The sequence below is a fragment of the Geotrypetes seraphini genome, chromosome 8 (assembly GCF_902459505.1).
Source record: "Geotrypetes seraphini chromosome 8, aGeoSer1.1, whole genome shotgun sequence".
NCBI lineage: Eukaryota > Metazoa > Chordata > Amphibia > Gymnophiona > Dermophiidae > Geotrypetes > Geotrypetes seraphini.
This window is the reverse complement of record NC_047091.1, coordinates 123,917,530-124,144,223: the sequence shown is the minus strand read 5'-3', so window position 1 is coordinate 124,144,223 and position 226,694 is coordinate 123,917,530. Positions and strand designations below refer to the sequence as shown.

Here is a 226,694-nt window from a genome sequence, read left to right as displayed (position 1 = left end):
AAATAAATAAATACATTTTTTTAAAAACCCAAAACCAAGAGGGAACAGAACCTTGGAATCCCAGCGAGGACAGCGTGTCAAGGAGCAGGTGGTACAGTCACTTTCTTTTCTCTGCTCCTTCTTTTTCTTCACTTTTCTCTGTCTCTTTCCTTAAGTGTTTATTACTCTGTCTGAAATCCACAAGTGACCAAACTTATCTTAAAGCAAGATAAGGGAAAGAAAGTAAAAGAGAAACTTCCCTACATCATCAAACTGAACCTGAGCTTCAGTGTCAAGAACCAGCTGCTCAAGACTTCTCAATACTTTATGTCTCCCCCTCCCTCTCCTCTTTTCTTCCACTCTCTCCCTTTCGTTTTGTCTCCTATCTCTTCTCCCTTCTTGCCTTTCTCTCCTCCCTTTTCCCCCGCCCCCTCGTGACGTTTGCACTCTCGGAAGTTCGTGTAAAGCTGCAAGATGGCGTCCTGAACCAGGAAGTGAGTCCGGAGCGCCGGATCGGAGAGAGAGCGAAGCGGGGCAGGAGCAGAGCGGAACCGAGGTAAGATCCGCTTCTTGTTTTCTGAGACAGCTGGAGGAGGTGGAGGGCAGGGGTCTTGGGCTTCAGAGCAGGACAGAACCGGGTCGGGAGAGAGAGCGAGAGGGATGAAAGAGGGAAAAGAGTGGAACAGAAAGGAGAGAATGAGGGAACAGAGAGAAAAAGGGAAAAGTAAATAGTGAGAGAAAAGGGGAGAAAGAATGAGGACAAGAGGGGCTAGAAGGAGGGAAAGATTGAGAGCAGAGAGGAGAGAAAGAAGGGAAAGAGTGAGGAGAGGATGAGGGTAAAGAATGAGGGGAGAGTGTGAGGGAAAAGGAGAGGAAGTTTGTCAAAGGCATGAGGTAAGGGAAAATAGTAATTGAGGAGAGACTGCAGCTAGAGAGAGTTTTGTAGGGAAGGGGAGACATCTAAAAATGAGTGTCTGGAAGGAAAAAAAAAGAAAGGCATGAGAGACTGAAAGGAGTAGGTGGAGACTGAGGGCAGAGAGAGAATAAATCCAAAAATAAATATACTTTGAGTTGAGGAAAGGGTAGGACAGGAAAAGGCTCTGTTAGTTGAGGATTTAAGAGATGGGAGGGAGGAGGGTTAAGATTTGGAGTTTGGATTATGCTTGACAGATCATTGTCAGATCCTACATTAGACACAAATGTATATTGTGAAGCCTGCTTCCTTAAAATGGAACACAGGTGCTCATCTGGTGAAGTACACTTTAGGTTTACTAATCCTCAGTTTTTCTTGATTTGGCATTAGGTCTAGCAATCCTGTACTATATTACCATGGCTTTCAAAACTGTGAATGGATGGCCAAGGCCTATGTTACCTCTCTTTCTCTAAGATCTTTCAGTAAGGCATTTTTGCAAATTCCTTTGTGAAACAAAATGTGAAATCAAGCTTTCTCTGGTTCTGTCTTGTGGAATTCTGATGGATAAGTCTGGGATCTGGAGTGTTGATGGTACCTATGATCTGCATTACAATGATTTATTGGTGGCATTTAATCTTTCTCTGTCACTGAGTTACTTCTGCAGCTTTCCTCTATTCCAAGGAGACACAAATGTAATCTTATGACCTTAATAAGAACAAATAATTCCAAAACTGAAAGGTGAATTTCATAGTGTACACAATGTTGAAAGTAATTAATTATGTTGGGCCTAATATTTAAAAAGCTGATGTGACTGGTGTTGATTCTGACTATATAAGACCTTTAAAAATGATATTGACCCATTTATTTGCATAATTTAGGTGTAGATCATGCCATATATATATTGGAGGGTGGTATTATAGGCAGTGAAGGGGCTGGCAGAAAAAAAATATAAGTAAATGTTCTTCATACAAGTTATACCATGAAGCAGGCCAGCAAAAAAAGCAGGTGTATGGTTAAATGGATAGCACCTCTGAACATACAGTATGAATAAAGTTATTTGCTGCTTAGCTTTAAATACTGGTCAGGCCAGCTGAATATTGAGCGCAAAGTTTCAAAGTGTGTGTGTGTGAGGCATTGTCTTTTATGTCTGGATGTAAGAGTCTTGCTTATCCGACATTCACTTCTCAGACATTCTGGATTATCCAACATACCTAAGTGATGTCACAGTGTCGTCAATGAAATGCGTATGTATTTTTCTCTTTCTTGACATTGCGTTTAGTTAAACAGCAGCAGTTCTAGGTAAGATTTGTGAGCGCATTAAGCTTGTAAACTCTTGTTACTGCTCTTTTGAAATTTGTATTTAATATGCTTTTCTCTTATCTTTTATCCACTTTTTCTGTATTATTCAATTTTTTGATTATCCAACCACCTGTCAGTCTCATTCAGACTCTAGTGCATTTATTTATTGGTATTTGTTAACTGTTTATGAAGAGATTCACTTGCACGCATTCAAAAACCAATATGCTATCATGATCCTGAGAAATTAACTACTTCCTGAGTTATTGTAGAATTTGATGGACCATTGTTGGTAGGACATTTTCATGTTGTGGGCAAGACCCAGATTTAGGATCACTGATTCAGCTCATACTGTGTGGGATATACACTGGTTTAGTTTGGAATGGCTCATAATACAAGCTTTGAAAGAATGAGTTTTTCAGTTCTTTTGTCAGATGATCATGATCTAATTTCAACCAAGAAGATTTACCTAATGTGTCCACAGAAGAACAATAAGCCAAAACGAAAGAAACTGTGGAGACAGATGTTGCTGATGCAGACTTTATTCTTTAAAGATGATCCACATAATGAGAAGGACCCGACATGTTCTGTGTTTCGACCTGCATGTCTAAAAGCACCATTCTAGAGGCGACTCCCATGTGCACAGCTAACTTTTTTTCCACACATATGTTTTTGATACCATTACATTGGGACCCCTGAGGAAGACATACAGGTCAAAACACAGACTGTGTCGGGTCCTTCTCATTATTCATGTATAGAATAAAGTCTGCATCAGGATCATCTGTCTCCACATTATCTAACTTCCAAATGAAGATGGAATTAGGGTTAGAGAGAGTTTGTAGTTGTGGTAAAATTGATGCAGAGTGTGGACAGATTAACCTTATGTTCATCCTTAGAAATGAACCATGGGAAATTAACTTTCTAGTGCAACAAGAATATCAGTCTTGAACAATGGGTATTTACCCTCCTTTACTGCAAAGTCTGCAGAGAGCTTAATTTACATATTCTTCTGCTCCTCCTTCTCTCATTCTGGGCTGTGCTGGATTTCTTATTCTCTACAGCAAATTTATAAGAGCTTCTCTGTTCTGCTTGCATTTATTTTCTTTATTTTTCAGAATTTTCTCCCATAAGTGATGCTTTTTGGCTGCGAGAAGATACAGACTCGGGGCAAAGGTCTGAAGCCCACAGGCACATGCTTTACATGAGTCCTGTGTGGCCAGCCTGCATTAACAGTCCGGATACTCAGGAGCCGTTTCCTTGGGAGCAGCTTGCCCCAGGTTTCGTCTGCAGTGAGCTTGAGTATAGTCTGTGCAGCGTCCATGCTGGTTTTGTACTAGGTTTGGGGCTGACTCCTTTTCTCTCCCCACAATGTCATGTGGGCTCTGGTGGTGGTCTGAGGTTCTGGTCCCATGGGGAGACCTGACTGCAGTCTAAAGAAACAAGCCTTTGTCAGGCTTGTTTGAGGCAGAAATCTTCTCATACCTCTGTAAACAGTTTCCAGAACCCAGCATGGCACAGTAAGTAAGGCTGTTACAGCCTATGGAAAATTTGGAGGAGGGGATCCTTAATAGTTAATTTTATAGGTTTGAGAGTCTAGGGATAGTCTCTCACCTCCAAAAACTCCTTCCATGAATTTTTTTGTGTTTCATTTTTGCCTCCACGGGCCATTTTAGGTGCTAAAATCACTATCACGGTGGCTATCTTGGATTTCCCGTATTGATTTTAAAAGCCTTCATCTGTCAGATTTGCAGCAGATACCTGTCTGAGGAAAATAGTGTTTGTGTCCCTGACGAACCCCAGAAGGCACTGCAGGAGGTCCTACCAAGTCCTTCTGGGCAACCTGGACAGTGCTTCACACCCAAATTAATACATTGGATGTATAAAGCTTTTTTAAGCTACAGAAGCTGGCCTGGCCCCTCAGGGGTCTTGGCGAGAGTGGCACTAGGGCTTCTTCCCTCGAAGGGCACAGGTTCCCCTAGTCAAAGCCATGCTCAAGTGTCAGGGATCCAGGCAGCACAGGATTTGGATGAAGATGGTTCAGAGTCCATGCCTCTGCTTTCTTAGTCGGGGGTCCTTTATGTTTGGAGAGTCAGCTTGGTGGGCTAGACCATGATCAGATGGCAGCCCTGGACCTTGGAGAGGACCTGACAGTGTGCAGGCTGTTCAAGTCATCCACTCTGCAGGGAATCATTACTGGTTCTCTCTAATTATTAAAGTTGGAGCCACTCCAGACCTCTGCTATGCAATGCTCACTCATGAGCAGTACAAAGGAACAGATGACATGCTTTACCTCGCATCCAGTCATTACCAAGATGCTGACTGACCACTGGGAGGTTCCTGAGGGGCCCCTGGGGATAGCCAAGTCTATGACAAAGCTATACCCAAAGGATGCCGAGTTCCAACAATTGTTTAATACACCAAATGTGGTTTCCCTAGTGGCGCAAGTTACTAAACATACTTCTCTTCCTAGTGAAGGTGGAGTGGTTCTGAAGGACTCTCAGAACTACAGACTGGACTTTGTCATTAAGAGACAATTTGAGGCCGTGATGCTAGGCCTAAAAGCAGTGGCACCTGAGCATGCCATTCCAAGTTCAGCTGTATGGATCAGCTCCTCCTTATTTGGTCAATAGATTTTCCTTAGCTTCATATAAACACAGCAGAAAAACTCATCCTTTGTAGAAGTAAAAAATGTCTTGATCATACACTAGTGTTCCAGGTAGCCTTTCACGACAAAGAATTTTGAGCGTTATTGCTCACAGCTTATTCTTATACACATTTTTGAACACAGCTGAAGACTTATCTATTTTCCAAGTATCTGATTTATTAATTCATTTGTACTATGCTATCGTTAATAGTCTTTTGTAAACCGCGTGGAACTTGTGGTTACGCGGTTAACAAGCACAATATAATGTAGACAGCAATGACCTCCAGTTTCTTCTGGAGTGAGTTGATTACACTTTATGACCTTTTCAGAGTCTTAAGTAAGGCCTTGGCATATGCTATTTCTGCTTGCAGAATGATCTGGATCAGTCAGTCAGTGGGCAGGAGATTCAGCCTCAAGGAGACTTGAACAAATTCCGCTTTAAAGGGCAACTGCTGTTTGGCAAGGGTTTTGATTATCTGATGGCCTATGTGGCGGATTGTAAGCCAAAGGCCTTGACAGACACTGAATCCTGGAGAGTGGTCTCTGTCTCAGGAGGCCTTCGACAGCATTCTACAGTGCTGTGGGTGACCAATGTTTGATCTCATGGCATCAGCCAGCAACAAGAAGGCCACTTGGTTCTTCAGTCAAAGATACGAGCCAGGAAGCGATGGCCTGGACACTCTGATCCAGCCCTGGCCTCAAGCAGAGCTTCTGTATGTGCTTCCTCCATGGTTGATAATAGGAAGAGTCCTCCAAAGGATATGGACCCACAAGGGGCAAGTAATTCTGGTTGCTCTGGACAGGCTGAGATGGCAGTGGCACAAAGACCTGGTGCATTTACAGAGGGGCAAGGGACTCGGGCTTCCCTGTCATCTGGGACTCTTCTTGCAAGGCCCTGGAGGATCTAGGCTGGTTTGGTCTTACAGCTTGGCGCTTTTTTTATTATTTTTTTTATATAATCATCTTTATTAAGGCACAACTGTATCCAGAAACTCCACAAATACAAAAAAGGTCATGGAAACAGAATAATAAACAAGAAACATGTCAAGCAGAATGAACTTACTCGTACACAAATGCACGGCATAATTTGTGGAAACACTGTTCCGTCAACCAACAAACAGGAAACAGAAGTAGAGAGCTGGAATACAGATACCCAAAAATACAGAAAAGATAGATAAGATACCCAATCCTCCTTTCCCTTGACACCAAGCACTCCCCACACATACAGCATTCACTCACCCCCCTCTCTCCCAGAATAGCTTGGCTCTTGAGTATGAAGCCTTAGAGTGCAAGCTATTCAGATTTGGTGATAACCAATGTGCTAATATCTAAGAAGCAGTCTACCTCGGCAACCTATATGAACACTTGGAAGTGTTGTCAGAGCTGGTGCAGTCAGAGATGCACAAATCCAACCAAGGCTCCAATTACCATTGTCTTAGCCTTTTTTAAAAATTTTATTTTAAACAAATTACAAGTTACACCACATGCTAATGAAATACAGTGCCAAAGAGTAATATAAAGCAATAATTTTTAAAGGAAACCTAGGCACTTCCTCAGACCACTAAAATGAAAAGGGGGAGAACTAAGAAAAGAATTTGGAAGAATATTTAATAGATTAACGAAAATACAGGAAAATAGCAAAGATGGACATCTCGGGCTTTACTTCATTTTTCTTTACATAGTGTCTGTTGTTATCATCTTGAGATCTAAAAAATAAGAACATAAGAACATAAGCAGTGCCTCCGCCGGGTCAGACCATAGGTCCATCCTGCCCGGCAGTCCGCTCCCGCAGCGGCCCAAACAGGTCACGACCTGTTTGAATCACCAAAAGGGGCTCCCTTGGCACTTTGGTTTCTCATTGAAGTCCTATCTTCCCATCGAAGTCCTAACCCTCCGGTCTTGCACATGCACGACCTGTTGGGTTTCTATACTTATTACCTGATTAGCTTTCTATACTTGTGTTACATCCCAGCTCCTCCCTCAGTATCCCACGATCCCTTTATCCCTCAGGAATCCGTCCAATCCCTGTTTGAATCCCTGTACCGTACTCTGCCTGATCACTTCCTCCGGTAGCGCATTCCAAGTGTCCACGACCCTTTGGGTGAAAAAAAACTTCCTTGCATTTGTTTTGAACCTATCTCCCTTCAGTTTCTCCGAATGCCCCCTCGTACTTGTTGTCCCCTTCAGTCTGAAGAATCTGTCCCTATCCACCCTCTCTATGCCCCTCATGATCTTGAAGGTCTCTATCATATCTCCCCTGAGCCTCCTTTTTTCCAGAGAGAAGAGCCCCAGCCTATCCAACCTCTCGGCGTATGGGCAGTGTTCCAGCCCTTTTACCAGTTTCGTTGCTCTCCTTTGGACTCTCTCAAGTACCGCCATGTCCTTCTTGAGGTGCGGCGACCAATACTGAACGCAGTATTCCAGATGTGGACGCACCATCGCTCGATACAATGGGATGATGACTTCCCGCGTCCTGGTTGTTATGCCCCTCTTTATGATGCCCAGCATCCTGTTGGCTTTTTTCGAGGCTGCTGCGCACTGTGCAGATGGCTTCAGTGATGCATCCACCAGCACACCCAAGTCTCTCTCAAGTCTGCTGTCTCCCAACAATGCCCCCCCCAATTTGTAGGTGAACAACGGGTTCTTTTTCCCTATATGCATGACCTTGCATTTTTCCACGTTAAGGCGCATTTGCCATTTGTTTGCCCAGTCTTCCAGCTTGTCCAGGTCCCTTTGCAGGTCCTCACACTCCTCCCTGGACCTAACTCTGCCGCACAGTTTGGTATCGTCTGCAAATTTTATAACCTCACACTTTGCCTCCTTTTCCAGGTCATTGATAAATATGTTGAAGAGTAACGGCCCCAGCACCGATCCCTGTGGCACACCGCTTGTGACTCCCCGCCAGTCAGAATATTGGCCCTTCACTCCGACCCTCTGCAGTCTACCCGACAACCAGTGCTTGATCCATCTGTGCACATCCCCTCCTACCCCGTGGTTCCACAGCTTCCTAAGCAGCCTTTCATGTGGCACCTTGTCGAAAGCCTTTTGAAAATCGAGGTAAATGATGTCTATGGGTTCCCCATTGTCCACCCGACTGCTTATTCCCTCAGGTGTTTAGGCTGAAAGAAGACATATCTTAGGCAAAGATATTTGATTACACATTTACATGGATATGCTAATAAGTAATTAGCTCCTAATTTCCTTGTTACTCTCTCATTGCCAGGAATTGCTTTCTACTCTCCTGGGTAGATTTAGTTACATCCAGATATAACCATAACCTCTGTTCACAGTAGTAAGAAGCTGAATTTTTAAAATATATCCTTGTAACAGAATTCAAGTCTTGTTCAAAGACAAAATTAACTGAGTGTAGCCTGTTCCTTGACTTGGGAAAGAGATTCCTCCAGACTTTTGGTAATATTATGGAAATCTTTGTCAAGCTGTATATTGTTCACTGGGACTAAATCATTTACTTGATCTCCTGTGTCTGCCATCTTAAATTTAGTAATGAGCTTTATTTATCAGATGAATAGCTTCCAAAGAATACTTTAAATTTTCAAAAGATATTTTTTGAAGACTTCTACAGGTGACAAGCCCAAGATTTTTTGGCAATTGAGTACTCTGAGATTTAAACGTCTGTTGTAGTTCTCAACTTGCTCAATTTTCCTTAAAGTAGATTTCTGATCTTTAATAACATCCACCAATGTATCTTTCAGTGAAGTAGTCTCAGTTTGATATATATATATATATTTTTTCCATACAAACCCTGTGAACTTTATCAATATTTAGTGAAAAGGCATCAACTTTGGAAACCAGTACTTCAAGGTTTGTAGCCTTTCTTCAGGAAGGGCTCAATAAAGGCCTTGCAATGGGTTCACTCAAGATACAGATAGCAGGGCAGAGGGCAGACCAAACAACGAACCTTGGCTTCTCATCCATATGTGTCCAGATTTTTAAAGGGAGCATTGTGTCTATGCCCCCCCCTCCTTCCCATGCATCATCTTTTTTTTAAATCACAGAATCTGGATCTCATCCTGCGGGCACTAACTTGGGCTCTTTATGAGCCCTTGGAGGAGGTCTCACTCATGGACTTAACAGTCGAGAATGTGTTTTTAGTGGCCGTGACTTTGGCCAGAGGGATATCAGAATTGTAGGTTTTGTCCTGCAGGGTACTCTTCCTCAAGATTTTGGAGATTCGTGTCTAGCTTTGGATGATACCTGCATTCTGACTGAAGGTAGTTTCTAGTTTTCATGTAAACCATGAAGTGCTTCTTCCAGCCTTTTTACCCTCTAGGGCAAAGAAGGAAGACAAAATCCTGAAATGCGTGGATGACCTAAGAGTGATATGACGAGCAGGTTTCGCCTATTGGATCTTCTTTGTGCTCCTGGGTGAAGCACGATGGGAATGGTCTGCATCAAAGGTGACCATTTCAAGATGGATTCATCTGGTAATTTTTTCAGCCTATATTGGGAGTGGAAAACAGTTTCCTGTGGGAGTAAAGGCACATTCCACCAGAGGGGTGGTGTTGTTCTGGGCAGAGACTAGAGCAGTTTCGCCTGAAGAAATATGTAGAGCAGCAACATGGTCTCTCATCCAAGTTGTACAGGGTGGGTGTAGTAGTTAGAAGGGATGTAGAGTTTTCCTGCGGTGCTAGCAGCAGGCTCACTTGTCCCTCCCTAGGCACTGGGGACTGCTTTGGTATGCTGAATACTCAAATGATATTCTCCAAAGCAAAAAATGCAAGCTGGCAAAAAACTAATAGTTACCAAAAAAAAATACTCAGCTACTTGAAGCATGCATGATCATACAAAACCTTAATTTTTGGGGAAGGAAAAAAAGATCTCAGACATCAATACCACTGACCAATCATAGGTCTGTTGATAATATTTGGATAGCGGTATCTTTTATTGATCCTTAAAAACCTTATTTTTCAATTTTTTGAAACGTGTTACTGTACAACTACTTCTTATCTATCTCTATATCATAAATGATCACTAAGAATAATTTATGATATAGAGATAGATAACAAATAGTTGCACAGTAACACATTTCAAAAAATTGAAAAATAAGTTTTTTAAGGATCAATGGAAGATACCCCTATCCAAATATTGCCAATAGACCTATGATTGGTTGGTGGTATGGATGTTTTGTATGTTTATGCATATTTCAAGTACCTGAGTGCTTTTTATGATAATTGCTATGGTATATCCCATTGGTCAAGACTGATATTCCTGTTTCACTAGAATGGAAGATTAGGTTCTTACCTTTACTAATCTTCTTTCTTGTAAACAGGAATATCAGTCTTGACACCTGCTCTGTCAGTTTGTTTGCTTGTTTTCTGTCTCAGCATGTTAGAGGGTCAAATGTCTTGTTTACTTCCACTGTACTTTTGTCAGGGAGGGAAAGGAATTTTATTACAGTGGTGTAAAATTTGCAAATTGAGTATCTTTCAAATTCTTGATGCAGGTTACATACAAGTTTCATTTCACCTCGTAATGCGTTACAAAATGTTTTAATAAATGCTGTTTTTTTGAGCTGAACAGACTTGTGTTATCTTGGGGAGTATCCCCACGTCCCCCCCTCTCTCTTGTTGTACACACTATAGGGCTGACTAATTATTTTGATACAGACTGTGGAAATCTAGCACAGCCTGTAGACTAACTTGAAATACCTAATGTCACTAAATCCCACACTCTACTCAAGTGCTTCACCACTATAGTCATAGAACCTCCATTCTCTCTTCCGTATTTATTCATAACTCTGCCTTCCTCATACTGCTATAATGTAGCATACACATTCTGTAATTCCTTTTATTGTAAGTCGCCTTGAACCTGTTTAGGCATAGTGTGGTTCAGAAATGCTAGATTAGATTAAATTAGAGGAGGAGGAGCAGAAGAATATGTAAAGTAGGCTCTCTACAGACTGTGCAGTAAAGGAGGGTAAATACCTGTTTGTCAAAACTGATATTTCTGTTTACAAGAAAGAAGATTAGCAAAAGTAAGAACCTAATCTTCCATTCTGAGATCTTGCAATTTGGACCAGTCACTGTGAGAGACAGAATGTTGGGCTCGATGGATCTTGGTCTGACTCAGCATGGCTTTTCTTATATTCTTATTTCTTATGCTCTTAAAACTATCAGGAGAAGTATTAATGAGCTAGTGGTGGTAATCAGTTACCCTTGTAAGACCCTACTTTTCTGAGCTGCAGAAATCTGTGCCTTGGTTCTCTGATCTGCACTCAAAAAATATCAACTGAAGTGATAATCCAGGGGATAGCATTTTTAAGAACATAAGAACAGCCATACTAGTTTCCTGTTCCCTACAGGAAACTCCTTCTAGACTAGTTTCCTGTTCCTGGCCCATCCTATCTGTCCGATTAGTTATGCTGGCACCAGCACTGAATGTGGAAGGAGCCCATTTATTTTCTGGCTCCTTCCCCCTTTGTTTTTACCCAATACATAAGAACATAAGATTTGCACTCATACCTTGCTCATACCCACATCCCAGGAGTGATAATAGAAGTTCTCACAATTAGATTTTGACAAAGTGTTGAGTAAAGTTTGCCAAAATTGATAAGATCATTCATAGCGCCAAGAAGGATTATTTCACAGCTAAAACCTTCTGTAACAAAATCTTGACTAGAGAATTGCTTCAGGAGGTGATGTCAGGAAGTGAATGATTTCTGACTCATTTTTAAAGATCATGGAGTCGATATAAGAATGATTTAACTAAGCAGGAGAGACTTCCACCCAGTTAAATTGCGATCAGCTGGGGGGCGTGGGGCAGAAGATATGTGGGCTCCAGCCACATTAAATACTGGTGCCAGCATACTTAATCAGGAAGATAGGACAACATAAAAAGCAGTCTTGCCTTTATCCAGTTAGGCATGTGGATGTTGGTACTGAATATCAGCTTTCACTTGCATAACTTTGAGTCAGCTGAAGATCCTGGATATTCAATGTTGATGCTTCGATATTGGCATTGAATATGTGATAGAGATTAACATAGGGAAGAGTTTGTTCCCGCACCCACCCTCTCGCCTCTGTCCCTGCCCCTTCTCCGTGGATTCTTGTCCTCATTTGCACAAGCCTCAAACACTTATGATTTTATATTTAAATCTTTTTATTACAGTATAAAAAGGGATAACAGTTTATAAATTGCAAATGGAACCCTCCATTTTGATCTGGCTTTGGTACAGTCTTCCCAAAGATTCAGTTGCCTGTATTTCTACATCATCTAAGAAGATAATTGGCTTGCCCTTCAGATATGAGCATAGAAGAGAATCTTCACTGTGTAGTGGATGAACAGGAAATTGTCTTTTAAGTGTTGGAAATGCTCCTTGATGCCAGCAACAATGGATGAATGTGTTGCAGTAACAGTGCAGCTGGGCACATGATAGAAGGACGTTGCAAATGGTAGGAGTTTGATCAGCAGACAAGACACAAAATATGTCATTTAACAGTAGTTAATTTAAATTCAAAAGCAGCTTCTGCAGTTTTTTAAAAATCATTGAATTCAGTTTTTTACATATTGATACTAGTCCCAAGCTAGAGAATGACATGGGGACAAAATTTGTCCCCGTGGGCTCTGTTCTAATCCCTGCCCCCACTCTGCAGTTAACTGTGGATACCTGTCTCTGTTTCATTCTCTAATATCTAGGTCTAATTCAGCCTATGATTGTCAGTGGCTTTAAAATAGCTACTTGCTATGGACTGAATATTAACCTGAACATTTATCAGATTAAGAACCCCCCCCCACACACACACACCCACACCCACATCTTCAATTTTCTTAATAAAATTATTTTTGTTATTTATATATTTTTAATTTTGTCTGGTGAGGTAGCTAAGATAATAGTCCTTTTCTAGTAATTCCTAGCATTCTGTTTGCTTTTCTGCCTGCCGCCCACATTGGGCGGAAGGTTTCAGCATATTATCTATGATGACACCTAGATAATTTTCTTGGGTGCTGACCCCTAGCATCTTGTAACTATGATCTAGATTATTCTTCCCAGTATACGTCACTTTGCATTTATCCACATTAAATTTCATTTGCCATTTGGATGTCCAGTCATCCAGTGTCCTAAGATCGTCCTGCAATTTTTCACAGTCCGCGTTTTAACAACTTTGAATAGTTTTAGTGTCATCTGCAAATTTAATCACCTTATTTGTTATTCCAGTTTCCAGATGAATAATAAAGAAGAGCAGATTTCTTAAAGCTTTGAAGAAGGCAATAATATATCCATTATAAAAAAAAAAAAAAAAGTCTACTTGCAGGCAAGTGAGTTGGACAGTTATAGACTTTAACAATTAGCACATGCCTAAATGCTAAAAAGTTCATAGAAATAAAATGGGCTGCTTAGCATACAGTGTGCACAAAATCCATTAGTGCATCATAGTAAAAGGAACCCTCAGTGTTTGTACAAGGAGCAAAATTTTCAGATCTTTTTGAAGTGGCATAGCCAGACAGTCAATTTTGGTAAGGCTTGAGCCTAAAGTGGGTAGGCTTATCTTTTTCCTTCCCTTCTCCCCCTTCAGCCTCTATAGCAGCTTCTTTATTTCCCTTCCTTCCTACCCCCTTGCCTGTGTAGCATTTCTGTTTCTCTTCAGGTTGCCACCAGTGGTTCCTATACATTGCCGGTGGCTGACATGGGAGCCTTCCCTCTGGCATACAAAGCAAACACATCAAAGAGAAGGCTTCTGGGTCATCCATTGACAGCGTGTAGAAACTGCTGCTGGCAGCCTATGGCTGCTGGGTGGGCGGGCCTGAGCCCAATCTAAGGATGCCAGGCCCGCCTCGCCCCAAGGCTATTCTCCTGTTTTGAACATTCAGTATTCATGGCTCTTGGCAGAACATGTGACTGTGTCTTGAGCATAGTGACTGGGGGGAACTTGGTATGCTGTGTTCTATATACGTACTTGTGTTTAGAACTTATTTTTTGTTTTTATTCTCACTACAATTCCAGAGGATCAGTTTTATTATTTTTTAAATTTTATCTAACAATATACCACCTTACTGATCTGACAGGATCATTAGTGGTTTCAAAACTACAATGAAAACAAATTACATATCCAGAAACTCCTCACTCAGATCATGTGGAGAAAAGAAGCTACCCCACCCTTGACCCAGCATATGAATATAGGGGTAAGAAATTTGTTTCAGTTTTAATTTGTGTCCCACACTAAATATGATACCTCAGTTAATGGAATTGGGATTAGAAGACACTCTCTTAGCTTGCTTTAAGTCACAGTGCTTGATCCTCAGTGATTTTCTATTTTTCCTGAGACTTTTTGGATGTATCAAGGGTCAGTTCTAGCCCTGTTGCTTTTTAACATTTAACTGTAGAGATTTTGTTGCATTTCAATGCTTGGAAACCGATAGCAATAATATTAGATAGCATATAAAAGTGCTATGGACTATGACTGCCTTTGGGATGGAAATAGGTAAGAGCAGAGTCTCCTTCATTTTGTGTCCTCATTTATTCTCTTTGTTTCCCTTTATCACCCTTTCAGGCCTGGCTTCTTTTATTAAAACATGTCTTTAGAGTTCATCCTCAATTAAATTTTTCTCTGTGTGTATCATTACAGCTTGCTTTTCTTCTTCTTCTAGTTAACTTTACTTTTTTACCCTCATTTTGGTTTGTATATGAAAATAAAAAAATTGTCACATCCACAGATTACACACCAGTGAAATAGATTTTCCTTTAGTTATGCAGGTCTGAGAGATGAACTAATGGATAGGACAGTCGCTAGTTAGATCAGCAGGTAGCTCTCAACCTTTTTGTTCAGTGTAGGAAGAAGTGCCCCATCAGAGAATGACACGGGGAACTCAATTTCCCTGTCGCGTCCCCTTGAGTTTTGTCGCTGTCCCCATCTCTGCCCCATTCCTGTAAGTTCTGCCTTAACCTCACAAATCTCAAACACTTATAATTTTAAAGTGTTTCAGATGAAGACAGAGCTTGCAGGAATGGGGCAGCAGAGATAGGGACAGGAAAAGAACTCACCGGGATGGGAAAATGAGTTCCTGTGTGGATGGGGAAAAATTTGTCCTTGTGTCATTCTCTATGCCCTATATCAAATAACTATCTTGACTTTTTTTTAATTTTTGAAATTTGTTCACTCTTCAGAGTTATATATTCTGTAAAGTCTCTCTGATTCTGTAGCAGTGTGTTCAAGTGGACATGGATGTGAAATCATTTGCAAATCTTTTCAGTTGCAGAGCTTAATCTTTATCCCATTGAGATCTGATAGAACTGTATATATGTATTTAATGACTTGATTTCTTGCTTTTTCATCTAAGGATCCCCACGATAACTTCCAAATAATAGTACGTAAAACATTGTATAATATTAATGTAAAATTTACATACTAATAATAAGTAAAGCTATCAATTCAGGTAACATACCCCAAAGCCAGGTCAATTGAAGTTATGTACCAGTGGTCTTGTGGAGATTAGGAAATGGAATAGATGATAATGATGAGAAAAAGTTTAGTAATTCAGAAGTACTTTTTTATGTGTAATAGCCTTTCACATACCTCCTGCTTACCGTATATTAGCTGGAATTCCTCTCCCTAGGATCAGCCAAGCTCAGTCTGGGAGTGGTACCAGTAGTAGGCTTGAAACTGAACATGGAAGGTCACAGTGCAAGTATTTATAGGAGAGCTTTTTGTCAGCCATGCCAACTGCAGAATTATTTTGGTAAATCAGACTTTACAAAGTTATTTAATCCTTTGGTAATCTTCTTGGGCCTGTCAGAGGTTATGCCTTGTTCATCATTCTGCAGCTACCCTGTTTCCCCGAAAATAAGACCTATCCTGAAAATAAGCCCTAGCATGATTTTTAATATAAGCCCTGCCCCCCAAAATAAACCCTAGTTAAGATCGACCCCTGAAACTCCCACCCCTAATGTCCCTGACACTCCCTGACTCCATCCTTGACACTAGTGCTGCCCGATTCACCGAAAAAAAAAATCAAACTTGTCAATTCAGCGATCCCTACCCCGGTGAGACCTGACATACCCCTACTCTGAGTCCTCCAAAAACAGCTGCCATCGCTGCTGTTTATGGAGGCCTCGGAGAGGAGGTATGTCATTCTCATGGTGGGTGGGTCAGTGGGGTTCTGCTGCACGAGGGGATGGGAAGGAGAGATAGAAAGGTGCTGCACATGGGGATGGGTGATGGGGAAGGAAAGATGCTGCACATGGGGGGGAGGGTGAGAAAGGAAAGAGGAAGAATTGGGGTGGAGGAGAGGAAGGGAGAGATGATTGTTGTACATGAAAAAATAAGGCATTCCCCAAAAATAAGCCCTAATGTGTTTTTTTGGACCCTAAATTAATATAAGACACTGTATATGCAGGCTACAGAGCAGTGCTCCCTCTTAAGAGTGGCTGGGTGCATGCTAATTTTCTTTTAATGTGAGAAACAAATTCTAAAAACCAACCAAAATCCCTGTATTAGCAAAGCATTTCTGTATATAGCACAAAAAGCTATAACATATGGAAATTGATTTTAGTTTAATTAATTTTTATAGTTTAATTTTGTTTGAAAGTCAGGTCAAGTTCTCCTTTATTGTAATCTGCCTTTAACTCACCTGGTGAGGATTTGGTGGGATATAAGCCCTAACATGTCATATAAAATGTATGAGCAATTGCTCACTTGCTCTGCTTATGAGGGAACATAGCTACAGAGAGACTGCACTTTCATTTCCAGGCTCAATTCAAGGCGAGGCTATAATGGTCTTAATAGCCAAAGCCTCCTGATGGCCCGTGTCTCCTCTCTAAGATCTTCTGGGTCATTATTACCTATTGCCTTGGTGAACAAAAAAACAGTTGAGAATGTGAAATCTTTTTTCCTGTTCTGTCTCATCGTTATGGAATTCCCTTCCTTGAGAAGCCTGCCCGACAAAGGATTACACAATATTTTTGTGCTTGTTGAAAACCTGGCACTTTTTTTTGTAAACTTTGAATAGTTTAACTTTATTTATTCTGTCTGTGGAGTTATTTTTGGTATTATTGATGAGATTTGGAAAAAATTAGCATTGATTTACTACCTATGTGCTTTAGCAAGCCTTGAGTACCGTACTTGTGTGAAAAGGTATGCAACAATACTGTGCTGTGTGCATGTAAGAGACAAAGGAAAGATTTGTGGGTGTTTCTTGTGTGAAATTGATACTTTCTATATATTTCAGAGATTTGGATTTTGTCTGTGGTGTTTCAAGATGCTGCTGGTGGGTTGTGTATGAATTGAGGATGTTTTTGTGTGTCCCTGCCCAAACTTACTTGCTCCACTTCATCACTGACGCTGAAACCGTGGATTGAAGACAAAGTTTTATTTTATTTTTCTTTCCAGCTTATGATTTATCTTTAATCTTATCTATTGTTTTGCCTTTTGTCTTTGTTTTGTTCTATTTCTATCATTTAAATTTCTCCAGGATTCTACTGTTCAATGGCTCCCCCTTCTGCTTCTAATACCTTCCAAAGTATTTAGATCAATGCTGTCTTGTTAAAATGTTTATTTTATTTTTATTTTTCCTCTAACTCTACTTTTCACTTCTCTATTACCCTCCAGGTACTTTAGTTAGATTGTGAGCCTTCGGGACAGTAAGGGAATTTTTCAAGTACCTTTCTTATTTCTAATCTTAATGTATATTTTCTGTAAACCGCTTAGAACCTAACGGATGTAGCGGTATATAAGAAATAAATTACATTACATTACATTACATTTATACACGTGTCCTTTTTTTCAGTTTATGTACATTAAGGGATGTAGTTCTCAATATGGGACATATTGTTTTACCACTATTGCTATTATACCAACATAATATTGTAGCACGGATTAGAGAATGACATAGGGACAAATTTCTTCCTGACCCCGCAGGAACTCAATTTCCCCATCCTGTCCCCGTGAGTTTTGTCCCTGTTCCATTCCTGTAAGCTCTGCCTTAACTGCACAAGCCTCGAACACTTATGATTTTAAAGTTTTTGAGGCTTGTGCAGATGAGGACGGAGCTTGCAGGAATGGGGATGGGAGTGGAAAATGAGTTCCCGTGGGGCCAAGGAAAAATTTGTCCCCGTGTCATTCTCTAGCACAGATCCCATTTTATGCAATGATCCTAGTTACCAGTAATAACACAACATACTGATAACTCCCTCTCCCCTTCCATGTTAAGTTCTGCAGCATTGGAAAAATCTGGCCTTATATAGAGTGAAATGTATATTTGATATAATCACCTGTTCTAATGCTGCAGAGCTTTAGGTGTATCCTTGAACTTTTTTTCTAAACCAGGAAGTAGTATATAAATAAGCTTTCCCAGCAGTCCCTCTTGCTTTGCACAGATGTCTATATGAGTCTGCTGAGTGAACTGACTAATACAGTATTTGTTTGGTAAGCAACATATTTTTACAATTTGTACTTCTGATCATTGGTTGCATTGAATTATATAGCTTTTCAATAGTAGCCTCTAAACTGGTTTTACCCATTTTTAGCACTTTGTTGAGGAGGGGATCTGCTGCTTTATCTGCTCTTTGATCCTCTTACTGGTATGTATTTAATTTACTCAGGGCCCCTTTTATCAAGCTGTGCAAGAGGTTTTTAGAATTTCTATGAGCATCGGAGCGCTTAACCTCACCAGCCTGCGCTTAAAACTCTAGTGCAGCTTGATAAAAGGGATGGAGTCTTTGGTTCTGCATGTCACAAGTTCCCATTGATCTTTATGAACTGCAATGTTGAAAAGTACATCAGATCACTAGATACAAAGAATTATTGTTGTCCATGATGTTTTCAACTGCGCCTATGATATATAACAGAAAGCATGATTCAGTATACAATCATTTTATTATATTTGATATATGTTACGATTGGTGCTTTAATGATAGTTTATTTACTTTATTTATTGTAAAGCAGGGGTGTCAAACTCAATCACATAAGGGGCCAAAATCTAAAACATGGTCTAAGTCACTGGCCAAATTTTAAAATTAAGATACTTAGGGGTCCTTTTCTTAAGATACGCTAACCCCTTAGTCTTAGTAGAAGTATAGGGTTACAACCTCTCCAACCCCACGCCGGCTCTGTGATGTAAACAAAATAAATAAAAAAGACTTTTCCTCTCTCTTTTAGGTCCTAGTTCACGCTTGCTGTCTAACACCAGCTCTGGCAGGATACACATTTCAAATCTGACATATTGTAATCACAAAACAGAAAATAAAATTATTTTTTCTACCTTTTGTTGTGTGGTCATTATTAAAATCATGTTGGTCCCAGGCTCTGGTTGTCTTCTGATAACTCGCCAGAGTCCCCTGCCCATTTCTCATTTTCTTCTTTCTCCATGCTAACACCATCCATCTTCCATCTCTGTCCTCCCCTTCCATTTCCTTCCATCCCCCAGAAGTCTGGCATCTTTCGTTTTTTTCCTCTCTATCCCCACAGCTGCAGCAATGGACCCCACCATCCCCAGATCCACCATCTCTCCTTTTCTCAACTATACTTTCATCAAGCCTCTCTCCTTCCTTTTTTTTCTATTTCTTATCTGGCCTGTAAACTGCTATCCAAAAAAGAAAAAAAAAAAGAGGTATAGGTGTTGGATGTGAATTTCCTCTCCTATGCAGTCACGCTCTTAATTGTTATCTTCCAGAAGAACTTTTCAATGCATGCTGGAATCTGAGGACGCGGTGAGAGGCAAATTCACCTCTTAGCTGTCAGAGCGAGTCACATACTAACTGCGTCTCCGGAGGTACAGCTGCAGGAGGGCGCTCTTCCTGATCCCGGAACCTCCATTTCCTTTTCCCCCCTCTTGCACGCTTCTCCTCGCTATCTTGTGGCCGGTCCTTTGTTTCTGACCCAGTAGCTGGTGGTTGCTTCCCTCCGTTGCCACAATGAACAAGCTGAGCAAAGAGAACAAGCAGCAGGGTATTCTCTTGCAGGCCAAATTTGGCCCACGGGCCTGAGTTTGACACCCCTGTTGTAAAGCATGTCTGTGTACACTCTACCAACTGGTTCCTACACACTGTATTTGTGTTATGGTTTTTTTAAAATTATGCATTTGTTGACTTTTTTTTTTTTTGTGAGGATGATATATGGTATTTATATATGTTATGTTTTAGTTATACCCCTGAGGCAGCCCAGTAGTTGGTGAAACATGGCCACATCCTGGTGCTTTTACAAAAAAAGAACTTTATGTGAGAACTTCACTATGGCCTCCTTTTACAAAACTGCGATAGAAGTTTCTTGTGCTGCTCCCGACGCTCATTGAGTTCCTATGAGCATTGGGAGCAGCGTGGGCCATTCAGTGCGGCTGTCTGTGCTAGAAACTGCTATTGCAGTTTCATTAAAGAGGGATTATATGATCTTCTCCCTTTTTACATCTGTACTATTTGTGAATTGGAGGAGCTTCTCTTATTTTGCTATCTTTGAACGTTATGTGCAGGGGCTAAAACAGAACATGGAAAGAAATCTTTGATATAAGAAATTCTCCAGTGCTTCACACCTTATATTGTGCCTATACTGTTAAAACTGTCCTATCTTTAATTGAAGTCCTTACTCTAGCTATCTTATCACTAACTTATGTATGTAAACTTGTAACCTGTGCTGGGCTCTTTGAGAGATGGGCTAAAAAAATTGAATGACTAAATAAATAAATAAATCCTGGCTTGAATTCTGATTCATCTTTTGGCATTTAAGAACTTTACTAGGAGCCCTAGTAAATGGAGCTCTAGATGACTCAGTTTGAGGAGGAAGCTTGCAGGATGGGCATGACTTTTTGAAAGTGCCATATTGATGCATTGAGAGAGAAGTTCAAAATCAAAGGGTAACCCAAAATCTCCCTCCTTGAAATGAGTTATCTGGCAAAGATGTCAAGTAATAACAGTTAATATTAACCCCTTCCCCCAACAACCTCACACTACCATAGCAATACATTGCTTTATCCATTTCTAACAAAGAAGGGGAGTTGTGCAGGTTTCCTGAAAATAAAACAAATCACAGTATGTATAGACTCTTAATCACTTGCTGGTTGTGACTCTTCATGGTATGGGTTTGGGCTAGTGCTGCCTGATTCAGGGAAAACATTTTCAATTCAGTTCAGCATATTGAATTTATTATTATTATTTTTTTTTTCAATTTGCTTTTCCTGCCCTATCGGGTGTTTTTTTTTCTTTTTTTAATTATCTTTATTAAGTTTTCAAGGCTAATAAAAAGTGCAGAACATTATACATACATTAATAATCAGAGCAAGCACTTATAATCAATGAATAACAATACAGAAAGAATACCCCCTCCCTTCCAATACATTCAATCAAGGAATAAAACAAAACCAAAAGAGATAGCACCCCTTCCCCACCCTTCCTTGGATGTGCATGCAATTCCACAGAAAATTAAAGGTAAGAGATAACTATACCAAAGTAACAAAAGATGTCAATGGACCCCCAAACTAATCTGAATAACTTATTATGTCCCAACATGTCAGCATTCATTTTTTCATACTTGTAGCATAAGCATAAATCCGCCCACCAAAAAGTAAAACTAAGGCGATCTCAATTTTTCCAATTGCGCGTAACTATTTGCATGGCTATCCCGGTCATGATCAGGAAAAGCTGGGATTTATACCAATCCAATGGTGGTTTAATATGCAATAGTGTCCCACAGATAACTACATCGTAGGTTAATGGGATCAATAGAATCCAGTATGGTATTAATATGTCCCCATATCGACTTCCAAAAACTGAGTATCAAAAGGTGTTTATTTTGTAACCTCTTCACCCCTCCTCCTTTTGCCTTCTCCAACTCCACACTGGTGCTATGGTGTAAACAAAATAAACAAAAAAGATTTTTCCTCTCTCAGTTACAACCCAGCTCATGCACGCTGTCTAACACCAGCTCTGACAGGATACACATTTCTAATCTGGCATATTGTAATAAAAAAATAGAAAATAAAATTATTTTATCCCAGGACAAGCAGGCAGCATATTCTCACATGTGGGTGACGTCATCTACGGAGCCCCAGCGCGGACAGCTTTTCAAGCAAACTTGATTGAAGTTTCAAGCTTGCTATGCTGCACCACGCATGTGCATGCCTTCTCCCTCCACTAGAGGGCGCATCCCCACCTCGTGGTCCTCAGTTCTGTTTCTTCCGCGGAGCCAGAAGCCCTGTTCGTTTTGTGCTCTGTGCCTTTTTGCCTTCTGCCACCGCGGCTGATTGATTTTTCTCGGTCGCTGTGCTTTGTTTGTTATTTTCTTAGTTCGCGTGTACCGTATTCGTCGGGAAAAAAAAAAAAAAAAGTTTTTGTTCGGCTCCGGGGGCTCCCGGAAGCCGCGGCCGCGGGACCTCGTTCGTTCCCGGCCGTTTTTTGAGTTCATGTCCCATCCCATGACGGGCTTTAAAAAGTGCACCCGGTGCGATCGGTTACTCTCCATCACCGATCCCCACCGGTGGTGCCTGATTTGCCTAGGTGTGGATCACCCCACTGATTCCTGCACTCGGTGCTCCACATTTCAACCTCGTGCTCTCCGCCGCCGGCGTGCCCGTATGGCGGAGCTCTTTGCTGTGGATCCTGCGGCGGGAAAGGCCTCGATGTCGGCCTCGGCTTCGGCCCTGGCCTCGACTTCGGCCTCGCCGCGGCTGCCTTCCTCTTTGAAACCGTCCTTGACCCCGAAGCAGACTTTGGGTAAGTCCTCGCTTCCTTCCTCTGCTCTAGGGTCTTCGAAGAAGCCATCCTCGGGATCCTCGACGGGGGCGGGTGGGTCGTCCTCGGCTCCGCCCCGGGCGTCGAAGTCGGGTGCCCCGAGGGAATATTCGGTACCGAGGTCGCCCGTGAGGGAGCACCTGCTGACTTCGGACATGCCATCTATGATGGCTGTCCCCGTTTTCCAGGACATGCTCCGGGCGATGATCGCCTCGGAGCTGTCCTACGCCCTGGCCCACATGCAGCCGGCTTTGGCCCCGGCAACCTCGGCCTCGGCAGCCTCGGCCTCGGTACCGGTGGTCCCGACCTCGACCCCGACCTTGCCCTCGACCTCGGTAGTCGACCAGCCTGAGCAGAGTGTGCGGCCTCGTCGAGGTCCTCCCGGGGATCCTCGCCCTCGGGTCGGCCTCGGGCGAAGCATCGGTCCCGCAAACCTAAGCGCCCTCGGGGGTCGCCTCGGCGGTGAGGTCGCTCTTTGCCGGCGAGGAAAACGAAGGCTCTGAAGGTCTCGGAGCTCCGCCTGGATAATCCGAGGCTTGTGCGTTCTTCGGAGGGAAGGGGATCGAGGGACTCCTCCCCGAGGAGGATGGAGCTTGCCTCGGTGCCTCGTACCCTGGGGACTTCCCCGAGGGGTTCCTCGGGGCATCAGAGGTTGCCGACCCCGACGAAATCCTTTGGTGTGGCTTCGTGGGGCTCGGAGTCTGGTACCGGTCGGGAACCCAGATATTCCCGGGAGGCTTCCCCATCCTTCTTGACGGGCCGGGCCTCTCGATCTCCTTCCCAGACCTTGAGGCCCTCCTCTTTCTCGAGATTTGTCCTTGACATGGGGAAGGCTTTGGACCTCGACCTTTTGTCTGGGTCCCAATATTCAAAGGAGTTTCTGGAGGAGCAAGATTTGCCATATCCCCCCCGTGAGTCTCCGCGCCTGCCTTTGAACAAGATTCTACATCAGGCATTCTTGCGAAACATGGACTCCCCTTATGCTGTCACGGCGGTTCCCTTGAAAATGGAGTCAAAGTACCGCACAGTTCCCTGTAAGGGGTTCGAGAAGGCGCAGTTGTCCCACCAGTCTTTACTGGTGGAGTCGGCTCTGAAAAAGTCCCAGCCTTCTCGGGTTTCGGCTGCGGTCCCGCACGGGCGTGAGGGGCGGACCCTAGATAAGTTTGGGCGCCGCCTCTATCACAATTCGATGATGGCTAACCGTGTGCTTAACTACGCTTTCACCTTCTCTTCCTACCTGTGCAAGATGGTGAAGGAGATGCCCCGTTATCACGGGGTTATGCCGGATTCGCATAAGAGAGACTTTGGCGAGTTTATGGAAACCTTGTCTCAGCTGCGCTTGTTCCTCTTTCATGCCATCTACGACGCTTTTGAATTGTTGTCCCGGGTCTCCGCCTTTGCAGTGGCGATGCGCCATCTTGCGTGGCTGCGCATTGTGGATATCGACCTGAATTTGCAGGAGCGCCTGGCCAATTTACCATGCGTCGGATCGGAACTCTTTGAATCTCTGGAGGCGGTGACGAAACGCCTGTCCGAGCATGAGCGCTCTCTCGCCTCCTTGGTCCGTCCTAAAGCCAAGTTGGCGACTCCGAAACCATATAGATCTCCGCCACGGCGTTATCCGCAGAAGTCTACGCCGGCGTTCTCCAGGCCTCCTCCCCGGCGTCTGCCTCAGCAGGCCAGGGCACAACATCAGAAGCAGAAGCCTCAAGCGCAAGGGGCGTCTAAACCGGCGCCATCTTTTTGACGTGCTGAGCGGATGGGGGCGGGCCCCCTCCGTGCTCTCGCCAACCCCGCTCCCCATCGGGGGTCGGTTAAGACATTTTCATTCGGCCTGGACACTAATCACTTCGGACGCTTGTGTACTCCGTGTCATCTCGGAGGGTTACTCACTAAATTTCATGACTCCGCCACCGGACAATCCGCCGGATGCGTCTCTTTCCAACCGAGCTCAGCTTCCTCTTCTTCTCTCGGAAGCCAAGGCCCTGTTGAGCCTTCGGGCGGTGGAACCGGTTCCCCTCGAACACCGGGGACAAGGGTTTTACTCCCGTTATTTTTTGGTCCCGAAAAAGACCGGGGACTTGCGCCCCATTTTGGATCTCCGGAAGCTCAACAAGTTCCTTGTCCGGGAGAAGTTCCGTATGTTATCGCTTCCGGTCCTGTATCCCCTGTTGGACGAAGGGGACTGGATGTGCTCCCTGGACCTGAAGGAAGCTTATACTCATGTTCCGGTGCATCCTGCCTTCCGCAAGTTTCTACGGTTCCAGGTGGGGGAGTTGCATCTTCAATACCGGGTACTGCCCTTCGGCTTGGCTTCGTCCCCTCGAGTCTTCACGAAGTGCATGGTGGTTGTCGCGGCGGCCCTGCGCTCTCAGGGTCTGCAGGTCTTTCCCTACCTGGATGATTGGCTGATCAAGGCCCCTTCCAGGGAGGGAGTTATATCAGCGACCCAACAGACTATCATCTTCCTTCAATGTCTGGGGTTCGAAGTGAACTTCCCCAAGTCTCAGTTGTGCCCGGCTCAATCCCTTCAGTTTATCGGGGCCGTGCTGGACACGGTTCGCCTCCGTTCGTTCCTCCCCCCTCCTCGGTTGGAGGCCCTGCTTCGACTGAGCAGCCGGATTTCGCTGCAGTCATCCATATCAGCGCAGAGTCTGATGATTCTGCTCGGCCACATGGCGTCGACGGTTCATGTCACGCCGTTCGCCCGTTTGCACCTGAGGCTTCCTCAGTGGACCTTGGCCTCCCAGTGGCGTCAGGATCGTGATCCGGTCTCCTTTCCGGTGACGGTGACTCCTTCTTTGAGACGCTCGCTCCGTTGGTGGACCGACTCTTCCAATCTTTCCAGGGGTTTGCTCTTTCTCGTTCCGCCGCATCGCAAGGTCCTGACCACGGACTCTTCGGAGTACGCGTGGGGGGCTCATCTCGACGGTCTGCGGACTCAGGGTCTATGGTCGGCGGAAAAACCGTCTTTGTCACATCAGTGTGTTGGAGCTTCGTGCCATTTTTCTGGCTGCTCGAGCGTTTTGTCACCTGCTGCACGATCAGGTAGTTCTCGTGCGAACGGACAACCAAGTGGCAATGTACTATGTGAACAAGCAAGGGGGGACGGGCTCTTGGTCCCTGTGCCGGGAAGCCCTGCGCCTGTGGGAATGGGCGGTCTCCCAGAACATCTTCCTTCGGGCGGTTTACATTCAGGGAGAAAGAAACTGTCTGGCAGACAAACTCAGTCGTCTTCTTCAGCCGCACGAGTGGTCGCTAAACTCCCGAGTTCTGCACGAGGTCTTCAACCGCTGGGGGACTCCTCAGGTGGATCTGTTCACCTCCCCGGAGACTCACAAACTGCCCCTCTATTGTTCTCGAATGTACTCCCCGGACCGTCTCGAGGCCGATGCCTTTCTTCTCGACTGGGGAGGGAGGTTCCTGTATGCGTTTCCTCCTTTCCCTCTGATCTTGAGAACGTTGGTACATCTCAAATCGACCAGAGCCACTATGATTCTCATTGCTACTCGTTGGCCTCGTCAGCACTGGTTCTCCATGCTTCTTCAACTCAGTGTCAGGGAGCCTCTTCTTCTGCCTGTTTTTCCCTCTCTGCTGTCTCAGAGTCGGGGTTCGCTGTTGCATCCCAATCTTCAGTCTTTACATCTGACGGCTTGGTTCCTTTCCCCTTGACTTCGGTTCCTGTTTCTCAGTCTGTGAGGGAGGTTTTGGAAGCCTCGCGCAAGGTCTCGACTCGGCTTTGTTATTCCCAGAAGTGGACCAGATTTTCCTCCTGGTGTTCCTCGCACCATCTGGATCCGAGTTCGGTTCCGGTGTCTTCGGTTCTGGATTATTTGTTGCATTTGTCCCAGTCTGGGCTGAAGACGACTTCCATTCGGGTGCATCTCAGTGCGATTGCTGCTTTCCATCGGCATCTCGAGGGTCGGTCTCTCTCTCTTCATCCTCTGGTTACTCGTTTCATGAAGGGTCTTTTGAATTAGAGAATGACACGGTGGCGGTTTACCTGCGGCCACCGCATTTTAGCCGCGGGTCACCCGCCGAAAACGGGGAAGAAAACTAGCAGTCGCTGCGGCGACGGGGACAAGGCCATTCACCGCCCGCGGGGCGGTGAATGGTCTTGTCCCCGCATTGAGGCATGAAGGATCGCGCGGTCCCCGCAGCTCACACCCGCCTGCCCAATCGATTCTAGTGTTTAGCCAGCTCTCTCCCTTCTCACCTTAGTTTGTAGATTTTCTTTTTCGGCGACCCGCACGCTATCAGAGAGCCGCGCACCCGCTGCTGCTCAGTTTCGATCTTCTGCTCTGACGCAACCGGAAACAGGAAGTTGCAGCAGAGCAGAAGATTGAACACTGAGCAGCCGCGCGTGCAGGTCGCCGAAAAAGAAAACCTATAAACTAAGGTGAGGAGAAGGGAGAGAGCTGGCTAAACACTAGGATCGATTGGGCAGGCAGGTAGTGGCTGCGGGGACCGTGTTCGCTAGTGTTCCCGGCTCAAATTGGAAGGAGGGAGTGAAAGGGAAAAGGATTCTGGGCCAAGGGGATGAAGTCGGAAAGAAAAACCCACAGCAGGAAAGAAAGGGAAGGACTGGCAGGTGAGCCAGATGCTAGAAGCAGGGGGGGGGGGGGAAGAAAGAGGGAAAAAAGCTAGATGGGGTTGAAAAGAAGAGACACACTGGTATGGAAGAGGAAGATAGGGGAAATCTGGACACAGGAAGGTAACAGAAAGAGGGGAAATTATGTGCATGGGGCATAGGGACAGAGACATAAAGGGGACATGCCATGGGGATGGTATATGGACACAGGGGGGGCAATGACAGATACATAGGGGAGATATTAGAAATGGAGAAAATAGGAGCATAGAAGCGAGATGGTTTGTGGGGATGGGACAGGGACCGAGCTTGCAGGCTCCAGTGGCTTGCACAAATTACATTGTAACGTGCCATGAAAATAAGAGGAAGGAAGGTAGATAGGCCACGCGAGAGGAGCTGAAGGGTAGTAGAAAGGAACAGATGGTAAAGGAGGGAGGGAAGGGTGGTGGTGGAAAGGAATAGAACAGACATTGAAGGAGGGTGGAGAGGAACAGACCCCCAAGGGAAATGTGGAAGACAGAGTGGGAAGAAGACAGATGCCAGACTATGCGGGAGCGGAGGGAAGAAGATGGGTGCTAGACCAATTGGGGGGGGGGGGTTAAGGGAGAGGCACAGTAACAGCAAATGGAAGACGCAGAGAGAAGACACACAGTGGATGGAAGGAATTCAATGAGAAGATGTGGAAAGCAGAAACCAGACAACAAAGGTAGAAAAAAAATTATATTTATTTATTTATTTTTTTGCTTTAGGATAAAGTAGTATATTAGTTGTGTTGATAAAAATTTATAAACAAAGCCCTGCCAGCTGAACATCTCTTTCTCTAGTTCAGTAGCCAGAACTTTGATTTATAAGAAAGGAATAAGCTAAATATTGCAGTACTAAGGCTTATATGGATGCTGCGGGGATGGTGACGGGGCGGTGAATGGGATGGCAGTGGTGGTGACGGGGCGGTGAAGGGAACGGCGGTGACGGGGCGGTGCAGAGGATGGTGGGCCGGTGACGGGGACAGATTTTTTCCCCGTGTCATTCTCTATTTTGAATGTTCGTCCTCCTCTGAAACCTCCTCCGGTAGTTTGGGATCTTAATGTGGTTTTTGCTCAGCTGATGAAGCCTCCTTTTGAGCCTATTGACAAATCTCATCTTAAGTTTCTCACTTGGAAGGTGATCTTTTTACTTGCGCTCACGTCCGCTCGTCGGATTAGTGAGTTGCAAGCTTTGGTTGCGGACCCGCCTTTTACGGTGTTCCATCATGACAAGGTGGTTCTTCGCACTCATCCTAAATTTTTACCTAAGGTTGTTTCTGATTTCCACCTCAATCAGTCCATTGTTCTTCCGGTGTTTTTTCCGAAGCCCCACTCTCATCCTGGCGAGGTGGCGCTTCACACGCTTGACTGTAAGAGGGCGTTGGCCTTTTATCTCTAGCGCACTAAGTCTCATCGGAAGGTTCCTCAGTTGTTTTTGTCCTTCGATCCTAATTGGTTGGGAAATCCTGTTTCCAGGCGCACCTTGTCCAACTGGTTGGCTGCTTGTATTTCTTTTTGCTACGCTCAGGCTGGTCTCACGCTCCATGGTCGAGTCACGGGGCATAGAGTCCGAGCTATGGCAGCTTCTGTTGCTTTCCTCCGGTCTACTCCGGTGGAGGACATCTGCAAGGCTGCCACTTGGTCTTCGGTTCATACTTTCACCTCCCATTATTGTCTGGATACGTTGTCCAGAAGCGACGGCCGGTTTGGCCAGTCGGTTTTACGTAACCTGTTTTCCTAAATTGCCATCCTCCCACCTGCCCTTTTTTGGTTGGCTTGGAGGTCACCCACATGTGAGAATATGCTGCCTGCTTGTCCTGGGATAAAGCACAGTTACTTACCGTAACAGGTGTTATCCAGGGACAGCAGGCAGATATTCTCACAACCCGCCCTCCTCCCCGGGGATAGCTTCTTTGCTGGCTATGGAACTGAGGACCACGAGATGGGGATGCGCCCTCTAGTGGAGGGAGAAGGCATGCACATGCGTGGTGCAGCATAGCAAGCTTGAAACTTCAATCAAGTTTGCTTGAAAAGCTGTCCACGCTGGGGCTCCGTAGATGACGTCACCCACATGTGAGAATATCTGCCTGCTGTCCCTGGATAACACCTGTTACGGTAAGTAACTGTGCTTTCTCTACTTTTTGTTGTCTGGTCATTTTATTATTCAAATCATGTTGGTTCAAGCTCTGGTTTCTGTTTGCTAACCAGGGTCTCCTGTCCATTTGACGTTTTCTTCTTTCTCCTTGCTCACTATCCATCTTCCATCTCTTTACCTTCCTTCCACTGCCATATCCAACATTTCTTTCTCACTTTCTACCATCTCTTCTCTCTCCCTAGCTTGTGCTCTGGGTCAAACCTCTCTATTCCCCCTCATGCAGTATCTTTCCCTTCCTCCCCTTCATTATAATGTGCAACATTTCTTTCTCTCTCCTCATGCACCATCTCTCCCTGCCCTCCATCCTATGTCCAACATTTCTCCCTCTCTCTCCATGCACGTCTCCTTCCCCTCCACCATATGCAGAATTTCTCCATCACCCCTTTCTACCTCTTTGTTGCACTCCCTTCCTCTCCTCCACCCCATATCCAACAATTCTTCCTATCTCCTCTCTTCCCCCATGAGCAGCAGCTTTCCATCCCTCCCATCCCCCTGTGCAGCACTTCTCAATTGATCTCATACTACCCCCATCGTGAGATCTGACATATCATTGGGTCTCCTAAAGCAGTGGCGGTGGACAGCCAGCAGAGGCACAGCCTGCCCACCAGGGCTTTCCTCTGCTACTTCTTCTGTGACATCATCAGTGACACGGCAGACAGAATGCCCCAGCGGGGCAGGCCACAAGAAGCCTGGCCAGAGCCTACCTCTGCTGGTTGTCTACCACCGCTACTGCTTTAGGAGACTTGGGGGGGGGGGGTCACTGAAACAGTGTGTCTGATTTTTGGGGAAAATGAATCGATTCACCAAAGTGAATTGATTCGAATTGGGGAATCGGGCAGTACTAGTTTGGTCAAGACTCTGAATAGCAATTCTCTTATTTCTAGTATAATTCTTGTCTTCATGAGTGGTACTTCTGAAATTTCTTTCATGTGTTTGTTATGCTGTTCCCTGTTGGGATTGTTGGGTTTTTTTTTGTTATCTTTACCCTTCAACCCTCTCACCTTCTTTATTTTTCAGCTGCTTCTCTACCCAAAAAACTATGAAGCAAGCTGTTAATTTGTGTCCAGCCAGCTGAGCCTTGCTTTTACAGTAATGTAGTAGTTTTGTAGTCTTGGGAAAGAGACTTCATTTATTTTATATCAGGTTATTTGATATACTGCCTTTCAAATGGAATATCAAAGCAGTTTACAGACAAGTTTAAGCAATGGATAAATAAGTAAATCTGTTACTAAAGATTTAACAATAGAACATGAGACAACAGGAAGGGATATCAATAGGACAACAATTTATCTTCCATTAAACATTAGCTAGAAAGAAAAAAAAATGGTACTCTGGGAACTATCAAACAGACAGCCACTCTTACCAATGCTATCCCAATTCAGTCATATGACTCCAAATGGGGATCATAGGTTATTATTACCAAAAGGCAATGAATGTGTAGAGTCACAGATGAAACAGGCAGAATCAAACTGCAGAGAAAGCAGATTTTATTGGAGGACTCAATACAGCCTGTATTTTGGCTATTGTCTATGTCGGGGTTAGGCAGTTCCGGTCCTCAAGAGCCACAGGCGGGTCAAGTTTTCAGGATATTCACAATAAATATGCTTGAGATAGATTTGCATCTCAAGGAGGCAGTGCATGCAAATCCATCTCATGTATAGTCATTGTGAATATCCTGAAAACTTGACCTGCCTGTGGCTCTTGAGGACCGGAATTGCCTACCCCTGGTCTATGTCAGGGATCATAAATACGATAGCTGTTCAAGACTCTTGTGTCAATCTCACAGTCATTTGGCAAGTTTTCTGTACAGAAAACAGTACTTCCTGCAACGCAAACCATGTTCATAGAACAGACATCTAACACTGTAGTATGTCCAAATAGCAAGGGAGCGTGTTTTGGGTGGGACTAGGGAGGGCCTGAAATATGGACATCCAACAACAATTATAGAAGGGAAAGAAGTGACCTTGTCTAAAATGAAAGACATCCTTATTTAGACTTGTTTCATGAATGTCCACATTCCAGTAAGATGCTCTGATTGAGCAGCTATCCAGTGGAGGGATTAAGGCATGACACCTTCATCCTCCAGTGGCTGTTGTCTCCCCATCCCCTTTCTTCTCCCCTGAAAATGACACTGGAAGGGGACACCAAGCTTTGATAGTTTCAGGTGTTAGGGGCATTCTTAACAAAACAGGAAGCAGATCTGAGGAGTAGCTGAATAGTTAGTGCAGAGGACTGTAAACAAAGGCACTCAGGTTCAAATCCCACTTCAACTCCTTTTTAAAAAATTTGAGCCCTTCAGAAACCGAAAATATGTACAGTATAAGGGCAAATCAAAAATTAAAGGCAATTGTTGCATTTCGCTAGCTCTGTTCCAGTTATCACGTAATTTAACATATATACTTGTACATTGCCTGTTGGCTAGTTCATCCATGCACAGTGCAGCGCTTGACCTTTAGTCATGTGGCAGCCACGAGGTCAGAAACATGGATGGTTCATTCCAAGATTGCACCATCAGAGAACAATGTGCAGTAGTGCGCTTTCTTTGGGCAGAGGGAGGAAGAGTGTCTGGGGGTGGAGATTGGGCATTTTTGGGTTAATCAGTTAGTGCGCAATAATGTAGCCGAGCTAACTGATTAGCCTGTGAGCCCTTACTGCATAAAAAGAAGTGTTGGTAAATGCTTTCATGCTAATTAGCCTATGGCCATTAATGGGGAAATGGAAAACATTTAGGGGTTGATATTCAGCTGGTGGTGGTGAGCAATACAGTATATATATTTTTTAATAACCACCACCGGCATTATTCCAGTTTATTCAGTATCGGGCCAAGTCTGGACACCAGCATTGAATATCCGTTTTTTTATGGTTGGTTCTCTTATGTGATTATTCAGCACTTAACCAAATAAGCGACACCACATAAAGATAAGACTGATTTTTGTGCAGTTTGATTTGACTCTTAAAACTTAGATGGTTAAGTGCTGAATATTGGCACTTAACCACATAAGTGCTGACTCTGTTCCTAGCCCACCCACAAAATACCCAGTGTTCACTGTGATGGTCTGTGGTGATATCAGCAGATAGCCTCACACAACAATTTAACCAGCCAGGAGCTGCTTCTGGTCAGTTAAAAAACACTGTGAATGTTGACTCAGCTTTTTAGTGAAAACTGCTGTACACATCGTTTATTGTTGTTCATAACTATACTATCTTGACAATAAAATGCTCATATTATAATATGTAAAAAAAAAAAAAAAAGGAAAATCAGCCATTTTTCAGCTGCAGTAAAATTGGGCTTTGCCCATGAGAAAGATATGTGTAAGGGCCAACTAAGGTCACTTTCTACCTTAGCTTGGTAAAAGGAGCCTTAGTATGTAACTGCAAGGGGGGGGTGGGGGTGGGGGTGGCGTAAATGCGCAGATCATGGGAGCTGCATGGGCTTACCTTCAAATTATAAGTTGTGTGTTGCATGGTGTACTTAGGTGCCCTCATTTACACCTGCATTGACCTGGTATAAATGGTCATACCAAGAAGCACAGAAGAGGAAAAAAGGATCCTCAAGGATATAAAATGACAAGCAAACAAGTTAGGTACAAAAAGATGTCCAAGAAGACAAATCCTCAAAAATGGTCACATTTTATTCCAAGTAGTCAACACTGATGCTGATGCAACAGGAAGTATGACTTGACATGGGCCCTGATGCCTATGTAAGGAGTTCAAGATATCCAATAAATTGGTTAACAAAATTAATTGATATATTTAACCTCCCCTCAAAAAAAAAATAAAACTAGTAGTGTCTCATAGGAAAAAATAACTATTGAGAGGAAAAAGCCTTGGAAATCATGCAGCGCTTTTTCAGCTGTGTTCCTCCACATTTAATCATTGGCATAAAAAAACTCCCAATGAAATAACATAATTGTAATTAAACACTGTTAAATAACAAGTTCTTAGAACTCCCGACCAGGTTCCTGCAGACCCTTCTGGTGATCTCTGGGTCTTCTGGACCTTCACTTACCTTCTGAGTCTTCCCTGGACTCCATAGTCTTCCACTCCTCTCCTGACCCTTCATTGGCCCTCCAGGTCTTTTTGAAGCTTCCAGTGCCATTACTGGTCTCTCCTCAGTTCATCACCGGCCCCCCCCTCTGGTTGCTTGATAGACCTTTGACCAATGCTCTCCTGAGTTTGTCAGGCTGCTTCTTCTTGGGCTCCTCTGGTAGCTACTGGTGCTGTTACTGGTTGCCACCGATCCCGCTAGTTGCTTGCCAGATCCCAACCAGCCTTGGACCTTCCACTCTGCTGGCTGTACTTGTGGGGCCACCACTGATTCCTAAGCTCCTCAGCCTCTTGGGTCCCCATGGGTCCTGGATTCTTCTTCACTGGTCCCTCTACCAGTCATCAAGCCTGAGTCCCTCCCTGGACTCCAGGCTCTGCCGGGCCCACCAGCTACTCCTTTTCCAGGCCCTCTCACAGTTGCTCAGTCATCTTATCCTGGATGCACACACTGAGGACTCTCCCAGTCCCTCAGTTGTCTTCTCCCAGACGCATGCACTGAAGATGCTTTCCCAGCCAGGGCTCTTTCTGGGACTTACTTCCTGTCCCTCAGCCACTTTCCATGAAGCCAGCCCCATCACTCCTCTGGTTTCTCACAACACCACCAGGCCCTTTGCTGGTCATAAACTCAGGTTACTCTCCTGGTCACCCCCAAGGTCTGCTAGGCTAGGCTTACTAAGAGTTAGGTCAGAGACCAGCATTCTTCTCCTTGAGAGTTGCCTGGCTCCCAAAGGAGCTTCTGATTTCCCAGCTCTTTGCTCTGGAAGTGTCCTTTTCAGTACCACCTTTTCCTTGGGGTGAGTGGACAGCTCCCTTCAGCCTTTGCAGGATGGTATGCAGATTAACTCTTTCTTTCTACTGCTCAGGCTCCCTCTGCTGGTCGGTAACAGGAACTCCATCTTGTCATTCCTTCCCTTCAAAAGGGTGGGTGTTCACTCCCCTCAGCACAAAAAGAGAAAATAAATCTTACATGTCTAGCTCTTATTGACTGCAGTTCTCCTCTCTCTCTCTAAGGCAGGGCTAGTCCCCTTAGCTTTTTGAAAAACCTAGCCCCCTCTTCTCTTGTACTGAGGGCTCCTGACCTCCCTTGTGGCCTCATCCTCTCTTAGAGCCACCCCCTTTCCTCCTCACCTGGGGTTCTCTGTTCTTCTGGGATTCACTTAAGCATTCCAGAAAACCTTTACTGCAAACGTGATGAGTGGTTCCAAAATCCAACCGCTGCCACAAAATGCGATTATGTGAAAGTTCAAGCAGTCAACACCCATCACACATCTGTCCTTGGGTCTATTGGAACAAACACTGTTAAACAACACATTCTTAAAACTCCTAACCAGGTTCCTTCAGATCCTCCTGGTCATCTTCAGGTTTTCTGGGTCTTCCTGGATTCTATAGTCTTCCAGTCTTCGTCTGACATTTTGCACTCTAACTGTAAGCAAATAGCATGCAAATAGGCCAAGATTTCCACGGGCATAGTATGGGCAAAGGATGACTGGTAATCACACCAGCAGTGTAAGCGTGTACATAAATATATGTAGCTTGCATTCATTCCTGATGAGCCCCTGCTTTTTTCACACTAATTATGTGCAAAGGGCGAGTGTGGTATGTCAGACTGCTGTCCCAGCAATGTGAGCGTGTGCATGGGCATGTGTGGCTTACATCCCTTCCTGATGATCCTCTGTCTTTGGCATTAGTTGTGTGCTTATTCTTGTATAGTATAGCCTTTTAGTATTGGCATTGTCTCGGTGTTGCAATATAAATCTGTGAGAAAGGTACAATAGTGGGGACTCCAGAAGGCTGAATGTTATCTCTCATATTGGACATTGAATAGCAAAGACTGCAGAAGGGCATCATTGTCTGACACATGTGTCCTGGATTAGCAGAGACTCTACAATATAGAAGGGCCAAGTGTTGTTGCATGTATGTGTACTTGATTAGTTGCTCTGCAGGCTATCGCCATGTTCTTTGGTACAGCGCTATGCAAATCTGGTATTGTTATAGAAATGAGGGATGCTATGAGCCATAGCTGCCAGCTAGCTTTGTGGCTGCTTTAGAAAATACTATTGCTATGTCCTAGAAGGGGTACATTTTTTGTTTTTGTTTTTTTTTTTAAAGTTGGCTCCTCTGTTCTGAGCAGTGTATTTATCCTTCCATCTATAAAACAGGAAAAGTATGGGAGTTGAGACTGCAAGAGTTGAAGCCTTGGGGAAAAAAACTGGCAATTGTGAAGGGACAGGCTTGCCTCTTTTTCTGAATCTCATCTAGCTGCTTTAACCATTAGGCTATCCTTCCACATAAGGCTTGCCTATTTTTAAGGTAGAGCAGGAAATGAAATACCTTTCATCCTTTCTCTTCTAGGATTTGGTTTGGAGTAACATGCTGTGCTAAGGATTTATCTCCCAGTATTTGCTGTGTCGCCATGCCGCAGAACACAGCCTGATGCTCTCAGTGTGTCACAGAATGGACAGCAGGAATAAGTACACACAGCATGAGCAGCAACAGATGGGCAGCATGCTGTACAGTGTGCCCAACCTCCAGTCCCCACTTTGCTTGCCCTCCATGGAGGTGAGTATGAGATTTGGAGTTCTTGTGCTAACTGGTATGATGACGCATCCGACTAATCCTGGAGTCCTGCAGGCTGTCCCTGATGAATATGCATGAGATATATTTGCATACACTGGGGGCCCTGCATACAAATATCTTTTATAGATATTCATTGAGGATAATCTGAAAGCTGTTTCATAGTCATTCACGTGCGAGACTTCAGCGCGCCGACAATTCAGCGCAAGACACCAGCGCATCGCCTAAAAAGTGACTTTTAAAGAGCTCCACTGCAGGGTGTGAGTGGGGAACCCCTCCCAGTTTACTTCATACTCATCGCGTTACCATTGGGGGGGGGATGGAACCCTCCATTATAGAGTAAACTTAACTTTTTCCCGATTTTTTAAAGGAAAAAGTTGTTTTCTCTATAAAGTGGGAGGTTCCCCCCCCACACCCTCTGTCGGAGCTCTTTAAAAGTCACTTTTTAGGTGGTGTGCTGGTGTCTTGCGCTGAATTGTCGGTGCGCTGAAGTCTTGCGCGTGAATGTCCCATCATCCTGAAAGCCTGAATGGTTTGCTGACCTCCAGGACCCTACTTAGAGGCTGACCAGTCCCAGCTACTCACTAAAAAGCAGATGAGGGTTTCTGAAGTGTAGAGTAGAATTGGAAAAATGGGAAAGAAATACCTTATATACTTGAATATAAGTAGAGACCTCAATTTCCCCCCCCCCCCAAAAGGAGGAAAAATGGTTGACTCGAATATAAGACAGGGGCTTAATATTCAAGTGCAATGCCCTGCCAGTATTGCACCCAGTGTCCCCTCCCTCATGCCCTCCCCTGCCAGGCTCCCTTGCCAAGTTCTGCACCCAGCCCCCTTCCCTCCCTTCCCTGCAAGGCTCTGAACTCAGCCCCTTTCCCTACCAGGCTTTGAACCCAGCCCCCCCTCACTCTCTGCCAGGCTCTGCTCCCTGTCCGACTTTCCTTCCCCCTCTAGTTGTCTAGTGGTAGGCTGGGACAGGAAGGATTCCTCCCATCTCCCATCCCAGCCAATACTAACAATTTTTTACCCCCCCCCACCCTCTTCCCCACGTACCTTTTCCCTGGTGGTCCAGCAGGGTATGGGCAGGAGCGAGCTTTCCATGCTCGCACTGCGCTGAGCCCCTCCTTCCGATCTCGCAGCTAGCGGCACACTCGGACCGGCACGCAGGAGTGAGCTTTTTGAGCTCCCGCCCGGCCCTGCGCCACTTCCTGAATGGCTGCCGCCAGTTCTCGGGACAACAGGAGGAATCCCTCCTGTCCCGACCTAATAGCAGGCCTGCAGCAAGTCCGGGAGGGTGTCGGGTGGTCACTGAGTGATGACCTGAATACAGGAAGAGACCCCCATTTTTGGGCCAGTTTTTTGGCCCAAAAATCTCATCCTATATTCGAATATATACTGTAAGTGACCTTTACACACCAATTTTTGGAAAAGCTATTTACCTGGGTAAATTGGTTGTTTTAAATTTTCTTACATAATCTGAGAAAATTGTAACCTGTGTAGTTAATAGGAGAGTTAGAAATTAGAAAAATAAATAATGAGGCAAGTGGGCACTGGAGCTCTAAAACATACAGTCCATAGATTAGAATTTTAAATCTATCCAGATGTCTCATAGTGATTTACATCAAATCAGACTAAAATATAAAGCACACAAAAATGAATACCATAAGACATAAATCAAAAAGTACTGCAGGGCACTTTTCAAAGGGAAAGTATGCTCTTACATGGTCCACTGTAAAAGTAGCTCCAAACTTTGCATCTATGTGACTGCTTTCCAGAATTGCCCCAGACATGCAAGGTCTGCAGAGATCACCAACATATGTGTAATACCCATTTTTTGGGTACACAGGGGAGTGAAGATCACACAGTGCTAGGTATGTATAAGGCCACGTGCATCCTGGCTTTTAGTTCTCAGCATACTGCAGTGTTGTTAATTAAGCAGGGTAGGCATTCTGGGCTTTTGTTACACTCTTGAAACTTATCTCCAAATAACCAACACTAATAACTTCAGAGCTGCTATGTGGCAGTGACACACAATGAGGGGCAACTGTGCTGGGACAGAGACCATGGGCTCTGTGGGTATTCTGATGTGTCTTTGCTGTGCTTTCAGAACTCGATGCTGTCTCCCAGTTTGTGGAATAATTTTTCATACTCATCTACCCCTCACTTGCTTCAGCCGCCATTTGCAAGTGAAAACCAGTAAGTGATTTTCTTATTTATATATTTCCTTTTTTTTCCACTTGCTTTGTTTTGATTTTATTTTTAGTTAATTCATTGCATTTCTAGATCCCCGATCTTTCTTTCTTTGTTTATTCATTTGCTTTATACACCATATTTCATTCACAAGACAGCAACGTAGCTAATAGTAAAATAAATAATGGGGAAAATTCATCAAAGGATGCTAATCAATTTACTGTGCACTAAATACGAAGATGCCCAAATGAATATAATGGGCGTCTTAGTGTTTAGTGTGCGCTAATGTAGTTAGGGTGTGCTAAATCACTTAGCACCTGTTGATGAATACCCCCCTAAAATAACAATCCATGTATAAGAAAATCAGTATAAAACAGACATGTAATGCACAACAATTTATAAATTGCATCACTTATAGACACTCGTCTGTGCAGTTCAGGAAGGCACTGTGTCACAATGTGGTATGCTTCACTTAACTGTTGTGCTGCATGAACAGTGGTGGGGCAGGCAGATAAAATGGCTTTAAAAGACTAATTCAGTGCACAGAGCAATGCTCCCTTTAAGCTGTGCAACCGCACACCTCTTTTGAAGACCCCGCGCAGCAATTTAGGAATGCTGCATACCAGGAGCAGCACTTTCCCACCTCCCTCCCACATCTTGGCTGCTACTAACAGCCTGACTTACTCTCCCCATGGGGCTGTACTTGATGCTTCAGTCTGATCAGTGGCTGGCTCTGCCCCGGAACTGGAAGAGAATGTTGGAGGGGTATGACCAGCAGCCATGCAGACTAAGCTTCAAATGTAGACCCAGGAGAATGAGTTGGGCTGTTTTGCCGCTGCTGCTGCTTGTTTAGAGAAGCAGCGGTTGGGGTGGCTATGGGAGGGAGGAGGGGAAGGCACAAGAAGCAGCAGCTGGGGTAAAGAAGAGACAGGAGGCAGATGTAATGAAAAGGGGAAGAGGTCAGAGAGAGGTAGAGACTGAATGGAAAGGGAGAGAGGGGTAAATGCATTATAGAAGAGGGGAGAGAAAGAGGGCAGATGGCGTGGGGAAGCAACAAAGGTGGAGGTTGATAGAAGGAGGGAGTGAAAGGAGAGATGCTGGATAAAAAGGAAACACTGTATGGAAGGGGAGGGGGGAAGAGAAATATGCTGGATGGAAGGGGAGACAGACAGGAGGAAGATATGGATAGAAGGGGAGAGAGAGGTAGGGGCAGATGCTGTATAGAAGTGGGGAAGACAGATTCTGGATAGAACAGGGGAGAGAGAGAGCAGATGTTGAGGAGATAGAGAGGAGGGATATGATGGAAGACAAGCAAAAAAGGAGATGCTGGGTGGAAAGATGAGGGGGAGAGAGGGGACAGATGTTATATGAAAGGAAAGAGATTAAGAGAGGAGGAAAATATTGATGGCAGGGGAAAGAGAGGGAGAAGAAGCTGTATAGAAGGAGGAAGACAGAGGTCTGGATGGAAGAGAAGAGAGAAAGGAAGACACTGAATAGAAAGAGAGAGGAGGTTGATGCTTTTTGGAAGAGGGAAAACAAAGAGATACTGTTGGAAATGGAGAGGGGCAGATACTTTTATAGAAGGAGGAGGAAGGTGGCGTAGGGAAGAGACAAATGGTGAGAGATTTATTTATTTATTTTAAAAACTTAATTTATCCCAGGACAAGCAGGCAGCATATTCTTGACTGATGGGTGACGGCACCGACGGAGCCCCGGTACGGAAAATTTTAGAGTGATTGCACTCTAAGAACTTGGAAAGTTCTAGCAGGCCGCACCGCGCACGCGCGAGTGCCCTCCCGCCCGACGGAGGCGCGCGGTCCCCAGTTTCTTAGTTTCCGCGGAGCTAAGAAGACGCACTTTTCAACGGCTGTTGAAAACTTTTTTCTCTTTCGCCTTCCCGCTCGCGTAAACTCGTTGGGAAATATTGTTTCCCTCATTTTATTTTATTTTATTTTCTTTGTTAAAAAAAAAAAAAAACAACTTAATTTGTTTTTCTTTCATTTTTTCGGTTTCGCCCCAGCGGGGCCTGTTGCCACCATCGAGGTCTCGGCCTTCGATTTGGCTGAAGCCGTTTTTACCTTCATGCCCCCTCAACCCGGGTTTAAGAAGTGCCAGCGGTGCGCTCGACCAATTTCACTCACAGACCCGAACAACTGGTGTCTACAGTGTCTTGGTCCTGACCATCGAGCGTCCACCTGCACCCGCTGTGCCACTCTTAAAAAGAGAACTTTAAAAAATCGCCAAATCCAACAGCGATTATTATTTGGTACCGAGATGTCGGATTCAGGGGCACCGGTTCCGGCTTCGGCCCCGACGCAGTCGGCACCTACTTCATCGACACCGCGCGATACCGTGCCGGCGTCGCATCCCTCAGGTAAGCCAGCTAAGAATTTTTCCCCGCTGGAGCGCCCTCCGGTCTCAGTGGCAGCGAGCCCAATCCTGCCGACCTCGAGGCACCCACGGAAGCGCTCCGCTCCGATTGAGGTTAGCCCCTCGACATCGGGTTCCTCTTCGGAGTGTAGAGCAGCACCCAAGGTACCGCAGAAGAAAAAAGCGGTACCGGTGCCTTCACTGGACGAGCGCATTGCCGCCGTCCTGCAGGTCCAGCTCAAAGAACAACTCCAACAGCTGCTCCCTGCTCTTTTGACACCGAGCCTTCCAGTCCCGGTCCGGTCTGAGCCGCCAGTACCGGCAGTGGAGCAGCCTCCTTTATCGGCATCCACCTTGTCGGTACCGATGCATACCACTTCCTCGGTATCAATGCCGGTTTTAGCGCCGGAACCGAGATCCTTACACCAGGCTGTTCAAACCTCGGCGCCGACACAGCCTATAACATCTCCCGGTACCGTTTCACAGAGGTCTGGTAAGTCGATGCATAAAACTCGACACCTAGAACCCTCCACACCGGACTCTCGGGACCGCAGTTTTCAGGTGAGGGACCCTGATCTGTGGGATGATTCGGAGGACCCTCTCCTGTCGGAGGGAGAGTGTTCATCAGGGGAAGAGGATCCTTCTGGTTTAGATCCCTCCTCTAAACCTGATTCAACCTCTTTTACCTCTTTTCTCAAAGAGATGTGTGACTCTCTCTCTATTCCCTTGGAGGCTGAATCCAAAAAATCCAAGGCATTTCTAGATGCTCTGGACTTTGACCAGCCTCCAAGGGAATTTCTCAAACTGCCTCTCCATGACATATTAAGAGAGACATTTTACAAAAATCTAGAGACACCCTTGACCATCCCAGGAGCTCCCCGCAAACTGGACTCCTTATATAAGGTCATACCTATTCCAGGCTTTGACAAGCTGCAACTCCCCCATGAGTCTTTACTGGTGGAATCTACTTTAAAGAAATCCACGGGGGCTAGTGTATACGCTTCTGTCCCTCCTGGCAGAGAAGATAAGGCCATGGATAAGTTTGGCAAGAGGTTGTATTAAAATGCGATGCTAGCAAATAGATCAGGGAACTATGCTTTCCATTTTTCTTTTTACCTTAAGCATCTCATTCAGACTTTGTCATCTTTTGAGAAATACCTCCCTGACCGTAAAAGATCCGCCTTTCGCCAAACTTCTTCATCGCTCTTACAACTGCGCAAGTTCATGGTCAGATCAATCTATGACACCTTTGAGCTGACCTCTAGGGCCACAGCTATGTTGGTGGCTATGCGGCGACTGGCCTGGCTCAGAGTTTCAGAACTCGATGTCAATCATCAAGATCGACTGGCCAATGCACTTTGTTTGGGGGATGAGCTGTTTGGAGAATCCATGGACTCCACTACTCAGAAACTCTCAGCTCATGAGACTCGATGGGACACTCTCCTTAAGACAAAGAAGAAGACCCCACCTACCAGGCCTTTTCGCCAGCAATCGGCCTATCAACGTAGATTTGTGGCTCGTCCTTTACCTCAGGCCCAGCAACAACCCAGGCGTCAGAGGCAACAACAGAGGCAAGCTGCTAGACCAGCACAGCAGCAACAGCAGGTGAAACCTCCCCCTTCACAGAAGTCAACTCAACCCTTTTGACTTGGTTCTCCAGGACATAGCCAGTCTCCCTCCTTCTGCCCATCTTCCGCAGCCCATAGGAGGACGCCTTACTCATTTCATAAGCCGTTGGGAAATCATCACCTCGGATCAGTGGGTCCTCAACATCATCCGCCACGGCTACTCTCTCAATTTCCAGACTCTTCCTGCCCAAAGTCTGCCAAGAGAGTCTGCTTTGAACACTCCTCAGTCTTCCCTCCTTCTTCAAGAGGTTCAATCCCTCCTTCTTCTGAACGCCATAGAGGAAGTTCCTCTAGATCAAAAGGGGCAGGGATTCTACTCCCGTTACTTTCTAGTTCCCAAAAAAACAGGAGATCTCAGACCCATTTTAGATCTTCGCGATCTCAACAAATGCTTGGTAAAAGAGAAATTCAAGATGCTTTCTCTGGCTACTCTTTATCCTCTTCTCAATCAAGGCAACTGGCTATGTTCCCTAGATCTCAAAGAAGCATACACTCACATACCGGTCAATCTGGCCTCCAGACATTACCTCCGCTTCATGATCAACCATTGTCATTACCAATACAAGGTGCTACCCTTTGGTCTTGCCTCCTCTCCAAGAGTGTTCACCAAATGTCTGATTGTGGTGGCTGCCTTTCTACGTTCCCACCACCTTCAGGTGTTTCCTTACCTGGACGATTGGTTGATAAAGGCCAATTCTTCTCAGACAGTACTCCAGGCCACCAACCAGACCATCCTGTTTCTACAACTTCTGGGGTTTGAGATCAATCTACCCAAATCTCATCTCATCCCCACTCAGAGACTTCAATTCATTGGAGCGGTGCTGGACACAGTCCTCATGAGAGCATTTCTGCCGTCCAACCGTCTTCACACTCTCCAATCTCTGTGTCAGCAGGCGCTTCATCAACGCTCCATCTCTGCCAAGCAAATGATGATACTCTTGGGTCACATGGCCTCCACAGTTCATGTCACACCCTTCGCACGTCTCCACCTGCGCGCTCCTCAATGGACCCTAGCGACCCAGTGGTCCCAAGCGACGGATCCTTGCTCACGACACATATCTGTGACATCATCTCTTCGTCAGTCTCTACAATGGTGGTTGATATCCTCAAATCTCTCCAGAGGTCTTTTGTTCCATCTACCTCCTCATCAACTTGTCATCACCACCGACGCCTCCCCTTATGCCTGGGGAGCTCATTTGAACGAATTCCAAACTCAAGGACTTTGGACAGCCCAGGAAATGAAACATCACATCAACTTCCTGGAACTCAGAGCGATGTTTTATGCCCTCAAGGCCTTCCAACATCTTCTCTTTCCTCAGGTCCTCCTGCTGTGCACAGACAATCAAGCAGGGTGGGACAGGCTCTCGCCTCTTGTGCCAGGAAGCCCAGAGGATTTGGGCTTGGGCCACAGATCACCATCTATTCCTGAAAGCTATCTACATTCAGGGAGAACAGAATTCCTTAGCGGACAGCCTCAGCAGAATTCTTCAGCCTCACGAGTGGACACTCGATCCTTTCACTCTACAGTCCATCTTCGCTCAGTGGGGCACTCCTCAGATAGACCTCTTTGCAGCTCCTCACAATCATCAGCTGCCCCACTTCTGCTCCAGACTCTACTCTCCTCACCGTCTGGCAGCGGATGCATTTCTCCTGGATTGGTCCAATCTCTTCCTGTATGCTTTCCCTCCTCTGCCTCTCATGCTCCAGACCTTGTTCAAGCTCAAGAGGGAACAGGCCACCATGATTCTGATTGCGCCACGCTGGCCCAGGCAACATTGGTTCTCCCTTCTACTTCAACTCAGTTCCAGGGAACCTATTCTATTTCCACAATTTCCTTCTCTGCTTACACAGCATCAGGAGACCCTTCTGCATTAGAGAGTTGCGCGGGGACAGAAATCCCACCCGTCCCCGCCAAAGTCCCACCCGTCCCCACCCGTCCCCGTGAGGAATCCCCTCCGTCCCCGCCCGTCCCTATAAACTTCAGAAATAGTTATTTCATTTAATTATGCTACTGGTAGGAAACCCATTTACAAATAAGCAAAAAGACTTTATTAATTTGAAAATATTAATTGGGAAGAATACATACTTTGCAAACGGGTTTCTACCAGAGCCTCTAATGTTTATAAATTTTTATCAACACAACTAATATACTACTTTATCCTGAAGCAAAATAAAAAAAAAGAAATATAATTCTTTTCCTACCTTTGTTGCCTGGTTTCTGCTTTCCTCATGTTATCATTCAATTCCTTCCATCCACTGTCTCTCTTCCTTCTGCATCTTCCATTTGCTCTGTTACTGTGCCTCTCCCTTTCTTCCCCCTTCCAAATTGGTCTGGCACCCATCTTCTTCTCTCCGCTCCCCCCATAGTCTGCCATCTGTCTTCTTCCCTGCCAGCGTCTTCTCCCTACTCTCTCTTCCCCATTTCCTTTCAGCGTCCTTCTCCCCCCATCTTCCCCATGTCCTGTCAGCGTCCTTCTCCACCCCTTTGTCTTCCACATGTGCTTTCAGTGTCCTTCTCCCCCTCTGCTTCCCCATGTCCTTTCAGCGTCCTTCTCCCTCTCTGTCTTCCCCATGGCCTTTCAGCGTCCTTCTCCACCCCCCCCCGTCTTCCCCATGTCCTTTCAGCATCCTTCTCCACCCCTTTGTCTTCCCCATGTGCTTTCAGCATCCTTCTCCTCCCTCTGTCTTCCACAAGTGCTTTCAGAGTCCTTCCCCCCCGCCCTTCCCATGGCCTTTCAGCGTCCTTCTCCACCCCTTTGTATTCCCCATGTGCTTTCAGCGTCCTTCTCCCTCCTCTGTCTTCAAGTGCTTTCAGAGTCCTTCCCCCCCTCCCGTCTTCCCCATGGCCTTTCAGCGTCCTTCTCCCCCCTCCTTCTCTACCGCCCCGGGTGCAGCACAGCCGGCCAGGTCCCCTTACTTTTGTGGCACTTCCCCGACCGACCGTCAACAGCCTCGGTCCGACAAACCTCCCTGCCCTTAACTGCGAATCTAAATTACCTTATTACAGCTGCTGTAAGAAGATAATTTAGATTCGCGGCTACAGGGCAGGGAGGATTGTCGGACCGGGGCTGTTGTCGGTCGGTCGGGGAAGTGCCACAAAAGTAAGGGTACCTGGCCGGCTGTGCTGCAACCGGGGCGGGGTGTGGCGGGGCGGGGCGGACCGCCCCCTCCCTTGGTAGCCACTCGAACCGCGAGGCTACTCTCCTCCTTACCTGCACTGCCTGCAGCACAGAGCCAAACGGAAGTCTTCCCGACGTCAGCGCTGACGTCGGAGGGAGGGAGGGCTTTGTTTAAGCCCTCCCTCCCCTCCGACGTCAGCGCTGACGTCGGGAAGACTTCCGTTCGGCTCTGTGCTGCAAGCAGAGAAGGTAGGGAGAAGAGCCGCGCGACTGAGTACATCCAGCCCCGCAGGAACCCCGCGACCCTAGGAGGCATACCCACGGGATCCCCGCGACCCTAGGGGGCGTCCCCACGGGATCCCCGCAACCCTAGGGGCGTCCCCACGGGATCCCCGTAACCCGAAGGGGGAACCCGCGGGATGCCCGCGGGTCCCGCGGGATTCCCGTCGTCCCCGTTCCCGTGCAGCGCTCTATTCTGCATCCCAACCTCCAGTCTCTGCACCTGACAGCCTGGTATCTCTCGGGCTGACTTCGAATGATACTCTTTTGTCTCAGTCCGTTCGTTCTGTTTTGGATGCCTCCAGGAAACCTGCCACTCTGCAATGTTACCATGAGAAGTGGACACGGTTTTCTTCCTGGTGTCTTCTTCATCATCATAATCCTACGTCCCTTGCTGTGGAGACCTTGTTGGATTACCTTCTTTCTTTGTCTGACTCTGGTCTCAAGTCTACTTCCATCAGAGTCCACCTCAGTGCTATTGTTGCTTTTCATGAGCCAGTCCATGGGAAACTCCTTTCAGCTCATCCCTTGGTCTCCAGATTCATGCGAGGTCTTTTCAATGTGAAACCACCTCTTAAAGCACCTCCTGTGATCTGGGATCTTAATGTGGTTCTCTCAGCCTTAATGAAGCCTCCGTTTGAACCTTTGGCCACGGCTTCTTTCAAATTTCTCACTTGGAAGGTTCTCTTCCTGATTGCTCTCACCTCTGCCAGGAGGGTCAGTGAGCTCCATGCACTAGTAGCAGACCCACCTTTTACCGTCTTTCATCATGACAAGGTGGTTCTGCGTACACATCCAAAGTTTCTCCCTAAGGTTGTCTCTGAATTCCATCTCTGAATTCCATTGTTCTGCCTGTCTTCTTTCCGAAACCTCACTCTCATTCTGGAGAACAGGCTCTGCATACTTTGGACTGTAAGCGGGCTTTAGCTTACTATTTAGACCGTACTAAGCCCCACAGATCATTCCCTCAACTCTTTCTGTCCTTTGATCCGAATATATTGGGACATCCTGTTTCTAAACGTACGCTATCCAATTGGCTCGCAGCGTGCATTTCTTTCTGTTATGCTCAGACCGGTCTGACACTGGAAGGTTCTGTCACAGCCCATAGAGTTCGAGCCATGGCAGCATCTGTGGCTTTCCTCCGTTCCACACCTATTGAGGAAATCTGCAAGGCTGCTACTTGGTCCTCAGTTCATACTTTTACATCTCACTATTGTCTGGACGCATTCTCCAGACGGGATGGTCACTTCGGCCAATCTGTTTTGCAAAATTTGTTTTCCTAATGGCCAACCTTCCCACCATCCCTCTTTTTGTTATCTTGGAGGTCACCCATCAGTCAAGAATATGCTGCCTGCTTGTCCTGGGATAAAGCACAGTTACTTACTGTAACAGGTGTTATCCAGGGACAGCAGGCAGATATTCTTGCGTCCCACCCACCTCCCCGGGTTGGCTTCTTAGCTGGCTTATCCTAACTGGGGACCGCGCGCCTCCGTCGGGCGGGAGGGCACTCGCGCGTGCGCGGTGCGGCCTGCTAGAACTTTCCAAGTTCTTAGAGTGCAATCACTCTAAAATTGTCCGTACCGGGGCTCCGTCGGTGCCGTCACCCATCAGTCAAGAATATCTGCCTGCTGTCCCTGGATAACACCTGTTATGGTAAGTAACTGTGCTATACCACTCGGAGTCACAGCGGTTTCCAATTAAACATACACAAAGCAAGAAAACCAAAAAAGATAAAACAGTAAAAAAAAAAACCCCACCCAAAACATTCTTCAAAACATCATCAACACATATGAAAATCAAATTTACAAATCCTTCAATAACATATTTAAAAGAATAATACAAAAAATGGCCGATAAATTTAGGAAAGATAGATCAGAAATATGCGTCTACAAACATTTTCAACATCTTCTTGAAGCTGTAGTGATCTGCACATACTCTTAATTGCCCAGTAAGCTTGTTCCAATATGATATTCATACAGTGGAAAACATTTGGAGTTGAGTTGCCACTTCCTTAGCAACAGCAGCAGATGAATCCAGAGACCAATGGGATAGCACACATCTACCAGCAGATGATTAACAGATGGTCCTATTGGCTGGCACTCCTCCTGTATCTTCAGTATGCTCTATCTCCCAGCAGGTGATGGTCGCTATTCAACTAGCTCCTGAATTCTGGCTGTGACTGGAAAATTATTTTCTCTTGTTGAGGTCTCCCTTCAGTGAGACAGGGGTGTCCGGCTGAACGGTGCCGGCTTTAGGGGTTACACCTGGGCCCTCCAGGTTCCTGCTTCATCCTCCCTCCATTGTTAGAGGGTCTGACTGGGTCTCGATTTTTTTTCATCTTTCCCTTCTCTGTATAAAAAAAAAAAAAGGGAGACCACAGTTGCTACATTCTGCCCTGTTAGTGCTGCACAACCAGCTCTTATTGGCTTCAACCAACCCTAACAACAAGCTTGTGAGAATGTATGTGTTTTTTTTACTGTTGTTTGAACTTCAGATTCTGTTTGGGAGTCTTAGTACTGTGGGTTTGGTCAACGTACGTTTAAGGAATGGATATATTATTGAGGCTAGGTTTTATGACTAGAAATCCTTTCAGGGAGCCGGGACTTTTCCTGCCCTTTGCATGCACGCGCTTGGTTTCCTTGTTGGTTACAGCGCAGCAGTAGCGGTGCAATTTCATGCTTGCACATGTTTTCCTCGTTGGGTTTCAGTGCAGCAGTAGTAGTCCTGTTTATTCTGAGGCTCTCTTTCGTCGGTGTTTGTTACGGCCATGTGCAGCTGATTGTGCAGGTGCCGGTTTATAGCAGCGCACATGAGATGGGACATGTTTTTTCCGGTGCTGTGGGAAGCACCGCATCGTTCTTCTAGTTATTCCCCGAGTCTGATTTTCTTTCTATGCAGGCTGCAGCAGGGTAAATTTTGTGGGGCTTGAATCCGACTATGTTTCTAGGAGCATTGATGCAGCGGCCACGTGTCGGCGAGAATCAGGCGGGTGCTTGGGTCTCCGGCGATGGCGGGAGAGCTGCAGCGTTCCGGTAGTTTATTTCCAGCTAACTTGGGTCAGGGTATGCTGCGGCTTCTCTCCTTTCCGGTTCAGACAAGTTGTACGTGTTTCACCAGCTTTGGGACAAGCTTGGGCAGATTTATATGTCTATGTCTGTGTTCCTGCTGTATTCACTTGAAGAAAGCTGCTTGTTTAATCGGACTCTGGGGTTAGCACTCAAGGGGATTACCAGAGAGACTCTGACCTGTGCTAGGTCACCCAGTCTCAGTTTGTCTCCGGACTGGGTCGACATACGGCAAATCACGGCACAGTGAGATCAGCAGTAAGATAGTGCCCTGTATTTCACCGGGTATCTCATTATCTCTCTTGGGGTCCCTGCAGATTGAGCCTTTGTCTGTTGGTAACTGTCCTTCTTATTTGGGCCTCTGTGCTGCACTGCATGTGTCTAGTAGTGGCATATATGCCTAAAGGTAGTACAAACAGTTTCCAAGTGCGGGCTGTCTCTATGGGCATAATGACACTTCGCATCTTCCTGCGGCCAGGACTCTCTTTCTCTATTTCTGAGGGGGCCTGGACTTCAGATTTCCATGCTTATCACGCTGGTTTCTCCTGTCGCCATTTTCTCATGGCACATGCTAGACGGACCCCCCGACCAGACAGGAAGGGCTGTACAGCTCCTTCTAACTAGGAGCCAGTTACCTGTTCTATCAAACCCGCGGAGGAGCACACGTTATGTGGCTGTTAGCCTCATCCCTGAAGCTCTCATTAACGATGTAAGCTTTGTCTGACACCTGTTAGGATGCTGTTGTTTTCCATGGGGCAGTAGATGCAGCATCTTGATTGCATCTAGTACATATTCACTTTAAAGGACATATGTATTTCGCTCATGTTGCATGAAGTTAGTACTGTTTTCATGGTTCCTCTTTACATTGCGAAACTTATTCTTACAGATCCTACAGTTTTCATCCTGCCATTCCCTGACCTTCTGCACTTCATTCTGAGGGGATCTTGACTTCTTCCAATGACTCTTCAGGCTTTCTCGTGAGGGGGAAGATGCTATAATGTCAGGTCAGGGGGCTATGAACATTTTTCAGGATGCTTGCAACTTTGCATCCTTCTCAGGTTTCCTGTTCGTTCTTGGAGTCTCTGTTTTGTGTTTCCCTTTTAAGTGTTACTGGTCCTCAGGGCAGTTCTTGTAGTTCTTCAGGAACTAAGGGACGTTGTTCCACTTACATTGGGCATTGGGCAGGCTGGATCCCATTCTGCTGAATTAGTTTCTCAGGGTTACATATTTCTGCAGGAAAAACTGGGAGAATATTTACATTTTCACTATGGACTCCGAATCGGCACTAGGTTTGCTTGCCTCTCTTGGAGCAGCGCTTTTGGTTTTGGCATATGCCATTTCGCCTACCCAAGAAAATTAAAGTGTCATGGGATAGGTGTCAATGTTCAGTTGTGGATTAAGAATTGGTTATAGGATAGAAAACAGAGGGTAGGGTTAAATGGTCATTTTTCTGAATGGAGGAGAGTAAACAGTGGAGTGCCGCAGGGGTCTGTACTTGGACCGGTGCTATTTAACTTATTTATAAATGATCTGGAAATTGGAACAACAAGTGAAGTGATTACATTTGCAGATGACACTAAACTGTTCAAAGTTGTTAAAACACATGCGGATTGTGAAAAATTGCAGGTGGACCTTAGGAGATTGGAAGACTGGGCATCCAAATGTCAGATGAAATTTAATGTGGACAAATGCAAAGTGATGCACTTTGGGAAGAATAACCTGAATCACAGTTACCGGATGCTAGGGTCCACCTTGGAGAATAGCGCCCAAGAAAAGGATCTAGGTATCATTGTAGACAATATGATGAAATCTTCTGCAGCCAAAAAAGCAAATAGGATGCTAGGAATTATTAAAAAAGGGATGATTTAACAAGACTAAGAATGTTATAATGCTCCTGTATCGCTCCGTGGCATGACCTCATCTTGAGTATTGTATTCAATTCTGGTCTCCTTATCTCAAGAAAGATATAGTGGCGCTAGAAAAGGTTCAAAGAAGAGCAACCAAGATGATAAAGGGGATGGAACTCCTCTCGTATGAGGAAAAACTAAAAAGGTTAGGGCTCTTCAGCTTGAAGGAGAGATGGCTGAGGGGAGATATGATTGAAGTCTACAAAATCCTGAGTGGAGAAGAATGGGTACAAGTGGATTGATTTTTCACTCTCAAAAATTATAAAGACTAGGGGACACTCGATGAAGTTACAGGGAAATACTTTAAAAGCAAATTGGAGGAAATTTTTTTTAACTCAGAGAATAGTTAAACTCTGGAATGCATTGCCAGAGGATGTGGTAAGAGCAGATAGCATAGCTGGTTTTAAGAAAGGTATGGACAAGTTACTGAAAGAAAAGTCCATAGTCTGTTTTTGAGAAAGACACAGGGGAAGCCACTGCCCTGTATCGGTAGCATGGAATATTGCTACACCTTGGATTTTGGCCAGGTACTGGTGACATGGATTGACCACCGTGGGAATTGGCTACTGGGCTTGATGGACCATTGGTCTGACCCAGTGAGGCTATTCTTATGTGTTACTTAAGTTCAGACTGTACTTGGTATTGGAATTTGGATTTAGATCATCTCTTTCTCAGTAATGGCTTAAGGCAGGTTACATTAAGTACAGTAGATATTTTTCATGTCCCTGGAGAGCTTATAATTTTTAAGTTTTGTATTTGAGACAACGGAAGGAGGAAGAGAAAGGGGAGATGCTGGATGAGAGCAGGGACAGCAGATGCTGTATGAAGTAGGGGAGAGACAGGAGAGTTTGCTGACCCTGAAACATAGAAACATGATGGCAGATAAAGGCCAAATGGCCCATCTGGTCTGCCCATCAACAGTAACCATTATCTCTTCCTCTCTCTGAGAGATCCCATGTGCCTATCCCAGGCCCTCTTGAATTCAGACACAGTCTCTGTCTCCACCACCTATACCAGTAGACTGTTCCATGCATCTACCACCCTTTCTGTGAAAAAAAGTATTTTCTTAGATTACTCCTGAGCCTATCACCTCTTAATTTCATCCTATGCTCTCTCATTCCAGAGCTTCCTTTCAAATGAAAGAGACTCGAATCATGCACATTTATTCCATGTAGGTATTTAAACATCTCTATCATATCTCCCCTTTCCCGCCTTTCTTCCACTGGATGGTAGACAGAGAGAAAGAGGTGGCCGACTTTGGATGGAAGGGGGAGAGTGAGGGAGGAAAACAAGGGACACTGATGATTGATACTTTTAAGATCAAATTGTCAGACTATTTGTGTTTATTTGAGAATGAAAAACTCTCATTTCTTCTTCCTTCACAACTTCAAACTCTATCCATCTCTCCATACAGGACATCATCTGTGATGTTGTATTTAATGACTACCTTAATGGAGCTGAACTACGCTTCAACTTCTCCTTCAAAAAATCCATAAACAGTCCACATCTGGTCCTTCATTATTTACCATCCCCTTGTAACCATCTACCAAATACTGAACTGTGTGATACAGCTCATGAGGTCTATTGACTGCGTTCTTTATTCTCTCTTGAAAAAAAATCTTACTTATTAAAGGTTGTACTACAACCCATACATTAATTGATGTTTGTTCTACGGGAATTATTCAACAATTAGCAGGGAAAGTTGCCCCTTTTTTAATGACTCTGGTAAATATTTCATTTCAGGGAAGCCTTTATCCTGATGGATGTAAGCAATCTACAGTTAAACCGGTTTTGAAGAAGAAAGGTGCCGATTTGAAGCAAAGGGCTAATTTTCATCCTATTTCGATGTTTCCTTTTTTGAGAAAAGTGTTAGAGAAAATGGTCTTAGATCAGTTAGTTAACTTTATTGACCAGGTGGGTTGTTTAACTCCATATCCGTTTGGTTTCATAAAGGCACATATTGTGGAACTTCTGTTAATGTCTGTGGTGGATGTTTTGTGGCAGGGTATGAACCATTGTGAGACCTTTTGTTTGGTTTCTATTGATGTATCTGGTGCATTTGATTCTGTGGACCTAGATCTGATGTTGTGGAAATTGGAAAGATTAGGACTAGGAGATGTAGTATTACAATGGATTAGATATTACTTAATAGGCTGTATTTTTTGGGTGTTTGATGGTGTTGGCTTCAAGAGAGGCTTCAGAGAAAAGGGGAGTCCCACAAGGCTCAGCATTATCATTTTTTGTTTAATATTTATGTGGCATCAATTGGGAAGGTGTTTGATCAATTGCAAGTTCATTATTGACATTATGCTGATGATATTTTGTTTTTCTTCCCAGTAGATAAATGGGGAAATGATTTGCAGTATGTTGAAGATAGAAGAATGGATGAGTGACCATGGTCTGTGTCTGAATGTGGGAAAAGCAGAAGTGATGTTTGTTGAACAGAGTGGAGAAGAAAAATGTCCTGATACGATAAATGTATTGGGGGTACAATTGTCAGTGAAGAAACAAATTACAGTGCTAGGGGTTGTATTGGACCCAGGTTTGACTATGAAATGGCAGTTTAAGACAGTAAAGACATGTTTTGGTCGCTAGTCTCATTTTGATTTCAGAACTATTGTACAAGGGATGGTATTATCACGATTGGATTACTGTAATACTCTTTACCTCGGTGTTTCTAAAATGAGGAGTAAGGTGTTAGTTAACCAACCTTGCTGCTTTTTGTATTGCAGATATTAAGCTTTGGAACGTATTGGTGGAATAGTTTCAGCTGTGTTCTGACTAGTTAAGCTTTTTAAAATTATTGAAAACATAATTGATTGTTACAGCATTTTTGTGAAATGTCCAAGGTTTTCAGTGGCACAATGGGTTATTTTAAGAGTACACTTCCCCCTCCGTATTCACGAATTCCATATCTACGGATTTGGTTATTCGTGATTTTTGACCAAAAAATAAATTTTAATTTTTCGGGCTTTTAGCCCTGTAAGCTCCCCCCCCCCCCATAAACCTTACATGGTGGTCTAGCAGGTTTTCAGGCAGGAGCGATCTTCCCACACTCCTGCTCCGTGCAGATCGCTCACAGGAAATGGCTCGAGAGACTACGGGAGCTCAAGGCAGCCATTTCCTGTGAGCGATCTGCATGGGGGAAGGAGTGTGGGAAGATGGCTCCTTCCTGAAACCCCACTAGACCACCAGGTAAGGCTTAAGGTGGGGCTTACAGGGCTAAAAATAGCTGTGGGAAGCCGGGAATAAGGGCAGAACTGGCCCAAATATTATTTGCGGTTTTTCCATATTCGCGGGTCGGCTCTGCCCCTAACCCCTGCGAATACGGAGGGGGAAGTGTAGTTGTTTTTAAGATTATGTTTTGTGATGTTTATTCCTAGGTTTTTATGTTGGTACTCTGTGTAAATCGCCTAGTTGTAGACGGTTTATACATTTTAAAAATTAATAAATAAGATTCCTTTCACTAAGGCGCATTAGCCATTTTAGCATGCACTAAATTCTAATGCGTCCATAGAATATAATGGACGCGTTAGCATGTGCTAATATTTAGGACGTGCTAAAATGGCTAGTGCACCTTAGTGAAAGGACCCCTAAGTGACTTGTCCAAGGTCCCAAGCAACTGGCTTCCCTAGTTCTCAGCTGACTGTTCTAACCATGTTTAGTAATCGGCAAACTAAAGGTTAGTGGAGCTGAAGCCTGGTGGCCCTTTAGCAACCTATCAAAAACATTGGGCTCCTTTTACTAAGCCGTTTTAGCGCACGCTAAACGCTAACGCATCCATAGACTATAATGGATGCGTTAGCATTCAGTGCGCGCTAAAACAGCTAGCGCACCTGGTCAAAGAACCCCATTGCTAGGTAAATTATTTTATGGTCGTAGTGCAGTGTGACATATTGCAATAATAGGGGAAATCAGAATGGAGGAGAGGGTTAAAAATATTTTTCACATCACTGTATTCCTATTTAAGTTACTTTTTAATATTGTTTTAATATGTAAAATAGTATAAATATATTTTATGTGCAGCCTTATATTTTCTTTCCCGGTCAATAGAAATAATTTAAGTTCTTTTTTTTTTAATATAACTTGGCATAATTTTCAAAAATTGCTTGTCTTTACACCACCACTACGCATGCGTCAGTCCAGCCCAAATCAGCTGCTGCTCAGAATGCATCATGACTTGCACATCTGCTTTCCTGGCTTAGAGGGAACATTGACACAGAGGTTGCAGTGCTCTGAGCAATAGCAAAACTTATTTATCAGCTTTCAATGATATCACAGTGTGCACTGTTTCAATGACTAGTTTCTCTTGGTATGATATTCAACCACTCTTTATCATTTGAATCATACATCTCATGAATTGTTCAAAAGTCTTTTCTGACTCTGTGTAAGATTTGTAGTTGGAGACCGTTATTGGACAACTTTGCTGTCCATGTTTTCATTTTAACTAAAGATGACTACTGTAATTCTTTAATGTCATTTATCTCCCTGAGGAGACTACAACTGATTCATAACACTGCAGTTAAATTAATCTATAATGCATACAGATTCAGCCATGTCACTCCTCTGCTTATGGAATAGTATTGGTTCCCAATATATAAGCATATGCAATAGGATTTAGTATTGGATTCTTGCTTTTACTTATTCAGCTTTCTGTAAGGACCTTCCTGTTTACCTGTCCTCCCTTTTATCCCTATATCAGCCTTCTTAGAGCTAGCACTCTTGACTCTGTACCTTCTGGGCAGGCTCAGATTCGACACTTCTCTCACCACAGCTTTTAATTTTGTGGCTTTTCACTCTGAAATGTATTTCTAGTTGACTTACATTCTAAACCTTCTCTTTAGAAATGTAAAGCTTCTCTTAGAACCTGACACTTTCGCCATGAACTTCCTGATTCTTTATAACTAATTTGCTATTTTGTTTGGGTCTTATTTTATATGAAGGGCTGTTGTTCAGTACTTACCCCCTCTCTCCTTTAGTGTTTCGTTACCACCGTCTCTTGGAATTTATTGTTGTGTGATGGGATGCATCCTCTCTCACGCTTTGATGTGTTGGTGCCATAGTTACTGTTATCTCACTTGGCTGTCTGTGAACTTTGATCCAATTTTACTGAATATGTACTCCTCCAAGATAATTTCCCAAATGTGCAGAATTTAAATATTGCAAATACGGTAAATCTGATATTACTGCATCTTAGTTCTAGGTTACATTTTACAGTGATTGTTTTGGCTGTTTAATCCTTTTTTAGAGAAAAGATGTGATGTTATGTTAATCAGGTTTTCTATTCCACCTTTACCTATTCAGTTCAAGGTCAAATTACATCAAAAGAAGTTGGGTCAGTTACCCAGGAAGTTACAATGAACTGTTTGACATGGACATTCAATTGAGTTGATAGATAGATCAGTACAGTTATTAATACCCCCACCCCACACACACACTTTTTCTAAGCCGCAGTAGAGGTTTCTACTGTGGCCTGGAGTGCTAAATGCTCCGATGCTGCTCCAATGCTTGTAGAATTCCCATGAAGGTTGGAGCATTTAGCACTTTGGGCCATGATAGAAACCTCTACTGAAACTTAGTAAAAAGTGTGTGTATGGGGGGGGACGGACAGTTAGGTCATAGTTACTAATACCGTATTTTTCGCTCCATAAGACGCACCTGACCATAAGATGCACCCTAGATTTAGAGGAGGAAAAACCAAGAAAAAAATATTCTGAATCAAATTGTGCCTCTGAATCCAGTCCCCTAGAAAAATAGACAAATATTCTACAGCAGACAGATTTTGATCACTAAATTGAAATCCTACCTTTGTTGTCTGGTGATTTCTGGTTGCACTAGATAGTTCTTTCTTTCTTTTTCTTTCTTTCCTTCCTTACTTCCTCAGGCCCAACCATTGTCTCTTTCTATTCCCTCCCTCCCTCCCTCCTTCCTTCCTATGTCCTGAGTTCTTGCCCCCTCACCCTCACTGCCTTCCAGCCTTTGTCCTTCCTCTCTCCCGCACCGAAGCCTGCCTGCCTTCCTTCCTCCCTGCCGATTCCTCCTCCCTGGTCTGCCACTCGCCCACTGCTGCCGCAACTCCACAAAGCCTGCTTTCCTCCCTGCCGTGCTGATTCCTTCTCCCTGGTCCACCAACAGGCACTGCCACCATTGCAGAATGACCCTTCCCTCCCCTGGAACCAGACTTTTTTGCAGGTGCCATAAAGAGCACAAAAAAAAACCTTCACCAAACCCTGGTAAACCCCAACCTACCAACACCCCATTACCCCAAATAACCAAAGGCTCACCTCCCAGGCCGTGCCCCACCAATGCCACTAGCACTCCCGCACCAAACCACACACATAACCCTGAACTTGCCACAGGAACGATCCTCAAGGCCACACTACAGGAACTGGAGCTCTGCCGACGTCTCAGGAGACTGAAGATCCCTCCGACCAAAATGAGGCGACTGCACTCTTGGACTGCAGCTCACTCAATGAGGACACCCGAGGGCTTCAGGGAAAAGTAGCGCTGTTTGCCGACGACGCCAAACTGTGTAAGATAGTAGGTGAAAGCGATATCACGGATGGTATGGAGCAGGATCTGATCAAGTTGGAAAACTGGTCCTCAACATGGCAGCTGGGCTTCAACGCAAAGAAGTGTAAGGTGATGCATCTTGGCAGCAGAAATCCATGCAGAACATACACCTTGAATGGAGAAACACTAGCTATGACCTCAGAAGAACAGGACTTGGGAGTAATTATCAGTGCAGACATGAAGGCTGCCAAACAAGTAGAGAAGGCCTCATCCAAGGCAAGGCGGATGATAGGATGTATCAATAGAAGCTTCGTCAGCCGTAAACCTGTAGTCATAATGCCACTGTACAGAACCATGGTGAGGCCTCATCTGGAGTACTGTGTGCAATTCTGGAGGCCACATTACCGTAAAGATGTACTTCGAGCTGAGTCGGTCCAGCGAATGGCCACTAGGATGGTCTCCGGACTCAAGGGTCTCTCATACGAGGAAAGACTGGGCAAGTTACAGCACTACTCTCTAGAGGGGTGACATGATTGAGACATTTAAGTACGTTACAGGTCGTGTCGAGGTGGAAAACGACATATTCTTTCCTAAGGGACCTTCAGTCACAAGGGGGCACCCGCTCAAACTCAGAGGCGGGAGATTTGGTGGTGACACCAGGAAGTATTTCTTTACAGAAAGGGTGGTGGATCACTGGAACAAACTACCGGTGCAGGTGATCAAGGCCACTAGCGTGCTCGACTTTAAGAATAAATGGAACATCCACGTGGGATCTCTATGTGGGTCGAGCAGCACTCTGACTTAATGGGGTGGGACAGTAGAGTGGGCAGACTTGATGGGTTATAGCCCTTTTCTGCCGTCATCTTTCTATGTTTCTATGTTTCTATGATACCGCTGCCGACATGGCAAAGCATCTGACTCCTGCTACCGCAACTCCACGAAGGGCCGACGACCTGCATTTGGGCCCACAAGCCTTCCCCAACGTCAATTCTGACGTTGGAGAGAAAGTCCGGGCCAGCCAATCGCTGGTCCGGACCTTCTCTCCAATGTCAGAATTGACGTTGGGGCAAGACTTGTGGGCCCAATTGCACACCGCTGGCCCTTCCTTTCCTGCGGTGGCAAGTGGGTAAGAGGGTGGCGACCAGCACCAGCAGTAGTGGGGGGCGGGTGCTGAACAGCAGCAGAACACCGGGGGTGGGGTGTGGAGGTGTATTCGCTCCATATGACGCACCCCCTTTTGGGGGATGAAAAAAGTGCATCTTATGGAGCGAAAAATATGGTTTATGGTTACAAGTTTAAGTAGGTCGTCTTTGGCTCGTCAATATGTCCCAGGAGTTGCATTGGACAGTTTAGAAATGGGCTTTTACAATTACTATTACAGTTACAGTACTTCTGGCTAGCTCCCTGTCTTGGTACAGAAATGCTTTTAAAAGTTTTCTGAACCTGAGATAGTGGCCACAAGATCATAGTGTACGTTCTAGCATTTTGCTAATTGATATTGGTTGGGTAAGGTAATTTGCCTGGTACACTTGAGAATTTTAAGTTGAAAAGATTTCTGATGGAATTTCTGTTGGAGACACCCTGGAGTAGGGTGTAATGGGGGAATTTTGCTTGTCAGTTTCCCAAGAGTCCTGGGATTGTGCTGCCTTTCCTTTTTTTTAGTGCATGGATTGCAGTAGTGGATTCTGTAGTCACAGCAGGTGACTTCTTTACAGTCTCCTTGCTGGGGATAGTAAGAATTGAAAAGGCAATATTTTACATAAATATTTATGCTTGTGCTGTAGAATAAAACGATTCCTGGAAATCTGCCTTCTGATCCAAATTGTGCAGCCTTCTGGGCATAGTAACTGAGTTTCTGCCTGGTTGCAATCAGCCATTTTGGCTCCTATTAACTAATTTATTTTCTTCCTCTGCACACTGCTTGCTAAGACAGCCCCTACAGCCTTCTGAACTTCTATCCCATCCCCATTCTTCTGGTATAGACATAGCACATAATAGTCAGTGGAACATGTGTTCCTTTCTGTGTTTACTTGGCATACATTGGTATATGTGTGCCAGACATGCTGTCTGTGCATATGAGAGAGCTCCTGAGCTGTTTTTATGATTTTCTGGAGATGAGATGTTATCTCCTCTTCTCCACCCATCACCTCAGACAGCCTCTTTGGAAAGAGACTTTGTATTGAAACAGGTATTTCCTGTTTTCTGCTTCAGTCTCCCCAGCTATCTGGCTGGGACTTGAGCATGTTTTGCTGCTGTGCTCTGCTGATGCTCTTTGAGCTCTCCTGTAAACTATAAAGAGCTTGTGTTCTGCTGGTGAGCACAACTCTTGAGTTTTGTGAAGTGTGAAGAGCCTGTATTCTGCTGATGCGCGCACTCCGTTTCTGGAGTATCCCTAGTTCAAATGCTTCTGTCATGTGCCAGACAGCATAAACAGATTATGGATAGATTTCCCCAAGCCTTTGTGAGTCATATGCTTAATCCTATGAGCAACCATTTTATCTTATATATTATTTTTTAATTTTGAGGTTTGTGTATATATATTTGCAACCAATTTTTTATTCTACAGAGAGGGTAGCCATGTCTGGACACTCCATTGATTCTATGGCTGTCCTTTTCTCTTTCTATAATGACTTGGCCTGTTCCAGAGTTTTGTATACTCGTACACACTGTGATACCTGGGATTAGCAGTGACCTACTGATTGGAGGGGGGGGAGTTAGGGATTGGGACTTTATACTGCCTTTTTGTAGTTATATAACAACACTCAAAGCGGTTTACATACAGGTACTTCAAGCATTTTCCCTATCTGTCCCAGTGGGCTTACAATTTATCTAATTTATTTATTTATTCAATTTTCTATACTGTTCTCCCAGGGGAGCTCAGAACAGTTTACATGAATTTATTCAGGTACTCAAGCATTTTTCCCTGTCTGTCCTGGTGAGCTCACAAACTATCTAATCTACCTGGGGCAATGGGGGGGGGGGATTAAGTGACTTGCCCAGGGTCACAAGGAGCAGCTGTAGCTTTAACCACTGCGCCACACTCTCCCCCTAATGTACCTGGGGAAGTAGAGGATTAGGTTTCTTGTCCAGGGTCACAGTGAAGTTATGCAGGGAGTTTCTGAATATATTTTTAATATATAATTATTCTACTGCCAAGTTACTAAAATGTGATATATAGTTTTCCAGCATGTGACAGGCAGAAAACATGTCTACAAATTTATGTTGTTTTTATTGCCATTGAGTGACGGATACAATTGCATCCTAGTAGATAATTCTGCATTAAACAAAGGATGCATTACCCGTTGAGGTTGTCCAAGAAAGATTATATATTAAGGCCCAAATTCCATATATGGCACCTAAAGATGTGTATGTACATGAATGTGCATAGGTGATGTATGCGCACAATTTAAATGCTTAATTGACCTAATTGGTGGCAATAACTGGCAATTTGTACTTCATAATTGATACTAAATGGAGTTATGGTAATTAAGGTTTACATGCACAACTTGGTAGGCACACTGCCCAAAATGTTATGCATCAGATTGTGTGTGAATCTGGAAAGAGGGTACACTTTCCCCCTCCCTATTCGCGGTTTCGAGGTTCGTGGTTTTGATTATCCGTGATTTTTTTTTTTAGTAGGGGGGAGAAAACTAAACCTGCGTTTTGGACCTTCCCTGCCTCCCTCCTGTCTTCCTCCCGGCATCCCGGCCTTACCTGGTGGTCTAGCGGGCTTTCGGGGCAAGAGCAATCTTCCTACACTCCTGCCGTGAGCTCCCGTCGTAGTCTCGAGGTAAGGCCGGCACAGGCTGCCCAGCCCAGAGAGGAACGATCTTCACTCTGCCCGGCTCGACACCGAAGTGGGGAAAGAGGGGAAACACCCGCACTGGCCTCTGCAAACATGCACGGAAGGAGGCGATCGGAGGCAAAGACCACCAGGTAAAGTCTGGGGATGGGTCAGAGCCGGCACAGAGTTATTCGAGATTCTTCACACTTCGCGATCCGGCTCTGTCCCTAACCCCCGCGAATACCGAGGGAGAAGTGTATTGTCAGGGCCGGATTGTGAGTGTTCTTTTAAATTTGCACTAGCGCAAACATCAACAATCGTGATGGTGATATCGCATGAATTGCAATTCAAATTAATTCCTCATCCACCGTACTCATAATTTGGCCCCATGTGACTTCTTTCTGTTTCCGAACCTGAAAAAATGGCTGGGAAAAAATTTTCTTCAGACTCTATAGACATAGTTGCTGTAAATAGCTATTTTTCTAGTTTAAGCGTTGTTGTATTTTACTGAAGGCATGAAAGGTCTGGAAAAACATTGGAATAAATGTATCAAGTTAAAAGGAGACTATGTTGAAAATAAATTTAAATTCCCCCCCCCCCAAAAAAAAATGGCGTTTTCTTGATTAGGCTGGATACTTTTCAATTGACCCTTGTACATAAACAAGGAGTTTGATCTCTTATAACCCCCCAATTGAATACAGAAGCCAAGCAATGTGCTCCCCATCCTCATCCCTCCCACTCCACATTATCAACGGCCTGCAAAACTCACGATAGGTGCTCTTTTAACAACCAGTTGAAGCCATCACTGAACCTCACGGCATTCTAACACAAATAATTTAAAATTAAACTTCCATCTCAGGAAGAAAGATTCTGAATATAAAAGTCCCATGTGGCAAGAAATTTTTTCCTGTGTTTTGGAATAAGATTTGCTTCTCTGACTTCCCAAATTATAAGAGTATGAAGTTTGCACTGCCAGACCCAGAAAGAGGGAGAGTCTGGCTGCGTCCAACAACTAAGGGGGCATATTTTCTCCAGCAAACTAGCTTTCTGAACAAATAACTTTACCCCAGACTCCCTTATTCCCAATTAATCTACTTTGTCTTCCTTCAGGGACCATCCTGATTCATTTTCCAAACGATGAATCTAGAAAGTTTAATACACTAAAACCTTGGATTGCAAGTAACTTGGTATGCAAGTGTTTTGCAAGACAAGCAAAACATTGTATTAAATTTTAATTTGATTTACAAACAAGGTCTTACAATACAAGTATATACAGTATACACACATCATCACAACTGAGCCGATGGTTATCTCTCTCTCTCTCTGACACTGCAGGAGTATAGTGACTGTTCTAAACAAGCAAGGTCTTGCAATACAAGTGCATGCAGTATTTTGTATTAAAGTTTTTGGGTTGTAGAGTTTCCATTATTTCTTATGGAGAAATTTGTTTCAATATACGAGTGTTTTGGATTACAAGCATGTTTTCGGAACAAATTATGCTCGCAAACCAAGGTTTTACTGTATTTGGGGGGAAAAAAAATGCCCCAAAAGCATGGTGAAAGTTATTAATCACTCTCCACATTTCAAACTAATCTAACTGGGTTGCCTCTAACCTGCTTAATCCCTGTTTAGGTACAGGGCAGCTCACAGCAAGAAAAAAGTTACAATTAAAAAAACAAAACAGCTTGAGGGGGAGGGGACTATAACTAGGGGGGTATTGCTTTTTGATAAGTGGCAGTACAGAGTTGGGGGGGGGGAGGTTTGGTATGAGTCGCAAACCTCCCTGTCTGGGTTGGACTGGGTTATGTATTTTGAACTGTTATGTCATGTTCTCTGGTGGTATTTCTTGTTGGTGTTTTCTCATATAAACCGATTTCACAGTAAAACAAAATACAGTCCAAAATATATTTTAAAAATATTTTTGGAAAAGATATATTTTCTTAATTTTTTAAAAGATATATAAGATGTCTGAGATTTTATACATAAAGAAAGATGCTTGGAAAAAAATAAATTTTAAAGTATTTTATCATAGCAATATATTTAAAAGAAGCAAAATAATAGTACAGCACTCCCCCAAAATTTGCAGGAGTTACGCTCTCGGCGTGACCGCAAATGTTGAAAAACCGCAAATATCGGAAGAGTACTGTAATCGGCACTCCCCTCCCTGTTGGAACTGCGCGAGCCATTGGGGAGGGGCAGTAATAAACTTACTGCTAAGCGAGGGAATGCATAGTATCAAGGTAAAACCAGGATCTTCAGGATTGTCAGTGCAGGAGAGTGCGAGGTAGCTGTTCTCCGGGCTGGGAAGCGCTGCCTCCTTCTCCTGCTTTATTATAGCAGCAACAGTGCAGAGAGTAACAGTGAGGAAGTGAGTGAGCCCCGCAGCACTCATCTCTGTAACGCCACCATTTTTTTTTTTTTAATGTATACTTCATTTGTCTTGCTCATTCAGCCTTATACTCGTGCAGCTTTTTCCTTGCTCGCCTTGATCAGCTTGCATGCTCGCAACAGACAGAGTTTGGATTCTGATTTTGATTTGAGTGTAGGGGAGGCGGCGAGGCGCCTGCGACATGGAAGGAGGAGTGGTTGGAGATGAGCGTCAGATAGACAGGCGCAGGGAGGAAGGTAAAAAAATGCGAATTACTGAGTGCAGTTCCTCTGGTGGAGGTGCCATCACCTCCCCCATCCAGAGACCAGATCAATGTACATCGCTTTAACAGTGTTTTTGGTCTCTATTCTATTCTATATAACATTATAGCCCACACTAAATTTAAGATGTGTACACACTTCTAACTCCCTGTATATATTATCTACCCAACTCCTATCACGCCCAGACCTTATAGCAACCCACACCACACCTCCAGAAAAGCTTATACCTTCTATGATAACTGTAACTGAATCAACAAAAAAGTTTTTTAAAAATGGGGTGATTAAAGCCCCATATATCCCAATGGTGTCAGCCAGTGTCCAAAGTTCAGAAAGGCTTATCAGGCCTTGTGATGATTACACATATTCCATGTGGCATAATAATTAGTGGCATTGTTTGAAAGTTTCTCCTTATATTTTTGGGGAACCTCATTTGTTCTGCATGTACTTATCCACAAAATTTTTGTGGGCTTATCTAAGAAGGATGTCATTCTTTTATGTGTGATCTTTAAGTGCACTGGGTAGAGTAAATTAAATTTATTAGGACTGTAAACCAGGCACCAGGCATGGATGTTATTTAAAAATACTATCGTGGAAACCCAGATCGGATGTATTCTGCATATTAACAAAAGTGGAAAGATGAGAAAATGAGAGCCAGCATAGTTAAAAGATGAAGTGAAAGAGGCTATTAGAACAAAAAAAAAAAAATCCTTTAAAGTAGTATATTGCAAACTGTGTGCCTTGCGAGATTCCAGGTGTGTTGCCAGGCACCAGGGAGGAGGAGAGGCACCAACATTGGCTGACTGCCTACAGGACTTGCTTCTCATGGCGAGAGGCACATCCTGTAGGCAGTCAGCCGATGCCTCTCCTCCTCTCTGGCATTTCTCCTCCGTGCACCTTTCTTTTTCAGCAACCCCCACTGGCATCTCAGGGCCCCGCATGGATGTTGATGTGATGATGTCATGCATGTGCATGATATAATCATGTTGCCGCCCAAGCACTTCCGGATAACTCCCCCCCCCCCCCAAAATTTACTGTGCTGTCGGCTCACAAAGTTTGCGAGACACTGTTTTAAAGAATATAAAAATGATCCAAATTTAAGAAAATAAGAAGAGACATAAGCATTGGCAGGTTAGATGCAAAGCATTGATAAAGAAAACAAAAAAAATATGAAGAGAAACTTGCTAAATAGGCAAAAACTCATAGTAACAATTTTTTTAGGTACATCAGAAGCAGAAAACCTGTGAGGGAAGCCGTGATACCATTGGATGATCAAAAGCAAAAGGGGCGCTCAAGGAGGATAAGGCCATAGCAGAGAGACTAAATTAATTCTTTGTTTCAGTCTTTATGGGAGAAGATGTAAAAGATCTACCTGAACCGGAAATGGTTTTCAAGGGTGCTGATGCAGAGGAACTAAATGAAATCTTGGTGAACCTGGAAGACATACTAAGCCAATTGACAAGTTAAAGAGTGATAAATCACCTGGATCGGATGCTATACATCTCAGGGTACTGAAAGAGCTCAAAGATGAAATTGCTGATCTGCTATTAGTGATCTGTAACTTGTCGCTAAAATTGTTTTTAGTACCTGAAGATTGGAGAATGGCAAATATTACACTGATTTTTTAAAAAAGTGTTCCAGGGGAGATCTGGTAAGCCTGACTTCAGTGCTGGGTAAAATAGTGGAAACAATTATAAAAAATAAAATTGATTTAAAACAAACATGATTTAACGGAGAGTGTAGACAAACATGATTTAACGGAGTTAGCATAGGTTCAGCCAAGGGAGGTCTTGCCTTATCAATTTGCTTGACTTCTTTGAAGGTGTGAATAAAGGTGTATAAAGGTGAGCCAGTTGATGTAGTATATCTAGATTTTCAGAAAGTCTTTGACAAAGTTCCTCATGAGAGGCTCTTGAGAAAATTAGAGTCATGAGATAGGAGGCAATGATCAGTTGTAGCTTAGGAACTGGTTATCTTACAGAAAACAGAGGGTAGGGTCATTTTTCTCAATGGAGGAGGGTAAATAGTGGAGTGCCACAGGGATCTATACTGGGACCTATGCTACTTATTTATAAATGAACTGGAAATTGGAACGACGAGTGAGTTGGTTAAATTTACGGATGACACTAAACCATTCAGAGTTGTTAAAACACATGTAGACCGTGAAAAATTGCAGTAGACTCTAGGAAATTGGAAGACTGGGTGTCCAAATGGCAGATGAAATTTAATGTGGATAAATGCAAAGTGATGCACATTGAGAAGAATAACCCAAATCATAGTTATCGGATGCTAGGGTATGCGCCCAAGAAAAAGATCTGGGTGTTTTTTGGACTTTTATTTTTTAAAAAAAATTATGCCCCTAATAGTGTGCTGGGCAGCATCTGCACTGGGCTCCGTTGAGGTGATGTCACCTTTGTATAAGGATTCCTGTTAGAGAAAAAATCTGTCCCCGTCACTGCCCCGTCCCCGGCCCACCATCCTCTTCACCGCCCCGTCACCGCCATTCCCTTCACCACCCTGTCACCATCATCCCTTTCACCGCCCCGTCACCGTCGCTGCCATCCCATTCACTGCCCCGTCACCATCCCCGCAGCATCCATATAAGCCTCAGTACTGCAATATTTAGCTTATTCCTTCCTTATAAATCAAAGTTCTGGCTGCTGAACTAGAGAAAGAGATGATCAGCTGGCAGGGCTTTGTTTATATAAATTTTTATCAACACAATTAATATACTACTGTATCCTAAAGCAAAGAAAATAAATATAATTTTTTTTTCTACCTTTGTTGTCTGGTTTCTGCTTTCTGCTTTCCTCATCTTCTTATTCAATTCCTTCCATCCACTGTGTGTCTTCTCTCTGCGTCTTCCATTTGCTCTGTTATTGTGCCTCTCCCTTCACCCCCACCCCCCAATTGGTCTGGCACCCATCTTCTTCCCTCCGCTCCCCCATAGTCTGGTATCTGTCTTCCCTTCCAGTGTCTTCTCCCCACTCTGTCTTCCACATTTCCCTTCAGGGTCTGTTCCTCTCCACCCTCCTTAAATGTCTGTTCTATTCCATTCCACCACCACCCTTCCCTCCCTCCTTCACCATCTGTTCCTTTCTACCACCCTTCAGCTCCTCTCGTGCAGCCTATCTATCTACCTCCCTCCCTCTTACTTTCGTGGTATGTTACAATGTAATTTGTGCAAGCCGCTGGTCCCCAAACAATCTCGCTTCTGTGTTCCTATTTTCCCCATTTCTAATATCTCCCCTATGTATCTGGCATTGCCCCCCCCTGTGTCCATATACCATCCCCATGACATGTATATCCCCTTTATATCTCTGTCCCTATGCCCCCATGCACATAATTTCCCCTCTGTTTCTGTTACCTTCCTGTGTCCAGATTCCCCTGTCTTCCTCTTCCACACCAATCTGTCTCTTCTCTGCAATCCCATCTTGCTTCTTTCCCTCTTTCTTCCCCCCCCCTGCTTCCAGCATCTGACTCACCTGCCTGCCCTCCCCTTTCTTTCCTGCTGTGGGTTTCTTTCTCTCCCTCTTCATCCCCTTGGCCCAGAATCTTTTTCCCTCCCACTGCCTCTTTCCTAGTGTGAGCCATTTTACAGGAGAAGTTAGGCTCCTCAAGTAGAAAAAGCACTTTGACCCCTAGCAAAGGATTATCTTCTGGGGAGGAGGTCCTCCTCCCAAATCTTTGGACTCTAGTGTTGGTGCACAACTTCAGTCTCTTTCTGTTAAAATATTATCATTTACATTTCTGATATTATGATTCTCTACATGGCGCAGTTTCTCTACCTGTTACTGAAGAGATTACTTTGAAAGATGAATGGAATTGTCTCCCCAGTGAAGAAATCTAGGATCGCGCGGTCCAGCAGCCCCCTCCCGCCCGATTGCAGCGTTCAGTTAACTCCCTCCCTCCACCTCACCTTAGATGCCGAGTTTGCCGGCTTTCTTTTTTGCCCAGCTGCACGCGTTCAAAAAGCCGCACATGCTGCTGCTCTGTTGTTCAATCTTCTCCTCTGAGGCAACCGGAAACAGGAAGTTGCAGCAGAGGAGAAGAATGAATAGCTTGAGCAGCCACGCGTGCGGCTGGGCGAAAAAGAAAGCCAGCAAACTCTGTCTGCATCTAAGGTAAGGTGGAGGGAGGGAGATGGCGGAACGCTACGATCAGGCGGGTGGGGGCTGCTGGACCTCACTGCGGAGACAAGTCCATTCACCGCTCCACGGGGTGGTGAATGGCCTTGTCCCCGCCCCGCAGCGACCACTATTTTTACTTTCCCTGTTTCGGCGGGTTACCTGCGGCTACTTGCGGGTAACAATCACCGTGTCATTCTCTAATTCCTGTCCTGCTATCCTTGGAGAACACCTGCTACAGGTAAGTAACTTTGCTTTATTCTACCGTATGCATCAGGAGGGATTCCTGTTTCCTTCCAGGCTGCAGCCAGTGCCATCCAGGCTGCATTCAGACAATACCAAACCAGAAATATTTTAAAGAGAGTAAAGCCCAGAATAGACCTAGTAAGTAAAAAGATCCCTCTATCCCCAGGAGACTTGAAGCTCCATGAGGAGTCTAATTTGAAACTAGATACTTATTCTAAATGCTTTAGCTTTATAGCAGGTCCAACAGATATCCTCAATTGTGCCTTTATATCACAGAGCCTCCAACACATAAGAGGAACAGCTGGAAACCAGCAATTACAGCTTCTCTGGGGTCAAATACCAACAATATGTGCTAAACATTAACACACAGTTCTAACACTTGCTTACTGAATTGGCCCCAGAGTTTGTTAAGTATATGATCATTCTCACAGATTGTTTTTCTTGCTTTTAAAGATCAGTTGTCATCAATATGCAGTTTGCAGGAATAAAGCTTTCTTTCTGGCTATTTTATATGTGAGGGTGATTGTAGCAGGAGCTTTTATGCTCCCCAGGGCACAAAAAAAGGAGTGATCTCCCCTTTACTGCAGGGATGTTGTTGCAAACAGCTCAAGATAAGTGGGCAGTTGCTGGTGGACTGAGGCCAAGGTTTTAAAAACCTGTGTTAAAAAGTGATGATCTGCTAACGCAGCCGTTTCAATACTGAATCTAAAAACCTGAGACATTCTTTAAAAATCGCACATGCAAATAAGATCAGCGGACAGCAGCGAAGATTTTCTACATTTGCATGTACCCTTCGCTGATGGGCACATGCGCAGAAAAAACTCATACAAAAACACACTCTCCCGCTGCCCCTGTGTTGTGATGCAATAGGAGAGATGCCCACTGTCTCCTGCTTCACAAAAAAAAAAAATCCTGCCTGAACAGACCCAAATGCCCCCCCTCTCCCCCCACAGCACTCTCTCCTGCTGTACATTATATAAAAAAAGGAATTTAAAAATCCTGCTGGGCCCAACCCAAATGTGCACTCCCCCTCCCCGGCAGTAGGAGAGATGTCCACTCTCTCCTGCTGCACTAAAAAAAAATCTTGCCTGAACAGACCCGAATGTGCACCCTCCTCCCCTGTTGCACTAAACTACCTGCCCTGACTAGTATTGATCCCCCTCTCCCTTACCCTTCTTCCATATAGGAGGGGCCTTAAACACCCTGGGCCAATCAGAACCTCAGACCCCTCCCCAGATGCATCAAGAAGGCTCCTAGAGCTTTGATTGGCCCGGACACCCCTTAGGCGGGGTCGTAGGCATCTGGGCCAATCAGAGCCCTAGGAGCCTTCCTGATGCATCCGGAGAGAGGCCTGAGGCTCTGATTGGCCCAAGTTTTTTAAGGCCCCTCACAAAGAAGGGAACTTAAACACCCTAGGCCACTCTGGTCCCTTCCCGGTGCATCCCAAGATGCACTGGGGAGGGGAATACCCAGTTTAGATGACGCAGCAGCAGCAGTGAGGATGTCCATCTCCGTGTTCAGGTAAGGGAGAGGGGGGTCACTACTAGTCAGGGCAGGTAGTTTAGTGCAGCAGGAGAGAATGGGTGCACATTTGGGTCAGGCCTGGCAAAATTTTTTTTCATAATTTTTTTATTTAGTGCAGCAGGAGAGAGTGAGCATCTTTCCTGCTGCCGCAGGGGTGTTCAGGTCTGTTTGGGCAGGATTTTTTTTTTTTTTTTAGTGCAGCAGGAGAGAGTGGGCATCTCTCCTGCTGCCAGGGTTTGCGGCCAGGATGTTAGGGAAGGTGTGCTGTGATGCAGCAGAGAGAATGGGCATCTTTCCTTCTGTATCACAACACAGATGGGTTTTCTAGCAGTCTCTGACACTGACCGGCACCCCTAGACCAGTTGCTTTTTTTAGTCGCCAAAAGCCGATGCTGCTTTTTAAAAATGGCTCAGCATTTTTTAAGTATCCACCAGAAGGCTCATTTCAATGTTGAAGAACCCATTTGCATGTCAGTGTCGGAGACTGCTAGAAACCTCACTAAAGACAGAGATAATCTGCTTTGAAAATCCGCCGCTAAACTGCGTACAGGCTAAACCACTAGAAAGCAGTTTAGCAATGGTATTAAACTTTTGAGAATCTTCCTCTGAGTTAGGGAGCTTTCCTTTTGCTTTGGAGAGAAGCTAGAAATGGCTGAATGGGGAAGTGAATACAGTTGCATGTGCCGCAGTTCAGGGGGACATGTACTAGTGGGTTCAGTTAGGCAGGAAATGTCATCTCTCTCTGTCTCTCTCTTTTTTTTTTTTTTTTTTTGCAGGCAATATTTTAATAATGCAGATTTGTACTCTAATGCCTTTTGCGACACAAACTATGCAGCAGGGAACTCATCCAACAACTTTGCACCAAGAAACGGAGGCTTTCTGCAGGTACAGTACCCTGGTCTATTTCATGGCTTGATTTCTCTTTCTGCTTGGGAGCAATTGTTTTCTCTATAATCCTTGGGTAAACTAATGTGGTTGCTGTGTTATTCCACTTGAATGTGCAGAACTAAGCTTATGGAATGTTTCACTTGGGGTTTATTTTTAACTATATTATATAATGTATACTTTGTGAGAATTCTGGGAAGCTGCATACTGGTACCACTTGCTATTCTGAGAATGACTGTATTTTATCCTGTTGTCTCTGTCATTTCTGCTTATGTTGAGTGCCCTTGTCTTTTGGGCTGGTAATTCAACTCTTAGCTTAGCCCTTGAATTGAATTCAAGCTCAGCAGCAGCTCCAGAGTCCCAGTCCTTGACCTGGTTTAGCTGCTGATTGTGTGGATTGCACTTAGGAAGTTGCTCCAGCAGGGGCATGTCAGAAACAAATTAGCATTTTGCTTTCAGGGAATTGATTTTGGTGAAAGAAGAGTCAATATTGGGAAATGGAATTTTGGATTTCTCAAGGATTCTTTCCCATGGCCACTAAATGTTTGACAGATTGAAAATTTTCAAAAAGACGTGATATTTCATTTTTTTTTACTTCTGATAAAATGTCCTGGTTTTGTTAATTTGGGGACTTAAAAGCACAATTTTTGCATATGTCTTCTAGGCAGAAAATTGACATCCAAGTGTAAATGTTCAGTTTGTAGATTATTTCACAAAGATATATAAAGGTAAAGCATTATTTATATATCAGGGGTCATCAACCTGTGGCTCATCTGCCATGTGGTTGTAGTTCTCCAGGCCCTGACCCTTTAATCTCCCTCCCAACACCACAATTCCCCCCCCCCCAGGCCCAACTGAGGTACCTGGTGGTCCAGTGGGGGGGGGGGGTAGGAGTCTTTGTGGCAGGAATACAGCCCTCTCACTACTTCCTCCTTGCTGCTGCCTTCTAAAATGGCTGATGTGAACGCTCATGGCAGCTCACGGTACTACTGGAAATGCAGTGAGTAGCCGTGACTGGTCATGGCAGCCATGTGGAGGCAGGAGCGAGAGGGCTGCAGGCCTACCACGAAGACCCCGCTGGAACACCAGGTACCTTGGTAGGACTGGGGGGAAGGGGCATTGTGTGGAGTTGGGAGGGAGATTAAAGGGTCGGGGCCTGGAGAATAAACCTTGGCTATGGATTGGGGGGAGGGGGATAGGTAGGGGAGGGAAAAGTGGTGCAGAGACCTGTTTGGAGTTGAAGGGAAGAAAGAGGGAAGAGAAGCTAGACCTTGGGGAGGGAGGAGAGAGTGAGAGACCTTGAATATTTCCCTTCTCTACCCATTGCGGTTCTTTGTAAATCTCGGGTTTAATTTTTAGGATAAATTGTCTCTTTGCTTTAAAAAGGTTGCCGACCCCTGGAATGTATATGTAATATAGATATTTAGATATACAGTAGACCAGGGGTGCCCAATACGTTGATCGCAATTGACCGGTTGATCGCTCAGGCAACCCCAGTTGATCGCGGAGCCATGCGGTTTCCCTTCTCTTTTTTTCCCCTCCTGACCGGCGTCCAATTAATCCGCCTCTTGAAGAACGCCGGCCAATCAGAGTGCTGGCAGGGCGGGGTTAGAAGGTCAGCGGGGGATGGAGCTTAGCGCCCTATTACAGGAGATAGAAGCACCTGTTGTGGTAAGAGCCGAGGACTTAGTGCTGCTCGATTCAACTTGATTCATATTGGGTGAATCGATACGATTTAAACCCCCCTAAAAAAATCAGCCTCCCAATTCAGTGATTGACCCTCCCCCCTCGCCCCCTAAAGCAGGATCGGCAGCGCTGCTTCTTGATGACCGGCCACCGCCACTCCTGCTTTAGAAGGCAAGGGGGGAGGGTCAGTCGGGAAGTGCTGTGGTGTCCGGCTTTCTTCCTGGCCTCCTGCGAATCCCTTTATCTAATTCCAGAAGGGAGCAGCCTGCAGAGAAGATCGCTGATACTTTAGCGATTCTTGCAGGTTGCCATAGGCCGCAGGAGCTGTCTTCCCTCTGCTGCGATCCTGCCTTTGACTCAGAGGAGGGGCGGGACCGCGGCAGAGGGAAGACAGCTCCTGAGACCTATGGCAACCTGCAAGGATCGCTAAAGTACCGCCGATCCTCTCTGCAGGCTGCTCCCTGCTGGAATTAGGTAAATGGATGTGCGGGAGATCAGGGAGGAACACACAGGCCTTTCTGGGGGGCAGGAGGGGTAGTCCTTTGGGGGGGACAGGCCTTCAGGGGTGGTGGTGCAGTCTTTTGAGGGAGGGACAGGCAAGCCTTCAGGAGTGGGGTGCAGGCCTTCGGGGGGGCAGGCAGGCCTTAAGGGGTGGGAGGTGGAGTGCAGGCCTTCAGGGGTGGAGTGCAGGCCTTTAAGGGGGATGGTGCAGGCCTTCGGGGGGGGACAGGCCTTCGGGGGAGGAGGGCTCTGGTGTAGAAGTACACAGAGGGAGGGAAGGGGGGGTTCAAAGAGACGTGCATATGCCGGACTTTGGGGGGAAGAAATAATGGGTCTAAAAACAGAGGAGAGAGAGATGGTGGACAATGGGATTATCCCAGGACAAGCAGGCAGCATATTCTCTACATGTGGGTGACGTCACCGACGGAGCCCCCTAGCAGACGTTTTCGCAAGCAGACTTGGTCAAAGACCTTCAGGCTTACAATTGGCCCGCGCATGTGCGCGTACCCCTCCCGCCCGGCCTAGGGCATGCATCTCCTCAGCGGGTCATCAGTTCTCTGTTTTCTGCGGAGCTAGAAGCACTGCTCCCTTGCTTCGCTCGATCTTGTTGTCCCTTTTGCACCGCGGCTTATTTGATTAGTTTCTGTTGAGTCGCTGTGCTCGCGTCTTTAATTTTCGGCCCCTCCTACTACTCCGGCCTCGGGTAAGACTCCTCTTCCCTCCTCAGGTATGCCAGTGAAAAAGCCTACCTCGGAGTCTCATGTCAGCGCCGCCTCCTCGGCGTCTTCGAGACATCAATCTAAGCGTGCCTCCTCATGTAGGGAATACTCTTCCTCGAGGTCGCCCCCGAAGCAGCGCACTGCTGCACCTCCGACCCATCTACCTTTGGTCTCGGTGCCTATGTTCTAGGAAATGCTTAAGGCTATTATTACCACACAGTTTTCCTCAGTGGTAAGCCAACTAGTCCCTACTTTGATGCCTTTGACTTCAGTCTCGACCCAGTCGCGGTCTTACCAGCCTTAGCTGGTCTCTCGAGGGCCTTACCCGTAAGACTCGTCGGATTCCCTCGAGCGAGTCTTTCTCCCCTGAGTCGCTGGTGACTTTTCCGGGGTCCAGGCCAGGGACCAGTTTTTCTCTGCCAGGTCGAGTCACAGGCCACAAGGTCAGGGCGATGGCGGCGTCTGTTGCTTTCCTCCGCTCCACTCCCATCGAGGAAATCTGTAAGGCTGCCACTTGGTCCTCGGTTCATACGTTCACTTCTCACTACTGTCTGGATGCTTTCTCCAGGCGTGACGGCCACTTTGGCCAGTCAGTTTTGCAACATCTATTCTCCTAAATTGCCAACTCTCCCTCCATCCCTTTCTGGTTAGCTTGGACGTCACCCACATGTAGAGAATATGCTGCCTGCATGTCCTGGGATAAAGCACAGTTACTTACCGTAACAGGTGTTATCCAGGGACAGCAGGCAGATATTCTCACAACCCACCCACCTCCCCGTGGTTGGCTTTTTTGCTTGCTATTTGAACTGAGGACCTGCTGAGGAGACGCATGCCCTAGGCAGGGCGGGAGGGGCACACGCGCAATCGCAAGCCTGAAGGTCTTCGAGCAAGTCTTGCGAAAACGTCCGCTGGGGGGGCTCCGTGATGTCACCCACATGTAGAGAATATCTGCCTGCTGTCTCTGGATAACACCTGTTAAGGTAAGTAACTGTGCTTTTAGGGAGGGAAGGAACAGAAAGGGAAGAAGTTGGACACAAGGGATGGTGTGGAGCGGGGATAGAAATACTGGATAGGAAGGTAGTTGGGAAAAGAAAGGGAGAGATGGTGGACCCTGGGGAAGGAGGGAGAGATGCTGGATGAAAGGGTAGTTGAGAAAAGGTGGATCTGTGGATGGAGATGAAAAAAAGGAAAGATGCCAGACTTCCGGGGAAGGGGAGGGAAACGGAAGGGGAGGACAGAGATGGAAGATGGATGGTTAGCACGGAGAAAGAAAAAACAACAAATGGGAAGGAAGACCCTGGCAAGCAAGTTATCGGACGACAACCAGAGCCTGGGATCAAAATGATTTGAATAATGACCAGACAACAAAGGTAGGAAAAATGATTTTATTTTCAATTTAGTGATCAAAATGTGGCCGTTTTGAGAATTTATATCTGCTGTGTATATTTTGCACTTTGGCCCCCTTTTAATAAACTACAATAGCGGTTTTTAGTGCAGGGAGCCTATGAGCATCGTGAGCAGCACAGGGCATTCAGTGCAGCTCCCTGCGCTAAAAACCACTATCGCGCTTTAGTAAAAAGGGAGGGGGTATATTTGTCTATTTTTGTATAGTTGTTTATCCCAGGACAAGCAGGCAGCATATTCTTGACTGATGGGTGACGGCACCGACGGAGCCCCGGTACGGACAATTTTAGAGTGATTGCACTCTAAGAACTTGGAAAGTTCTAGCAGGCCGCACCGCGCACCGCGCGAGTGCCTTCCCGCCCGACAGAGGCGCGCGGTCCTCCAGTTTCTTAGTTTCCGCGGAGCTAAGAAGTCGCATTTTTCAACGGCTGTTGAAAACTTTTCTTATTCGCCTTCCCGCTCGCGAAACCTTTTTGGGGAAAATTTTTTCCTTTCTTTCTTTTCTTTTTTCTTAAAAAAAAAAAAAAAACTGAGTATTTTTTCGTTATTTTTTTTTCTTCATTTCAGTTTTGCCCTGGCAGGGCCTGCTGCCACCATCGAGGCCTCGGCCTTCGATTTGGCAGAAGCCGTCTTTACTTTCATGCCCCCCCAGCCAGGTTTTAAAAAGTGCCAGCGGTGTGCACGGCCTATATCCCTCACGGACCCGCACAACTGGTGCTTACAGTGCCTAGGTCCTGAGCATCAGGCTTCCACTTGCACCCGCTGTGCCACGTTAAAAAAACGTACCTTAAAAAATCGCCAGATACAACATCGCTTGCTTTTCGGTGCCGATATGTCCGATCCTGCGGCATCGACACCAGTATCGGCCCCATCTCAGTCGGCACCCACTTCGTCGACACCGCGCGATACCGCGTCGGCGTCGCAACACCCAGGTAAGCCGGCTAAGAAGCCTTCCCCGCTGGAGCGTCCTCCGGTCTCGATTGCAGAGAGCCCAGTCCTACCGACCGTGAGGCGCCCGCGGAAGCGCTCCGCCCCTATCGAGGTGAGTCCCTCGACCTCGGGCTCCTCATCTCCGGGGCGTCGAGCGGCACCGCAGGTACCGCAAAAGAAAAAGGCGGTACCGGTGTCTTCTTTGGATGAGCGCATCACAGCCGTCCTAAAGGTGCAGCTCAAGGAGCAGTTACAGCAACTCCTTCCTGCTCTGTTGGCACCGAGCCTTCCGGTCCCGGTCCGGTCTGAGCCACCGGTACCGGCAGTGGAGCAGCCTCTATTGTCTGCGTCCACTGCTTCGGTACCGGTCCACTCTGCCTCATCGATATCGATGCCAGTCCTCGCACCGGAACCGAGGGCCCAGCATCAATCCGTGCAGACTTCGGCACCGTTACAGGCGGTAACATCTCCCGGTGTCTATGCGATCTGGTAAGTCGGCACGTAAATCCCGACACCTAGAACTCTCAACTCCGGAGTCTCGAGACCATAGCTCCCATATTAGGGACCCTGATCTGTGGGGTGACTCCGAAGAGCCTTTTCTTTCTGAGGGTGAGTGTTCCTCGGATGAGGATGATCCTGCTGTTCCTGATCCATCCTCCAAACATGATTCTACGTCTTTCACTTCCTTCCTGAAGGACATGTGTGAATTTCTTTCCATTCCTTTGGAGGCTGAGTCTAAAAAATCCAAGGCCTTTCTTGATGCCCTTGACTTCGATCAGCCTCCAAAGGAATTTTTGAAACTCCCTCTTCATGACATCTTGAGGGAAACTTTCTATAAGAACCTAGAGACTCCTTTGACCATCCCAGGAGCTCCCCGTAAATTAGATTCTTTATATGAAGTAATCCCTATTCCTGGATTCGATAAGCCACAGCTTCCACATGAATCTCTGCTTGTGGAATCTACACTTAAGAAGTCCGCCGGAGCTAGTGTATATGCTTCTGTCCCTCCTGGCAGAGAGGGCAAAGCCATGGACAAATTCGGTAAGAGACTATACCAGAATGCAATGTTAGCTAATAGATCTGGTAATTATGCTTTTCACTTTTCTTTTTATCTTAAGCATCTCCTTACCACCATGGCTTCCTTTGAAAAGTACCTTCCTGAGCGGAAACGACAGGCTTTCCACCACTGCTTGTCTTCTCTTTTCCAACTCCGTAAATTTATGGTAAGATCAATTTATGACACATTTGAACTTACCACTAGAGCCACGGCCATGTCTGTGGCCATGCGCCGCCTTGCCTGGCTTAGAGTATCCGAACTTGATGTCAACCATCAAGATCGGTTGGCTAATGCCCCATGCTTGGGGGATGAGCTCTTTGGGGAATCAATGGACTCGACCACTCAGAAACTCTCCGCCCATGAGACTCGTTGGGATACTCTGCTCAAAACAAAAAAGAAGGCTCCACCAGCACGGCCTTTCAGACAGCAGTTGGCCTATCAACGCCGTTATGTGGCTCGTACATTGCCATCAGCTCCCCAGCAACCTAGGCGTCAACGTCAGCAACAACGACAGACTCCTAGTCCACCGCAACAGCAACCTGTGAAGCCACCTCCACAGCAAAAATCTACGCAGCCCTTTTGACTTGATTCTCCAGGGCATAGCCAGCGTCCAAACATCTACCCACCTACCTCAACCTATAGGTGGCCGTCTCACTTTTTTCCTCAGCCGGTGGGAAGTTATCACTTCGGACCAATGGGTCCTCAACATCATCCGCCACGGCTACTCTCTCAACTTTCAGACCCTTCCTGCCCAAAGTCTGCTAAAAGAGTCTGCTTTGAACACTCCTTAGTCTTCCCTCCTTCTCCAGGAGGTTCAATCCCTCCTCCTTTTGAACGCCATAGAGGAAGTTCCTCTAGATCAAAAGAGACAGGGATTCTACTCCCGTTACTTTCTAGTTCCCAAAAAAACAGGAGATCTCAGGCCAATTCTAGATCTTCGCGATCTCAACAAATGCTTAGTCAAAGAAAAATTCAAGATGCTTTCTTTAGCCACTCTTTACCCTCTTCTCAATCAAGACGACTGGCTATGCTCCCTCGATCTCAAAGAGGCATACACTCGCATACCGGTCAATCTGACCTCCAGACAGTACCTCCGTTTCATGATCAATCACTGTCATTACCAATACAAGGTACTGCCCTTCGGCCTTGCCTCCTCTCCAAGAGAGTTCACCAAATGTCTGATTGTGGTGGCTGCCTTTCTACGCTCTCACCACCTTCAGGTCTTTCCTTACCTGGACGATTGGTTGATAAAGGCCAATTCATCTCAGACAGTACTCCTGGCCACCAACCAAACCATCCTGTTTCTCCAACTTCTGGGGTTCGAGATCAATCTACCCAAATCTCATCTCATCCCCACTCAGAGACTTCAATTCATTGGAGCGGTCTTGGACACAGTCCTCATGAGAGCGTTCCTGCCTTCCAACCGTCTTCAGACCCTTCAATATCTATGTCAGCAGGTGCTTCCTCAACGTTCCATCTCTGCCAAGCAAATGATGATACTCTTGGGTCACATGGCCTCCACAGTTCATGTCACACCCTTCGCACGTCTTCACCTGCGCACTCCTCAATGGACCCTAGCTACCCAGTGGTCCCAAGCGATGGATCCTTGCTCACGACACATATCTGTGACATCATCTCTTCGTCAGTCTCTACAATGGTGGTTGATATCCTCAAATCTCTCCAGAGGTCTTCTGTTCCATCTACCTCCTCATCAACTTGTCATCACCACCGACGCCTCCCCTTATGCCTGGGGAGCTCATTTGAACGAATTCCAAACTCAAGGACTTTGGACAGCCCAGGAAATGAAGCATCACATCAATTTCCTGGAACTCAAAGCGATGTTTTATGCCCTCAAGGCCTTCCAACATCTTCTCTTTCCCCAGGTCCTCCTGCTGTGCACAGACAATCAAGTTGCGATGTACTACATCAACAAGCAGGGTGGGACAGGCTCTCGCCTCTTGTGCCAGGAAGCCCAGAAGATTTGGGCTTGGGCCACAGATCATCAACTATTCCTGAAAGCTATCTACATTCAGGGAGAACAGAATTCTTTAGCGGACAAGCTCAGCAGAATTCTCCAGCCTCACGAGTGGACACTCGATCCTTTAACTCTACAGTCCATCTTCGCTCAATGGGGCACTCCTCAGATAGACCTCTTTGCAGCTCCTCACAATCACCAGCTGCCCCTATTCTGCTCCAGACTCTACACTCCTCACCATCTGACAGCGGATGCATTTCTCCTCGATTGGTCCAATCTGTTCCTGTACGCTTTCCCTCCTCTGCCTCTCATGTTACGAACCTTGTTCAAGCTCAAGAGGGAAGGAGCCACCATGATTCTGATTGCTCCACGGTGGCCCAGGCAACATTGGTTCTCCCTTCTACTTCAACTCAGTGCCAGGGAGCCTTTTCTTCTTCCGCTGTTTCCTTCTCTGCTTACGCAACATCAGGAGACCCTTCTGCATCCCAACCTTCCATCTCTGCACCTGACAGCTTGGTTTCTCTCGGGCTGACTTCTCATGATACTTCTTTGTCTCAGCCCGTTCGTTCCATTCTGGATGCCTCCAGGAAACCGTCCACTCTGCAATGTTACCATCAGAAGTGGACTCGGTTTTCTTCCTGGTGTCTTCTTCATCACCATGATCCCACTTCCCTTGCAGTAGAGACTTTGTTGGATTATCTACTTTCTTTGTCTGACTCTGGACTCAAGTCTACTTCCATCAGAGTCCACCTCAGTGCTATTGCTGCTTTTCATGAGCCAGTTCATGGAAAACTTCTCTCGGCTCATCCCTTGGTGTCCAGATTCATGCGGGGTCTTTTCAATGTAAAACCACCTCTCAGAGCCCCTCCTGTAATCTGGGATCTCAATGTGGTTCTTTCCGCCTTAATGAAGCCTCCATTTGAACCTTTGGCTACCGCTCCTTTCAAGTTTCTCACTTGGAAGGTACTTTTCCTTATTGCTCTTACCTCTGCCAGGAGGGTCAGTGAGCTCCATGTACTAGTTGCTGATCCACCTTTTACAGTCTTTCATCATGACAAGGTGGTTCTGCGTACACATCCAAAGTTTCTCCCTAAGGTTGTCTCGGAATTCCATCTCAACCAATCCATTGTTCTGCCTGTCTTCTTTCCGAAACCTCACTCTCATTCTGGAGAACAGGCTCTTCATACTTTGGACTGTAAGCGGGCTCTAGCTTACTATTTAGAGCGTACTAAGCCTCACAGATCATCTCCCCAACTCTTTCTGTCCTTTGATCCGAATCAATTGGGACGTCCTGTTTCTAAACGTACGTTGTCAAGTTGGCTTGCAGCGTGCATTTCTTTTTGTTATGCTCAGTCCGGACTGGCACTGGAAGGTTCTGTCACGGCTCATAGAGTTCGAGCTATGGCAGCATCTGTAGCTTTCCTCCGTTCCACGCCTATTGAGGAAATCTGCAAAGCTGCTACTTGGTCCTCAGTTCATACTTTTACATCTCATTATTGTCTGGATAAGTTCTCCAGACGGGATGGACACTTCGGCCAATCTGTTTTGCAAAATTTGTTTTCCTAATGGCCAACCTTCCCTCCATCCCTCTTTTTGTTAGCTTTGAGGTCACCCATCAGTCAAGAATATGCTGCCTGCTTGTCCTGGGATAAAGCACAGTTACTTACCGTAACAGGTGTTATCCAGGGACAGCAGGCAGATATTCTTGCGTCCCACCCACCTCCCCGGGTTGGCTTCTTAGCTGGCTTATACTAACTGGAGGACCGCGCGCCTCTGTCGGGCGGGAAGGCACTCGCGCGTGCGCGGTGCGGCCTGCTAGAACTTTTCAAGTTCTTAGAGTGCAATCACTCTAAAATTGTCCGTACCGGGGCTCCGTCGGGGCCGTCACCCATCAGTCAAGAATATCTGCCTGCTGTCCCTGGATAACACCTGTTACGGTAAGTAACTGTGCTTACTGAGGTGACATTGCATAAAGTCATCAGCCTTGATCTCTTTGAAAAAAACCTCGGAATACAAATGATAATTAACATTTTCTCTGTGTACAGTGTGCTTTGTGTTTTTTTAAATTTTATTGTTGTTAGATCATTTTGACTTGGTCATTTTAAAAGTAGCTTGTAAGCCCAAAAAGTGTGGGCACCCCTGCAGTAGACTCTCAGTTAACCAGTACCCATGGGGATTGATAGATGCCGGATAAATGTAGTTTCTGGTTGCTTGAGAGTTACTATTAAAAATAGGCCTAACTAATACTATATCCCATACTATGCCATACCATAAACTGTTCCAGACAAACTACCGGACATATGGTAGGCAAAATGTAGGCGTACTCAGGTTAGAGAATGACATGGTGGCGGTTTACCCGCGGCTACCGCTTATAGCCGCGGGTAACCCGCCAAAAACGGGAAATGAAAATTAGCAGCCTCTGCGGGGACGGAGACAAGGCCATCACCGCCCCGTGGAGCGGTGAATGGTCTTGTCACCACAGTGAGGCATAAAGGATCGTGCGGTCCCTGAAGCCCCCACCCGCACACCAGCTCGATCGTTTAACCAGCTTCCTCTCTCCACCTCACCTTAGTTTGCCGGCTTTCTTTTTCGGCGACTGGAACGCTTTCAAAAGAGCCGCGCATGCGCGGCTGCTAAGTATTCAATCTTCTGCTCTGACCCAACCGGAAACAGGAAGTTGCAGCAGAGCAGAAGATTGAACTTTGAGCAGCCGCACGTGCGCGGCTCTTTGAAAGCGTGCCGGTCGCCGAAAAAGAAAGCCGGCAAACTAAGGTGAGGTGGAGAGAGGAAGCTGGTTAAACGATCGAGCCGGCGTGTGGGTAGGGGCTGCGGGGACCGCGTGTTCCCGGCCCACACAAGGAAGGAGGGAGTGAAAGGGAAAAAGTTTATATTCCTTGGAAATAGATTCTGAAGTGACCTCATCAAAGAAGACCAGCACCAAATGTACAAGAAATCCCTTAAACAATTTCAAAAGAGCCCAAAAGAGAAAACTGCTACTGCCATGAGACTCCATTATTGAAGGAATCAACTTGAAATCACAGTTCAAGAGACAGGAAAAGGTTAAATGCCTCATGGAATCCTCAGCCACAACACAAACCAAATTGTGAATGAAATCAGAGCAGACAGTAAGAATTATAAAATTGATGTCTAATGCTGAGGCATTAGAAATAATGCCTCAGCAATACAATTTTCAGAAGTTCTATTTGCTCATGGTAAGGGAGAAGAGAGACTGCTAGTGATGGTGGGGGGACTGATAGAAGATATGAAAGAAGGGTGGTAGAAAGGAACAGATGGTAAAGGAGGGAGGGAAGGGTGGTGGTGGAAAGTAATAGAACAGATATTGAAAGAGGGTAGAGAGGAACAGACCCTGAAGGAAAATGTGGAAGGCAGAGTGGGGAGAAGACGCTGGAAGGGAAGAAGACAGATGCCAGACTATGGGGGAGCGGAGGGAAGAAGATGGGTGCTAGACCAATTGTGGGAGGGGGTGAAGGGAGAGGCACAGTAACAGCAAATGGAAGACGCAGAGAGAAGACACACAGTGGATGGAAGGAATTGAATGAGAAGATGTGGAAAGCAGAAACCAGACAACAAAGGTAGAAAAAAAATTATATTTATTTATTTATTTTTTTGCTTTAGGATAAAGTAGTATATTAGTTGTGTTGATAAAAATTTATAAACAAAGCCCTGCCAGCTGAACATCTCTTTCTCTAGTTCAGTAGCCAGAACTTTGATTTATAAGAAAGGAATAAGCTAAATATTGCAGTACTAAGGCTTATATGGATGCTGCGGGGACGGTGACGGGGCGGTGAATGGGATGGCAGTGGCGGTGACAGGGCAGTGAAGGGAACGGCGGTGACAGGGCGGTGCAGAGGATGGTGGGCCAGGGACGGTGCAGTGATGGGGACAGATTTTTTCCCCGTGTCATTCTCTACCGCAGGGCTCGGTGCTCGGGCCGCTGCTATTTAATATATTCATAAATGATCTAGAAGCAGGGACAAAGTGTGAGATAATAAAATTTGCAGACGACACCAAACTATTTAGTGGAGCTCGGACTAAAGAGTACTACGAAGAATTGCAAAGGGACTTGAACAAACTAGGAGGAATGGGCGACGAGATGGTAGATGAAGTTCAACGTTTTTTTTTTTATTAAGTTTTTTTTATTGAATTTTTTTTCCATTTAACAACAAGTGTCATAAATTTTCATACAATTATCTTAACAATACACTTGATATTTTTATAATATATTTTATATATAACATTTCTTGTCTTATTTTTCTTATGGTTTTATATATCATATAATTGTAATTATTTTTCTTATAAAGTTATACAATATATATATTGTAATGATTTTATCTATTATTATTTAAATATGAACCTTTTCCCCCTCCCTTTATTACGTTATTTTCATGTAAGAATATCATCTATTATAATATTTTATTTATAATATATGATAAAGAGAATAATTCCCTCCCCTTAACCCCTCCCCCCCTCCTTCTTTATACTATTTTCTTATCATGGGAAATTGAAATTCAAATATTGCAATATTCTGTTAATGGTCCCCAAATCTTCTTGAATTTATTCATATATCCTTTTTGTGTTGCAAATGCATGTTCCATCTTATATATATGGCAAACTGAGTTCCACCAGAAATTATAGTTCAATCTGTCCCAATTTTTCCAATTACGTGTAATTTGCTGTATTGCTATTCCAGTCATTATAAATAAAAGTTTGTTGTTATTTGATGAGATTTGACTATGGGCTCTCATTGTAGTACCAAATAGAATTGTATCATATGTCAAGGCTACTGGATTTTCTAACATCCTATTTATTTGGGGCCAAATTGATTTCCAAAATGTTAATATGAATGGACAATAGAATAAAAGATGATCTAATGTCCCTGCTTCTAGATGACAATGCCAGCATCTATTAGACTTAGAGCTATCAATTCTATGTAAACGTGTAGGGGTCCATAGAGCTCTATGTAAAATAAAAAACCAAGTTTGTCTCATAGATGCTGACATTGTACATCTTATCCTCCAAGACCAAAGTCGTGGCCATTGAGATGCATTAATTTGATGCTTAATCTCAATGCTCCAAATATCTCTAAGACCATTTTTTTTTTTTTTATGTATAAATCCAGATATTAATTTATACCACATTGCGGCCTGGTGTCCCATGGAATCTATCTGAAAACATAAGAATTCCATACTATGATAATTATTAAGATTTTTCCATTCAGAGAACCCTGTCTGAATGGCCTGCTTTAATTGCAACCATCTGAAATATTGTGATTTATTTAAACCAAATTTATTTTGCAATTGTGAAAACTCAAGCAGTTTACCTTTATTTATTACATCTTCTAAAATACGAATTCCAGCCATCATCCAATGTTTCCAGATAATTTTAAAACCGCCAACTTTGATCTTTGGGTTAAGCCATATTGTTTGAGTCGTTGATTTAGTTATTGGAATAGGAGTTAGATTACTTATATATCTTATAGTTTTCCAAGTATCCATTAATATTTTATGATCTTTATATAACCTTGGCATTTGAATACTTATCACATGACTCAGATGTAAAGGAAACATTAATCTCCATTCTAACCAGAACCAATCTGGTATATGTTCAATGGGTTCTGGGAGGATCCAATACATACCATGACGCATAATATAGGCTTGATGGTACCTATAAAAATTTGGAAAATTTACCCCTCCCTCCTCAATTGGTCTTTGTAAAGATACTAGAGCAATTCTGGGGTTTTTTCCAAGCCAAATAAATTTTGTTAATATTTTATCCAATTTTTTGTAAAAAGACCCCTGGAAAAAAATTGGTATCATACCCATTTGATAACAAACTATTGGTAAAATCATCATTTTTACAGTTTGCACTCTCCCCCACCAAGATATGCACAAAGGATTCCATTGCTCACACATTTCTGACACTTTTTGTAATAAATTTTTTTCATTGGTTATCATAGTTTCTTCTATAGTTTTTGTAATCCAAATTCCTAAGTATTTTAATCCTTCCTCTTTCCAAATAAAAGAAAATGAGTCAAATAAACTTTTTGTACAATGTACGTTGAGTGGAAGTACTTCTGATTTATTCCAGTTTATTTTATATCCTGAAAATTTTCCAAATCTTTCAATCAGTTCGAGTAGTTTTGGAATGGTTGTTTCCGGATTTCTCAAATAAAGTAATATATCATCCGCATATGCTGATAATTTATATTCTCTATCTGAATGTGGAATACCCTGTATCTCCTTTATCTGTTCTATAGCTAATAACAAGGGTTCTAAAACGATATCAAAAAGCAAAGGAGATAGTGGGCATCCTTGTCTAACCCCTCTTTGTAGAATAAATTTTTCTGAAAAATTATTATTAATATATAATCTAGCAACAGGGGAGTTATACAATGCCTTTATTATTTGTATAAAACCGGATCCTATACCAAACCATTCCATTGTCTGAAACATGAAGGACCATTCCACTCTATCAAAAGCTTTTTCCGCATCTAATGAAATAGAGAATGCTGGGTCATTGATGGATTTTGTCAAATATAACATGTGATGTGCCAATCTAGTATTATGAGACGAATGTCTTTGAGCAACAAAACCTGTTTGATGCATATCAATAATGAAAGGGAGAGCTTTAGCCAATCTTAATGCTATTGCCTTAGTTAAAATTTTTCCATCCACATTTATTAAAGAAATAGGTCTATAGTTTGATACCAAAGTAGGATCTTTATTTGGCTTAGGTAAAACTATAGTTATTGATTCAGCCATAGTACCTGTAATACAACCTTTATTTAGTTGTTTCTGATATAATTTTAATAAATAGGGCATTATGATGTTTTGGAATGATTTATAAAACTCTACTGTATAACCATCTCCACCTGGAGCGGATCCAACTCTGAGGGACTTCAATGCTGTACCTAACTCTTTTAAGGATATTGGTTCTTCTAAACTTCGTTTTATATGTTCAGGAATCTTTGGTCCATTTATTAACTTTAAAAATTCTATACCATCTTTTTCCTTTTCTGAATAGGGCTCGGAAGAATACAAATCTTTATAGAATTTTAAAAATTGTTTTATTATGGGATTAGTTTGAGATAACATTTCTTTATTTTCATTTTGAATTGCAATTATTTTTGTTTTTTTCCTTTTTGCTTTGAGATAATTTGCAAGCAATCTTCCCGCCTTATTCGAATTTCCATAATACAGAGTTTGTTGTACAAATAAATCTTTTCTAATGATTTTTGAAGAAATTTCATTATATTTACCTTTAGCTTTTAACAATTCTTGTTGTGTCAAATAATCCCATTTTTCAATTAATTTTGATTCTAGAGACTTTATTAATTTTTCTAATTCTATAAATTGTTGTTTTTCTTTTTTTATTTTCATTGCTGAATAAGAAATAATTTGTCCTCTAGTATATGCTTTAAACGCATCCCATAAAGTCTCTATGGAAATTTCTTCTGTATCATTAATTTGAAAATATTCTTCTATTTTTTTTATAAGATTTGTACAAAAGTCATTATCTGCAAGCAATGTATTATTCAATTTCCATATAGGTCTGTTTATATTTTGATCTATTATTTTAATTTCAATCCACACTCCACCATGATCAGATAATACAATTGGATCAATGACAGCCTGTGTGACTTGATGTACTAATTGATTAGAAACAAAAATATAATCTATTCTAGAAAAAGAATTATGGACTTGTGAACAAAACGAAAATTCCCGACCATCAAAATGAAGTATACGCCAAATATCCTTTAAATCACAAGATTGCACCAAATTGTCAAGACCTAATGATTTTATAAATCTTCTCGGGCTTTTATCTATCAATGGATCCATCACAGCATTGAAATCTCCTGCCACTATTAAATTTGAAGTAGCCAGTGGAAGAATCAACTGTTGCAGAGTTTTAAAAAATTCATTTTGATTTGAATTAGGGGCATATATATTGAAAAGCGTCATGGTGGTATTTCCCATGTCCATTTCTATATATATCCATCTTCCTAAAGGATCAGCTGCCTTAAACTTAAATGAAGCGGAACATTTTTTATTTATTAATATTGCAACTCCAGCTTTTTTTCCTATTGCTGCAGAAAAGTAACATTGCTTGACCCAATCACCTTTTAGCTTTATGGATTCATTATTTGATAAATGGGACTCTTGTATGCAGCATATATCAGCGTTTTGCCTTTTCAAAAATAATAATGCCTTTTTTCTTTTAATCGGGTGATTTAGACCATTAACATTTAAAGAGATTATTTTAAGATCCATTTAATTTTAATGTAATATGTATTATAACAATCCCATCTGCAATGTTTTTTATGAACTTCATTTTCCCATAAATAAGATAGTTTGAGGAATTATCTATTTTACCCCTACCCTTAAAATTTAATACCCTCCCATTCCCTCCCTTCCCACCCCATTTGTATACGATCACTTGGAAACACAACATAGATCAGGTTTAACATTACTCCATTACAAGCTAAAAAATAAATTATAGTTTTATACTTATTACTCCATGCTAATAACATAGTATAATATATCCTTATACTAATATTTGTTATATTTATTTTCTCTTTTATTCATTTTCAGAAATATATATATATATATATGTTATGCCACTAATTTCTGACAGGTGGAATGATCAGTAACACTCAGGAAAGCACCCAGACAATATAAAGCATAAACAATAACACTTTATTATACACATATAAGAATTAAATATAAATTATCCTCACCTTGACCCCAGACCCCATCCTCACTATTGTGAACCCCTACAATAGATGGATGGAAAGACCAAAGGACTGTCCCGTGAGACGTGGCCAACCGTCATGGATTCTACTGTCAGGGTCAGAATCCCGGTCTTATATAGGATGCACACTGCGGAGTTCATAGTAAAAGCATAAACAGCTGGTCCTGCTGTTACAATTAGTCCTGCTCTTTGGTTCTGTATTTTGACAATACCCAGGTCAGGATGTCAGAAGGAGGTGTTTGCAGAAATTGTTTTCCCATGAGACTGGTTTCACTGTCCCTTTGAAGATCAAGGAGGTTAGGATGTTTACTGTCCCTTTCTTTTTGATGTAGTTTCCCATCTGTCTTTACTGAGGTTATTTGAGCGGCAAGGAGGTGTTGTATCCAGTTGTCATTCAAATAAAGGAAGTCAGGATAGGTGTTGCACTGTCTCTTTGATGCTATCAAGAAGGTGTTACAGAGGCCATCTGTTCTTTTGGTGTGATCAAGGAAGTCAGATCAAAGAGGTCAGGATCTACAATAAGCAATGTTATTGTAGAGACCATCTGGTCTTGGGGGAGTTCAGGTCAGCAGATTTGAGAATACATATTAGTAAACAAACTTATCAGTAATATGCTGGGTCAGCAGACTTGAGAATACATAAACAAAATTATCAGTAATATGCTGGAGCATAACTGGCATAACATTCCACCCTTGGATTCTTAAGTCTGTTCCCATAAAAAGTCCTCCTAATAGCTAAACACCTTTTGTGCCATATCTCAGCCTCTAGTAATAGCATCCCACCCATGGAGTGCAGTGGTAGCTTCAATATTGCCACAGAATGCAAGTTAGTATTTCATAAGTTGCATTCTTTGCCCACTGCAACATACTAACATTCTGTAAACATACTGAAAAGGGAGCTTGACTAGCAGGAATCACAAGTTCAACCGTACCAAGGACACATTGTTTCATTTCAAAATTTACACCATTTTCTATCTAAGGGTACAGAATGTGATGTGGTTTTTAAATCAATGCAATAAAGTTAATTCTTTGTGATATCATTAACGAAATGTAATATTAACTGATCATATCGTAGCGTTAGTTCATAATTATGTACAGTATTTGTCACCCATTCACCTTCCCTTCTAAATACATCTGCTACTCTGGAGCCAAAATATGCTTCTTTGCCAGCCAGTATTTCAGAAACAATAGTATCTATTCTACTTTTAAGCAAAGGTAAAATGGGAAAATTAATTTTCCCTTCATAATTTATTTCCTTATGTGCTAAACCTGGTGTCCTTGCATTCCCTAATATTTCTTGCTAATTAGGCCTTTCACTTGAAAGTATCACGTATTGGGAATCATGAAAATTAATAATCTTATTAATATTATATTTGTGCTCTTACTCATGGCATACATTTAGGGTAGCTTCATATTCACCATCGATCACCGCAGTTATCTGGTATCCCATTTTTCTTAGCATCTTTGGTTAGGGTCTGGCTATGCTCCGGTTTCAATAGGCTTGCTATGCCACTCACATGCCTTCACTCATGTAAGTTTCAGGCCCCACCTCCAGAGACCAGCCCTAATGTGAAGTGGCAGGATATAGGCTCACTTCTATTCCCCAGTTGGTGCCACATAACAGCCTCATGGCACGGCACTGTATATCTGGTTGCGTCTTCATCTTCTCGGTCTGGTGAAATTTTCTCTTAACCCAGCATGTTAGCCAAATCATCAGAATGAGAGAGCAGAGCTGACCAATTTTATCACAAAAGGATGAAAGTCTATATGGAATAACATTTCCCAGTACGTGATTTTTCAAGGAAAATATTTCCTTATGATTGTTTATCTTCAATGCTTTAATTACATTAAACCCCCCTAGTGGTAAAAGAGAGTATAAGAGAAAAAGGAGAAAAACCACTTTCTGTACAGAAGGTGATAACATGTGACACAATACTTGTGTGTAAAGTAGTATTTGTGTGAGATGAGAGAAACAACACTAATGCACTTAAAGGTAGTCTGTAGGACATTCAGAAAATACACCTTTTTATGTTCTGGACATAATTATTATGTCATTTAAGAGAGACCATACACACGTACAGAATGTGATACTAAAATAACTTATGTCATTTATGTGCACTGCACTGTTTATACCTGGTAAGTTGAACACCATTTTACCAGGTATAAAGCTTTCTAATTATTTCTCTTCAGATATCCTTTTATAATATAACCCCTAACTAAATTATCATTGGGCTGTATAGAAACATAGAAACATAGAAAGATGACGGCAGAAAAGGGCCAAGGCCCATCAAGTCTGCCCACTCTATAGACCCTTTGCCCTTAAGATTAACCAATGTTTTGCCCTGACCCACGTAGGGATCCCACATGGGCGTCCCCTTTATTTCCAAAATCTGGCACGCTGATGGCCTCTATTACCTGTGAGCCATAACATAAAATCATTGTGAGCATGGTCTTCATAAGATACTTTCTGGTATGTGGGGGAATCTTTTTTGGAAAGGGATATGGTACCATTTGGACTAATAGAAGGGGTGGAATAAACTCTGGAAATGGCCAATGTGCAATGTTGGGGTACCCCATAAGCTAGAACAGACAACACATAACAGAAACAGACAAACACAGAGCTCCGGCATGCTTTCTTCCATCAGTAATGATTCAGGGTTGAATTTAATCTGTAAATAAGCACACTATTAATCAAAAGAGTCACAAACAAATGTGGTATCCATTGGATTCCCACTATCAGGTCACATTGCTGGAAGTATTTTAAATGTGGCACATTGAAATTGGTTCTCCGGACCATGTCTAGATAATAAGCTTCTAAAAGAAAGAGAGATAGAAATTTAAGTTAATTGCTCTATATAGTTTTACTGGTCTTCTTTTCTATTTTCTTCCATTTCAAAGCTCTGTCACACAATCGTAAGAGAATGCACGCAGGGAATTTTTAATCTATAAAATATACAAGAGAGGTTTACGTGCATTAGGTAAAAGACACATTTGCAAAATTACTTGGAGTGCAACTTCCTTATACTATCTAACAAAACTTTATACATTATAAAGGTCACTTAGCAATATTTCTACAGTTTAGCTTTCTCTATCACCTCTAGGCATCTGTAAGTATTTTTTGTGGTAGTCTGGTATATGTATATTGCCTCCCTTGCCAAGTGAATGCAAATTGTTCTGGACATTGCTCCACTATAGGGATAGTAAAAATGCAAGCTGTCATGTTAACCCTTTTTTGGATATCTGGCAAGGAATCCCATAGATTAATCCCATATTGGTAATTGTCCAATTTTAAAATTTGTAAAATTTTTTCTTCCTGCTTGTATAATTTTCCTCCCAATCCTGATATTTATATTCCTACACCCCAGCGTCCACTACAGCTTGTACCTGTTGCTCCCCAGGTTACTACTAAATATTTATCTCTACCTGCGGACACTGTTCTAATTTGGTCCAGGCACACACTGAGGCTCGGCATTCACATTATTGATTCTCCCAACACTTCCACCCTTTTAAATCAGGATAAAGAATGGAAGCAGTTTCCTCAGGGGGAGCCGTTGGCACCCTCTCTCCTTTGTTTACTTGTGCTTGAGGCATAGATTTCTTTCCCAGTCCTCTACTTTTATACATTCCCCATAATGTCCTTGTATTTTTTCCATCTATTTCTTCCCTCTTTACACCATCTTTTATTAATGCCAAAAACATATTCCTCCGAGACACCCGCTTAGCCCTGTTTGAATTGGATTGTCCTGTTCTCTTTTTATCAAAAGTATTTTGAGGTCCCCAGTCCCCCCGATTTCCTAACTGTCGGATCGCTTCTAAGGCTTCCAAAATAGTCCTGTCTATTTGATTGATCAACAAAGTTATCTTTACCTGTTTGTATGCTGGTGCAGCATACTTAATCATTTTATTTCTCATGGACTCAGTAAAAGGTAATGACATATATGTGTCAGCGTGACCTATTACTAAGGCTGCCTTCATAGACTCCTCCTTAATTCTCATTTGAGCATCTTTTAATGTATACCAAATCTTATCATTTGAGGGCCAATCAGATTCAAGTGGATATCGCCTCGTGTCACCCCTACTAATTATCTCTAATAAAGACCATTGGGCATTTTTTGCAGGATAAGGATCCTCTCGTAACGCATTTTGTACTGCTATTTCTTGACTAATTTGAACAAATTTAGGGGCATCTGTGGCATCCCACATAATCCCTGCTGCGCCCATCTCCTGTACCCGAATTACCCATGGCATTAGTGGTTCCCCAGGCTGCTGTGTAAAGCGTGCCATCGTATCCATGACTTCGTGCTGAGTAAAGTCTTCCACAACATCATTTCTCCTCACTGGCTTTGCTTCTGAACTATCTGCCTGCGTTCCTTCAATACATATATCCTCCTTACTGTTATTAAAATTTGAATCACAAATTTCCCCATCCCGTTTGTTTGGATTCCAATTATCCGGCAGATGATAATTTAAAATTTTAACTTTTCTGTAACTCACTTTCCGCCTCCGTTTTTTGTATTTATATTGTGCATATCGCACGGCCTTATCCATTAACAACTTATTCTGACATTGCAGCATTCCAAAGGCATGCAGTTGATTACACCTATTCTTTTCCAGCTCTCCTGATTTCAATTGTAATTCCTGTTTAGCTTCATGCAAATTCCTCCAGTCTGACAAAATCATCCTTCCTTGTCTAGAAATTACTTCTTGCTCTTCTCCTTTTGAGATTTTCACCTTTTGTAAGGAGGCACATAATTCATGTGGATCCCCACTTCCAAAAGTACAGGATTCACACAATCCTGCTTCTACAGACCACTCAGTGGCCATTAATTTTCCCATAATTTCATTCCCATTTGGAATGGAGGGATTGGGAGCCTGCTCCTCCACCCCTTGTTTTCTAGTTAACTTTCCTGACAACATGATTACCCCACTTCCTGGTACCAATTTGTTATGCCACTAATTTCTGACAGGTGGAATGATCAGTAACACTCAGGAAAGCACCCAGACAATATAAAGCATAAACAATAACACTTTATTATACACATATAAGAATTAAATATAAATTATCCTCACCTTGACCCCAGACCCCATCCTCACTATTGTGAACCCCTACAATAGATGGATGGAAAGACCAAAGGACTGTCCCGTGAGACGTGGCCAACCGTCATGGATTCTACTGTCAGGGTCAGAATCCCGGTCTTATATAGGATGCACACTGCGGAGTTCATAGTAAAAGCATAAACAGCTGGTCCTGCTGTTACAATTAGTCCTGCTCTTTGGTTCTGTATTTTGACAATACCCAGGTCAGGATGTCAGAAGGAGGTGTTTGCAGAAATTGTTTTCCCATGAGACTGGTTTCACTGTCCCTTTGAAGATCAAGGAGGTTAGGATGTTTACTGTCCCTTTCTTTTTGATGTAGTTTCCCATCTGTCTTTACTGAGGTTATTTGAGCGGCAAGGAGGTGTTGTATCCAGTTGTCATTCAAATAAAGGAAGTCAGGATAGGTGTTGCACTGTCTCTTTGATGCTATCAAGAAGGTGTTACAGAGGCCATCTGTTCTTTTGGTGTGATCAAGGAAGTCAGATCAAAGAGGTCAGGATCTACAATAAGCAATGTTATTGTAGAGACCATCTGGTCTTGGGGGAGTTCAGGTCAGCAGATTTGAGAATACATATTAGTAAACAAACTTAATTATCCTCACCTTGACCCCAGACCCCATCCTCACTATTGTGAACCCCTACAATAGATGGATGGAAAGACCAAAGGACTGTCCCGTGAGACGTGGCCAACCGTCATGGATTCTACTGTCAGGGTCAGAATCCCGGTCTTATATAGGATGCACACTGCGGAGTTCATAGTAAAAGCATAAACAGCTGGTCCTGCTGTTACAATTAGTCCTGCTCTTTGGTTCTGTATTTTGACAATACCCAGGTCAGGATGTCAGAAGGAGGTGTTTGCAGAAATTGTTTTCCCATGAGACTGGTTTCACTGTCCCTTTGAAGATCAAGGAGGTTAGGATGTTTACTGTCCCTTTCTTTTTGATGTAGTTTCCCATCTGTCTTTACTGAGGTTATTTGAGCGGCAAGGAGGTGTTGTATCCAGTTGTCATTCAAATAAAGGAAGTCAGGATAGGTGTTGCACTGTCTCTTTGATGCTATCAAGAAGGTGTTACAGAGGCCATCTGTTCTTTTGGTGTGATCAAGGAAGTCAGATCAAAGAGGTCAGGATCTACAATAAGCAATGTTATTGTAGAGACCATCTGGTCTTGGGGGAGTTCAGGTCAGCAGATTTGAGAATACATATTAGTAAACAAACTTATCAGTAATATGCTGGGTCAGCAGACTTGAGAATACATAAACAAAATTATCAGTAATATGCTGGAGCATAACTGGCATAACAATATATATATTTTTTTTTTCCCCCTTATAATTCTTACCTTTCTTTATTTTACAAAAAATTACTCTAAAACAGAATAGAGCAAAGAAATGATTCTAATCTACAGGATTTTAACAGAGTTTCATATAATTCAATCAAGCCTGACTAAAAGCTTAGTTCCTAAGAACTTAAAGGCGTTACTAAAAACTTAAAAGCCTAGAAAGTGTTTATTAAATAATTATTATTAATCTGGATTCCTAAAATTGCAATATATTAATTGTCAGGTTAGTCAAAGTATCTATTAACCCATTTTTAAGTAAATAAATAAATTCAGTTTAAGTATATAGTGAAAGTCATTGGTAAATAAATATCCAATAAAATGCAATATCTTTCTTTCAAAATTATATGTGTAAAGTATGAGAAGGATGAGAATAAAATAGATGAGAAAAAGATATAGAAGAAATACAACATTTGAAGACAATTTTTTTTTTTTTTTTTTTAAAGTACTTCTATAATAAACTTAACGTTCTTCACTATCTTTGTCAGGGAACATGCCAAGAATGTATAACAGTTAGCTCAGTGTATCAGCTGGGAATGGTTATAAGCTTGTTTGCAAATATGGCAAACATAAAGGAAGGGCTCAGCTGTTCTCCTCCAACTGGGTGGGAATTAACTTTCTGCTTCTTTTACTAATATAATTGTAGTCATTATGTTCCACATCTTAGCGTCTGGGTCTTCCGGGATATTCATAGGAGCAGGGCAGATTCAGTTTGTAATTTACTCATGTGTTGGTAGCCTTCTATTCAGGATTTTTTTTTTTTTTAATGAGACACTTCCCAATCGACCACAAGTTTTCACGCAGGTTGCACTACTGTTTGTACTTCCTGTTGACACGCAGATCCCTTCTTCTACTCAGCAACTCAGCAAACATAGTATCTCTAGTGTTCCACCTTTCTCCATTTTTCTCTCCGTGAGCATATAATCCATGCTGCAAGAGGATATTTTTCAAAAATCTCCTCCATCTCGTCCCTTCAGCTGCATATATATTGAATTTTCCAGGTAGATCAATGTTCTTTTTTTTTTTTTTTTTTTCCCCTCCACAACATTCTGTTACTGACATGTTTGCATTCTTTTCAAGTTGTTCCATTTTCCTGTTATTTGCTTTTTTTAAAAAATTTCTAGCATTCTAAACTGTTTTTACAGTTTTTTAATGTTTAGATTATTTTGTATATAATAAATCAAAGTGAAAAGTTATTAATGTCTTCTTGTTATATTAAATACTTTAAAATATTCCCAAAGTTTCTTTTTAAGATGTCATTGGTTGTTCAAATGTTTCAAGGTATTCTGCTAGTTTTTTAGAATCATTAAAATTTTGTGTTTTATTTCCTAATGTTACCTTCATCACCGCTGGGTAGAGTAATCCATATCTTGCTCCTAGTGCTCGTAGTTGAGGTCTTAAATCAAGGAGTTGTTTTCTTTTTTGAGCAGTTTCTCTAGCAAAGTCTGGCACAATATGTATCCGTGCATCTTGACATCTTAGGTTTTTATTTGCTTTAGCTAGCTGGCATATTTCAACTACATGTTGATATCTTAGTAGTTTAAAAATAAAAGTTCTTGGACCTTTTTGTGTGGTTGTTTTCTGTCCCGGTATTCTGTGTGCCCTCTCTATTTCAAGAGGCACCTTGGATTTTATAGGCAGTATCTTTGGGAGGAATTGTTCTAAGAAATTGATAGGATCATTTTTTTCCACTCCTTCCGGCATCCCAATAATTCTTAAATTATTTCTTTTTTCTCTATTAACACAGTCTTCCAGATCTTTCTTTAATATTTCCATTTCCTTCCAGGCTTGTTTGTTTTGTATAACCTCAGTATGTACTTCCTCTGCTCTTTCCTCTAAGTGTGTCATTTTGTTGTCAATTAGATCAACTCTTTTTGTTAATATAGCAACATCATCTATTGCTTTTTGTAGTTGTTTTTTGATCTCCAGTACTATATCCTTTATCTGTTTTATTTCTGCCATCATATCTTGATCTTCTGCAGGCAGTGGTACTCTTGATGGTGTCCCTGGTTCTGGCTTTGATCTTTTGTTACTGCTGGTTCCTGATCCTCCGGTTCCTGCATCGTTTTTATTTTGTTTGTTTGATGACATTTTCTTCTTATCAATCTTTTTTCCAAATAAAATTGAATTGTTGGAGTTTTAAATTTGAAATAGTAGCTTGTTTAGCCTGGAGCACAGCTCTTAACCGACCATTTCCTTGTGTGTCCAAGTTCTAGAATCCAACGATGAAGTTCAACGTTGAGAAATGTAAAGTATTACATGTGGGAAACAGAAACCCGAGATACAACTATACGATGGGAGGGATGTTATTGAATGAGAGTACCCAAGAAAGGGACTTGGGGGTAATGGTGGACATGACAATGAAGCCGACGGCACAGAAGGCAAATAGAATGCTAGGCATAATCAAGAAGGGTATTACAACCAGAACGAAAGAAATTAGCCTGCCGTTGTATCGGGCGATGGTGCGACTGTATCTGGAGTACTGTGTCCAATATTGGTCGCCGTACCTTAAGAAGGATATGGCGATACTCGAGAGAGTTCAGAGGAGAGCGACACGTCTGATAAAAGGTTTGGAAAACCTTTCATAAGCTGAGAGATTGGAAAAACTGGGACTCTTCCCTTGTGAAGAGGAGAGTTAGAGGGGATATGATAGAGACTTACAAGATCATGAAGGGCATAGAGAGAGTAGAGAGGGACAGATTCTTCAAACTTTCGAAAAATAAAAGAACAATAGGGCATTTGGAAAAGTTGAAAGGGGACAGATTCAAAACAAATGCTAGGAAGTTCTTCTTTACCCAAAGTGTGGTGGACACCTGGAATGTGCTTCCAGAGGGCATAATAGGGCAGAGTACAGTACTGGGGTTCAAGAAAGGATTGGACAATTTCCTGCTGGAAAAGGGGATAGAGGGATATAGATAGAGGATTACTGCACAGGTCCTGGACCTGTTGGGCCGCTGCATGAGCGGACTGCTGGGCACGATGGACCTCAGGTCTGACCCAGTAGAGGCATTGCTTATGTTCTTAGCCTGTGTTTTAGATTTCGGCCCCTTAATGTGATTGAGTTTGACACCCCTGATCTAGATAGACAACTGTCCATGTTTATGTAAATCAACCATGTCATATGCAAAGGATTCTACATGCTCTGGAAGCTTAGATCCATCAGAAAATACTTTGATCAGGCACCTTTCATTTTCCTAGTCTAATCACTAGTCCTAAGCACCCTAGATTACTGTAACATCATCTACTTGGCAGGACTACGCAGACACTTCCAGAAATTAAGCATTATCCAAAACACCGCTGTAAGGCTCATATTCAACCTGAAAAAATTTGACCATATAACACCTTTCTATCATAAACTTCATTGGTTGAAAATTGAAAACAGAGTACTTTTCAAACTCAGTTGTCTCTTCTATAAAGCTCTAACGGTATACTGCCCAACTATCTCACCAATCAGTTTTCATTTTCCATATCTGAACAATCCACTCAACCTCAATCATTCTTTGCCTTCCCTTCAATTAAAGATTCACCCATAAAAGATTTGTCACTAGACTCCTATCCTACCAAGCAGCTTCCAAAGATCTCGAATGGAGTCAACTGGTTTGATCTTCTACTTCTTACATGTATTTCAGAAAGCTCCTAAAAACGCTCCTCTTCCCCAAACAGGACATTCCAGTCTAAATTGATTCCCCCCTTATACAACTCTGCTAAACCTCCCTCTATATGTTCTATGTGTTCCATATAATTTTTAATGTTCCCTCATGTGTTGTAGTTTGCTGCCTCCCATCAGTTTTTCTTTTGTAAACTGCCTCGAACCGAAAGACTTTTGCAGTATATAAATAAAGATTTATGTTATGTTATAAAACACGATACAGATATGTGAATATAGATTATATTTAGTTGAATTGGGAGATGTGCAAATATTGTGTACTTAGCTACAATAGTAAACCTATATGTGAATATATGTAGGATGATTGATTTGGTATAAACATATGCATTTAAGTAGATTGATCGTTGTGCCAGTAACATAAGCAGGATGATTGATTATGGCATAATTACTCCGGTACTAATAACTCTGTATTGTAATACCGCTACAGAAACCCCTGTAACTCTGTATAGAGCCCTTGTATTGTATAGAGTCTCCATGTATTGTAACACCTTGCAGAAGCTCTTTGTAACTCTGTATTGTAACACCTCTACAGAAGCTCAAGTAAACTGCTCTGAATTGACTCTTCAGTCACTAGTAGCAATATAGAAGCTCACAATAAACATAAAGATCATAATTACCATATCACTAAAGCCCTACATTATTACTGAAAGATAATGAAATACAGCACAATAAACAACCATAAACTCTACTGAAACAAGTAATAGTAAAATAACATAGATGCACACATTTGAAAAGGAGTTGTAGCAATTTGCTTAAATTTAAAAGGGAAATTCACATAAATTCCATAATACTAACCTTCCTTGGCAAAAAGCCTAGTAAGATAACAAGGCTTTCATATCTTTTCTCAACTTCATTAAATCATCTAACAACCTAAATAATTCAGGGACATTGTTCTAAGATTTGAAAGCTCTTTTCATTCTTTTACCCCTTTTTATCTTGCATTTTTATGGGGTTGTATTTTTTCCACTAGAAATAAATACTCAAGGATTAGGGCCCAAATATATCCATTATTCACTCAAAAACAAGCCCCACACGACACACACCCAGCAACACTACAAGGCCTTACTTACAACCCACAACATTCACACTCCCCAAAGAAAAAGGGAAAAAGGAAAAAGAAAAGAAGTGGAGAAAAAGGCCTCAGTTCAGCTTCATCTGGCCAAAAAAACTCCACTCCTACAAAAGCTGTTTATGTGTAAATGCTGAAAAATAGTCCCAAGAAAACAAGGCAACTAAAGTAGCCTGCCAGGTGGTATCAAACAGCACACCTAATACAGATGAAAGTCAGTGGGTGAATGTAACAAAAGGCAGTATAGTCCAGCTCATAACATCTATAGCAAAAGCAAGAAAAAATAACTTAGCTGCTAATGGCCTCCAAATCCAGGCCAGGCAGTCCTTACACCCAATGGGGAACCCTCCGTTTCGCATCAAATCGCTGCGTCAGGGGTGTTCATATCATTGCTTCACATCCAGATATTCCAGACCCACCATACTCCTCAAACACCCCAGCTCTTAAAAAGGCCAAAAGTTCCGCCCCTCCACATGCAGCCACCAATCAAAAAACACTCGAACTCAAAAGAAGGCGGACCATTCTATTCGGGCATTTAAACCCTCAGGATGGACTGATTGTAGCTGATAAATCCATCTCTGCTCCTTTTGCCACAAGAGACGTCTCCAATCCCCCCGTTGAACCGGGAGCGCAATATGTTCAATCACAATACATCGCAGGGCTCCAAAATCATGATGTGCTTCTTAACAATGCATCACCAGCGGTTCCTCCAAATGCCGGGTATTCAAACATGATCTATGTTCAATAAGTCTTGTCTTGAACTGACGGTAAGTATGCCCAACATAAATTTTCAAGCAGGGGCAAAGAATCACATAAATCACCCCCTCAGTGGAGCATGAAGTGGAACACCTCAACTTATAGACAAAACCAGTCTTAGGATGTTGCAACACATCAGATTCGATCATTAGAGAACAGACAGAACAATGACCACACATCCGATGTCTCAGTGTTATGGTTGCATATGTGTCAGATGGAGTTCTCAAAACATTGGGGCTTAAAACATCGCCCAAATTTCGATTACGCACATAAGAGAACAAAATATTGAGCTGTTGAAAACAAGGATGTATCTTTAAAATGTTAAGGTGTCGGCGGATCACCCGCTGTGAACATCTAGACAACTGGTTGTAAGTAGAGTCGAAAGGTACCAGATCCTGAGTGGGAACCTCATCCCGATACTGTAATAAAGCCTCCCTGTGATTATACAAAGCCCTCTTCCACCACAGAAACCGGATACCTCCTATCAATAAATTTATCCTGTAGGGTCACAGATTGTTGATGGAACTCAGCTGTAATCTTACAGATACGTCTATACCTCAGAAACTGGGCAAAAGGAATGCTGGTTTTCATAGCATGAGGATGTATACTACTGAACTGCAACAGGGAGTTACAATCAGTATCTTTAGTGTACACCATGGTACACAAAATTCCATCCACTAATTTCACCAAAACATCCAAAAAAGCAATCTTAGTTTGATGAAACTTAATTTCAAATCTCAAGGAGGGATGGCACCCATTAATGTAAGCATTAAATACCAACAGCTCTTCCAAAGATCCTCTCCATAGACAAAAAATATCGTCTATAAAGTGGAGCCATCCCACCATCAAAGGAAAAAATCCAGAAGAGTAAACAAACTAACTTCTCCTCAAACGCTCCCATAAACAGATTAGCTATAGTCGGAGAAAAAGTTGCACCCATAGCAACTCCTGACAACTGCATATAGAATTGACCCTCAAACAAAAAATAGTTCTTTTTCATAGCCAGAGCAGTCTATTCTAGCAAAAACTCCGGGGGCACCAACCACGGACGAGGCATTTGATTCAAAAAAGCCTCGTCCTGGGGAATTGAGGTATATAGGGATGCCACATCTAGTGTAACAAAAAACGTCACCTCAGATGTCATAGATTCCCAACTCTCCAGAAAGTTCAAAAAGTGTGTAGTGTCCTTTAATAAAGATTTTACTAAAGAGAGACAAGGCTGAAGATGAATGTCCACATACTTACACACATGCTCTAATAGAGAATCCCTTCCAGAGACTATAGGCCTTCCCGGGGGAACCTGCAAATTTTTATGTATCTTAGGAAGTAAGTAGAAGGCTGGCACCTTAAAATATCTAAATGTGAGAAAATTATATTCAGCTTTAGTAAGGAAGCCAGCCTTCCTACCAACATTCACAATTCCAACAAGCATACCAAAGATATCATCAGAAGGGTCCCTATCTAAGGGAACATAATTATTGGCCTGCTGGAGCTGCAAATGTGCTTCTGCTAGGTATTGTTCTCACCCCCATACCACCACCGCACCCCCTTTATCAGCTCGACGTATCACTACTGAAGTCTCCGTTTTCAACTTCCCCAGTGCTTCCCGCTCCTCCTGCAGCAAATTATGATGGAAGGGCCTATCGGTCACTTCCAAAGTTGTAATATCTTTCAATACTGCTAAACGGAAGGCACAAAGGACTGGATAACGGGCCCAGGGGAATCCAGCAAGATTTATTTCTAACAGAAACCCAGGGTGGACTCAAAGAACAATCTCAAATGCAACTTCCTAATAAAATTTTCAAGTTCAACCCTGAACTGGAAGGGAGAGTGTTTCTCAGTGGACACAAAAGTCAGTCCTTTAGACAACACACTTTCCTCAGCTGCCGATAAAACATAACTTGAAATATTTACCACAGCTGGTCTGCTCTGGACTGGGACCTGGTTTGATATTTCTTGCGACCCCTGCAGTTGCTGCCCCACCCCCTGGGTTGTCTGAGTTCCCCTTCCTTCTCAGTTCTTGGTTGGGGATCCTCACTACCATTAGACCCCTCTGAAGATGTTTGAAATTTAGTGGTCCTCTTCTGATTTCCTTTATTGTTACCATTAGTGTCTCATTTCATCCACGCATACACAAACCCAGAAGAATAATCCCTCTGGTCATGCTGACATAACTCACCATTAAAGCGGTCAGCCTTGCCCCTCATATCAGTAAGTTTAAATGCCTGAATAGAATGGTCCACCTTCTTTTGAGTTTGAGTGTTTTTTGATTGATGGCTGCATGTGGAGGGGCGGAACTTTTGGCCTTTTTAAGAGCCGGGGTGAAGAGTCTCTCTGCACCAGTTTTGATCGATGAAGTGGTGAGGATGTTTGAGGAGTATGGTGGGTCTGGAATATGAAGTGGTGGGTCTGGATCGATGAAGTGGTGAGGATGTTTGAGGAGTATGGTGGGTCTGGATGTGAAGCAATGATATGAACACATTAGCAGCTAAGTTATTTTTTCTTGCTTTTGCTATAGATGTTATCAGCTGGACTATACTGCCTTTTGTTACATTCACCCACTGACTTTCATCTGTATTAGGTGTGCTGTTTGATACCACCTGGCAGGCTACTTTAGTTGCCTTGTTTTCTTGGACTATTTTTCAGCATTTACACATAAACAGCTTTTGTAGGAGTGGAGTTTTTTTGGCCAGATGAAGCTGAATTGAGGCCTTTTTCTCCACTTCTTTTCTTTTTCCTTTTTCTTTGGGGAGTGTGAATGTTGTGGGTTGTAAGTAAGGCCTTGTAGTGTTGCTGGGTGTGTGTATCGTTTGTCCTTGTGGGCTTGTTTTGAGTGAATAAGGGTTGTATTTTTCCTCCCATTTTTTTGTGTGTTTGGTAGGATATTTTACTTTGGTGTTTATGTGACAATTGTCTGTGTAATTCATGCATTGTTTTATATGTATTTAATTATATACATATTGATGTAATCTGCATTGTCCTAGGTAGAATATAAATGAAATAAATATTTCTAACTTCTGACAGAGTATAAAGCCTCAATAAGATATTCTGCAAGGATTTCCAGTTCTTTACAACGATATAAAGAGGCAGTTTATCTTTGAAACCAGGTCAGAGGGGGGCGTGTCGAAGGCACCAGCCAAGATGGCCGCATGAAAGAGTAACTCCTGGCTACCCTTGCCAAAAAAGCTTGCTTAAAGCAGTCACTGACACAATATTCTTAACCGAAAAGTATCTATCATCAAGTTTTGATAAACAAGAGAATCCCGATTCTTGATCTTTCAGGCTTTGCCTACAAGTCAGAGGTACGGCCTCCTGCATGATACACTATGGCAGAGCCTACCGAGATGCAGTCTCCACTGTCGTCACCTTGCATCTCGACACCTGTGGACCCATTTACTGTTGATACCCCTTTGGGTATCCCCTCAATGGACCCAATCCAGGAAATGTATCTCTGGATGAAAGAAATATATATCAATCTTAAAGCGGTTTGCACGGGGGTGACGTCCCCGGGGGCTGAACTGAAAGCTGAGATACATAAATTAGGCACCCAAATTGAGGAAATGGAATGACATTTGGATGACCAGGCTGAGCTCATAGAGATGGTAGATAAACATTTGACTGACTTCCGGGAGAGTAACAAATGGTTGTGAGATAAAATTGAGGACTTGGAGAACCGCAGTAAGCACCACAGTCTTCGCTTTCAGGGCCTACCTGAGCTCCATACCTACAATGATTGTGAGCATGTGGTCCAACAAATTGCGAGTTCCTTGCTGCAGGTGGAGGCACAATTTATTCAACTTGAGAGGGCCCATCATGCCTTGGGCACATTGCAAAATAATCATCCTTAAGACATTGTGGCCTGCTTCACCAGCTACAAAATTAAGGATCGTATTCTTCAAGCAGTCTGAAAAATGGTAATTTTACTTGGGATTCTTACCCAATTGAGATTTACCAATCTCTTCAGCACAACGCTGCGCTGCCTTGCTGATCTCAAGCCTTTCACTCAGCATCTGCGAGAGATGAACATTAAGTACAAGTTGCGCCATCCTTTTGCTTTCCTATTTTACAAAGAAGGTAAATTTCACCAAGTTCGCACTTTGCAGGAGGCCCAAGAAATATTCCCACAGCAAGGCTCGACATCTACATTATTGCTGCCATTGGGCTCCACTGTTTTGAATATGTGACCTCAGCCAAAATGGTAGCAAGTTACAAAGGGCAAGGGCCGGCTTCGTCATCAACAATCTACCACCTCCATGAATCCTACAACGGTTGGCACCTGATCATGCTGTACTGTAAGCAGGTTGGGTGATAGTTTGCAACAATTAGACATTGACACTATTTCGATTTTTGATTTACTGGTGATATAGTGATGTCTTCTACCTGCCTCCTCCTATTTTTACTGCTGCTGGCCCGGTCTCAGAAGGATCCGGAGCCAGCCAGCAGAATTAATATAGTAACTGGGTTTGGTGGGTGGGTGAGGGTAGGTTAGGGTATTTTAAGGGTCCTCCTCGTGTTAGGAATATATTTTCTGTTGGAGGGTTTTGCCATGGGGTCTTCGGGAGGGAGGGGCTTGGGATTTTGTTATTGTTCTTCAGACGTTAATGACTATCTTAAAATGCTTGTCTCTTAATGTAAAAGGCTTGAACTCCTCACTCAAGCAACATCTCTTATTCCGAGATTTATTGAAAACATGCACTCATGTAGCCTTTATCCAGGCAACCCATTTGCTGCCACTTCATGATCACTATTGCAGTCATAACAACTTCCCTTACATACACTTTGCATCTGATCAACAGAAAAAAAAAGACCAAGGGGGTGCTAGTAGCCTTGTTGTGAGATTTTCCATGTCATATACAGAGGGTCATACGGGACAGAGAGGACAGATGTCTTTTACTCAAGGTGACGATAGGCACTCAGACACTCACGATGGTGAATGTTCATTTTCCCAGCGAGGATCACATTAAATTTCTTGAGCATCTCACACAACTTCTCCTCCAGCATGCGGAGGGTTCCCTGCTCTTGGGAGGGATTTCAATTTAACAGTTCATCCAGCACAGAATAACTCGGCCACCCCTATCGCTTATGGAAACCCTGCTAGAGGGATCTTTGTGAAGTTCCTGAGGTGGTGGAATTTGGTGGACTTATGGAGGGAGTTGCATCCTCAGACCGGGACTATACCTATTACAAAACATTTTCACGAGTAGACTATTGGTTTGGAGACCTTTCCATCCTGGGTAAATTGGAGGCCATTGAGATCTTGCCCCGCTTCTGGTCAGTCATGTCCATCTGACCCTAGATTTTGCCCTTGCAGAGCCAGACCAGAGAGCCTTTCAATGTCATCTTAATGATGCACTTCTGATGGTTCCTCAGCATACTGTTCAGATCAAGAAAGAACTAATGGATTATCTTACCATTAACGATATGGGGGACATATACTGGCAACTCTCTGGGAGGGCCATAAAGTTATGTGTGGATGTTTGATTGCTTTATAAGCTCACCTGTGCACCATAGATCAGGATAGGGAAAGCTCTTTACGTCACCAAATTACCACCTTGGAGGCACGGATCAAGTGGGGGGAGGCTAAACCAGCTCTGTCTCAGCAGCTCCATGAATTGCACTTAGGTCTGCATAACTACATTTGGAGGCTCTTGCCTCTAAATTGGAAAAAGTACAGCAGAATCACTTTGAATTTGATAACCAGGTCTGTTTCTGTCCGAATTTTAAAAGCTGCTGACTGCTGCAAACTAAATATTGGGCTCGTCTGATCGATTATTCAAACAATTTCACCAGCCAGAAAGTCACTGACCAGGTAAATCGCTTGTTCATGGCTATCCACTAATTTTAATAGTATTTACCATAAGTGATTATCGCTACTGAAAAGTAGCACTTAGTGGAAACCCCCCCAGCTATTTTAAGGCGTTCACTTAACCAGTTAAGTGCTGATATTCAGCACTTAACTAGCCAGGGTAACTGCATAATCTTTTTGTGGTAACCCATAGCTCAGTGGTCTCAAACTCGCAGCCCGGGGGCCACATGTGGCCCGCCAGGTACTATTTTGAGGCCCTCAGTATGTTTATAATAATAAGACTTAGTCAAAAGGAAAAATTTATAAACTATAATGAGTTTGACCTCATGCAAAATTGTCATTTCTTTAATAAAACATTAACTATTTTTTCTCAGGCCCTCCAAGTACATACAAATCCAAAATGTGGCCCTGCAAAGGGTTTGAGTTTGAGACCACTGCCATAGCTGTTTAAGTTCTGAATATCGTCTTAACTGGTTATGCATTAGCTGTCTCTGCATAAATCAGATATTCTGTGCCGAAGCCCAGATATGGCCCGTCAGTGAATATCCAGGAATAATGCCAGTGGCGGTCAGCAAAACGCTTACCACTGCCAGCTGAATCTTTACTCCAGTGGCTCTTTTTATACCTTATATTGGATACTCACCGGACTGGTTTTGACACCAGTGACAATGACGCCTATATTGAAGATGAGAAGAAAAGTTAGTAAAATTCCAAGCAGTTTTGGCTGTGTCCCATTGTATTAATTTCATTGGAAAGTACCTGTCTGTCTCATTTTCTCTTGCAGAAATGAAGCATGGTGAGTCTCTCTTCCTCAAATTAGGAAGTGTTTCAGTTTGTGGGAACTAGTCCAACTTCAGATAAGGGACTGGATGAACTATCAATCAGTTTCACTTGACTGAAGGTAGCTGCCAGGCTAGGATTTGTCTCTCTGGGAGTCAGCAGTAAAATGTGCACATGCTAAACTGCCTCTGGTGTCTAAGAGTTGGTGGGTGGGAATCTGGAGGAATATAATTTTCTCAGTATTTTGGCATACATGAACATATGTTTATTATTATGTTTCAACTGATTCACTGTTATTGATGCATCTATATAATAAAATGCTAGCCCGTGCATGTGCACTCACGACAAGCGTGTTCCCTGATCCTTTTTCTGTCGGGATGTGGCCGCACGAGTGCGCATGCGCGCGTATTACCTCACAACAGCCTCCCTACTCTCCACCTAGCGCTGCTTTCAAAGGGCCCGGTGAAGGTCGGAGAAGGCGGCGAGCTCTGACACCAACAGCAGCGCCACTGCGATCGGGAAAGCACAGCACAGCCGGCGACTCCCCCCTCCCGCCCTCACTCACTGCCAAAACCACCACCACCTCCTTCTCGCCGGCTCATCCGCTTTTAAATGAAGAGAACGCTGGCTTTGCTGTCTTCTGTCCACTGCGGACCGCCCTCTCTGACTACTTCCTCTTTCCGCTAGGGTTGGCTGCAGTGGATAGAAGACGCCAAAGCCAGCGGCTGTAACCGCCGATATCCGTTCCTCCAGCGGAGGGGGGGGTGTCTGGGAGGAGAGGGATTGCGGCCACTCAGCACCCCCACTGAGGAGCCCAGCAACTTTCCGCTGCCCGGGACCCGACTCATTTGCCGCCCCCCCCTCTTCCCTTACCGCGGGCCCGACTGGCGATTTAAGCAGCGTGCCAGAGTAAATCAGGGCAGTAGAAGGACCCGAAGCAGCGTGTGAAGACTGCTGGACACGCTGCTTGAATCGCCATGTGTAGTTGGGCCTGCGGGAAGGGAAGGGGGGAGGGCGGCAAAGGACTCGGGCCCGCGTTTGTAGTCGCGACTGTGGGAAGGGAAAGGGGATAGAGGAAACGCTAATGCAGGCACAGGGAACTGGTGTGGGGGGAGGGAAATGGAAGGGGGAGGGAATGCTGCTTTGGACAGACAGACAGAGGGAGGAAGGGAGCCAGAAAGAAAAGAAGAAAGACACAGGTGCAGGTGCACAGGGAACTGGTGTGGGGGGAGAAAAATGGAGGGGGAGGGAATGCTGCTTTGGACAGACAGACAGAGGGAGGAAGGGAGACAGAAAGAAAAGAAGAAAGACACAGGGACAGGTGCACAGGGAACTGGTGTGGGGGGAGGGAAATGGAGGGGGAGGGAATGCTGCTTCGGACAGACAGACAGAGGGAGGAAGGGAGAAAGAAAAGAAGACACAGGGGCAGGTGCACAGGGAACTGGTGTGGGGGAAGGGAAATGGAGGGGGAGGGAATGCTGTTTCGGACAGACAGAGGGAGGAAAGGAGACAAAAAGAAAAGAAGAAAGACACAGGGGCAGGGAGATATACAGAAAGACAAACAGACAAAGGGGGCCAGGGACAGAGACAGACAGAAAGAAAGAAAGACAGCGGGAGTCGTGTCAGGAGGGGTGCTGGATGTGCAGAAGGAACTTTTCCAATGGGTGCAACTGGGCGACTGTCGGGAACCTCTGATCAGGGGCAGAGCAAGGTAAGTGTATCATAGGAATAAGAAGGAGGAGGGTGGGAGAAAAAGGAAGGGACGCCTACTGCTGGACAGGGGGAGAAAGAAAGAGGTGCTGATGGACAGGGGGGAGGTAAAACAAAGGGAGAAGGCTGCTGCTGCATAAGGAGAACAGTGAAGGGGTGGTGGTGGACACAGGGGAGGTAAAAGTAAGGGAGAATGGACAGGGGGAGCAGGCAAGGGGTGGTGATGAACAGCCAAGGAAAAAGAAAGATAGAAAGAAAGAAAGCGGCTAAGGAGAGAGAGAGAAAGAAATAAAGAGAGACACACACACATATATTCTAGAACCCGTTAATGTAACGGGCTATAAGACTAGTTTTATTATAACTGCTTTGGGTTGAACTCTTAAAGATGGTCTGTAATTATGACAAGACATAACGTAACATAAGCTGAGCTTTTGTGGAATAGCTAGGTTTTTTGGTGTCTTTCTTTCTATATGCCTTACATTTTATAATGCTGTAGCTAGTGTCCAACAACAAAATTACAATTTAAACCAGAAATAGAGTTCAAAATGCAAACAAATAAGGGCTTTAAAAAGAAGCCCCCAAAAAAGAGTAAGTGGCTAAATATTAGCAAATTCTGATCAAAATCCAATTATATAGCCAACTTTCAGAATGTTTCCCAAAAGACAGATGATCTCTTCAAGCATAGACTTCATGAACAATGGAGCACCAGCTGAGAAAGCCCTTTTTGATTTTCAAAAAGTAGGATATTCTAAAAGCGGGTTGTTTAAATTTTGGGTCTTGAATAGGAGTATTCCTGGATGTTTGCAGGGCCATGCATTTATAGCAGAAAAGTCTTTGCTTGTTCCCTGAGCTAATTGCAGTAGGGGCACAGATTATTTGGAAGTTCCCCCTGCAAGCATTTCATTGGATTTCAAGGGGATGCAGAGCTCAGGGGCTCTTCAGTATTCTCTGTTAGTTACTTGTCTGTGTTCCTTTATTAAGCTGTGCTAAAAAGTGCCCAGCGCTATCCCAAGCACAGCGCATTCCTATGCACTGAGGCCACTTTTATTACAGTGGTGAAATAGCTCTATTTTCCCTATTAATGATCATGTGCTAGCACATGGCTGTTAGCTTATGACACTTATTTTCTAGACGGTAAGGGCTCATGCAATAATTGATAAGCATGCAGTGATGTAACTGTGCTAGCCTACTCTCCACTTTCAGACATGCCTCTCCCAAAACTGCCACAGGATGCCTGAGTGAACCCCATGGTAGTGGTTTTTAACCTTCGGTAAAAGATCCCCATTGTTTGTTATGATTGAACTTTCCTGTACTTTTCTTGGTGTCAAGCTGGTTGATTGGGATTTAAATATAGATTAAAGCCTATATTTATTCACTGCTTGATATGGACTATAGTAACTATTGTATTTTCTGCTTATTGCTTGAAATATTGCATACTTTAACTGTAGTTTGACAACTGAACAATAAAGTAGCCAAACAAGCAACTTGTTTGGCTAGTATAGTGGAACATGCGAGTAGCTACAAGCTCTATATAAACTTGGTGCTGGTTGCATACTTTTTGTATCTGTTTTCATAACAGCTGTTTGAATGTTATAATGTTTATTGGTAATGTTTGTTAGGAAACTATCCTCTTGTATGCTTCTATTGGTAGCCTCTCTTCCTGTTTTAGTTCTTTTGTCTTCTGTAGTCCCTGTCTTTAGCTTCATATCCTCTCCCTACACTATGAATATCCTTTTGTAACTTGTTCTGAGCTGTTGAGAGGACGGGATAGAAATCTAAATAAATAAACTCTACTGTCGGTGATTCTTCCCCATTTCCCTCTTTCCAGTTATGTCTTTCATTACATTGCTGCTTGATTGCTTTTATACGAACTGAAGGGGCAGGAGCAACTCCCTGGGAAGGAGTTAAGAGTTTAAAACATGACTGATAGTTTTCTGCAAGCAACTTGTGGGTTCAGCTATAAGACTCTACCTACAGTTTAGGACCACTAGACACATCTACAAAAAAGATGATGATCAAAATAAGAACCTAATCATTCTTTATTATTATTAGTTATTTATATACTATATTAATATTATTATTAGTTATTTATATACCGCCTATCAATGGAAGTTGTCTAAGCGGTTTACATTCAGGTACTCAAGCATTTTACCCTATCTGTCCCGGCGTGCTCACAATCTATATAAAATATCAAGGCTCAGACTTGCTTTTATTTTTGTTAAGCACTGTTGAGTTGGTGTTGACTCATGGTGTCCTGAACTGTGTTCAGTGTTTAGTCAGGTGGCTGTTGATGTACAATTCATCATGTTGCTGGTCTTCCTGTTTTATGTTAACCTTCAACTTGCCTAGCATTCTGTTTTTCTCCAATCCTTTTTTTTTCACATGATGTAATTCAAAGTGTGAAAGCCAAAGGAAAGCTTAGGTTTGATCTAGAGAATGACATGGGAACAAATTTTTCCCCATCCCTGCGAGAACTCATTTTTCCCATCCTGGCAAGTTCTTTTCCTGTCCCCTTTTCCTGAAAGCTCCGTCTTCATCTGCACAAGCCTCAAACACTTTAAAATCATGTGTTTGAGGCTTGTGTGGTTAAGGTAGAGCTTACAGGAATGGGGCAGGGACAGCGACAAAACTCGTATGGATGGAACAGGAAAAAGGTTGAAGTCTGGTGGACTCATATCTGGACTGTAGGGAGCATGAGGTGTAACACCTCCCAGCCGTATTTGCATAGTTTTTCAATGACGACATTCCCTAAGTGCGGGCGAGAGTTGTCATGAAGAATGAGTGGCCTAGCCAAGAGCAACTGAGGTCGGGTTTTGTGCATTTTTCTTGGCATTTTTTTGCAAAAAATCACAATAATACACTGCTGTGACACGTCTTCCACATGGAACTTTGTCTGTAATGATGATGCCTTCATGATCATAAGCAAAAATCATCATTTGTTTGACTTTTGATTGAGCTCGTCAAAATTGTTTTGGCCGTGGGGAAGATGGAGCTCTCCACTCGTCATTGAAAAACTACACAAATACAGCTGGGAGATGTTACCTCATGCTGCCTACAGTCCAGACATGAGTCCACCAGACTTCAACCTTTTTCCAAAGTTGAAACAACCTATGTGTGGACATCATTTTGCATCTCTGGAAGAGCATTTTTCCGCCGGTACCCGAACCATTCGGCAACTGAACAAAAACGGTGTCTTGGATGGAATAATGAAGCTTCCTGGATGTTGGGACTCAGTCACTGCAAAGCAGAGAGACTATATTGAAGGATTGTAAAGAAATACTTAAAAAACAAACAAACAAACATGTAAATTAAAAATAAAAAATTGTGTGCATTATTTATGAAATGACCCTCGTAGCTCCAACTAAATCTCTAGAAAAGATATCTCAAAGCCTACACACTCAAGGTAAATAAAGTTCCTCCAAATATGAGCATATCCGTGTCTCTTGCCGTGCTGGAGGGCAGTCAGCTGATACATAAGCTGCTACTGCTGGAGCTTCTGTACCACCATCGTCCAATCCGAGGAAACAGATTGATTCCAACAGGCTGCAAGCACAAGTCTGGCAGCTGTGAGGGCCAACTTAAAAAACTGGATTCCCCCTGCTTCAAATCCAGCTCATGCCAATGAAAAATGCATGTTGCCATAAAGCAGGTACATAATATCCTTGAGATTTCCTGAAAGACAGAACCCCCAAAACCCCCATATTTTAGCACATCCCATCACCTGGAAGATGGTGTTTAAAGTGAAGTTACAGGGAAATGCTTTTAAAACCAATTGGAGGAAAATTATTTTTTTTCTCTCAGAGAATAGTTAAACTCTGGAACATGTTGCTAGAGGATGTGGTAAGAGCAGATAGCATAGTTAGTTTTAAGAAAGGTTTGGACAAGTTCCTGGAGGAAAAGTCCATAGTCTGTTATTGAGAAAGACACGGGGTAAGCCACTGCTTGCCCTGTATTGGTAGTATGGAATATTGCTACCAATACAGGGTTTTGGCCAGGTACTAGTGACCTGGATTGGCCACCGTGAGAACGGGCTTCTGGGCTTGATGGACAAAAGATCTGACCCAGTAAGGCTATTCTTATGTTCTTATGGTCTTGTAGAATTCTATTAAAATAAAATAACGTTCTTCTTTTTGTTCCAATTGCTGAGCTCATGTTTTCCAGCTATTTGGCCTTCTTTGTTCCCCACATTTGTATTCCAGTTGCCTGTGACTATCAATATATCTTGTTTGAATGTTCTGTCAAATTTTATAGAACTGATCAACTTTGTCCTCTCTTTCATATTTTATTGGCATGTATATCTGAATAATAGTTGTACTGATGGGTATTTCTCATAGATAAATAGGAATCTGCATTGTATTGCATTACAGCTCTTGCAAACCTTTTCTTACTTATAAATGCAATATCATTTCTTCTTTGTGTACCACGTGATCATCAGATTCAGAGCACCCAATGCCAGTCCATTTTAGTTTGACACCCAGCAGATCAAGTTGTGTGTGTTCTACTTCATTCTTGGATGCAAAGGAGTGGAAAAGTTCAACAAAGACTGGTGAACTCAAGATACTTCACATATTCCTTTATTTCTTCAATTACACCATACATCGACTCGACATGTACATGTTGTGGCCCATGGCCTGCATCAGGAGTCTCACAGGTCTGTATAAGGGTCAAAAAATGGCATCCAATTGCCAATTTGATATCACATGAATCGCGCTTTACAAAAACACCACCTCTTGCAAACTGCATACGATTCATGTCAAGTCAATGTATATTGTAATTGAAGAAATAAAGGAATATGTGAAGTATGTTGAGTTCACCAGTCTTTGTTGAACTTTCCACTTCTTTGCGTCTGAGAGTTGTGTGTGTGGATTTGACTCTCCTGTGTTACTCTATCTACTTCATTTTTGACCACATCCGACTTTCCTTGGTTCATGCTTTGTACATTCCACATCCCAGTATGAAAGCCATCTTTGCACATGCAATGAAAGTCAGCAGTTGGACATCCCGAAACTTTGTTCTAACTGCTTCTTCACAAATGCTGATTTTACTCTGAGGAGTCTTCGGTTCTTTCCTAAGCTAAGTGCTTTCTGACCTGAAGGGCTCATCTTCCAGCACTATATTGCAATTTTGTTTTGTTATAACTTATCCATTAAGTTTTCATGACAAGTACAGGAGTAGATTGCCAGGCTTTTCTTCCACTTAGGTACTGCCATTTTTGTGGCCATTGCCTCAGAAATGTGATCCCTTGCTACCAGCACACTCACATAATGCTGCTGCTCAGATGGACAAATTTGCTGAAATCAGGGCTCTGTTTTCTTAGAAAGGAAATTTTGTGGAAACATCCTATGGCCACTTAGGGAGGATTTAAGAGAGTGTGTGAAATGGGATTTTCCATGATAGTAACATTTACTGTAACCAGTGGAATGAGGTGCGTCTGATCACCAGTAGAATCTGCTTAAATGCGGTCTGGTCTGCAGTCCTGGGAACCTCTGTCAATAGTGGTACTTCATAGGCAGACATCATAGACTCTGCACTCAAGAGCAGGCATTTTCTTCACAGAATTTCCCTCTGATCAGCATTTCATCCAAACATTTCACTATGGTTGCTATGTTAGGAGTTTGGCAAGTTGTGTTTGGAAGTTGTTTATTTTTAATCGTTATAAACCACCTTGGGTTAATTTGCAGTCCCAGAAGGGCTGTAAGCCTGAAGTGCCTTAAAAAGCATGAGGTTTTTCTTATTTTTGATTCTGTTTTATAGTTGTAGGCTCTCTATTATGTGATTTGACTCAACAGTTTTATGTTGGTGTTCCTTATGTTATTTTATTGCACTATGAACCGCCCTGTGTTTTCAGGAAGGGTAGTGTATTAAATTTTAAATAAACCATAAGTGCAAAATAACAGCACAAAACATGAAAATGGGTGAAGATAACAGGAATTTTTTTTACATTCCCCTTCCCGGAAAAATGTAATGAGATCATGAGCTGTAATTAAATGATGTTTAAAAAAGGTTGTGTAATAGATATCAGGCTTATGCTCATGCACTGAAATGCAATCCTGAGTAGGAGAGTGTGAGCCTTTTGAGTTTGCTGAATGCCAGCCCAGTTAGTGAGTGCAGACCCCCCTGACCTTGTGTGCACCCCATCTGGGAATAGCATCCAGCAGAACTCAGGGTTTCTGCCAGATTGTTATTCAGAGTGGAAAATAAGAACATAAAAACTGCTATACTAGGTTAGATTAAAGATCCATGAAGTTCAGTGTCCGTTTTCTAACAATGGTCAGTATTCAGCAGGAGCCCAAAGGTATATAGATTCCTTTCCACGTATCCCCAGGGATAAGCAGTGGATTTCCCCAGATCCCCATAAATAATGGTTGATAGACTTTTCTCTCCAGGAACTTGTTCAAACCTTTTTTAATCCCAACTACACAAACAGCTTTTACCACATCTGCCAGACACAACTTTCACAGATTAATTATGCCTTGAGTGAAAAATGAATTCCTCTGTGCTTCTGCCAGATGTCCTTTCTAGAGAATGTAGACCCTCTAGGATTCTGTTGGATGCTATCCCAGATAGGGGATATAGACTCTTTTGGCTTCTGCTGGATGCTGTCCTGGGAGGGGGATGGAGTGGGGGGAGGACTGACCATCTAGAACTCTGTTGAAATCTGTCCGGGGTAGTGGTAAGGGCCTCTGCTAGTCAAGAGCATGGATGGAGAAGCTAGACCTACGGCACTGTCAACCAAGGCAGGATCAGGAATCAAAGTAGAACAAGAACCTTAGATACAGAAGGAATCAAATGCAAAGTAAATAGATAAGAACTTGCACTGAAGTCTACAGTAAATGCAGGACAGGCCCACTGAAAACTGTTGACCCAGCAAGGGTATGTCTGGCTGGGCTTCCTTATTTACTCCCATTGATAAAACAAACCTGGAACCTCGGTTGCAGCTGAGCAGCCTCTAGGGTTCAACTACAAGTTTGCAGCCTACAAGGCTACAGGTTTAATTAACTACAGGACAGAAATACAGTAATTCAAGTAAGGAAAAAAACCAAAGGAGAGAGACCAAAGTCCCTTGTAAATAAATGGGTTTTCAGGAGTGCTCAAAATGTTATATAAGATAACTGAATGAACCTTAAAAGGAAGAGAATTACATAATTGGGACACTGAGGAGAAAAATGCAGAATGACATGTAGTTTGGAGCCTGGTTATATATATACCGAGGGGACTGTTAATTGGTGTGCAGTTGATGATCGTAAAGAACATACTGGATTATATAGGACAAGGAAAGAGGATAAATACAGTGGTAATCCAAGATTGGAGCAGGCGGTAGATTTCCGGCTAGCGCTAATCCAGTGCGTGCGTTAAAACTGCTAGTGCGGCTTTTGTTAAAGGAGCCCTTAGTGCCTTAAAGGCAAATTGAGGAATTTAAACTGAATACGAGATTTTATGGGAAGCCAATGTAGTTCTTTTAAGAGAGAGGTGATATGATCCAATTGGCAGGTGTGAGTAAGTAAGCTTACTGAGACATTCTGAATAGTTTGTAATTTTTTGGTGGAAACCAAAGGAAGTCCAGCGTAAACAACATTGCAATAAACAATTTTTGAGATAATCAAGGCATATAGAAGAGAAGCGCATAATGTTTGGTCTAAGTAAGATCTGATGGAACATATTTATTTATTGAATTTGTTTTCTATCCTGTTGTCCCCAAAGAGCTCAGAATGGGTTACAGGTTAAACATACATAATTTCAGTACAAGTTTACGACATAAGTTTTTATCCTAACTTGACACATACTAGGGTCTAATATTAATATACATAATATACAGGTTACTGGTTACAATTTGCCTTAGTTCTCCTTACAGTGCAAGGTTTTCAGTACAAGTTTTATTCTAATTTGACATACATATACAGTTTATACCACAGGTGTCAAACTCAATCACATAAGGGGCTGAAATCTGAAAAAAAGGAGTATTGTGTTCAGTTTTGGAGACCGTATCTGGCGAAGGACATAAGAAGACTTGAAGCGGTCCAGAGGAGGGCGACGAAAATGATAGGAGGCTTGTGCCAGAACACGTATGAAGAGAGACTGGAAGCCCTGAATATGTATACCCTAGAGGAAAGGAGAGACAGGGGAGATATGATTCAGACGTTCAAATACTTGAAGGGTATTAACGTAGAACAAAATCTTTTCCAGAGAAAGGAAAATGGTAAAACCAGAGGACATAATTTGAGGTTGAGGGGTGGTAGATTCAAAGGCAATGTTAGGAAGTTCTACTTTACGGAGAGGATAGTGGATGCCTGGAATGCGCTCCCGAGAGAGTTGGTGGAGAGTAAAACTGTGATTGAATTCAAAGAAGCGTGGGATGAACACAGAGGATCTAGAATCAGAAAATAATATTAAATATTGAACTAAGGCCAGTACTGGGCAGACTTGCACGGTCTGTGTCTGTGTATGGCCGTTTGGTGGGGGATGGGCTGGGGAGGGCTTCAGTGGCAAAGAGGGTGTAGATGGGCTGGAGTAGGTTTTAACATAGATTTCAGCAGTTGGAACCCAAGCACAGTTGGATTCTTGCCCAGAAATAGCTAAGAAAAAAAAATTAAAAAATTTAAATTGAATCAGGTTGGGCAGACTGGATGGACCATTCAGGTCTTTATCTGCTGTCATCTACTATGTTACTATGTATATGTTTTAAGTCGCGGGCCAGATTTTTTTTTAAAGGTACTTAAGGGGTCCTTTTATTAAGGTATGCTAACCGATTTAGCACACGCTAAATGCAAACCCTAATAAAAGGACCCCTTAGTCTTAGCAGAAGTATAGGGTTACAACCGCTCCAACCCCACGTCAGCTCTGTAATGTAAACAAAATAAATAAAAAAGACTTTTCCTCTCTTAGGTCCTAGTTCACACTCGCTGTCTAACACCAGCTCTGGCAGGATACACATTTCAAATCTGACATATTGTAATCACAAAACAGAAAATAAAATTATTGTCAGGGTCTCCTTCTTTCTTCTTCCCTTTCTTTTCTGGAGTCCGAGGGATGGATTGAGCAGCGCCGGGCTCATTTCTTCTTCTGCTTGCCCCATGCAGCAGTGTATGTATATGAGAGCTTCCCAGCACTGGGGATCAGCAGGACAGTGGACGATATTTCTGTGTCTATACTGTATAATTCTCACTTCCAGAGCAGAATTACAGCAGCTAGAAACAAGTTACAAATAGAATCTCAGACACCAATTCTCTCTTTGTGAGCTTTCTTGATCTCTCTCCTTCCCTTTAGGAAAGCCCCAAAATACCTTTCCTCAGCTGCAGGTCTGCTTGGGACTGCTTGGTCTGCAGGTTCAAGCCACATCATCTGTAGGTTCACGCGGCTTGCAGAGGATCGCTGGTCAGCAGTAGCGATCCTAGCAGGCCGCTGTAGCCTAAGCTGCACGTTCCCTCTGGTGCGGGGGCCCGTATGTCAGCGGAGGGGCGGGAACGTGCAGCTAGGATCGCTACTGCTGACCAGCGATCCTCTGCAGGCTGTGTGAACCTACAGATGATGCGGCATGAACCTACAAATGATGTGGCGCTTATACTGTTGGGCCAGCTTTAAGGGAAAATTGAAATTGTCTGGCGGGCCAAATTTCAGTACCCCGCAGGCCAGAGTTTGACATGTCTGGTTTACACTTACAGGTTAAATTTACCATAGTTACAGTGCAAGATTTTACAATACAACTTTTCCTTATGTGACACATACTGGTTCTGGTACCAATATACATTTCTTTGTAGTTAATTGGTCACTGATTTAACCACTGAGGAAATTTGAAGGGTAAAATTTATTTATTTTAGATTTATATTCCGTCCTCCCATGAGCTCAGAATGAGTTACAAAAGCATGTTCACAGTAGATTACAGTAGACACATGCAGTCAGTTATATTAGACATTCATGGTACATTACATAGGACAGTCATAGTAGCTTAGGACATGACAGGTTGCTGAGAGATGTTCATGGCAGTCACAGGAGATGTTTCCTGTTAATTAGGACATGACTGATTGTATAATAATTGTTCATCAGAAGAAGAGGGAATGGGGGAACTGTTTGCTGGAGGTAGTTCAGTTGAAAAGGAAGGTTTTTACTGCTCTTTGGAAGATCATCATTGAGTTCAGTGATCTGATCTGTGCAGGCAGTTGGTTCCATAGCCATGGGCCAAAATGACTATAGGAGCACTTGTCAATTATAACTCCTAAATATCTCATGGTTGGCACTGTTTTAATAGTGAAGGTGCTTAGTGAAGAAACAGCAAGCAGAGTAGTGTGAGTTCCTGTAACCCAAAGTGCCAGTGATTTGGATGGATTTAAGACAAGCTTTTTATAACATAAATCTTTATTTTTATAGCCTTTATTTTTATTTTTATAGCCTTTTAGTTCTAAGCATTATACAGAGTAAAAAAAATTAAACTAATTCAACCATAATAACATTTGGCAATTAAGAATTTAAATAATAGTAACAGAGGATGAATGAAGGTGAAATAGTGAATAAGAGAGATATCTCAATAATGCGAGGGTGAGTTATTTGAACTAGTTCATCCTATTTGAGAAGAGGAGTGTTTTTAAGAGCTTTCCAAAATGCATATAGGAAGTTGAAGTTTGGACTAATAGACTCCACTCTGGATCCTTAGAAGCTGCCTGGTAGGCCAAGAACCTGGAGATGAATCTCTTGTGGGTGCAACCCTTAACTGAGGGGAAAATGAAAAATGACTTGAGGACTAGTATACCACTAGAGGTCTAGAGACTTGAGGTCTAGTGTACCATTAGACCTCAAGTCATTTTTCACTTTCCCCTCAATCATCAGCAAAATGGCAGAGGAATGCCCGAAAGATAAAGGCCGCGAAGCAGCCTGACTAGATTGTTGCTGCTGCTGCCGATTTGTTATAAGGTATTTATTTCGGTCTCGCGGTTTGGATGGAAGGGAGAGATGGGTTGGGGGGGTGCGTGCGGCGGGGGGGGTTAGAAAGATGCTATACGGGGTATGGGAGGAAGGGAGGGATAGAAGCTGCAAGGGTTCTGCTGCACAAAGGATAGGAGGGAGGGAGGGATAGAAGCTGCAAGGGTTCTGCACAAGGGATGGGAGGGAGGGTTAGAAAGATACTGCACAAGGGGATGGGTGAGAGGGGAGGAAAGATGCTGCACGTGGGGGAGAGAAAGGAAATAGGAAGAATTGGGGTAGAGGAGAGGAAGGGAGAGATGATCATTGTACGTGAAAAAAAATAAGACATCCCCGAAAATAAGATCTAGTGCCTTTTTTGGGCCCAAAATTAATATAAGACAGTGTCTTATTTTCGGGGAAACAAGGCATGTGACAACAAATGTTGGATTCTTATGAATGCTAGTGGGCTCAAGAAGATGTTAAAGATTAGAGGTGACAAAATCAATCCCTGAGGGACCCCGCATAATAATGGACAATGAGTGTTGATTGCAGACCTTCCAGGGTATTCTGTTCTGGGTGGAGGTTCAGACCTTTTGGGTTCTGCTAGATGCCATCTGGGGAGTGGAGAGTGTGGACTCTCTGTGGTTCTGTTAGATGCTGTCCTGGGGGTGAGGGGAGTGAAAGAGAGTTTAGACCCTCCAGCTGGGTGAAGAGGTTTTTTTGGTCTTTACTGTGTAGCATATAAAAACTCAAATCCAGATTCTCCTGTTATTCCTTTATGAAGATTTGTGTATCTGCCCAGTTGTGTTTTACTCCTGCTTCATTTGGCTGCAGGTTTCTCTCTATAGAGGTAAAATGTACAGGACCAAAGCTTTTTAACATATTGGAATAACTAGTAAGATAATTAAATTTGCTGATGCCACAAAGTTCAAGTTGCTAAATTGCAAGAGGATTGTGATAGATTGCAAGAGGACCTTGTGAGACTGGGCATCAAAATGGCAGATGACTTTTAAAGTGAGCAAGTGCAAAGTGGGAAAGAGGAACCTGAACTATAGCTACATGATACTGGGTTCTATGTTAGGAGTCACTGCCCAGGAAAAGGATCAAGGTGTAATTGTTGAGGGTACATTAAAACCGCCAACTTAATATGTGGCGGCTATGAAAGCAAATAGAATGTTAGGAATTATCAGGAAAGGAATGGAAAGCAAAGATGAAAATGTTATAATGCCCTGGTATTGCTCTGTGCTACGGCTGCACCTCTAATACTATGTGCAATTCTGGATGCCATATCTCAAGAAAGATATACCGGAATTAGAAAAGGTACAGAGAAGGGTGACAAAAATGATAAAAGGAATGGGATAACTTCTCTATGAGGAAAGGCTAAAGTGGCTAGGGCTCTTCAGCTTAGAGAAGAGACAGCTCAGGGGTGATATGATAGAGGTCTATAAAACACTGAGTGGAGTGGAAAGGGTGTAAATTGTGTGTTCACTCTTTCCAAAAATACTAGGACTAGGAGGCATGTGATGAAGCTACTAAGTAGTAGATTTAAAACAAAATGGAGAAAATATTTCTAAATACAACATGTAATTAAACTCTGGAATTCGTTGCTGAAGAATGTGGTGAAATCGGTTAGCTTAGTGGGATTTAAAAAAGGTTTGGATAATTTCCTAAAAGAGAAGTCCTTAGACCATTATTGAGATGGCTTGGGGAAATCCACTGCTTATACCTAGGATAAGCAGCATAAAATCTTGGGATCTAGCTAGGTACTTGAGACCTGTTTGAAACAGGATACTGGGCTTGATGGACATTCGGTCTTTCCCAGTATGGCAATTCTTATGTTCATGTGTAAGGAGGAAAATTGTGAAAAGTAGGTTAAAAGATAAGTGGATGGATCTCTTCATGAAAAAGGCGGTTAATAAATCCCAGTGAGTAAATCAAGATAAATAAAGGCTTCTCAGTGATATACAGGAAAATGTGATTGTGTTAAGAAGGAAATCTTTTTAAGAGATTATTGGGCTCAACCCTTCTTCCCTAAGAAGTGAGATGAGAGAGAACGTGCAGTGAGCTTCACTGACCCAGCATAGGTAAGCCACCTTTGAAAGAAAAGAGAAAAAAGCAGCAGGCGAGGGGCTCTGGCAGGCAAGAGCAGTCTTGCTTTGTTTACAGTCTCTCTGTGGTTAGCTTGCACCACATACAGTAATTCTCAGCAGATTGCCAGTAATTTCACTGACTTACCAAGCAGGCCTGGTTTCCTGTAAGTCAGTGCCTGTACTTAGAGGAAGTGGAGAGCACCGGGACCAGCTCACTTTGCAAATGACCACAGGCTTCACACAGTTGTACCCTTCCCAAGCTGAGATTTTTTTTCTTCCCTCTGTTTTCTTTGGTAAATTTCTCTCTCATGTGTACCGTCTGACCGACTGCCGCTGTCATGTGTGAAGCCTGCACTATAGCTTGGCATTGGTTTGCTTTCTGGACCGTTTACTATCCTGATACAAAGACTTATTCTCTTCTAAAATGTCACAGATGCAATTATGGCTAAAGTTCTCTTCTTTAAACAAGGTAATGTAGCTTTTTCTTGTGTTGCTATAGAGTAAAAGAAGAAGGGGTGGGAGGCAGGGTTTCAGCTGCCGCTGGTTTTCAAGGCACTTTAGGTACATCCAGAATGAGCGGTACCGAATATAGGCCTTATACTGCTTGTGATTTTAATTGAGGGTTTGCATTCTTCACGATTGGTACTAAGTGTATTCAGATGGGTGTCGGTGCCCTGGGTTCTGGGTGCTTAATGCACATTACTGGGATAGTAGGACACTCTGCGTGCTGTAACCTGTGGGGAGAGCACATATCTGGGAAAACAGCTTGCTTTTCTTGTCACTTTCTCTGACTACCTCCAGCTACTGTAGCTGTGAATTTAGCGAGGGGCAGTTAGTGAAAGGGAGGCAGGAGATAGGGAACCTGGTGCTGGTTTCTGTATCCTATTTCTGACTTGCATTCATATCTGGGGTCTGTGTTGCTCTGATCAGAGGATCATTCTACAACGAAACGGGTCATTTTAATTAGAACTTAATATTTTTGAATTTTTCTTTTTCTTATTTTTGTTTTAAAGGATACCTTAGTATTATTTTATATGCTTTATTTAGTATTCTTGTTTCATTCATTTGGTTTTCTTTATTAGTAATCTTTTATTTAACTTATTTGGTCTTTTTATTTTTTTTGTAAGTAAGCAATTGTTTATTCAGGTGCTTTAGTTAGATTGTGAGCCGTATTGGACATTTAGGGTTGTTTTTCCAAGCACCTTATATTAGTTTGTGTACTGCTGTGAACTTCGAAGAGGTATTGGCGATATACAAATAAAAATTGTATTGTATTGTATTTTATGACGTGGGAATTTATTTTGGACTGATATCCCAGAAGGACTTTCAGAAAAGGCTGGAGAGATGTATCATACATACAACTGTGTTTATCATATTAACTTGTTTGTGAAGACTGATGTACTTGCCCCAGTGAACTTTCCTTCCTCTTTATCTGGCTGAAGCTTTAATTTGATAGAACATGGGCATGAATTGTGAATCTATTTTGTGCTTCTCCTTTTACCTGCCCTGTGTTCTGTGTTTCTGTATCACCATTATAATATTGTGGAGGAGAGAGCTCTTCTTGCATCTGTTTCAGGAAGGAGAAACTCTTCTGAGGGGAATGATGTGTTAGATGGTGCTGCCAGTTGTGGCTGTGGTAGCCACCCCACACAGCCTGTTCCATCTGAACATGTGTGTTTCTGTATCCCTTCCGAAGTAGAAAAACAATGGTCCAACTGTCTGCAGTGAAAAACAATCCAGAGCAAACAAAACAAAAAACTGCAGACTTTGTACACGATGCAGGCAGCCTTTATTTATAACGAATAAAACATTAGATTAAAAACCTTTTACCAGGCAAGGGACCCAACACGGTCCGTGTTTCGTATAATCTTCATCAGGGGTCCAATAAGTGACGTGCTGAGGAAATCTGAAAAGCTGGTGACACGCTGAAAGTGCTGCCGGCAGCACTTTCAGCGTGTCACCAGCTTTTCAGATTTCCTCAGCACGTCACTTATTGGACCCCTGATGAAGATTATACGAAACACGGACCGTGTTGGGTCCCTTGCCTGGTAAAAGGTTTTTAATCTAATGTTTTATTCGTTATAAATAAAGGCTGCCTGCATCGTGTACAAAGTCTGCAGTTTTTTGTTCTTTCTGTATCCCTTGCCATTCCCCTGTCCTCCTGGTCTCTTTGTGCTGCTACATGTTATACAGCTCAATTGCTTAGTTGTTACTTATTCTCCTAGTTAATAAGTGACAGGAGAAACTAGGACTGATAATAAAAGCAGAAGAACAAATTGAACTGAGAAAAGGAAAAGAAAATTATCTTTGCAACATTCACAACTAGTTATACTCCTGCTACATCGAGTACTAGTACTGGTGAAGTATATGCTCCAGTGATACTTTTGCTGCATGGAGTACTGGCACTGCTGAACATGGAGAACTGGTACTGCTCTATAGCAGTGGTCTTTGCTCATTTTTAAGTGAGGGCCATTTTAGGTCCAAATGGGCTGAAGGAGAGCCAACAAATATCTTCCTACTTGGGGCCATGATGCCAATAACGCTTCTTGACATTCATTTCTACCTGAATATCTGACCTTGGTCACACAATGCAAAACACAGATGAACCCTATGAAATACAGTACAGTACTCCCCCAAAATTTGCGGGGGTTCCGTTCCAGGAACCCCCATGAATTTCAAAAAACCACCAATACGGTTTTTAGGCAGGGGAGACAGGAGAGGGCAGCTGGAGAGGCAGGAAATGGGACAGCCGGAGCGCCGGCGAGTGAAGGAAATCACTCATCCTTTGTTCCGACTGCCTCTTCCTGTACTAAAGTCGGGCCTCACCAATCAGGAGCTGCTTTGACATGCAGCTCCTGATTGGTAAGGCCCGACTTTAGTACAGGAAGAGGCAGTCGGAGCATACAGCGAGTGATTTCCTTCACTCATCGGCGCTCCAGCTGCCCTCTCCTGCCTCCTCTGCCCAGTCATTCGCGGTCGGAAAATATCGCAAATGACCGGGACTGCGAATTAGCAGGGGAGCACTGTACCACAAATTAAGGGGAAAATTCTGTATAGGATGTCGGTCTCAACAGCCGCCTAAGAAGCAACTGAGAATCGTAGACTGGCGTCCTATACAGAATCGTGTCTGCCCTAAAGGACAGGCGCCTAACCACCCCAGGTCATAGGTGCCAGTTGGAGAATCGTGCCTAAGCCCTTGCCATCAGCTGATCATATTTATATTTATTAAAAGATTTGTTATCCCCCCTCCCACCTCATTTTGGCAGTGGAAGAGTTTCCTCCAGTAGCTATTGCTATGGGAAGCCAGGGAAGCATCCTTTACTTATAAGAGGCGAAAGAGGTTTTGGTCTATTTGGGAGGCCTATATAATGGCTCTTTCCGCACGGGCCCGAAGTTTGGTGCTTCATACTGCTAATCTGTAACTTCCTAGGTTCCTCCTGGGTTAGGGACAAATTGGTGCACCTCATCCTGAATGGTTGGGAGAAGGAGAGTATAGAGGGGTTTGTTTTTTGGGGGGGTTTCCCTTTCTTTGGGCTCTTTTTACGAAGCCGCGTTGGCGGCTTTATCGCATGCAACTTTTAATCACGCGCTACTGCGCTAGCCAAAAAACTACCACCTGCTCAAGAGGAGGCGGTAGCGGCTAGCGTGGCCGGCAGTTTAGCGCACGCTATTACGCATGTTAAACCGCTAACGCGGCTTCGTAAAAGGAGCCCTTTATATAGAAGGGGGTGGGGGGCTGACGGTATAGATAGGGATTGTTCTGAATGTTCTCCAGGACCTATAAGAACACAAGGTCTTGGATATTGGTTGAGATAATCAATTATGGGTGGTTTGTTGTTGGTGGAGGGCATGGTATGGAAAGGGGGTAATTTGGTTATTGGTTTATTATTGTGTATTTGAAAAATACTGCCTTCGGTGGATTTGTTGGTGCTGTATCACCTTGGACGATTTCTTTTCATTGTATTATTGCACTTTCTATTTCTTTGTATTCTATGTGCTTTCATCAATAAGAATTAAAAGATTTGTTATACCGCCCAATCATACTTCTAGGCAGTTTACATCCAATAAAAATGGAAAATAAAATTATACAAATACAACATTACAAACATCAATACTACCAAGGTAGAAATGAAACAAGTAATTTTAACATAGACTAAGCTCAAACAGTAGGAAAGGGTAAAAAACTACAATAAAAATAAAGAAATAAAAAGAGGGGGGGGCAACATGGGGACTCGCCACAATGCGAGTCTAAAATGATTGTAAAACGTCCTTAAAAATACACCAAAGGCATCTTTAAACAAGAAAGTTTTTAATTTGGATTTGAATTTATTTAGTGATTTTTCCGCTCTTTAAGTGTTTTGGTGCCGAATTTCAAAGTGTGAAAGCAGTGACTGAGAAAATATTTGTCCGATTGGCAAGGAAATCTCCCTACCGTGATCAGCTGAGCAACCATGACAAGAAGCTCCTGATCCCTCCCCCCCTGCAAAATAAGCCAGTAGGAGGGATGCCCACTCCCTCCTGCCACCATCCCCCTGGAACTTCTTCCACCCCACCTGGCAACACCTCCCCAGAGCCCCCTCTAAATGGTAGACAACCCCCCTGTATCTTTTAACATAAAAGTCAGACCGGAGGGATGTATACACCCTTCAGCTGGTAGGCCGTAGGCCCGCCATTCCAAAATAGCAGGCCTTCCCCCTTCTCGGTACATTCTGGGATGCACCAGGGAGGGGCTTAAGGCTCCGATTGACCCATGGAAGGGGCCTTAGGCACCTGGGCCAACCGGAGTCTTAGGTCACTTCCACTGCATCCCAGGATGCACTGGGAAGGAGGCCTAAGACTCTGGTTGGCTCAGGTGCCTAAGGCCGTTTATAGAATTTGCCCCTAAAAGTTCGAATATACACAAACAAAGCCCTAAGATGCCAGACTCTGCATGCAGTACAACATCAGAGAAATAGAAACAAATGCATTTCTTTCTGAACATTATAAAATATCTCAATTATATAAATAACCGATCAGTTATTTATATAATTGAACTGTTCATCATTTTGATCCACCAAACATTAGATTTATATTTCCCAAGTTTGATTTTGAATTTCAGTGTAAAATATTGACAGTAAATGTAGATTGTCAAAACTGACACATTTCATTCACTGAATTGAAAATAAAATTATTTTTCCTCCTTTGTTATCTGGTGATTTTATTTTTCTAATCATCTTTTCCCAGCCAATGGCTGCACTTCCTTCTGTTTCTGCTCTTAACCCTGTTTCCAGGACCTTTTTATCCATTTGCTATTTTCTTCTCCTTCACTTTCTGCCCTACGTCCAAATAGACAGTTGAATGATATAAAATGACATGTTCAACTGGATCATAATCCTACCAATGATATCATGCAAGAGATAGCCCATTTAACAACATTCACAGTGAAAACTAAAATTGTAGCAAACAAAGAGGCAGTGTTTATCAGGGCATGCCATCCTGTTACCTCAAAATTCTATTTCCTGCCAAAAATACATAAAAATTTGATTTTAGAGCCAGTATCAAAATTTTTGGATATTTTCTTCAAGTGAAAGTGACAAAGATTAAATCATATCTTAAAGACACCACCCACATGCTCCAAGCACTATCTGTTATAAAAGGAGTGGATGATCAATGGTGGTTGGTCACATTAGATGTACAGCATCCTACATCAATCTTTGGCATTAATTTTTAACATTCAACTTTCTTCCATTTTTCTGCTTCCTTCTCAGTGTCCTTATCTTCCCCTCCATCCCAGTGCACCATCTTCTCTCTCTCTCTCTCTCTGCCTTTCCCCTTCTCTCCAACCATGTGTACCATCTCTTCCCTATTTCTCCCCTATTCCCATCAATCCTAAACAGCATTTCCTCCATCTCTCTTCTCTTCCCTTCCCCACTCCCTCCCGTTCCTGTGCACCATCTCTTCCTTTCCTCCCATGTTCTGATATCTGTCTTTCCCCTTCCCATGTTCTGATATCTGTCTTTCCCCTTCCCATATTCTGACATCTGTCTTCTCTCCTTCCCTCAGTCTGTCATCTCTATCCCTTTCTCCCTCTTACTGTGGTCTAGCATCTCTCTCTCCTTATCTTCTTTGGCATTTCTCTCTCTCCTTTCTTCCTTCTCCTCCCCTCCCTGTGGTCTTACATCTCTCCCTTTCCCTTCTTCTCATGATCTTGTGTCATTCTCTTCACATTCTCGCACTCTGGTATATATCTCTCCCCTCCTTCCCTTCCATCCCTGCTCTACATCTCTCTCTCCTTCCCTTCCCTCTCTTGAGATCTGGCAATGCTGTCCTCCCCTTCCCTTCTTTCTTCCTTCAGAGGTCTGGCATCTTCTTACCCTTTTCTCCCCATCTCCACAGTCCAGCATCTCTATAGTACCCTCTTCCCCGCCCCCCCTGGCGGAATCCAGCATTTTTTTTACCCTTTTTTTTTTTTCTAGCGCTACACTCTTTGGGCCGCAGAAAGTATGAGTGAAGTAAACACGCTGCCTTCAATTGCCCCAGAAGTTTTCCCTTTCCCTTTGTGAAAAATTGCAGGTGGACCTTAGAAAATTGGAAGACTGGGCGTCTAAATGGCAGAAGAAATTTAATGTAAACAAATGCAAAGTGATGCACATTGGAAAGAATAACCTGAATCACAGTTACCAGATGCTAGGGTCCACCTTGGAGATTAGCACCCAAGAAAAAGATCTGGATGTCATCGTAGATGGTACGATGAAACCTTCTGCCCAATATAGGGCGGCGGCCAAAAAAGCAAATAGGATGCTAGGAATTATTTAAAAAGGGATTAACAAGCCTAAGAATGTTATAAAGCCCCTGTATCGCTCCATGGTGCAACCTCATCTGGAGTATTGCGTTCAATTCTGGTCTCCTTATCTCAAGAAAGAAGAGCGACCAAGATGGTAAAGGGGATGAAACTCCTCTCGTATGAGGAAAGACTAAAATGGTTAGGGCTCATCAGCTTGGAAAAGTGAACCCCTGAAGCAGGCATTTGCCAGAATATGGCCTGTGTTGGGTTTGTTTGATGTGTGTTCCACATGAGCTACCTATTAGTTTTTGCCAGCTTGGACACCTTGATCGTCTCTGCTCATTTTTGGCTGACTGACATACACTGTCAGCAGTATTGTGGAACTGCATTGAAAGATATTTAGTGGCTCTCCTTCAGCTCATTATAATCCAAAGTGACCACTGCTCTTTAGTAATACTCATGTTGCACTGCGTATTGGTACTGTAGTGATATTTCTGCATGAAGTACTGGTACTGTTGATCCATGCTCTGTGGTGATACTCCTGCTGCATGGAGTATTGGTACTGCTGAACCATGTTCTATAGTGATACTGGTACTGCTGAGCCACTGAATATTAGTACTGCCAAAAAAGTGCTGTAATGATATTCCTGCTGCATTATGTACTGGTACTACTAAACCATGCTCTATAGCGATATTTCTGTTGCATCGAGTACTGGTACCACTAAACAACGGAGAAATAACAGACCCCAATGATTCTCGACGGAGATCTCGGAACTAGTTAAGCAGAAGAAAAGAGCATTAGTATCCTACAAACAACGACCGGAAGCTAAAGAAGCTAAACAAGCCTATCTGGTGAAATCTAGAACTGTTAAAACAGCAGTCAGGAATGCCAAACTCCGGATGGAAGAAAATATAGCTAGGCATGTAAACAAAGAGGATAAATCCTTTTTCAGGTATGTTAGTGACAGAAAAAGGAATACAGACGGGATTGTGCGCCTAAGGAAACCCGACGGTAACTATGTAGACTCGGACTTAGACAAAGCCAAACTACTCGATGGATACTTCTGCTCGGTCTTTACCTGTGAGGCGCCAGGATCCGGACCGCAGCCGCAAACAACGGTGTGCTCGGAGGACCCGTTCCGAGATTTTGAATTTACCGTGAGCAATGTATACTACAAGCTTTCTAGGCTAAAAGTGAACGAAGCAATGGGGCCGGATAATCTGCACCCCAGAGTACTTCGAGAACTGAGAGATGTCCTGGCAGAGCCGTTATCTGAGCTTTTCAATCTTTCCCTAAACAAGGGAAAAGTCCCCTTGGACTGGAAAACTGCTAACGTCATTCCGCTCAACAAAAAGGGATGCAGGTCAGAGGCTGAAAATTACAGACCGGTGAGTCTCACATCAATAGTGTGTAAACTTATGGAAACGTTGATTAAAAACAGATTGGATACGATTCTAGATGACGAGAAGCTGAGGGACCCTCAGCAACATGGGTTCACGAAGGGAAGGTCTTATCAATCCAATCTGATAAGCTTCTTTGACTGGGTAACGAAACAACTGGACAGGGGGGAATCCCTGGATATCGTGTATTTAGACTTCAGTAAAGCTTTTAATAGTGTCCCACACCGTAGGTTATTAAACAAGATGAAAGCGATGGGATTAGGAGAAACTCTGACTGCATGGGTTAAAGACTAGCTCAGTAGTAGACTCAAGAGGGTAGTGGTAAATGGTACCCCCTCAGAAACGTCGGCTGTGACCAGTGAAGTGCCACAGGGCTCGGTCTTGGGTCCGATACTGTTTAATATCTTTGTACAGGACCTGCCTCAGGGACTTCGAGGTAAAATTACACTATTCGCCGATGACGCTAAGCTATGCAACGTGGTTGACAGTGCAACCGGGCCCGACACTATGAGGCAGGACCTACTTTTACTGGAACAATGGTCTAAAACTTGGCAACTGAACTTTAATGCCAAAAAGTGTAAGGTTATGCACCTTGGTAGCGGTAATCCCAGCAGAACATACACCCTGAACGGGATAACCTTAACAAGAACCATCGAAGAACGGGACCTGGGTGTAATCATTAGTGAAGATATGAAGACGGCCACTCAGGTGGAGAAAGCTTCGGCCAAGGCTAGACGAATGCTGGGTTGCATCCGAAGAAGTTTTGTCAGCCGAAAGCCTGAAGTCATAATGCCGTTGTACAGGTCCATGGTGAGACCTCATCTGGAGTACTGTGTTCAGTTTTGGAAGCCACAATATCAAAAAAACGTGAAGAGAATTGAATCGGTCCAGCAAATGGCCACCAAGATGGTCTCAGGACTCAAGGATCTCCCATATGAAGAGCGTCTAAGCAGGCTGCAGCTATATTCTCTCTAAGAACGCAGAGAGAGAGGAGACATGATAGAGACGTTTAAATATCTTACAGGCCATATCGAGGTGGAAGAAGATATCCTTTTTCTTATGGGTCCCACGGCAACAAGAGGGCATCTGCTCAAACTCAAGGGTGGGAGATTTCATGGTGATATCAGGAAGTACTTCTTCACCGAAAGGGTGGTTGATCATTGGAATGGCCTTCCACGTCAGGTAGTTGAGGCCAGCAACGTGCTCGACTTCAAGAAACGATGGGATAAACATGTGGGTTCACTTCGGGAAATTGCTTAGGGGAGTGCTCTTTTGAGTGGGCAGACGTGTTGGGCCGACAGCCCTTTTCTGCCGTTATATTCTATGTTTCTATGTTAAAAAAAAGAACTGCCTATGTAGAAAGCCAGCACAGATTCTCACATATTTTAAATGTTGAGTGAAGCTTTATAGACAAGAAGTGGGTAGAATTACTGACTTTTAGTACTACCTGTTTTCCTCCAAAACCGACAGATCTTACGAAGTGTCTACTTTCCAGTAAAAAGAGACTGTTTCCCTGCTTCTGGACCCATTAGCGTTTATGTGCTGCAACAGCAGCTCACCACTTGGGAATAGTTTTTGTAGTTTCATCTACAGTCCTAGTGTCAGGCCTGTCATTAAACCATTACTCACCTGAAAGGAATTGGGTGGAGGAGGAAACAAAAATTCCCCCGAGCACTGTTTCTTCCATGGGATGAAACCTTTTGGTACAGGAATTATCCTGAATTTATAGTTTTGCTCTTTTCATGGGTAAGGACCTAGGGTAGGACATGAGTTGCTAAGAGTTGTCTCCCTGCTTCGGGTGAGAGATCTTGTTGTTGTAATTTGTTTTTTTGCTACTTCAGCTTGTCTGCAGTGTTCTTTGCTCACATGTTTAAAGACAATAGACTGTTTTCAATCCAATTCTTTATATGTGAGTTTGCAAACCATTGGACCCTGAGGAAGGCGTGTTCGCCAAAACACGGACTGTGTAGGGTCCGGTTGGATTTTTATCACTGTATTTTTTATCATTGTACTTTTTAAATTGAATTTTAATGTTTTTATATGTCAGTGTATGATAAATTATCTCCAGAACATCTGTTTCCAAAGTTTTTTGTTTTTGTTTTCATCGGCAATTTGTTTTTTAAAATTTATTATTGTGATTGATTTTTATGCATTTATCCTATATAATAAAACGCTAGACGCGCATGCGCACTAAGACTTGCGTGATCTGTAATCCCTGATCTGTGAGATGTAGGTCTGTGGCATTGCAGGAGTGCGCATGCGCGCCTACGTTTCTTTCTTCGCCCCTGCCCCCCCCCCAATCACCTTTGAGCCTCCCACCCGATCGCCTCCAGAAGTCCGCTCCGCTCCTGCAACACCAGAAGGCCTCGAGCCCAAGTCGGCGAACGAGCTGGTCCTCAGCCGCGCCTCCCGCGCCTGAACTTGAACCTGAGGCTGACGTCACTCCCTCCGAGCGAAGGCTTCCGGTTCAACGGTCGCCATAACAATTTTTAACGTATGCACGTTCGAACCGCTGGGACAGAGCTGTGGGCCTGGAGCTGCTCGACCCTCCTCGCCCATCCGTGAAGCGTGAGCAAAAGCACGGCCCAGCCCCGCTCACACCTGGCACATTGAGTCGCACAGCACTACAGTGTCACACACTGTTAAAGTGAAATTCTGGCATGGGCAGCTGTAAAAGGCAAAAATGTAACGAAGCACTCTTACGCTTCATGGGGGATCCGATCTGGGAAGGGAGGAAGATAATTGGCTTGGGGGTAATAATGATGATGAGGTAAGGAAAGGGAGAGAGGAATAAGATGGGGAAAAAGGAAAAAGCAATGAAGTAGGGGAAAGGAAAGACCAGGATAAAGGGTCAGATAAGGAGAAATGAAGAAGGGATGAGAAATTAGATGATGAGGCTGAAGGAAAAGGCAGAAATGGAACTAGGAGACAGCAATGGAAAAACTAGAAGGAGGGGGGAAAATTGAATAGAATAGTGGAAGGAAGACAGTCTGGTAAGAATATTCAAAGAATGGAGACAGGCAACAAGAAATGCATTTTTAGAAGGAAAAAAGAATATAATTGCAGAAAGTGTGGGAGGAGAAGAAAGAATGGAAACTAACCCGGAAACAGAGACAAGAATGAAATAAAAACATCAATTAAAGGGCTGCTGCTGGATAAGGTGAGCAGTGATGGGGTGGTGGAGGACACAGGGGAGGTAAAAGGAAGGAAGAAAGGGTGGCGGTGGACAGCCAAGGAAAAAAAAAGAAAGACAGAAATACAGAAAGCGGCTAAGGAGAGAGAAAAAGAAATAAAACCACACACACACACACACACACATATATTCTAGCACCCGTTAATGTAACGGGCTATAAGACTAGTGTATTATAATAAAGTTTAGTATGTTTGTGCAAGGTGGTATGATAAGCAAATTAAAAAAAAAAAAAAGTCAAAGCTTGGGGTTGGTGATATAACTCCTGATAAATGGAGTGCTGGAAGGAAGTAGTCCTGATTTTTTTTTTCTAGCTATATAGAGCCAAAATGGAAGTATTTGTGATAATGTTTCCCTCAAAGATTCTGTTATCACTTACATGCCAAGATGACACTTGAGTCACAAGATTCTGACCAGCTTCCCTTTCTGAATTCTGATATCACAATATGCCAGATGGGATGTTGATATTAAAGTAGGCTGGAGTGACTACCTGCTCGTGCAGAATTCTGATATCAAGAGTATACTGGAGTAACCACCTCTGTCATGGGACGCATTTATTTGAGTATGCTGGAGTGAACATGTCCCCTTTCTGTATTCTGATATACACTATGGGGGAAATTTAGTAAATGGTGCCTATTATAGAATTGTGCCAAACTTAAAACTTAGGTGCCTGTAATGTGGGTCAGGGTTTTAAAGACCTACATTAGAGGTGCCTATAGAGAATCACACCTAATGGTGTCCAAGTCCTTCTCTGCCCCTAAACAAGTTTACTTTGGAGTTAGGCACCTGTCTTTTGTAGAATTGCACCTAAGAAGATACATGCCTATCACTCAATTAATTTTATTTTTTTCAATTATGAGCTGGTTGAAGCTCATAATTGAAGCCAATTTACTAATTAAGTTAAGCGCCTATCTTTAGGCACCTCTTATGGAATTTCCCCTTATGTTGAGCTGACCACTTTCCCTTTCTGAATTCTGACATCACAATATGCCAGAGTGACTGTCTCATGTCATGGGATCGTAACATTAGAGTATGCTGGAATTTCTCCATGGACAAGCAGGATAACAACATCCACACATATATATGTGAGTGACGTCACAGCTGACGTTGCCGTTCGGCCCTTGTCAAAGAGCTTAGAATGAACTTTAAAAGTTCTGAGCTCATGCACTAGTTCCCTACCCTAACATAGTCAATAGTAACAGAACCCTCATAATCCCTTCAGTTATTTTCTAACTGCCACAGCGGTCAGATGCCAAACGTGCCTTTGTCACATTTGTTATTTTCTAACCACCACAGCAGTCAGATGCCAAATGTGCCCTTGTCACATTTATTAATTTATTTCAGTTAATTAGTTAGTTTATCTCCTGTGATTTCAGCCACGATTTCAAGTAATTTAATTAATTCTTTTATTGAGTTGTGATATACAGTATGCTGGGCTGACCACTTCATCTTACAGGATAGTGACATCATAGTATGTCTGAGTGATCGCTTCCTGTCATGGGATTCTGACAGAAAAGTTTGATAGATTGATTGCCTGTCCTTAAGGGATTCTGACATCACATAATGCACACAGATTATCAACGTGCATACTTACATGTTTCATGTTTATTAAAATTTGATATACTGCCTTATCAGAAATCAAAGTGGTTTTACACAAAGTTAATATTAAAAAAAAAAAAAAAAAAAAGGGGGGGACAACAAAACAACACCAAAAGCAAAAAACAGAATATCAACAGACAGACAGTGACAAACTGGAATGAAAGGAGACACGGAGGAACTACAATGTTTAGATAGAAAAGAACGGAAGAACACAAAAGGAGGGGGGAATGATGAGCTCAGCCAAAAAGGCTTGCTTAATGAAGAGTGGACATAGGTAAGGGTAGGAAATTACAAGTTGAGGTTTTGGATGTCCACAGTTTAGCCTTCTTGTTATGCTGTTAGTGATTTTGTTTTTAAGAGGAGCTTTATTAGCTACAAATTTCTCATTAAAAGGTTTTGCCGCTGTACCTGTCCTGTATTGGGGCTGCAGGTGTGTCTGAACCTCGCGCTGCTCCCATGCTCCTGTAACTATCCTGTGGTGATGCATTGTGGGTGTATGAATTTCACTATGTCCCTGTACCTGTCCTATGATGGGGCTATGAAGGTGTATGAATCTTGCAGTTCTCCTGTACCTTTCTTGTGTTTGGTGTGGTAAATGTGTGTGAATCTTACACTGCTCCCGCTGGAACTGTATCTGTCCTGTGGTGCAGCAGTGAGGGTGTATGAATCTTACAATGTCCTTGTATCTGTCTTGTGGTGAGGCGATGATGGTCTGCGAACCTTGCAATGTCCCTGTACCTGTCCAGTGTACAGGTGGTAAAGGTATATGAATCTCTCAATAACCCTAGAGTCTCTTTAGACTCTTGGGTTCTCTGCTCTGCTATTTTTGGGATTTAGAGCAATCTGGAGATCTTACCATTCCTTGCACACTTCATGATTTCCTTGAAGCATCTTGGTCAGAAGTTATAGTAGGGTGCTGGTGAAATTGAAATTTTCTAAAACTAAAAATCTGCAAATCTAAAACATTAACAAAAACTGGCTTTAATCTACATTCCTGAAGTAACAGAGATAACGAAGGAGGAAAGTTCTTAGAAAAAATAAGCATGGAAATAAATAGTAGCCTTAAAACTGGGAGTCTTGGGATTGAATCTCCAAATGGTTAGTTTTGTGCAGATTATAAAAAGAATGAGCCTTCTTTTGGGGATAATATCTCCAAATGGGTGAGTTTTTTTTTTTGCACATACCTTGACAGTAATGAACCTCCTCTTAGGCCAGGATATATGAGGTAAGATTTCAGTCTATCAAATTTATTTAAAAAATGTATATCCTACCCCATTTATAGTTCTGGATAGTTCACAATTGAACAGAGACAATAAAATATACTATATATTTATATTTATATCTGTCTCTCTATTTTATACATAATTTAAACATGCTTAGACATATAACACTAGAAATAAAATCATTGATATTTCAAGACATAAATACCTCTAAAAATCAACATAAAGGCATTGTAATAATACCATAGTACTTCTGTTGTGCCAAAGAGAGCTTCCTCCTAGAACTCATAAGATGTGCATATATAGGCAACCTGTTCAGGTATTTAATTAAACAATCCTCTGAAACCTTGTGAAACACACTGAAATCCTTGAAAACTAGGCTATAACACAAGTCCATATACAACCAAAAAGGTTGCCTTGAGAGATTATTGGGGTCTTAAGTGCTCACAGCTATATGCCCGTCAATCACGTCCAGGCAAATAACTACCAAGTGAGCTATCATTGGTCCCTTACACTCTTTGGACGGTTTATGCCCGTTTCCGTGGACTCATATATAACTTCCACAAGTGATAAAGAACCAGTGTTATAGTGAGCTTAACTATGCATACGTCAATGCTTAGGTGTCCAGGGATTTTCAGACATCCTCCCGAGTAGCATAACTTGTGGCATTTATGATGTTTTAACAAATTTTTTCTTTTTACTTATTTCATCTATGTAATGTATTTATGTATGTATATAAAGCCAACTTAGCTTTTATATATATGATTTCTGTCCCCTTAGCCGATGCGTTTTGCTATCACTTCATCAGGACAGGGAAATCTTGATTCATAATGCTTGCATGCTTCAACATAGTCTTGTGGAAGTTATATATGAGTTGACTTGGTGAATTGATAAAGAGGAAAGACGTTTCCGTGGACGACATCACCGACAGTGAGAATATGCTGCTTGCTTGTCTTTGGATAATAGGTCTTATAAAATTATATGGGTACTGTCACTGGGTACCTTCTCCAGTGGAATCGAATATGTATGTCTGAGTTGCTTAAGAGTCAACAGCATTGAAAAGGCACAAAAACGGAGTGAAGGATATGAGACAAGTCAAAGGAGCAGTGAGAGAGGTGTAGGGAAATAATGTTCTTCTTTTCTTTAATAAACAGCTGGGTTTCTACATACTTTCTAAAACTTCATAAAGACAAAATGAAACTTCTGTGGCTGTGTTCACCAATTAAATCAATCCTGTGTCAAAGTATAAAAAAATAGAAGGTGGCTGTTTGCTCTTGGAACAATCATTAATGATTCTAGTTTTTAGCTAGAACCTGCAATATGTTTTTCACCACAGTTGAATAGTTTAATTAGGAAAGTTTTTTTATTGTTTTATTTTTAAATCCTCGAGACATCATTTTGAATCTGAACAATTCAAAAATTTGGTACAGATATTGGTTTTAACACAGATTATTGCAATTTAATCTATGTGGTTTGCCCTGTGAATATGCAAAGAAAACGTCACAAAATACAACAGGATGCTATGCTCAGCACAAACGTTTGATAGGAAAACCTTGTTGTTCAAATTACACTTGTCACCATTAGAAGCTTGATCCATCTTTAAGCTGTGTACAGTGATATTCAAAATTTCATACAACCAGGCTCTAACTTATATGATTCATATGTTGAATTCATCATCAGCATACAAGGGAGGACAACTCTGGAACCAATTTATATTACACCCTCTCTGAATTTAGAAAGTTTTAGGAAGTTGTTTGAATTACTTATCTCTTTCATATCAAATATCCAAAAATGACTTGTTCAAGAGGAAATTCAAAACATTTTCACTTCTGAGATTTTTTAATGGGGGAAAATGATGTAGTTTCTGGATTCTTACGTTTGTTAGTGTAATATGGAAATTGTGTAATCTGACAATATTAACTGCTGGAATTCTTAATAATGACTAGTATCTTATTTGTGCTTGGGTATTTTCGGACTTTGGGAGGAGGAGATGGTGGATGCTGTGGATGAGCAGACTGGCTGGGCCATTTGGCCTTTATCTGCCATGATATTTCTTTTTTTTTTATAATTCTTTATTCATTTTTACTTCTTACATCAAGTGAATATACATAATAAAGGACAATTTTCACATATCACTTGAATTTCAATCAAATATTCTTGTAAGAGAGAATAAATACGCCCCCTTTTTATCAGTATTCCTATTTCCATATGATATACAGAGTTGCCATGATATTTCTATGTTTCTGTGTGTTTATTGTATTGTACTGGAGCAGGAGTGTAGTTGAGATCTACACATATAGAGCAGTGTTTCTCAACCCTCTCTTGGAGGAACACCTAGCCAGTCAGGTTTTCAGAATTTCAATAATGAATATAGTGGAGACCCATTGTATGTAAATCTGTTTTAGGCTTATTCATTTGGAGAAGGTTGAGAAGCTTGGCATAATTGCTGCTGCTTCAGAGCATATATAAATTTGTGCAAGAGCATTTGTGTGCTACTAGGATAGTTCTGGAAGCCTATGTTGCCTTTCTAAAATGGGCAATAAATCCACATTCTTAACATTTTTTATAGATGCCCTGTAATGAAATTACCTCCACCACAACAGGAAATTAACCTCACTCCTAGCCCAGGGCATGTGGGGTGTGGTTTTGGTCTCTTAAATTTACTTCTAATGCTCATCTCAGTGCTTGCATTGTGAGAGCTACTTCCTGGAGTCCATATGGTGTAATACTATGAAAATGTGCAATGGAAAAACTCTTTACTTGAGTCAGTAGCACTCAGTATGACTAGCACAATTCCTTTATCTTTCTGCCACATTTTCTTTCTTTTTTTTTTTAATTTATATTCTGCATATTGTACAATTCTATGCAGATTACAAATTATTCAGGTACTCAAGCATTATTCCCTAACTGTCCCGGCGGGCTCCCACTCTATCTAATCTAATGGGGGATTAAGTGACTTGCCCAGGGTCACAGGGAGCAGTGCGGGATTTGAACCCACAACCTCAGGGTGCTAAGGCTGTAGCTCTAACCGCTGCACCACATTGGTTAGTACTTAACGATCTTTCTCCATGCGTAGTATGGAATAATCACTTAGTACTGATATTCTTTATCACTGTGGCTAGTTGTCTTACATTGAGCTTCGTATAACGAGAATAGGAATGTCCCAGGCCAGATGATCACAAGTTCTTCATTCTCCACAGTTCTGTCAGGTTGTGTTTCAACAATTTCCAGTGGATGAGACGTGCTGTCTTATCATGCCTTTCTCTATACAGGCTTCTGATGTCTGCAACACCCAGTGATGTGATGTGATATTTATGACAGCAAAATCTGCATTTGTCTGTTTTACCTTTTTTTCTGTTAGCTGTGAACCTTTCCTATCCATATCCTCGCTTTAGAAATTCCTGTGTCTGGTTTTGATATACTGTACATGTGATTGAAATAACACCTTACTGTGAGACAGGTAGTTCCTGGTCACAGGATTAGGGCTGAGTGTCTATAACACACTGTTCTTCTCGTTCAGGACCCATGCCTCGATGATCTCTCCAACCACTCCATCCTCTCATCTCCTGCAGATTCTTTGTCGGATATAGCTGATGCACCGGACTTTCTGTCAGCTGATGTCCTAAACCAAGTGCCAACCATATGGGACATCACACCCCAGCAACTTCCAAACCAAAATGAGGTAAGTGTAGAATCATCCAGTTTCATACTTGACAAATCCTATGCACTAGTTTGCCATAATGATCAGGAATTTTACTGTGGTGCCTTAGAAGTTTATGCATGATTATCCAGATAATATTACAGCCACCAATGTAAAACTGCTTCTCCTTTCTTATCAGCACCATACAGAACTTGAACTCTCACATTGCTCTCACCAGACTATGAGATCAGCATAGAAGTTCAGGAACCACCTAGTCCAAACTAAGAGCCATTTGCTGTTGGCCAGAAAAAAAAGCAACAGTTTTAGACACAGCACCTGATGGGAAGGCGAGAGTCTGGAGATGCAGCTGGCTTAAGTTGGCTTGGGGGAATAGATTGGTTACTGGGATAAGAGGGACATGATTAGAGCAATATGGATTATCCCAGGACAAGCAGGCAGCATATTCTCACATGTGGGTGACATCATCCACGGAGCCCTGATGCAGACAGCTGCAAAAGTGTTGTTGCTTTAAGAACTTTAGAAAGTTCGCGACTGATCGCATCACGCATGCGCAAGTGCCCTCCCGCCCGATGTAGACGTGCGTCTCCTCAGTTTTCTGTTTTCCATGGAACTAAAAGTCGTCTTTTCAAATGCTCTTCGTTTTTGTTGCCTTGCCTTCCCACTCACGTGTATTTTTCTTTTTAATTCTATTTATTATATTTATTCTATTTATTTATATTAGTGTATCCTTTTGTTAAAGGACTCTAAAAAAACCAAACAAACCCCAAAACCCAACAAATTTTTTTTCCCTCACGGGCTTCTTGTCGGCGGGACCTCTTCGCATCGCCTCAGCCTCGGATTAAATTTTGGCTGTGGTGGTTTCCTCGTCTATTTTTTTTGCCTATTTTGGGGAATTTTCACTCAACTATGTCGCAAGTCATTATGGAATTTAGTTTATTCGTGCCGACTTTCCAGCGACCACCTTGCGACTCGCCTATCTTTAACGAATGTTGCATCTTATTCTTAGCTCCCTCTTTAGCCAAGTCGTGACACTTAAGGTACCAGCAGACAGGCCTTGAAGGTACCCATGTCTTATTTCTGCCACCAGCACCGAGGGTGCCGAGAGTGTCGATGGTACTGAGGGTACCAAAGAATACTCGTACCAAGAGCAATGATACCAGTGCTTTTTAACACACCAGTAAAATGGAAGGCTCTCACCACCTGTGATACCGGCATCCAAGCCTTAGGTCTCGGGGCAGGCTTACCAAAAGAAGCTCTTTTAACTTAGAGTTGGGACATGTTCCAACGGTACCGGTAAACCAATGCGATACCGAGGGTATCAAAAGTTATGTGGTACCGATGATGCCGAAGGTACCGTCAACAATACTGTGTACCAGCTACATGACTAATGGTACCGGGTGGATTTTTTCTCTTTGAGAACAACTCTATTTCCCTGATGGCGGAATATCGGTACCGACCACATCTACTCATAAGCTATCTGGTACCACTGATATTTCATCGATGTTCAATCTCTTGATACTGGTTTATATTGAGTTCTTTTTCAATCCTGGTGTAACATCCATCCAAAGATTTTTCACTTTGTTATTGTGTTTGCTGGTGATCTCATATCCTTGAGATATTTGTTATTGTGTTGACTGGTGATCTCATATCCTTGAGATATCGCTCTTTGTCTTGCCAAACTTGACGTTGAAACAGTCTGATCATTTGTGATACTTTTTCTCTATCACTGGAAAATTTTGCTTGTCTTCTTTTTTTCCTGTTACTTTTCTGGTTTCTTCTGAGATCCAAGGTGATTTCTTGGCTTTCTTTCTCTTCTGGAGTGTTTTTTTAGCTTTATCACTAATTACGGTTTTGATGTCATTCCATAAATCTTCGGGCTTCTATTTCCTGTATCAAGAAAGGCAAATTTGTTTTCTGGTTTTATCCAATAGTCTGACTAAAAATATTCCATGTTGTATTTTGGGAGGTTTTTAATGATCTTCCAAAACTTTACCTTGATCTTGCATGCAAGCTTGTAGTTGCTTCCACAATCAAATCCCGCTTTAGTCCTTGCAGTCAAAACTGCAGATTTCCATCTCTGTCCTATGCAGATGTTGTCAATTTGATTTCAATACATGCCAATTGGAAAGGTCTGTGTATACTGGCAACATTTGTGGTGTTGGAAATGCATATTCATGATTGACAGTTGGTTCATTTTGCAAAACTGTACTAAGTTATCACCAGATTGATTTCTTTCTCCTATGCCGTGTTTTCCAACCACATCATCTTCAGGTATACTTCCTACTTTTACATTGAAGTCGCCCATAATGATCAGTAGACCTTGATTCAGCATTTGAAGTTGTTCACAGAACAATTTTACATCCTCATGTTTTGTGTCTGTCGTTGAAGTATATACTTGGTCAAAGTGACATTGAACGGCTTTCCCTGTAGATGAATTGGCATGACTCTGGTAACTAGTACCGTTTTTGAAAGCTTATTGTTGAGGATGAAGGCCATGCCATTTTTCCTGTGTGTTTCATGACCAGAGTAGCAGATCCAATGTTCGTTTGATCCATTTGATTTCACTGATCCCTATCAAATCGATATTGTTTTTTTCCATTTGAGTTTTAACAGTTTCCAATTTTCCTTGATTCATGTTTCATACATTCCATGTTCCTATGTTGAGAATATCTTTACAGCTCCTAGCAGCTTTGATCCGTTATCTTCACAAACACTGGGCATACTCAGGGGGACGATCAGCTCTTCCCTAGTAGCATGATGAGTGCCTTCCAACCTAGGGGACCATCTTCCAGCACTATACATCGATTTTTTTATGTCTCATCATCATCAAGTTTTCTTGGCAGAATACAGAAGTAAATTGCTGGGCCTTTCTTCTACGAAGTATAAACTTGATGTTTTCTCCATTGTCACATCAAACGTGATCCTCCATCTCCAACACTGCCCATCTGCTGCTGCCTTAGATGGGTGGTACATCGTTAGTCTGACATCTCCGCTGAATATCTGTAAATAAAAATATTGAAATATCAAATAGTGATTTGGTTTTATATTTCATGATTTGTTTATATTTTAATTTGTTTTAATTTATTTTTAAGTTCTATTTGTTGTTGGCTTGGGTGCTATTTTCCTAATTAGGAAGGTTGCATAAAAGGTTCAGCTGCTGGTGTTGCTGCTGAGGGCATGGATTTTGCTCAGATGCTGCTAGTACTGCTTGGGGGGTGAGATCCTGTTTAGCTGTAAATGTTTCTGCTGGGGGGGTGAGACCCTAGTCAGTTGTTGATGCTGCCATAGGGGGATGAGATCCTGGTTAGCCGCTGGAGGAGTCTCTAGCGAAAAACATCCAGAAAGGAGATAAATCCTTCTTCAGGTATATCAGTGACAGAAATAAGAACTCAGGCGGGATAGTACGTCTTAGGAAACCAGACGGAGACTATGTAGAAGCGGACTCGGAAAAAGCCCAACTGTTAAATGAATACTTCTGCTCAGTCTTCACCCGCGAGGCGCCAGGACTCGGCCCTCAGCTACAGACAAGGGTTGACGCAGATGACCCGTTTAGTAATTTCGAGTTTACACTCAGCGGTGTGTACTGCAAGCTGTCAAAGCTTAAGGTTAACAAGGCAATGGGGCCTGACAACCTACACCCCAGGGTGCTCAGGGAGTTGTGTGATGTCTTGGTGGAACCGCTATCCGCGCTCTTCAATCTCTCCCTTAGTACGGCTAACGTCATTCCACTCCACAAGAAAGGCTCCAAGATGGAAACAGCAAACTACAGACCGGTGAGTCTCACATCAATAGTGTGCAAACTAATGGAAACTCTAATCAAACGCCAATTGGATACGATCCTGAACGAGGAAAATCTACGGGATCCCCGTCAATATGGATTTACTAAGGGGAGATCCTGCCAATCCAACCTGATCAGCTTCTTTGACTGGGTGACGAGGAAGCTGGATGGTGGAGAGTCCCTGGACATCGTATACCTGGACTTCAGTAAAGCATTCGATAGCGTACCACACCGCAGGTTGTTGAGCAAGATGAGTTCTATAGGATTGGGCGACACATTGGCGAAATGGGTTGGGAACTGGCTTGGAGGTAGGCTTTAGAGGGTAGTGGTGAATGGCACCCCCTCTGAAATGATGGAGGTAATCAGTGTAGTGCCGCAGGGCTCGGTCCTGGGCCCGATCCTATTCAACATCTTTATAAGAGACTTGGCAGAAGGGCTGCGAGGTAAAATAACATTATTCGCCGATGATGCCAAACTAAGCAATGTAGTGGGCAAAAGCAGAACAAACATAAATTCAATGTCCGACAACATGATGCACGACCTACTCCTACTGGAGCGCTGGTCTAGGTTCTGGCAACTCAGCTTCAATGCCAAAAAATGCAAAGTCATGCACCTGGGCAGCCAAAATCCATGCAAGACTTACACCCTTAATGGCGAGATCCTAACAAGAACTGAAGCAGAACGAGACTTAGGGGTGATCGTCAGTGAGAACATGAAGACTGCCAATCAAGTGGAGCAAGCTTCATCCAAGGCAAGGCAAATCATAGGTTGCATACGCAGGAGTTTCATCAGCCATAAGCCTGAAGCCATTATGCCATTGTATAGATCCATGATGAGGCCCCACCTGGAATACTGTGTGCAATTCTGGAGGCCGCATTACCGTAAGGATGTGCTGAGACTGGAGTCGGTCCAGAGAATGGCCACCCGTATGGTCTCAGGACTCAAGGATCTCCCGTACGAGGAACGGCTGGATAAGTTGCAGCTGTACTCACTCGAGGAACGCAGAGAGAGGGGTGACATGATCGAGACATTCAAGTATCTCACGGGCCGCATCGAGGTGGAAGAAAATATCTTCTTTTTCAAGGGTCCCGCAGCAACAAGGGGGCATCCGTGGAAAATCAGGGGCGGGAAACTGCACGGGGACACCAGGAAATTCTTTTTCACTGAAAGGGTGGATGATCGCTGGAATAGTCTTCCACTTCAGGTTATTGAGGCCAGCAGCATGCCTGATTTTAAGGCCAAATGGGATAGACACGTGGGATCTATTCACAGAGAAAGGTAGGGGAGGGTCATTGGGGTGGGCAGACTAGATGGGCCGTGGCCCTTATCTGCCGTCTATTTCTATGTTTCTATGTGCTTCCATGTAGTAGATTAATAGCATGTCTTGCAGGGCAGTAAAACCTTCATTTGATTCAAGTTTGTCAGATTCTGAAAGGTAAGAGCTTTTTCCTGTTTGGTGCTGTCAGAGAATCACAGAAGTTTAGAAAATGATAGTAGATAAAGACCATGTGGTCTATCCAGTCTGCCCATCCACATCAGCTACTAAACTGCACTATCCTTTTTTTATCTGTTAGAGGTCCTCTGTGATTGTCACATGCATTACCTCTGTCCTGAGCTTTACTGTAACTCAGAGAATTATCAGGCAGCTAAACCTATTGAACCACCATTCAATCTCGTATTATCAAACTGGACTCTGTAATCCTTAAACAAGCTTTGTTTAATAAACATAAAACAAAGAAAGAAAGAAATTCACAGTTCAGTTGTTGCCAGGCCAGTTCTTTTATAGAATCCACCACATTCCTGAGAGAGAGACACACACGCACACATTCCTGAAAGAGAGACACACACACACGCACACATTCCTGAGAGAGAGAGACACACACACGCACACATTCCTGAGAGAGAGAGAGACACACACATGCACACATTCCTGAGAGAGAGAGAGACACACACACGCACACATTCCTGAGAGAGAGAGAGACACACACATGCACACATTCCTGAGAGAGAGAGAGACGCACACATTCCTGAGAGAGAGAGAGACGCACACACGCACACATTCCTGAGAGAGAGAGACACACACACGCACACATTCCTGAAAGAGAGAGAGACACACACACGCACACATTCCTGAGAGCGAGAGAGACACACACATACACACATTCCTGAGAGAGAGACACACACATACACACAAGCACACATTCCTGAGAGAGACACACACGCACACATTCCTGAGAGAGAAAGACACACACACACATGCACACATTCCTGAGAGAGAGAGAGACACACACGCACACATTCCTGAGAGAGAGAGAGAGAGACACACACACGCACACATTCCTGAGAGAGAGAGAGACACACACACACGCACACATTCCTGAGAGAGAGAGAGACACACACGCACACATTCCTGAGAGAGAGAGACACGCACACATTCCTGAGAGAGAGAGACACACACACGCACACATTCCTGAGAGCGAGAGAGACGCACACACACACACACACGCATACATTCCTGAGAGAGAGACACACACAAACGCACACATTCCTGAGAGAGAGAGACACACACACATACACACACGCACACATTCCTGAGAGAGAGACACACACGCACACATTCCTGAGAGAGAGAGAGACGCACACACACACACACGCACACATTCCTGAGAGAGAGACACACACACGCATACATTCCTGAGAGCGAGAGAGACGCACACACACACACACGCACACATTCCTGAGAGAGAGACACACACAAACGCACACATTCCTGAGAGAGAGAGACACACACACACATACACACACGCACACATTCCTGAGAGAGAGACACACACGCACACATTCCTGAGAGAGAGAGAGACGCACACACACACACACGCACACATTCCTGAGAGAGAGACACACGCACACATTCCTGAGAGAGAGACACACACACACGCACACATTCCTGAGAGAGAGACACACAAACACACACATTCCTGAGAGAGAGAGACACACACACACACAAACGCACACATTCCTGAGAGAGAGACACACACACACACACACACATACACACACGCACACATTCCTGAGAGAGAGAGAGAGAGAGACGCACACACACACACACACATTCCTGAGAGAGAGAGACACGCACACATTCCTGAGAGAGAGAGACACACACACGCACACATTCCTGAGAGAGAGAGAGACACACACACACGCACACATTCCTGAGAGCGAGAGAGACACACACATGCACACATTCCTGAGAGAGAGACACACACATACACACACGCACACATTCCTGAGAGAGAGACACACACGCACACATTCCTGAGAGAGAGAGAGAGAGACACACACACATGCACACATTCCTGAGAGAGAGAGAGAGACACACACACACACACATTCCTGAGAGAGAGAGAGAGACACACACACACGCACACATTCCTGAGAGAGAGAGAGAGAGACACACACACGCACACATTCCTGAGAGAGAGAGAGAGAAAGAGACACACACACGCACACATTCCTGAGAGAGAGAGAAAGACACACACACGCACACATTCCTGAGAGAGAGAGAAAGACACACACACGCACACATTCCTGAGAGAGAGAGAAAGACACACACACGCACACATTCCTGAGAGAGAGAGACACACACACGCACACATTCCTGAGAGAGAGAGAGACGCACACACACACACGCACACATTCCTGAGAGAGAGACACACACAAACGCACACATTCCTGAGAGAGAGAGACACACGCACACATTCCTGAGAGAGAGAGAGACGCACACGCACACATTCCTGAGAGAGAGACACACGCACACATTCCTGAGAGAGAGACACACACACGCACACATTCCTGAGAGAGAGACACACACACGCACACATTACTGAGAGAGAGACACACACACACACAAATGCACACATTCCTGAGAGAGAGACACACACACACACACGCACACATTCCTGAGAGAGAGAGACGCACACACACACACATTCCTGAGAGAGACACACACGCACACATTCCTGAGAGAGAGACACACGCACACATTCCTGAGAGAGAGACACACACACATTCTTACTTCACAACAGTGAGCATTTTTTACTAGTGCTGCACACTCCTCGCTGCATATCTTTGGGCCAACCTAAAAGCAGGAGCAGCAGCGCTCTGGCATAGAGGTCTGCACGGGAACGGGAATCCTGGGGGTCGTGCGGGGATCCCGTGGGAATCCCCCTAACCCACAGGACTCCCACAGGGACCCCCCTCTGGCCCACGGGGACCCCCCTATAGCCAACGGGACTCCCACGGGGATGGAAGGCTTTGGAAGCATGGTTCGTCCATATAATATAATGGACACGTCAGCCTTAGTTAAAGAGGGGTTTATAAGTTAATTACCTGAACAGAAAACAAAAAAAGGGTTCCACCAAAGAGATTCCACAAGGAAAACAACAGCGCAAACACAAAAGAAACTGTGGAATTGAAGATCCTGTCAGAAGTAATTGCTGCTTTTTATGGGGACGGGCAGGGATGGAGGTAATTCCTTGCGGGTGATGGGTGGGGACGGAGAAGATCCTGACGAGGATGGGTGGGGACATAGAGGATCCTGGCGGGGACGGGTGGGGACGGAGAGGATCCTGACGGAGATGGGTGGGGATGGAGAGGATCCTGGCGGGGATGGGTGGGATTTCTGTCCCCTTGCAACTCTCTACTCTGGCAGCGAAAAGCCTGTTCTAAGCGCTGCCTCTTGCTGGCTGTCCACTGCCACTGCTGCTCCTGCTTTAGGAGGCCTGATGTCGGAGCTCACGGGGGAAAGGGCAGTCAGTCGGGAAGTACTGCATAAGTGCCAGCGCTGTGGGTACTCTTAGCTCCGCGGCTTTATGGGGTTCCCCAAAAGATGACATGCTTTCCCGTTCTCACCACCATCATCCAGCTTCCCCCTGGCCTCCCAGTATTATTTTCAAAACTAATTTCGGCCTGCAGAAGATCCCTGGTGATGTACCGATTCTAGCAAGCTGCCGTCAGCCTCCACTGCACGTTCCCTCTGCCGTTGTCCATCCCCAACCAAAACAGGACATGACATCAGAGGAGGGGTGGGACCTTAACCTTCATCTTCCTGGTCCTTTTTTTTTTTGTTCATCTCTTTTGCAATTTAAAAAGGCACTAAAAGCATATCTTCTTTTTTTTTTTTTGCAGGCTTTTGTGACTATATAAAGTATTGTCTGCTTATTTTTAATTTTGTAGTCTGTTGTAATAATATAATGATGTGTCTAGTTTAGTTTGGCTATATATTTACATAGTTTGTGTACATTTATTTTGTGTATGTTTTCTATTTAAGTTACTTAAGAGGCGTATAAGTTAAAAAAAAAAACCCCAAACTTCTTTTCCATTGAAAGGGACCTGTGTCCTGTACATTTATGCCATGGAGGTATTTAAATATCTTTTTCATATCTCCCCTCTTCTGCCTTTCTTCCAAAGTATATATGTTAAGATCTTTAAGTCTGTCTCCATATATTAGACTACTGCAACTCCCTATTCAATGGAATCACTGCAAGAGACCTAGAACGCCTTCAAAAAGTCCAGAATTCAGCAATTTGGCTCCTATACAACCTCGGCTTTCGTGACCCCGTTATTCGAGCGCTCCGTGCAGCCCACTGGTTACCAGTCAAAAAGCGCTGTATCTTCAAAGCCCTGGTTATGACCCACAAGAGATTCCACCCAAAAAACCCTGCCTATAAAGCATCCAAACTGTGCCCATACATCCCTAACTGCCCCCTCCGTTCCAAAGCAGAACATAGACTCAGCATTCCCTCCGGATGATCCCTCCGGATGAGCAAGGCACATAAACGTTCCTACAGCCATTTCCACCCTTAGCTATGGAACCAGCTACCCACACAGATAAGGTCATTAGACTCACTAATATCCTTCCGTAGAGCAATAAAGACCTTCCTCTTCCAACAATAGGGCCTCAACTGAACAGCTTCCTCAATTTACTCCCCAATTACTCTTTGCTATGACTAGCCTGGACTCTCGAATAGTTCTGTAATTGTCTAAATGTAACCTAATTGTTGTCATGACTATTCTATTCTTAAATTGATTGTGAATGTCAAATTGTAACCCGTTCTGAGCTTCTGGGAAAACGGGATAAAAATTGAAATAAATAAATAAGAAATAAATTTTATGACAAGGACCTCTAAATGTTCTAGTAGCCATCCTTTGAAATGACTGTATCATGTTTGTATTTCTGAATGTGTGGCCCCCAGAATTATACAAAGTACTCTAAATGAGGTTTCACTATAGACCTATACATAGGGTTAACATATGGCTCCAGAAAAAGGAGAATGGACTGAGACATTTACTAACATTGCTTTCAGTGGAAGTAAGGAAGACAGATTGAGACATCTGGATTTTACTTCCATTGAAAACAATGGAATTAAAACCTGGATGTTTCAATCCATCCTCCTTTTTCTGGAGCCATATGATAACTCTTCCTATACAGAGATACTGTCACTTTCTTTTTCCTGCTGGCCATTCCTCTTGTAATGGAAGGGTTACCAGACGACCGGATTTGCTCAGAAATGTTCTTATTTTAGAGGACTGTCCAGTTGTCCAGATGGTTTCCTGGACTGGATGGAGTTTGTTTGGGTTTTGGACTCGCTCTGTCCAGTCCAGCTCCTATCCCGGAGTTGAGTATGGCTCTTAGTGTTGGCCTCTTCCAGCGCTGCAGTTTCAAACTTAGGGCAGCCAAAGGTGTTAATGATATGATCCTGCTGTCGTCAGCCTGCCCCATCAGCCTTCGTTCTGCAGTGACTTCCTATTTCCACATAGATGGGGCACTGCAGAGCAAAAACCTGGGACAGGCTGATGGCAGCAGGATCATGTTGCTAATACTACCAGGTACCTGAAGTTTGAAATTGCAGCACTGGAAAAGATACTTGGGAACGGGGAGACTCAGAGAGCCATACTCGACTCCGGGGTGGCCCAGGTGGGGTCTTGAGGAAGAGAGAGAGAGAAAGGAGCTATGTTGGGAGGGGTGAGACGGGGTAGGGGCGAGACTAGTGTGAGGCAGGGCACCGTGGGCTGGGGTATAGGTAGGGCCAGGGCAGGGTCATGTCTCCTCTTTTTTGACTTCACAAACATGGTAACCATAAACAATAGAATTGGTACACAGCCATTATCCTGATCCCTTGTACTTGTGATGAATAAAATTGAGTTATGCGACTGTAGAGCTGAGAGGACATTTTAAAAAAAGACTCTAGGATGGAATAAGTTGTTCTAAGCCATCTCGTATATTGAGTGCTGAGGTTTAGACTTACTGAGCACCACTCAGCAGTGCTCTTGGCTGTGTCTCAGAAACTAGTAACATTGGATGTGTTTTCCAACAAGGACTGTTGCTTTTGTTATGGCCTGTGGTCATCGCCATTTAAACCTCGCCATCCCATCCACAGGATCTGTCTATACTTAAAATGAGGACACTTTTGTAGTCGGTTCTTTTGTGCTGTGATAGGTGAAAATTCTTCCACTGGAATAATGGTGGTATAAGTCCCTGAGGTTTTTTTAAATTCATATGCCTATATTTTCTGTTTCAGGTCTTTTCTCCCAACAGGCATTTCTCAGGATTAGAGAGTTTGGATGACTTGGCCCTTATCATAAACACACCACCTCTTGTAAGCTATCAGGTGAGGTCTGATGTTATGCTATATTGATGTAGTATATTTTTGATGTAAATAGATTTGGATAAAGTATTTTGGGGAGGTAGAAGTTCCATAAGTGTCCAGGGGATGGAGCACTGTGAGGAACAGTCAAAGTTTAGCAGCACCTGGCCCTATGTTCTTGCTAATGGTTAATCTGTCCTTTCTTTTTTGGCTTTTTAGTCTCAGACTCATGTAGAGGAGGAGGAGGAAGATGAAGAGGCTGAGGCAGAGGAGCTTGGCCATACAGAAACCTATGCAGATTATATTCCTTCAAAATGTGAGTTTTAGCACCCCTCAACAGACAAAAGATATTTCTCTCTTCCTTTGCAGTCACATTTTAGAGCAGATATGCATATACGTTTCTTGAGATACAGGAATGATTGTTTCCTTCCTCGTTTCTGTCATTTCAGCAAAAATTGGAAAGCACCATCCAGATCGTGTGGTAGAAACAAGTACCCTTTCCAGCGTCCCCCCTCCTGACATCACTTACACCCTGTCTCTTCCCAACTGCATTGCTGACAATGGGTCCCTTTCGGCACTACAGCTGGAAGCCATTATATATGCCTGCCAGGTATCTAATATATATATATGTGTGCATGTGTGTATGATCGTACTTGTATATGTGTCATCATGAAAAGAATTGTTCAGGAAGTCTCTGTCTTCCTACTTTATCTTTTATGTGTGTGTTAGCCCCGAGAGTATGTATCCAAGTAACTCTGTCCTGCTGGGTGTGAGAGGTCCTAAAGAGCATATTACTAGGTGTTCGTGTTGAGGTAAGTTATGTCCTCTCAGTGGGTGTCTGTGAGATCCCAGAGAGAGTGTGTAGGTAAGCTCTCGCCTCCTTCTGTGTATGTATGAGACCTTGGAGAATGTTAAGGTAAACTTTATCCCCTCTCCCCGTCCTGCTGTGTGTGTATTTATTTAATTCTCATTTTACTGTATCTTATTTATCATTCTTAGTAATAGCAGATTCACAGAAAGGAGTGGGTACTGCTGGATTGCTTAGAGGGAATTCTCAAACTCTCCCCAGTGCTTCTTATCTGTAGGCTTTGTATCTATTTTCAAAGATCTTATGCATGCACTTTCTCTTAGAAACTTGCCATGAATACAAAGTACCTATGACCTGCTTTTTTATATAGATAATTATCTTTGAAAGATAATGAATGTAGATTGCCTTTTTATCAGGTCTCCCCCAAAACATACCACTAAATGGAGGTAAAAGAGAGGGCAATTTTAAGACAACTAGTGACTTTGAAAATGAAAGCTCTTTTTGTGGATAAATTAATATTTTATCCAAGGAAATTAGGACTTTGATATTATTCTGTTTGCCTGCACACATTCAGTAATATGCATATTTTTACTTGGGGCAAGGAGAAAGTGAGTACAGTACAGTGAACAATTTACATAGTTTTCTATAATCAAAACTATGCACATGGGGCCTGATATTTGAAATAAAAGGCTGCGCTTCTCAATTTAGCCTCCCAGGTTAGGTTTCTAACTGGTAGTTGTTTTTTAAACATTGACCATCAGGAGCATAATTAGGTCCAAGTATTTAATGCCGGGCCATATCTAGGCACCAACATTGAATAGTGGTGGCCGACTAGTGTGTGTCAGACTGCTGGCCCATCTGCAGGTCCCAGCCAATATTCAGCCAGGCCCACATAAGTCCTCTATCCATGCTCCCACCCGCACCCCCACCCCCACCCCACCCAGTCTCTGTACAAGTAAATTCTCCTCTCCCACCATCTCCCCCCACAAGTAAAGAATTCCTCCCACTCCCATCCTCAGGCTCACCTTAACTCCCTGGTAGTTTAGTGGGGTGAGGGGCAGGAGTGAATCCTACTTGCTCCTGCTCCTAGCAGCCGCATGATAAAAATGACCTCTAGCAATAGAAACATAGAAACATGACGACAAGTAAAGAACAAATGGCCCATCCAGTCTGCCCATCCGCAGCATCCACTATCTCCTCCTCTCCCTAAGAGATCCCACATGCCTGCCCATGCTTTCTTGAAATCAGACACAGTTTTTGTCTCCACCTCCTCTATCGGGATACTAGTCCATACATCTGCCACCCTTTCTGCAAAAAGTTTTTAATTAGATTACACTTGAGCCTTTCACCTCTTAACTTCAAACCATGTCCTCTCACTCTGAAGTTTCCTTTCAATTGAAAGAAATTCGCCTCATGTTTATTTATGCTACATAGGTATTTAAATGTCTCTGTCATATCTCCCCTTTCCCGCCTTTCCTCCAAAGTAAACCTATTGAGATCTTGATCTTGAGTCTGTCCCTTTATGCCAGTGGTCTCAAACTCCAACCCTTTGCAGGGCCACATTTTGGATTTGTAGGTACTTGGAGGGCCTCAGAAAAAATAGTTACTGTCTTATTAAAGAAATAACAATTTTGCATGAGGTAAAACTCTTTATAGTTTATAAATCTTTCCTTTTGGCTAAGTCTTAATAATAATATTGTAATTTATAGTTAAAGAGACATATGATCAAAAAACTGTTTTATTTTACTTTTGTGATTATAATACACATACCAAGGGCCTCAAAATAGTACCTGGCGGGCCGCATGTGGCCCCCGGGCCGCGTGTTTGAGACCACTGCTTTATGCCGTATGACGTAGACCACTGACCATTTTAGTAGCCTTCTTCTGGCCCGACTCAGTCTTGTTTATATCTTTTTGAAGATGCAGTCTCCAGAATTGTACACAGCATTCTAAATGAGGTCTTACACATGGGCATCAATACCACCTTTTTCCTACTGGCCATTCCTCTCCCTATGCACCCAAGCTTCTTTCTAGCTTTCGCCATTGCCTTTTCAACTTGTTTAGTCACCTTAAGATCATCACATACTATCACACCCAAGTCCTGCTCCTCTTTCATGCACAAAAGTTTTTAACCCCCAAATAATACCGTTCCCTCATGTTTTTTGTAGCCCAAATGCATGACCTTGCATTTCTTAGCATTAAATCTTAGCTGCCAAATTTCAGAACGTTCCTCAAGCTGCACTAGGTCTTCCTGATGTTATCATCAGGAGTGTCTGCTCTATTGCAGATGTTGGTTTCATCCACAAAGAGGCAAATCTTAACAGACAGCTCTTCAGCAATATTACTTATAGGCCCAAGTAGTCTAGCAGCTTATTTTCCCAGGGGCATTAAGCAAAGCAGAGATCTATGGACTTTTGCTTTGATTATTGGTGGAAAGTCTGTACATAAAAGTGCCTGCAGAATTTACAGTAAGATTGGCAGTTTTGATTATTATCTTGCAAGTAACTTTACTGCAGGATGGATGGATGGTCTGTATGCAGTTTATAGGTTTGCAGCAGAGAACTCACTCTAGTTTTGCATTTCTAGCAACATGAGGTTATCTTGACCAGTGGCCAGCGAGCAGGATTCCTGATTGGGGATGGTGCTGGTGTGGGAAAAGGTAGAACTGTTGCTGCCATCATCTTTGAAAATTATCTAAAGGGGAAGAAAAAGTCTCTCTGGTAAGAATTATCTGTGAACTGATAACTTGTATTACCTGTACCGTGTCAGCTGTTGCTTGATTTTTGCTTTACTTTCCTGGTTCTTGCCCCTCTCTTATTACTTGGTGCTTTCTTCCCCCAGGTTCAGTGTTTCTAATGACCTTAAGTATGATGCAGAGAGGGACCTGAAGGACATTGATGCAGCCTGTATTCCTGTTCATGCTCTGAACAAGGTATAGTGAAAATGGAGGTTGGGAGCTCACCACAGACCTTCTTTGGTTAGATAAAAAAAATTTGTGTCTGTGCTGAGGTAATAGGAATTTTGAAGTTGCAGGTGGAGGGTAGAAAAACTTACACATTTATTGATATGTATCTAACTGATCTTATTTTCAATTTAACTTATATTCTAGTGCAATAGGTGAGACATGCTAGACAATAGGGTTATTTCCCCATGCTCGCATACTGCAGAAGGAATCCACTCCAGATTTTTCACTCTGCCTCCAGTATACTTCACAGACCAGTTTAGCGCTGTACAGTCTTTTCCTTCTGCATGCATGACTGCAGCTGTGTGTGTTCTGCTCTCCTCATTTTATTGTTTTAAATTTGACATAGTTTCGTCCCCTTGCGGGTATTTTCGCATTTGAAGCAAATTTGGAGCTCTGCCTGCTTGAGAATTCAGAGACTTCGGTCTGTAGCTGACAGGCCGATCCCTTTTGGGTACCTGTTAGCCAGTCTGCATATTTTTCTTTGGAGCTCAGGGTTGTCCCTGAAGTAGTCTCACCTTCTGTTAAGCAGGGTTGAGTGCAGACTGTTAGGCACACTTAGGAGGCTCAGTGGTGGTCCTCAGCGTGCCGGCTGCGCTTTCACACCTGCGCCCATCCTGGTGCGCATTTGGTAGTCTGCAAGGGTGGAGGCACAGTCAGACAGTGGAGTCTGACCAGCAGCCCGAAGATCAGTTTGAGAGAGCATTCTCAGCATTGTGGCAGTGAATTCTTATCCTGCTACTGAAGAGAGCTGGAAGCAGGTGCAGCCCAGTGAGTAACTTAGAACTGAGCTTGTGAGAGACATCAGAGAAAGTTGAAAACAAGGGGTTTTCTGTGTTTCTAAGTGTTCCCCTGTGTTTCCCCTCCTGAAAAATTCTAAAATCACCAGTTTTAAGTTTTGGGAAGTGTAAAAATTATCGTGTTTTGGCACGAATTTGGTACAGGAGGCCATCTTGGATTTTTAGCAATCTTTTTTTTCTTCTTCTTCCTCCTGCTTCTTAAAAACTTTGTTTTTTTGCCTGGAAAACTGCTGGGATGGAGTCCTCGGGGTCTCATGTGAATTCATGCCAGGTTTGCACAAATTTAGTGTTTATGGAGTGTCCTTGCACCACATGCCGCATGGTACCTTGGGGAAGTCCTCGCCTCTGCCCACTCTGGCTGTTGTTCTACTTGCTCATGTTCTGGGGCATCCAGATACTGATCCTGACCTTTCTGATCCATTGTTTGACAGTGCAGCCCTTCCCAGAACAGGGTATCCGGACTTGTATGCTGGATCCGCAGATCCCTTGGGGGGGCTCTAGATCCTGGTGACGATTCTACTGTCCTGTGCTTATTTGAGTTTGCAGCTCTGTCTGATCTTATTGCTGAATCTTTGCAGGAATTGAACTTAGTGACTAGCCGGCTCTGTCTACTTCGTCTCCCTGACTTTGTAGTGTACACTCACAATCAACGACCTTTCCCTGGCATCTAGAAATGAGTTTTATGGTCTCTGAGCAGTTTGACTCTCTGGAAAGTCCTTTGAAGAGTGTTAGAGCTACGTCCCACTGGCGCAGGAATATCAGCAGCTTTTAGAGCAGCCCAAGGTGGATTCCTTGGTGGCGCAAGTGACTAAGTGCACCTCTCTTCCCAGTGTCAGGGGAATTGTGTTGAAAGATATGCAGGACCACCATGTGGATGTGGTTATCAGGACACTTTCTGAAATGGCCAATTTAGGTATCAAAGCTGCAGTGGCGATGTCTTTTGTTGCACGCGCTTGTCTCTCTTGGCTACGCATGCTAGAGACTGATGCGGTGGAGCCTCCTCCTCAGCTTCTGATGGCTGGGACGGATTACATGGCAGATGCCTTATATTACCTTTTGAAAGTGCTGGCCAAAGTGTCAGCGTATTCAATTTCGGCCCATCAAATTCTCTGGATCAGGCAGTGGGCTGGTGATTTCACTTCCAAGGCAATTTTAGCGAGGCTTCCTTTTAAGGGGCAGTTATTATGTGGCAAAGGCCTGGATGACCTCATGGATGTGGTAATGGACCATCGCCCGAAGACCCTGCCTGATAGTAGATCAAGATCTTCCAGGGTTTCTGGGTGTTCTAATTTTTGTGGCTGCAGACAGTATTCTCATTCCAAGTCTCAGAGATTTTCCCAGCACTCCCAAGGTTGGTACGCTGGCTACAGGCATTTCAAACCTTCCACCGCCCATCCTGCACACCCTGCCAGAAAGATACAATGATGCCAGGATGCCGGATGCCCCTCTGCGAATAGAGGATCGGCATTCGGAATTTCTGTCTGCCTGGATTTGCATTACAGCAGACCAGTGGGTCTTGGACATTATTTGATCAGGCTACAAGCTGGAATTTGCCCAGTCTCTGTCAGATTGATTCATGGATTCTCCGTCCGGACGTCCAGACATGGTGCTCAGAGTCCAGGCTACTGTTCAGCGCTTACGGGATAGTCAAGCTATAAAGCCAGTGCCATGTGACCTCTCAGGCTCAGGCAGATACTCTGTATACTTTATCGTGCCAAAGAAAGGCTCAGAAGATTGGAGGCCTATTCTAGATCTGCAACACATGAATGTGGCTTTAAAGATTCCCTGCTTTTGAATGGACACCATGTGGTTGGTCATTGCAGCAGTGGCTCCGGGGGGAGCTCCTGGCCTCCCTAGATCTTACAGAGACATACTTACACATTCCCATATTTCTGGGCCACCACAAGTTTCTGTGGTTTCATGTTCTGGGACAGCATTACCAGTTCTCGGCCCTGCCCTTTGGGCTGGCGACAGTGCCTCAGACCTTCACTAAGGTGATGTTGGTAGTGGCAGCTTACCTGAGGAAGATGGGGTTGCCGGTTCACCCTTATCTAGACGACTGGTTGATCAGGGCTCCCTCTTTGGCCGAGGGACAACACACAGTAGAGCAGGTGCTCCAGGTGCTGGAAGACCTGGGCTGGATTGCCAACTTCAGGAAGAGCATTCTGATGCCCATACATTCTCTGGAATACCTGGGAGTCCTCGCCAATACGGCTGCAGACCGTCTCTACCTGTCCGTGGCTCGCAGACAAAAGCTGTGTGTCCAGATTTTTGCTCTTATGGAGAAGTCTGCTCCTTCAGCGTGGGATTATATTTAAGTTCTGGGATCTATGGTGGCCACACTGGATGTAGTCCCTTTGGTGAGAGCACATATACACCCTCTTCAACATGCCTTACTCTCTAGCTGGGCACCCCACCAAGATGTCTTTCTGATGGTGCCTGCCATGGACTTGGCGGCCCAAGAGAGCATGGCCTGGTGGCTTCTCCTGCAATCGCTCTGCAAGAGCATAATGCTCCACATTGCCTCCTGAATTGTGGTAATGGTGGATGCCAGCCTTCGGGGCTGGGGAGCTCATTGCAATCATTGTCCTGCACAGAGGTGTTGGACTCCAACACACAGAAAATGGTCAATCAACCGGCTAGAGCTCCGGGCCATTCGTATGGCCCTGATGAGATTGCAGAAGACCCTGGAGGGCCAAGCAGTCAGAGTCTTCTCTGACAATGCGATGGCAGTAGCCTATGTCATTTGTCGGTTATAGCACACCAGCTCTGGTACAATTTACCAATTTACTTACGCAATGAATCCTCTTTAGAAAAACTTAAACGTTCTTTAAAAAGTTTCCTGTATAAGGATGCAACTGGTCTATGGCAGAGTGAAAAATCCAGAGTGGAGTCCTTCTGCAGCATGCGAATATGGGGAAATAATCCTATTGTCTAGAATATCTTACCTATCTACTGGAAAAGAGCTTACCAGGGTAAGTACATTATTATCTTTTTTTTTTTTTTTTAGCATTCTGAGTTTAGTATAAAATTAGGCAGAAAAAGAATGGGGAAAAAATTATTTTTACTGAGAGAATGGGGACATAAAGAACAGACTCTAGTGGGAGTTATGGGAACTAAAACTGGAAAAAGTCAAGCATGAATGGGATAGACACAAAAGAGCTCTTTAAGGCAGGAAATGATGACCAGAGACTGAGTAATGTACAACAACCAGGCAGAAATGAGTAAACTAAATGGGCCAAGTAATCAGCATACATCTTTGTACATCTATTTTTCATACAGAGGAAGTTGTGCTATATATTCCAGAGTAGACTACAGTGAGAATGAAAAGAATACCTTTGTGGTTAGGGTAATGGCTATAAAGAAGGAACATTATATTACAGTATCTCTCTTCTCTTCCCGCAGCTAAAGTATGGTGACACAACTACCTCAGGAGTCCTCTTTGCCACATACTCTGCTTTGATTGGTGAGAGTCAGGCTGGTGGACAGCACAGGACCAGAATTAAGCAGATTTTGGACTGGTGTGGGAATAACTTTGATGGAGTTGTATCCTTTTGAAAGAAACCTTTTTTTCCCCCTTTTTCCCTGCTAGATTACTTTAATGACTGTTTCTATGGGACCATCATTGCCTTTACCGTCCCACACCACCTACACAATATATTGCTAAAACTATATATCAAAAGATAGTCAAAATGAACTTATCTTTAGTTCCAAGGAGGTCAGTTGATCATACGATTCTTAAGGCAGCCACAGTGTTAAAATAATGCTAACAAAGTGCACATAATTGTGTGAGTGAAGAGCCATTGACATCTGTGCTGGGACAGGTGGAAGATTTTTTTTTTTTAGAAATGAAAATTAAGGCGAAGTCAAGATAGTGGCAGGAACTTTGACATGTTAGAGTGTGAGCTCTTGAATTCCTGTGCTTTATGGCTCCCAAAGGGTACAGTAGATCTTAGAGTTCCCCATCTGCCACTTCAATACAGCTGGCCTCTCAGAAGATCTTGTGATTTGCTAAGCCACTTCCTCAAACAATTTCAAGTCAGCCCTCCACTACAGTATTTGTCAGTGGAGAGGTGGCATTGCTTGGAGGGGGAAGGAATCTCCAACGTGATAGCTCATTCTTCTCTTGTGAGCTTTGAGGGCTTTAGAAAATGGGATTTTGATGCAGAAGGGCACCATCTTTTATGTCAATTCTGTTTTATTGATGGAAGATATCATAGCAATACAGACAAGAACACTACAGACTCCTCAACAAACTCAATCCAAAGTGAGTAGAACCAGCTTTTTAAAGTTCCACTAATGTAGTGTTACAGATTTACAGTAAAAACAATCACAATCTCCCCCAAGTAAACAAAATTATGCAATACTCCTATCTTCCCCCCTTTTATACAACGTAATAGGAAATGATTAAGATATGACAAGTTCCAAATTACAAATTCAGTTCATTCAGGACCAGACTTCTGGCTGTATGCGTCAGTGACTGAAGATAAGATTACCACACCAATAAGAAGAGTCTTTTGCATTTAGGGGATAGAAGAACCTCTCTAGCTTCCAAAAGCAGCAAGCGATGAAGCTGGTTCTGCCAATGCCAGAATCCAGATGGGGAGTCCTGCAACCAAGATTGCATTATATATTTATGGGCTACAATACAAGCCTTCTGGAAAAATAAAATGTCCCCCCTGCCCAAAAACACCACAGCAAGCAGTCTTATAAACAAAACCCCTATTGGAGAGCTTGACTCAAGAGCCTACCCATAAACTGTAGTATTTGGTCCCAAAAAGACTTAATTTGTGTACATTACCTTAGAGCATGAGAAAAAGAATTGGACTCCTGTCCGCATTTCCTACATAAGCATGAGTCCATCAAACTCGAGTGATATGCTTGTACCTAAGTGAAGTAGGCTCTAGAAATTATTCTATAATTACATTCTTGCCAAAGGGAGCCTATTACAAGTTTCGTTAGACACTTTATAGCCTGACTAATATCGGATTCCTGCACAAGCGCTTCCAGTTCTCCACTCCATTTATGCACCAACCTGTCATATGATGAAGGAGAGAGTGTGGCGCAATGATTAAAGCTACAGCCTTAGCACCCTGAGGTTGTGGGTTCAAGCACACACTGTTCTTTGTGACCCTGGGCAAGTCATTTAATCTCCCCATTGCCCCAGGTACATTAGATAGATTATGAGCCCGCCAGGACAGACAGGGAAAAATGCTTGAGTACCTGAATAAATTTGTGTAAACCGTTCTGAGCTTCCCTGGGAGAACGGTATAGAAAATTGATTAAATAAATAAATAGCTGGTAAGATTTCCCAAAACATCCTATGTAAGTGAAATTCAGACATAGGTATCCCCGCTTAATCCTCAAAGAGAGTTTGCAGTTGTTTAGTGACCCCCCCAAAGGGAGTCCTGTAGTGTGTAGAGTAACTACATAGTTTATCAATGGGAGATAACCATAAGGATACCCAGGTCCCAAAGTTATAACATTAGTAAGATTCGGAAAAGACAGAAGCGAGCCATCCTCACCGAGAACCTGAGCCAGTGTGTGTATACTTTGTGCTTTCCAACTACAAAAGACTGTAGAGGTCAGACCTGGTAGGAAATCAAAATTTCCTTGTATCGGTAAGAGATCTGTGGCATTAGGATTATAGTTTAATGTCCTCATAAGATGACACCAGGCAGCTTTCAGTAGGCTCAACAAGGAATTACAATGGGCCAATGAAGATAGTTTGCATTGAGGCGCATGTAGTAAATAACTTAGAGGAGGAGAAAAGAGCAATTTGTTCATAATGTAAAGGGGTAGAACTATTATCCTCAAGTACCCAATCTCTTACGTGCTTTATTTGGTTTGTCTCCAAGTTACTTAGTAGAGTCATTTTGTATTGCCTAGTCAACACATCCGCGAAGTTCTCACAGCCTCTTTACTTTTCAATCACTATAAAAAATTCCACCAACGCCTTCTTTCCTATGAGGCAGCTCTCTGGGATAGAGATTTTAAGTCCCTATTACTGAGTTCTGTATCATACTACCACTTTAGGAAGCAATTGAAGACGCATCTATTCCCTAATTAATGATTATTAACATTTCTAAAATTATCTTTTTTGTTAATTTTGTAAACCGCATAGAACTTACCAGTTATGTGGTATAGAAATTGATTATTATGTTAAGTGATGTAAATGCGCATAAGTCATCTCTTTCATTTGAAAGGAAGCTCTGGAATGAGAGGGCATAGGATGAAGTTAAGAAGTGATAGCCTCAGGAGTAATCTAAAGAAATACTTTTTTACAGAAAGGGTGGTAGATGCGTGGAACAGTCTCCCAGAAAAAGTGGAGATAGAGACTGTCTGAGTTCAAGAAAGCCTGGGATAGGCATGTGGGATCTCTTAGAGGAAGAGATAATGGTTACTGTGGATGGGCAGACTGGATGAGCCATTTAGCCTTTATCTGCCATCATCAGGTTTCTATGTTTCTATATAGACATATATCTGGTAGACCCAAGCCCCCTCTGTTCCTAGGTTCCACCAATCTATCAAATCGAAGCTTTGGCTTCTTACCTGCTCAGCAATATGTGGAAATCATTATTTGCAAACATTGCTAATCCTGACATGATAACCACAAGGGAATCAATTGAAATATATATAACCTTTCTGGGAATAGCATCAAACTAAAAAGTGAGATGTGCCCACCGGCCAACTGTTGTTTATTTTGGCTAAGAAGTGCAGGAATATTCACTTGATATAATTGGCAAGGATTTGAGGGTAGATTAATACCAAGATATTTAAAATTTCCACCATTCAATGTAAGAGAAAATCATGACCCCATTGCTGTTGCAAGCTATCATTAGTAGCCAAAGCTTCTGACTTATCCATATCCATAAAATTATATTAAGCTTAAAACCAGAGAAATGCCTATGTTCAGCAAAGCTGTCAAGCTCAATGTGGGCAAGGACAATTTAGGTACAGTAATATGAACCAACAGGTCATCTGCAAAAACAATAATTTTTAAAGTTTGATCTCCTATATTAACACCAATAATTTCTGGATTAGCAAGGATTTCCCTAATGAGAGGGTCTAAAGTGAGAACAAAAAGTAAGAGTAACAAGGGGCATCCCTGTCTTGTACCTCTTCATCAAATTGGAAAAAAAATTCAGATTGTAGCCAGCACTGAAGCCCTCGACTGGGACTCTGGAGTGTGTCCAGTGGCCACAGACCATATTGCACCGGCGTGTGACTCAAATCAGAGTCACCCTGCAGGATTTTAAGGAACTAAATCAAAAATCACCAACACAGTTGTAGAATGGCAATAACGGAAATTTACTGTTCAAAATCAAGTCAGAATGGCTCAAAGAATCAAAATGGCTCAAAGTTCAATGAAGCAAATAAATGTTCAAAACAAAATGGCCAGAGGAAAACTCTAGCAACCTTCAGGATTTCTCTCTCAGTGCAACAGATCTCCCTGTGGTAACTCTCTCACAGGGCTGCTTATACAAGAGTTTCTTTTCCCCAAATCTGCTCCACAGCAGAGCTCAGGTAAGCACAGTCCACAGAATTCAAAATCAGTTCCTGAAGAATATGCCTTTTACTCCAGCATCTCTTAGCACAAACACAAAAGTAAAGCCTCCAGCCTAAAATGTAGCAGGGCTGTGCAAAGAGGAGTGTCACAAGTTTGCCTTTCAAAAGCACAAAAAACAGCTTTCAAACTCCCACCCAGATGGAAGCCAACTTCTTCCCCACACACTCTTAGCTTTACAAACAAATGCACAGTCCAGAAAGTCCTTGAAAATGACTGGGAGCAGGAAAAGAACCCAGCCAAAAATGGTTTAAAAAACCCCTCAGCTAGAGCTGATTGTCTCTCCAACATCCATCGGTTCTGAAGCTCCATACAACTCCTCAACAAGCAGTTCCACTTGTAACTCCATGGGAGTCTCCTCATCAGTTACTTGTAATTCTGGAGGGGTTCCAGCTTCATCCACCTCCATGGGCACATAGGCATTACCCTTGCTTGAGCCAGGCAGGCCCTCGTTAGGAAGAGCCCTCAGCTTCCTCCCTATCCTGCTTAACAGCTTGTTGAGTACTGCTGGCTTTTCAAGGGGAAGGACAAGCCCTGTTCTGCCTGAGTCAGCAGGTAGCTGCTCCTCTCTTTGGCTCCCCCAGTGGTGACCTGGATAATGGTACCTCTGCTTGCTCTCAGGTCTGGCTTCTCTCTGGCTCCCCTGATGGACACTAGGGAAACCACAGAGACCAAGGCAGGCCTGGAACCTGACTGGTCACAAGATTAAGTACCATTAACACCCATCCTAGCTGGCTTCTCAGCTTTGTTAGTGAACTGAAGGTCCCGCGAGCTGACGTTGGGTGGAAAAATACTTGTGCATGTGTGGTACAGGCAGTCTCTCGAGATTTTTAAAATGACAGTACACTTTTGCACTGTCTGTTCCGGGCTCTGTGGATAACGTCACCCACATATAAGAATATTTGCCTTCTGCTCTCGGATAACATCTTCTACAGGTGAGTAACTATGTTATATGTGCAATGATCTTGGCTTTACTGAACTGAAGGATGCTTCTCTGTGTTTTAAAACTGAAAGGGCTCACAGGTCACTGGGCACCAAGAGAGATGGGAAACCAAGAGATGTAGTGGTCTTTTTGCATGAGTATACTGCAAAAGAAGCAATGCTGAAAGTGGCCACCAGATTGAAATGTATGAGGACCTGTCTATTACTACTGTGTGATAGAGGGAGTTCCAAGAGATCACCATAAGGCTATGAGGCAAATATATCCAATATCTCAGGGATGTATGCATACTTGAAGAGGTGGTAAAAGACTTGCAGAAGGTAGGATTGATAGTCACGCTCTCTGGTAAAGGAGGCAGATGAATGTGAAGACAATTTGACAAAACCATGGTATCTTTTCAACAGCACCCAATGAAACGAGCACCCTGAGGGAGCTAAACAGTGGACTGATGAATACAACTGTCATTAAGACTGGATAGAGGTTAGAGGTTTTTAGACTTGAGGAACATAAAATATTTTAACCGAATAGAAAGAATGTTTGATGAGTAAATGAACTGATGAGTAGGAAACCAGAGAATAGAATGTGGAAAAGGGTAATAATGATGCATGTTTGATAAGTTTAGCAGGGGAGTCCCCAAGTAGGGACTGTGGGCAACTGCGCTACATATTAACTGGAGAGATGGACTGAAGGAAAGTGGGACAAAGAAAAGGAGTAGATTAACCTAATGTGTATTTGGTGTCTGAAATAAGTGTGGCCACACTGAATGCATAAAACAGAGAGGATCTGCTTTATACAGGAGTCCTACCTGGTAACTAAAGATGAATGTTTAATAAAAGATCTGGGCTTAACCCAATAATGCTTTTCCTCAAATAAAAAGGAATGTAAGAAGTATGTAATGGGGATCTTACTTTCTAAGGACCTGATATGCCAGATCCAAGAAGTCCAAAGGGACATGAAAGACCAATTCATTTTTGTGAAGGGGAAAATTAATGAACAGTCACACAACTCTGGCTAATATATATATGCCCATTAGCAGTCAAGGGCTTTTCTATGAGCTTATAATGGTTGCAAGGCTTTCAGGAGAGTCAGTTAGTAGTGGGAGATAAACTTTAATTTGACACTAAACCCTAAACAGTGCAGTGGGGGATCAAAGAAGACATAGGAATAAATTACATTCCTTCCTTAAAACATTCAACTTAGTGAATGTTTAGTGAGAAATGCCCCCAGGAAAACAGGGCTACACATTCTATTATAGTGTCCATGACTCTTAGTCAAAAACTGATTTAAGATGTTGAATCTCATGCTTTTATGAAAGTGCAGAATAGAATGAATCACATGAGACAAATGAAAAATTGTCTTTAAGGAAACCCAAAATGAGTGATGGAATTTAATGCATATAGGGAAAATAATGGCAGGTTCAGTATTAAAAGTTACCACCCCATAAAAGGATATTGGAGTCATTTGTGGGCAGTATATTAAAATCCTCATCTCAGCATATAGAAGCAATCAAAAAAGCAAACAGGATGCAATGGGTTATCCTGTTTAATTTGCTTTCTCTTCTGAACACCATTATGTCTCTGTACAGATGTTTGTTGTGACCATACTTTGAGTATTGTTTGGAGTCCCCATTTCTAAAGCAGAAGTAGAAAAGTTAAAGAGAAGAGAAACCAGAATGATGAAAGGAACTGAATGTCATCTTTATGAAAAAGATTGAACATTTTGGGACTCGTTAGCTTGGAGAAGAGAAGGCTGAAGGATAAAAGTTTATAAAATCAGGAGTGGAGTGGGACAGATGAAGAGAAAATTGTAATTTACCCTTTCAAATAGTATTAAGATGAGGGTCAGATGTAAAAAATAAGAAAAAGTGTTTTGTTCGGTCAAGCTGTGTAATTTGTTGACAGAAGATATGATCGAGGTTTGGAAATGTTTCTGGAAGAGAAGCCCCTAAATAATTATTAGGTGGTCTTAGGGAAATCCGTTGCTTATAGCAGGGAGCAATCAGTATGAAACAAGCTGGAAGACTGGGCATCAAAATGGCAGATGATGTTTAATGTGAACAAGTGCAAAGTGATGCATGTGGGAAAGAGAATCTGAACTATAGGTATGTGATGTGATGGGTTCTATGTTAGGAGTTACTGCCCAGGAAAAGGATCAAGGTGTCATTGTTGAGGATACGTTGAAACCCTGAGCTCGGTGTGCAGCAGTGGCTAAGAAAGCAAATAGAATGCTAGGAATTATCAGGAAAGAAATGGAAAACAAAGATGAAAATGTTATAATGTCCTTGTATCGCTCTATGGCAGGGCTGCCCAAGTCTGGTCCTTGAGATCTACTGGCAGGCCAGGTTTTCAGGATATCCACAATGAATATGCATGAGAGAGATTTGCATACCAAGAAGGCAGTGCAGGTAAATCTTTCTCATGCATATTCATTGTGTATATCCTGAAAACCTGGCCTGCCAATAGATCTCAAAGACCGGACTTGGGCAGCCCTGCTCTATGGTATGGCCACAACTTGAATATTGTGTGCAGTTCTGGTTGCCGTATCTCAAAAAAGTTATAGCAGAATTAGAAAAGGTACGGAGAAGGGTGACGAAAATGATGAAAGATTTGGGACGACTTCCCTATGAGGAAAGGCTAAAGTGGATAGGGCTCTTCAGCCTGGAGAAGAGATGGCTCAGGGGTGATATGAAAGAGGTCTATAAAATACTGAGTGGAATGAAAAGGGTAGATGTGAATCACTTGTTCACTCTTTCCAAAAATATTAGGACTAGGGGACATGCGATGAAGCTACTAAGTAGTAGATTTAAAACAAACTGGAGAAAATATTTCTTCACACTACTGTAATTAAACTCTAGAATTCGTTGCCAGAGAATGTAGTGAAATCAGTTAGTTTAGCAGGATTTAAAAGAGGCTTGGATAATTTCCTAAAAGAGAAGTCCATAGGCCATTATTGAGATGGCTTGTGGAAATCTACTGCTTATTCCTAGCATAAGTAGCATAAAATCTATTTTACTACTTGGGATTTAGCTTGGTACTTGGGACCTGAGTTGGCCACTGTTGGAAACAGGATACTGGACTTGATGGACCTTCGGTTTGTCCTAGTATGGCAATTCTTATGTTCTTATGTTTTTAAACTTTCTTTTTTGGGATCCAGTGTAGATTGCACTTTTCCTGCTTGGCCTGATTTTACTTTGCATTTCTTCTTTCTCTAACTCACTGACTGCCATCATCTCCTCTGTATGTTACTATGGATGTTGCTTTCCTTTCCCTCCTTTCTCTGCCTGATATTGTAACTTAATATTAACACAAGAGTTGATGCTCTCTTGCAGGCTGTGCATATTTTTTCATCCAACTACACGTTTTCCTCCTTACCTCTTTCATTCTTTAGATTGTGTTTGATGAATGTCACAAAGCTAAAAATGCCAGTTCTACAAAAATGGGGAAAGCAGTGCTGGATCTGCAGAACAAGCTGCCTCTTGCCAGGGTGGTATATGCCAGTGCAACAGGTAATGGGACACTTCCACAGTCACTTAGAGAAAAATTCACCTCTCAGAATCTCATGAGTTGACTTACTCCCTCTTATAATACTAGTTGATAATTATTGGTTTGATTAAGGGTTATTGGGGGCTTTTAGATCTGTCAGCGTGACACGTGGTTCTCTTCTCCTTCATCAGGTGCATCTGAGCCAAAGAATATGATCTACATGAGTCGGCTGGGAATCTGGGGAAGTGGTACTCCTTTCCGGACGTTTGATGAGTTCCTACATGCTATTGAAAAGAGGTAGATCTGGAATATCCTTATTCCAAACCAAGGCAAAATGGGCTGAATCTGGACCTTGCTGTCTGAAATTTACTGCAATTTCATCTATTCTGAAATTTAAGTCTTTGGTTCTTAAGCAACTGCATAGTATCCAGAATGCTGCAATAAGTTTTTTGTGTTGGTCCCTCTTATATCAGAATCATTGCCTCCCTATGTCTTTTTGAATGCATTTCAAAGTACTCCTTCTTACACATTAAGCTTTTTATACTAGTATCCTATTTTATCTGTCCTTGTTTTTGATACCCTGTACACCTTTTCATGCATTACAGTTCTAGCACAAAGGCCTCTTAGTTGTTCCATCAATCCAAGCTAGACATCAACTTTTTCTCAGCCTTTCTGTAAGAATTATTTTCTGTAAGAATTCTTATATAAACTTCAAAGCAATTAAAAGACACATTTTTAAGATGGCTTTTGGTGCTGTGGGGCAGATTAGATAGGTGATTATACTTTCTTCATACAGGAATCATCTTGCAGTGTTCAGTTATTTTCTTTCCTTTCGCTTTGCTATAATTGGAGTCTTTTTCTTCTTCTTCCCCTTATTTGATGTATATTTGTAGACTGCTTTTATTCTCTTGGGAAAGGTGGTACAGGAAGTGAGTTAATAAACATAACCCTGCTGGAAGTCTTCAATGACAGAGTATTCACTAAGTTTCCAAGTTTATTAAGAATTTGTTATACTACCTTATAGGTAGATGTACAATAAAATCAAAGGGTTTATCTCTAAAATTGTACTAGGGCAAAGCACTCCCCATCCACAAGTACATACTTACTCCTACGTTGATACCATCCTATGCTCAGACACACTCACCCTTCACACCCAGACACAGGCTCATCCATTCGCACTGGCACTTACCCCCTCCTGTCATGCAAACAGAGACATGTATGCTCACATTCACACTCATCCCTCTTAGTGCTCAGACAGATACTCACACTCTCCCCCTCCCCCACCAAAACCTAAACATAGACATTTAGTCATGCACATAATATAACACTGAGAGACTGACAAGTATAGTCACCATCGTAATTTAGCACCCAGACCCAGATATGTGCTATCAAACTTATTCTCTGGTGCAGTTTTCCCCCACCAGTGTGCCATCAGACATGATCAGATATGCCTGCTCAGATCAGACCAGCATTTAAGCTTTGCTCTTAGCATGTCATAGCAGCAAGAGGTACCAGCAGCAGCTTTCCAACATGCTAGAGCTCTTTTCTGGATACATTGCAGTCACATATTCCTTGCTACCCCAGCTGCAGCATGAGTCTCAGACTGGAGGACTTGAGGGACAGCATACAGAGTGGGACAGCTGAGCCCACGGTGCACCAGCCACAACATTACCTCCAGCCACAGCCAGGTTAGCAACAGCCACAACATTACCTCCAGCCACAGCTGATAGAGAAACTGAGGAATTAGTGTAGAGGAAGGAGTCCCATTTGTTGTGAGAAACTGAATCTAGAGAAGCAGCAGGAGTTTGCAGGTAGCAAGGAACTGAGGGAGCAGGAACACAAAGTGATGAGCTGGGGTAATATGTCCTGGTTAAAAAACAATTACAAATGGGGAGAATTAAGCAGAGTGCAGGGAAAGCCTTCAAGTCAACCTCTCACTGAATGACAGCAGGGCTAAAATGTGACTGAGCCCCAAAGAAATGTTGCTGAAAAACTTGCTGAAGTTGTGGATAAACCACCAAGGCAAACATGTACTTTTCTCCTCCAGTACCAGAGGAGCAATGGAGACAGCTGGGGAGATTCACAGGTAACAACTGGAAGAACAAAAGTAGCAAAAAGCATCTGCACACTGTATATATGCATGTCTGACTTTCTACAAACATACCCCTCTATGTATTCACAGTCGCTTAAAGTTGGTAGTTTGAGGGAGCTGCTGGATCCTCCTGCCCTGTCACAAACACATCAGTTAATTTCTAAAGCCTCTGGAAAGCTACTCCATTGCTGCAAGTCCATATGGGTCTCTGTCCTCTTTCTCCATTTTGTTTAAAATTTTGAAAGAGACTAGTGGTGCTTTCAATGCATCCCTGGCTTTTCTTTTGGCTATATCAACACTTTCCATGTCTGCTTGAAAAGATTGAGAAATTCTTGTCTAGCACCCAGATATAGACACATAGAGCAACACTCAGTCCCCCCCATCCCAGCACACAGACATGTTTACTCGCAACTTGGACCCCAGCACCCAAACACAGACATGTGCACTAGCAGCTATGTATTCACTCACCCTAGCACAGACATGTGCTTGTTTACTTACTTTCACTACCCCTGTGCATGTTGTTTTGTTCAGATATATGCATGTATTACATATACTTATCTATTTCTGTGCTTGAGAAAATTTTACCTCTTGTGTTCTCTTCCTAGGGGTGTTGGTGCAATGGAGATCGTAGCAATGGATATGAAAGTGAGCGGGATGTACATTGCTCGGCAGCTCAGTTTCACAGGAGTCACTTTCCATATAGAGGAGATATCTTTGGATGAGCAGTACAAGCTGGTCTATAATAAGGCAGCACAACTGGTGAGGATAGGCATAGGACCAAGGGGACGTTGGAAGACCTCCTAAATGAATGCAGGATATTCTTAGTGGGTCTTTTTTTATCAATCATATTCTCACTGTTGCTTGGAGACTTTACAGATATGAAAAGGCCAAAGAAGGTACCAGGGAATCTATCAAAACTGTTATTGTGCAAGACCATATTTGTGTCTTCTGCATATGAAAGAGAACTCCAGCATTATACCTTTAGGCCACCCTGCATACACATAGCAACTATCAGCCTAAGCCTTCCTAAGTCCAGTCTTACTTCTCTGTGAAATGAATTTGAATAAGCTTCTGGCATAGAACAAGTGATGGGCAGGATTTTAATGACATTCTAATAAGTGATTCTATTTTTTTTTTAATGTTTTATTTTCATTTTCAACCATAAGTACAATAACAACAATACAAAAAGCAGCTAATCTCCCCTCAAACCAAAGCAAGAGGGTAGGCTAAAGTCAAAACTTCTTTGATATAAGTAAATACAAAACACAAAATATTACAAAGCCCTACCAAAAGAACAAAGAAATAATTCATTCTAATAAGTGATTCTATTTTGTATAGAATTGCACCATTTCTCTGTCACTCTTCTCCCCTCAAGATTTTATAGACGAAAGTCTGGGTACAGAATGCCTTGCAAGACAGTAGCTTTGTATACAGGAGGAGTGTATTATTGTTACTTTATTACTCTCCAGGTACTTTAGTTAGATTGTGAACCTTCGGGACAGTAAGGTAATTTCTAAGTACCTTACTTACTTATAATTTTAATGTATATTTTCTGTAAACCGCTTAGAACCTAACGGGTTAGCGGTATATAAGAAATAAATTACATTACATTACATTACACACAGAGAGTCAGTGTTCTGGAGCTCTGTAACTGCCAGTTTATCATTTAATGATAAGGTATGACTTCTTTGCACTCTAGGATACTGCTGAGTGCTTGTGACTTAAGTAGCTCAGACTGTCTCTTCTTTCCTGCTGGTGGCATAGTCTAGACCAGAGGTGTCAAATGTCGGTCCTCGAGGGCCGCAATCCAGTCGGGTTTTCAGGATTTCCCCAATGAATATGCATGAGATCTATTAGCATACAATGAAGCAGTGCATGCAAATAGATCTCATACATATTCATTGGAGAAATCCTGAAAACCCGACTGGATTGAGGGCCCTCAAGGACCGACATTTGACACCCTTGGTCTAGACAGTGATTTGTACAGTCTAATGTCATGGACAGAAGAAGAAAAAGATAAATCTCTATCGAGAAAATGGGCTTATGAAGGGGAGCTTTTACACAGGCACATCACAGAAAAAAGCGAAGTGTAGATAGCAGGGGAATGCATCCACACTTTTTGGTGAAGTCCCTGAACTGAGCCTGTCTAGCAAAACTCTTTTTTTTTTTCTACTGGGCATGTGCAGCACCTTGCCTCTGGAGCTCCACTCTCATAGCCTGTCAATATGTCTCTAGCTCATTAAGTAAGCTGATTTGAGGGGATGGAGGGCAGGCAAGTGTGGCTGTATTCCCCTGCTGTCTACAGAGAACATCTGTTACAGGTAAGCAACTTCGCTTTCTCTGAAGTTCTACAAAGCAGGGTTCTACAGCAGGGTAATGCAGCCCCACTTGCTGGTGAGTCACTAGCTTGAACAAGAAAAATGGGAGGAGGCAAATCAATTTAATTTTTTAAAAAAAATTGGAAACAAATTGCAAAGAAAAGATTATCCAAATTGAAATGTCTTGTGCTGAACTTTGGTCTAACCAATAATGTTTAGTAAACGTATGAACTAATGACCAAGTTGCTGCTTTGCAGATATCTTGTATGGGAACTGTTCTCATGTTTGCAACTGATGAAGCTGTCGCTCATACTTGATATGCTCCAATGTGACCCAAAGGAGACATGGAAGCTTTCTTACAAGAAAAAGAGATGCAATTAGCAATCCAGGAGGATATAGTTTGTTTAGAAATCACTTGTTCCTGAGTAACTGTATCGAAGGAAACAAATAGTTTATTGGTGATCCAGAAAGAAGCAGTCCTGTCTAGGTAGTAAAGTACTGCTCTTTTTCAATCCAATGTATGAAGAATTTGCTCTGTTGGAGAACCATGTGGAGGAGGAAAGAATGATGGCAAAGAAATGGACTAATTGATGTGCATGTCCGTAACTACTTTTGGACAAAACTGTGGATGAGGGCCCTAGATGACCTGTGCTTGGAATTCGCTAACTTTTCTAGCTGATGTAAGGGCCACTAAAAAGCTGTTTTCCATGTTAAGAACTGTAGTGGAACAGATCCCAAGGGTTCAAAGGAATCCTTCATCAACTGGTCCAAAACAATGTTGAGATCCAGGCTGAGGGTACAGTACGAAATGGAGGTCGGAAGTTGTTAAGACCTCGCAAAAAAAGAAACCCAAAAAACGAGAAACTAGAGGATTTTGTGAGAGTGGTTTTCCATCCAAAAAATGGTGGTAGGCTCATATAGCTGAAAGGTGAAAGCGTACAGAGTTGGTCTTAAGATCTGAATTTAATAAGTATAGTAAGTTAGTTAAGATGTGATCAACAGGGAAGCAGAATAGGTCTTGATCTTGTGAGCAAAAACGTTATCATTTCAACTGATAAGATTTTCTTGTAGCTGACTTCCTTGCTGCAAGAAGTATTGTTTTTACCGATGAAGAGACTGGGCCATCAGCAAGGATTGACCGTTCAATATCCATGCTGTGAGATTGAGGCTGCAAAGATTGGGATTCAACAGGTGACTGTTCTGTTGGAAAAGAAGAGATGGATGATCCCCTAATAGAATTTGGGAAGTATCTAGAAGGTCCAGGAGAATGGGATACCAGCTCTATCTGGGCCTACGAGGCGCTTTGAGAATCAGTTGAGCTTGGTCTCTGATTGTCTTCTGAAGAACTTTGGAGAATCGTGACATCTGCGGGAACACATAGAACAGATTGGAAGCCAATGAATTGAGAAAGCATCGCTTGCGACTGCATAAGGGGCAGGTCGGAGGGAGCAATAATGGGCACCTTGAGCATTGTTTGCGGAAGCAAATAGATCCATCACTGGAGTGCCCAATTGTTGAAAAATGCATTGTAGTTTCTGGATTTAAGGTCTACTCATGAGAATTGAGCTTTCAGCTGAGGGAATCTTCAATAATATTCACTTTCCTCTGGAATGAATACTGCTTGCATTTCCATGGAGAGGGAAAGAGCAAAAGTCCTTAGATGATGGGCCTCTCTGCAAAAAAGAGGTAAGGACCCTGAACCCCCTTATTTGTTTAGATAGAACTTGGTTGTCCGTTTGAATAAAAAGCCGTGTGTTGCGAACCTACTGGTTGAATGCTTAAAGCACATAATAAATTGCTTGATGTGAAAATGGAGTTCTCTGACCCTATGTCTGGAGGTGGTTGAGATGCACCCCCCAGCCCTTGTTTAAGGCATCTGTGGTAATGGTGAGAAAAGGAGGTGGAGACAAGAACAACCCTCCTTGTTTGAGGACTGGAGAGTGAAACCTCCAAGACAGGGAAGCCTTGATTATGGCTAAGAGAGGAACTAAGGTGGCTAGAGATTGGGTGCGCTGATTCCAATTTAGCTAGAGATGTCATTGCAGAGGATGCATGTGTAGTCTGGTATGTGGCACTAGAGGGAGGGATGCCGCCATGTGATCTAAGAGACGCAACACCTCACATGCTGGGAAAGCAGAAGGCTGATTCATCCGATATGCCAGAGTAATGACTGCTTGATGACGCTCTTCTAGTAGATAGACCCTTGCAGAGACCGTGTCAAGTTGTGCGCCAATATATGTGAGATAACTTACTGGCTGGAGGTTTGATTCATCAAAAATTGATGAGAAAAAAACATTGCTTGGAGAGAGTGTACTGCGGCTTGAATGATAATCAACAACTGCTCCTTGGAGTGTACTACTAGGAACCAGTCATCCAGGTAAGAAAATATCATGACACGTCTCTCCTGAGGTCAGCTGCTTTCACTGCTAAACCTGTTGTGAATACATGCGGAGCTGATGATAGGCTGAAAAGCAGAACTTTTTCTGGTGTGAGAAAAAATTGTTTAAGGGACGGAGGTCGAGGGTAGGTCGAAGACCTTGTATCTTCTTGGGGATGAGAAAGAACCTGGAATAGAATCCTTGAAACTGTTACTGTTTGGGAACTTTCTTAATCACGTTCTGTAGTAATAGTGAGATTTCCTCTGTCAGTTAGAGAATGTGATAATGCAGGATTTTGAATGGTGAGGGAAGATAAGAGGGGGGATGTTGAGAAGGATATTGAGGGAGTAGCCCTAAGCAATGTTGATTAGGATCTAGTTGTCCGTGGTGATTCCCTGCAATACTGAGAAAAAATGGGTTAGCTGGTTGTTGCTTACGGTCCCGTGAGCGTTATTTTTGAGGTAATGAAAAAGATTGAGATTTCAAAGGAGGAGCTGTAACATAAGGAGCAAAATGCCTCTGAAGGAGGAATTGTTGGTGGTATGATGTATGATATGCGAAAACAGGGGAAGACCTGCAAAAGGGTTGAACCTGATCCTGAGGATGTACTGATAGCCCTTGCATGGCTATAGAATCCTCTTTGACCTAAGAGATCGTAGCTTTTACCTTTTCACTAAAATGACTATCTCTCAAACCTGGAGCGTCTGCTAATCCATCATGAAGATGTTCTAAGATAAGTGGACTCTTGTAATGCCAGGTACAGATTTTGAACTTTTGAAGTCGAGGCGGTATCCTATTGCTGTAAAATGGAATGTTGATAAAGTAAAATCTGCAAATGATGTTAAGATTTTTGATGTGAATATGGCTCCTTGATAAATTTTTATGTCCCATCGAATCCAGGTCCTGGAATCCTTCACTAGAGGTGAATTGAATTGGGTCTTTGAGGATTTATGAATGGCCAACTCAGAGACCATGGAGTGATAGGCAGCTGTTGAAGATCATGTCCAAATGCCTTTCCCACTCTATTTCAATGCAAGACATCTCGAAGAAGTGGACAGGTATTGGGGCTTTTGCCAATTAGCCAATTGTAGATCTTGAAGGATTTGATGTACTGGAAGTGTAATAAATTCTTTCAAAGAAGATTGGTAAGATCTGAGGATTGCCTGAAAATCCTTCCCATCTTCTGGCGTGACAGCCTGAGAGAGGCGTAGGAGGTTGTAAAGCTTTTAGAGAAAATGTAGGATAAGAATATTCCTCCATCTGGTCTGTTGTAATGAAAGCTATGCTTGAGAAGAAGGGTCCGTGTCTAAAGAAGAATCATACCAAACATGTGTAGGAGATGTTTGCTGCTGGGAAGGAGGGCAGGTGTTGGTCTAACAGAAGATCAGGACCTAGCCTATCTGAGACCTGAAAAAGAAGGGGAAGGAAGAGTTTGCCACAGAAATGCAAAACTGCCCTTCATAATCTTTTTTTTTTTTTTTTGTTTCATACAGAGAGAAACAAGGAAGAATCTGAAACAGTACCCTTAGGAGGCTGATGAGTTGCTATTGACATTAACTGTAGCAAAATAGCCTATTTATTAGATATCTTGGAAAAAGAAAGAGAAAAAAAATTTAAGCCTTATGGTCAGACTCTCTAACTGAGGACAGAGGATGCTTAGAGTCTATGGAAGTGATAGAATAATTCAAAATTGTACCTGGAGTATCCGGTATGGCACTGCGAGGCAGTAGCAATGCCCGCAGGAGACCTCCCTGCTTCATCTTTGTGCCTTGAAATAGCCTTGGGCTGATTTTGCTGGGCCTATGCTGCCTTCGTCAAAACCAGAAGGGAAGGTGTCCTGCTTGCTTCCCCTACTGTCTGCTTTTTCTTACTGCAAGCCACGGTCGCCATTTTTATTTTCTCTAATGGCAGCAGCTACAGCGATGCGCTTCTCTCCCCTGACGGTATCTTGCATGGGTCCTGAGGGAGAGGAGCAAGCAGCAAGGAATGCAGCTTTGAAGATCTTCCTGCACCATTGGCGTGAAGCGCCGATGTGAAGCCGCTATTTATTGAACAAAAAATGTCTTTGCGGTCTTAACGACCACCAGATTACAGCTGTCGAAAATGGTTGCCGGTAAAACAGAAAAAGCTGGTGTTCGAGGTTGAGTTGCTTCTTTTTTTAAAAAAATTTTCCGCCGAAGTGAGGAAGACATGCCTTTCCCCAGCGGAACTGTTCATGGGCCCTGAGGAGGAGGATGAGAAGTTATGGACGTGAGTGTTCTCGACGAGCTTCCAGCGCCATTGGCACAAAGCAATGCCGGAATAGAGCCAAAGTCCATTCACAGTCCTTAAAACCGCCGGATTAAAGAAAAATAGTTGCTGCGATTGATCACTCACCAATAGTGGTTGTCTGGACATCGATTTGAATTACCTGCTTTAGTTAAATTCCTTTTTTTTTTTTAGTAGAATGTTGGCAGCGCCCTTATTTTATTTTTATATATATATATATATATATATATTTTTTTTTTTTTTTAAGTTTGGATTTTTTTTTTTGTCAGGAGGCAAGGCAGAAGGGAAGAGCTACGACCTGCTTCCATTGGAAAGGGAAAAAAACTGACAGGCTAAGAGGCAATGTGGCTTGTGGCTGCACATGCCCAGTAGAAATCTACTGTAGCTAGGGGAGAGTTCTGCTGGACATGCTCAGTTCAGGGACTTTACCAAAAAGTGGGACTGCATTACCCTACTTATCTTCAGAGAATAGTGCTGGTGCTGACTTTTGCCAATGGTGTTTGAGCAGATGTCCTAGTTCACCCTACCCTAGACTCGGTACTTATTGCTTGCACTTGTCCTGTGCAGTGATCTGATATATACTCATGTCTGTATTCTCACTTACAGTGGGCAGAGGCACTGACAGTATTCCAGCAGGCAGCAGACTGGATAGGTCTGGAGTCCCGTAAGTCCTTATGGAGTCAGTTTTGGTCTGCTCACCAGCGCTTCTTCAAGTATCTCTGCATTGCTGCCAAAGTCCGGCGTCTGGTGGAGCTTGCCAAACAGGAACTGACCAAGAACAAGGTGAGAGGTGGTGGATAGAAGTTCACTAAAAGCAGAAGCTTGCAACATAGTGGGAAGCTGTGAAGTATAGTATGTCCTAAGAATGGCATCAGCTTTGTGAACAAGTGCTCAAGCTAATATGCCAGATGCTTCAGAGCCACTGGCAGCCTTATAGCATGCTGACACTGGATCTCAGTTAGGGAGGTTATAACTATGACCCTTACTAAAGTCTCTCTGGGGTAATGTATGCTGGCTCCTGTGACTATGTGTGCATGATGCTCTCTTTTGGATTCAGTGATGAATTATTTTGCCTCTGTTATCTTCTCAGTGTATTGTCATTGGGCTGCAGTCCACAGGAGAGGCTCGCACTCGGGAGGTCTTGGATGAGAATGATGGGCACCTGAACTGCTTTGTTTCTGCTGCAGAGTAAGTAGGAGGAAGGGTCGTGGTACTTGGTGGTCAAGTCTACAGCATGCACAAATGGAGGGTTCTCTCATCAATGCAGGATTGCTGGATATGATCAGCATATTCATCCTATATAGCAAAGCAGGAAATGAGCAATTTGCACCTCCAAAATGGGAACAAGGGACTATGGCCTCTTTATTACCCAATCTGTCACTATCTATACAGGCTAATTCCACTAGGTTCCCAGCCTTTCATTCAGCATCTTTAATATAGTTCCACCTGGTTTGACCTAATTGTATTTGAAATATTTTGTTCCTGCTTTGCATTTCATAAGTTCCTTCTTTGGTACTTTCCTTTCAGCTTGTAGAATCCTCACCACTGCACAAAGACAAATGTTTCCCTATGTCCACTGCGCTGCACATATACATAATGAATACCACTATCTGCTCATAGAGTATAGCCTTTTCCTGTCTCTGTACAACTGTGTGCATGCACACACGGTTCACGGCTTCTCTGTGTTTAGTACCTGCACCAATGCTTTACTTATAGGTTACAGCAGTGATTCCCAACCCTGTCCTAGAGGAACACCAGGCCAATCGGGTTTTCAGGCTAGCCCTAATGAATATGCATGAGAGAGATTTGCATATGATGGAAGTGATAGGCATGCAAATTTGCTTCATGCATATTCATTAGGGCTAGCCTGAAAACCCAATTGGCCTGGTGTTCCTCCAGGACAGGGTTGGGAACCACTGGGTTACAGTACATACAATTGTGCATGCAAACACAGATCACATCTTTTCTCTGTCTATATGTGAAAGTGCGTGGAGCTTTGTGCTTCCCCATATACATTACCCTATACATTCACACACACAAATCAACACTTCCTTGTAGACATACTGCTGTAAATCAACACACAGATCTCCTTGCTTCTCTGTCTATATGTGAATGTGCACACACATTAACAGTTCAGCACTCCCTGTATATTTTTTTTTAAGAAAAACTTCCTGGTATCTCACAGTTGTAAGAAATGTTTTGCATCTTTCTTTCAGAGGTGTCTTTCTGTCACTAATACAGAAGCACTTTCCTTGCACCAGACGAAGGAGAGAGAGAGGAATGGGTGTTAAACGAAAACGTAAGCACTTGTTCTACATATATACTCTGTGTTTCTTCCTCCATCTCTTTTTTTGCTGCTTTCCTCCACCGCGCTGTTCTCCCCAAATCCTTCCTGTCTACTTCTTTTCCTTCCCATACACTTCCTCCTCCTGTCTGCCTCTTTGTTCTCTCCACCCATAGATTTCTTGCTTTCTTCCCCAACTTCCCTCATCTTCATCTTTTGCATGTCTTCCTCTTCCCCAATTTTCTTGTTTGCCTTTATTCCTTCCCTTTATCCTTTCCCCTCTCTCCCCTTCTTGCTGCCACTTTCCTCCTCCTATTCACTTTCTCTTCACTCCTGTTTTTCTTCCTTCCTTCTACCCACTCTCTCCCCCTTCTGTCTGTCTCCCCTCCTTTATCCACCTCCTCCCCTTCTTCTCAGAACCTGAATTCTCTATATTGTGTGTTTTTTCTCTCCTTGGTATGCTAATTCTGTACTATATTGTCTACTTTGGCCTAATGGAAAGAAAAGATGGTTGAATATGTTAACAATTCACCTCAATAATCACAGCTCTAAATAATATATAATATATAATAAATATTATTGTGAAAAACTCAGACCCTGAACCTGTGAACTGGTGATAACACCAACACCAATAACATATTTGGGAATATGTTAACAGACATTCAAATGTTTCAAATGTATAAACAATTCACATGAAGAAAATAATAAAGAAATTTTGGAATGAGGAGGCTTGGTAGGAAGCTCAATGGGGATAGCCTTGGACGTCTATGACAAGTAGATATCAGACCTTAGGCAGAAGGAAGAGCATCTCCCCCTCCTCATGTACTGACCATTTATGTCTTCCTCTCCTATCACAGATTGTACTTCTCCCCTTATCATTATGTTTCTGTATGTCATTAACATCTTTTGGTCTTAACGTCATCCCCTTGTTTTTAATAGTCATCATATTGTACATTGCTCAGACAGTTTTTTAAGCGGTATATCAAATTTTAAATAAAACTTGAAACTTAACATGAGCAAATATTTAGAATGGGTAGTAGTTCAATGTAATACATGAAATGTAATGCAATACAGCAGCCTCCCAGTGGAGCTGCTTAGGGCAAAAAGAGTGAAAGAATTCAGGAAAGCTGTAAGACATGATAGGCAGAGTTCGCTGGGGCCTGTGGCATTGTAAGAGGAAGGAAGTTGGGGATATTGGATTGAGCCTTATCCACTTTTACATACTGGCTTTTGTTCTAATTTTTTCTCCAGAGACGAGCAAGATTTTTGGTTTTTCTCCAGAGACGAGCAAGATTTTTGATCTAATCTATAAATGCATACTGCCATTCTTTGAAGAGGTGATAGAGGGAGACATACATCCTGCTGTGATGAAAAGTGCCCCCGCTGATAAGGTGTCCTAACCCAAAGGATTTAAATATGTCCTGCCACACCCCACCCACCCTGCCCTACTCCCGCCCCTTTTTAGCCTCCCTAAGCATCTAAGTCACTGACCTTCTATGAGTACATAGAATTATTTCTGGCAGGATTTTGTTACAATACTGAAAATCAGAGGCTCAAGACAGGAGTAGCTTTAAAGTTTCTGAGATGTGACTTCCAGACCTGTGATCTATATCCTATGTAATGTTGCTTTTATCTCGTTTAGAGAAATATCACTCAGAGGTATCTGTACTGACAGTATACCACTGACCTCTCAGCTATCCTGAATACCATATTCAGATCCCAATGCACATGTTTTGTAAGTGAAGTGACATAAAAACTTTTAAGTGTGCTCTTGGAAGTCTAAGAGAATGCCTTTTGCACACTCTCACATGCAAATTAATATGATCTCTCTCATTCTTGAAGTGCAGGCACTCAGATGGCACATGTTTGTTCTTTCCAAAGTGAATTGATGTCAAAGACCATGAAAGAATGGGAGATGAAAGCTTCACCACTCCTCTTACTGTAACTGTGTACACTTGACTGTCTTCTTTCATCCACAAGTCTAGCCTCCTCCCACTGACTGCACACAGTCTCCATACATGACTTCACCCTAGTTGAGCAGGAAACAACAGCTGTGCTTTTGTGGTTGAGAATTCTGTCTGTTGTTTGCAGTCTTAAGGGTGCTTTGAGGCATTATTGGATCTCTCATGTTATTTCTGTCTTCTTGGCAGGCCGACATAGAGTGCGCTGTACTAAGGTCCCCAAGGGAAGCTTGGAATATGCAGGAGTAATCAGAATCAGTGAGGATAGCAGCAGCGACTCAGAATTGGGCCTCGACAGTGATTTCAACTCCTCCCCAGAGTCCAGCATTGACAATGATGATGTCATCTTTGTGGATCACACTATCAATGGCTTTGCATTTGAAGACCGAGGTAACCTGAGAATGGAGAGAGGATGGGAGAGGGAAGGGAAGATAGGGTACAGGAGAGAGAGAAGATAGTGGAAAGAAAGGAGCAATGATGAAAGAGGATAGAGGTTAAGGAAAGGAATATATGAGGAAGAGAGAAGAAAGAGAGGCAGTGGAGGGTCTTATTGTTTCCCTCAGTTGTGGAATGTGAAGGAAAGGTGTGATAAATTGTTTCTGGGCAGTTAATTAGAAGCTGCATATGCCAAAGACCCATACAGTGGAGCTTGCTGGCTTTCTATCCTTAGGCAGTGGCTTCTGGAAAACTCTACTTGTGTTTGCATCCTACAGGGACTTTGCATTCTCAGGGGCTACAGAAGGATCTTCATTCCACTCCAGGCATGCTAGAGCATGTGGAGAAGATGAAACTGGACTTGATGATGAAGGTGAAGACTCTGGGGAAGGAGCTACCACTCAATACCCTGGATGAGCTCATTGATCAGTTTGGTGGGCCAGACCATGTAGCAGAGGTGAGTTCTTTCTATCAAAAGGCACAGGGTGTGTGCCTGTTTGTGACTCTGTAGAAAGGGAAAGAGTCTGGATACTGCCATTTTAGCATGGAAGCACATCATAGTGGTTGTTCTCTGTGCATACTTGCAGATGACGGGCAGAAAAGGACGTGTGGTGCGCCGGGCAGATGGTACCATTACATTTGAGTCTCGAGCAGAGCAGTGCCTCTCTATTGACAATGTGAACCTGAAGGAAAAAGAACGTTTTATGAATGGAGACAAGGTAAATCTGAATCTTCAGTGGAGTAATGCCGACTGCAGCAAGGATGGGAAAGAAGGGTAACACTAGGACAGCATTCACCATAGACTCTGTCCTAACTGACTTTTTCTTCCTATGACACCCATTACACTGTATTTTGCTTGCACTGTATCTCTGATATTCATGTAGCCTTGTGCCTTAGAGACTGATTGTACTCTGATCTTCTGATGTTTTCTCTTGTTTCTCTCAGCTTGTAGCAATAATCTCAGAGGCCTCCAGTTCTGGCATCTCTCTCCAAGCAGATCGGCGAGTTCAAAACCAGCGTCGGCGAGTTCACATGACATTAGAGTTACCCTGGAGTGCAGACAGGGCCATTCAGCAATTTGGTGAGTATAAGCTCTCAAATAATTCTCTTCCTAGGAAGAAAGATATTATTTAGCATTCCTACTCCTCTTGTTCCTTAATTCATAAGGTTATAGACTCCAATGAAGTATTCCTGATGAAACTCAGTTCATACTCTTCCAAGTCTTTGGAGCACTGCATTTTCATTCCTGGTGATACTTGGTCCATATTCATCTGGATTTCTGGAACATTGCATTTCCTTGACATGTGTCCTTTCATCCTTCTTATCTATACTTTTTCCTCCGTATTCATGGGTTTATTACTTGAGACTTCGATTGTTTGCGGTTTTTTTTGCCTCCCAAACAAAATTAAATTTTAAAGGCTGCCTCTGATCCATCCCTGCCTCTCTCCTGCGTCCCGGACCTCTCCAGACCTTACCTGGTAGCCTAGTGGTAACGCGGGACAGGAGCGATCTTCCTATGCTCCTGCTCCGTGCAGAGCCGTTAACAAAAGTGGCTGCCGTGATTTCCCGTTGTAGTCTCGTGAGATCACGGGAATTCATGGCAGCCATTTTTGTTGATGGCTGTGCACGGGGCAGGAGCATAGGAAGATCGCTCCTGCCCCGCTTCACCGCTAGACCACCAGGGTAAGATCGGGGAGGTGCAGAAGGGAGGCGGGGTTAGGTCAGAGTCAGCCCTAAAAGTTATTCACTTTTTTCAGTATTTGTGGGCCGGCTCTGCCCCTAACCCTTGTGAATATTGAGGGAAAAGTGTAATCTGCATTTATGGGTCACTCTATATGCCTAACTAGGGTCAAGGCAATTTAGAGCATCATTGTAAGAATAGGAATCAAGGAGGAAGAGAGGAGCTGCTTTGTGGTAGTCTCTGTGGAAGTCGAGGGAAATAATTTAGACACATAGAAAACCATCATTAGACATATAGTACACCAGTCTAAATTACTGTCAATTAATATAGTACAGAGGTTGAGATATCCGGGCTATTGAGATAAGTAGAGTCTATAGTGATTAAGATATGAAACGATGAGTGGGTTTGTTGTGGTTCCAGAGAATATATTTTCTGCTTCCTCCCACTTTTCCTCTTTAGGTCGAACTCACCGATCAAACCAGGTCTCAGCCCCAGAGTATATCTTCCTGATCTCAGAGCTGGCAGGAGAGCGTAGGTTTGCATCTATTGTAGCCAAGCGTCTGGAGAGTCTTGTAAGTTAACCCTACACTCTTGAGACATCATCAACAATAGATGTCTGGTCAGATAAGCAAACTCAGTCCTAGCTATGAAAAGAGCTTTGCTATCTTATAGCTATACAATGTGGGCCAGTTCAGATTTTACCTAGTTGCATGCATGGAAGTGTAATTCTGATTTTCTGTATTGCATTTTCTAAGAAAACAGGAATTAGAGTCCAGGCATACAAAGAGGTAAAACCAGGTCTGGGTCAGCTTGTTGCCTCATTCATGAAGTTATATGGTCACTCTAGATAATTTTGTTTTATAAATGGTCCCCTGTGGTATAAGAAAGTATTTGTTTCAGACAGTGTACAGCTAAAATGTGGAATTTGGTGCCAGATAATGTGCTCAAAGTCAATAGTATACCTGGGCTAAAATGACAGGGCCAATATAATTTATGGAGAAATTATATTTATCTTTTTCCTGATAACTTTCTTTCCTTTTAGTCTTGCCATATCAGAACCTGTGGGTTATGTCTGTCGACCTGTGGATGAAGACAGAGAAACAAATGCATTGTTTATAGATATTCCAAATGAGTATCTCAAACTGGGGCTACTAAGCTGGAGCCTCAACAAATTAAAGCCTTGTAAAAAGCTAACAATTAGTCAAGAACTCTTCTCTCTGAAAGAGCAATGACAGAAAAGACCCCCTTTCCTTACAGGCACAGTCTTAAATTGGAGGCTGCTGAGCTGGAGTCCCAATCAATTTTTTTAAATTTATTTTTCTATAGTTTTCTGAAGTTACAAAACAGCATAATATAACTTAATGCAACTACAGCAAAGCTGTCTCAGTGAATTTTAACTTCTTGTAAGTATTAATGGATAACATGAAGCTCTTCCTTCTTATCTAATGATAAGCTGCTTGAGTTTTCACAGTTGCAACATAAATTTGATCTTAGTAAATCACAAAGTTTTAGATGGTTGCAATTGAAGCAGGCCATTTAGGCGGGGTTCCCTGAATGGAGAAATCTCAATAATCACTATAGCTTGGAATTCTTATGCTTTCAGGTAGATTTTCTGGGACACCAGGCCACACAGTGGTATAAATTAATATCTGGATTTGTGACTAAAAAACCAAAAACTGGTCTTAGGGACATTTGGAGCATTGAGATCAAGCATCAAATTACTGCATCTCAATGGACACGAATTTGGACTTGGAGGATGAGATGTACAGTGTCTGCATCTATGAGACAAACTTGGTTTTTTCTTTTACATAGAGCTTTCTGGACCCCTGTTCGTTTACAAAAATTAGATAGCTCTAAGTCGAATAGATGTTGGCACTGTCATCTTGAGGCTGGGACTTTAGATCATCTTTTATTCTATTGTCCATTTATATTGACATTTTGGAAATCGATATGGGGCCAAATAAATAGGGTGTTAGAAAATCCGGTGGCCTTGACATATGATACTATTTTATTTGGCATGTCAATGAGAGCGAAAAGTCAAATTTATTCAAAAAACAATAAGCTTTTACTTATTATGACTGGAGCTGCCATTCAACAGATTACATTCAATTGGAAAAATCAGAGCAGATTAAATTACAGTTTCTGGTGGAGTTCTGTATGTCATCTATACAAAATGGAAAGAACATTAGCCATACAGAGAGGATATTTTGGTAAATTTCGAGAGGTTTGGGGACCATTAACAGACTTTTGCAATGAATAATAAACATTTTCCCTTAATAAGATAATTGAAATGAGGGGATGGGAATGGGTGAGTGGGATGTTTTGTGTTTTTTTTTTTGGGGGGGGTTATATCTTATTAACATGTATATTGTATAATATAATAAATGAATATTTTTGATGTGATAGGGAGGGGAAGGGTGGTTAAATTTTATGAATTTCAAATGATATTAATAGCAAATTAAGTTATATTTTCCAAATCAAATGTTATTTCTTGTTACACTTGATGTAAGTTGTAAAAACTAATAAAAATTATAAACCAGTAAGAAGCTCTTCCTTCCAGAAGAGATAATCTCAAAAGAGCCTGATGTAAACTAACCAAGAAAGCTGGAGTAGGTTGTAAGTACAGGCTAAACTATCTCAGAAGAACAACCTCTGCTCTTCTGGGTTCCGGTTCTCGTCCAGGAGCTAATTTTAGTAAACTGTTCAGAAGCTGTATGGTCCGTCTCACTATCCATTGAAGACTGAAGAAATACTGAGCATTCCAAGGCTGCATGGAGTCCTTCTGGGCTTTTCACACTGTTTCTCTATCTCCATTCACTGATTGATGGACATAACACTTGGGTTTTGGGCAGGTCTGGAATGGATGTTAAGGAATAGATGAATTGATTTGGTGATAGCACTCTTATTTCTGTGAGTGAGCCACATAGAATAAATTTCTTCATTAAAATCAGCTAGGAGCTTCCAACTGACCTGAATTGGCCACTGTTAGGGACAGGATGCTGGACTCAATAGACAACTGGACTGATCCAGTATGGCTTTTATTTTCTTAACAAAGAACAGTGACTATTTGCACAATCTACTGCTGCATTGTAGCACTTTCTAGAGTTTTGAAAAGAGCCCCCTTTTTTTCTGTTTTGGCAGGGTGCCTTAACCCATGGAGACCGTCGAGCAACTGAATCCCGAGATCTCAGCCAGTATAACTTTGAGAATAAAGTAAATTCATTTTCATGCTCTTCATCAAGGATTTTTAATCTTCTTACATTGAAATTTCACACTTTAAAATATTTTTAATCAAATTATGTTAATATATTGCTTCACTCTAAATTGAACGTGGTCAGGTAACATACAGCTATCATTATTGCAACATTAGAGCTTTGAGATTAGGAATTTAAAAAAAATGAACCCTGCCATTGTGATTATGAACATCTGCCTTTGTTTATTTGGTTATGGTGAATTTTAAGGTAAAAAATTAATGGGTCATTTTTTTAGGGACTTGCACATTCAGCATATGGCGTTAAATATATAAATCCCCTATCCATGAATTTTTAGTGGCTCTTTATGAATAGTGCTGCTGAAAATCCTAACCACTGCAGCAGTGTACTGCAGATCATGGTATTCTGCCTACCTAATATGTATATGTAGATATGATGATAAACAGCCACTATCTGTATAATTAAATGATTTAATTTAGTCCAGAAAAAGGTCATCCTAAATTAAACTGCATAGCATGTATTGCAGTTGGGTATCACCTTATATTTATCGGTTGATACTCAGCCTGCAGCAGCCTCACAGTACTTCAAATACTAGAGACTGTGGTAGCCATTTTGGAATGCAGGATCAAGTGGGCATTGCTCCTACTAAATTTCTTCCTAGACCAACAGGGACTTCTCCAGGTAGACTGGGCGGTCTATGCAGGGTCTATGCAGGGAGGATGGGGGGCTCATGAGGGGGGGACTCACCAGACTTAATGTGAGTGTAACTGTGCACTGGCCAATATTTAGACTAGTGCCCAGTTAAATTTGGCACTTAAAGGTAGGCTTGCCTTTTTATGCCCTAATTTCCTGTGCTTACTTAGCTGGTTAGTAGTCTGACTATTGCCACTTAACTACTTGATCTTCTCCCCTAGCCAGCCTCTAACTTTACAGGGTAGGAGTTGGCCATTTAGCAGCAGTATTTAGTGGCACTGTCCAGTTAAGTTCCACTGATTATTTCTGGTTAGCCCCCCTCTCCTGGCTATTTATCCCATTTATCCCATATCTGCTAGTGGTCATTCACTGGTGCTGAATATACATGATTTTTAAATACCTCAGCCAGCATAAAAAAAAAAAATCACTGAAGCTGACTCTAAATATTGACCCATTAGTCTTTTTAACTGTTTGTTGTAATTTTTCCATTTCAGACTGGTATTTTTTCATACTTGCAGGTTCTTAATATTAGAAGGACAAGGAAATAGCAGTATTTTAAAGGGTTATATAAAGAAATCAAAGTTGGTGTGTGATCTATAGTTTCCATACTGTAGAAACAGCAACAGAAGAGAAAATCATCAGCTCGTCAGTATCCCTGTCTCTTAATTAACAAGAGGACTATGCTAGAAAAGGGAGTAGGATTACTATTGAGTTTAACAGGCCCTGTGTGTGTATGTGTGCATTTGCCTGTTTCTGGGAAAGTCTACAGCTTTCATCAAATTCTAAAATGGGTCAGTGACCCAAAAAAGATTAAGACATGCTGCTCTAAATGATGCATATAACTTAGCAAGCCATGTGTCCACTTCTTCATATTCTAAGCTCTGGACTGTCACTGTGGCCTCGCTTTCTTGCAGTATGGGACCAGAGCATTGGAGAGAGTCCTTTCTGCCATCTTGAATCACTCTAGCAACAAAGTTTTGCCACCCAAGACGTATCCAGGAGGAGCTGCTGCTTTCTTTCATGGTAGGGACAATTGTATTTTCTGCATTTTCACACTCTTTAAATGTGGGCAGGTGCCAAACAAGCTTAGTGCCATTGTACAAGTTTGTAGGAGTTCAATATAGTGATTTAAGTGACAGAATGTTATCCCTTATTTTAGGATATCATCTTTTCTATTACCCTGTTATAACAGACATGCCTGGTGGAGTGTGATGCATGTGTTACTGCAGCCCAGTGGTGGGGCAGCATATGCATGACTGTGTTAGGGAGGAATTGTTCAGGCCTGCATGCATACATATGACTCTGTGTTAAGACAGTGTGTACATGTATGCAAGCATATATGACCCTGTTTCATAGCCTTGGTGTGTTTGCAATGGTGTAGTAAGGGGGGATCTGCCCCAGGCACTGTCTTGGTGAGGGCACAGGTACCCATCCTCCTTTCTACCCCCTCCCCCCCAGCACTCCCGCACTGCCACGCTGCTTCCCTTCCCCCATAGCTTTGTAATGTTCCTGGCGTGAGCAGCAACCCCCAACCTGTTGTCATGCCAGCGTTGGCTCTTCCTCTGATATCACTTCCTAGACCCATGCCTAGGAAGTGATGTCAGAGGAAGAGCCGATGCTGGCCTGACAGCAGGTTGGTGGGGTTGCTGCTTGCACCAGGAACGTTACAGAGGTACGGGAAAGGGAAGTGGCACATGCATTGCAAGAGGGGGCGGGGAAGGAGCGTGTGGAGGTAGGGGGAGAAGAGGGTGGGGAGGAGCTCCACCGCTCCAAGTGTCTCTCGCCCTCTCTATGCAGCTGTGTGTTTGTACACTCTTTTGTTTGATGTGCCCACTCTATCTTTGCAGATGTGAAGCAGGGTCTTATCTCAGTTGGGATCTTTTGTAGAGAAATAAAATACGGATCCATCACTGTGGAAAAGGGTGAGTATAGCCTTCACCTTTTCTTCCTCCAGAGAAGAGAATCTGTAACTGAGCTCTGGAACATATTGTTGTTTGCTTTCTTTTGAGCTTTTGATATCTTGTATAACAGTACTCTTCTTATTGGGGCAGTGACCTGCCTTCACAGGGAATGTGGGTCTGCGGGGAGCCACAGGAGCTCAAGTCAGTCAGGAGGATTCAGGGACACAGATGAGAGAGTGATGGTAGTAAACTTAAGTTAAGAGCTTCCCTTGTTGGGTTTTAATTTTTGAGGGGGGCAGAGGGAATGAAGGAATAGTTGTCGCTGACTGTAATTTATTGGAGGACACAAAGCTGCCCTCACTGGGGAGGGGGGAGGGTAAGTATGTCAAGGAGAAGAGCTCTGGAGGGGAGGGGAGGTATCAGTGGTGTACGGGGGGTGGGAGAGAGAGTTGGAGGATATAGATAAGGAGCTGCTGTTATTGGCTTCTGGTTGGGGGGTGTGGGAGACAAAGGAACTGCATTCCCTGGCTTTAGAATGATGAATGGAGAAAGATAGGGGCTGATCTCATTGGGGAAGGGTAAGAAAGGAGAAGGAGCTGCTGTCACCAACTTTTTGGATGAGATGAAGTTATGCTCTTGCTGTGTTTAGATGTGAGGGCAGCTTTGAGAATTTGTAGTGAGATAAGGAGATAGGGAGCTGCTGTCATCAACTTCAGGTTGAGAATAAGAAAAAGTTATCCTCAGAGAGAGAGTGGTGGGAGAGCTGCTGGGATTGGGAAGGGCCTACTTTGGATTGTTGGAGGAGGGGGAGAGACAGGAAGAACAATCCTTGCTAGCTCTGAGGGGGTCCTGGTGGGTGTTTGTGATTGGGGAAGATCTATCACCATTTTGGGGGTTGGCATCTGTCTCTTTCCTATTACAGACTGCTCCATTTCAAAGTTCTTGAACCGGATTCTGGGCCTAGAGGTGCACAAGCAGAACAGCCTTTTCCAGTACTTCACAGACACCTTTGATTACCTGACTGAGAAGGACAAAAAGGAAGGCAAATATGACTTGGGCATTCTAGGTAGGGTAATGTTGCCCCAGTTTTTCCATTCTAGTCATGCCATGCAGTTTGCCTCTGCTGAATGCTCCTTTTGTTCCTCTCGCAGATTTGGCCCCAGGTGTGGATGAGATTTATGAAGAGAGTCAGCAGTTTTTCCTGACACCAGGTCATCCTCAAGATGGTCAGGTCGTGCTCTATAAGGTAAATGCAAATGGAACTAAAGAAGGCCTAGGCCCCAGCCATATGACTACAGTGTTTTAAATGTTCCACCTCTTCTTGTGTAATACAGATTAACCATGACTTCATATTTCTCTTTGGTACAGATTAGTGTGGATCGAGGCTTAAAGTGGGAGGAAGCCTACGAAAAATCACTACATCTAACAGGACCACATGATGGGTTTTATGTATCCTACAAGGTGGGTGGTGTAGAACTCAGAGGGTAAATGTTCAGCCGGCAGCAATGATTGTTTTGCTGACCACTGCTGGCATTATTCTCTGATATTCAATGCAGGGCCATGTTCAAGCTTCAACACTGACAATCCCATTTATTATGGAGCCAGGTAACTCATAGCCAATTAAGTTGATATTCAGCACTTAAGTGGCTATGAGTTACCACATAAAGATAAGATTGATTTGTATGCGGTTAACCTGCCTGGTTAAGTGATGAATATTAGTTTTTATGCCACTTAAATAGCCAAGTGCTAACTCTATCCCCAGAATTCACCAAAAATAGCTGTTTTCACTTGGGCGCTAACGCCTAATTTTCACCAACAATAACTGGTTAAGTGATACTGAAAATTAGCGGATAGCCCCAACTAAGTGATTTAACTGGTCAGTGGCCATTTCTGGAGAGTGTGGCGCAGTGGTTAAAGCTACAGCCTCAGCATCCTGGGGTTGCGGGTTCAAACCCACGCTGCACCTTGTGACCGTGGGCAAGTCACTTAATCCCCCCCCCCCCTATTGGCCCAGGTACATTAGATAGATTGTGAGCCCGCCGGGACAGACAGGAAAAAATGCTTGAGTACCTGAATAAATTCATGTAAACCGTTCTGAGCTCTCCTGGGAGAACGGTGTAGAAAATTTAATAAATAAAATTACTTTGAATATTTAACCTCTAGATTTTTATTTTTGTATGCCAGGCTCTTTTGGCACAGTAAATCCAATCAAAAGCTGCTTCCAGATGTAGAAGACAAAGCAGTCTATTCATTAGCAGCTGGGGTAGATAACATGATGTGATGAAAAAGCATTAGTTTTATCAGAATATTTGTTGGAGCAGAGAAGGGAAGAAGTGCGACTATATGTATTACAGCAGGAGAGGTGGGGATAGAAGCAGCTGTGCTCTTCACAGTAAATTTTACTTCCTGTACAATGTTAGGTTGTAGTACATTCAGTTGCACACATTTGCCTAAGTTATGTTGAGCTTCATTTTGAGTAACATTACGTAATTCGGGGGGACAGGAGGGAGTAAATAGTTTGTTTATTAATTCTTGATATATAGTAAAGTCTCTATTATCTGGCATAAACAGGACCGACCCGTTTTCAGATAAGTAAAAAGTTGAACAATATGGAAAATAGTGGCAATACCTTAAAAAATGCACAAAAATACTTTATGCATATATTTAAAATAAAGTAAATATTGTTTATTAACACTAATCAGCAAAACCATGAATAGAAATACAGAACCAAACAAGGGAACCATATTATCTACTGTGTGTTCAGCTTCACTTGAGTTGTCATCGACAGCAGGCAATGTGAACAGCATTCCAAAATGTTAAACAATTGTACAGAGCAAGATTGGAGCCCCATTTCTGAAGCTAATTGCTTTGTCTTCTCCAGTCAATAATAGTAAGAAGCAGACATCAAGACAGCAGAACTGAAACTGGAAACTCTGCACTCCAAGTTCACAGGCAAAACAGATCTAAGAATGAGAGTAAGAAAAAAAGAAAGTTGTGTGAATGTAAACAGACAAGAATAGGTTTACATATAATACTGCATAAAACTTATTGTGCACAAGAACCTTACCATGGTTCCCTTGCTGCAAAAACACAGTCTCGGATCAAAAATGATTCCCTGGGAGGAAAAGCAGGCTCTCGAGTCAAATTGTGCTGCCTTTCTAGAGCAGTAGCATGTCAAGTCCAAAACTTGTTGCCATGCTATAAAAGCAACGTCTCAGCTCAAAACATTTTTAATGTCCATTTTCTTTACCTTTATCCAATGCTCAAACAAGCACTGTTAGAAGCAGCGTCAAAGATCAAAAACGGTTCCCTTGCTGAAAAAGTGGGGTCTCGGGTCCAAAAATTATGGTTCCTTTTCAGAGAAGCATGGTCTTAAGATCCCAAAATGGCTTGTTCTCTTGCTGAAAAAAACGGGTCCAATCATTACTGCACGTACTGGAAAAGCAAGGTCTCAACTCAAAAAACATGTCCTCCTTGCAGTGTTTTGCGCCAGAAAACTAGAAAAGAAGCTGCGCGTTTCTTAACATCAAAGCACTGAGGGATGCATGAAGGAGTAGCAACTGCAAAGCATAATTCCTTTTGCAGAGAAGCATGGTCTCAGATCAAAAATGGTTTCATTGCTGCAAAAGCGAGGACCAAGGTAAAAAAATTGCTGCACATACTGGAAAAGCATGGTCTCAGCTTGAAAAAAAATCAATGACTTCAAAGAGAACTTGTGCGCTTCTTAATGGTGATGCAGTGACATCATCAGGAGGTCTGTTTGGTGATCAGATTAGTGAAGATTGGATAAGCAAGACTACTGTATAGCCTTTTAGAGCAATACAAATATCAAAGCAGTTTATAAAACTTCCATAATAGATTTTTAAAAAAACCCAAAAGCCCTCCATTATTTAGATAGGAAAGTACACAAAAACACAGACTCAGCAATAGTTAAAATCTACAAGCATTAGGAATTTTCTGGTGTGGGTAAAGCCATCCAGCTTCAGAGAAAAACTTTTATCTCTCTGAAGCTTCGGATGATAGCCCTATAGATCACATTCTTTTTTAAATTTCCTTGCAAGCTTTTCCAAGTTTATTTATTACTTATGTACCGCCTATCAATGGAGATTGTGAATGTGGTTTTTACATTCAGGTACTCAAGCATTTTCCCTATCTGTCTTGGTGGGCCCACAATCTACCTGACGTTCCTTGCAAGTGTTTGATATCATACCAGAATACTGATTATATCTTCTGGGATTCTGTCCATCGGGATAAATTTATTTTACAATTTAATAGATGATCATAATTTAACATTAGATAGGAGGATTTATTAGTTAGGCTGTATTAGGTAGAAGTTGTTTTTCCTAGTATATTTCTTCTTTTTATTAATGACATTGGGAATGATTGGGCTGGTTGAGTTATATGGGATTAGGATGAAGGGAGCTGAGTGATTGTAGCAGTTGGATAGAGGGTTTTCATGTTTTATTGATCTTTGTAACATGCTTTTAACTTTTTCATGAGGTATGTCATCTTAAATGTTAGAATTGTGCTTCTCAGGTGCGAGGTAACACAAATACCACCCTGCTGGCAGAACAGGGACGAGGCAAATACTTTTTCATCTACAAACCAAACATTGGGAAACAGAACCAGCTAGAAAACTTGGACAGTCTACAGAAGAAGTACCGACGGGTAAGGAGCTTAGCCCAGATGTTTGACCAGGTTGCACATCTATATTTTTGTCTGCGCAACTAAGTGCTTGTCATAATACTTGTGCGGTACCAACCATCCGCTACTGGAGGACATGTCCCATCCTTCTCTTAAACTCTTTCCCCAACTGAAATTATCAATAGAGCATTTATTCAAACAAAAATGGACGGTCTAGCTCTGTCAATGATGTAGTAACAGCAGTTAATTAGATGGGTTTAGAAAAGGTTTGGACAAGTTCCTGCAGGAAAAATTCATAGTCATTCTGGTGGGGTGGGGGACTCTCTTCCATCTAATATCTTAAAAGTTTTATTTTCTACTGAAATATCCCTCCTGGCTCAAATTGAGAAACCCTTTCAACTTCCTCCACTCCTTGAATCATCACATGATGAGGTGATTTAAAAACTGCAGTTAAGTGTGATCCTTTTCAGTCTGGTGAGGTGGGGGACTCTCTTCCAACTAATGTCTTGCATGTAAGAATAATTTCTGTTTGATATCATAACAGTTAATCTTATATCGCAAAACAAAAGTGCCTAAAAAATATCATATACTATTCAATTTATGCACAAGCATAAGAACAAGAAACCCCCCCCAAAAAACAAAAATTTGTGATGTCTACACACCGGTCATTAGAAAGGAAGACCAATGGAACGGAGAACCATCATAGCATCATTCAGTTCTCCATTATACCAAAACCCAGATGTTTAAATGCCTCACAGTGTGCAAAAAATAACACATAGAACAGCGTAACGAATGCAAGTTCATACCAAAGTTCTAAATACTAAAAATAAGTAACCAGCAAATGATTAGAAGAAAAAAGGGTTACTTATCTGAACACTGCTCAAGTTATATAGAAAGTCCCATTGCATCAGCTTGAGGCCGAACAGGAAAACACTAATCCAAGGGCTGCAATAGCCAATGGCCAATAATCACATACCAGTTTGGACATTGGCTATTGCAGCCCTTGGATTAGTGTTTTCCTGTTCGGCCTCAAGCTGATGCAATGGGACTTTCTATATAACTTGAGCAGTGTTCAGATAAGTAACCCTTTTTTCTTCTAATCTTTTGCTGGTTACTTATTTTTAGTATTTAGAACTTTGGTATGAACTTGCATTCGTTACGCTGTTCTATGTGTTATTTTTTGCATACTGTGAGGCATTTAAACATCTGGATTTTGGCATAATGGAGAACTGAATGATGCTATGATGATTCTCCGTTCCATTGGTCTTCCTTTCTAATGACCGGTGTGTGTAGGGGTACTGAGCACATTCATCACAAATTTTTGTTGTTGTTTTTTTTTTTTTGGGGGGGGGGTTCTTGTTCTTATGCTTGTGCATAAATTGAATAGTATATGATATTTTTTAGGCACTTTTGTTTTGCGATATATTTTTGTGAGTGCTGATTTTACTTTATCATCCCTGAGATTTATTTACAGTTAATCTTATGTCATAATCTATATGGCTGTAGGTCTCCCATGAAGAAGCCCAGCAACACTGGCAGAAACAGTACGCTTTCTCCTTCCAGAGTTGCAACCATGCTGTGTGGTAAGTTATGTAGCTCACTAAGTCCTTGTTCACACAGGCGTCTGTAAAAGGAGGTGATCTTATTTTCTGATCTTTACACCAACCTTGATTTTTATCTGTTCTACAGAGGCTGACTTTTCAGGTATTAGAACTGTACAAGCTTCATATTTTGATCTTTGCCCCACCCCCTCGCCTTCGAATTATGACTGTTCTTCCTCCCTTTATTCAGGAATGGGAAATGTAGACTGATTCAGGAGGGGAAGGAGTGCTTCCAGGGTATGCGACTACGCCATTACTACATGCTCTGTGGAGCCTTGTTGCGTGTCTGGAGTAGGATTGCTGGCATTATATCTGACATTACAAACAGCACTTATCTTCAGATTGTACGATTGAAAACAAAGGAGAAGCGAAAGCAAGTGGGTAAGGATATATCCTCTTTCTGTGTTCTGTACTACCACCTGACCACTTCTTCTGCCCCAGAAGTATCATGTGCCAATACCAGTTACTCTATCTATACAATACAACGGCTGGTAATTGTGGCATGTAAAACAAGCATATCCTGGGAGAAACAAATTAAAGGCAACGTGAAAACTACCGTAATCATCTTAAGAATTTTTTAAACAAGTAAGCTTTTAGCTGTCATCGAAAACTAAATGTCTAGATTTAGCCAAAGAATTCCAGATCATCACTGTTTGGTATGAAAGCAGGGAGACTTGAAATTATTTATATTTTATGTTCATTGTAAATGGAAAGTAAATAACCAATTGATTTACATTATGTTGTGTTCTTAAAGAAAGAGACAAATATACTAATGGCAGTGCAGTACCATTAATGGATCTAAAAATCAGAGGGCCTATGTCGGCAGCCAGTACAAAGATCTTAGGAGTGGGGTTGTTGGTTGCCATTTATAGCATGGCAAATTAGTCTGGCTACAACATTTTGCATAGTCTGTGGTTCCCTAATTTTCTCAGAACAACCTGAATAAATTACATTACAATACAATTAAATTACATTACAATACTCTAAATGAGCTACCATATATATTTGAATATAAACTGATCAGAATATAAACCGAGGTGACCTTGCCCCCCCCCCCCCTCAACCTTCTGAGTTCCTGCGGTCTCGTGAACTTGCCGTGAGAACTTATGGCAGCCTTTTCAGATAGTGGCTCTGCACGGGGCAGGAGTGTAGGAAGATCGCTCCTGCCTTGGTTTACCACTGGACCACCAGGGCTTTAAAGGTAGATTTTTATAAAGTCTGGGAGGTGGGAAGGAGGTAGTTTGTGTCATAGTAGACTGGAGCAGGAGGCGGGAGATATCCCTCCTGTCCCAGCCCACCATTGGACCACCATGGCTTATGGCAGGCCCGGGAGGGGGTGGGGGCTGACCCAAATATAAACTGAGACCCCCATTTTTGGCCCCAAAATCTCTGCTTATATTTGAGTATATATGATATTATACAGACTTCAACTATTGTTTTAAAGTGCTCCGTGTGAAAATATTTTCTAATTCTATGAAATAAGTTTTTGGAAAGCTTTTTATTGTTAAAAGGTTGATCTGGGGTTCTAATGATAACATAGAATCTATTATTATACCCAAGATTCATTTGAGACAGAAATATTGTTTAGGGTAAGTATCTTCATAGAAGGAGAGGCTGATGTTGACCTTAACCATAGCATCTTAGTTTTGCTGGTATTGAATAGCCCAAGTTTCGACTAAATAAATGCAGGTTTGTATGGTAATTGTAGGAATGGTATTTTTAAGCATTACCGGAATGAGCAAAGTAGTGTTACCAGCATAGGTGTAACGTTTTACTTTCAAATTAGATTTAAAAATGGCTAAAATAACTCATTAGAATATTAAACAGTATGGGGGGGAGAGAAAGGAATGTTGTGAAATCTCCCAATCCTCTTTCCAAGATTGTCTCCTTATGCTTCACATTATAAGGGGATAGAGAGGTATAGATAGAGGATTACTGCACAGGTCCTGGACCTATTGGGCCGCCGCGTGAGCGGACTGCTGGACACGATGGACCTCAGGTCTGACCCAGCAGAGGCATTGCTTATGTTCTTAAGGGGTAAATTCTGTATAGGAAGCCTATTTCTGCAGCTGCCTAAGAAGATGCTGAGAATTGCAAACTGGCATTTTATACAGAATCGCATCTGCCCTAAGGAACAGAAGCCCAACCCCACCTAACCAGCCCCGAACGGCGCCCATGTCACAGGCGCCGGTTAGAGAATCGTGCCTGATCCCTTCCCATCAGCTGAGAGGCTGCAGCATGAAACCACTGAAACACACACACCTGCAAACTTGGCCGGCAGGATGGTTGTCCAATTCATCCCCACGCCACCCCCAAACCCCCACTTGACACTGTCCATGGCAGGAGAGATGACCAATTGCTCCTGCCGCCACTCCCGAAGTCCCCCAGCAGGAGGGATGTCCACTCCCTCCTGCCACCGGCCGCGTCAATCCCTGACACTCCCCAACACCTTCCAACACTCACCCAACACTCCCTCACACCCCAACATCCTCCCTGACACTTCCCGAATCCCCTCCCATACCTCCCTCCCATGGCCAGCAGAAGGGATGCCTACTCCCCCTAACACCCAGCAGGCCTACCTCTTCCAAAATGCTGGGCTTTCCCCTTTCTAGTGCATTCTGGGATGCATCAGGAAGGGGCCTAAGGCTCTGATTGGTCCAGGTGCCTAAGACTCCTCCCATGGAGTGGTCTTTAGTATCTGGCCAATCAGATCCTTAGGCCACTCCCAGTGCATCCCAGAATGCACTGGGAAGGAAGACTAAGACACCAGGCACCTAAGGCCCCTCTGCCAACCGGAGCCTTAGGCCCCACCCTGGTGCATCCCAGAATGCATTTTGGAAGAGGCAGGCCTACCAGCAAGAGGGAATGGGTATCTCTCTTTCCAGCCATCTCCTAAAGGTAGGAGGGGTCAAGAGGTGTCAGGGTATATTTGGGTGTGAGATAGTGTCCGTTGGGTGTTGGAAAATGTTGGATGAGTGTCCAAGGGTGTTGAGGAGTGCTGGGTGGGTGTTAGGAAATGTTGGTGAATGTCAGGTGGGTGTTGGAGAGTGTTCAGGGAATTGGCAGGGCCAGTGGGCATCTCTCCTGCCAATTGAATGGGGGGTGTCAGGGGTTCCAGGGATTAATGGGGTTGGTGACAGGAGGGAGACAGTGGCAGAGGGTTCGGGGGTGGTAGCCGCGTCTATTTGAAATGTAGACAAGCTTTTTGTTGGCCTACATTTCAGGCGCTTATCGCAGCCCTAGGGAAACGCCTAGGGCCACTTAAACTCGGTCACTTCTAGGTGAAACCACGCCCACACCCAACCTTGGGCGAGCTTAAGTGTCCCAATGCATTTCCCTCAACCGTGACAGACACCTACAGTATAAGCGGTATGCCTCAGGGTGTGTTTTGTTTTTTTTAACATTCATCCTGATTGGCTGGTTAGACAATGGTAGGACACCTACCGCCACCTACAATCAGGATGCTGTTTATTGAATTTGGCCCTAAGTCCTTTCAGTCAAGATGCCATTGAACCAATTCAGCACTCTATCAGAGATTCTAATATCACCCAACAACTTTAATAAAAGTTGATGATCACTGTCAAAAGCAGCTGAAAGTTCAAATTGAAAGATTAATCCTGTAGATAGTGGAAAACTTGCAACCACGGTGGATTAATCTTATTTCCATTTTCTACTTATTTTTACTTATTGTTTATTAACATAGCTACCACACTACTTAAATTAAAAATAAAATTATTTTTTCTATCTTCGTTGTCTGGCTATCTACTTTTTCTAAATGTGTTCGTACTACTCTCTGGTTTCCAGTATCTCCCCTTTTGCTTCCCTCCTTTCATCATCTCTTTCCTCTCTATCTTCTCCCCTCCCCCCTCCCCCACATCTGCCCTCTCTTTCCCCTGCTCTATCCATAATCTGTCTTCCCCACTTCTATACAGCATCTGCCCCCTCTCTTTCTCTCCCTTCCATCCATATTTTCCTCTTGTCTGTCTACCATTCATTGTTGGCAATCTCTTGTCTCTCCCCCACTTCCATACAGCATCTGCTGTGCCTCCTCTCTCCTTTCCATCCATCATCTCCCACCTTTGTCTCTTCCCCATCTACCCTCTTCCCTTCTTCCATCCAATCTGCCCTCTGTCTCCTCATCCCCTTCTATAGAGTATCTACCCTTCTCTCCCTTTCCATCAGTATCGCCTAGCATCTCCCCCCTTCATACAGCATCAGCCCCTCTCTCTTTTCATCCAGTGTCTTCCTCTCTCACCTCCTTCCCCTTTCATCATATTTTTCTCCTATTTCTCCTCTCTTCCATCCAAGCCTTTGTCTCCCTCCATCATACAGCTTTTTCCCCTCTCTCTTTCCCCTTCCTTCCAGTGTTGGCCACCTCTCTTGTCACTTCCCCCCACACTTCCATCCAGCGTTTCACCTTTCACTTTCCCCCATCTTATCTCATCTTTGTCTCTTCCTCACACCATCTGTCCTCTGTCTCCCACCTTCCATCAGTATCTCCTAGTGTCTCCCCACTTCCATACAGCATCAGCCCCCTCTTTCCATCCAATCTTCCTCTCTCTCACCTCCTCCTACCTTTCATCATATGTCTCTCCCATACAGCATCAGCCCCCTCTCTCTTTTCATCAACTGTCTTCCTCTCTCACCTCCTCCTACCTTTCATCATATGTCTCTCCCATACAGCATCAGCCCCCTCTCTCTTTTCATCAACTGTCTTCCTCTCTCTCACCTCCTCCTACCTTTCATCATATCTCCCCCCTCTCTCTCTTGCCATAAACTGTCTTCCTCTCTCTCATCTCCTCCTACCTTTCATCATATCTCCCTTCTGTCTCTCCCATAAAGCATCAGCCCCCCCTCTCTCTTGCCATCAGCTGTCTTCCTCTCTCTCACCTCCTCCTACCTTTCATTATATCTCCCTCTTGTCTCTTTCTCACCTGACACCCTGCTGCTGCTTCCTCTTGGGCCATGCACCAAGAGCAGCACTTCCCCTCTTACGTCCCATAGCCACTGCCACTGCTTCTCTAAATGTACAGCAGCAGTGGCAAAACAGCCTACCTCACTCTCGCAATTGCAGTCTCAGTCTGCATAGCTGCTGGTTATGCCCTTCCAACATCTGGTTCTGGGTCAGAGCCAAAGCTGATCATATTAAGGCCACGAGTACAGTCGGTGGGAGAGCAAGGTATTCTGTTTTGCCTCGGCTGCTGCTCGTTTAGAGAAGCAAATGAAGCAGCCAGGATGGTGGTGGGGAAGTGCTGCTCCTGCTGCACAACAGTCCTGAATTGCTGCACAAGGTCTTCAAAAGATGTGCGCAGCTATGCAGTTTAGTGGGAACATTGCCTGGATTGTTTGGATTGAATGTTACAAAGAGCCGGACATAACTTTGTCATACAGTATCTGTTTTTATGATGACAAGCTCTGCTGTACTACCTCAGCTGAGTGAATGAAGAACAGATTCTGCTCAGCTGGAGTGTAGCTTGGGGAAGTAGTTCAATGTACTGACTGAGGTGACATGCCGAGATGATGACTAGAATATAGGGTGGGTGTGCAGAATAACCTTGTTCTGAAAGAATTATGTGTATGGTGGATAGTGGATTAGAGTTGCAGTTCATGGATTCTCCTGGATGACATTACAGCTACAATGAATAGGGTCTTCCATGTGAGATGTTTGAGGGTAGCATGCCCCAGAGGTTCAAAAGGGAGGGGAGTGTCAAGTAGTTGTGCCAAAACAATATTAAGGTCACAAGATGGTGTGGGTTTTCTGACCAGCAACTATTTGTTCATCAGTCCTCTCATAAACCATGACACCAGTTGATGGAGCGGGATTGGCATGCCTTCAATTTTATCATAATCTGCCTGCAGTGCAAATAGGGAAAGGTTCACCAAGGTGGTTTTGAGCCCTGATTTAAAAAGGTAAAGTAGGTAAGTCAAATACTGTACAGTTGATGAGATAAAAACATATAGGATTACCTAGTTAAGTCTTTTCTGGAGACTAAAATGATGTCATAGATTTCCTGCAGTCACATCCAGGCTATTAAGTTCAGGGTTTAGGTACAATAATTTGCCCTCTTATTGAGTTAGCAAAGTCTGTTGAGTTCATAGTCATGTTGGTCGGTCGGTCCACTACTGAGGACAGTAAGAGGGTGAACCAGAGTTGTCTGGGTCAGAGAGGGAGTGGGGGTAACAAGGATGACCTTGGCTTGCAGTATCTTCTGTAGGACCTGAGATATGAGTGGGAATGGCAGAGAGGCAAACATTAGACCCTTTCCCCACAATGAGGGAAAAAACGTATTTTGGAATAGAACCGTTCATATTTCCCTTTAAGGTTGTCCAGCATCTAACAAATCTAAAACCCTTGCAGCAGCACCACCACCACCACCATCTTATTCACACATTGCTATTCTAGAGCCCTGCATATGGAATGAAAATGTCTAGTTTTAAAATTCCTACCTGAAATTCTAAATTTGACTTTTATCCCCTTTCCTATATCTTCAGTACCTACAGGTAACCCCAGAGCTAGCAAGTCCTGTCCACTCCCTAAAATCTTATCTCAGTGACATGTGAAATCTGCCACCTTTGCTCCAGGCAAGCAAGTTATCAAGCAATTCGCATACCCACCAACCATCTACATTCCTAGAAAATGAATCACTGATTTACAACAGCAACCCTAACCCTTCCCTTGTCAAGATCTCTCTTAGCAGCAAGTGAGAGAACCTCATTACATTAGAATACTCTGTCACGGTGTCTCGCAAACTTTGGGAGCCACGGTTCGAGGGCAGCCAGAAGTGTGCGGACATTAACACAATGTCAAACACATGCATGACATCATCCTGTCGATATCTGTGCATGCGCAAAGGATCTCCAGATGGGGCCCTGACCCGCCAGTGAGGGGTACAGAAAAAGAGGCAAGGATGCCAGGGAGGAGGAGATGCGCTGGCGGCAGCAGCTGACTGCTTCAGGATGTGCCTCTCGCTGTGAGAGGCATGTCTTGTAAGCAGTCAGCCACTGCCAGCGCATCTTTCCCTCCCCCTCCACCAACTGTGCGATACACTGCTCTATCAGTTAGAACCAAGCTCCTAGCAACACAATTGCTTTTTACCACACCTTGGTGATGCTCTCTTTCCAGGTGACCTTGCTGCTATAATAAATAAAAATCACCAATGGTGAAACAAATATCAAATTAACAGTCCACACAGAATGTCACAATATTTTATCCTGTTTAATATTTAGTGTAGACCAATGGTTCCCAACCCTGTCCTGGAGGACCACCAGGCCAATTAGGGTTTTCAGGATAGTCCTAATGAATATGCATGGAACAGATTTGCATACCTCTCACTTCCATTATATGCAAATCTCTCATGCATATTCATTAGGGCTAGCCTGAAAATCCGATTGGCCTGGTGATCCTCCAGGACAGGGTTGGGAACCACTGGCGTAGACCACATTACTACATGATGTTTGGGGGGAGGGAATGGGAACTGTAGATTTTGTCATCTGCTTATGTTTAACAGCATAATTTAAGCAAATTTGGGTAATTTGTACCAAAATAAATGTCATGCACCACTTTGCATAACTGACCAGCAGAATACTGCTTACATATTTTTTTTAGTGTGCAAAAGTGACATTAGTGTGATGTTATTTACTGAAAGAATTATCAAGTATATATGACAAACTAAATATGGTGCAAAACAGATTGTTGCTGAATTTCTAACAAAGAACTACCATATAATAAGCTTCTGAAGATTGATACTGGTACAACAGAACGTCAGAAGGCTAGTGACTGCATGGGAAGAACTTAATTAAAGACAGCAGCATACCCATCTTCAAGCTTGTGTATCGGGTCAGGAAAGACATTTTGAAAAAACAATGACTGAACTTAACCTTAGAATTTATATTACAGTAGTAGCTCTGTCTTAGGTGATCTTTCTTTATTAGTAACAGTTGTCCAGTGTACATTTAAAAAAAAAAAAAATCAGTTTCATTCCAATGTTTGTTTGTTTTTATTTTACAAGGTTTGTGATAACAGCCTTAGGATCTGGTAACATATATTGTTGTTCAGTTTATTTCTGCACATTCAATGAAAATTTTACTTAAATAGATGCACAGTACTTCATACTACGGAGATTCCCTTTTTTTTCTCTGTTCACTGCTTCTATCCATGACATTCTCTTGTCTTCCTTACCAATGCCATAGCTGCTCTGCTCTAACCTCCAGTAATGAGACTCTCAAAGCCAGGAGTTCTTTGTACCAGGTGCAGATATACAACCTCTCACAAACTAGGAGAAACACATACATTTGGCATGTAATGCAAAAGACTAGATAACCCCCATTTCAATGGTAGACTGGTGTTTTCATGTTGTTAGTATTTAAAATATGTTTAAATTGAATTATGCCTTCTCTGTTCCTAAACTCCCTTAAAGTTATTTGGTACATTTTATGTTATTTTATCATTAATATGTAAAGGAACCACAATTAACTTGATAAGAGTAGACTACACCTCACTCTGACCTTAATTGACTCATTCTGAAAAAATGTTCTATCCTCTTAACTAGGGTGACAGTACCTATAAATCAAAGAATAGCTGTAGAGGTGGGAAACAAGCAGCAGAAGGCACTCAAACCTCCTCTTTCATATCTTGTTTTTTTCTTCTTAAAGCACTTTCACCCAAAACATACATGTGATAGGGGGCAAGAGGCTGATATGTGTGAACAGGGGACCTTGGAGTGAAAATGTCTGAGCATCTCAAGGTGATATCTAAAGCTAGAAAGATGCGAGGCCAGCATAAGAATGGAGGTGTTAATGTCCTTATACAGGTTCTTTGTAATGCCCCACTTGAGATATTGTGTTTAGTTTTGAGGAGCCTATAAAACAAAAAAACTTGAAGTAGTGCAAAGGAAATTGACTAGCCTGTTAAGTGATTTGCACCACAGGACATATTAAAAGAGAGTTGAAGGCCTGCATGTGTAGACCCTAGAGAAAAGGAGATATTAAACAGACAGTTAAATAGTTGAAAGTTATTAATATACAAACAAATCTTCAGGAAGCAGAAGAACTAGAGGACATGAATTGAGTTTGCAGGGTAGACTTAGTACAGTAGTATCAGGAACTACTTTAAGGAGAGGGTTGTGGATGCCTACAATACCCTCCCAGGGAAAGTGGCGAGAACAGAAACAATGACTGATAAGCACAGAAGATTCCTATAGAACAAAAACATGGCATCAAAGCAAACTTAAGGGGCCCTTTTCCTATATTTAGGATTTCAAAAATAAATAAATATGAATATCACAACCGAGGTGTTGAAACACATTGGTGCTTAGTGAAAGAAGTGCTCACTGCCAAATATTTCTCAAAATGGAGGAAAGAAATCTTAGGAACCATCATTGCACTTTGAATGTTCCCCATCGCCAAAAATGATAAAATACAGTCACTTATCTGAAAAATCAGATGATGATGCAATGCATATCCCCATCACTCATCTTGTTCATATTCCTAAATTATTTGTTCCGTGTTCTCCAAAATCAAACCTTAGCAACCAGCAATTAAAACTTTTCCAATCCTACAGCGTTGTCGACTCTCCCTGCCTCCAATCTGAGTTTCACCATCTGACTTCATTTGGAGAAGTCTTAGTTCCCTGATTTGCAAAATTTAAAGGATCAGTATAGCTTGCCGGGCCTGTGCTTCCAGACAGATTTGCTAGGGCATCAGGCAGTCAAGTGGTATAAATTAATATCTGAATAAAAAATCTAAAACTAGTCTTAAAGACATTTGGAGCATTGAGATAAAGTGGCAGATTTCTGCATCTCAATGGCCATGAATTTGAACTTGGAGGATGGGATGTACTGTGACAGCATTTGAGACAAACATGGCTTTTTTTTGTTGTTGCATAGAAGTTTTTGGACCCCCTTTTAGATTACAAAAGCTAGATAGTTCAAAACCTAATAGATGCTGGCACTGTCATCTTTACATAGGGACACTGGATCATCTGTTGTTCTATTGTCCTTTGATACTCAATTTTTGGAAGTCTATATGGGGACATATTAATTTGATCCTGGAGAGTGCAATTCCACTGTCGTATGACATGGTAATCTGTGGGATGTTGTTATCTCCTACTCCGCCAAAAGATAGACATAAGAGCAGATTACTTGATGTAATGACTGGGGTAGCCATGCAAATGGTCACTAAAAATAAGAATTTTGACCAATTAAATTTCACTTTTTGGTGGAATTCATTATGCTTGTGTTATAAATACAAGAAAATTAAGTCTGAACTAATGCGTAATAACAAGTTGTTTAATCTGACATGGGGTCCATTGACCAATTTTAATTAAATGGTTTATTCCCCTATTACTGGTTTGATTTGCACTAGAGAATGACCCGGTGACAAAATTCATCACCGTTCCCGTCCCCGCAGATAACCGCGGGAAATAATCCCATGTCATTTTCTAGTGTCTATTTCAACCTCGGTCCTTCTACACCAGCATTCTTCAAAACAAAGCTTACGGGTCAGTGGTTGTGCCCAATTATACTCTGATTATTCCCTCTTTCCTTAAAGAATGACATGAAGATTGTTTCCCGTGGTTATCTGCGGGGACGGGAACGGTGATGAATTTTGTCACCGTGTCATTCTCTAATTTGCACATCCAGGGGAGGGGGGTGAAAATGGTTTCTCATGTATTTATTGATAGATGTAAGTGCTGTTTTTCAAACTACTTGTATGTACAGTGGTGCCTCACACAACGAACTTAATTGGTTCCAGGAGCAAGTTTGTTATGCGAAACGTTCGTTATGTGAAACGCGTTTTCCCATAAGAATACATGTAAAAAAAAATAATTCGTTCTGCAGCATAAAATATGCTAAGATGACATAAAAAAAGATAAATTTTTGGTTATTATTTTTATTTAGATACATCTAAAAACATAATTGTTTTTTAAAACAACACACATTTTTTAAATTTAAAGACAGACTAAGTAGAGTCTAATTTTACAGTGAGAGAGGGCAGAGTCTCAGCGGCAAAAACTGGGACTTAACTGTTCATTTTTTTTTTTTTTCTACCGTGTTTCCCCGATGATAAGGCAGGGCCATCAAATAAGACAGCCCCCCCCTTTTAGAAAAAAATGTAAAATAAGGCACCCCCCCGCAAATAAGCCACCCACCGATACCTGCGCTTACCCGAATCGGGTGGTACGGTGGGTGACTCCGTGTGGTCCCTGGCACCCCCGACACGATCGGGGCAAGAGGGAGCCCAAGCCCTCTTGCCCCCCCGACTCCCCGACACGATCGGGGCAAGAGGGAGCCCAAGCCCTCTTGCCCCCCCGACACGATCGGGGCAAGAGGGAGCCCAAGCCCTCTTGCCCCGCCGATTCCCCAACTCCCCGACAATATCGGGCCAGGAGGGAGCCCAAGTCCTCCTGGCCACGGCGACCCCCTTAACCCCACCCTGCACTACATTACGGGCAGGAGGGATCCCAGGCCCTCCTGCCCTCGACGCAAACCCCCCCTCCCCCCAACGACCGCCCCCCCCCCCCCCAAGAACCTCCGACCGCCCCCCCAGCCGACCCGCGACCCCCCTGGCCGACCCCCACGACACCCCCAACCCCCTTCCCCGTACCTTTCTGTAGTTGGCCGGACAGACGGGAGCCAAACCCGCCTGTCCGGCAGGCAGCCAACGACGGAATGAGGCCGGATTGGCCCATCCGTCCCAAAGCTCCGCCTACTGGTGGGGCCTAAGGCGCCTGGGCCAATCAGAATAGGCCCGGGAGCCTTAGGTCCCTCCTGGGGGCAGGGCCTGAGGCACATGGTCGGGTTGGGCCCATGTGCCTCAGGCCCCGCCCCCAGGAGGGACCTAAGGCTCCCGGGCCTATTCTGATTGGCCCAGGCGCCTTAGGCCCCACCAGTAGGCGGAGCTTTGGGACGGATGGGCCAATCCGGCCTCATTCCGTCGTTGGCTGCCTGCCGGACAGGCGGGTTTGGCTCCTGTCTGTCCGGCCAACTACAGAAAGGTACGGGGAAGGGGGTTGGGGGTGTCGTGGGGGTCGGCCAGGGGGGTCGCGGGTCGGCTGGGGGGCGGTCGGAGGTTCTTGGGGGGGGCGGTCGTTGGGGGGAGGGGGGGTTTGCGTCGAGGGCAGGAGGGCCTGGGATCCCTCCTGCCCGTAATGTAGTGCAGGGTGGGGTTAGGGGGTCGCCGTGGCCAGGAGGACTTGGGCTCCCTCCTGGCCCGATCGTGTCGGGGAGTCGGGGGGGCAAGAGGGCTTGGGCTCCCTCTTGGCCCGATCGTGTCGGGGAGTCGGGGGGGCAAGAGGGCTTGGGCTCCCTCTTGGCCCGATCGTGTCGGGGAGTCGGGGGGGGCAAGAGGGCTTGGGCTCCCTCTTGCCCCGATCGTGTCGGGGAGTCGGGGGGGCAAGAGGGCTTGGGCTCCCTCTTGCCCCGATCGTGTCGGGGAGTCGGGGGGGCAAGAGGGCTTGGGCTCCCTCTTGCCCCGATCGTGTCGGGGAGTCGGGGGGGCAAGAGGGCTTGGGCTCCCTCTTGCCCCGATCGTGTCGGGGAGTCGGGGGGGGCAAGAGGGAGCCAGGCGGAGAGAGGGCAGTTAAGCGCAGTGCCTGCGCGGAAGGATGCAGCTCGGGCGACTTCGTTGTGTGAAACGAAGTTCGTTGTACGAATCAAGACATAAAGTTCGTTGTGCGCAGCGTTCGCTGTGCGAGGCGTCCGTTATGCGAGGCACCACTGTATTCCTTTATGCATTGTTTTTAGACTGAAAAATGAATAAAGATATTGAAAAAAATAACAACAACAACTCAGAGGTAGAAAAGACTCCATGTAGGGCCCTTTTACTAAAGCATAGCACATGTTAAATGCTAAGAAGCCCGTAAGTATGAAATGGGCTTCCTAGCATTTAACATGTGTTATGCTTTAGTAAAAGGGCTCCTACATGCATTTCTTACTTTAAAATGGTGTAAGTTGTATGGAATAGCAGATACAACTTGATTGCCTAGATGAGCAGATTGGATAGACCAAATGATGTCACTTAACTATGTATACACAGTTACATTTTTCAATAAGCTTTTCTCTCTAGCTCTAAAGATACATGAAAACAGAATTTTTCATTTCTGTCTACTATAACCTTTACAGAGAAAGTAAAATTCAAGTTGTTAGCAGAATGCCCTCAAGAGTTCGAGACTTACCTTATACCATATTTTTTACTCCATAAGACGCAACCTAGATTTAGAGGAGGAAAACAAGAAAAAACACATTCTGAACTAAATTCTCCCTGCCAGGCTCTGCACCCAACCCTACTCTCCTTGCCAAGCTCTGTACCCCCTCTGGGGGTAAGCCAGGCTAGGGCACAGGGCAGGCCTATTGACAGGCAGGATGGGCCCCCCACCCCTCCTCCGGTGGTCTAGCGCTGTAGGGCAGGAGCTTTCAGCCTCCTGCTTTCTCCTGAGCAGCAGCACCAGAGTCAGAGCAGCAAGAAGGCAGGTGCGAGTTTTTCGCTTCCTGCCTTGTCCTGCGCCGCTCTGTGAATGGCTGCTTCAGTTTTTGCAACAACTGGGGCAGCCAGCCAGCCATTCAGAGTGGTGCGGGACAAGGCAGGAAGCAAAAAACTTGCACCTGCTTTCTTGCCGCTCTGACACTGCTACTCAGGAGAAAGCAGGAGGCTGAAAGCTATTGCCCTACAGCGCTGGATCACCAGAGGAGGTAAGGGGTGAGGGGCCCACTCTACCCGTCACTAGGCCTGCCCTGTGCCCTATCCTGGCCTACCACCAGAGGTGGTACAGGGTTCAGAGCTGAAAGCTTCTGTCCTATAGCGCTGGACGAATTAAGGTAGGGAGGGGTTAGTTAGTATTTGCTCCATAAGATGCACCCTTATTTCCACCCACTTTTGGGGGGGAAAAAGGTGCATCTTATAGAGCAAAGAATACAGTACATACATTGTTATTCAGACATACAGTCCTTATCTGCTAGTGTGATGTTTGCATGGGGCAAGAAGCCTCCTGGCTCTTAAGGGTACTAGGCAGTGAATATCTGCACAGGAGATTTTATGAAAGACAAACTTCAGCTGTGTTTTGTTCTTTTTAAAGGAATAAAAATCCCAGAGAGTTGTGTGCATAGAGTATTGGAAGACCTGAGGCAGATGGATGCAAGTGTAAAACGCAAGCAGAAAGAAGGCAGCATGCTAGAGGACAAGACACAGCTTCCAGCCCTTCCCTACTCCTTCCCTCAGCAGCACCTGCAGCCACTCCCTCTCTCTAGCTACTTTTTAGCACCTGATGAAGTTGTAGACTTAACCCATAGCCCTATGAACAACCTGTTGCCGAACACCACACCGTCACAGGATATGGCTGGCACTGTGCCCTTCCCAGCTGAGCCAGCCACTTTGCACTTTGGATTCATACCTTCATTTGAGAACCAGAACCGGAGTGTAGTTGGACACAGCAACACTGCATCCCAGGAACCACTGCCACTACTTCAGGAACATCTGCACATGCAGCAGCAACAGGAAGAGCTGAACTTCCGGGAGATTTTGGAAGAAATGTTGAGTACACTAAACATACCTCTCCAGGACAGTCCAAGCACTGACCGTCAGAGTGTCATCCAGTATGGGGGTGAAACACTGGCAGGGTTTTGGGATGCTGGCTAAAGCCACAGAACAGAGGCTGCTTTTAAATAACTATTTATGGAAAAGGGGATAAGGAGTATAGCTCTTAAATTTATTTATAAGATTATAGAGAGACAGATATCTAGATTTATATAGATATCTCTCTATAAATACCTTAAAGAGAAAGGTTTGCTGATCCATAGCAGCTGGCCCAGCTAGGACGATGCTACAGGGCTGCAGCTAACTGTTTTCTCTAACTCCATGTGTTATAGGTAATACAAAACATGGCTTATTCTCACTCTCAGGGTGTTTGTACTCCCCAGCCCTGCCTCCTTCCAGGCGAAGAGGGGTAGTTGTAATATTGCAGTCCTGTATTGCACTCAAGGAATGGCTGCATGCAGTGCTTCTTAGGCTTACTGAAATCTGTTGAGTCTTGCAGTTTTTATCGGCTGTCATGTTCTGTTAGCAATGACCTGGCTGTTGGATGTCAGGGGGACAGCAGCATGCAAGAAACATATGATTTCTTATACCAAAGAATCAGCTACTACTTAAGGAGGTGAGCAGGGTTTCAAATAATTTCCTCTCTTGTGTTAATCAATCCATCCTCCCTCCTCTCCAGCATTGAGCATGAAGGCTCAAGCTGCCTTAAGTCTACTCTAAGTTATCTTTACCTTGTTTTATTTTCTCCCATCAGCAGTGCTACTATGCAGGTATCATCAGGTGCTGAACTACAGCCAGAGCACAGACATCTTGGGCCTTGATACATAGTTTAGCACTATAGGTAAAGGAGGCAGTATGGTTCTCAGCTGGCAAGCCCAATTGCATAAGATATGTAGGTTTACTGTGCACAAAGTTGATCTGACTTTATAAATTTATACACATCTACTGGTTTATAATGCAACCTTCATAAAGCTGAAGTTACTACTCTAGATTTGTAGTAACCCAAGTGTTCAGGACCTGGAAACTTTCTTACTGCTTTTAGGAGCAGGCGGTGGACAATGCAGCATTTCTCCCCCCAGCACAGGGGCATTAAAATGATTCACTGTGTCCCTGGAGGTTTCAAAGAGTATCAATGTATCTTATTTCTCTTCCTCCCAGGACTCAGCCTGAACCAATGCTGGTACAAGTTATAACCAGTTTCTTTAAATTATTGTAAGACATTTTAAAACAGCAATGTTCCAATGCCTAATGGCACTTACTTTAAATCTGCCTTCTGCCTCATTTATGGGCATATTTATAATTAAAGATGTACATATGTAAAGCTTTTTTTTTTTTTAATGTGCCTTCAACTAATTCCTAAATTTTCTACTTGTACCTGAAGCTAGTTTTGCATTCAGCCCAGTAAAGATTTGAATGAACAGGATACTATACTTTTTGTGCACAGATTTGTATGACTTGGTTGGGGTGGGAGGGAAGATAAGAACAAGAGACTTCCAGTTGTGGGGTGAATTTTACCCACTACCTTTATTAAAGATGTAATAGAGTTACAAGTACAGAAGTTTTCATATTTAGAAAATGAATTATTTTAATTCACAATGAAGTAAAAGGCTAGATATAGAGTCCTCTAGTATGAAACTAACAGAAGCCCCTACCATAAGTTTGAAACCTGCTTGTGGATTTGTTCTCTGCTTGGATCCTTCCACCCGCTGATGCACAATGCATGTCATCCAGTCTGCCTCATCCATGGCCTGGTTTGGAAACAGACCTTCATAATGCTTGGACTGAAGTCACCTCACAGAGCAGATCCCAAAAACAGCAACATCTCTACAGGTACTGGGGCAGGTCCTTCTCAATCACCTACCAGAACAGAAAACAGGAGGCATTCTTACTGTACAAAAATTCAGATAGGGGTAGACAGCTAGGAACAACCCATCTAGGTTGCTATTAAACAAAGGGCTAGGGTAGATATCCTGATCACCACTAGTGCTGACCCTGGACCTTACAAAATGTTGAAAAAAGTTGACTGTGCATCTTGACAACCCCCCCCCCCCCCTTTACATCTTATGCCCTTCTTGGAATCTTATGAATAGTTGCTATAGCATTACATGACAAACTCCATTTTTTCTGGCATAGTACAAGGACTAGATTAGTCACTAAATTGCACTTGATCCAACAAGACTCAATCATACCCTCCAGCCCCCTATAAGCAAGCCTACTTTTATTGTCCTCTATGAAATGGAAAGCTTACTTACAACTGGATCATCCATGGGACTGTATCTCTTCATCACATGCCCTTGTCGACTAATGAGAAACTGCCAAATTAAAAAAATAAAATTAAGTCTCATCTACAGCAGCTGCAAATGCCTTTTGTGTGCCTACTATTGACTAATGAGCACAGTGTGAAAGCTAAAAGCTTCCAGCACCACAGCAGCTCAACAGAATCTCAAAGATTTGTTGCTGCTCTAAACTTCCAGTGGTATTCACACCATAGGTCAGGTTAGTCTGATTACAGGGCTCATAATCTAAACAAACATCTAAAAAACCCCCCAAGTCGGTACTTGTCCAAGGGACTTTTGAGGCCTCTGAATGCTGCTGTGTACACAAAGCTAAAAGGGGTGTATCTGGAGGAGTGGTTAGTGCGAGATGTGGGCCAACCTAGACTTAGTCCTGCAGGGATAATTGAAGGTTTACGAGACTTCCTAGACAGAACTTATATATATAAGCGTTCAAAAGGTATCCAAAGTGACCAGATAACCACTGTAGAGAAAAAAAAGTAAAGACCCACACACACTCCCAGTGTTCACTGACCCCCCTCAAAGATCAGAATAAAAATGTACATATCTTCAGAACATCAGCACCTAGTATAGGAAAGCCTAATAGAGCTGCATACATGTCTCTTAAATAGCCTGGGGATAGGCTATTAAACCATAGAGAGAACGACCCAGGTCCATAAGCCACTCTAACCACAACATTCATAGTGGAAAATGTGCGAGTCCACCAAAACCATACTGTACTGCCATAAGAGCTACTGGGGTTGTAGACAGGTAGGTATAGTGTGTTTTGGGGTAACTCACCATATCCTATAAAGGAGAGTTCTGGTGAGATGTTTATATGGCACCTTTTTTGTGAAGTTCACAGCAGTGCCCTGTTGCCATGTTTGGGTGGCCAGTCCACCACAATGCTAGCTCCTCCCACATCCAAATGTTCTTGTTCTGGACGTTTGGGACTTAAGACTAATTTTGGGTTGAAACTGTGGTATAAAAATAGACACCCAGCTATAGATATATATTTTTGCAAATAGTCTTTTAGATGTATTTCGAGAATAGACATTTTCCCACTGGCTACTTTGTGCGTCTATTGCCATACGACCAAATTAGACTTAGATGTTTGTTTTGATTATGCCCCTCTAAATACATATCTGCATGCTTACTGGGAATGACTGCTCAGTTCTCTTTACTATTATTGGTTCACAGTGGTTCTTAGGGCACAGCTAGTCAAGTTTTGAAGAAACTCATAATGAATATGCATGAAGAGTTTACACAGTTTAATGTATGCAGAATGTCATACACTTTAAGAATATAATAGCAGCCATATTGGGTCAGGCCAATAGTCCATCTAGTCCAATATCTTGTTCCAATAGTAGCCAATCCAGATCACAACTACATGGCAGAATATCAAAATAGTAGCATTCCATGCTACCAATCCCAGGGCATGCAGTAACTCCCCCCAATCAGACTATGGACTTTTCCTCCAAAAACTTGGACAAACCTTGTTTAAATGTGGACACATGAACTGCTGTTACATCGTCTAAGGAGGTCCAAAGCTTAACTATTAAGTGAAAAAAATAATTCCATGCAACTGATTGTTCTAATCTTTGTACTTTGGGTAAAAGTAAATTGATTTATTTCTTACTCGTTTCTACATCATTCAGGATTTTGTAGACCTCAATTCTCCCCTCAGCTGTCTTTTCCAAACTGGCAAGTCCTAAACTCTAGCCTTTCCTCATATTAGGAGGAGTTCCATCCCCTTTTAGTTTTCTTTGAACTTTTAATAACATTCTGCTATATTTGAGATACAGCACCCAGAATTTAACACAATACTCAAAATGAGAAAGCACTAAGGAGCTATAGAGGCATTATAATATTAGGAAAGGGATGGTAAATAAGACCAACAATTCCTCACATCCTGTAGGTATCCTGAAAACCTGGATTGACTAGGTGTGCCCCAAGGCTGGGTTGGAAAGCACTGCTATATTGTATTATGTTCAGATAACATTGATTTCAGTAAAGCCTTGTCTATCCTCCATAATGTCAGGAAAAAAAGCTAGTGCATATCATAGAACTGCAAACACACTGTCCCTCCCCAACTTCAGTTTTGCAGCATAAAAATACAAGTCATAGTATATACCAGGAAAACACACAGGCTGCATCAGAGAAGTCTCAAACCACAAGCTGCTCCTGAAGGGACTTTTCACATGTAAACCCCTCCCTGCCCACAAGGGTGGCCTAAAAGCTCCTAGACATCATCCAAGACTCGGCAAAAACAACGGAAAATTACAAGTTAAAACCATTTTACTGCTCAGATAAAGTCTGGCCTACCTTTGTGAAATTCCATTTAATAGCACTAGAGAAAAGAAACAAAAGGCAGGAAGTTAGAAATTGTAGGGGGGGGGGAAGGACCACCACAATTACAATCACGAGAGGTCCTGTAGCTCTAAAAAAATAAATAAAATCCCCTCCCCCCAAAAAAATGGACCACCACAATTACAATCATGAGAGGTCCTGTAGCTCTAAAAAAATAAAATCCCCATCTAGCAACAGAACCACCATAGCTGCTGCAGTTTCCACAGGTGAATTTCATTTGATTAGTGCACATAGCAATCCCCATCTCCATTATGCCCCTTCCTATGGCTGCATCACTTACTTGCCCAACATTCCTCTTCCCTTGGGTTGCTCCTTCATCCACTTCCACAATGGGTGAGCACCATCTCCATTCACATCTATTTTGCTGAACATGTCAAACTGTACATTGTAGGATGCTGCAAATTCTTTAATCTGAGCTTCATCCCCTGGTTCCTACATGAAGATTAGAATAAATCTTAAGATAGTACCATACCAGGCATAACTAAACTCTCTGCTGCACCATTTCCCAATGGTGCCACCACCACATCATTTTAGCATGATGTAAACTCCATATACCTGTTTTCCAAACTGGTTGCAGGGGAAGCCAAGTATCCGTAAACCCTTCTCAGCATAACTGGAATACAGCTGGACAAGCTGAGTGTAGTTTACGGCAGTTTTTCCTCATTTAGATGCCACATTAGTGATAATGCAGACAAATCCCCTGGGAGGAGAGGTAGGAAGAGATTAAAAAATGTGATCCACCACTGTTAAGAGACTTAATATGGAACAAAGAGGAGAAAAAAAAATTCAAGTGAAGTTGCAGATGCTTCTGGTGTTGGCACAAAACAAAAACTCAGATGAGCCAAAGGTTGACTCCACCCCTCCCCCCACATACCTTTGGCTCATCTGAATGTTTGGTCATGTATGGATCCTTACTTACCCTGCCAAGCTTTGCAGCAGGGATTGGTGGGATACACACAGCATCTTTAACCTCAGCTTGCAAAAAAAACTTATTCTGAACAAGCTTTTTTTTTTTTTTAATCAAAGTTCTCAATTTGCTAGCAGAAGCAAGAAACAGGGAGCTACTGTAACAAAGGTTAAGATGGCAAGGCCTGAAGTGGCTTACTAGTGAAAGTTCTAGAGACCAGTATTTTGGAGGGCAAAGAAAATAAGGGAGGAACTGGAATAGTGGAATTCATATGTACATTTTGCCGTCCTGATGGGTTCTTTTCCTGTCCCTGCCCTATTCCTGTAAGCTCTGTCCTCATCTTAAAGTCATAAATGTTTGAGGCTTGTGCAGTTAAGACAGAGCTTGCAGGAATGGAGCAGCAACAACCCGCAGCGATGGGACGGAAACAAATCATTCTCTAATGTACATCCAAAGTGGATGAATCTCTACTGGGCAAATGGGATGGGCAATTTAATCTGACAAACACTTCAAGAGAAAGAGTTGTGGCTTCCTTTTGAGCTCTAAAAAAATAATTAGTTTAAAAAAAAACAAAAAAACCAGAAACAGTCAAATCATTCTTCTTCGGGCCACAATCCTACCAATATTTTTCCCTGCATCAGAAGCTATAGAGCTTGGGGCAGAGCCAGAGATCGGACTGTTTCCTTCTTCCAGTTTAGCACACAATGATGAGCTACTACAGCTGTTCAAGCTGATAGAAGAGGAGTAGTCAAATCCACTTACCGGTATTTATCCAAGGATACCTCATTCCCATCAATATCCTTGGCTGAGAAATCATAAATTGAGTTGGCCGTCTTCCAATCTGTCACCTGCGCACACTGTAACACAAACACAAAGAAATCACCTTGGATGCAGCTACATGCTGCTCTAGCCCAGGGGTAGGCAATTCAGGTCCTCAGAGCCAGGTCAGATTTTCAAGATATCCACAATGAATATGTATGAAATGGATTTGCATGCACTGCCTCCTTGAGATGCAAATCTATCTCATGCATATTTATTGTGGATATCCTGAAAACCTGACCTGGCTCCGGCTCTCGAAGACTGGAATTGCCTACCCCCTGCTCTAGCCCAAACTAAATACTTAACGCAGCAAAGGGCAAAGCATGAAGCCAAAGAGAAGCGACGCGTGTGGGGGCTTTTAAACCCAGACTACAACACGTCTACCCGTATTCTACAGAAATAGGAAATACTAAGTATTCATCAAAAACCGTGGAAATATAGCAAACTGTAGGCGAAAACCAGTCAACCTACTACACATCTATGACTGCATTTACAGAGCAAGCCCTAATCCGATAAAAAGAACAAAGTTAAAAATCCAGTCTAATGGCAAGACTAAAGGAAACACACACCAGAAAGAACGTAAAATGTTTGCACAAAAGTTATCATGAAATTGTGAAGCTATTTACTATCCAAGATTCCTAAACTATGCAATGTCTAGAGCAGGGGTAGAGAACTCCGGTCCTCGAGCGCCGTATTCCAGTTGGGTTTTCAGGCTTTCCCCAATGAATATGCATTGAAAGCAGTGCATGCAAATAGATCTCATGCATATTCATTGCAGAAATCCTGAAAACCCGACTGGAATACGGCTCTCGAGGACGGGAGTTCCCTACCCCTGGTCTAGAATGTAACTATGTATTGGAAGACGATGATTGCAAACCGTAACCCGTTCTGAGCTCTCTAGAGAGGACGGGATCTAAAACCAACTAGGTTAGCACAGTAAAAAGCTCTCATCCGCGCCTTGTTTAAGCCCAGTTCCGCAAATTCGAGCAGACTCATTGCGCAATCATAACTGTTACCATAAGTGAGCAGATCTAATCAGGAAGTAGGATCCTGCCCAAGGCCGGGAGCTGATCAGCACTACTTTAGAAGTTGCTTTGCCCAACCAGCAGTTCGCTATGCTCCAGGATGAAAGCGGCTCCTCCATAACGCACCTCCCCCCCTTCCAGGATTTGAGGAGGGGGTTTTATGTAAAACTCTATGCCCTGACGGGGGGGACAAAATATGAACGGTCTCCCCGCCCATTTCTCTCCCATCCACCCCTTACAAGCTCCCAAACGTCCTTCACCGCTTCCCATAGCCTCTCTCACCATGCTTGAACCTCTCAGCGCTCCCAGAAGCAGCGTACGACTCACCGCCCCTAGCAATGGGGGCACCATGGTTGCTCAGGAACCACACCCCACTGCTACAGAGAGCGACCAATCGGCGTACTAGAGGCGAGACCTGCCAGCCTGGGCAGTACCACCCCCGTGTGAGAAGGGGTGTTTAGTCACGCTCTCCAGCTCACATACAACCACGCCCTACCATTGTCACTTCGACTGGAGCGTCGCGACCCTGAGCGACAAAACAGATCCGGACGAGCACATTTTTTTTCCCTCCCCTATAACAGGCCACTCCTACATCCACTGGAGCAAAGAGCCGTCAGTCAAAGTCGCGTTCGCGGCCAATCAGAGACGAAGGGTGGGATTTCTTGCCGTTGCGTAATACAGAAATGCTGAGTTAGTCGCGTGATATGATTTCCCGTGAGGTTAGAGGTGCAAAAGAGCCGTGGCTGTAAACAAATCATTTCACCCCTGTGCAGTAATCTTGAGACCCTATTCACCCACCGCCAACATTTTTCTCTTTTCACAATAACTGAGAGAATGGAGGAGGGGGGAAGAGAGAACAACCCCTTTATCCACTGCAAGCATAGTTCTTAACCTATACCATAGGAACCAGTTTGTGGGTGTTTGAGTACCCCCATTATTGAGCAAACTCCTTAACTGTGTCTATGGAAGAGTAATTTCCATTTGGTTTAGTACTCACACATTTTTAAAAAAGTTTTCTATGGCCTGCACAGAAATCAAGAGAGGGAAAATGGAAGGGGGGCGGCGGTGTTGTCTCTCAAATGTTTAATGTACACACGGTAATCAAGGAGAGGGGGTCAGGGCAGGATTAACCAATAAGCCAAGTAGGCACGTGCCTAGGGCCCGAAGTTGTCAGGAAAACCCGATTAAACAGAGGACTCGTTTTGGGGATTTTTTTTTCCCTTGGCAACGCGGGCCCCCCGGGAAAGATTGGCAGTGCTGCCTTTGCTGGAAGCTACCCTTAAGCAGTCTGTGGAGTGGGACTATGGTGTCTTGCTGCTGGGGCTGCAGGAGCCACTTCTGGAACAAGATTTGTCTATCCCCCCAAAGGCGCTTTATTTATAATGTCTTACTGGTAGTCAAGAAAATCATCTTATCTCGCTGGATTTTAGAAGACTGTCTCCCTACCAAGCTGTGGCATGCTAAATTGCGGGAATTGGCCACTTTCAAACGGCAGTGGTATGGAGGCTCTTCTAGCCTCGATAAGAAATACTACGTGATCCTGTGGGATGGATTGTGGCATTCCGCTTCTGTTATGGAGCCAGCTTCTTAATTGCATGCCTGGTTTTGGGCTTCCGCTTGAGCGGTGGAGATTCCTTCTTGTCCTCTTGAGCCGCCTGTTTCTTTTGGTGGCTTTCTTGTTTCTTTTTTAATTTTTCACTTTTTCTTTTGCAGCCCTTCTATCTAGGGGCGGGGGGGGGAGGGAGAGTGAGGAGGGGATTACTGTTGCTGTTCTTGGGTTGCGGGTGAATGGTGTGAGTGGGCTTCCGAGAGGGGTCTGGGGATGGCCTCTTTGGACCTTTGGGAGAAAAATGTAAAAGGTGGGGCTTACACTGACTCCAGGTGGGCACTCCTTCTTGTATCTCCTGCTGATGGCCTGTACCGAGGGTTCTCGTATTCTAGTTTGCTTAGCCTATGTCAGCTGCTCTTGTATACCTTGCGATATTTGCTTGTGTGTTCTTGTATTGTTGACTCCTGGTTGTTTGTGTTACCTCACTGCTAATAAACACATATTAAAAAAAAAAAAAAGAACAGTCTATAAAAATACTGGGAGTGACTATAGACTGACACCTTACCTTGGAACTGCACACAGACCTGATACTCAGGAAATGTTTCTTGGCTCTCTGGAAACTCCGAACCATTAAGAAATATTTTGACGATACCTCATTTCACCTGCTATTTCAATCATCTATACTAAGGGCTCCTTTTACTAAGGTGCGTTAGGGCATTAACACGTGGAATAGCACACGCTGAATTGCCGCGTACACTAGACCTTAACGCCAGCATTGAGCTGGTGTTAGTTCTAGCCATGTAGCGCGCGGTAATATCCTGCGTGCACTGAAAACGCTAGCGCACCTTAGTAAAAGGAACCCTAAGTATCCTTGATTACTGTATAATCTATTTGGGCGCTTACAAGAAAATCTTTAAAAAATTAAAAGTGGTACAAAACACTGCAAGCTGACTTATTTTTGGTCTGAAAAAATGGGAGCATATTACTCCTTATTATCAAAAACTACATTGATTACTTATTGAGGCTAGAGTTTTATTTAAATTCACATGTATTTGCTTTAAATCAATCTTTGGTATGTCTCCAGGTTACCTTGTTTCCCAGTTTTCTATATACCACTCTAAGAAGCCCAACCGTCAAATTGTGTCATTTTAAGAGATTTCTTGAGAGAACCCTTGCTTTTCAGGCAGCCAAAATGAATGCCTGGTTTAGTAAAATCATCCCAGAAGTCTCATCCTTTTACTTTTTTAGAAAATTATTAAAGACACAACTATTTGATAAATTTGCAACTTAAGCTTATGCTTTTTATTATACCTATGTACTGTTTACACTTTCCATGAAACTGATGTATTTCTTATGAATTGTTTATCTGCCGAATGTTGAGCATTATTTGTTGTGAACCGCCTTGAACCTGGCAGTATATAAGAATAAATTATTATTTCCATCATGTTTTGAAGATCTCCATAAAAAGTGATATTATATTCAGTTTTAATCCATATCTTTTTTTAATCTACATATTGCAGTACATTCTTGTAAATTCTCTAACTGACATAATCCATATCTCCTGACTCTGGTACAAAAAGGCCCCGAGCTCCCTCAAAAATATTTAATAGCTTTGCTTTAATCCTTATTCATCACTCAGTCAATGTCAAGTCAGTGCTGATAGCACAAGTTGAAAGCATAGCTTCCATCTGCCAGTCTCTTATTGTGATAATTCAAGCCTGACATAAATACGTCTGCTGTTTAGGAAAACTCCCTGGCTGCAGCAACCAATTTCCCTTTTTCATTTAGGGCCCTTTTTACAAACAAACACAGTAGCGATGTGGTAGCGTAAATGCATCAAAGCAATTCAGTTCCTTTGGAGCATTTACCGTGGCAGCATCACTACCAAGGTTTTGTAAAAGGAGTTCTAAGTCAATTATGTAGTATTGAACAAACTCCCCCAGCCATTTTTTTAACATCACATTACGTCAACAATGTATCATCTCCAACCAAAATACAGTATATTCTTCTTTGCAAACTTTCTGAGCACTTGTGTTACTGTAACCTCCTGATGAATCATGCACTAGTGTTGCACAGTGATGTAATGTAGTAGATAGAACATAGAACATGATGGCAGAAAAGGGCCACGGCCCATCTAGTCTGCCCACATTAATGGCCCACCCCCTAACTACCTCCATGAAGAGATCCCATATGCCAATCCCATCTTTTCTTAAAATCTGGCACGCTGCTTGCCTCAATTACCTGTTGTGGAAGATTATTCCAGCGATCAACCCCCTTTCGGTGAAGAAATATTTTCTAGTGTCGCCATGAAATTTCCCACAGTGTCATTGGTTTGTCTGCTTATGCATAGGACCCTTGGTCTACTATAGTTCTGCAGCCAGAACTACAAAAATTGAGCCCTTGGCATGAAATTTATTATATTTATTTTGTCTATAATGCACCCCCAATACAAAATTACTTCCATGAGAGACTATTGGCACAGCTTGTGAAAAGGTATTAAGTGTCCTAGGCAGGTCTTCAACCATGCACCCACCCCAACCTTCTCTTAAGGCCCTAGGCCACAACTCCCTGACATTTTGATAAACTCAGTACTCATGATTGTCCTATTACCGCTCCCCAAATTATCCTGTAGAAACACACAATTGTATATCTGTTGTTCTTTTACATATTAAACTTTGTTTTGCATATATGTTCATAATGAAGGTAGGATACTGGGCTTGATATTTTCATCAAGGTCGATGATCCCAGTAGGCAGTTCTCATGTCGCCCTCCATTGAATTTAATTCAGAGTGAAATTCACTGGAGCATAACATGAGAACTGCCTTCTAATTTTGGGCTGGGAGGAAAATTTTGAAACATGGCATGTTGGTGGAGGCGCTCCTGTAATGCACTTTAAGAATAAGTTCTTATGCATCTTCTATTTATTACTGCTACGTTTGCACAAAAACCTGCTGCATTTGCACTTTATATATAAGAAGAAAAAGGTTTTAAAAAATATACCCAAAAAAGGACCCATTGAAGATACTGGCTCATATTGTCCTTTTATGAACTCTAAATAAAGGAAAGTGAGCCCTCTGAGGATTCTATACACTTTAGAAAAATATTCAGTGGTTTATAAGATAGTACTATGAATATATTTTGATATGCTGGGAAGATTTGGTGATCTATGAATATTTGAAAAGCCCCAGATGAAGTTTAGCCAAATAGTGAACCGAGTACATTCCAGACACTCAAGCAGGGCCAGATTCTGTCATTGGTGCCTATTGCGTGTCAATCACACTTAGGTGCCCATTACAGAATCACGCTTAAACTTAGGTGCCTGTAATGAAGGCCAGGGTTTTAAAGGCCCACCTAAGTCTTTCTTCACCCCTAAACATGCCTAATTTGGTGTTAAGCACTGCTAGGCACCATGCAATAGGCACCTCTCTTTTATACAATTACACCTAAGAAGCTAGGTATCTATCTCCCAATTAATTTTTTTTTTTTTTCATTTTGAGCTTGTTAAAGCCAGTTTATTAAATGCCCCTTTTATCAAGCTGTGTTAGAGGTTTTTAGTGAGGGTCAGCTTGGCAAATGCTCCGACACGCACAGAATTCCTATGACCGTTGCAGCACTTACCTCACCAGCCCACACTAAAAACCTCTAGTGCAGCTTGATAAAAATGGATACATCAGGCACCTAATTTTAGGTGTCTTTTATAGAATCTCCTCCTCAATGTCTTCTTGATAGCATAAAGCCTGCGATGTCGTCAGGCCTCACACTGCACTCAGGGCTCCTTTCACCAAGCTGTGATAGCGGTTTTAGCGTGCGCTAAATTGCCACGCGCACTAGACACTAATGCCAGCATTGAGCTGGCGTTAGTTCTAGCCGTGTATCGCGGGTTTAGCGCACGCTAAAATTCTGCAAGCGCTAAAAATGCTATGGCAGCTTAGTAAAAGGAGCCCTCAGATTCAAGGCCTTGTCGCAAGGAGTTGAACAGCATGGCAGGCTTTAGCCTATCTTAAGACACTGGGGGCCGGATTCTGCAAATGGCATTGTTTTTGGCATGTGTTGATCACACAATGGCGCCATTTGGAGAATCGCATGTACGTGACAGGTAGGTGCCGGAAATGTAGGCCAGGGTTTAAAAAGCCTACATTTCCACAGAGATGTGGAGTCGGAGTCGAGGAGTCGGAGTCAGAGGACATTTCGGGTACCTGGAGTCAGAGTTGCCAAACAATGCACCGACTCCGACTAAATTTAGATTGGAATTAAAAAAAAGCAAGTTTAAATGTCCCAATTCACAAAAAGTTATAATTAATGACTTCTCAACTGTAAGAATAAAGACCAATGCATGCAGTGCCTCACGTAACCGCAAAACGAACAGGTGCTTCACTATATGGCACGCAACGCACAATTCGGAGCACCAATACTTATAAATGTATTCTCCCTTGTTGTTGTTTACAACTTATTTCCAACGTTCAACAAGGTTTTCAATACCTCGTTGGTAGAAATCACCTGGTGTAGACTCGAAAAATTCATCCAACCAAGCTCTCCCACCATACGCGCAACATCTTTTTACGCGGATGAAGATCTTGTTTCACGCGGAATCGGAGTCAGAAGTACAAAAAACTGAGGAGTCAGAGTCGGAACATTTATCTACCGACTCCACAGCCTTGCATTTCCAGTGCCTAACTTCCATGAGAATCATGTCTAAAGAGGTGCCTAAGACCACTTACGGTGTTAACCTATCCTACAGTGGCCAAAGGCGCCCTTAGACGCCTCTTTAGTTGGGACAAGGGCGCCTCCATTTTTTAAACAACGTTTTGTTTTTTAATCCTCACTTACCACCTAACGGCACAGTTTTGGGAATTTGCTCCTGAATGCTTGAGTGTTTGGAACACCATAGGTAGATGATTATGCCATACTGTACATATTTAGTTATTAGCGAATGATGTTAAATTTCTGTTATTTTCCACAATAAAGTGTCGATATTGACAATTCATTTAGATCCCCTCTTATCAAGCTGTGTTAGGATTTTTTTATTTTTTAAATCTCTGGCTGCTGCGGTAAAAGCTCTGATACTCATAGGAATTCTATGAGCATTGGAGCTTTTACTGCAGCATCCGGCGATAAAAAAAACCCTAATGCGGCTCGATAAAAGGGGGCCTTAATAAAATAATGCAAAGCAGCGTCTTTAGTGTGATGCAGCCGCTGCTGGAGCCAGTAGGTTTGACAGTCGTCTCGTGGTGGGAGGGTCAGTGGGGTCGGCTGCACAGCGGCAACAGTGGCGGGGGGGGGAGAGGGTTCTACTGCACAGGGGGATGGCAGGCAGGCAAGCTGGCTTCGAAGTGTGGGGGTGGGACAAAGTCTGGAAGGCAGTGAGGTGGAGCAGGGAAGAGGTGCTTCTGGACCAGGGGAGCAGGGAAGAGGTGCTGCTGGACAGGGGAAGCAGGGAAGAGGTGCTGCTGGACAGGGGTAGCAGGGAAGAGGTGCTGCTGGACCGGGGAGCAGGGAAGAGGGACAGGGGGAGCACGGAAGAGGTGCTGCTGCACAGGGAAGTGGGTTGGGGGAGGGAAATGCTGCTGCACAGGAAAATGGAGGGGGAGGGTATGCTTCTGCTACTACTGCACAGGGAAGTGGAGTGGGGAGGGAAATGCTGTTGGTGAGAAAAGGGGGCTGGGGCTGAAAGGGAAAAGATGGGAGAAGGGGGCTGGGGGAGGTAAAAATGGGTTTGGAGCTGGGGCTGAAAATAGGGGACATGTGAGGGAAGGAGGCTTTACTAGCACCCGTTAATGTAACAGGCTTAAACACTAGTCTTTGAATAAGAACATAAGAATAGCCCTACTGGATCAGACCAATGGTCCATCTAGCCCAGTATCCCATCTTAAAAACTCACGCTGAGGGTGCTCCTTATCTTAAAAATTTAGATTTGAGGTTTATATATTTTTGGTGGAGTCTAGGGAGTTAACTTTCCTGCAATGTCCTAGGGCACACCCAACTTATATTTTGGTGTCTTCAGGCCACACAGAGGGCATGCCAATTCTGCGCAGATCACAGGTAATTCTGCGTGTCTCAGGTTCAGAAAACTTTTAAAAGTATTTCTGTAACTGAAATGGTAATTGTAAAAGCCCATTTCTATACTGTCTAATGCAGTGGTCTCAAACTCGAACCCTTAGTGGGGCCACATTTTGGATTTGTAGTACTTGGAGGGCCGCAGAAAAAAATAGTTAATGTCTTATTAAAGAAATGACAACTTTGCATGAGGTAAAACTCTTTATAGTTTATAAATCTTTCCTTTAACAGTTAAAGGAAAGATTTATAAACTATAAAGAGTTTTACTTTATGCAAAATTGTCATTAACTATTTTTTCTGCGGCCCTCCAAGTACCCTATTTTTTCTGCAGCCCTCACATTTAAAGTTTAATATCTTTCCTTTCTCAAAACTGACACATTTCAATCACTATATTGAAAATAAAATCATTTTCCCTACCTTTTTTGTCTGGTGACTATTTTTCTGTGCATTTAACTATGTTTCCAGGGTCTTCTTGTCGTTTGACTGGTTTTCTCTCCATCTTCACTTTCTGCCTTGCATCCATCTTTGGCATTAACTGCTCTCTTTTCAAAATCTACGTTTCCATGTCTTACCTTCCCTTCTGTCTCTCTCTTCTTCTGTCCCTATTTCCATGGTCTGACATCTTTTTCTTTCCTTTCTCTCCCTCCTTCCTTCCTTTCCCCTGGTCTGGTATCTGTCTCCTTCCCTCCCCCAACTTTTTATTTCTTTCACCCTGCCCCCTTCTTTCTTTCTCTCTCTCTCCATGCCCCCTTTCTTTCTATCTTTCTCTCTCCATGCCCCTTTCTGTCTGTGTCCCGTCTCCCTTCTTTCTTTCTGTCTCCCTGTCCCCCCTTTCTTTCTTTACTTCTCCCTGCCCTCTCCCAAGCCACTACCATCGGGGAACAGGCCGCCACCGCCGCAATCGGGGAACAGGCCAGCGCCCGAGGTCTTACTTCTCCCTGCCCTCCCCCAAGCCACTACCATCGGGGAACAGGCCGCCACCGCCGCAATCGGAGAACAGGCCACGCTGAGGTCTTAACTCTCCCTGCTTATCTTCCCCAACGCGGGGCCGACCAATTCTCGCCACCCGACGTCAATTCTAACATCAGGGAGGGACTTCCGGGCCAGCCAGGCAGCGATTGGCTGGCCCGGAACTTCCTCCCCGACGTTAGAATTGACGTCAAGTGGCGAGAATTGGTCGGCTCCGAGCTGGGGAAGATAAACAGGGAGAGTTAAGACCTTGGCGCGGCCTGTTTCCCGATTGCGGCGGTGGCGGCCTGTTCCCCGATGGTAGTGGCTTGGGGGAAGGCAGGGAGAAGTAAGACCTCAGGCGCTGGCTTGTTCCCCAATTGCGGTGGCTTGGGGGAGGGCAGTTGGAAGGGAAGTAGATTGGAGACCCCTGCTTTAGTCGAGGACAGATTGCAGGCCGCAAAATAGTCCCTGGGGGGCCGCGTGTTTGAGACTGGTCTAATGCAACGATGATCTACTTGAACTTGTAACTATGTATTTGTAACTATGACATAACTGTATTAATAACTGTACTGATCTATCTGTACAAGCAACTATTAAATGTCTATGTCAAACTAAACTGTCCATTGTAGCTCCCTGGGTAACTGACCCAACCTCTTGTAATGTAATCCAACCTTGAACTGAATAGATGAAGGTGGAATAGAAAACCTGAAATAACATCACATAGCATAACATAACGTGACCAACTCATTCTACAGCCCCCAAAAGCCAACCAGAACAGATGTGACTTAAGCATTATTTTACTTATTTTTAGAGATGTGCAGCTTGTAATGCTAATGGGAGGTAACACACTTTCTCATTTGGAACCTAACATCTACACAAGTGGTCTCAAACTCGCGGCCCGCCAGGTACTATTTTGAGGCCCTCGGTATGTTTATTATAATCACAAAAGTAAAATAAAACAATTTCTTGATCATATGTCTCTTTAGCTATAAATTACAATATTATTATTAAGACTTAGCCAAAAGGAAAGATTTATAAACTATAAAGAGTTTTACCAAATGTAGAATTGTCATTTCTTTAATAAGACATTAACTATTTTTTTTCTGAGGCCCTCCAAGTACCTACAAATCCAAAATGTGGCCCTGCAAAGGGTTTCAGTTTGAGACCACTGATCTACACTATCAAAGGTGCAAAAGAACTTACCCCCCCCTCCTTTTATCAAGCTGCGCTAGAGGTTTTTAGTGCGGGCCAGTGCAGTAAATGCTCTGACACTCACAGAATTCCTATGAGCATTAGAGCACTTGCCAAAACCTCTAGCGCAGCTTGATAAAAGGGGTCTTAATTCTCAATAATATTTTTAAAATCTTTACTTAATTAAACTGAAGTACACGCCTACAAAAAAAGATTCAAAGCATGGAACATTATCATAAAACTCCAAATCATTAACACAACATAATTATATCAGTTGACATTATTTTTAATGTAGCTCACAACTTCTCAGTACTTCAAGGTTAGTTGCAGTCTCCAGAGGGCTTACAATCTGAGGGTACAATGCGGAAAGCTACCGCAGGCAAAAGCAGTTAAAATTCCATTATTTGGCAGACTGATGCACTGTGCAGGATCAAGTGCTGCCATTTTTCAAGATGGCGACACAGAGGTAGAAACAAGTGAGCATTGCTCTGCCTCTTGTAGATATACTGCGGGGGAGAGAGGGGGCAGGGGTTGCCATTAGACACCAGATAATTTTTGCATATCAAGGATTTGGGTAGGAAGGGAGGTTACAAGACTGCCAGATTTTTTTTAATGTCAATAGCAGGAGCGAGGGTGATTGGGTTTGTTTCTTAAGGGGGGGGGGGTGCTAGACTACTAGCGATTAAAAGGACCAATGCAGAAAGCTGTATCAGAGAGAAGGGGGGTAGGTCAGAGTGCAAATCCAGGGGCTTCCCCCCCCCTTCATTGCCTGGGCCAATCACTGCTCCCTCACTGACATTTAAGCAATGAGCTGCAGATTACTACTGCATTTTTAACAGGGCAGTAATTTGCATACTCATTGATTGCTGCATCATTGTGGTATATTTCATGGTAGAAGTCACATGCTCAGCCATCATTGCATGGCTCTCTGAACCAGTCCTATTTCATAATATGTGGAAAGTTTAATAACTTATTTTGAAATAGAGGAGTGTCCTACTTAGTGGTAGAGCTGCTCCTCCGCACCCAGAGGTTCTGAGATGGAATTCCAGCGCTGCTCCTTATAACTCTAGACAAGTCACTTAATCCTCCATTGCCCCAGGTACAAAAATAAATTTATGTGTATATGTAAACCGCTTTGAATGTGTAACCATAAAAGGCGGTATACAAGTCCCATCCCCTTTCCCCCCTTAAAAAAATCGTTCTAGCTGCCTCCCTCCCCCAAGTCACCTATAACCACACCGTAGAGAGCTACTAGGAGAATTATGCTACAATTGCCCTTGCAACAGATCGACAGAACTTATAAGCTTTATGTGCAAAACCAATACGC

The 226,694-nt window shown here is 43.2% G+C and overlaps 2 protein-coding genes across 6 annotated transcripts; one reads left to right on the top strand and one right to left on the bottom strand.

Moving 5' to 3' along the window:
* The first annotated feature begins 383 nt into the window (after positions 1 to 383).
* SBNO2 (strawberry notch homolog 2) lies at positions 384 to 210,027 on the top strand. Of its 3 annotated transcripts, XM_033956720.1 has the most exons (33): positions 384 to 535; positions 35,669 to 35,875; positions 37,998 to 38,086; positions 70,064 to 70,172; positions 138,109 to 138,270; positions 149,608 to 149,697; positions 149,893 to 149,989; positions 150,123 to 150,283; positions 153,067 to 153,200; positions 153,322 to 153,412; positions 157,648 to 157,788; positions 166,137 to 166,254; positions 166,423 to 166,528; positions 168,279 to 168,317; positions 168,929 to 169,082; positions 175,894 to 176,070; positions 176,378 to 176,475; positions 177,504 to 177,586; positions 179,722 to 179,922; positions 180,246 to 180,424; positions 180,555 to 180,686; positions 180,913 to 181,048; positions 182,108 to 182,220; positions 184,790 to 184,861; positions 186,468 to 186,576; positions 187,401 to 187,475; positions 188,377 to 188,520; positions 188,606 to 188,700; positions 188,823 to 188,915; positions 191,991 to 192,122; positions 193,605 to 193,681; positions 193,890 to 194,080; positions 207,771 to 210,027. In XM_033956720.1, exons 2-33 carry the CDS (start codon positions 35,750 to 35,752, stop codon positions 208,328 to 208,330), a joined length of 4,284 nt encoding a protein of 1,427 aa, XP_033812611.1. In that variant the 5' UTR covers positions 384 to 535; positions 35,669 to 35,749; the 3' UTR covers positions 208,331 to 210,027. The 3 variants fall into 3 exon arrangements, with proteins under 3 accessions (XP_033812611.1, XP_033812612.1, XP_033812613.1); XM_033956721.1 differs by lacking the exon at positions 168,279 to 168,317; XM_033956722.1 differs by lacking the exons at positions 384 to 535; positions 35,669 to 35,875; positions 37,998 to 38,086; positions 70,064 to 70,172 and adding an exon at positions 120,674 to 120,885.
* GPX4 (glutathione peroxidase 4) lies at positions 209,734 to 216,204 on the bottom strand. 3 transcript variants are annotated; one of them, XM_033956724.1, is made up of 7 exons: positions 216,119 to 216,204; positions 214,541 to 214,635; positions 213,427 to 213,571; positions 213,152 to 213,303; positions 212,827 to 212,851; positions 210,481 to 210,540; positions 209,734 to 210,085 (listed from the first exon to the last, which is right to left on the bottom strand). In XM_033956724.1, the coding sequence occupies exons 1-7, from the start codon at positions 216,119 to 216,121 to the stop codon at positions 210,053 to 210,055; spliced, it is 513 nt and encodes a 170-aa protein (XP_033812615.1). In that variant the 5' UTR covers positions 216,122 to 216,204; the 3' UTR covers positions 209,734 to 210,052. The 3 variants fall into 3 exon arrangements, with proteins under 3 accessions (XP_033812615.1, XP_033812614.1, XP_033812616.1); XM_033956723.1 differs by lacking the exon at positions 216,119 to 216,204 and adding an exon at positions 215,905 to 216,053; XM_033956725.1 differs by lacking the exon at positions 216,119 to 216,204 and adding an exon at positions 215,614 to 215,632.
* Positions 216,205 to 226,694: the final 10,490 nt, after the last annotated feature.

Excerpts from the sequence above, each read along its gene's own strand:
- SBNO2 (XM_033956720.1), top strand. The coding sequence starts at position 35,750 with ATGCTCTCAGTGTGTCACAGAATGGACAGCAGGAATAAGTACACACAG. Across the intron at positions 150,284-153,066 it reads CCATTATATATGCCTGCCAG|CAACATGAGGTTATCTTGAC; the intron begins GTATCTAATATA and ends TTGCATTTCTAG. Across the intron at positions 188,916-191,990 it reads GGTTTTATGTATCCTACAAG|GTGCGAGGTAACACAAATAC; the intron begins GTGGGTGGTGTA and ends TGTGCTTCTCAG.